This window comes from Microcaecilia unicolor, chromosome 12 (genome assembly GCF_901765095.1).
Source record: "Microcaecilia unicolor chromosome 12, aMicUni1.1, whole genome shotgun sequence".
Lineage (NCBI taxonomy): Eukaryota > Metazoa > Chordata > Amphibia > Gymnophiona > Siphonopidae > Microcaecilia > Microcaecilia unicolor.
Genome location: NC_044042.1, coordinates 10,165,445 through 10,453,802, shown reverse-complemented (window position 1 = coordinate 10,453,802; position 288,358 = coordinate 10,165,445). Strand labels below are relative to the sequence as shown.

General features: G+C 45.2%; 2 protein-coding genes across 2 annotated transcripts; one reads left to right on the top strand and one right to left on the bottom strand.

The window, feature by feature from the left end:
- The first annotated feature begins 11,865 nt into the window (after nucleotides 1-11,865).
- On the top strand, nucleotides 11,866-41,600 carry INKA2 (inka box actin regulator 2). The gene is made up of 2 exons (XM_030221288.1): nucleotides 11,866-12,069; nucleotides 38,367-41,600. The coding sequence occupies exons 1-2, from the start codon at nucleotides 12,034-12,036 to the stop codon at nucleotides 39,423-39,425; spliced, it is 1,095 nt and encodes a 364-aa protein (XP_030077148.1). The 5' UTR covers nucleotides 11,866-12,033; the 3' UTR covers nucleotides 39,426-41,600.
- Nucleotides 41,601-128,171: 86,571 nt separating this feature from the next.
- RAP1A (RAP1A, member of RAS oncogene family) lies at nucleotides 128,172-230,954 on the bottom strand. The gene is made up of 8 exons (XM_030221139.1): nucleotides 230,635-230,954; nucleotides 170,947-171,025; nucleotides 164,195-164,263; nucleotides 160,006-160,062; nucleotides 149,663-149,803; nucleotides 137,175-137,318; nucleotides 136,314-136,432; nucleotides 128,172-128,894 (listed from the first exon to the last, which is right to left on the bottom strand). Exons 2-7 carry the CDS (start codon nucleotides 171,001-171,003, stop codon nucleotides 136,343-136,345), a joined length of 558 nt encoding a protein of 185 aa, XP_030076999.1. The 5' UTR covers nucleotides 171,004-171,025; nucleotides 230,635-230,954; the 3' UTR covers nucleotides 128,172-128,894; nucleotides 136,314-136,342.
- Nucleotides 230,955-288,358: the final 57,404 nt, after the last annotated feature.

Sequence of the window (288,358 nt, the reverse complement as noted above, 5' to 3'; positions counted from 1 at the left end):
GAAGCTACAAAGCAGTAAATTTAATATGAATCGGAGAAACTTTTTCTTCACTCAACGTGTAATTAAACTTTGGAATTCGTTGCCACAGAATGTGGTAAAGGCGGTTAGCTTAGTGGGGTTTAAAAAAAGGTCTGGACGGCTTCCTAAAGGAAAAGTCCAAAGACCATTATTAAATTAACTTGAGGAAAATCCACTGCTATTTCTGGGATAAGCAGCATAAAATATATTGAACGTTTTCGGGATCTTGCCAGGTATTTGTGACCTGGATTGGCCACTGTTGGAAACAGGATGCTGGGCTCGATGGACCTTTGGTCTGTCCCAGTGTGGCAATACTTTTGTACTTACGATTATATAAAAATATTTTCATTTATGTTGATGTGATTTCTATAATAAAGAAGTTGTTATGGTAGTTACTTTGAACTGGTATGCATATTCATTAGAGATATCCTGAAAATCTATCCATTTGGTGGCCCATGAGGACTGGGAGTGAAGATCAAAGCTGTACTTTTATGCATAATAATGATCTCCCACTCCCACCCCCCTTTCAGTGAAAATCCCAGATCCATTTGGAGCCTCTCTGTCATGGGTGAATCATATTTATTCTCGTTTGCATTGCTATGGCGACTGCATATGTTCCATTTCATCCAAAACTCTCTCGATATGAAAGAAGCCTTCAGATTACTATAGGGTTTGGCTCATATTTTATAATAAGATCTAAATGGATGTGCGGCAAAATCAAAATTGTCGCCCGTCCATTTTGGGTCTGAGACCGGGCAGTAATAACCTACGTGCGCCAGATGTGCGCCAGAAAATTAAAAAAAAATTGGGGGCGCTTGTAGCGGAACTGCAAAGGCCATGTGGTAACTATGCAGTAAGTCCATTTTGGTGCACGTTGGACGCACATAGACTTGTACGTAGCTTTGTAAAAGGGCCTCACAATAAAATAAAACTTCTGTGCACAATATTTAGAATTCTCCAAACTTTATTTGCCCTCATAGCACAACATAATCATATTTATCATCATAATAATTCATTGGAAAATGTTAATGCTCAAAGGTACAGAATGTTTGGAAATTTTTATTCCCCATCATAAATCCTGACATTGTTCCACTGGCTCCAGCATTCCTTCGCTTGGCTGGGATCCCTCTAGAGTTAAAAGTCCCTATTCCCCTCCCAGCAAGACCACTAGTCTAGCTTTCATTCTGCCACCCCACCCCCCTCCACTTCCAAAACTTGATCCCTGCCCCAATTTTCTTTTTCTCCAGCCCCCACCCCCCCCCCCCCTCCCCAGCAAGACACCAACTTTTAAGACCTGGCTACTTCTCTGGCTCCTCGTCTCCCCCACCCCCAAAACCTGCTACCAGATTGGTTTTTTAGTTAAGGCTGATCCCAAGGCTCAAATAGCTATATCTCAGTATTAAGCAGCCAGCAGCAGAGAGAATCAGCCTGCCCGAATGTTAATCCTGGAGAAAGCAGGGCCCCTGTTTGGCTTGAGAGGAGCACACTGATTCCATCTTTAAACCTGGGCAACAGTCTTAAAATAGTATATCACACTAAAAATTAAAGGGGGGACAGGCTGTGCAACTCATGTGCTCTCCACCTCCTCCTCACTCTCTCTACCCCCTTCCCCTGCACAGACTGCACTGCTGCTCCTGCTGCCTCCTTGTCAGGGTTGCCAGCAGGGTTGCCAGGTAGAAATTTTTTTTCCAGCCCAATCCAGGCCAGAAACCAGCCCAAAACCCGCCCAAACACAAACCCCGCCCCTGACACCCCCACCCCCGCGTCACCGGCCCTGCCCCCGCCGTCACCGGCCCCGCCTCCCACGTCACCGGCCCCGCCTCCCCATCATCGGCCCCGCCTCCCACGTCATCGGCCCCGCCTCCCACGTCATCGGCCCCGCCCAAAACGTCACTAACCCCGCCCAAAAACGTCACTAACCCCGCCCCCCGCGGCCAAAAAAAATCAAAAAGCCGCCCAAAAAGCCGCCCGGAAGCCAAAAAAACCGCCCAAAAAACCGCAACCCGCCGCGGGCAAAAATTGACCGCGGCGGGTCGCGGAAAACTGCCCAATTGGGCGGTAAAACCGCCCACCTGGCAACACTGGTTGCCAGGTGGAAAATTTTTTCCCCACCCAAATCAGCCCAAATCCCGCCCAAAGTCAAACCCCGCCCCTGACACCCCCACCCCGCCGTCATCAACCCCGCCCCCGCGTCATCAACCCCGCCCCTGCCGTCATCGGCCCCGCCTCTTCCATCATCGGCCCCGCCTCCCCGTCATCGGCCCCGGCCAGAACGTCACTAACCCCGCCCAAAACGTCACTAGCCCCGCCCCCCGCGGCCCGAAAACCACTCAAAAAACCGCCGAAAGACCCCAAATCAAGCCCAAAAAAACGCAACCCACCGTGGGCAAAAATTTCCCGCGGCGGGTCGCGGAAAACCACCCACCTGGCAACACTGCTCCTTGTTTGATTTCCCAGCTGGTGCCGGGGGGGGGGGGGGAGGGGGGGCCCTTCCTGCCTTTTGAATTTACATCTTACCTGGCCAGATACCAATGCTGTTGCTGCTTCTGTGAGGCTGTGCAGGGCTGCTGTTGCTTCCTGGTTCCTGTGCTGAATTCTGAACAGGAGAGGAATTCTGTGGGGTAAAATATGCTCATCACTGCCCCTTTATCTAATGGTTTATTCCCTTTAACTTTATTTTTAAAATATATATTATACTGCCTGTAAGCCCGAAAGCTATCAAAGCAAATTCAGATACAGTAAGTATTTGTCTGTCCTTGGAAGGCTCCCAAGATAGCAGTGAAATCATATTTGAACTTTCAAATTAATAGCGATATAAAGGTAATGTTGCAAATGAGACTTCCGGATCTGAAAGGTCCTTTGTTTAGATGTTATTATGGTATAGGTGCACATCTGAAAAAAAGACCTCTGGGTCTCGAAAGCTCCTCATTGGATTATAATACCTTTATATCCCACTTTTTCCCAAAAGACTCAAAGCAGCGTACAACACCCTAATAAAACAGGCATAAATGTGTCCTGCAGAATTCCCTGCTGCTTATCCCTGGGGTCAGTAGCACAGAATCTTGCTACCCTTTGGGATTTTGCCAGATTCTTGTGACCTGGCTTGGCCACTGTTATTATTATTTTATTTATTGATTTTTGTTACATTTGTACCCTGCGCTTTCCCACTCATGGCAGGCTCAACGCGGCTTACATGGGGCAATGGAGGGTTAAGTGACTTGCCCAGAGTCACAAGGAGCTGCCTGTGCCTGAAGTGGGAATCCAACTCGGTTCCTCAGGACCAAAGTCCACCACCCTAACCACTAGGCCACTCCTTTATGGACCTGTGGTCTGACCCAGTAAGGCTACTGTTATGTCTTACAGTAAAATACAAAATACAATGAATATCAAATACAAATATCACTGAATTACAAGAAATCCTAAACCCTCCTCAGTTTATCCCACAGAGAGGCTGAATAGGACAGGTGTGACAGCCTGTAAAGAATCCATAATGAAAAAGCAACCACTTATGTCTCTGATAACGTAATAATAGTTTTCTTTTGAATTTATAGAAGCCAATGTAGAAAATAGCTAAGGTAGCCCTCAGCTATCTGGCAGTGTGCTCATGTTGCCATGTCTCTCAAGGTTTAGTGTTGCTCACACCATAACACTGTTGAACCTCAATCCCGAGCCAGGGTATCGTATCTCCATCACATAAATGCACAGGAGGCAGGTCTCTTTCCACTGAAAGGAAGCTCTGGAACAAAAGAGCATAAGATAAAGCTGAAGGGGGGATAGACTGAAAAGAAATCTAAGGAAATACTTCTTTACAGAAATGGTGGTGGATGTGTGGAACGATTTCCCGGTGGAGGCGGTGGAGATGAGGACTGTATCTAAATTCAAGAAAGCAAGAGACAGGCAGGCAGGGCTGCCGAGAGGGGTGGGAGCAGGGGGGCAAAATTCCCTGGTCCCGGCCTCCAAGGGGGGCTCGGCCCCGGGCCCCGGGTCTGTCTCTCTCCTGCTCCTATCGGGAACCAGTCCCAGCCCACTGGAGCAGGTGAGAGGCACCCCATGTCAGTGTGTCTGCTCCTCCCCCGACTCCAAGTGGGGTCCAGCACCGGGATCTGGTGGCAGTCTGAGAGTGAGTGAGGGGCAGCGGCTGCATCCTGAGTATGGGTGGGGGGACCCGGCAGCTGCGTCCCAAGTGGGGGCCCGGTGGCTGCGTGCCGGGGGAGGGCCCAGCGGCAGCAGCTCTGCCCCAGGCCCAGCTCTGTCTCTCGACAGCCCTGGAGACAGGCATGTAGAATCTCTAAGGGGAAGAAGAGACAGTGGACGATATGCAAGAACAGCTTTGGCTGCTGTCATTTTTTATGTTTCTATCCAGCTCATTTTCGAAAGTGATCGCCGGCGATCTTCCGACACAAATCGGGAGATCGTCGGCGATCTCCTGATCCCAGCCAAATCGGTATTATCGAAAGCCGATTTTGGCCGGCCCCAACTGCTTTTTTGTCGCGGCGCCGGCCAACCTTCAAGGAGGCGTGTTGGTAGGATAGTGAAGGCGGGACGGTGGCGGGGGCGTGGGTACGAGATGGCCAGCTTCGCCTTATAATGGAAAAAAAGTGGCCAGTTCGAACGAGCATTTCACCGGCTGGACTTGGTCCATTTATTTTTAGGACCAAGTCTCAAAAAAGTGCCCCAATTGACCAGATGACCACCGGAGGGAAGCTTTACTCCCCCAGTGGTCACCAACCCCCTCCCACCAAAAAATAAAACATTTTTTTGCCAGCCTGTATGCCAGCCTGAAATGTCATACCCAGCTCCATAATAGCAGTATGCAGGTCCCTGGAGCAATTTTTAGTGGGTGCAGTGCACCTCAGGCAGGTGGACCCAGGCCCATCCCCCCTACCTGTTACAGTTGTGGTGATAAATATTGAGCCCTCCAAACCCTCCCAAAACCCACTGTACCCACATCTAGGTGCCCCCTTCACCCCTTAGGTCTATGGTAATGGTGTAGTAGGTTTTGGGGGGGAATTGGGGGGCTCAGCACACAAGGTAAGGGAGCTGTATTCCTGGCACCTATTTTTTTTTAATATTTAGTAGTGCCCCCTAGGGTGCCCGGTTGGTGTCCTGGCATGTCAGAGGGACCAGTGCACTAGAAATACTGGCTACTCCCACGACCAAATGGCTTGCATTTCGCCGGGTTTAAGATGGCCGGGCCCGGTTTCCATTATGGCTGGAAAACGAAGCCGGCCATCTCATGTAAACCCGGCGATCCTGCTCTAAACCCGGCGATCGATTTAGCCGGCCCCAACCGTGTTTTGAAAATACGGTTTTCTCCGTCCCTTTGCGGAGCCGGCCCCGAAGATGGCCGGCCATCGATTTGTCCAGCGCCGTTCGATTATGCCCCTCCACGTGGTCTATGCTGATTCGCATGCACTTTTGCTGGAACAAACTACACTTGAAACTGGAAGCATAGCCAGGTTGTGACACCAAGGGGAGCGGAGAGCCGACGGCGTAGGCATGCGTGCACACTACCTAGGTGTGACGGACTGCTGAAAAGTAGGTGCTGTAAGAAGACCGTTTGTGGGAGCAGTCGCTGCCCTGGCCACCTATCTACAGCTCTGCTTGAAATATGAAATCAGGTTGCACGAAAGTGTTTCTGGTGTCTCTTTCATGCCAGGGTTGCCACTCTGTGTACCTGATAGAGGGGACTCGAATATTGTGCCTTTTGTTTACTGTACACCAGGAGCCCCATTGCACAAGTCAGTGATCGCTTTGCTGTAGCAAGTTGTCTTCGGTTTCCTGGCAAATCCGAGGGTTTTTGCAATTTAAATTTGGGTTTTATTATGACTCACTGATGAGTTATACTGTTGACTTCATCCCTGGAATTGTTCTAGCTGTAATTGCTATGATCTTTTTCGCCTCAAATGTTTTCAAATTACATGTGTGCGGGTGGGAATACAAAGGGAGGGAGGCACAGCATGGCAGAAAAGCCTGTCTTCTGGAAAGGAGGGGTGGGGGGAGGGAAGCCTGGAAGTTGGCTTCAACAAGAAGTGGAGAAGGCACACAGATAAGTACTGAAGAGACACCGCCTAGAGCAAATTTCAATAAATCTTCTCAGAAAAGCTTACCAAGTCTTGCATGCTTTAGTAAAGGAGAAACTGATAGGAAACTTACACAAGTTCCTATGCTGATGTTAGAAGACAGTTTTGGCAAAGACTCTACAAGGGATCTCGGCAAACTTAATTTCAACACTAATTGTAACACTGGCACTCGCACAACCTTTCACCATGCTTACAACACATTACACTGTGCATAATAATTTAAAACAACACTTCAATTAAATGGCAAAAACATTGGTCCGCAGCTTTATTTAAATCAAAGAAATATAAACGTCTTATACAATACCCAGTTTTAACTTTCATTTACGCCACCCCTCGCAGCTAATCGGTATCGATCTAGCCACACCCTCTGTTATCACACTTTAAATTTCAACTACCCCAAAGCTTGCTCTCTAGTGTTGCAGGGGCATGCACCAAAAACTCAAGGCAGTAACACACGTGAACAGACAACTTAATATGGCCTTCACTAAGCCAAGGGTTGTGTACATGTTACTGAACAACATGTACGCAACCCTTCATACTGTATCATTCACTTCGTTTCCTGCAACCCAAGCTGCGACCGCGCCTCTCTCAATCCTTTCACCTCCCATCCCTTTACCACCCTATGCAATTTCATTATCACTCATAATCCAACAACACTTTAAGCCACCTTAGCCTTCCACCCTCCCTAAGGGAAGGGCGGGGTGGGACAAACACACTCCAAACCACTGATCTTTCTGCTAGATTGAATAAGGTTGATATATAGTCAGTCACCAGGTGCTATCTGGCCAGTCACAATGGGTCAGATTTGGTAAATGATGCTGAAAATAAAGCACCAGGAAAAATCCACGCTAAGCGCTATCCTATAAAGGGCACTCTGGGCTGTGTGCCCTGTTCAGAATAGCGTTTAGTCTGGATTCCCATGCCTAACCTTGGGCATGAGGACTTACACTTCCTGAAATCTGGTGTAACTTCTGGAGCACAAGTTGGGTGCATAACTGTGGTATGCTTTAACACTGCACTGAAATTTTTGGAACACCCCTTCCATGGTCATGCCCCTCCCATGACCACAACTCCAAGACATGCCCCTCCCATGGCCACACCCCTCCCATTATATGCCCCTCCCATGGCCACACCTCCATGACATGCCCCTCCCATGGCTACACCCCTCCCATTACATGCCCCTCTCATGGCCACACCCACCCCAAGACCACACCTCCATGGCATGCCCCTCCCGTGGCCACACCCCTCCCATTACATGCCCCTCTCATGGCCACACCCACCCCAAGACCTCACCTCCATGGCATGCCCCTCCCATGGCATGTCCTTCTCATGGCTATATCACAAAAAACGTTCTTCCTTTAGAACGTTTTTTTGTGATATAGCTTTGAGATCTGTTCTTCTAGTTTAAATATTTATCCCCAGCAATATATATAATGTCCCTCTCATGGCCACACCCCTTCCATGGTATGTCCCTTTTTTCAAACTTTATCAAACTGTACCTGCCGGTGTGAGAAAGCCTACTTTCACTGATCAAGAGACAATTGTTTCATGTGCTCCATCGTCAATCATCATATAATTGTGCACTCACTGATTGACCCCGATGAAGGCTTGTCAAAGCCGAAACACGGACCGTGTAGGGTCCAAATAAAGTATGATTTGGGAGCATCTTACTCTTGCGTTTGGACTGATCTCTTGAAGTTGGTTTCTTTTCCACTTTTTTTGTGTTGCTGAACTTTTGTGGAAAGTGTGAACCCCCTCTGTGTTTTGCATGTCCCTCTCATGACCACACCTCTGTGACATGTCCCTCCCATTGCCCCTCCCATGGCCATGTCCCCTTTTGGGCTTTTCACACAAGACACTTGGGGCATGCAATTATAGAATAGCACATAGGAGAGTCTACATGTAAGTCCACATTAGTGCCAATTAACATCAATAATTGTTAATGGCTCATTAACTAATTAGTTTGTGTGTATATGGGATCCATGCACAAATTAAGGCAACCTTTACAGAATCCGGGGGGGGGGGGGGGGGAGAATGTGAAAGCCTCCTCCACCTGATGGAATTCAAACAGAGATGGGACGGACACTGAGGAATCCCCTAATAAGCAAAAAGTGGGAACTAGAAGTGAGTGTTTCAGTTGAAAACAGCAGTGAAATGACTTTTGTGTTGGTAAACTGCAAGGAGGGGTATTTGCAATCTTTAAATGAAGGCATGGAGTGGGAACCTACACGGAGGGCAGTTACAACCCTATCTTATTATCAGACTGGATGGGCCATTTGGGTCATTCTCTGCTGTCATCTATTGTCACCCTTTTAGAAATGGTTTGGGGAGGTTTTTCGCCAATGATGATATATAATGGCCCGTTGAGTGCTCTGAGTACATCAATGATAAGTGCACTTGAGCACCTGGGTATTTTTCAGGTCTTTTCCTGCTTTTATTTTGTTCTTAAGGAAACCTATCAGCAACCTATATTGTACTCTACAGTATTTTTGCTAGAAGAGATTTCGATTTTCTGTAGAAGAGTTTTTCTTGTTTTGAAGTGACCCTTTTAGAAATAACTAATACAATGTGTCAGCAATTTAGGCCACTTGAACGCACAACAGAGACCAACTTACCAAAGAAGAGAAGGTGATACCCTTGAATTAGACTAACTTAGTTTTGAGAAGCTACACTTTCTCAAAGCTTCATCTGATGAAGGGAGTGTAGCTCTCCAGTTAGTCCAAGAAATAAGATATCACTTTATATCATCTATTAACCTTCTATTTCCACAGACCAGTAACCTAGGAAGTGCCTGGACAGCTAGTGAAACTCATTGATGCTGTAGACTTTTTTGCAGGCTAGGGACAAATGTCTTGTTTATCTTAGATTGTGAGTATGCCTTTGCAAATCCGTTTAGATCAGTTCTAGCTGGATTGAGCAGAATGTTAATGAAAATATATAACACCAGACGGATGACTGAGAATGAGTCAAGATTCTTTACTTGACGCTGGATTATCGTACAAAGGTGCTGCCCTGTGTGGGTTTTCTGTAGACTGTGATGCCATTTGTGGGACAATAAGAACATAAGTATTACCACACTGGTACAGACCCAAGGTCCATGAAGCCCAGCATCCTGTCTCCAACAGTGGCCAATCCAGGTGGCAGGTATTTTTTTTATTTTTTGTTACATTTGTACCCCGGGCTTTCCCACTCATGGCAGGCTCAATGCGGCTTACATGGGGCAATGGAGGGTTAAGTGACTTGCCCAGAGTCACAAGGAGCTGCCTGTGCCTGAAGTGGGAATCAGACTCAGTTCCTCAGTTCCCCAGGACCAAAGTCCACCACCCTAACCACTAGGCCACTCCTTCACTGTTGCTACTATTTGAGATTCTACATGGAATGTTGCTACCATTGGATATTCTAGATGGAATGTTGCTACTATTGAGATTCTGTTGCTACTATTTGAGATTCTACATGGAATGTTGCTATTCCACTAGCAACATTCCATGTAGAAGTCGGCCCTTGCAGATCACCTATGTGGCCGCGCAGGCTTCTGCTTCTGTGAGTCTGACGTCCTGCACGTACGTGCAGGACGTCAGACTCACAGCAACAGAAGCCTGCGCAGCCTTCTACATGGAATGTTGCTAGTGGAATAGCAACATTCTATGTAGAATCTCCAATAGTAGCAACATTCCATGTAGAATCTCCAATAGTATCTATTTTATTTTTGTTACATTTGTACCCTGCGCTTTCCCACTCATGGCAGGCTCAATGCGGCTTACATGGGGCAATGGAGGGTTAAGTGACTTGCCCAGAGTCACAAGGAGCTGCCTGTGCCTGAAGTGGGAATCAAACTCAGTTCCTCAGTTCCCCAGGACCAAAGTCCACCACCCTAACCACTAGGCCACTCCTCCAAAACCCCAGAACAGCAAAATAGATTTTATTCTGCTTATCCTAGAATATGCAGTGGATTTTCCCAAGTCCATCTTAATAATGGCTTATGGACTTTCCATTTAGGAAATTAGCCAAACCTTTTTTTTAAAACCCTGCTAAGCTAACTGCCTTCACCGCATTCTCTGGCAACGGGTTCTTCTTTCCCACATGCAACACTTTGCCCTTGATCACATTAAAAGTCAAATCTGCCATTTGGATGCCCAGTCTCCCAGTCCTAAGGTCCTCTTGTCATTTTTCCACAATCCTCTTGCGATTTAACAACTTTGAATAACCGACTATCTTGCTTAGGTAAGTTTTCGTGAGCATAGGAACTGGGGAGAGTCCTAGTTGAGTGACAATGCCAAGACAATGCCAAGAACTTATTCAAGCGGAAGGGACGGTCTCCTGCAGAGAGCAGGCGGGGGCTTCCCTTTCTCTTTGCTGAAGAAAGGGGGAGTTGATGCCCCTGTATAAGTCGTTGGTGAGGCCCCACCTGGAGTATTGTGTTCAGTTTTGGAGGCCGTATCTTGCTAAGGATGTAAAAAGAATTGAAGCGGTGCAAAGAAAAGCTACGAGAATGGTATGGGATTTGCGTTACAAGACGTATGAGGAGAGACTTGATGACCTGAACATGAATACTCTGGAGGAAAGGAGAAACAGGGGTGATATGATACAGACGTTCAAATATTTGAAAGGTATTAATCCGCAAACGAACCTTTTCCGGAGATGCGAAGGCGGTAGAACGAGAGGACATGAAATGAGATTGAAGGGGGGCAGACTCAAGAAAAATGTCAGCAAGTATTTTTTCACAGAGAGAGTAGTGGATGCTTGGAATGCCCTCCCGCGGGAGGTGGTGGAAACGACAACAGTAACGGAATTCAAACATGCGTGGGATAAACATAAAGGAATCCTGCTCAGAAGGAATGGATCCTAAGGAGCTTAGCCGAGATTGGATGGCAGAGCCGGTGGCGGGGATGGTGCTGGGCAGACTTATACGGTCTGTGCCAGAGCCGGTGGTGGGAGGCGGGATTGGTGGTTGGGAGGCGGGGATAGTGCTGGGCAGACTTATACGGTCTGTGCCAGAACCGGTGGTGGGAGGCGGGGCTGGTGGTTGAGAGGCGGAGATAGTGCTGGGCAGACTTACACAGTCTGTGCCCTGAAAAGGACAGGTACAAATCAAGGTAAGGTATACACAACAAGTAGCACATGTGAGTTTATCTTGTTGGGCAGACTGGATGGACCGTGCAGGTCCTTTTCTGCCGTCATCTACTATGTTACTATGTAACTTTATCTTTCATTCAAAAATGAACAAGGTGATAGTAAGCCACTGACTAACACCAACGCGGTGCTATTATTTTCAATTATAATGCACGCAAATGACAACAGATCCGTTGCTAGCAACTCCCATGTAGACGAAGGGAGCTATAGATAAACGTATTGGGCTTTGCAGTTCTAAACGCGGGTGTATTGTAAACCCTTCCCCCGAGTCATGTGAGACATTGCGGGTATTTATTGCAAGCGGAAGGGACGGTCTCCTGCAGGGAGCAGGCGGGGGCTTCCCTTTCTCTTTGCTGAGTGCAGAAACTTGATCCTCTCTCTGCAAAAAGGCAGCTCTGGGAGGGGGGAGGAGGGGAGCAGCAGCCCAGAGGCATCACGTCGGAAGCACCAGGCTAGAGAGAATTCCTTCTGCAAAGGGCTGCAGCGTGGTCAGAGACAAGGAGCAAAGCCATCGGTCACCTGCACCCTGAGGAGACGGGGTGGGGGTGGGGAAGGGGGCAGGGCAGGAAAGTGAACTTGCACTAGATTCTCTTCTGAGAGTTGCTTGGCTGCTTTTTGCCACTAGCAGCATCGGGACACTGAAAATTTGCAAGAGAGATGAAACTTGTGCCTTTCCTTTGTTGTCCATCTGCTGCAACGGAAACCCCCCCAAAACAATCCAAAAGAATTGTCATTTAGGACACTCATTAGAAGGGGAGGACTTGGTGTACCCCTTGAGAAGAGCCGGCGGACGGTCAGCAGCATGGACCTCTCTCTGCGGCGCTTGAAACAGGAGCTGGTAGGTGACCTCTTTTTGCATGGGGGTCTGCGAAAATGACCAGTGGTGGCCACCGTGGCACGTAAGGGGTTGAGGGGAGTGCGGTGTCTGGAACTCCAGACTCAGTCACCCAATAGACTGAACCTGGAGCAGAACAACTCCGAGACACCTGCCTGCTGCTCAGAAATCAACCCAATTTCGTGCAACAACCAAACACTGGAAAGTAAGGTCGGGAGACTTGGGTGGGCGAACTGCATCTCCTGACCGTGTCCAGTGGGGGAACCTATTGCTTTAAAAGGAATCCCACCCTGTGTCCTACATCAGTCTGTGCCTAGAAATAAACTCTCAGGAAACAGACTGGGGAATGCCATAGGGTAACTTATTGTTTATAGTAAAGGTATCAGGGTTTTTTCATACATTTGGGACTGGGTATTATGCTCCCTCCCATGTCTTTCTGACTGTCTCTCTCTCCCTCTCTCATTCTCTCTCTTGTGTAAAGCAGACACTGTATGACCGATGCTAGCGTATTGGGCACCCTAGGCATACCTTCAGCCTTTTGCATCCCTCCTCCCCCCTATTAACTTTAAGGACCCTAATCCTACCCCCCACCCTCCCAAGACATCTTGCTTTTAAATAACTTGGAAAATGTGCTGTTTGAAAATTGCCTTCCTTTCCTGCAGAAAAAAAAGTAGGTATTGGTGGCTTTTTGAGTTTGTGGGGAACCATTGGTGAGCTTTAAGGGCGGCTGCCCCATCCAGAAGTTGCTGCCCTAGGCGTCTGCCTAGCCTTGCCTAATGTTTGGACACTACCTTGACTACATAAGTGGTCTTTTAGGAGGCAGTGTCAGAAAACAATTTTTCATGGAAAGGACTGATAGGTGCTTGGAACAAACAAACAATGTCACTCTTCCAGTGGGACAAAACCCAGTAACGATTCTAGAAAGCCTGGAATAAGTGCAGAGTATCTTTAGGTGTGAGGACACGAGGGGAAAGCCATAATTCTACCAGGCTGTACAACACTACAGCAGGAGGTATATGGTCTGATTATGTGGGATTTATGGTAGAGGAGTAGCCTAGTGGTTAGTGCAGTGGACTTTGATCCTGGGGAACTGGGTTCGATTCCCACTGCAGCTCCTTGTGACTCTGGGCAAGTCACTTAACCCTCCATTGCCCCTGGTACAAAATAAGTATCTGAATATATGTAAACCACTTTGAATGTAGTTGCAAAAACCTCAGAAAGGCAGTTTATCAAGTCCCATTTCCCTTTCCTTTATGACATCACAATATCAGAAGTGAGCCAAGTATGGGGCAATCAAGCCATTGTGACATCACTGATGAGGTTGGCTCTTATTGGTGGAATGAGTGGAGGAGTAGCCTAGTGGTTAGTGCAGTGGACTTTGATCCTGGGGAACTGGGTTCGATTCCCACTGCAGCTCCTTGTGACTCTGGGCAAGTCACTTAACCCTCCATTGCCCCTGGTACAAAATAAGTAGCTGAATATATGTAAACCGCTTTGAATGTAGTTGCAAAAAAAAAAAAAAAACCCTCAGAAAGGCAGTATAACATTTCCCTTCCCCTTTCCCCTCATTTAAGCAAATATTAGAAGTCTTAAGCCTTGTGGTCCTTATCCCCTGGATTCTGTATAGGTTGCCCAAATTTGAGCACAGATCCCAGATCTGTAAACTGGTGAATTTGTCGCTAATAATCAATTATTGAAGATACTGCTGAGACTTAGTAATAGGAGTTACACATGGATCTGCCCTAAGCCCTATTCTGTAACACACATGCCTAAATTTCATAGCATGCAACTCCAAAGTGGGTGTGGCATGGGAGGGGCATAGGCGGGCCAGGGGCAGTCCCAGAAATTAGGAGTGTCGTTATAGAACTCCTGCATTTCTGCGCCTAACTGCCATCAGTTGGGCACCATTATTTACAGCAGGTTTTGGCAGCTGTAAGTGCCCTCCCCAATGTTGAGGGCAAAATGCACGTTAAGCTACTACTCGCTCCACAAAGACCTCCCTTTATGGGAGGGGCATAGCCAGATCTCATAAGTGCATAAGTACATAAGTGTTACCATACTGGGACAGACCAAAGGTCCATCAAGCACAGCATCCTGTTTCCAACAGTGGCCAATCCAGGTCACAAGTACCTGGCAAGATCCCAAAAAAGTACAAAACATTTTATACTGCTTATCCCAGAAATAGTGGATTTTCCCCAAGTCCATTTAATAACGGTCTATGGACGTTTCCTTTAGGAAGCCTTCCAAACCTTTTTAAAACTCCGCTAAGCTAACCGCCTTTACCACATTCTCTGGCAATGAATTCCAGGAGGGGAGGTCAGAGCCCATGATGGGGGGCACATTTTGGCCCGCCTCCCTGTTGCAGCCCTCCCGCCGCCACCTCCAACTCTCCCCCCGTGGCCGCTACTGCCTCCCTGCCACTGCCCTCCTGCTGCTTCAGCCCCTTCCACTGTGCCCCTCCCCCCCACTGCCAATGCAAAGGTACCTTGGCTGGCAGGGGTACCCAACCCCAGCCAGCTAAAGCGTTTGTCCCGCGTTTCAATAAAATGAGCATGCACAGCGACTGAAAACAGAACAGGGCGCCAGGCGTTGTGAGACCAGCGCGAGACAAACACTTTAGCTGGCAGGGGTCAGCCAAACTAGGGGCCCCACGACCAATTTGGGGGGGCCCAGGCCCCCGTGGCTCCCTGTAGGTACGTCACTGCTTTACGGAATACCAGCTTAGCATGAATCACCTTTGGGGATATTTAATGGTTATCAATAGAAATTAAACAAAATAATACATGGAAAAGAAAATAAGATGATACCTTTTTTATTGGGCATAACTTAATACATTTCTTGATTAGCTTTCGAAGGTTGCCCTTCTTCGTCAGATCGGAAATAAGCAAATGAGGTAGCAGATAGTATATATAAGTGAAGCATCAAAGCATTTCAATGACAGTCTGGCAAGGTGGGGGTGGGTAGGAGGTATGCATGGGTACATCAAAGCATTTCATTTCATTGATAGTCTAACAGGATGGGTGTGGGTAAGTGAGAGGAGAGTGATAAACATAGCAATATAACTTTATGGTTTATAATGGGCTAGAAAACCCTGATCCTTGTTAAGTCCTGTCTGTTGGGTGTCAAAATATTCAATCATTCTGACTTCAAAGGTCTTACGTTCCTGTATTGTTTTAAAGTTACCCTTCAGGATTCTTACTGTGAAATCACTGGTGCAGTGTCCTGGTCCTGTAAAGTGTTGGCCCACAGGGATGGGAATCTGACTGGCACCAGCTTTCTTCATGTTGTGTCTATGTAAATTGAATCTTGTCTTAAGCATCTGGCCTGTTTCTCCGATATAGCACCCTTTGTTACATTTTTTACACTGAATGATATATACCACATTGGAAGATGAGCATATTTATTGAATATTTATTGAATCTAGCCCTAAGTCAGTGGTTCCCAAACCTGATCCTAGAGGCACCCCGGCCAGTTAGGTTTTCAGGATATCCACAACGAATATTCATGAGAGAGATTTGCATGCAGGGAAGACAGTCCTGAAAACCTGTCTGGCTGGGGTGCCTCCAGGACCAGGTTTGGGATTCACTACCCTAATGAATGCTCTCCCGGTGCTTTCTTGTGACTGGTTGAAAGCTGTTTTAAGAGGTACACTCAGTCCGCTTCTCCAGTCTGCTCATAGACTCAGTTCTATTTCCATCTTGGTGCTGGGAATGCGCAGAGTCAGTACAATTAAAATAGTCAAATAACATGAAATGAAAACCTGTCAAAGTTAATGCTGTAACGGTGTTTCATATTGACTCGGTACTCTGCTGTAAAAGGAGTTCACTGTTTGCAGTCTGTAGGACTCCCAAGCTTGGCAACGCTGAGAGCATGGTTGTTTCAATCTATTATGTCCCGAGCAAGCAATGGTTAAAAATAGCCCCAGACATCTCTATAAATAAAAGGATAGCTTCAATTCTATCTTTAAGTCTCAGTGGAAGCACAGAAAATATATTCAGCTTTGTCTGTCCTGAGAAATAATATATGAAATTTAGGAAAAACATAAATCTGGAATGTTGGTAATGATAACTGGAGAATATATTTATTTATTTGTTGCATTTGTACCCCACATTTTCCCACCTATTTGCAGGCTCAATGTGGCTTATGTAATAGTGGTAATTACATTAACGATCATAAGTGATAGAGTACATTGGGTAGTCATGGAGGAAGGGTTAAGTATTGCTTGGAACAACCTTCCTGAGCCCTTACGCCAAGCCCCCTCCCTGCCCATCTTCAAGTCTTTGCTTAAAGCCCACCTCTTCAATGCTGCGTTCGGCACCTAACTCTTACCGTTCAGTAAATCCAGACTGCCCCAATTTGACCGCCGCTATCGGACTGACTGTACATTTCGTCCTTTAGATTGTAAGCTCCTTTGAGCAGGGACTGTCCTTCTATGTTAAATTGTACAGCGCTGCGTAACCCTAGTAGCGCTTTAGAAATGTTAAGTAGTAGTAGTAGTATTACATATAGCAGTGATTTAACCAGAGCTTACATTGTGATGTCATAATGCCTCATTCCACCAATGCCTAAGAGCCAACCTCATCAGTGATGTCACAATGGCTTGATTGTCCTTTATTTGTCTCACTCTTATCTATTAGATTGTAAGCTCTTTGAGCAGGGACTGTCTCTCTTTGTTAAATTGTACAGCGCTGCGTAATCCTAGTAGCGCTTTAGAAATGTTTAAGTAGTAGTAGTAGTAAGCAGTTCTTGTAGGCCTCTTTTAAATCTTAAGCTTCCAGCTCAACCAGAACCAGGTTCTGTACTGAAACTATGGTGCCATGAGGCTTCATTCACAGCAATCTAGGGTACCAGTCCTCTCACCCCTCTGTTTTTAACCTGTCACACACTCTCTTTTCCAGCAAAGCCATTCTGGTGACTGGTCTCTCTCTGGCCAGGATCCAGAGAACACAACTACCTCTGGGAGCTGCTACAGATGCAACATGAGTTTAGCCACTAGGTGTCACCACTTCATAATTATTATTTGTCGCATTTGTATCCCACATTTTCCCACCTATTTGCAGGCGCAATGTGGCTTACATCTTGCTGGTCAAGGCGATCGCCTAGACCGGTATGGAAACAGATACAATTTGAAGTTAGGGTCGGATAAAACTAATATGTTCAGGTGCCTAGGGAATCAGGGATAATGATTGAGTCTCCCTGCCTCTGCATTATCCTCAGCTCCAGCTGGTTGTGGGGCGATTAATCAAAACTCAGCAATCCAACCTGCATCTCTTGAGGGCAGTTTCTTTCAAATGCGTTAGTTTTGCGCACACTGGAGGGTATTCTAAAAACAGTGCTGAAATTTGGACACTGACAACTAATCACTATTCTAAAAAGGGCACTCATCTTATATGGAATAGGGTTTAGCATGGATCCCATGCCTACCATTTGGACGACACTTAGATCTGCTAAATTCTGGTGTAAGCGCTGGTGCTTATTAGGCGCAGTTAGGCAGTATTCTGTAACTCCGCGTGCAAGTTTTCAGAAGGGCAGGACCAGAGGCAGAGCTGAGACAGAAGGGAAGGCAGGCTGAAGCGCCGTGCGTGCTCTACTTTCACTGATGCAGGCGTACTCCGAGGTAAGAACTTTTAAATTGCAGCCGGCATGCAGGAAGGCGAGGGGCAAGCGCAGGACTGCGAGAAGAGGGCGGCCAATGCAGGTCGGGCTGTCACTGAGAGAGAGAGAGAGGAAAAGAGGCGCAGGGGTGTGGAACTCCGAAGACGGGGGGTATGGAACTCGCAGGGGAGGGGGGAGGGAGGGAGCGGCCAACGCAGGTCGGGCTGCCACTGAGAGAGAGGGAGGGAGGCGCGGGGGTGTGGAACTCCGAAAACAGGGGGGCATGGAACTCGCAGGGGAGGGCAGGGAGGGGAGGGCAGAGGGGGACTCGGAGGAGAGGGGGCGGCCCTGGGACTCAGAGGAGGGGGGGCGATTCTCCATCGATTCAATCCACACCTCCAATGTTCTTTTGCTGGATGGTGCTGGTTTCGCTTTCCTCTCATTGATCCACCCTCTGATGTCATCAGGTTCCGACGTGAGGACGGACCAATGAGAATTATGTTACGAACCCAGGCATCCAGACGTAGAACGTTGGAGGTGCAAATTATTATATAGGATAATCAGTTGGGAAATTTAAGTATATACAGACATGAGACCACCAAGACCTTCCTCTTCCCCTCTCTCACCAGAAAGAAACACATGTACAATAGCAAGTAGTCACATCACACTCACATGTCTCACTCACACACACAAGGATTGACTCGGGCTGCACATACTGCAGCGGGACATGTTTATCCACTCCTAGCCTAGCTGAGATAATATTTAACCATCTCTCTGACCTCACATGCAACTTTCTTCAAATCAATCACCTTACTTTCTAATTCTTCCTACTTTTTTACTCATCTATATGTTACAACTTTGCCTTACCCTTCACTACCAATTATAATGTTCTATTACGTATTGTGTTGTCATTGCACGTAGTATACCATGCCATATTTTGTATTGTTACTTGAATATTTTTACTGCTGTAATTGCCTACTGCTCATGTTTGGTCTATTCTTACTGTACACCGCCTTGAGTGAATTCCTTCAAAAAGGCGGTAAATAAATCCTAATAAATAAATAAATTAATTAATTGCACCAAGTTTAAATTTTAAGGAAAGATGCAGAAGAGACTTTGATAAGGAATACAGGAGCCAACGCAGGAAGCTACGGCAAGCCAAATCATATGGTTACCGCAGGGTTAATGTACAGGTCACTGGTCGAGCAATGCAGAAAGAGGCTGAGCGCAAGTGTTAACTCGTGTTGTAAACATGGCCACAGTCTGCAATGAATGGTATCGAGTCTATTTCCTGTTCTTTCACAACGCAAGGAAAAATGGCTTTCGACGTGCGCACAACACGAGAACATTTTCATGAGGTCCAGGGCAGCACAGAAGGTTGGACTGAGCAGCGTAGAAGGGTCAGTCTGCCATATAAGCGAATTTTTCCCTTATTTGATAGTCTCTGGGTCAGGAGGGGGCCACTAGACTACCAGGGCTTTGGTGGGGGGGGGGGGGGGAGTCATGTCAGGGGCCAGATGCAGAAAGTGATATATTCGGGGGCAAGAGGAGGGGTTGGATTGGCAGTTCAGGTCAGGCTGGGGGGAGGGCTTGCTGTCATTTGTTTTTTAAATGCCCCTGTTCCTGTCAGTGCCTGAGGCAATCACCACTTACACAAGAACAGGGACATTTTGCAGTGAGCTGCAGATTACTGCCATAGTTTTAATGTGGCAATAATTTGCATGCACATTGCTTATTACATAGGGTGGAATTTTTTCCTCATGAATGTTGTGGTTGAAGCTGAATTCTGTGTTGGCTTCTCCTCCGAGCTTTCTGCATTGGCCTTACAGTTTGTAGGAGAGTTTGTATGGATTGGGCAGGTTGGAGTTTTTCAGGGGTAATGCGGGAAGTGAAATATGTGGGGAACGGTGTATTGGTGCTGGGTCGGAGCTAGGGGAATTTATATAGGCAACCAGAGAGGAGGAGTCTCAGTCTAAATCAACTGGATGGACCAACTGGTCTTACTCTTCTGGTATTTACTTATTTATTTATTGCATTTGTATCCCACATTTTCCCACCTCTTTGCAGGCTCAATGTGGCTCACAATACATCATGAATAATGGAAATACATGATAAGATAGATATTTAGTATTACAGACAGATCTTGGGTGACATGATTATGATAAGGTAAGGTATCATGAAGACATGTTCAGACACACCTTAAATCTCAGCTTATAGTGCAGAAAGCTAGGAATTATATTGATTCTGGAGAAAAATGTCTTTTTTTTCAGGGTTATGAGACCCACATAAGAATTAGCCATCCCATCATGCTTTAGGGCCACGTAGGTTCCACCTGCAGATATCACATCTGGAAAGCTGAAATTACTTTTCTGATAAGCCCCTGGAAGCAAAAACAACAGGAAGCTGTTGAAAAGTATGAATTGTTGTTTGCAACCTTACGTGTTTTCATGGGAAAGGAGGAAACACATTTATTAAAAATAAATAAATAAATAAATAGACTGCCATATAAGATTAACACCGTAAATGAGGGCAGATGAATAGCTGCAGGGTCCATCCAGTCTGTCCAGCAAGATGGCCAGCGCTGCATCTGTCTTTCTGTGCAAGTTATAGTCATTCATGCTTAAACGCTGGTCAGCAATTTGGCCGTTAAATATGGTGCAGTGTTTGGACAATATGGACCAGATTCAATAGTTGGCGTGTGAAATGTAGGCATGTTGGAATAACATGTGTAGCATTATTCTATAAACTGCGTCTACAGTAAGACGCGGTTTATAGAATAGCGCATAGGCCGGGGGATTGCACGGCCATTTACGCCATTGAAAACCTGGTGTAAATACCCGCACCTAAATGTACACGCGTTCCCCTGAATTCTATAACAATGCACATAAATTGGTTCAAGACAATCAGTGCCGTAGTGAGGGCAGCTGACACCCGGGGCGGGTCGCCGCTGCGCACCCCCCCCCCCCCCGGGTGCAGCACGGCACACCCTCCCCCCTCTGGAGTACCTCCCCCCCCCCGAGCACCTACTTACATCTCAAAGCAGCGAGGACGGGCGGTAGGGCCGATCCGCCCCGACTGCACGTTGCTGGGAGCTGCGTTGGCTCCACTGGTTCCCTGCTCGCTCTGCCCCGGAACAGGAAGTAACCTATTCCGGGGCAGAGGGAGCAGGGAACCAGCGGAGCCGACACCCCCCCCAGCGGCGTGCACCCGGGGTGGACCGCCCCACGCCCCCCCCCCTTCCTAAGCCACTGATCATGATCATACCTAAATCTTCACCACCCCAGCTGCAAAAACTAAAGTATAAATCAATCCACTGATCCAGCTTCTCCTATATAAGCACGCAACTATGGAACACACTACCAAAAGCCATAAAGACAACACACGACCACCTCAACTTCCGGAAATCACTAAAGACCGACCTGTCCGAGAAGGCATACTTTACTGATCCAACTTAAGTGCCTGGATTCAGCAACACAACGAAACCATAACCTGCAACGAACATTATATAACTCTACTTCTCTCGATTCTATTACGTGTGTGGAACACATACATCTCAGTCTCTACCGCATCACTCTGTATTTGTTTCATCACCGGAGGCGGGTTACGCCTCATGGTGCTACGTAAGCCACATTGAGCCTGCAAATAGGTGGGAAAATGTGGGATACAAATGCAACAAATAAATAAATAAATAATACATTTGATTGATACAACCAATATACCAACACTCCTTCCATGGCTTTGCCCCCGTTTCAGCTACACACATTAGAATTTATACACGCCTCTTTATAGAATACACCTAAAAAGAGCCGTGCATAAATTCCAATTATTGCCATCAGTAATTGGCTTGTTACTCAATTGAGCAGCACCTCAGTGGGTGGCGGGAAGGGCTCTCCCCCTGAAATAGCCATGCTGCAAGTGCTTTACTTGTTGCATGGCCATTTCCTGCAGGAAAGAGAGACTTCCCTTTTACCCGCTGCGGGAAAAGGGGGCCTCGGCGCACATGAAAAACACGCGCCGACGCCAGCACAGGCCCCCTTTTGCCAAAGCTTGGTAAAAGAGGCCCTTTATGAGTTCACTCAAGCACATAAAACACTGTTCTACACATTCAAGTGCATTATAAAATCCCCCCCACCACCCCCCCAAGCTATTTCCAAAAGCCATTAACCTGGGTAAATGAGCTGTTTGAAAACTGCTCACCATCCCTCCAGATAAAAGTGCACAGTAATGCTTCCTTGTGTGGCTGTCAAAACCTATTGTCTGCTTTGTCTGTTTGCCGCCCCCCCTCCCCCCAGATGCTGCCAGCCTAGGTCACCACTAGAGGTTAAGCCCTCCCTGAGCGTGGAAGAGGCACTGGCTGAAATCTGAAAGCAAGTAGGGTCTGTGCAACAGGAAGGGAAAATGCCAGTGGTATCAGATGGGTCTCGGGGGGGGGGGGGGGGGGGTCTCTATTTATTTATGCATTTTTTTAATCCCACTGTTATCCAAAAACAACTTTTGGTTCAAAGTGGCTTGCAATTTATATTCTGGTGATATTACAATAGTTTTTTTTTACAGTTATGACGTATGGAGGGCATTGATAGTTTATGTAGTTGTCTATGGAGTTTGGAAGATGTAGGTTTGAAGAAGTAGGACGATAGTTATTATATTAGGACTTTTAAAGAGGTTGGTTTGAAAGGTAGGCCAATGATAGTTTGTGTAGTCCTCGGATTTTTAAGTAGGTATTTATTTTTTTATTTTTTATTACATTTGTACCCTGCGCTTTCCCATTCATTGCAGGCTCAATGCGGCTTACATGGGGCAATGGAGGGTTAAGTGACTTGCCCAGAGTCACAAGGAGCTGCCTGTGCCTGAAGTGGGAATTGAACTCAGTTCCCCAGGACCAAAGTCCACCACCTTAACCACTAGGCCACTCCTCCACTGTTGCTACTATTTGAGATTCTACATGGAATGTTGCTATTCCACTAGCAACATTCCATGTAGAAGTCGGCCCTTGCAGATCACCAATGTGGCCACACAGGCTTCTGCTTCGGTGAGTCTGACGTCCTGCACGTACGTGCAGGACGTCAGACTCACAGAAACAGAAGCCTGCGCAGTCTTCTACATGGAATGTTGCTAGTGGAATAGAAACATTCCATGTAGAATCTCGAATAGTAGCAACATTCCATGTAGAATCTCCAATAGTATCTATTTTATTTTTGTTATATTTGTACCCTGCGCTTTCCCACTCATGGCAGGCTCAATGCGGCTTACATGGGGCAATGGAGGGTTAAGTGACTTGCCCAGAGTCACAAGGAGCTGCCTGTGCCTGAAGTGGGAATTGAACTCAGTTCCCCAGGACCAAAGTCCACCACCCTAACCACTAGGCCACTCCTCCACTGTTGCTACTATTTGAGATTCTACATGGAATGTTGCTATTCCACTAGCAACATTCCATGTAGAAGTCGGCCCTTGCAGATCACCAATGTGGCCGCGCAGGCTTCTGCTTCGGTGAGTCTGACGTCCTGCACGTACGTGCAGGACGTCAGCCTCACAGAAACAGAAGCCTGCGCAACCTTCTACATGGAATGTTGCTAGTGGAATAGCAACATTCCATGTAGAATGTCCAATAGTAGCAACATTCCATGTAGAATCTCCAATAGTATCTATTTTATTTTTGTTACATTTGTACCCTGCGCTTTCCCATTCATGGCAGGCTTAATGCGGCTTACATGAGGCAATGGAGGGTTAAGTGACTTGCCCAGAGTCACAAGGAGCTGCCTGTGCTTGAAGTGGGAATCGAACTCAGTTCCTCAGGACCAAAATCCACCACCCTAACCACTAGGCCACTCCTCAGGTGGATTTGGGGAGGTACCATTACATTCTGTTAAGTGGTAATATATCAAATTCATGTCTCAGGATTGGTCGAAAATGCTAATCTGCTAAGTCTTTAACTACCTGGTTTGCAGCTAAAGCTTGTTTGTTGATTTTGGCCAGATATTGTATACAGAGAAACGGTTGAATTAGCACAAGGTGAAAGTTGTACCTAGTAACGCAACCATCAAAGCTTCAAACACAAGCTACAAGAACGTTCCCATGCGTGTCGGAAAGTGTCCACTACTAGATCAGTGGAAATTACAGGAGACCTCATCGTGTACAAGAAACTTTTATGTCAGGGATCTGAGGCTTTTCTCTCCCTTAAGCTGTTGCCCCCCTGCACCACCGTCACTTAAGGTGCAGGTATTTAATATCATGGACCTGTAATAAATGAACTTCCTCTTAAAAGATGACAGGCAATTTAATGAACAGCTGGGACTGTCTGAGCTCAGTGATGGGAGGGAAATAGGAACCGAATCCCCTGACCCGAGTTTTTCATCACTTCATTACCAGCAAGGTCATCACTCCTGGATATTGGTGTCACGCTATTGAGCGCTGCTCAAAAAAAAATTGGTCTCCTTGTGTCACCCAATAAGAACAATGAGCTCTCCGTCTTTGTTTAATTATGGCTTCAATGTTGCACCGCGGATTAGAATTTTAATAACATTCTGATTTACATTTTTCACAACCATTGGTTTTCGCATTGTCCAAGAGCGATGTATGGACAGTATTTATCTACAGAGACATTTATGGCTTGTGGCCTGTGAAGCACAGTCAGCCCCAGACCAGAAAGGCTTAAACTCAACCCAGTCATATGAAGGGTGAAGTTGGCTTTGTGCATAACTGTTTAACACTTTTGAGAGAGAGAGAGAGAGAGACAAAGAAAAGAAGAACTTGGCAGACCTCCTGGATTTATAGGTCAAGGTACGGAGGAAGCCTATGCCATTGTCAGTTTGCTTTATGCTTGTAATTAAAGGTTGACATTTTCATTTTCTGTGTAACTGTAGCAAATCTTTCCTAATTCAAATCCAGACTTCTAATAGCTTTATTAGGTCTAATATTCAATGAATTCAAGCTGCATTAGGGAAGGGAAGGGAAGGGGAAATGGGACTTCATATACCTTCAAAGCGGTTTACATATATTCAGGTACTTATTTTGTACCAGGGGCAATGGAGGGTTAAGTGACTTGCCCAGAGTCACAAGGAGCTCCAGTGGGAATCAAACTCGGTTCCCCAGGTTCAAAGTCCACTGCACTAACCACTAGGCTACTCCTCCACTAGCAACATTCCATGTAGAAGCTTGCCCTTGCAGATCACCAATGCGGCCGCACAGGCTTCTGTTTCTGTGAGTCTGACGTCCTGCACATATGTACAGGATGTCAGACTCATAGAAACAGAAGCCTGCGCGGCCGCATTGCTGATCTGCAAGGGCAGGCTTCTACATGGAATGTTGCTAGTGGAATAGCAACATTCCATGTATAATCTCAAGTAGTAGTAACAGAATCTCAATAGTAGCAACATTCCATGTAGAATCTCAAATAGGGAAAGGGAAATGGGACTTGATATACTGCCTTTCTGAGGTTTTTGCAACTACATTCAAAGCGGTTTACATATATCCAGGTACTTATTTTGTACCAGGGGCAATGGAGGGTTAAGTGACTTGCCCAGAGTCACAAGGAGTTGCAGTGGGAATCGAGCTCGGTTCCCCAGGATCAAAATTACTACTACTACTACTATTTAGCATTTCTATAGCGCTACAAGGCATATGCAGCGCTGCACAAACATAGAAGAAAGACAGTCCCTGCTCAAAGAGCTTACAATCTAATAAGCTTCTAGAATCATATCAGTCACGCAGGCAGCTATAACATTTAGGGTTAGATTCTATATATGGCACGTGAAAAATCCACGGAATGAATTCCCGCCTAAGCATATTCTATAAGCAGTGCGTTACAGAATACACTTAGCGAGTTATGTGCGTAAATTCTAATTATTGACAATTAGTGCTGATTATTGCTTGTTAAGCGCTGTTAAAATGCTGTGTTTCTAGTCAGCTGAAAGAATTACATTGGCTCTGCGTTCGTGTGCGAATATATAATTTTCAGATGTTATAAGGGAATACGTCAGAGTTATTAATTCAATTTTTTTTCTTACTCTTTTTTTTTAATTCGACTCAAATTCGCAACAACCTTCTATTAAAATTTCCAGTTATGAAGAATATACGATTCAAACATCAGTTCGGTTCCATGTTTCCTTTTTAAGCTATCTCTGAGTAGAACAAATTACCTGGTGTAATTCGTTTAGAATTAAACTATTTATTTGATAAATTTTATGGATAATTTTAGGTTTTCATTTTTTGTTATTTTGTTATTCCTCACTTTGTGTGAGTTTTTGTATTGTAAACCATCTGGAACCTTCTGTTGGGATAGGTGCAGTATATATTTATTTATTTATTTGTTACATTTGTATCCCACATTTTCCCACCTATTTGCAGGCTCAATGTGGCTTACATAGTACCGTAGAGGCGTTCGCCAATTCCGATATGAACAAATACAAAGTGATATTGTGGTAGAATAAGGTTCATGGGTAACAGACACAATAGGGAATCGTATAGAGTTACGTTATGTCCATTACGAGCTGTGGTTTTCGTTGTGTTGCAGGGTTCAGGCATTTAAGTTGGGTCGGTAAGGTATGCCTTTTTGAACAGGTTGGTTTTTAGTGTTTTCCGGACGTTTAGGTGGTCATACGTTGTTTTCATGGCTTTTGGTAGTGTATTTCATAGTTGTGTGCTTATGTAGGAAAAGCTGGATGCATAAGTTGATTTGTATTTGAGTCCTTTGCAGCTTGGGTAGTGGAGATTTAGGTATGTTCGTGTTGATCCTGTTGTGTTTCTGGTTGGTAGGTCTGTGAGGTCTGTCATGTATTGGATTAGATAAATTACGTGCGTTGTTACAGAATACACTTGGATTTTGGCATGGTATGCTAGGTGCGATATACAGAATCCGGCGGTTAGTTCCAGACATTCATACCAGCCATTGACATGGCGTAAACAGGGGCACTTAAATGTTGGCGCATAATCGCCAACTTCTGCTAGTGTTCTATAACGTCAGTTACACACATGCGTTCCACTTGCGCTTGGCACATGTTACTTTTCTGACTTAAAGGAAATATCTAACACGCTTGAGTAAAAGCCTCCTTTAGCTTCCATAAGATGCCCAACAAAATCTTTGGACCCTGTTTACTAAATCGCACTGTAGTATCTGGGTGTCTCTAGCGTTAGCTCACGCTAAAAATGCTAGCGCGTCTTGGTAAACAGGGCCCCTTGTTTTGTAACCTTTCCTGTATCAGGGATACCAATGATTCCTCTTTCAATCATTCTCTTTTAATTTGCTGACGACCCCAAAATGGCAACTAGAACTTTATAAAAACTTTCCAAGTCAAATTGACCAATCAGTGTGCTAACAAAAACGCAAAACAAAACAAGAAGAAACCAATCAGAAGCTGGAACTGATAATATTTTATACTTTCTTTGTCTTCCTGCGGCTCATGAACACTTTCCAAAATAGATATGTGTTCAGACCATCAGCCTATCAAGTGTGCAATCTAAAATCCACTGATGCCTCTCCTGCCCACTTAAATGATCTGTTGCCGCCCAACCGCTGATAATCAGCAGCACTAAAGCGGGAAGTGTGCTGAATATCGCCTCTGACCAGCACAAAAAATGACGGCCGGTCAGAGGCAGGCCAGGATGCGGCACTGGGAAGGAGGCAGGGCTTATGCGGGTGCCGGCAATATTCAGCTGAGCCTTTCATAAGTTAAGCAGATGAATTTAGGACAGATCAAAAGCTGTCCTAAATTCACCCACTTATCTTATGCGGGCCACGGCTGAATATTGGGCTGGTAGCAGCATTAAAAAAAGTGTTGTCCCCTCCCGCCGATGTGTGCCCCCCCCCGTGCAGTCCCCAACACCAACACCCCCTGGGTACCCCCCCCAACAACAACCACCCAGGCACCAGCCCCATCTCACCCATCTTTCTAGTCAGGATAGAACCCCCACCACACACACACACAGCCTACCTGACCTCCGTGGTGACCCAGCAGGGCATCGGGGGCAGGAGCGAGGGGGGTTCACGAGAGGTCACAGCAGCTATTATGAAGCAGCAGCCACCAGGTAGAACCAGTGCAGGACGTAAGGCGTCAGAAACAGCTGATCGCACCAGGAACTTCGTTGAACGAAGGCGCGACTCTGGCGCTGAAGAAGACTGTCTTCGGCTGGCGGGGTTCGGGGACCCCCGCCAGCAAACAAGGTACCTGATGCGGCGGCGGGGCGGGTGGGAGAGGGTTGGTGGCGGGAGGGGGGTTCAAGGGGATCGTCGGCAGGGGGGCCAGGGCCAAATCTACGGGGTCCAGGCCCCCTCAGGCCCCCTCAGGCCCCACGTAGCTACGCCAATGGTTCAGCGATAGTCCATAGTCAGAGAACTCGCATTTATTTATTTATTTTTAAAATGTATAGACTGCACTATCTTACAATTCTAGATGGTTTTCAAAATACATACGCAATACCATCTTCAAGCACATTAGACAAGACTAGGGGCGTAGCTAGGTGGGGGCATGGGCCCCCACAGATTTAGCCCTGGCACCCCTGCTTTCACCCCCCCCCGCCACCGACCCTCCCCCACCATATTCGACCCCCCCTCCCGCCACCGCCAACCCTCCCCCGCTGCCGCCTTCAAGTATTTTTGCTGGTGGGGGTCCCCGACCCCCACCAGCCGAAGTCCTCTTCAGCGCCGGTCTCCAAGTCTGGCGCGTTGCTGATCTGGATTCTGTTTCTGTGAGTCACAGAAACAGAATGCAGATCAGCGAACGCGCCGGACTCGGAGACCAGCGCTGAAAGGGACTTCGGCTGGCGGTGGCGGGGGAGGGGTCAAAAGGGATGGGGGAGGGGCAGCGCCGCCGGGGGGGGGGTGTCAAAAGTGGCGGGGGGGGGGGTCATCGGCACCGGGGGGGGGCTATAATGTGCCCTCTCACCTTGGGCTCTGGACCCCCCTCCCACCGAAGTCTGGCTACACCCCTGGACAAGACGTAGCATAAAATACAAGTAAAATAAAAAACAAAACTTAACATCAGCCCTTAAGTGTTAACAAAAGCTTCTACAAACATCTGAGCCTTCAGGCACTATTTTAAAATTTAAAAGAGCAAGTTTTATGCAAAATGTCAGGTAGGGCATTCTAGAGAACAGGTCCTTTGATATAAAAATAGAAGAGCGATACACATCTGATGTAACCTGCCAAAAAGAAGGAACTTCTGGAAGTGAACTGTGCAATCGTAGGCTGTAAAACAGGTCACTAGGGCCACTGTTACATGATGACTGAGGCTTCCTGCACGGTTAACCCCATCGAGCCCCGAGAGAGAAAAGACGCGTGTGTGTGTGTGTGTGTGTGTGTGTGTGTGTGTGTGTGAGAGAGAGAGAGAGAAAGACATATCATGTAAAATGAGTTGATCTTGGACCGTTCAGGTCTTTATCTGCCGTCACTTGCTATGTTACATGATAGCAGTTGTCTTCTGCTGATGCAGGAGGTGTGAATTATTCTGCTCCTTTTGTCGGACCACTTCTCAAAAATTCAGCACAAGAGCACTGAGACCCCACCATATGACATACAGAAGAAGACAACCACCATTAAAGTTGACAACGCCAAACCACCTCTGAACTACAGTAATTAACACCAGGATTTTGAACTGTGGTGTGGAAAAATAATACAAATATATTTTTTTTCTTTTTCAACCATTTTACAGCTGCACAAACCATTTTCTTTGCTGATCTTCCCATAATATTTTTCCACTCTGTGTTTCCTGGAAGGAGGAGCATGGACTGCGCTGCAATACCAATAAAATTATATATCTTAAACCGCACTGTCAATCCTTTTTAGATTTCTTTCTGAAGAACAAAGTTTCCTCCCTACTCCCCCCCCCCCCCCCCCCCGCCCACCCAATGTAATTGAAAAAAAATTGAAGAAAAATGAGAGTGAGGCTCAGCAAGAAACCAAAATCTCTCCAGGCGCCCCTGCAGCTGTTCTTATAAATCGCTCTTTGTGCGGATGAAATCATCTCCTCCAGTAACACTTCCATTACTGGAAGAGGGGGGGGGGGGGCTTCTGGTGTTACCGGCTGTACTGAGCATCACCGGAGTGAACCTAACTTTGCGCCCAACAGCTGCTATGGCTTTCCTCCTTCCTGTTTCCCTTCCTTTTCCCTCCCTGCAGCTATTCCAGGACAGAAATGATTTCCCACTAGCTGACATCTGTTTTCCTCCAAATTATCACAATTAAATGCTTAGAAAAGAGCTTCCTAGCTTCTTTTCTGTCATTTCCTTCAGTCAGCTGGAAGCTTTTGGAAAGGGGGGGGGGGAAGAGAGTGTTATTTGCTCATTATCTCAGCTGCAGGCCCTCACCCCTCCTTACTTTCATGGGGTGAAGTGTTGAGAGGAGGCTGGAAGATACTGTACATCTCCACAGGACTAGGGCGAGTTCATGAGTTAGAATCAATTACAAGCGGCCTGAGAACAGAGGTGAAAAACTGCAATGACAGAAAGATTCTCGGGGTCCACAGGTCATTGGGTCACCTCTTCACCCATGCATGATACCTTTCACGTTCTAGATTACTGTAACATAGTTTATGCAGGTTTGCCCAGATAAAAGATCAGCACACACATTCCTGAACCTCCACTACCCCAGCTGCAAAGGACTAAAATGTAAATTAACATATGCATCCAGCTTCTCCTACATAAGCACGCAGCTTTGGAATGCATTACCACTCACCATGAAAAAATGCACGACCTAACTAACTTTCGGAGATCACTGAAGACCAGCCTGTTCAACAAGGCATACCACAATGATCCATCTTAATACCAGCCAACGAAACTCAAGCCAGAACTGGATAAAACCTAACTCTCTATACTTGACTGCCAAGGTCTACTCTACCACGAATGAACCCTAACGCAATACCACTTTATCCCTCATTCTGAATATGTACTCTTTTACTTGACTGCTTAATCTACTGTGTCAATCATGATCTTTAATGTAATAGCACTTGTATCTCTCACTCCGGAAATGGCGATCGCCATGACGGAACAATGTAAGCCACATTGAGCCTGCAAATAGGTGGGAAAATGTGGGATACAAATGCAACAAATAAAATAATAATACATATGTGCATGAAAGGCTTGAAAAAATCCATCAAATTACTGAGTCAAGCGCACTACACGGATCATGTCACCCTCTTCATTGGCTACTGGTCAAACAAAGAATCATGTACAAAGCTGCAGTTCTCACCTTCAAAGCTCTGAGGGTCGGGATCCCGGACTATTTATCCGATCTCACTATACCTTATTGCCCTAGTAGACCTCTCAGATCCCTGAATAACCACCATTTAGTTTTGCCCAACACAGTTGGAGTCCACCAGGCACCTTCCTGTTGTTTATTTTTTGGCCCCCTCCACCTGGAGCAGCCTGCCTTTGGAACTTTGCAGTAACCTGTCATTTAAAAGTTTCAGAGCTGACTTAAAAACCTGGGGGCCCTTTTACTAAGCCGTGTAAGGGTCTACGCATGCCCGATGCACGCCAAAATGGAGTCGCCGCCCGACTACCACGTAGCTCGTGCAGTAAATTTCATTTTTGGCGGACGTCCAATATGCGCGTCTGAAAAATATTTTTATTTTCAGACGCGCGTAACAGACATGCGCCAAGTGGCATTTGACGCGCATAGGTCATTACCGGCCAGATTCTTTACCGCTAGGTCAATGGCTGGTGGTAAGGTCTCAGACCCAAAATAGACGCGCATCAATTTTGATTTTGCCGCACGTCCATTTTTGAGAAAAAAAAGGCCTTTTTTTACAGGCACGCTAAAAAATGGATCAGCGCATGCCCAAAACCCGCACCTACACTACCGCAAGCCATTTTTCAGCTCACCTTTGTAAAAGGACCCCCTGGTTATTTAATCAAGCTTATCGGGTCCCTTCTTGATGCCCTCTCGAGATGTTTAACGCTGGACCACTGGAACCTCTACTTTCTCTTTCTCTTTTTCTTTTAAGTTTTGACGATTTCTTCTTTCTCCGTCCTTTGCTGATTTGTTTTTCTTTTATTGCCCTATTAAACATTGGCATTCCCTTCTTGCTCTGTGTTTAGTCTGTATACGCTCTGCTCTGCTTGCCAGTTGAGTGGTATTGTACGTTCTAAACTGTTGAGACACCACGAGGCAGACGAGCTAGCTTTTTGCTTTTTAAGGACAAGCCAGTCTCGTTTTGTGTTTACCTTCCTTGCCTGGACTCACGCAGGCCAATATTCAAATGCAATTGGGAGCAGTTTCATCCACAGGGGCGTGCTGATTTTAAATTCGGATAACTTCTACATGCACTTTTGGCTATTTCGTTCCAAAAATGGGCAAAGTTATACATTTCTTATTATTTTCCGTCGGATCCTTCTTCCATTTCTGAAGGATTTTCTTTTCGCTCTAATAGCTTCCTTCGCCTCACTATTCAACCATGGCGGGTGTCGTTTGGCCTTCTTCCCTCTTTTTTTAATACATGGAATATAACTGGCCTGGGCTTCCAGGATGGTATTTTTGAACCTTTGCAGCTGCAGTATTAATAAGGTGTATTCTATATACTGTGCCTAAATTTTATAAAATATGTGTATTTCCGTGCGGATTTTTTAGGCCCTATATATAGAATCTAGCCCTAAGTGCATACATAAGCATCGCCATGCTGGGACAGACCAAGGGTCCATCGAGCCCAGCACCCTGTCACCGACAGCGGCCAAAAGAACAAGCAATTTGTCCCGCCCATCCTAGAAATACTGTATTATTCCCTCCATCCTTTCAGTAACATTCTATGGCTTTTTCCTCCAGGAAGCCGTCTAACTCTTTTTTGAAGTCTGCTAAGTTAAACGCCTTAACCACCTTTTCCAGCAGTGAATTCCAGAGTTTAACTACGCGTTGAGTGAAGAAAAATGATAATTGATGCTTAGATTTTAGGCACCAAAATGATAGAATTAGGGGGTTAGTATTTTAAACAAGATCTCAGTGAAAATGAAACCTATTATAAAATACTTTTATCACCACCGAAGAAGCAACCATTCAAAGTACCACATCACACAGGGCTTTGGACATATACATAGCAATATTTACATGTACAAGCAGTAATTTTGCAACTTCTGCATGTTACTCCTAGGGCCAGCCCTCTCATTAGGCAACCAAGGTGTCTACCTAGGGTGGTGGTAGTTGAGGGACAGGATTGCTACATCTTTTCTCTTTCATCCTGCTGCTGCCACCACTCTCCCTCTTATGGAGGAAAAGAGGCAAAAGGATTCAATGCCAGTCACAGGGCCTTGAAGCGTAGCCCATGCTCATATGCTGTTACGTCCCGCCCCACCCCCTCTGAGAGAAAGTCCTGCATCAGAAGGCGGGAGGATGAAACAGTGATTTAGCACTGGCCTATGTTTCATCCTCCCGCACTAGTGCTGAATCCTTTTGCCTCCTATGCTTCAGAAGAGGGAGGGCAGTGGCTGCAGCAGCAGGCCTGGTAGGAGGAAGGGGAAAGGGGGAGATGTTGGATACTGGGGAGAGAAAGGGAAGATGCTGGACTGATGGAGGTGGGGAAGGGGAGATGCTGGGAGCAGGAAAGGGGAGATGCTGGGTGCTGGATATGGGGAGAAAAAGGGGAGATGCTGGACACTGGATACAAGAGGATGGGAAATGCTGGACTGTTGAGGGGGTTAGGAAGGGAAAGTGGAGATGTTGGACTGTTAGAGCTAGCGAAGGGGAGATGCTGGATGTTTGATACCGGGGGGAGGGAAAGGGGAGATGCTGGAATATTAAGGGGGGTTAGGAAAGGAAAAGGGAGATGCTAACTGTTGAGGGGAGATAAGGGGAGATGCTGGACTATGAAAGGTGGTATAAGGTCTTGAGCTGTCCATAGAATGGGGATGGGGTGCATGGCTGAAGGTTCACCTAGGGCATTAGCTAACGTTAGCCTGGTCCTGATGACTCCACTTACACGTTTAGGTGGCAGATTTAAGTAAACCGCATATTGAAAACTAATTAATAAGCTCCCCTCCAAAGCTCAGGTCCAAATGTTAACTTAGCTGAGGACTACACGTAACTTGGAGCAGGTGTAAATGCTGATGGAGAAATGTGTCTGAGGTTCACAAGTATAACCACTGTAAAATACATGTATTTTTGCAAGGACTGCCCATCCACCACATCCAGAGCAAGGCTGTTTGAAATCTCTGCAGACCAAGGTGTATATATAAGTGGTGACTTTCCTAAAATCTGTACTCATAGGTACATGCCGATTTGCATCTTTAATTCCGCTACCTATGAGTACGTGTGTGAACCGTGTGCATTTCTACTAAAATTAGCTCGTGCTGATGGGTAAATAACAGGTCTGACTTCAAATGGACAAGAAATCGGTTTAAAGATATTTTGTGAATTGTCAGCAGCTGCACTTACATGTTTTGATCCATTGGAAATGAATATAACTTAATTCGTTTATACGGTGGCTGCACCTCTAAACATCGGCCTCATAGCTCTTCCTTTGCCGAGAGAAACTGCAAGTCTATATGTGGAAAAAGAGTAGAGTCAGGTCTGTATCAACAAAACAATCAGAGCCTTTCAGCAGCAACCAGCTTCAGGAATGACTGTCTTTCCTCTTCTGTCATTAGTATGCAGCAAGGGCAGAGCTGTTGTCAGTTGGGGGCTTCCATTTCCAATTCCTCTATCAGTTCTTCCCTTCAGGTGAAGGTTGCCAGTCATTCTGAATGATCCTAAAGTATTTATGATTCAGGAATGTATTTATACAGCTCAGCTCTGAGATAAGACCCAGAAGAAGCTACCCAGCTCTGAGACAGCCATTATCAAAGTCATTTCCTACCTTCTTGTTGAAAGTGCAGGTTGGCTGAGCAAAACGTTAGCTTGAGAATTTGGACATTGGCCAACGTAAATGTCTGTGGAGCATGACAGAATAGCTTAACTTTGCTGTGAAGAGAGGGGTAAAGGTTGTCCAAGCAAACCCTGCAATGAGGAGTGTGTGAAGGGAGTGTCCACAGAGCCACTCTCAGATCTTCTGAGGTGGATCACCACTATTTTTGGAGCTCTTTCTGAAATTGTGGCTTGGAGGCCTTTAATGGGTGTGAAGCATAGAATCCCTGGGCAGGCTGCAGGGCAGACTTAACACTGTAAATCCTGGGTCTAATGTTCAAAGGCTTTACGCTCCTAACGCCACTAAAAGATCGAATTACATTCAAAACCTGCACCCTGGTTCATAAAATTATTCATGGCGAGGCCCCGATATATATGTTAGACCTCATAGACCTACCAGCAAGGAACAGAAAAAGATCATCACGCACATTCTTGAACCTCCATTACCCCAATTGCAAAGGACTCAAATACAAATCAATATATGCATCTAGCTTCTCCTACATCAGCACGCAACTATGGAATGCATTACCAAATGCCATAAAAACAACGCACGACTTGGCAACCTTCAGGAAATTACTAAAGACTAAGCTGTTCAAAGAGAGTTATCATAAAGATCCGTCATAAATGAACTGACACCAAAACTTTTTACCCGAACAAGTTATCATTGATCTCTTTCTATTTGTTTACTCTAATCACAATGTCATTATTGAACGTTACACAGTACCCTTGTCCTCTTATACCTGAAATGATCTGTATATTTATTTACTTCTAATTTATTTTATATCTTCTGTACTTTAAATGCAATAATATTCTGTATTTCTCCTTCCGGAAATGGCGATCGCCATTATGGCATAATGTAAGCCACATTGAGCCTGCAAGGAGGTGGGAAAATGTGGGATACAAATGCAGTAAATAAACTTTAAGTTATTCTCATAGGTTGGCTCTCTGAACATGTACCAGGGCTGAGTGCATAAATTTGTACTCAAAATTTCACTCAGCTATATTTAAGTGCTATTCTATAAAGGATCCACATCCTTTATAGAATAGCAATAGCGCTACGCACAGAAACGATGTCTAACTTTCAGCACCGGCAGTTACGTCTGCTGAAAGCAGGTGTAAATGCTGACACTTAGGTGCCAATCAAGTCTATTCTGTAACAATGGGCCAGGTTCTATATATGGTGCCTAAAAAATCCACGTGGAAAACATTTCCGCTTAGCATATTCTATAGGAGGCACCTAGAATAGGTGTGTTACATAGAATACACTTAGTTAATATTAGCTTGTTAAAAATGTTCACAAAATTCAACATTTACTGGGATGACAAGTCAAAATTTAACCTTTTGGCAGGGTCAGGTGTGCTAAGCACCTTTCCCACAAGCATTTGGGCTTGCTTCATTAAGGTTTTCCCCCCCGTGGTCTCAGACTAGGAGAATAGTTTTAGTGAATCAATTCCATCATGGATAAAATCTGAAGGTCAAATTCATACCAAGGTATCTTTAGAAACCTGATTCTGCTACCAACATTTCCTCGTTCCTCCTGATTCTCCTCCCATAAAGACAATCACAATACCCAGAATTCTGGTGGCTTCTCTAGTTTATTTTCCAAGTGAAGATTGGAAACTGTCTCTAGAGGACTGTAATGGCAAGCGGCTTTGTAATGAGGCTGGATTCAGAGTCCTCCTGTCACTTGCTTGTTGCCCCTCAGTAAATGACTCATTTGCAAGGTGAGTCTGAAGAATGATTTGTGGTTGGAAAGAGTGGAACAGTGAGTGCTGCTGAAATATTAATTCCTAATAGGCCTTTGCCAGATGAGAGGAGCATTATAATGACGGCTTTCATCTTAGTGGAGTTAATTGAATCAGGGAAGGGAACAGCCGTCCTGCGTCTGATGACTTTCTAGACTGTACAGTCAGTATTACCAGTCACTGGTCTGTCATCACTGCTTGATTAGGTCTGTCTTGGGTGTGAGGTATTTGTATGGATGGGTCCAGTGACAGCTTGGGTTACTCAAGAAACCAAGTGAGACCAATAAAGGATTTCCATGAATAGCACAGGAAAAGCTAATGGCTAGTAATGTGAACAGTACTAGAAATCCTGAGAGGTAAGGGTACAATTTTATCTGAGGCTCATAAAAAATAGTCTCCAGTTTTGTGCATGTAATGTGCACTTGTTTGTAGAGGTAGGAGATGTCTTGGGTTTACTTGTGGGCTGGCCTTGGGAATGTGCTTTTGAAAATCACGTGTAACCAGAGCCAGAAATATGTGCGCAGGTTTTGGACATGGCTACAAACATAAGTTATAGTGGTGTTAACCTGTTATTCAGTTTCATAATTTCTTTGCTTTGCTTTGGTTGATTTTCTGCATGTGAACGAACAAGATTCTCTGCAAGCTGGGATACATTTTATTAGATTTTTAAAAAAGGGAGTAGAACCCACGTGGCAGCTCACAACAATTTTAAACATTCAAACGAGGGGGAGATGGAGGTGTAGCTGCCTTTGGAAATGATGTGTGGCGATCTTGCTTGACCACCCCAGAAGCAGGTCGCTTTTGATTGAAACGCCAGTGTAACACGTTGTGGGCATCGGGTGTTTGCAAGTTGCTTCAGCTAAGATAAGTGATCACTTTTATTTCTTTATTTGTTCTTTCATTTGAATGATATATGGTACAATATATATTTTTTTGCAAGACTGTATGGTTTGCGTTTTTAAGGCGTCGACTACAATAAAGCTTTGTAATCCTTTCGGTTTGTAACATTTTAGAAGAAGGTTGACCAATGATTGATTCCACTACATAGGCTGGGATTTGAAATGCCATAGAGATCCAATGACCTTTATAAAATGAATATCTGATGCCCTCTCATTTAGATGTTCAAAATTGTTGTGAGTTGCCATGTGGGTTCCACTCCTTGTTTTATCTCTTCAGTTTGACCTGTAGGAGTGGTTGCTGTTTGCCTCTTTCTTTGTTATTATGCATTTTATTAGAGCAAAATAGGAGAATTTCTTAACCTGCACTACCCCAGCTGCAAAGGACTGAAGTTCAAACAGATGCATGCCACTACCTTCTCGTACAAGAGCACGCAGTTATGGAATGCATTACCAGCAGACTTGAAAGCAATCAACGAAACAACTATCTTTCGAAAATTGCTGAAAACATTCCTCTTCAACAAGGCCTACAACGAGCACCCACAACCTCATTAACTCACCTCGCCAACCCTCTCAACTATAAAAGCTTACCTTATACAGCTATCCGATTCACTCCCTCCCTTCTTCCCTCTTCCCTTTCTTGATCGCTACACACCAGTGCCGTAGCGAGGGTGCCTGACACCCGGGGCGGGTCGCCGCTGCGCGCACCCCCCCCGAAACGCACCCTACCTTTCAGCGGGGGGGGGGCAGGCGGGAGGGCCGATCCGCCCCGGGTGCACATCACTGGGAGCTGCATCGGCTCTGCTGCTTCCCTGCTTTCTCTGCCCCGGAACAGGAAGTAACCTGTTCCGGGGCAGAAAGAGCAGGGAACCAGCGAGCCGACCCCCCCCCCCCCCCCCAGCGCGTGCACCCGGGGCAGACCGCCCCCCCCTTCCTACGCCACTGCTACACACTACTAACTGTATCTGATATCCTGTTATGACAATGTCAACAAATCTATGTAAGCCACATTGAGCCTGCAAATAGGTGGGGGAATGTGGGATACAAATGCAATAAATAAATAAATAAATAAAATAAAGAATACAAACTAATCATAGTTTATGTCAATGGGCAAAGGAAAATAATGAATGTTTTAGTATAGATTTCCATACACACAATGCAATCACTAATAACTATAAAAAAGAATACCTGTTCAAGTTCTGATATGCCACAAGCACTAATTTGATTTCTTTTCCTCTCGAACAGGTGTCTATGAAAGAAGTTGGAGATGGCCTACATGAACAAATGAACTGTATGATGGGTGCCCTGCAAGAGCTGAAACTCCTCCAAGTCCAAGCAGCTCTAGAGCAGTTGGAAATTTCCATGAGCCACAAGTCCATTTCAGACTTTGGCCAAACTCCTTATGGCAGAGCCAAGATCGAAGTGTCGAAGTTTAGGTGGGAATGCAAAACGCAACATGATCAGCCATCGGTTGAGATAAGGCATCTTGATGAAAGCAGTGCGCCAACTTCTTCACACACTGTGCAGATGTGCCAGTCTGTCAACTTGTCCACCCTGGTTCCTTCATTCGATCGCAGCCAGCAGCAGAGGATTCCATCTGTTACAGTCATTGATGGTGAAGAAGGTTATTCAGAGAATGGGTCATCTTCCACATTGACTGCAGTAGACTGTTGGCCATCCAAGAGAGGTCACCCAACAAGCTTGGATTGTGGGAACCAGATTTATAAAGGTCTAAGAAATGTCCTGCCTGATTCTATGGGACATCAACCAAGATGCAAAGATCATGGTGCATCTGAGGAAACTAAAGACTGGACATCATCATTATTGTCACAGAGCAGAAACAGACAGCCTCTGGTCTTAGGAGACAACATTTTTGCAGATTTAGTGGGGAACTGGTTGGACCTGCCAGAGTTGGATAAAAAGGGGGACAAGAATGAGAACTTGACTTCCTCCAGCAGGTCTCAAGAGATCTACAGGAAGTTCTCCCTCACAGCCAATATATTCAAAAGGTTTTTGAGGAGCGTGAGGCCAGACAGAGATAAATTGCTGAAAGAGAAACCCTGCTGGCTTACAGCTGAAGAGAAAGAGATGGAGCTAGCAAGGAGGTCAAAGAAAGGGAAAAAACAGAAGGGAGCATTTTACTTGCCTTTCCGTGGAAACACGCAAAGTGCTCTCAACAAAGTAGAAAAATGCACAAAAGTAGAAGAAAATCTGGATATTTCCAAAAACTGCACTAAGCCAAGGCACACTTCAGTTAATCGCACACAATCTGGATTTGACATCAACACTGCGGTATGGGTATAAATTTCAAATGCGTAAAAAAAGTATTTCAATCTAGAAGACCCAAGAAGTTGCCTAAACTGGAATGCTGCAGAAGGGTGTTCCCCTTTGAAAATGTTGGGCCAGCCAACAGCATGGATTCTCCAGTGACTGAAGCCTTTGAAAGAACCCACATATAATAAACGCAAACCACTTTGGTTGTACCGCAGGAAGGCGGTGTATCAACCCATGACACTTTACCCTTTGCATCTGCTTTATAGTAGGTTCAACAATCACCCAGTGAACCATCTGCAGGAATTTCCAAAATGAAATCCTCACAGGTTGTGTGTTGGCTCCAGCCTCCTCCACCCCAGTCCCTGGTGGATCAGCATTAGTTCCTGGAGTTATGGGTGACTGTATCATCAGTACAGAGCTTAAGTTAGGAGAATAAAAACTATAGATACAAAATGTAAAGCTAATTTCTCCACATGATGGCAATACCTACCAGATATCGTTTTATCACCTGTACCCTGGCTGCAGGTGTCACCTATCAGAGAGGTGTTGGAGGTGCACACAGGCTTCCATAAGGGCTAGGAGTGGTGCTAGAGAGAAAAAAGCAAACATTTTTATCACACAGACTCTGCTCCACACCACAGAGACAGCAAATGTTTCTCTAGAATTTAAGCATTGTCTGTTTCTTTTTTTGTTTTTTGAGTTCATTAATTCTCTGTGGTAAAGACAGAGCTGCACTGGCTGTAGCATTCACTTCTTTCATTGCTCTTCAACATAACTCACATGAGTATGGCGATAACGGGATCCTTTTTAGGATTCTGCCTGCGGGAGTCCATCCGAGTCTTTACGTTTTGATTAAAACCTTTATATCTGGTCATGTTTCAGAAGAACAGATAGGGCGTACATGCCGAAAAAAAGGTCCAAGTTAGCCAACGGCATGAGATGATTATGGGATTTGCTGTAAGTTCCTCCCTCTCAGCCATCCCACATCTAGCCAGATAGATAGCGTGAACGAGCCCACAATCGACAAAAAGGAATTACAAGAATTAAAGATACCGAGTGGATCAGGTCCTGGAACAAGGAATATATTCTGATGCCATAAGCCAATGATATAAAAGAAATTAGTGGCACAGACAGCAAAGAAAAATTCACCTTTCGGCCTCTTAATATAAGTGCGACTTGCCAAATGCCCTTTTATCTCGGCTCCGTTTTGGGACCCTGTATCCTCACCAGCTGGTCTTCTCGTACACTTCCTCCTGTATTTTTCAAACCAGGCACTTCACGCCATGACTCTGAAAGCGGAGAGAGACAGGCCCTTGGGAAGAAAGGCTGGTTTTTAATTCTTTCCTCATTGTGTGGCCAGTATCCCATTCATCAGCTGGATGTCTCATGCATTACAGAAGCATCAATTATGTTGGAACACGAATGCGTACAGTATACACAGTCCTCTGCTGGTCCAGGGTTGCATTATTCTTAATGCCTTAAATTTCAGATTTTTGAGGTGAAATACACACCAAGACGTTTTTTATTCACTTTTGCATGGGATGTACAGTACTTCTGGAGGGCCGAGCTCTTCAGTGTCCAGTTATTAATAACGACAAGGCATTTTTCTCTGTCTTTCAAAGTGTCCTAAGACACTTGTCCAGCTTTAGTTATAATCATTGTGTATTGTGTGTGTGTGTGTGTGTGTGTGACTAGCATGGTTTACAGACTGTATGAATTGTGATGGTGAGTTTACAGGCAGAACTGTGAATATTTGTGCTGTAGCTACAGAATAACCCAAGCCCAGAGGTGCTTTTCCTGACTGTAGACACCTGTAACTATGTGAGTGTTCAAGCTGTCACAAGGAGGTGAAGTTGCATTTACAGATCCGATCTTATTCTCCATCAAGCCCATGATGAGTATCACAGAAGCAGCGACCCTGAAAGTGATCTCACTTCATTCTCTGTGGATTTAATGGTTAATCTTTTCCCTTTTTTTTAATCTCTGGCAAGTTTTGGGGTTGACCACACCTCTTTCTTAAGCAGTAAAGAAAAAAGCTGAGAAACTGGTCCGTTAGAGGAATACAGGGGCAATATTGAGCCGGCAGCAGTCAGCGATTTTTTGCTGCTGCTGGCTGGCTGAATTTGATCCAGATATTCAGAGTCGGGTCCTGTCCGGGTACTGACACTGAATATCCCTCCAGGAGTTACCTGAGTACCACCGATATTTGGCTAACTTAGGACAGCTTTATGCTGAATATCAGTGGTACCCAAGTAAGTCCAGGCTCTGCCCTCACTCCTGCTTTCGACTGCACTGGCATTAAGAGTATCCCAGCAGTGGCGTAGCTACGTGGGGCCAGGAGGGGCCTGGGCCCCCATAGATTTGGCCCTGGGCCCCCCTGCTGATGACTCGACCCCCCTCCCGCCACCAACCCTCCCCCGCCGTGGGCTACCTTTTCTGGCAGAGGACCCCAATCCCCACCAGCCGAGGAGGTCCTCTACTTCCCGCGAAGGCTTCGTTCTGTTTCTGACGTCCTGCATGTTGTACGTTGTACGTGCAGGACGTCAGAAACAGAACAAAGCCTTCGCAGGAAGAAGAGGACCTCCTCGGCTGGCGGGGATTAGGGCCCCCCGCCAGCAAAGGTAGGCGACGGCGGGGGAGGGTTGGCGGCGGGGGGGGGGGGTCGAGAGGGTCGTCGGCAGGGGTCATCAAAGTTGGTGGCGGCGGGGAGGTCAATAGCTGGGGGGTTCGGCGGTGCCGGGGGGGCTAATATGTGCCCCCTCTCCTCGGGCTGTGCACCCCCCTCCCGCCGAAGTATGGCTTTGCCCCTGTAAATCCCTGTGGTCAGAGCAGATGTTCAGTGGCCTTTCCTGCCAGCTGTACCACGCTGAATACTGACACCACTTTTGATCAGGAGAGGGTACCTTTTTTTTTTCTTTTTGTGAGGAGGGGGGTAAGGCACAACAAGGTCACCAACAGCTAAACTTTGAAGCCAGCTGCAAGAACAGTAATCAAATTCTGGGGTATGTTCAGTGAGAAAGATGAGCATTTTAAAATTTCATTGAAAAATGCGGGACTGACTAAATACTTTTTATAAAGCAATAGATCATTTTTGGCCAAAATGTAGGATTCTCTCTCTTTCTACAACTGCAGGACAGTTGACCTCTCTTATTCGTCAGATAGACAGTTTTATAGATTCTCAGGAAAAATACCGGCCTCTAGGTTGGTGAATCCTTCTCCTGGCAACCACGAGCTGTAGTAAAATACTAGAATGAGAAATTCTGGGCTGATGTTTCAGTAGCCCTCTGAATTAGGCCAGTTTAAGGGCTGAAGCAAACCAGAAGTTGTCTCAAGATTTACACAGGAAGTTATAACCTGCCTCCCGTTGTGATCTTCCTACCTGATACCTAAAAGGAAGAATGTGATTATATTTATATTAACTTCAGCCCAGTGGCGTAGCAGGGGGGGGGGGCTGCCACCCGGGGCGGGACGGTTCGCCGTTGCACCCCCCCCCCGGGTGCAGCACGATGACACCCCCCTCCCCCCAACCAGCTCCCGCACCCTACCTTTAAAAAGAATATCGGGAGGCAAGGGGCAGCGCCTCACGCCTGCCCTGCACCTAAAAGAAATGTGGACCGTCGGGTCTTCCCTCACTCTATCTGTCCCGCCCTCCGCTGACGCAACTTCCTATTTCCACAAGGGCGGGACAGACAGCGAGGGAAGACCCGATGGTCCACAGAAATGTGCAGGGCGCAGCGCCTTCCGATATTCTTTTTAAAGGTAGGGTGCGGGAGCTGGTCGGGGGGGGAGGTGTCGATTCGCCAAAGGGGGGGAGCTGGCAGGGAGCACCCCCCCCCCCAAGCTGACACCCAGGGCGGACCACCCCTCCCGCACCCCCCTTGCTACGCCACTGCTTCAGCCATACTCCAAATGTTATTTTAAGTAAATAAGAGCTGAGCTCCTAAATTTGTATCATATTTTCAGCCAAATTTAGGAGAATAACTTTTTCAGCTGAAAATTAATTTGAATTTAGGAGCATTAAAAAAAAGTTATGCTCATAAATTTAGGCCTGCCATTCATTTGCATATATTTTACCAGCCTAGTGCTGAAAACCAGTGCTAAGCTCCTAACTTTTTGTCCCCGCCCTAAATCCACCCCTGTTACTACCCACTTTTTAGGCTTCTAAATTTAAAGGGGCCATTTTACTAAACCGCTGTAGGCGCAATGCGTGTGCAGCGTGCACCAATATTAGACTACCGCCAGCGCCCCCTCCTGGCAGTATTTTCAGATTTGGCATGCGCCCATAATGCCTGAACGAGTTATTTATTTATTTCCTCCTACGCCAACCGGTCACCGCGCATGTCGAGTGTGAGCCTTTACCGCTCGATCAATGGGTGGTGTTAAGGGCTCAGGACGTTTTTGGGTGCGTGCTGGTTTCATTTTTACCGCAGGCCCTTTTCCCATCCCATTAAACGAAACACACATTTTTTTGTACATACGGTAAAAACTGGCCCGGTGCATGCCCGATACATGCGCCTGCGCTACCCCAGGCCACTTTTTACCGCGGCTTAGTAAAAGGGCCCCTAAGAGCAGTGGCGTAGCGAGGACGGCTGCCACCCGGGGCGGTTCGCCGCTGCACCCCCCCCCCCCCCCCCCGGGTGCAGCATGACACCACCCCTTGGGGTATCAAACCCCCCCCTCGGCACATCAACCCCCCCCCCCCCCGAATGCATTGGGGTGTCGGTTCCGCTGGTTTCCTGCTCCCTCCTGTTCCAGGGCAGAGGGAGCAGGGAACCAGCGGAGCCGACACCCCCCCCCCCCCAGCGGCATGCACCCGGGGTGAAGCGCCCCCACCACCCGCCCTTGCTACGCCACTGCCTAAGTGTTTAGTGAAATTTTAAGTAAAAATGTATTCACTCTGCCAGAGTAAATTTTCAAAGAAGCCAACTTAGGAGCATAACTCTTGTTTATTAACACCTTATATTTGTGGGTAATGTGTGGTAGAAAAGATGCATGAAAACTGCGCAGTCAGGAGTGTAAACTATTTGAATATTGGACCCTCGGTTTCTATCTAGCCATTACCGCAAACCCAGTTATCTTGTACTTATGACAGTGCCTGGTCATTTCAAATGACAATGGGGACGTGTATCATGGACTTAGCACTTAGTGCAAAGTCCTCACCAGTCATCATGGACTCTAAAGAAATTGAATTCTTGGGATGCCCTTTGCTTATGCAGCGCTCAGGGCACAGATAAAATACGAACCTCGTTTTGTCTGTCAGGAGCAGGACTTTTGCCTTCCATGAGTTTTTCCTCTTTTCTGTTACGAACAGAAACACGGACTGCTAAAGGAACTTTGAATCACAAGACGTCACGACTTGATTTCAGCGCATGTTCGCTCGTGGACTCTCAGGCCTGGCAGAAGAGACAGTAGGGCAGCAAATCAACTCGCCCGCTTTATTTACCGCATAACCTGTATAGGCCGGGCCAGGGATTTGAACTGGGGTGGCTTTGTGATTGTTGTCTGAGGCTCTGTGTTGGACTGGTGCAGGCTTTCATCATGAGAATAAATCTTGTCAGTTAATAGTTATGGGCAATCTGGGCTATTTGGTGTCATGTTTGCCTACAAAATACTGGGGCCTTTTTACCAAGCGGTGGTTAGCCCAACGTGGGCTTACCACTCGCCAAAAGGGACCAAGTAAAGTCGGCCAAATGCTTCTCAGGGCCGGCTTTCTTTTTTCCATTTTCGGCCGAAGCCGGCCATCTCTTAACCATGCCCCCATCCCGCCTTCAGTACACTGCCGACATGCCCCCTTGAACTTTCACCGGCTCTGCGATGGAAAGCAGTTGAAGCTGGCCAAAATCGGCTTTCGATTATACCAATTTGGCCAGCCTTAGGAGAAGGCCGGCCATCTCCCAATTTCTGTCGGAAGATGGCCACCCTTCTCCTTCGAAAATAAGCAGGATAATAACCATGAGGCCCTTTTACTAAGCTATGGTTAAAAATCACTACCACGGGACGTGCTCGGGTGTCCTGTGGTAGTTTTGGCATCTGCGCACACTTCCCACTTGCTAAAAAATGCATTTTACTTTTTAGCGCTGGGGGGGGGGGGGGGGCAGAGAGTAGGCCTGTCCATCGCTAATTGGTTACCACAGCTGCATCACCACATGCTAACCAATTAGCGAATGAGCCCTTACAGCCTAGAAAATAGGTATAGCTAAGGACTTACACGCTAATGGGAAAATTAACGCATAGCCATTGTTGTTAAAATGGAAAGTGTGGCCATTATACAGCCATGCTAAAAGTGGCCTCAGCGTGTGGGAAACCTACACACTAGTCATAGCGCAGGCCACGTTTTAACGCAGCTTAATAAAGGAGCCTCTGTGTTTTTTTGTCCATTTTCCTTTCTTGTCCTGTGATTCCGTAACGTTTCTGAATGACATTTTTCCAAAAACGTATTGGAGTTGATATTCATCCACTCTTACCAGGGTAGAAGTGGCTCTTTCCTAGATAACTGCCACTCGACTTGTCACTCATTTTCAGCGGCATTCAAGGGCGGGCTGACAGTGATCTGAGCCCCTGGGCAGAAAGGGTCATTGCACACTACAACTCCCTGGGCCTACCTTGAAGACCCCTAGTGGCCTAGTGGTCTCCTCAGGGGCAGGAAAGACCCCCTTCTCTTTCCTGCCCACCACCATTGCTCTACCCAGTGCTCCTGCTGCTGCTTCTTAATGGCTGCCAAAACTTCCTGCTGAGGTCTTGTGGGTCTCGGCAGCCATTTTGAAGACACAGCGGTGCCAGACAGAGCAGCAGCAACAGCAGTAGGCAGGAGACAGTGGGGTTCTTTCCTGCTCCTGAAAAGGCCACCAGACCTCCAGGACCCTTCAAAGTAGGCCCGGGAGGCTGTAGTGTGCACGGGAGAGAGACACTGGGCTTTCGGGCACTGCCCAGCTGCCTGTATGGTCAGTCCGCCCCTGATGGCATTATGTGGATAACGCTGCTGAGGGTTACCACCGACCACCCTGGCACTCTGCAGATGTCGCCTAATTCTATAAACATGGGCAGATATTTTTATGCTTTGTGTTCAAGTTATTGTGTGCGTAACAATTTAATAATTAGCTGCTACTTGACATTAACAATCAATTATTGCGTATAATTGGTGGTAATTGGCAGTAATTAGCAGTTACACATGTAATTGCTCATGGCTGGGATTCCACAGATTGTGTTTGCAAAATCCATAGTGTGCAACTGCAAGGGATCGTGGACATAGGGGGTCATGGTTTGGTCATAGGCATATCAGGCACCCATGAGTTATAGAATACTATTGATTAGGCACCAGCCTTTACACCAGAGCATGGGCGTAGCCACTGGTGGGCCTGGACGGGCCCAGGCCCAGCCACTTTTGCTCCAGGCTTGCCCACCCTAACTAGCCCCAACCCAACCAGTGGCGTAGCTGTCCCAAGCGAGGCTCCAATCTTTTCCTGCCCACTCTCCCCGTCCACGTGGTCTGGTCACTTTTACTGCCCTGAAGTGCCGTTCTCCCTCCAGCACCGGCGATTCCCATAGCCAGCCTTCTGCCAGCGTGCGTCGTTGGGGCCTCTCCTTAGGTGCGTCCCACCAACTCTGCAACTTCCTGTTTTCCGCAAAGGTGGGATGCGCACCTGAGGAGAGGCCCCGACGACGCACGCTGGCAGAAGGCTGACTATGGGAATCGCCGGTGCTGGAGGGAGAACGGCGCTTCAGGGTAGTAAAAACAACCAGACCACGCAGACGGGGAGAGTGGGCAGAAGAGAGGGAGAAATGCAAAACTCGGGAGGGGATGGAGAAGTGTGAAAGCGCTGCCCAAGACCAGAGTGGAAGTGAACCTATCTAGTCCACTGTAAGCAAGGTAAGGAAGCCAATTTGTAATCTGTTTCCACTTTCCACCCCCCTCCTCCCCCGCGCAGCCATAATTTCAGTTCACTCAAAACAAAGCAGAGAAAATTTTGTGCCCACCTACTTTGGGCTCAGGCCCATCCAAAACTGGCTGTCTGGCTACGCCACTGCACCAGACGATTAACAGGAAAATAGAAATTGCTGCCATTTGACTATTGCGTTAAAAGTGGCCTCGGCACATGGAAAACCCACACTTTAAAAATAGTTCAGGCCACTTTTTAGCACTGCTTAGTAAAAGGAACGCGTGGAGGGACATAATCGAATGTGAACGCCCATCTCCATGGGCGTCTATCTCCGAGAACGGGTACGTGAAGGGGTGGGGCAAACCGTATTTTGGGAAAAAATGGGCACCCATCTTTTTTCCGATAATACGGTTTGTGCCAGCCAAATGCATCGGATTTGTACGGATTTGAGCTGGGCGGTATCGTTTTTCAGCGATAATGGAAACCAAAGGCGCCCAGCTCAAAAACGAACAAATCCAAGGCATTGGGTCATGGGAGGGGCCAGGATTCCTAGTGCACTGGTCCCCCTCACATGCCAGGACACCAACCGGGCACCCTAGGGGGCACTTGTAACAATTAAAAAAAAACAGTTAACTACCTCTGAAGTCCATAGCTCCCTTCCCTTGGGTGCTGAGCCCCCCAAAACCCACTGCCCACAACTCTACACCATTACCATAGCACTTATGGCTGAAGGGGGGCACCTAGATGTGGGTACAGTGGGTTTTGGGGGTGGTTTGGAGGGCTCCCATTTACCACCACAAGTGTAACAGGTGGGGGGGGGGGGTGGGCCTGGGTCCACCTGGGTGAAGTCCACTGCACCCACTAACAACTGCTCCAGGGACCTGCATACTGCTGTGATGGAGCTGGGTATGAATTTGAGGCTGGCATACAGGCTGGCAAAAAAAAGTTTTTAAAGTTGTTTTTGTTTGGGTGGGAGGGGGTTAGTGACCACTGGGGAAGTCAGGGGTGGTCATCTGGTCATTTAGGGCACTTTTTTGGGACTTGTTCGTGAAAAAAAAGGTTCCAAAAAAGTGACCCAAATTTGCGCTAAAAACGCCTTTCTTTTTTCGATTATCGGCCGAGGACGCCCATCTCTCCTTGGCCAATAAACACGCCCCAGTCCTGCCTTCATCATGCCCCCGTCAACTTTGTCCGTTTCCGCGACATATTGCAGTTGAAGACGCCCAAATTCGGCTTTCGATTATACCGATTTGGGCGCCCATGGGAGAAAGACGCCCATCTCCCGATTTGGGTCAAAATATGGGCATCTTTCTCTTTCGAAAATAAGGCAGATAGGCTGCTAAATTTGGTTGAAAATGGGGGCACACATTTTGGATCCTAACTTAGGGGCCAGTTTTTTACCCTATCTGGGAAACAGGGCTTTTTTTTCAATGGGCCGGGAAAAGGGCCTGCGGTAAAATCGAAACCAACGTTCACCTATTTACGGCCTGAGCCCTCAACGCCACCCATTGATCTACCGATAAGGACGGACTCACTCCCCATGCTCTGACCGGTCAGCACGCGCCAACTGCCAATTAAAGCCGGAAATGCCGCGTGCGGTAGGAAATAAAAAAAAGAATTTGCCCCGGCGGTATGGGCGAACGCCATATCTGAAATTACTGCCAGGGGGTGCGATAGCCTGGTGGCAGTCTCATTTTGGTGCGCACTGCACGGGCATAGAACACGCCTTTTTAAAAGGGCCCCTCAGACACATAAAATTAGGAGCTCAGCTTTTTTTTTAAATACCGGACCCAAAGTTTAATTCATTTCACAGACCATATATATATACCAGTGGTTTAAATGTTCATGATACGGTTTGGTGTGATTCTGTTAAAAGGTGCAAGACGAGATGAGAAAAAGCACATTTCCTACAGAAGTGCTGAATAGATTCCAGTCGTGCTTGATCTTGCCAGCTGTTCACATTTGCAGTGGTTTGGCTCTGTGACAGCTGTTAAAATGCGCGTAGCCTCTTATGATGTATCACCATAAGCCTGGCCTCTGGTGGTTTATAGGCAGTGGGGGTTGGGGGAATTTTATTAATGTCTCTGTATTAAAGAATCTCAATAACTTTCCTGTATTGTCCTGGAAGCCCTACGAGATTTGTTTAAAAAAAAAAAAAGAGTCTGAAATAACTAAGACAAAAGAGGGTGGGGGAGGGAAGAACAGAGAGGAGGCGGGTACTGGGCTGTTTCCTGACCAAGATTTCTAATCCCAGGGCACACAGGTGAGCGTAAAAACCCACTCGTAAGGTGGCCCCCTGCCATGATAGGTTGTATTAAAAATGCATCTTTCTCACAAGGATGGAAAAGAGATAATGACATGAGTGACCGGAAGGCTTGCGCTCCTCATAAAGTACAGACAGTGGGCAGTGAAAAGGTCAAAAGGAAAACTGTATTTCTGTACAAAGGGATTCTATTAGATTGTAAGCTCTTTGAGCAGGGACTGTCTTTCTTCTATGTTTGTGCAGCGCTGCGTATGCCTTGTAGCGCTATAGAAATGCTAAATAGTAGTAGTAGTAGTAGGATTCTCCACAGGTTTCACATCCTATCCTATATAATAAAAGGCACCTCCAACATTCTGAAGCTGACTGCATGGCCGAGGCATTCCTGCTCTCTGTATCCATCTCCTGAATTGACATCACGTACTTCCGGGTTCGTCACACGCAGAAGTGACCAACCACACGAGGTTTCTCGGCTTCAGAATGTTGGAGGCGCATTCTATTAAATAGGATTGGTCAGTTCCTTGAAGCACAGCCAGAGCTCAGCGTCCTGCACAGTAACGCTCAGACACCAGAGAGAGAGAGGGGGCCTGACACCAGAGAGAGAGAGGGAGAGAGGGGGGGGCCTGACACCAGAGAGGGGGGGGGGAGAGGTATCTCTGTCACACACACACTCTCTCTCACAATGTCTTTCTCTCACTCTCACACACTGTCTTTCACACACTCTATGTCTCACACTGTATCACATTCACTCACTATGTGTCACACAGTCACTCACACACTCTCTTGGTCTCATACACTCAGTCTCACAGAGAGTCTGTGTCTCACATACACTCTCTCTCTCTCTCGCACACACTGTATCTGTGTGAAACACACTCTCTCTCACACTGTGTCTCACATACGCACTTGCACACACTTTCATTCTCACACACACACTCTCTCACAGACACACTCGCACCCAGACTCACTCTCTCTCTCACACACACATACACTCGCACATTCACTCTCTCTCTCTCTCACACACAGTCACTCTCACATACACTCTCTCAAACATACACACTCCGAGGAAAACCTTGCTAGCGCCCGTTTCATTTGTGTCAGAAACAGGCCTTTTTTACTAGTCCTCAATAAAGTCTCTCAAATACAATCCTTGTACTTTAGAAACATGACGGCACATAAAGGCCATATGACCCATCCAGTCTGCCCATCCTCTGTAACCCCCAATTCTCACAGAGCTCAAGATTGCGTGTGTGGCCATCTGCAATGGCTGGGGAGGCTTTGAGTGCATCTCATCAAATGCAACAGTTTAACGACTGTGGTTTAAAATAGTTTTCAAAAGTCCTAGCCTTTCTTATATGGGGGAGCTGGGCCCCTGCCCTTGCGTTGCCTTAGATCAACAGATAATAAATAATCTTCTTTCCTTACCACCACCTTCTCTGATCCGTCTCACTAGTACTTGAGAACCTGCCTTTAGCTATTTAGCTCCTAAACTTTGGAATGAGCTTCCGTGTCAGGTCCGAGGTCGACCCACCATTGCATCTTTCAAACTAGCATTAAAAACTCACCTTTTCAGAATTGCGTTTGCCTTTTCATCATAACTTTTCCCGTCTGCTGTGCTGTTGTGACTTTCTGCCTTTCTCTTCTTTCTCCCCTCTTCCCCCTCCTCACTCAGTGGTGTGCCCATCCCTTCTCCCTTTTCTTCTCTCTCTTTTTTTCTCTGTTACGCGTTTAGCTTTTAATTTGTTTTTGTAAACCGCATTGAAGCTTTTGTTAGGTCCCGCGCAGTATTTATTTACCGCCTTTTTCAAGGGAATTCACTCGAGGTATATCAAGCATGTGAAAGAAAGAAAGAAATATTATTCAATACAAGGTGATGCAACCAGAGACCAAGGACATGTGGCAGAAAGATGCTGAAATAGTCCCAGCTGTATTGGACACCACCAGGCTGATTAAAAAGTAGCTCTCAGTGCATTTTGTTTGTTGCATTTGTACCCTGCGCTTTCCCACTCATGGCAGGCTCAATGCGGCTTACATGGGGCAATGGAGGGTTAAGTGACTTGCCCAGAGTCACAAGGAGCTGCCTGTGCCTGAAGTGGGAATCCAACTCAGTTCCTCAGGATCAAAGTCCACCACCCTAACCACTAGGCCACTCCTCCACTGTTGCTACTATTTGAGATTCTATGTTGCTATTCCACTAGCAACATTCCATGTAGAACTCGGCCCTTGGAGATCACCAATGTGGCTGCAGAGGCTTCTGCTTCTGTGAGTCTGACATCCTGCACGTACGTGCAGGACGTCAGACTCACAGAAACAGAAGCCTGCGCAGCCTTCTACATGGAATGTTGCTAGTGGAATAGCAACATTCCATGTAGAATCTCCAATAGTAGCAACATTCCATGTAGAATCTCCAATAGTAGCAACATTCCATGTAGAATCTCCAATAGTATCTATTTTATTTTTGGCTCAATGCGGCTTACATGGGGCAATGGAGGGTTAAGTGACTTGCCCAGAGTCACAAGGAGCTGCCTGTGCCGGGAATTGAACTCAGTGCCTCAGTTCCCCAGGACCAAAGTCCACACCCTAACCACTAGGCCACTACAGGAGAAAGTTTTCTGAGGCACAATGCAAGCATTAAGAGGAGTGTTGGCAGCAAATCTGAGAGCCTGAGATCTTACCCTGAATTACAAGGGAATCCTAGTACCAGTGCATTTTTTTCTAGTGAAAAAGGTGCCGGTACTCAAATGCCAGGCCACCCTTCAGGGTGTGGGGTGATCACTGAGGGACCCACCCCACAATAGCCAGGCCCCCTGCAACCAGTCACAGAATCTATGACAAGGCAGAATTGGTGTGTGTAGAGCCTGAGCTCTTTCATTAAGACTTGGAGACCATGGGTCAATTTTAGCAGACAGCGGAAAAGGTGATTGTACTCAGTACCCCCAAGTACCCCCTCAAAAAAAGCCCTGCTAAAGAGTGACAAGATTCCACACAGAATTTCAAAGAGTAGCAACATTCCATGTAGAACCCCGAAGAATAGCAAGATTCTGGAATCCTAAAGAGTGACAAGATTCCAGAATCTCAGAGTAGCAACATTCCATGTAGAACTCCGAAGAATAGCAAGATTCTGGAATCCTAAAGAGCAGTGTGTTTTTTCTAGCGAAAAAGGTGCCAGTACTCAAATGCCAGGCCACCCTTCAGGGGTGGGGTGACCACTGAGGGACCCACCCCACAATATCCAGGCCCCCTGCAAGCAGTTACAGAATCTATGACAAGGCAGAATTGGTGTGTAGAGCCTGAGCTCTTTCATTGAAGCTTGGGGACCATGTGTCAATTTTAGCAGACAATGGAAAAGGTGCCAGTACTCAGTACCCCAAAGTACCCCCTCAAAAAAAAGCCCTGCCTAGTACTGTATGCAGAAAACTAATCCATCTGGTCATACTGCCCAGTGGAAGCCCTGAATATATAGGAGGGGGAAGGGGATTCGGTCCCAGCTCTTGTTACAAGTGAAGGGTTCAGTCCTTACCCTTGGTTTATACTGGAACGGAGGGGACAGGTCTTACACACGATAGGAAACTCATTCACTGCCCTGGCCTAGTGGTTAGGGTGGTGGACTTTGGTCCTGGGGAACTGAGGAACTAAGTTCAATTCCTACCTCAGGCACAGGCAGCTCCTTGTGACTGGGCAAGTCACTTAACCCTCCATTGCCCCATGTAAGCCGCATTGAGCCTGCCATGAGTGGGAAAGCGCAGGCTACAAATGTAACAAAAATAAAATAGATACTATTGGAGATTCTACATGGAATGTTGCTACTATTGAGATTCTGTTGCTACTATTTGAGATTCTACATGGAATGTTGCTACTATTGGAGATTCTACATGGAATGTTGCTATTCCACTAGCAACATTCCATGTAGAAGGCTGCGTAGGCTTCTGTTTCTGTGAGTCTGACGTCCTGCATGTACGTGCAGGACGTCAGACTCACAGAAGCAGAAGCCTGCGTGGCCACATTGGTGATCTGCAAGGGCCGACTTCTACATGGAATGTAGAATCTCAAATAGTAGCAACAGTGGAGGAGTGGCCTAGTGGTTAGGTTGGTGGACTTTGGTCCTGGGGAACTGAGGAACTGAGCTCGATTCCCACTTCAGGCACAGGCAGCTCCTTGTGACTCTGGGCAAGTCACTTAACCCTCCATTGCCCCATGTAAGCCGCATTGAGCCTGCCATGAGTGGGAAAGCACAGGCTACAAATGTAACAAAAATAAAATAGATACTATTGGAGATTCTACATGGAATGTTGCTACTATTGAGATTCTGTTGCTACTATTTGAGATTCTACATGGAATGTTGCTACTATTGGAGATTCTACATGGAATGTTGCTATTCCACTAGCAACATTCCATGTAGAAGGCTGCGTAGGCTTCTGTTTCTGTGAGTCTGACGTCCTGCATGTACGTGCAGGACGTCAGACTCACAGAAGCAGAAGCCTGCGTGGCCACATTGGTGATCTGCAAGGGCCGACTTCTACATGGAATGTAGAATCTCAAATAGTAGCAACAGTGGAGGAGTGGCCTAGTGGTTAGGTTGGTGGACTTTGGTCCTGGGGAACTGAGGAACTGAGCTCGATTCCCACTTCAGGCACAGGCAGCTCCTTGTGACTCTGGGCAAGTCACTTAACCCTCCATTGCCCCATGTAAGCCGCATTGCCTGCCATGAGTGGGAAAGCGCAGGGTACAAATGTAACAAAAAAAATGTTACGATCCACATATAGAACAGATGAAAACTCTGCTGCGTATTTATTTGGAGAATGCTCATGTTACGGTATCTTACAGTGGTGATTTAAACAAATATTTGCAGGAAAACATCATCTCCAGTCACACCTGTCAGGGCAGCAGGGGAACGAAAACGTGGAGTATCTGGAATGTCTCTTATCCCAGGGTTTAATCTGTTTGCAAGAAGGCTGCTGTCATTGGGTCCAGGTTTCTTGCCAAAGCCCCATATGCTTCATGTCTAAGTGCCGGAAATGCTGAGTCTGCGCTGTTTGCAGACTCGCTGCCCTGGGAAAACAGATGTGTCTCACATTCCATGTTCAACAATTGCAGCACAGTAAAATCCAGACAAATTATAAGCCTCTTTCCGATCCCTTTGCACTTCTAGGCGTCTGTCAGCAGTGTTACCATTGAGGTTTTGGATTCTCGGTCTTTGTGAGCTGCGAGACTGGAGGCCCTTCTAGCAAACTGCAGTGAAAAGTCTGCTTACATGGTTCCTTCCCGCACACTGAGGCCGTTTTTACCAAATGGGTAAAATGGTCGAATTTCCGCTTTTTTCCATTAATGGTCACATGCTAATCTTCCCATTAGCACATGAGACCCTACTGCCACCTATATTGAAGGCGGTAAGGGCTGACTCGCTAACCACATGCTAATCGGTTAGCGTGCGACAATGTAGCTGCGCTGACAAGCACAGAGCATGCTCGCTCTTTGCCCCAGCACTAAAAAATAAAATCTGTTTGTAGTGCACGGGTAGCGAACGCTGATGTCAAAATTACCACAGGACAGGGCTGCCGCCCCCCTCACAATCATCGTCGCTGCTGCCCCCCCCCCCACAATCGTCACCGCTGCCGCAACTGCACTGTTACCTTGGCACAAGGGGAGCAAGAAGAAAGAAGCACCGGGGGCAGGCAGCGAACGCAGCTGCGCTGGAGACCACGCTGAAGAAGGTTTCAGCTGGCGGGGGATGGGGACCCCCACCAGCCAAACCAGGGGCCCCTGCCCCGCCCTCCCTTCTTGCTGGCCCTGCCACAGGATGCCTGAGCACCCCCGCAATAAGGCATTTTAAGCATGTGTTAACGCTTACCGCAGATTACTTAAAGGACCCCTGGGTTTTCCGATGTAAAACCATAGGAGAATAAGAAAGGTTTTCTCACTGCTGCAACAGTTCAGGATTTTGCCACGTGCCAGGGCCTCTTTTACCGCAGCTGGTAAAAGGCTGAAAAAAGAAATAGCCGTTTGGTAAGTTTGCACTTCCTGTGCAGCCATTTCAGGAGGAAGCAGTTACCCCACCCATTGATGTGGCGGCAAGGGCTCCCATGCTAAACTGTCAGTAACTGGGTAGCAGACGATGCTGCCTGATTACTGCTGGATAACCCCCTGGGGGTGGGTCTACTGCTAGCTCCCGCATTGCGCCAACGGTAATTCCAGGTTGCCACGCAACAACCCTTTAATGAAAGGGCCCCTTACTTAGGTATTTAGGGCCCCTTTTACTAAGCAGCAGTAAGCCCAATGCGGGTTTCCTGCTCGCTAAACAGGAAGAGCTGCCGGGCTACCACAGCAGCCCAGCGGTACTTCCCACCCCCGGCACGGAGTCATATCTGGCGCTACAAAAATATATTTATTTCTGTAGCGCCGGAGTGTACCCAGCAGTAATCGGGCAGTGCCACACGCTGCCTGGTTAGTGCGGGAGCCCTTACTGCCATCTCAATGGGTGGCAGTAAGGGCTCCCTCCCCCCCCCCCCGAAATGGCCACGCGGCAAGCGCTTTACTTGCCTCATGGCCATTTCCTGCAGGAAAGAGAGACTTCCCTTTTGCCAGCTATGGTAAAAGGAGGCCCTGGCACATGTGAAAAACCCGCGCTGATGCTTGCGTAGGCCCCCTTTTGCCGCAGCTTAGTAAAAGGACCCCCCTAGATGAAACTAAGCTAAGAAACTGTACATTTTCCATTTGCTTCTTGACCATCTCATTGAGTCACTGCATCCTGGTTGGCGTTTGGTGATCACTGTTATTATAAATGGCAACCGGATTGCGTACATATGGGAAAGAGAGAGAGGGTGAGAGAATAGCAATGGGGAGCCTTATAATGAGGCAGATGTGTACTATGGGCCATATGGATTATACCGTACACTAGCTGTGGGCCAGTTCTAGAGCCCTTGGTAATAATTATTAAGGTACAGGAAGCCCATATGGTGCACTGTTTCATTGAAAAGGAACTGTGAAGGCACATATGAACCTCTCTCTTCCCCCTCCCCCACATCATTAACTGGTTTCTTTATTCTGTCAGACCAGAGCATTAAACTCTTCACATTCTTCCAACAGAGGCTCTGCCTCTCTGATCCGCTACGAGGCTTGCTTGTTACGTGAAATACCTTCATTGTCCTTTGGAATTTTGATCAGATCCAATTCTACCTCTGTGATTTCCTTTTGTCATAGTCCATTGCATGGTTTCCCTTAAATTAGTCAGGGATATTGACTTCAGAATGGGGAAGGAGATTTTTGCTATTTGCCTGCTGGCTCTCCCTGCTTTGCTCCCCGCCCCCCCCCCCCCCCCCCCCCCCCTCCCCACGTCAAAGCCCAATTCTGCAAAAATCTGGTAGACAGGAAAAGGAGTGTCCAGGTCTAAACATTCAAAATGTGCAAATATTTTACGAAACGCTTGTTGAGCATGGAGTCTTTTGTAAAATGCGTATAAGGACTTTTAAAAAAATGTGTAATTAGCAGGAATAGATACTTTTTTTTTTTTTTTAAATGCCCATTCAAATAAAGTAGAATAATAAAAATCCCAAATATAAAGAAGTTAGAGGATGTAACACTTCCAACCTAAAAAAATTTTTCATAAAGACAATGGTTGCCCTCAGTTATGTAAGCCATGGCGCATCCGCAGCTAAGGTTTCTAAGACGGCAAGAATTATGAGCCTACCGTATTGGGTTCTCATTTGGTGCCCAGATTATATATCCTCGATTAAAGCAAAATCTTTGTGAAAGAGCTGTTTGTGCAAAACTCAGCAACAGTAACATAACATAGTAACATAGTAGATGACGGCAGAAAAAGACCTGCGCGGTCCATCCAGTCTGCCCAACAAGACAACTCATGTGTGCTACTTTTTGTGTATACCCTACTTTGATTTGTACCTATGCTCTTCAGGGCACAGACCGTATAAGTCTGCCCAGCACTATCCCCGCCTCCCAACCACCAGCCCCGCCTCCCACCACCTGCTCTGGCACAGACCGTATAAGTCTGCCCAGCACTATCCCCGCCTCCCACCACCGGCTCTGGCACAGACCGTATAAGTGTGCCCAGCACTATCCCTGCCTCCCAACTCAAATATGATAGGGTATCTTCCTTCTTGGCCAGGGCCCACTGGCTTCCCATAAAAGCTAGGAAATGTTTTAAAGCAGTACAATCATCTTTAAAACTTTACATGGTCTCACTCCCAAATATTTGCTGTCATTATTTGCTCTTCCTTGTCGGGTCACACCATAAAGCTAAGGAATACTTTACTTTGACATCTCCTGACCTCAAGATTTGTCAGATTTAAGTCAGTTTTCCAGTCCTCATTTCTATTTCATTCTAGAATGAGCTCCCGGGCATTCTTAGATCTTTCAGAGGTCCTTTTACTGCGCTGGTGTAGACGTGTGTATTGGACGCACGCAGGTCCATTTTTCAGTGTACCTGCAAAAAAAAGGCCTCTTTTTTGCTGAAAATGGATGTGCAGCAAAATAAAAATTGGCGTGCGTCCATTTTGGGCCTGAGATTTTACCACTACCCATTGACTTACTGGTAAGGTCTCATGCATTAACTGGGCGTGTATCAGATGCTCGTAAAAAATGTATTTACCACTCAGGGCTCGTGGTAGCCAGGCGGTAGTTCCAAATTGACATGCATTGGACACGCATGGAGGGGCATTTTCGAAAGGGACGTCCAAGTTGCGATTTGGACGTCCTTGCAAAACGGTGAAATCCAGGGGTGGAGAAACCTGTATTTTCAAAAAAAGATGGACGTCCATCTTTTGTTTCGAAAATGCCGTCAGAGATGTCCAAATCCTTAAATTTGGCCGCCCCTAGATTTGGACGTCCCTAGACACGGACATTTCTGACTTTCGGCAATTTTCGAAACCAAAGACATCCATGTCAAAAACAGCCAAATGCAAGCCATTTGGACGTGGGAGGAGCCAGCATTTGTAGCGCACTGGTCCCCCTGACATGCCAGGATACCAACCGGGAACCCTAGGGGGCACTGCAGTGGACTTTATAAATTGCTCCCAGGTACTTAGCTCCCTTATCTTGTGTGCTGAGCCCCCTAAAACCCACTACCCACAACTGTACACCACTACCATAGCCCTTACGGGTGAAGGGGGGCACCTAGATGTGGTTATAGTGGGTTTGTGGTGGGTTTTGGCATTTTCGGCAAATATTTTTAAAAGGCATTTTTTTGCAAATCCGCTGAAAAATGATTCTGCGCTCGCCCAAAACACGCGTCTACACTACCGCAAGCCATTTTTCAGCGCACCTTAGTAAAAGGACCCCTACATCAATCACAACATTTATAATTAGTTGAGAATTCAGCCATTAGGTTATTGAACAATGCAAGGATTAAGGACTAAGGGGTCCTTTTACTAAGCTACAACAAAAGGGGGAGGGGCCTGCTTGGCTATTGTTGGAAAAAGGATACTGGGCTAGATGGACCATTGATCTGACCCAGTATGGCTAACCTTATGTTTTTATGTTCTTATGTTCTAACTAAGCACATAAGCACCGCCATACTGGGAAAAGATCAAGGGTCCATCAAGCCCAGCATCCTGTCTCCGACAGCAGCCAATCCAGGCTTCAAGAACCCGGCAAAACCCATTAAAAAAATTTAATTTTTAATAATGTTCAATGGACTTTTCCCTTAGGAATCTGTCCAAACCCCCCTTAAACCCCGTAAGGTCAGCTGCTGTCACTACATTTTCCGGCAACGAGTTCCAGAGTCCAACTACACGCTGAGTAAAGAAAAACTTTCTCCTATTTGTTTTAAATCTACCGTATTCTAGCTTCATCTTGTGTCCCCTGGTTTTGTTGTTTGAAAGTGTAAACAAACGCTTCACATCTGTCTGCTCTACTCCGCTCATTATCTTGTAGACTTCTATCATATCACCCCTCAGCCGCCTTTTCTCCAAGCTGAAGAGCCCTAACCTTCTCAGCCTTTCCTCATAGGGAAGTCGTTCCATTCCCTTTATCATTTTCGTCGCCCTTCTCTGCACCTTTTCTAATTCCACTATATCTTTTTTGAGATGCGGCGACCAGAATTGAACAAAATATTCGAGGTGCGGTCGCACCATGGAGCGATACAACGGCATTATAACATCCTAGCTGAGGATTCAGATGTCCATTAATATCTACACACCACATACACACACACAAACATGGATATGAAGACTCAACATATACACATGCATGCAATTTCATCAAAAGATTAATTTTATTGTTTTTTTTTAAGTACTAGAATTTCACACAGCAGAAAAAAGCTTGATCATAAAACCTCTCCCCAGACACATTTTAAGAAAGATATATGGAGGAGCCTGGGGAGGCATATGCATTCCATTCACGCTAATTATTATTATTATTGAAGTTATGGGCTAGACGATGCAGTTAATCTTAACTGGGGGGTAGAAATTCAAGTGAAGCATTAATCACTGGAACTGGCGGATGCTCTCCACAGGGGGTCCATGCCGATCTGCATTCAGAATTAGTTGAGTAATTAAAATCAATGATAAAGTAGCATGTTTAAATAGCTTAATTACATGGAAATCTTGGGGGTTTTAGTGCATTGCTGAAATTCCTTTTGTTCTCAGGCTTAGACTATAGAAGTTGCTGCATTTCTGTTTTCCATAATATATTGAATGTATCGCTTGGGGTGGAAGGAGGGTCTGTAATTGACAAAGGCTTTACTATAATCCACACAATAGATGGAACATCCAGGTGGAGGCAATTTGGAATATAGCTTAATCTTTTCTTGCCAGACTACAAAAATATTAGAGATGGGCAGCCAGAAAACTTTTATTTCATGTTATTTCCTGTGTCATTTCCGGGAATGTTGTGATTGGTTTTGTTTGGCCATAAGAACATAAGTCTAGTATCCTATTTCAGTGGCCAAGCCAGGTTAGAAGTACCCGGCAAGATCCCAGAACAGTACAATACATTTTATGCTGCTTACCCTAAAAATAAGCAGTGGGGTTTCCCAAGTCCAGCTTAATAATGGCTTATGGACTTTTCTTTTAGGAAGTTATCCAAACTTTTTTTTAAACCCCGCTAAGCTGTTTTTACCACGTTCTCTGGCAACAAATTCCAGAGTTTAATTACACGTTGGGCTTAACACTGATTAGTAAAAGACCCCCTAAAACAGCCGCTATATCTAGAGATAAATTGTTTTGCTACAAATTCTGTTGACCCTCCAAGGGTTTAACTGGAAGGTAGTAATAGATTTGAGTAAATGGAGGAATAGATGCCTCAGACACCCCCCATATTCTTTAATTGTATCTTCTAAGCATATCCCTAGGGGTAACAGAAAAAAATCCTAGGGAAATTTAGGAAATGCGAGTTATTGTCTCTAAGAGAATTCTCAAACGCTTCAACTTTCCTTTTCATACATGCTACGTCCTTTATCACAGTTGTTTGGATACTGTCTGAACAGTTTCCAATTCTTTCTCTTGCTTCTCTACGCATTCAACTCATTTTTTGACATCAGAGTCAACAGTTTCCAGCTTCCAAGGGATAATTTTGTTAGCAACATCTTAAGTGCACATATACCCTCCAATTTGGGCCAGATTCCAGATGTATGGACACATTAATTAGTCAATTAGATGCTAAAAATCAATTATTGGGGTTAACAGGATTCAATTAGAGCTAATTGACACCAATTTGGATTCACGTGTGCCTCTGCCATTGTTTGTATTTAATTACATCCTTGACTAAATTTCAGAGCGTACAACTCAAAAGGGGGCGTGGCTATGAGCGGGTCAGGGGCGTTGCCAGAAATTAGGCACGGTGTTCTAGAATATTTGGATTTGTCCATCGGTTGGGCATGAGGACGTACACCGCGTTGCATCAGCTGTAAGTTGGGCGCAGAAATTTGCGCTAACCACTATTCTAAAAATGTCACCTAGGGGCCCTTTTACTAAAGGGTTGCCAAGTGACTACCCAGAACTACCGCCGGCCCAACGCAGGTGCCGACAGTGGTTCCACCCCGATGTGCGCCATTTCCGGGGCTAGTGGAAATATTTTTTTAAATATTTCTGCAGGGGGTTACCTGGAGCAAATGTGAACTTACCGCACGGCTGTTTCATTTTTGGCCATTTTTACCCGCTGAGGTAAAAGGGGCCCTGGCATGCGGCAAAAATGGCCGCCCCCATAGCAGGGCTGCCGAGAGACTGGGCTGGGCCTAGGGCAAGGCTGCCCCCGGGGTCCCACCCCGAGGTTGCCTCCGCTCCCCTCCACAAGGTTGCCACTCCCCCCCCCCCCGCGAGGTCGCCATTGCCACTCCCCCTCCACCAGAAGTTAAGTCAAACGAGGGTGGGACACAGGGAGGGAATGAGGGCCGAAGGCAGGCGATCTGCCACTGCTTGCTGTGCCTTCAGAGGTGAGGTACTGTGAGTTCAATGCAGGGGGCCCGGTGGCAGACGGTCAGACGATGGAGCCGCGGGTGGGCGGGTGGGACTGTGGTGCCGGGCCCCCCTGGAGGTCCGGGACTGGGGAATTTTGTCCCCCCTGTCCCCCCCTCTCGGCAGCTTTATCCACTAGCACTGGCTTCCTCTTACCATAGCTTAGTAAAAGCACCCCTAAGCGCTAAGCGATCTTTATGGAATTGACGCTTAGCGCAGATCTTAAGAGCACCTAACTTCGGGTGTCATTTACTGAATCCAGCCAATACTGTCATATACATGTGAAAATCCCTTTATAAATTACCAATTTAGATAGGAAGATTTTAATGTGGTAATTTATTCTTGCTGTTTTCTGTTTTATGCATTCTTACTTACTGTGAATTGCTGTGAGTTTTATATGATATGGCAATTAAAACGTATGAATTATAAATAAATAAATAATTGTGATGCAGGAGAGTCGTGGAGTTTTGAGTTTGGAGAGATGGCAAAACTGACTTCTCTCTCTCTCTCTCTTTTATACATGGCGTTCCTTTCTGGTTTACGTGGAAAATTGTCATTACAAACTGCATAGGTGTGTCACAATATGCAGTATATCAAGCTCTAATAAACTTGAAGTGTTTAATCCTCGTGATGTGTTTAGGATATTTTGAGAGACGTTAGCAGCTGGTTCAGTTTTAGGGAAAGGAGCTTTTCCTTAGCACTGCTTCTGTTACCAAGTCAAGAATAAATATATATGACCCTTTTCCCGGGAGTGAAACAGTATCCATCCATTCAAGCATCCCACTAATACATTTCCAGTCGTTTAGAAACCATTAGCAGTGTGAGTGGTGTTAAATCATAGTCATGCTAAAGAGTTAGGGACTCTTGTCTCCCTTCACCCATTTTCGAAAGCCACCAGAGAACTGTGCACATTACAAGGAATTCAATTAAAGGAAAATCAGATTTATTTTCCCATTACTGCATCAGGCCGATAACACACAAATCTCAAAGGCAGGGGTTCTCAACCCAGTCCTCAGAACACACCCAGCCAGTCTGGTTCTCAGGCTATCCACAATGAATATGCATGAGGTATATGCAGATCTGTCTTATGCATATTTACTGTGGATATCCTAAATACCCACTGTCTCTGCGTGTCCCAAGGGCTGGGTTGACAACCACTGCTCAAAGTAAAGATTATAAAGCTTTGCGGAGGGCTGGTCCAGTGCAGGGCCTCCAGGGCCGCCGACCCCCCCCCCCCCCCCCCCCCCCCCAGGATCACCACTGCCCCCCCACCAGGATCACCGAAGCTGACCCTCCCACAGAATCATCATCTCCCCCGCCCACCCACCTGCCCGAAGTACCTTGGCTGGCCCCGCCAGCTGCAGGCAGCACGGCTCCTTCCTCTGCTCAGCATTGCCTGCCCCTGCGGCTGCTTTCCTCAGGTCGCATATGCTCAGTCTCAAAATTGAGCATGCGTGGCCTGAGGGCCCAGCAGCTGCTAGGCAGGCAATGCAAGGGGGGCCCAGTGCCGGAGTTTTCTCTCTCCTGCTCCTCTCAGGACGCGATCACCCGGGTCCCGTCAGGAGCAGGTGAGAAAGATAGAGACCCCAGCGCCAGGCCCCCATTGGAGGCCCGGGTCCGGGGAAGTTTGTCCCCCCCTGCCCCCTCTCTCAGTGGCCCTGGTCCAGTGGCACACTGCCAGTGATCTGGGTTGGGTTCAGTTCCTTGCTGTAAAGGTAGTAATCACAGCCCCTAAGTGAATAGTGACACCAAGTGGCCAGAATTAGAGGCCATGAATTCAAGGTTCCATAAAGAACCAGTTTCCAGCTGAGGATTTGTGAAGAGAGAGACAGAGTTAACAAGGGGAAAGATCCTCAGTAGTTGTGGATGAAGATTCCTGGTACTGGTGCCCAATGAAGGCCAGTTCCAATCAAGCCTGATACCCAAAGGCAGACGTTGATGTGTCTCAAGTCATGGGAGGGTGACTCATGTTGCCAACTCTCATCTCAGAGCATTCTGTGAGTGCTAGGCCTGAGTTTCCAAACAGCATTAGAAGTGCCAGAGGATACTGGGATGGAAGTTTAAAGTTCAAGAAAAATCCTATCCACATCATAACCTGGGCCGACTGGAGACCGATGCACTGAATGCAGGTTATTGTATTGTGATACAGTCACAGATCCAGGTGCTCCTTGGCTTGGTTATTTTGTGGGATGGCCTAATGGTTAGTGCAGCGGGCTTTGATCCTGGCAACCTGGGTTCGATTTCCACTGCAGCTCCTTGTGACCTTGGGTAAGTCACTTAGGGGTCCCTTTACAAAGACGCGCTGAAAAATGTCCTGCGGTAGTGTAGACGCATGTTTTGGGCATGCGCAGAATCATTTTTCAGCGCACCTGTAAAAAATGCTTTTTAAAATTTTTGCTGAAAATGGACGTGCAGCAAAATTAAATTTGCCGTGCGTTCATTTTGGGTCTAAGACCTTACCTCTACTACTACTACTACTACTTAACATTTCTAAAGCGCTGCTAGACGTATGCAGCGCTGTACACTTGAACATGAAGAGACAGTCCCTGCTCGACAGAGCTTATAATCTAATCAGGACAGACAAATAAGGGATAAGGACAAAGAGTAGCACGATTCCGGAACCTCAAAGAGTAGCAAAGATTCTGGAATCCCAAAGAATATCAAGATTCTGTGCGGAATCCCAAAGAGTAGCAAGATTCCGGAACACCAAAGACTACTACTACTTATCATTTCTATAGCGCTACTAGACATACGCAGCACTGTACACTTGAACATGAAGAGACGGTCCCTGCTCGACAGAGCTTACAATCTAATTAGGACAGACAAACAGGACAAACAAGAGATAAGGGAATATTAAAGTGAGGATGATAAAATAAGGGTTCTGAACAAAGTGAATAAGGGTTAGGAGTTAAAAGCAGCATCAAAAAGGTGGGCTTTTAGCTTAGATTTGAGGACGGCCAGAGATGGAGCTTGACGTACCGGCTCAGGAAGTCTATTCCAGGCATATGGTGCAGCAAGATAAAAGGAACAGAGTCTGGAGTTAGCAGTGGAGGAGAAGGGTGCAGATAAGAGAGATTTACCCAGTGAACGGAGTTCCCGGGGAGGAATGTAGGGAGAGATGAGAGTGGAGAGGTATTGAGGAGCTGCAGAGTGACTGTCTTTACTGCTAGCCATTGACCTAGCAGTAAAGACTCACGCGTTAACCGAGCTACAAGCGTAATGACCTACAAGCGTCAAATGCCACTTGGTGTGCCTCCGATACATGCGTCCGAAAATTACAATTATTTTTGGACATGCGTATTGGGTGGTAGCTCCATTTTGGTGTGCGTTAGGTGTGCATAGATGCTTATACTGCTTAGTAAACTGGCCCCTTAACCCTCCATTGCCCCAGGTACAAAAACTTGGATTGTGAGGCCTCTATGGACAGAGAAAGTACCTGCATATAATTTGTACAGCGCTGCGTATGTCTAGTAGTGCTATAGAAAAGATTAGTAGTAGGTACCTGCTCAAAAAATGTTGAGACGTGCCTGATCCATACTTCAGAGATGATGAGGGACTTATTCACTTCTAACCTTTAAGGATGTACACAGAAAAAAATGTTGGTTCAGTTTCAAGTCATATTTGGATTTTTTTCTCCAGTTTTCAGATTTGTTTTTCTGTTTGTTTCACACATTTGTTTTAATGTTAAAACAATGAATATGCATTAGGATGTTTAAATGTGTTAATTTACTTAATGTGTGTTCATTTGAGGGTTAATGCTCATCAAATCTAATGTGCACTAAATTGAAGGTTTGGTAATGAATGGATAGTACATTAGCGAATGAATATCCCTGGTTCCTAGTGTCAAAGCTTTGGACAGAGGATGTGGTAACAGCAGTTGGCGTATTTGGGTTTTAAAAAGGTTTAGACAAATTCCTGGAGGAAAAGTCCACAGTCTGCTATTGAGACAGACATGAGAAGCAACTGCTTGCCCTGGGGTTTGTAGTATAGAATGTTGCTACTCTTTGAGATTCTGCATGAATCTTGCCACTCTTTAGGATTCCAGAATCTTGCTATTCTTTGAAGTTCTACATGGAATGTTGCCATGATTTGGGTTTCTGCCAGGTACTTGTGACCTGGCTTGGTCACTGTTTGGAAAACAGCATCCTGGGCTAGATGGACCATTGGTCTGACCCGGTATGGTTAATCTTATGTTCTTATCAAGTTTAAGGTGAACAACAATCACACCTTATGAGCAGGTAGTCTCTCTCTCTCTCTGTCCCTAGAGGGCTCACAATGTAGGTTTTTTGTACCTGAAGCAAAGGAGGGTTAAGTGACTTGCCCAAGGTCACAAGGAGCTGCAGTGGGAATCATCACGCCGGGATCAAAGCCAGCTGCACTACCCATTAGGCCACTCCTCCACCTGATCGTTAACAGCTCGTTAACTTATTTGTTTGGGCACAGATCTCAGGATCGCGTACAAATTTGGCTGCCATTTATAAAATCCAGGGATATCGTGCGCTTGAAACGACATTCATTCCAGAACAACAGCAAAAATAACCACCCAGAATGAAAGAACTCAATAATTTCCTGGCTGCCTTTCCCCAGAAATAAGTATGAGTATCCTATCTGTGGTGCCTCTTTCCATTACATTTCCTTAATGCCAATGTTGGAGTCTGATGCACTTTGCATTACAGAGCCCAGCTGCTAATACTATGTTATTATGCTAATGAGCACAGAACAGGCAGAAGCAGAAAACTGGTACAATGATATCTTGAACCCCCTGAGCACGAGACAGAATAACTACAGCTGTTTCTTCATTACTTTTCTGAATTCCCTGTATTGTATATTTTTGCCAGCCGAGCGAGTCCTGTTTAGCAGTGTATATTTAAAATCAGAATTTGCATGTGATTTCCATATCCTAATTAATGGCATCCACCAGACTAGTTGGACTGGTTAATGAATCCATTTCGAAAATGCACCCTTTCGTTTCTAGATTCAGACCGTGTTGGTTTGAGGGGAAGGTGCTCAAGAACTGCTTCATTTACTGCTTTGGAGTCCAAAGCGCGTGAAAATTAACTCATGGTCAAGTTTAATATGTGGACATCCACTAAATGGACAAAAACGAAATGGAGGAACCATGAATTCAAAACGGCATTTGCTTTTCAACTGAATGAGCATGGAAATAAACTCCATAAAAAGAAAAAAATATTTAAGCTTTGTTTTGTCTCTGTGAAGGGCCGCCGAAAACCCAGCCTCTAAGGGGGACCTGGCGCCGGGGTCCTGCTTCTCTCCTGCTCCTGATAGGACCCGGGTGATTGCATTCCGACAGGAGCAGGAGAGAGAAAACTCTGGCGCAGGGAGGCTGGGGAGCAGCAGACACAGGGCTTCGGGGCCTCTGGTTTGGCTGGTGGGGGTCCCCAAGCCCCGCCAGCAGAAGCCTTCCTCCAGCGCTGTTCTCCACTGCATTGCCTGCCCTGCGGCTGCTTTTCCCCTCACAAGGCAGATCATGGCAGAGAGGGAAAGCTTTGGGCCAGGCGCAGGCATTTTCTGAGGATGGCTGCTGCACCAGGGTCCCCCTAAGAAGGGAAATCAATTTTTAAAGCTTTCATTTGTTATATCACCTGTTGTCCCTATTTTTCTTGTTGTGAATGTATTTTTAATAATATTAATATTGTTAATAATGTCTTTTAAATAATTTGTTTCATCTTGTAGCTCATTATTATGATTGCATTATATTTTTATATCCTTTTTTTTAAATGTCTACTTCTGTTAATGTATTTATTATTTTTATTCAAGATGTTTTTAAATGTCTTTCCTTGTATTTATGCATGGGATAAACATAAAGGAATCCTGTTCAGAAGCTTAGCGGAGATTGGATGGCAAAGCCGGCGGTGGGAGGTGGGGCTAGTGGTTGGGAGGCGGGGCTAGTGCTGGGCAGACTTCTACGGTCTGATCCCTGAAAATGGCAGATACAAATCAAGGTCAGGCATACACATAAAGTAGCACATATGAGTTTATCTTGTTGGGCAGACTGGATGGACCGTGCAGGTCTTTCTCTGCCATCATCTACTATGTTACTATCGTTACTATGATACACAGACTCCTGAAGAAGGCACTTTGAGTGCCAAAACAGGATACCGTGTAGTGTCATCTTTTAAGAAATGTTATACCTATGTTGAATGTCCTTGGTCTGTTTCTTGAAGCACCTCATCCTATCTTGATTTCCAGCAGCATTATTCAGGTAAAGCAGTGGAAAATCCAGGTATGGTCCCAGTGAGTGGCACTTTCTTAAGTTGGAGCCACTGGACATCAACCCGAAAATTAATATGTGCTTTATATCTTGTATTAGACATGCATAGAAAGAATTACATGGGCCTCAATGGCTCGAATATGCTGTCTAGAGTGAGGAAAAATGCACTGAAAGTCTCCAGATATCCATGAAAGACTCAGGGGAGGAATTTCACCCACACAGGGTTCTCTGCCTTGGTATTGCCTGCCTTCTGCCTGATTCAGCCTAACTCTACTGTCTCCTTCCCAGCTCTGAATAAGCCTTTGCATCCATTTTGCATGTTTTTCCTTGTCGCAGCGCACAGACAAGGTACGTTAATTGAAAAGTTAATTTGTGCTACTCCTTTGAATATATCTTAGCAAGCCAATGTGAGTTAACTTAGCAATTACCAGCTGTCAAATGTGAAAACAGAGCCCGCTGGGTGATTTTAAAAAAAGACAAACAGATGCTCTGTTTTCCCAACTAGCAGGGACAAATGTCATTTCCATTCATTTGTTTATTAAGTTGGGACCAAGCACCACTGGGCCTGCCTATGATAAAAATGAAAGGTCTGCTAAGTGATACATTGCCGCACAGAAACAAGGAAAAAAAATCAGTCTTGCTACAAACTAATCATTACCTTGCATCGTGTTAAAAGGAATTCCACCATCTCCCTAAATGAGCTCGAAAGACCTCCTGGCTCAGTAACTGGGTCACAGAAAAACTGCTGTTAATGATCCTTAAACCGCAGGCCTTGACCCACAAAGTGAGAATTACAATTTGTAAACTATTAGGTAGGAATGGAAAATTGGTAGGTCAGGAACTAAGTTCCTCGTCAATCTAGACTGTTAAAAGCTAAGAGTTATCCAGTGCAGGAGTGTTTAAGAGCATCTCGATCACGTCTTTTACTGAGGTTTGGGTCTCAGTACTACAATTCGGAAACCAGAGGAGGAGGTCACAGCAGCCATTTTGGAGTCTCAGCCGCTAGGGGCAAAAGCGAGTGGGAGTCACTCCTCCTCCACCGCCCCTGCTGGACAAGCTGTGACTTCAAGTAGGCCCAGGGAGGGGCATATCTTGCATGGAGGAGGAGTGAGAGGGGGTGGGGCTATTAGCTTGGTCAGGGAATGGGGCTTAGTGTCAATGGGGAGGGGGTAGAGTGGATCAGGACTGGAGGGGGAGGAGTTGGAGCAGGGGCGTAGCCAGACTTCGGCGAGAGGGGGGTCCAGAGCCTGAGGTGAGGGGGCACATTTAGCCCCCCCGGCACCGCCGACCCCCCCCCCCCCGCCGCCACCCCCAACAACAAATTTGACCCCCCCCCCCCCCCTGCCGAAGACCCTCTCGATCCCCCCTCCCACCGCCAACACTCCCCCGCCATCACCGTCGCTTATCTTTGCTGGCAGGGGACCCCAACCCCCGCCAGCCGAGGTCCTCTTCTTCCTTCGTTCTGTTCTGAGTCTGACATCCTGCACGTTCTACTGCGACAGCAGGTTAATGGCGGGAGGGGGGTTGAGAGGGTCGTCATTAGGGGGGTCCAGGGCCAAATCTACGTGGGCCCAGGCCCCCGTGGCCCCACATAGCTATGCCCCTGGGTTGGAGTTGCTGAGGACCTTTTTTTGTTATGTGGGTGCTGGCTGATATTCAGCCAGTCGAGCAAAGAAAACCACCCCAAAGGGGTGGGGGTACACTGGTTCCTACGCAAAAGGTTGCAGAAGCAAGAAGTAGGAAAGGTAGGCGCTTCTAAAAACCGGAGGAGACGTCCATAAAGAAACAATTCTTTATTGCGAGTGAAGTGCTTGCATGGCTCAGCGGCTGAATTTAGGACTGCTCAAAAGCAGAATATTCTGGCGCTCGTATAACTGCCCACTCCCCACCGCTGTCCCATGTACTACCCTGACCTGCCCACTTTTCTAATGGCCGGTCAGAGCTGAGATTTAGTGCAGTCAGTGATGTGCTGCTGAATTTAAGCAGTTGGGCATCCATGAGCGATTTTAAGAGGGTAGGAGCATCTTCTGCTTGCTTAAATTGCTTGAATATCAAGCAGTATGTGGCTTAGAAAAGCCAGAGTACTACTACTACTACTACTACTATTTAGCATTTCTATAGCGCTACAAGGCGTACGCAGCGCTACACAAACATAGAAGAAAGACAGTCCCTGCTCAAAGAGCTTACAATCTAATAGACAAAAAATAAATAAAGTAAGCAAATCAAATCAATTAATGTGAACGGGAAGAAAGAGAGGAGGGTAGGTGGAGGCGAGTGGTTACAAGTGGTTACGAGTCAAAAGCAATGTTAAAGAGGTGGGCTTTCAGTCTAGATTTAAAGGTGGCCAAGGATGGGGCAAGACGTAGGGGCTCAGGAAGTTTATTCCAGGCGTAGGGCGCAGCGAGACAGAAGGCGCGAAGTCTGGAGTTGGCAGTAGTGGAGAAGGGAACAGATAAGAAGGATTTATCCATGGAGCGGAGTGCACGGGAAGGGGTGTAGGGAAGGACGAGTGTGGAGAGATACTGGGGAGCAGCAGAGTGAGTACATTTATAGGTTAGTAGAAGAAGTTTGAACAGGATGCAAAAACGGATAGGGAACCAGTGAAGGGTCTTGAGGAGAGGGGTAGTATGAGTAAAGCGACCCTGGCGGAAGACGAGACGGGCAGCAGAGTTTTGAACCGACTGGAGAGGGGAGAGGTGACTAAGTGGGAGGCCAGCAAGAAGCAGATTGCAGTAGTCTAAACGAGAGGTGACAAGGGTGTGGATGAGGGTTTTGGTAGAGTGCTCGGAAAGAAAGGGGCGGATTTTGCGGATGATGTAAAGAAAGAAACGACAGGTCTTGGCAATCTGCTGGATATGAGCAGAGAAGGAGAGAGAAGAGTCAAAGATGACCCCAAGGTTTCGAGCTGAGGAGACAGGGAGAATGAGAGAGCCATCAACAGAAATAGAAAGATGTATATCCTTTCCTCTAGGATATACATCTTCAGGTCTCTCCTCATACGTCTTGTGACACAAACCCCATACCATTTTCATCGCTTATCTCTAATCCACTTCAAGACTTTACGTCCCTAGCGAGATACAGCCTCCAAAACGGAACACAATACTCCAAGTGGGGCCTCACCAACTTCTTGTACAAGAGCATCAACACCTCCTTTCTTCTGCTGGTTATACCCCTCTCTATGCAGCCTAGCATCCTTCTGGCCATGGCTGTTGCCTTGTCGCATTGTTTTGCCACTTTGAGATCTTCAGACACCATCACCCCAAGGTCCTTCTCCTGAGTTGTGCTTATCAGTCTCTCGCCTCCTATCTTCAACATCTCCTTCGGATTTCTGTATCCCAATTGAAGAGCAGTATATCAAGCACCACTAAACTAAATTAACTAAACTATTTCAACTCCTGGGATCCACTTTCTTTCTTTGTTATTACTGACTGTGGATCCCAGCCTCTCTTTCATTGATACTGACAGCCCTTTTATTGCATCACTGTACATGATAATATAGTAGATGACGGCAGATAAAGACCTGTACAGTCCATCCAGTCTGCCCAACAAGATAAACTCGTATGTGCTACTTTATACGTATACCTGACCTTGATTTGTCCTTGAGAAAGGCACAGCGAAGGTTACACAATGGATGATGTCAATGAAACTACTACGGGACTCAGAAAAAGTTCACAGCAAGAGTTTATTGATAAAGACTGGACTCGACACGAGTCGTGTTTCGGCCGCTCTGGCCTGCCTCAGGAGTCCCTGTGTGTCCTTGCCATTTTCAGGGCACAGACCGTAGAAGCTCTGCCCAGCACTAGCTTTGCTTCCCAATTACCAGTGTTGCCACCCAATCTCCGCCAAGCTTCTGTAGATCCATTTTTTTTCTGAACACGATTCTTTTGTGTTTATCCCACACGTTTTTGAATTCCGTTACCGTTTTCATCTCCACCATCTCCTGCGGGAGGGCATTCCAACTACCCGCCACTCTCTCCATGAAAAAAATACTTCCTGACATTTTTCCTGAGTCTGCTCCCTTCAACCTCATTTCATGTCCTCTAATTCTACAGCCTTCCCGTCTCTGGAAAAGGTTTGTTGGCAGATTAATACCTTTCAAATATTTGAACATATGTATCATATCACCCCTGTTTCTCCTTTCCTCCAGTGTATACCTGTTCATAAACCATGGTCATAAACCTTTTCAGATCTATAATAAAGACAAGGGCTAGGAAGAGAAGATTGGAGTTCGTGCTCAAGCTCCACACAATTGGGCTACATCCTATGTGAAAGATAAAATCCATGATTACTCAAGCTCAAAATAACTATCATATGTGTGCCGCACTTGGTCACATAACCATAAACAGATTGTCAGTGGAGCCACTACCTAAGCTGTGTTATTAATGTTTCACTCTTCTGATGAGTGATAAAGCTGCTACAGTTGACATTAGCATTTCCAAAACAACAGTCAAGCCCTAGACATCCTTTCAGTATTACAGGAACAGCTTGTACCTGTATAAATGATTTCCATTATCTCCCCACAGCTTCCATCTGTTGGGTTTACTGATCACTCCCCCTGATTATTGCTAGAAGAGAATTAACACTTTGTGAGAATTTCTCCAATGACAGGATATGTGCAGGGTTATGAATATTTCTTGCTTATGCTTTCTTTGGCAGTAGGGACCATGCAGAGCTGAAGCTGAAGAGGCATCCCACAGAGATTCTGAGGGAGGAAGACATTTTGCCAGGTAGTGCCCAACACCCTGAATGGTCAATCAGGGTAAATTGTAGAAGAGGGGAACGAGACTCAGCTGTTCACCATTGACTCTCCTGTATGTGATTGGTAGCTATTGTTTATTTCTCTGTAATGGAGTGACATGATCAAACCTTTTATCGTTGCATTAAAAATATGTAAATAAAGCTTGCAATCCAGGACCATATCTAAGATCTATAAGGAGGATACAATAGGAGTACAATGTCCTTGAAAATGTAGGGCATCTGGAAAAACTTTTCTAGATTAAACAGGAGTCTATTATCCTTTAGTCAATTTGCTATAGGGGTGAGTCTGTCAGAGGTCACAAGAACTGGAGAGGATCAGTAGTTAAATGTCTTTGGTGGATTGGAATGTGGAAAAGCTCAGGTCTTGGACTAAGGATGCAATGAAGAAGTTACAACAGATCAGGGCTAAAATAGACCCTTGTGGAACACTGCAGGGCAGTGTCAAGTCACATCCTAAAGACCAAGGTTTCGCAGCCGATGGAGAAGTATGGTGTGTTCTCAAAGGTCAAAGGTGGTTGATAGATCTAGCAGCTCTAGAGATATCAGAAGTATTTCTTTCCCTTTATCAAGATTCACTCTTATGAGGTTGGTCAGACCTAGAAATGTTGTTTCTATACTATAGTGAGGATGGAAACCATTTAGTTGCAGAAGAAATGCACTTGGCTTTGTACTACTACTACTTAACATTTCTAGAGTGCTACTAGGGTTACGCAGCGCTGTACAGTTTAACAAAGAAGGACAGTCCCTGCTCGAAGGAGCTTACAATCTAAAGGACGAAATGTCAAGTTGGGGCAGTCAAGATTTCCTGAATAGAGGTATGGTGGTTAGGTGCTGAAGGCGACATTGAAGAGGTGGGCTTTGAGCAAGGATTTGAAGATGGGCAGGGAGGGGGCTTTGTAAGCTGTTTGAGAGGATGTCTTCTCTGCTATTTTAGAGATGAAAAGGGCAATAGTTAGTGTAGATGGAGGGGTCCACTTCAAGTGATGACGCATACATCTTGTTTCCAGGATTGGGAACCAGACTTTCATGTAGGCTGGTGTGAATCATACTGTGAAGAAATGGTATTAAGTAGTTTTTTGAACTGTTTGATAAACGGTGACGGAAGCAGAATCTAATAATGAGGCTGTGGTTCTCATATTGTCTAGGGTTTGACAATTGTTCATTTTGAGGGTAGAGTGAAGGATGAAAATGAGTCAGAATGGATGGCACTGTTAAATTCAGAAACTAAAGACATTTAGAAAGAAGGTGTAGAATAGAATTTAACTCATCATCATAATTCTTTCATGAGCTATTATTGGAGCTTATTATAAAATGGCTGGAAATACACAAGGACACCTGTATGTTCTCCTTCAAAGGCTAATAAATAACACTTTGGAAGAACGTTCAAGGGCAGGCAGAAATGGCTTCTCAGATTTGTTGCTTATATTACCTTCTTTACTTTCAATTACAGAAAAACAAAAGCCTATAACCACATCTGGGTTTTGGTTTCTCTCTGTAGTTCTGGGCTGCTAATCATTTAATCCTATTTGAGGGATTAACTAATGTGGACAGTTTACTCCTAAGTATCTCTATTTGTAGCCACACAACCATCACTTCTCACTAAACCGTTACTGATTGCTTCAGTATGTGTCTACCCCTCTTTCCCCAGCCCCCAACCCTTTTTCTATCAGACGCCTGGACCCTGTGAACAGTAATATTCTTGCCGGTAGAACAAATCTCTGTTATTGTCTACTGAGGTTTCGTATTTCAAGTTAATTCTTGTCCAATCTTTCTGCCAGCAGTTAAATCTACAATAATAAAATCTCTTTTGGGAATGTGGTATCGCTGAACTGAAGCAATACCCCAGAAAGACAGTTGAATTTGAGCTATCAGAATGGGTTAACACTAGGCATCTTTATTGGAAGACTGTGAGGTTAAGAGAATGTCAAGAGCAGGGACGTAGTCAGACAACAGATTTTGGGTGGGCCTAGGCAAAAAGTAGGTGGGCACCAAGTGTTCTTCCCCTTCCCCCCCCCCCCAACCACCACCCAAAATATATCTCAGCTGGCAGGAAAATGCTTCTTTCCACCCTGGCAGTCTGCAGCAGGCATGTGCTGAAAACTGAGCATGTGCAGATGTCGGTAACGTGGAGATTAGTGTTTTCGTTACCAACAGGGGGAAGTCTTCAGCTGGCCGAATTTAGGATCCCCACCAGCTACTGTTAAACGTGTGCTACTGTTGGGTGGGCCTGAGCCCTAAGTGAGTGGGCCCTGGCCCACCCAGGCCCACCTGGGCTACGCCACTGGTCAAGAGGTCTTTGAATCTTAAAAGAGCCATAGTTGTTCCTTAACAATAAAGGCCTACTCACTGCCGGGATGCCATCCTGGACAAGTGCCAGTTGCCCTCTTTTAATGCCATTGTTCTCTCCTAAAGGAGTGGCTCTGGCCAGGGCCACCGAGAGACTAGGCCGGGCCCGGGGCAAGGCGGCCCCCCCTCCGCTCCCCCCCCCCCCCCGCCGCTGCCGCACCCTGTCGCTCCCCCTGCTGCTGTCGCCCCCTGTCAACTCCCCCCGCTGCTGCAGTCCGCAGTCTCACCTCCCTGCCTCCACAGCTTCGGGCCCCTGCATTCAAGGCAGCAGTCGCAGATCGCCTCTCTTCTGGCTTTCCCTCCCTGTGTCCCGCCCTCGTCTGATGTAACTCCGGTTTCCGCGAGGGCGGGACACAGGGAGGAAGGCCCGAAGGGAGGCGATCTGTGACTGCCGCTTCGAATGCAAGGGGCCCGGAGCTGAGGAGGCAGGCAGGTGAGACCGGAACTGCAGCGCCGGCGCCTGACCCCTGTGCCGGGCCCGCCTTGGAGGTGCCAATAATCTGTATCAATTTAGTGGGTAGTGCCACTGACTGACTATCACTGTTAACCAGCCATTCTCTAACTGATTAGGTTAGGGGTGATCCAAGGTGGAGTTCAGGCGGAGCTGCAACTTATCAAGTTAGAAGTGATGTTTGGTCTGCTAACCGCCTCAGTATGCACGTGAAATTAGGACAGCAAAAAGACTGTGCTAAACGGACACCTGGGAGCTGCTTACAAGCCACTTACCACTGCAGGCTGAATACCACCCCCTTATGTTACTATAGTAGCATAGTAGATGATGGAAGAAAAAGACCTGCACGGTCCCATCCAGTCTGCCCAGCACAGACTGTAGAAGTCTTGCCCAGCACTAGCCCCGCCTCCCAACCACCAGCCCCGCCTCCCCCACTGGCAGATTTGTATCTGCCATTTTCAGGGCACAGACCGTAGAAGTCTTGCCCAGCACTAGCCCCGCCTCCCAACCACCTGCCCCGTCTCCCCCCACCGGCTCTGCCACCCAATCTCGGCTAAGGGAAGGGAATTACAGGTGCTGCAGACAAACATGAGCATTATCCAAAGATGAAGCTGGCATGCATGTGAATGTCAAGGTGCAAGCCATCATCATACCAAGGCACAAATGTGGAGGGGTACAAAATTTACTTCCAGCCACCATCTCCTCTCATTGGCTGTGTTAAAGCAGGCAGGGCAGGGAGTGCCGGGGGTAGTTCACCATGGTCCTGGCTCATGCACATTCTCACCTTTGAGGACCTTGTATGCCAATGCCATAAGAGGGTCTGAAGTGCCACTAGGAACACTGGAAATGATCAAAGGTCTGTCTTGTCTATGACAGTGTGTAGTGGAAGTGGAATGGGCCATGTGCATCCATTTGACATGATAGTTTCCCATGTTTCATGTCATTCTCAGCCAAAAACAACATGAAGAAAAACTGACATTTCAGATTTTTTTCCCATCTCAGGAAGCGTGCATACTCTTTTGCAATGAGCATCTACCCTTTTTCCATTCTGCACAAAAACGCACTATTTAGAAAATTACCCCTGAAATGAATAACATTTTTTAAAAAAATGCAAATTCCCATCAATGACATGGAAACTAACAGAAATGTTCGGGCTGCAGACTCCTACTGTGTGTGGCTTCCAGCTTCTAGAACAGTTTTGGGATACTCTTGGGCTCATTTTTGAAAGAGAAGGATGCCCATCTTTTGACATAAATTGGAAGATGGACGTCCTTCTCACAGGGTCGTCCAAATCGGTAATCGAAAGCCAATTTTGGACATCCCTAACTGCTTTCCGTCGCAGGGACAGCCAAAGTTCAAGGGGGCGTGTCAGAGGCATAGCGAAGGCGGGACTTTGGCGTGCCTAACACTAGGACATCCTTGACCATATCGAAAGAAACAAGGACATCCTTGATGAACAGTTGGGATGACTTTACCTGGTCATTGTTTTTCTTACGACCAAGGCACAAAAAGGTGCCCAAAATGACCAGATGACCACCGGAGAGAATCGGGGATGACCTCCCCTTACTCCCCAGTGGTCACTAACCCCCTCCACCCTCAGAAAACATTTTTAAAAATATTGATTGCCAGCCTCTATGCCAGCCTCAGATGTCATACTCAGGTCCATCACAGCAGTATGCAGGTCCCTGGAGCAGTTTTAGTGGGTGCAGTGCACTTCAGGCAGGTGGACCCAGGCCCATCCCCTCCCCCACCTGTTACGTTGTGGAGGAAACAGCGAGCCCTCCAAAACCCCACCACAAACCCACTGTACCCACATCTAGCTGCCCCCTTCACCCATAAGGCTATGGTAGTGGTGTACAGTTGGGGATAGTGGGTTTTGGGAGGGGGTTGGGGGGCTCAGCACACAAGGTAAGGAAGCTATGTACCTGGGAGCAATTTATGAAGTCCACTGCAGTGCCCCCTAGGGTGCCCGGTTGGTGTCCGCCATGTCAGGGAGACCAGTGCACTACAAATGCTGGCTCCTCCCACGACCAAATGGCTTGCATTGGTCGTTTCTGAGATGGACGTCCTTGGTTCGATTACGCAGAAAATCAGAAATGACCCAAGTCTAGGGACAACCAAATTTAAGGATTTGGACGTCCCTGATTATACTATTGAAACAAAAGATGGACGTCCATCTTGCTTCAAAAATAGGGGTTTCCCCACCCCTCAGTGGGGATATTCTGCGAGGACGTCCAAATCAAAACGAGGACGTCCCTTTCGATTATGTCCCTCTTTGAACCCCAAATGGCATCCCTGACTATTATGCTAACTTGTGATTAATTTTGATAAATACTCCTTGTCATGAAATGCCTAGCACCCACCTGGGGCTAACCCTGCGGCCACTTAGGGGTCTATGCCCAGCACAGCTCAGATCCAACTGCACCCACTAGCACCCTCCTCCCACTGACTGGGTCCCAACCACCTCTGTGCGAGTCTCCTGCTCTCAAGGTGTTCCCCAGTGATTCCTAGGTGGTCCCACAGTTCCTAGAAAGCACCCACAGACCCAACACATAAATCACCAGGATTCTTAGTCAGTCCAGACAAGCAGAGGCAATAAACTAAAAATGTTTATTGCCATAAAAAATTAGAACAATGAACAGAAAAGGAGCAATCAGCAAACAATAACAAGTAACTGAAATATGGATCAATTATAACATTATCTAAACATTTGTTTTACTATCTAATAGTACCTTTTGAGTTCAGGACATATAGCTGCTCACAGGTTATCAAAAATAACTGTTCACAGGACCCTCAGCAAGAGATCTTTCTCTCTCTTCTCTCTGGCTAAGACTGGAGAAGAAGTCAGGCTAAGACTGGAGAACAAGTCAGTACATCCTAGCTGAATTTGAGCTAGGATGTACATTTTTCTTGTAATTCATATGCTGGAAGATTCACCATTTCACCACACTCCTGCAACATTTCATCACAGTTCATGAGAGTGCCAGGAGAAAACTGTCCAGGGATGATACGTTTTATACATAAAACTGCTGCTCTTGCAATAAGATATCTTGGAAGCTTAAAACCTAAAATAGCAGGACCGTATGATGATCCTGGGTATCTTCCCTTACATAAGTACATAAGTAATGCCACACTGGGAAAAGACCAAGGGTCCTACCTGTCCTTCCAACTATCGCCCCATCTCCCTCCTCCCTTTCCAATCCAAGATACTTGAACATGCTGTTTACCGTCGTTGCCTTGACTTTCTTTCATCTCAAGCTATTCTTGATCCACTTCAATCTGGCTTTCACCCCCTTCATTCAGCTGAAACAACGCTTGCTAAAGTCTCCAATGATCTGTTCCTAGCCAGATCCAAAGGTCTCTATTCTATCCTCATCCTTCTCGATCTATCTGCTGCTTTTGACACTGTTGATCACAGCCTACTCCTTGATACGCTGTCCTCACTTGGATTTCAGGGCACTGCTCTTTCCTGGTTTTCTTCTTATCTCTCCCAGCGTACATTTAGTGTATAATCTAGTGGATCCTCTTCTACTTCTATCCCACTGTCAGTTGGTGTACCTCAGGGATCTGTCCTGGGACCTCTTCTCTTCTCCATCTATACTTCTTCCCTGGTACTCTGATCTCATCCCATGGTTTTCAGTATCATCTTTACGCTGATGACTCCCAGATCTAACCTCTCCACACCAGAAATCTCAACCGAAACCCAGGCCAAAGTATCAGCCTGCCTGTCTGACATTGCTGCATGGATGTCTCAGCGCCATTCTGAAACTAAACATGACCAAGACTGAGCTTCTTATCTTTCCCCCTAAACCAACCTCTCCTCCTCCCCCATTCTCTATTTCTGTGGATAACACTCTCATCCTTCCTGTCTCATCAGCTCGTAACCTTGGGGTCATCTTCGACTCCTCCCTCTCCTTCTCTGCACATATTCAACAGACTGCTAAAACCTGTCATTTCTTTCTCTATAATATCAGCAAAATTTGCCCTTTCCTTTCTGAGCACACTACCAGAACCCTCATCCACGCTCTTATCACCTCTTGCTTAGACTATTGCAACTTGCTTCTCACATGTCTCCCACTTAGCCATCTCTCTCCTCTTTAATCTGTTCAAAATTCTGCTGCACGACTAATATTCCGCCAGGGTTGTTATGCTCATATTAGCCCTCTCCTCAAGTCACTTCACTGGTTTCCTATCCGTTTCCGCATACAGTTCAAACTCCTCTTATTGACCTATAAGTGCATTCACTCTGCAACTCCTCAGTACCTCTCCACTCTCATCTCTCCCTACATTCCTCCCCGGGAACTCCGTTCACTGGGTAAATCTCTCTTATCTGCACCCTTCTCCTCCACCGCTAACTCCAGACTCTGTTCCTTTTACCTTGCTGCACCATATGCCTGTGATAGACTTCCTGAGCCGGTACGTCAAGCTCCATCTCTGGCCGTCTTCAAATCTAAGCTAAAAGCCCACCTTTTTGATGCTGCTTTTAACTTCTAACCCTTATTCACTTGTTCAGAACCCTTATTTTATCATGCTCACTTTAATATTCCCTTATCTCTTGTTTGTCCTGTTTGTCTGTCCTAATTAGATTGTAAACTCTGTCGAGCAGGGACTGTCTCTTCATGTTCAAGTATACAGCGCTGCGTACGTCTAGTAGCGCTATGGAAATGATAAGTAGTAGTAGTAGTCTTTGGGATTCCGGAATCTTTGCTACTCCATGGGATTCAGAATCTGGCTATTCTTGGGATTCCGGAATCTTGCTACTCTTTGTCCTTATCCCTTATTTGTCCTGTTGTCTTTCCTAATTAGATTGTAAGCTCTGTCGAGCAGGGACTGTCTCTTCTATTCAAGTATACAGCGCTGCGTATGTCTAGTAGCGCTAATAGAATGATAAGTAGTAGTAGTAGTCTTTGGGATTCCGGAATCTTTGCTACTCTTTGGATTCAGAATCTTGCTATTCTTTGGGATTCCGGAATCTTGCTACTCTTTGTCCTTATCCCTTATTTGTCCTGTTTGTCTTTCCTAATTAGATTGTAAGCTCTGTCGAGCAGGGACTGTCTCTTCATGTTCAAGTGTACAGTGCTGCGTACATCTAGTAGCACTATAGAAATGATAAGTAGTAGTAGTAGTAGCCTTGGAATTCCGGAATCTTGCTATTCTTTAGGATTCCGGAATCTTTCTATGCTTTGTCCTTATCCCTTATTTGTCTGTTTGTCTTTCCTAATTAGATTGTAAGCTCTGTCGAGCAGGGACTGTCTCTTCATGTTCAAGTGTACAGTGCTGCGTACGTCTAGTAGCACTATAGAAATGATAAGTAGTAGTAGCCTTGGAATTCCGGAATCTTGCTACTCTTTAGGATTCCGGAATCTTTCTACTCTTTGTCCTTATCCCTTATTTGTACTGTTTGTCTGTCCTAGTTAGATTGTAAGCTTTGTCGAGCAGGGACTGTCTCTTCATATTCAAGTGTACAGCGCTGCGTACGTCTAGTAGCACTATAGAAATGATAAGTAGTAGTAGTAGTCTTTGGGATTCCGGAATCTTTGCTACTCTTTGGGATTCTGGAATCTTGATATTTTTTGTCCTTGTCCCTTTTGTCCTGTTTGTCCTGATTCTAAGCTGTGTCGAGCAGGGACTGTCTCTTCATGTTCAAGTGTACAGCGCTGCGTACGTCTAGTAGCGCTATAGAAATACTAAGTAGTAGTAGTCTTTGGGATTCCGGAATCTTGATACTCATTATTCTGCACAGAATGTTGCTACTCTTTGGGATTCCAGAATCTTGGTACTCTTTGTTCTGATCCCTTATTTGTCCTGTTTGTCTGTCCTAGTTAGATTGTAATCTCTGTCGAGCAGGGACTGTCTCTTCATGTTCAAGTGTACAGCGCTGCGTACGTCTAGTAGCGCTTTAGAAATGATAGGTAGTAGTAAAGAAAGAGAATAAGTAGCAAATCTAACATTTCTGCTTCTGCTGCTGCTGAAACAACAACAACAAAAAGAAAATCAAAAACGTAAGTGGGTAGAAAATGAGAAGGCAACAGAGGAAGAAAGAGGTCATTGAATCCTATTAAAAAAAAAAGCTGCTACTCAGCACAGAGCAGCTAAATGGAAATTGGAAATGTGTTCAAGCTAGAAAACAGATCTGAAGATTCCCTTGTATTCACTCCTTTTTCACAATCCCTCCCCCTTCCTGTCTTTATGATTCGCTATTAGTTCTCCATCGCTCTCTGGCCTATGTAGTTTTCTGTATCTCCATCTAGCAAACTGTTCAGTTAAATTTTCCAGTTTTTAATAGCAATAAGTAAATGCAGATGCATTGTAGAAACTGAAAAATCAGAGCGGCTGGAAGCCGAATATTATTTTGTGGAAGAATAACATGAAAATGCCCCTGTTAAAGGGGCATAGCCAGACCTCACGGTGGGAGGGGGCCAGAGCCCGAGGTTGGGGGCACATTTTGAGTGCTGCCCCGTCGCCCCCCCCCCCCCCCCACCGCCACACCTCGCGTCCCCCACCGCCTCGCCCCCTCACAAACAAATAACTTTGCTGGTGGGGGTCCCCAAACCTCGCCAGCCGAAGCCTTCTTCAGTACAGTCTCCGGCGCAGCCGCGTTCACTGCCCTGCTCTTCTTTCTTCTTGCTCCTCCTGTGCACGCTGACGCTGAGCGTCAGCGTGCACAGGAGGAGAAAGAAGAGCAGGGGGCAGACAGTGAATGCAGCTGTGCCGGAGACCGCTCAGCGTCAGCGTGCACAGGATGAGCCAGAAGAAAAAAAGAGCAGAGGGCAGCAGTGAATGCAGCTGTGCCGGAGACCGCTCAGCGTCAGTGTGCACAGGAGGAGCAAGAAGAAAGAAGAGCAGGGGGCAGACAGCAAATGCGGCTGCGCCGGAGACCGCTCAGTGTCAGCGTGCACAGGAGGAGCAAGAAGAAAGAAGAGCAGGGGGCAGACAGCAAACGCGGCTGCGCCGGAGACTGCTCAGCATCAGCGTGCACACGAGGAGCAAGAAGAAAGAAGAGCAGCGGAGAGGCTGCAAACGCGGCCGAGACCGCGCTGAAGAAGGGACCCCCATCAGCCAAACCAGGGGCCCAGATGAAATTTGCGGGGGCCCAGCCCCCTTGGCCCCCCCATAGCTACGCCCCTGCCTTGTTATCAGAGTCCTCATTGTGCTAAAAGAATACACAAGTTTTCCTCCACTCTGTATTCAATGTCGTTTTTTTTTAACACCTAATACTGGACCAGCTGGTGCGTTGCTTTAACACAGTGCAAAGAAGCCATCGCTGAAAGGGTGGTCTTCAATGCAAGCCAGTTCACTGCCCATTTGGAGCCAGATTCAGTTAATGGCACCCAGCACCGTTTTCTAAAGAGTGGTCTGAAATGAAGAGCATTGGGTGATGAATTGTACGCTCAACTTTGGGTATTGAGACTTACAACAGCTGATACCAGGTGTAAATCCTGGCGCAAGTTGAGTGCGCATCTGCAGTGTTCTGTAATACTGTGCACAATTTTCCAGAATGCCCCTCCTATGGCAACACCCCCTTTTCTGGTGGCTATCCTATAACGGGCACATACGTGTATTTCCGCACTGATCTGCTGTTTCAGCCACATTTCGATGCCTTGCATCCGTTAGAATGTGTTTCCATGCCCAGGGCCAGTTTTAGACATGGTGGGGCCCAGGGCAGAAATTAAGGAGGGGGCCCCTGATCTCCCCACCCGCATTGGTACTTCGTGGTCCAGGCATCTCTTACCCTTCTCCCCACCACAGTCCATTTCCCTCCTTTCCCCTCACATGGCGGTCTTCTTTAAAAATTGATGTCCCTTCTCAGGGGGACCCTGGCACAGCACCATCCTCACAAGCTACCCCAAGCTTTCCCTCTCTGCCATGATGACAATCTGCCAGGTGGTAGCAGGAAATTGCATCAGAGGGGGGCGGATCACGGCAGAGAGGGAAAGTTTGTGAAGATGGCTGCTGTGCCAGGGACCCAATGAGAAAGGAAATCAATTTTTAAAGACGATCAGGAAGGTGAGGGGAAGGGAGGAGGAGATGGTGGAAAGAAGGGGAAGAGATGCCTGGACTGTGGGGTTCCATGGAACTGTGGGGCCCAGGGCAGCTGCCCTGCTTCCCCCTCCCCCAATGACGTCCATGTCTAAGTTGGGCACAGAATTAGCACCTGACTTTAACCACAATGTATAGAATTCCCTAGTAAGACACGAAGTGTAAATCTAGGCGTTCAAGTTGGGTACACATCCATGATATTCTATAATACTACATGCAATTTTATAGAACACCCATTCCCCCCTCCCCCACCATGGGAACTCCTCCTTTTCATGGTGTATTTCTGCACCAATCTGCCATATCTATTAGCGTGTGTTTTCCATGCTGAGTATCCCAAAGCGCGATGATGGAGTCAGAGAAACCTTGCAGAACAGAGAGGAACTTGTTACCTGTCTGGCCCCAAGACAAGAGTAGGGCGGTTGACCTGGGTTCCCAAGTCAAAGGGGACCTCAAGCCTGCCCTGAATTTCAAGGAGAGACACCCTACAACCAGGGTTTGGGGGCCCCTCCTGAACACCCACCCTGGGCAAGAGAGCAGCTCTCCTATAAAGACAGAGTAGACAGCTGCTAATTCTAACATAAAATAATCTATTAAAAATATTCAGAGCCACAGCAATGCTTGGGCCAAATGGACACAGAAAATGTGATTATATTTTATGACACCAACACAAAATCATTTTTCAAGCACAGATGTTGTTCCGTATTAGCTTTCAAGACAGCACAGACATTTGTAAGTCTCAAAAGCCTACTGTAGAAATCACCCATGTAGAAAACTGGGTATTTTATTCTTGACCCTAATAAAAGAGATTATCCTGGTCTACAAGAGAAACCAGTCAATTCACTTTTCAGGCAAATTGGAGCCTTGTTTTAGGTAGAAATACAGCTTTAAGGCCGGTTCCGATAGGAAGCCCCAGGACAACAGCTCAATTTAACTACAGTCCCAAAATGAGTGAAGCAGAACCCGGCAATCTTTTATAAACTAGAAAGCACATGGAATGCAAAGCCAGCATCACAGCTGCAGCCAGTGAATTGTGGAATGGAACCTGCAGGGCCTACGATCAGATATTAGAGCTCAGATTTTAAACAAGTAGTCGAAGCGAATACATCTTGTGGAACAGATCCCGTTGTCTTCCAGCTGTATTTGTGGGAGAAAATGCTTTTATTCAATTCCCAGGCTCGGCTTCTGTGCTCTGGACTGGCCATTGTTGGGGGGGGGGGGGGGGGGGGGAGGTTTGAGTAATGTCAACCCCTACAAAAAAAGGCTGCCCCAAAAGTGACGCCTAAAGATAGGGATGGCTTCCCTATCAGGATAGGCTGAAGAGGCTGGGGCTCTTCAGCTTGGAGGAAAGGCAGCTGAAGGGAAATATGATAGAGTTCTATAAGATAATGAGTGGAATGGAACGGGTCGATGTGGAGCGTCTGTTTACGCTTTCCAAAAATACTAGGAGAAGGGGGCATGCGATGAAGCTGCAGTGTGGTAAATTTAAAACGAATCGGAGGAAATTTTTCTTCATTCAACGCGTAGTTAAAATCTGGAATTCGCTGCCGGAAAAAGTGATTAACGCGGTTAATTTAGCGGACGTCAAAAAAGGGTTGGACGGCTTCCTGGAGGAAAAAGCCATAGAATGTTATTGAATGGACGAGGGAATACAGTATTTCTAGGATGAGCGGGACAAATTGCTTGCTCTGTCCCAGCATGGCGATGCTTATGTACTTAAAGGTAGAATTCAGGATGGACGGGTATCAGACTCCAGCGGGAGCTGTGGTCTGTGACCCACGACCAAGGACAATTGTTATGTTTCTTGCTTTCTGGCTTGAGCTTCCCGATTATCTTGCCTACCTTACTATCCCCTTACTATCCCTCTCAACTTCTTCTTCTTTCCTGAAAAAAACATCGTTTCGTCCTTCCTAGTCCCAAAGCATCACATTATGAATCTACTAGATACAGTGCATTTTTCTTTCTCGCCCCTCACGTTTGGAATAACCTCCTCCCCCCCTCTCTCTCCTCTCTGAATTCTCCTTTAAAATGTTTAAATCTTCTTTAAAGACTTGGCTTCTTAAACAGGCATTCGAGGGACCAGACTGATCTGCTGTTTTGGATTCCTCAATAGGAGGCCTCCCCCCACTCTTTTATCTATCTTGGTGTGACTCAAACTTTCCTGTTTGAAATGGAGTTCCTTTTCCTTTTAATTTTTAGCCTGTACACCAGTGGTGTAGCCAAGGGTGGGCGGGTGGGCCCATGCCCATCCACTTCGGGTTCAGGCCCACCCAGTTGCAGTAGCATATCTATAATGTAGCTGGATGATTCCCAAGCCCCCCCCCCCCCAGCCAAAAACTCCCAACTGTCCCTCCTGCATACCTTTTAAATAGCAGATCTTCGCCTGCAGCAAACAGCGACTGATACATACTGCTCGCACCAGCCTCACAACCGTCTCTCTGATGTATTCCCACCCACCTATGCGGAAACAGGAAGTTGCCTCACAGGGAAGGCTGTGGGGCCAACATGAGCAGTGTGTATCAGTTGCTGCTCGCTGCTGGTGAAAATCTGCTATTAGGTATGCGGGGGAGGGGGGATGTTTGAGAGACAATATGGCATGCTGGCGAGAGAGGGAGAGACCAAATCACACCATGGGCCCCCAAGCCCACCCAAAATTGGGTGTCTGGCTACGCCCCTGCTGAACCCCGCTCTGTACTGTCTTGCAGTTGTATAATTATGGTACAGCCAGAGACCCCCCCACTGGAATGGTGGAGGGCCCAGTCATAGAGCTCAGGCCATTACAGACCTTGCCTGAGTCAGAAATCTGATGGCTGACATAACTGGGAGCTTCCTGGAAAAGTATGGCCTAGTTTGTAGCCCAGATTGAGGCCTAAAAGTTAAGTCAATAGATATGGAAACAAAATGGAGGATTTCAACACAAAATGGAAGCCCATATCTGTTACAAAGTGGAATTTTCTCTAATGTAAGTTAGAAAAACAAGTTGAGAAATAAGTGAGTCATAGCAGGTGCAAAGAAAATAGGGAACTAGCTGTTCCAGAGAGGAGGGAGACTTCCTGTGAGCAGGATTGTGGTCAGCTGGTCAGCTGGTGTGAGAAAGGAAAGGCGTAGCAAGATAGAAGCTACTCATTAGCATGAGCCAATCAGTGACAACCATGACATTAGCATAGATCCAATCAGGTATATCTACTGTCATATTATCCATATCCTGAAGGCACTTATAAAAATCAGGGTATTTCCTGGTTTGAGTTAGAGAGACAAGGGTTGGCACTCTCTCTCCAAGGGAAACCAATGTGTCCAACAAAATTGACAAATTTCCTAGTTGCTTTCCCTTGTAAAACCTCCAATTGGTAAAAGAAATTATAAAACATTAGCAAATAATTAACACCTGTTTGTAGCTTATTATATTCCTATAATTAATTGATTGTACATGCCTGTTGTCAATCACTGATTTGACTTATACCTTAGCAAATAAACTCCTCATTCCAAATGATGATTTGTGGGCTTCACTTAATGATCAAAGGCTGTAAGTATAAATGCATTGTATAACTTGTAATCTAAATCCAGTTTGTTATAAGGCTGGTATCTTTTCCTTAGACCTAACGTCTCCCTTAGAGGCAATAACTCCTTGATTACCCCAGTACTAGTGTTATTTAGAGATGGAGTCAGATTAAGGTCACTCTAGCCTTCTTGGGGGGGGCTCGGGACCCCTGAATTCTCAACATTGGTGACCCTCCGTTCGATTTGAACACGCCACCAGAATTTTTGTCAAAGTGGGGTTACTTATACTTCTTGACTAAAATTCTGTTGTTTTATATTCCAATGATTGCTTTTGAACTACATTAAAAAATATCTTGCTTCCTCTTCTGAGCTTTAAGTTTTCTACATATCAGGATTAGGTTACAGTTTTAATTTCACGTCTATATGTTCCTGTGTGTCCTGTGATAGATGGCATATATTAAACCAGTTAATTATTAAGGAAACATTTCTTTAGTTTTAAATTTGTGCTTTAAGGTTACTCTGCGAGATTACCTATCAACTGCAGTGGTAGTAAATCTCAAAGGAGTGTTTTTTTCCAGGATTGTATATTATTTCATTTAAGCAATGTTTGTTTGATTTGTGACGTGATGTTAAATACCTGATTGTTTTTGACTTCTGGTAAATTGCTTTCACTAGAAATGCAAGCACTTTTAGTTTTAATTTTATAGGTGTGTGTCCGTGTATGTGTTCTTTGAAAATTACATAATTGTTTCAGATATTTCCTATGAAAGGTTCTATATTATAAGCCATCTAAAACACTGTTTCTTTGTGATGTTGGTTAAAATAACTAGTGCTGATGTTCACTTCCTGGTTCTCTATTGGGGATGTGTTCCGTAATAATGTATTAAGTGTTTTAATTTTTCTTTTCACGTCTTATCTACTACTCTCAAACTTCCTTCCCTGCCTCTTAAAGATTTATAGTTTTAAGATATATTATTGTATAGAGTTTCAGCATTTTTGGTTCTCAAACCCCAAATGGCACAGTTAAATTTCGTTTCCGGATTCCATAATACTACGGTGCCTGCCTTATTATGTATGCAATAGGGTTCGGAGATTAACCCTTGCATAACATAATTAACTAGTAAATCTGAACTAAAGAAATTCAGGTTGCTATTATTTCAGAGCTATGTTCAGATAAGACTAGCTACAATTGCCAATTTCCTCTTCATTGAGAACCGTACCTCTGGTAGCAGATAAAGTAATAACCTTCTCCTCTTTTCCTCTCCTGAAGTATTAATTCTATGAAGACTAATTACACCAGCATGAAGTATTAATATAAAAACTTCAACTTACAGTTTTGGTCTGATGTATAGCCCTATTTTCAGTCACCATAATATCCAATGTTTGCAGTGAGCAGTAAACTCAAAATAAGCACAGGAAACACCGTTATTTCGTGATTTCCTTAGGACCGAATGACAGAGATTAACCCTTGTAGTTCTTATTTTCTCTTAAGTTCATTTTTACAAAAGCTTTGAACTCAGTATATGATACAGGAATTCATTACGTGTTTCAGATTTTTAATAACTAGATGGGTTTTTCTATGATTCTGTATTATCCTTGCTACTCTTTGTTTAGAATTCAATTTACAATGTAGGCTTACAAGCTGTTCCATTTATCATATGAACATAGCCTACTGGTCAATTGTGTGCATTTATTGCATTATATCTTTAATTTTTTGAATTTTACTAAGACATGCTTCTACGTGTCTCCTGCTTATAAATTGGCTCCTCCTCTGTATTTAAAATATACTTTAAATTGTAAATTGATTCCTGGGAATATATAAGCTTATTTTTAGCTATCCCTCTGAATGTGAATCTTGATATGCTGTCACGATTTAGGGCCCAAATTGTGAAAGCATAGAAAGGATCAGTTTAAAATGTAATATAATTTTCATTTTCCAAATTGGCTGTGAACTATTACAGAGGACTATAGGTTATTGTCCTTCTCATTTGACCTATTTAAACCTTGTAAAGGTCACGTGAGGAGGCCTCATAGAAATATATAGTTTTTACATCTTTCTTTTCTGATATTGGCTTTTCTCTATCTCTCTAAATATCATATTAAGGGCTGTATTTTCCTGGAGCAGACTCTGACCACAATGTTTCCTCAGACTATGCTGACTTCCTGTGCCAGCAACATCTCATCTACAGAGAAAAATTGTTTTCTACTTGTAACTTATGATTTTATATATTGAAACTATGCTCCACATACTGGTGCACCAAGGAACTAACAATACATTCTTTGATTTTTTCTTTCTAATGATCCTGTGCTAAGATTTAAATACTAGGCATTACTTGTATGTCATCTCTATTTAATCAGTACTGTAGGTTGACTAAAGACTGCAAAACCAATTCCTGATCTACCACCTCTATTCCAGTTTAGTACTTCTACTGCAACTGACCTTTGGCAAGAAAAAGGAGCACCAACTTCTCCAATGAGAATTTTCTTTTGTCCAAATGAAGTCATTAATTTAGACCTTCTTGGTTATGCACTTAAATATTCTACTGTATTAAATATTTTTGCAGGCTCATCTTTTCCAAAACCTACATGACACTTTACATATGAGCTCTCTGTTACAACAGACAGCGACCGTGATTCCAGAAGATACTTCCAACCTGGACTAGTTATGAGTTTTAAATTTCTGCACATTAGTCTTCTGCTTTGATTATGACTATTTCCTAAGCTACCCTTCTTTCTGGATCATCTAACTCATAAGTCCTGCTGGCCTCCTGCAACTGAGGGCCCAACCCTTGGTGAATGTTAGTCATCGCAGGTGAAGATTCCATATCTATTGGCAATAGATTGCAACACATTGCCCTCCATACATCAATAACTTGAACATTTACCATCATCTCTAAATTTTAATTTTTACTCTTTTCTTTTGTTCCATATACTTAACCATTATTATTTGATCATGTCTTCGTAATAATTACCAATCTGTCTTGCACACTATGCAAGCCAGAAGTGGGGATACATTCTGCAAATCCCAATTCCTTCTACTGATTCCTTGCCCAAGTTGCTGTGAAAATCCAGCCCTGTTAGATCTTCCAGATCTCCGTCCAGATTCTTCAACGTTTCCACCGCCTCAACCATGATCGATGAAAGAGAATTCAGAACTGATACTTAATTTGAGATTTACTGTTGCTGTTTATGGACATTATAGATTCATATTTTGTTTTATTTTCAGTTTAGCAGTAATCCTGTCTAGATATTGAAAAGGTTTTATTTTTATTTCCCTATTATTTCCTTTATTGTTCTAATTGCTTTTCTAACAGTTTTCCCGTTATTTCTGTTTATGTAATTGAAATTGAAGTTGATATTGCTCAGATACAAGGGTAACATCAAACCCTAATACTGGCTATGATATCATAATGTAGGTGTAAACCCTGTTAGTATCAACCAGTTATGCAATTGTTTAACTTTGGTGTAGGCTTACTTAAGCTGCATGTCTTTCTGTAGGTTTGACTAAGCTCCAAGTGGGGTAACGGATATATAAAATGCTTCCCATACTTCCAGGTCATTATGCATATGTCAAGATACATGCATGACCTTTGTTAATATAAATATTCCTAGGATTGACCATTTTTGCAGTATTAGGCAACCTCATACTTGCTATCCACTTTTTAGTGCTCATGATTGGATGCTAATGATGAGTACTAGTAAGGTCCAGGAATTCCGATCTGTTTAAGGATTCTGAATACCGACAACCTAAAACAGCCTGCAATCTGAGTACTAACCATATATTTGTTGAGCCACCATAACAATGCTTAATCAAAACCACTATTCCTTCCGAGGACCACTGAGATACATACATTAGATTATCTCCCCATGTACTATGCAACAGATACAATAGAAGTCATAGAAAGACCTGAAAGTGTTTATTAGTATGATCCACCTGAAATTGCTATTACCCACATACCTTCTAGCAATTTCTAAGACCAAAACTCCCCCTCTCGTTTGATAGCTTGCTACCTTCTGGAATGGATGATTACAAGCTTGACGAGCTTTGTGTCACCCCTCCCCAGAGGGGGTGACAAGTGGGGAATGTATAATTATGGTACAGCCAGAGACCCCCCCACTGGAATGGTGGAGGGCCCAGTCATAGAGCTCAGGCCATTACAGACCTTGCCTGAGTCAGAAATCTGATGGCTGACATAACTGGGAGCTTCCTGGAAAAGTATGGCCTAGTTTGTAGCCCAGATTGAGGCCTAAAAGTTAAGTCAATAGATATGGAAACAAAATGGAGGATTTCAACACAAAATGGAAGCCCATATCTGTTACAAAGTGGAATTTTCTCTAATGTAAGTTAGAAAAACAAGTTGAGAAATAAGTGAGTCATAGCAGGTGCAAAGAAAATAGGGAACTAGCTGTTCCAGAGAGGAGGGAGACTTCCTGTGAGCAGGATTGTGGTCAGCTGGTCAGCTGGTGTGAGAAAGGAAAGGCGTAGCAAGATAGAAGCTACTCATTAGCATGAGCCAATCAGTGACAACCATGACATTAGCATAGATCCAATCAGGTATATCTACTGTCATATTATCCATATCCTGAAGGCACTTATAAAAATCAGGGTATTTCCTGGTTTGAGTTAGAGAGACAAGGGTTGGCACTCTCTCTCCAAGGGAAACCAATGTGTCCAACAAAATTGACAAATTTCCTAGTTGCTTTCCCTTGTAAAACCTCCAATTGGTAAAAGAAATTATAAAACATTAGCAAATAATTAACACCTGTTTGTAGCTTATTATATTCCTATAATTAATTGATTGTACATGCCTGTTGTCAATCACTGATTTGACTTATACCTTAGCAAATAAACTCCTCATTCCAAATGATGATTTGTGGGCTTCACTTAATGATCAAAGGCTGTAAGTATAAATGCATTGTATAACTTGTAATCTAAATCCAGTTTGTTATAAGGCTGGTATCTTTTCCTTAGACCTAACGTCTCCCTTAGAGGCAATAACTCCTTGATTACCCCAGTACTAGTGTTATTTAGAGATGGAGTCAGATTAAGGTCACTCTAGCCTTCTTGGGGGGGGCTCGGGACCCCCCAATTCTAGACACAGTCTAGCAAGTCATAATACCCAGAGTACCTGAATGTAACTCACATTGAGCTACTACTGAAAGAGGTGTGAGCAAAATCCAAATAAATAATAATAAAAAACTATAAACTACAGTAACATAGCAAATGACAGCAAATAAAGACCTGCTTGGTCCATGAAGTCCAAACAGAGCAGCCGAAGTTGTACCTACTGCTCCGTGCAAGTGTGAAGGTCATTTGATTCTATCCTCTTGCTACAGAGATCCACTAGAGATGCCAAGTTGCCCAGTTCCCGGCTGGAGATTTTGGAACATTCCTGGATTTCTGAATGTCCCATTCGGAAGTAGCAGGGGCATGTTTTTCCCTCCCATAACAGTTTGTTGGGATACTGGACAGGTTTGAAACATGAAACCAGGCACTTCCTGTTGCTGGCTAGAAACAGGAAGTGTCTGTTTTTTTTATTTCACATGTGTAGGTCCATCCAGGGAGGAGGAAAAGGAGCAGTACAGCTGCAGTAGGGAAAAACATACCTTTGTCACTGTGACGACATGAACTGGTGAAGCAAACTTTGCCAGTGCCTCATTGGTTCACCCCTTCTGCTGACCTGTGCAAACTGCATAGCATGTTTCTCCGATATGCAGGGATTAAGTGGAAGCAAATAATTAATTGAAATATATTTTTTAAAATAAACTACCCCAGGTAAATAGTAACCATACTTTTGAAACCATTATGTGCTTGTGTTATTTTGCTCCTTATACCTAAACACAGCCTCAAAAACACTTCCTTGTCCATATGGCATGGAAGCCAGCAGCACAACTCTTCGAGAAGTGAGAGCAAGGGGTATGATTCAGCCAGGATGTCCTCTGTCGCGTCCCTCACCTGTTCGGTGCTCCTTCCGGATAGTCCGCTCCCCAGTTCCTCGTAGGGGTGGATGAGTGTCAACCAGAGTGGTATCACACTCCTTCCTCTCTGCGCTTGGCGGCGGCCATCTTGGGAGGCTCAGTTGGAGCAGCAGCCATCTTGGATGGCTCATGATGGTGGCCATCTTGGATGGTGCATGGAGGGCGGCCATCTTGATAGGCTATTTCATGCTAGTTCTTGGAGAACAACCAATGAGGATCCTCGCCGTTCACCTGTGCCTAGGTTTCTCTGATGGGAGGACTATTTAAGGCTGTTTTTTCCCCTCAGTAGTTGCTTCGGCTTCTACCTTGGTGGATTCTGTGGCGATTCTCCTGACAACGGCTTTCCAGACCTGACCTCTGCTGGAATCTGATTTATCTCTGCTCGCTGCCTGCCCTGATCTCTGCTGGAACTTGTTTGCTGCCGGACCTGACCTCTGCTGGAATCTGATTTAGCTCTGCTCGCTGCCTGCCCTGATCTCTGCTGGAACTTGACTGCTCTTTGTTTGCTGCCAGACCTGACCTCTGCTGGTTCCTGATTTCTCTGGCCTGTTGCCTGCCGTTGCCGGAGTCCTGCCACTCTCCGCTTCTGGCCCCCAATCCCTGTAGGTTCCTGAAGCCCTGTAGGCTGCCCGTACCTGGGGGCTCACCCCCCGGGGAACGGCAGCCTTCCCAGGCAAAGATTCAGGGTTGCTCGGGCACCCAGTGGGACACAGACTCTTGGGCCGTGCTCCAACTGGGCACAAGGGCTCATGAACATCCCAGCACAGTACATCCTCCTTGTCTGGAGGTGGAACATTATGGAAAATCTATTTCCTGTCAAATATGACAGCGACTGCATTATTTCTCTCTTACTCCACACGGTTTCCTTCTCCCTCCCACCTTGCACACACGTCTCAATTTCTTGTATATCTGAAAACTGGAACTCATTATTCAATGACAGCTGTAGGGTCTTCACCTGGATTCTCTTCTGCCGACTGTCAGCAAATGTTTGCACCCCCCCCCCCCCCCCCCCCCCCCCCCCCGCCGTCACTGGCAGGATGACATTCCAGGCATACAGAGTCAAAAAAAGAACGACGGATTCAAACATTTTCTTTTTTCATTTGCAGGCTAATACTGAACAAGTGTAGGAGTGACCCTGGTGTGTGGTGTGTAAGTATTGATGGAAAAGATTTTTAAAAAAATGAAATGTGCCAGGGTGTGTTGGTGAATATGTGGCCACTTCATTTTGTAGTACAACAGAGAAACATGACACTGTCCCTCTCGGCATCACATGCCCTGGCTGTGCCAACATATATAGGTTTCAAAAATAATTGTATGATTCTTAGGAGGACTGGAAAGTAGCTCAATGGTTAGAAGGGTGGGATGACAACCAGGGAAGTCAGCCTTCAAACCCTTCCAAACCACCTTGCGATCTTGAGAAGGGCCCTCAGGCTACACATGCTCAGTTTTGAGACCGAGCATGTGCGACCTGAGGAAAGCAGCCGCAGGGGCAGGCAATGCTGGGCAGAGGAAGGAGACGCGCTGCCTGCAGCTGGTGGGGCCAGCCAAGCTTCTTTGGGCAGGTGGGTGGGAGGGGGGGGGGGATGCGGCGGCAATGACGATTCTGCCCTGGGCCTGGCAGCAGCGACCCTGCCCCGGGCCCAGCTCAGTCTCTTGGCAGCCCTGCTTACTGTATGACTTCATGCACTCCCTCTCCTTAGCCTTCCAGAGGGCTGGAGAAGAACGACCATTTCCTGAAAAAAAAAAGTTAAAAGGTGGCCTTGGCATGAGTCAAAAACACACACCAATGCCAGTGCAGGCCCCCTTTTCCCACAGCTTCTTAAAAGGAGCCCTTTATTTGGTAACCCATAGCCAGTTAAGTACTGAATATTGTACTTAACCAGGTTGCATTAGCCAGCTCCAGAAACCCAGAAATTCAATGTCGGTGCCCAGACATGGCCTGGCATTGAATTTTTAGGTTTAATGCCAGTGGCAGTCAGCAAGACACTGATCACCACTGGTTGACTATCAGGCCCCAGGTCTACGAGTGGGGTAACTACAGGTGTCTATACCAGTACTGGGTTACACTGGTATTCATAATAGAATACAGTCATGTGACATTGGGGTGCCCCCTTTATTCACATGCAAAATAGGCTCCCAGATTTGTACATCATTGTTGCTGACAGGGCCAGCTGTAGGGCAGAGGGAGCAGGGCAGTTCTCCAGGGTGTCACCAGGACCCCCAAACACGTTATCCGAGAGCATCAAGCAGCCTCCCATTGATCAAATCCACCCTGAAAACTCTCAAAAACAGAATCACCCCACAGCAGCACAGTCCTCACCAGGGCCGCTGAGAGACTAGGCCGGGCCCGGGACAAGGCTGCCCCACCTCCGCCCCCCCCCCCCCGCCGCTCCCGCCTCCCATCGCTCTCCCTGCCGCTGCCGCCCCCTGTCGCTCCCCCCGCCACTGCCGGCCCCTGTTGCTCCCCCCGCCGTTGCAGTCCGCGGTCTCACCTGCCTGCCTCCACGGCTCCAGGCCCCCTGCATTCAAGGCGGCAGTCGCAGATCGCCTCTCTTCTGGCCCTCCCTCCCTGTGTCCCGCCCTCGTGTGATGTAACTTCCGGTTTCCTTCGAGGGCAGGACACAGGGAGGGAAGGCCCGTAGATAGGTGATCTGTGACTGCCGCGTCGAATGCAGGGGGCCTGTAGCCAAAGAGGCAGGCAAGTGAGACCGGAAACTGCAGCGCCGGCGGCCAGGCCCGGGGAATTTTGTCTGCCCAGCCCCCCCTCTCAGCGGCCATGGTCCTCACCAACACTCTGGGAGGTCACCATCAACATATCCCATCTCTCCATGGAGTGCAATCAATTTCCTCATCTAGACCAGCAGCTGCCCCAGAACCAGGCCAGCCCAGGAGAGGTTGACCGTGTGAAGAATGAATTAATACACTCAACATCCAGTCTCACCCCACACTGCAGAGACGTAGTAAATCCTAAACCCTTTTCATCTTTACCACATCAACCAACCACTGCACAGTGCAGTACGTCAGGTCCAAGAAGGACTCCGTCTGTTTGATTGACCTTTCATTCACCAGGTGGTCAGCTGGAACAAGAGCAGAGTGACCAGATGCTAAATATTTTCTTCCACTTACAGGCCCCACTGTGGAAGTTCAGAGGTTTCCTGCCTACAGAAAGAGGAGAGAGTGAACAGAGGGTAGAGTTACATCTGTTGACTGGATATGTGATATAAATAGAAGCTTGTCTCTCTTTTCCTCAGAGCCTGGAGGCATCTGCTGTGAATCATCCTCTGACAGTATGTTCATCTCCCCAGCAGCTGCTGGATAATATCGGTTTATGGTGCTGTGTTTCATACTTGAGCACGACAGAGGGTCAGCAGTTTTCATTCACAGTGGAGATACCCAGTGTTAACCAGGAAAACCCATAAAATCCCTGAGCTCGGCCAAGTTAATGCAATCAAGGACAAAAAGCAGAAATATACAATGGACCCAATATGAGCTCATATTGGCAAACAACCTGGAAGCCCACCCCCTCTTTATCGTTCGATGTTTTTTGCTCGAGGGGCACAGCTCCAGCAGGCATGAAAGACATTTTGAGGCAAGCTTTTTAACCCATCATTGGAGGAATAGATGTGGGGGAATATTTTAACATAAGAACATAGGAATATCCACACTGGGTTAGACCAGTATCCTGCTTCCATCAATGGTCAATCCAGGTCACAAGTACCTGGCAGAAGCCCAATTAGTAGCAACATTCCATGTTAGCAATCCCAGGGCAAGCAGTGGCGTCCTCCATGTCCATTTAAGACTTCAATTAAGTATTTCCTTAAACATTCCACTGGCAACGTAGAAAAATCCAGTACATGAAGGCTTAACCTGCTATTAAAATTCTCAATTTGTTCCACCTTCTGAGATAACTTTACATGTTATACTTAATAACAGCAACGACCAAAGATTGCAAATTTTTAATATCCATACTAGTCTGTTCTGAAGTCGCTATATATTCCTACTGAGTAGATTCCTATCGAGTAGGGACGTAGCTACTATGGGGCCATGGGGGCCTGGGCCCCCGTAGATTTGGCCCTGGACCCCCCTGCCGACGACTATCTCAACCCGCCGTCTGCTACCTTTGCTGGCGGGGGTCCCCAACCCCAACCCCTGCCAGCCGGTCTTCTTCCTTTGTTAGGTTTCCGAGTCTGACGTCCTGCACGTACAACGTGCAGGACGTCAGACTCACAGAAACAGAACGAAGCCCTGCAAGGCTTCGTTCTGTACGTTGTATGTCAGACTCGGAAACCAAACGAAGGAAGAAGACTTCGGCTGGCAGGGGTTGGGGTCCCCCGCCAGCAAAGGTAGGGGACAGTGGGTGGGCAGGTGGGTGGGGGGGAGGGGGGTTGAGAGGGTTGTGGGCAGGGGGGTCAAAGTTGTTCGTGGTGGTGCTGGCGGCGGCGGGGGGGGGGTGTCAGCAATGGCAGCAGGGGGGTCGTCAGCGCCGGGGGTGGGGCTAAAATGTGCCCCTCACCTCAGGCTCTGGACCCCCCCTCCCGCCAAAGTCTGGCTACGCCCCTTAACGCATCCATCTTACTCACTATCAAAGAAGTTTCTTGGGCTGATTTAAGCACCGCTGCAGTAAGCAGCTGAACTGTCTTCCAGATGTAGTCCAGCGACACCACTGTTGGGGAAGTGAGATCTTATGAAGCTCCCAATTCACTCAGCCCAGTCTGCAGTTCATCGGGTCTGATACCACCGCCGAGTCTCCCTTTCTTAGCGACTTCTACAGCGGAGGCAAGCCCAACCTCAACCCATTGCTCAGCCGGACACGACAGTGGAACGACGAATGGAGGTGACATCAAAGTATCAAGTCCAAGAGGGGCAGGCGCTCCTTCACGTGCCCCTACTGCTGAACTTCCTTCTCCAGACTCTAATTGCGGGAGTCTTAGGACGTAGTGATCTAAAATTTGCTGCGTTGGGAAGGAGGTGAGTGTCTGGGGCAGCTGAGCCTTTATCACCCCTTTGCGCTTCGTATGGAACATCAAGAAAAGAAGAAAAAGTCAATATTGAAGAAGAAAAAAAGAAGTGCTTTCCCCAGCCAACAATCGGAACAGCCACAAACCGAGATACGCTCAAGTCCGCCATCTTACCATGCCCTCAGTTTTATGCTATTTTTGATTTTTTTTTTAAATTAATAATGGTATCTAAGCATACAACACATTTTATACAATTGTAGTTATACAATACATTTTAAATGTTTTGTTTAAATGTTTTCAGTGTTTGTTTTCAACAGAAGGCACTACATACTGTACTATTACAAAGAAACTAGTGTATAAAATACATTTATACAATAGACAATGAAATAAGTAAGCTGTTTATTACAAGAAGGGTGCACAAAATGATGTGTTTTATGTTGATAGGCAGCAAAGTGTATGATGAACAGGTCTGTCTTTTCCCCATAGGATCAATAGTTCCGTCTTTGCATTTTCAGTATTTGCGGGGAGGGGGGGGGGGGGGGGGTTACGAACCAAGAACTGACTGTATCAGAATGCGACCTTTACTGGTGCAGAGGACTTTCAATGCAGGCCTGCATCTATTACCTCCCACAGAACACAAATGGTGCGGAAGACAGTAGGACAATGGTACATTTTAACTTGCTGCCTGGCACGGAGCTCTCTCGCCACATAAGGCAGGCTGTGTGATAGGGTTACACTGCAGTATTGTACCCCAGTGAAGTTGTGCTTTGTGAATTTCTTCAGCTGTCATACTGTAAGTGCCAGCATTCAGTTGTACTTACTTCCCGACGCTCCATGCTTTCTCCAAGTTTTCACTTCTATGTGTGCAACGAAATCGTGGCTCAAGACAAAGACATGGCCAAGATGTAAGGCTGGCTACCTTAACCTCTCTTCCTTTTGACCAATAATGCGGTGTTGTAAGGCTTGAAACTAGAGGCCAAGGGCACTGACACCTTTTTCCTTAGCATGATTGAATCAATGAGATGATGCTGATGTGAGTTTCTCAACTGCAGGAAACCAAGTCCCTGTAAATCTCTCTATATAATAATTCGTCCATCTGCGTCCCTGGATGGGTGGCTGGCTTACGTCAACTCGCCTCCAGCATTCCTTTCCCTCTCAGTGTCCCGCCCTCATGGAAGATGAAATGACATCAGAAGAGGGCGGGACACTGAGAGGGAAGGAAAGGGAAGGCTGGAGGCAATGCAAGCCGAGCCTGCCACTTTCACTGTCGCCACTGCGACCTGAGGTAAAATGAACGTTGTAAAGGCAGGGCGACAGGAAGGAAAAGAGGGCTGTTGTGGGAGATGAGGGCGGGCAGGTGAGGGCCAGGGTTGAACTCGACCTTGGGTGGTTGAAAAGGGGCAGGTGGGGGCTGGGGCAAGTCACTGGACATGGATGGGATGGGAGGAGAGATGGGGGGAGGGTAGAGGAGAATCGCTGGACAAAGATGGGATGGGAGGGGAGGGGAGAATCACTGGACATGGAGGGGAGGGCAGGAGAGAGAGGAGAAATCGCATAGACGACGGTCACTGGACATGGAGGGGAGGGGAGGCAGAGGAGAATCGCCGGACATGGATGGGATGGAAGGGGAGAATCGCTGGACATGGAGGGGAGGGCAGGAGAGAGAGGAGAAATCGCATAGACGACAGTCACTGGACATGGATGGGGAGAGGAGGGGAGGCAGAGGAGAATCGCTGGACATGGAGGGGAGAGGAGGGGAGGCAGAGGAGAATCGCCAGACATGGATGAGATGGGATAGGAGGGGAGAATCGCTGGACATGGAGGGGAGGGCAGGAGAGAGAGGAGAAATCGCATAGACGACGGTCACTGGACATGGATGGGGAGAGGAGGGGAGGCAGAGGAGAATCGCCGGACATGGATGGGAGGGGAGGGGAGGCAGAGGAGAATTGCCAGACATGGATGAGATGGGATAGGAGGGGAGAATTGCTTGACATGGAGGGGAGGGCAGGAGAGAGAGAGGAGAAATCGCATAGACGACAGTCACTGGACATGGATGGGGAGAGGAGAGGAGGCAGAGGAGAATCGCCGGACATGGATGGGAGGGGAGGGGAGGCAGAGGAGAATCACCAGACATGGATGAGATGGGATAGGAGGGGAGAATTGCTTGACATGGAGGGGAGGGCAGGGGAGAGAGGAGGAATCGCTTAGACGATAGCCTTCCTAGGGCCCGTTTCATTTTTCACGAAATGGGCTTTTCTGCTTGTAGCTCTGTAACTAGTTAGGTTGAACTATAACTAGAGATCCATCAAATCAGCCTTTTCTTTACCCAAGGATAATTTTTAAACTTTTTTGGACAAAGAGCACTCCAGGGGCCCAGCATAGCATTCAACCTATGTTGTCATACAACAAAAGAAAGGAAAAATAACACATAACATTGTTACCTTCCCTACTAGCAGTCAACAGTAACTCTGAGCTGCTCAGTGCCCGACTGCCCATGAGACTGTGGCAATAGTGGGGGAATTCAAGTACCACGTGGAACCATGTACTGCCAGCTGCACAGAGCTGGAAGGCAGCGGTTGTTCTGAGGGCAGCACTGGCAACCCACAGACCCCTTTGGACATATTCCTGGAACTCTTGAGGGAACCCTGGAGAAAAACAACATTTTCAGATAGTCTACGTAATTCCAGTGTACATGGATATTTTTGTTACAAATACTTGAAGCTAATTTTCAAAGAAAATCTTCACAAGTAGCTTCCCTTTGAAAATGTGACGTTCCAAAGATATGCACACTAAAACTATCCACATGTGTTATACCAGTATCCCCTGCCAAGTCAAAACTTCTTCACCCACAACTTTGTGGTTTGGAGGATAAGGGACAGCCAATGTGCCTGGTCTCAAAGATGTTTTTCACATCCTGCTGTAGGGATCATTCATTCTCCAAATCTCACTGTAACAGACCTATCAAGTTGCATCTTCTGATCATCTGGGTAAGAGCCCCTGTATGTCTGCCTGCCAAATAAGGTCCATACACAGAGGGCATCTGGTGGAGCCCTCACCACTTTATCCTATATTTTACCGTAAAATATACAAAAAAAAAGCAAAGGACATCTTGGTGCTTCAGGGAAGCTAAAACAGAGCTTCTGAAAACTTGATATCTCGGTATTCAGCTATCTTGGAAATATTTAACTTCTGTATGTGGAGAGCCCCACCCCTGCCATTAACCTTGGCAGAGCTACAGTCAAAGATATAAAAATAAATTGAAGTTGATTTGGGGGGGGGGGGGGGGGGGGGATTTAATAGAGGACGGGTTTTGGACACAGGAAGGTAATATAGTAGATTACGGCAGAAAAAGACCTGCACGGTCCATCTAGTCTGCCCAACAAGATAAACTCATATGTACTACTTCTTGTGTATACCTTACCTTGATTTGTATCTGCCATTTTCAAGGCACAGAACGTAGAAGTCTTGCCCAGCACTAGCCCCGCCTCCCAATCTTGGCTAAGCTTCTGAGGATCCATTCCTACAGGAAGGTGATGGATAGTGTAGGGAATGAGGTGGATGGCGAAAGAAATAAAGTGGTTAGAGTAATAGGTAACTTTGTAACTGGGCAGATGGAACTGTGAAGAAAGAAAAGGTGAGCTGGAATTGCTGGATTTTGAGATAGAGGGTGGAAGATTGTCTGTGATGTTTTGGTAAGCTAAAGTGTTCGTTGAGTGATGGGAGGTTTGGGAAGTGGTGTGAGGGATTTGGGGACAGGAAAGGGGTTTTTTTTCCCTTTTGTCTGCACCCACCCTGGGGAAGTGAAGAGGTGGGTAATTGGTGGGGAGAGGGATGGGGGTATAGGATGGGTTGGGAAGTTGGTTTATGGGTTCTGGGGTCATTGCTAAGTGGAGTTAGGAGGACATGAAGCCAGGTGACCAATTAGGTTAGACGAAATGGGGACTGAAGTTAATGGAGTTGGTGTGTGAAGACAAAAGGCTCAGGTGTAATACTGCGTCAAGCAGAGATGAGGTCTTGGCATCACCATAAGGCTCGCTTTAATTTAATTTGAGTTTTGGATGCGCTTTGTTGAAAATTCATGTTGGGAGTTTTGGGGACTAAGTTGTCACCGATTAGCCTTTGAATTGATGGGTTAATGGGTAGTATAAGGCTGAAATGGGGTTAGGATGTTATTTATGTCAATTGATATTTTGAATTGTTAAATAAATAATAATTAAATGAAGGTGCTGCGGACCATGTTTTGCCACTAAGATGGTTTTGTGCAAGTGCCAAGGTTACTTCTCTTAAATATTTTCCACCTTCTGAGATCCAGGAATCTAGATATTTACGTCCGTCTATTTCTTTCTCCAAAGATGCTCATTACGTAATCCGGGTGCTGTACAGGTGTAAAGCATCAGTCACTCTTACACAGAGGAGTTTGAAACTCAGGTTTCGAATGCACTGCCAAGACTGTCACCTTGGTGTCACCAATTCCATCCCCAGGACGTGGCCTTCTAAAATTACAAGAATGCGAAAGAGGACAAACCTCTAACAGAATCTCAGTTTCATGGTTAGGATACATAAGTACATAAGTAATGCCACACTGGGAAAAGACCAAGGGTCCATCGAGCCCAGCATCCTGTGCACGACAGCGGCCAATCCAGGCCAAGGGCACCTGGCAGCTTCCCAAACGTACAAACATTCTATACAATCAAGCCATTGTGACATCACTAATGAGGTTGGCTCTTATTGGTGGAATGAGCCACTATGACATCACAATAGGTTAAATCACTGCTCTATGTAATGAAAGTGAGCCAAGTAGAGGACATAAGTACATAAGTAATGCCACACTGGGAAAAGACCAAGGGTCCATCGAGCCCAGCATCCTGTCCACGACAGCGGCCAATCCAGGCCAAGGACACCTGGCGAGCTTCCCAAACGTACAAACATTCTATACATTTTATTCCTGGAATTTTGGAGTTTTCCAAGTTCGTTTAGTAGCGGTTTATGGACTTGTCCTTTAGGAAACCGTCCAACCCCTTTTTAAACTCTGCTAAGCTAACCGCCTTCACCACTTTCTCCGGCAATGAATTCCAGAGTTTAATTACACGTTGGTTGAAAAAAATTTTTCTACGATTTGTTTTAAATTTACTACACTGTAGTTTCATCGCATGCCCCCTAGTCCTAGTATTTTTGACGCTTCACATCCACCTGTTCCACTCCACTCATTATTTTATATACCTCTATCATGTCTCCCCTCAGCCGTCTCTTCTCCAAGCTGTATAGCCCTAGCCTCCTTAGTCTTTCTTCATAGGGAAGTATGTGTAAAAAGACAGTGGATGGTGTGTGCTCTACTCATCACTTAAGTTTCTGGGGGCTTTGCTTACTTTTTAAACTGAAAAAAAAAAAGAGAATGTTTTAGGATGACAGGCGAGTGTGGAATGTCACAGTGGTCACAGGTGGTGACCCTATCAATAGAGGCTTATGTGAGCAGAAGGCAGTCCCAGAATCATTCTCTCTGCTGATATGTCAGTAGGAATCATACGGTTTGGGGAAACGGTGTCTCTCTTAGATGCCAAAGTAGCAAATGTGGGATGCAACTGAGAGTTAGGGCTGTTTAGTTCAATTTACCACACGGACTGAATGTTTTAGAACAAATTATGTGTATGTACAGTAAAACCCTTCTCCAGCGAGCTTATTCTGGAGAAGTAGGTGAGCGGTTAGAGTACTACTACTACTACTATCAGGGCTGCCGAGAGACTGGGCTGGGCCCGGGGCAAGGCCGCTCTCCTCCGTCCACCACCGGGCCGGCCCCCCCTGAATTCAAATCATAGCGCCTCACCTCGACCTCGCTCCGTGTGAAAGAAGTGCAGCAGCGGCACTTTCGCGTAAAGGAGCGTCAGTGTACACAGGACAGGAGGAGCAAGAAAAGCAGGGCAGGAACGCGGCTGCACCGGAGACGGCGCTGAAGAAGGCTTCGGCTGGTGGGGGTTGGGGACCCCCGCTGGCCAAACCAGGGGCCCAGACATAATTTGTGGGGGCCCAGGCCCCCGTGGCCCCCCCGTAGCTACGCCCCTGGTTGACATTGTAAGTAGTATACTATGCCATACTTCATGTTGTTGTTTCAACATTTTTACTGTTTTTATTGTCTATTGCTCATGTTTGATTTATTCTTACTGTACATCGCCTTGAGCGAATACCTTCAAAAAGGTGATAAATAAATAAAGAAAGGAAGCTAGAGGTCAAATCCTCCTTTTTACACCAACAATTCTTCTGACCTCGGACACATTACTTCACCCTCCTTTTTCTCTGGTACAAATTAAGTTATAAGCCTTCTGTGTCAAGCACCGAGTTACTGCACCTGAATGTGTAACTTGTCTTCACCTCAGAACAGAACAAAGCAAAGAATTCAAATTCAGCGTACCTGAATCAGTGAGCGCCAAAGTGACTTGCCCAAGGCAGAATCAGAGGTACTAGTTCCCAGCAGGGACATAGCCAGACCTCATGGTAGGAGGGGACCAGAGCCTGAGGTGGGGGGGGGGCAATTTTGGTCTGCCACCCCGCCGCTCCCTACCCATTGCTGCAGTAAGTACCTTGGCTGGTGGGGTTCCCCAACCCCCCCACCAACTGAAGCTTTCTCCAGTGCCAGCACGTTGCCTGCCCCGCTCTCTCTTCCCCCTCACGTCCTGTACGCTTTTAGTGAAACTGAGCATCAGTTTCACTAAAAGGAGCGTGCAGGACACGAGGGGGAAGAGAGAGCAAGGCAGGCTACGTAGTGGCGCCGGAGATCGGCGCTGGACAAGGCTTCAGCTGGCGGGGGTTGTGGACCCCTGCCAGCAAAACCAGGGGCCCAGAGCAAATTTGAGGGGGCCCAGGCCCCCTGGCCCCATGTAGCTACGCCACTGATTCCCAGTCCATTATTTGAACTATGGGGCAACACACTCCTCAAGCTTAGAGACATTACGTTCTGTAAACAGACATTCATAATACTCTCCTCTTTCAATTTAATGTTTTTTTTGTAGAATCATATTTTTCCATGAAGAACTCTTCTGATAGTAAATGACAGAGGTGGCCTGCAGAAAGTGTGGAAGGATGTGGGACATTGTTCAGACACTCATTTTGAGGCCACAGGCAAAATAAAAAGCCCTGGTACATGGCTAGATAACGAGGGACGGGGCAAAGATGAGGCATCATTTATGCCACTAAGAGCCTCAACTGGAAGGGATTGGTTCATTTTTTTTCTTTTTAAAGGGATGTGGGTACGCTGTTGAACTTACGAGGCCTGCCTAAGGACAGAGCATTTTCATGGGCTTTAGCAGGAAGCTAAAGGAGATTTCTGACAAAGGGTGCTCTTACTATCTGCAATGCCCCCATCAGGAACCCTTCTCCACCACCGCTAACTCCAGACTCCGCCCATTCTGCCTCGCATCACCTTATGCCTGGAACAGACTCCCCGAGCCCATACGTCATGCGCCCTCCCTGCCCATCTTCAAGTCCTTACTCAAAACCCATCTCTTCTCCCTTGCTTTTGGCGCATAACCACCTTCCCCAGTCTTGATACCTACACTGACTACATAGTTTGTAACCTTTAGATTGTAAGCTCTTTTGAGCAGGGACGGTCCTTCCCCGTGTTAAACTTGTACAACGCTGCGTAACCCTGGCAGCGCTATAGAAATGCTAAGCAGTAGTAGTAACATACCTGGGTTTGGGGGTGGGAAGCAACCTGACAGGAACCCCCTAGGGCTAGCTGAGATGGCCCTGTACATATAGATATATATGGTGCCATGTGCCTCCATCCAGGGCAGCGATTCCCAAACCTGGTCCTGGAGGCACCCCAGCCAGTCAGGATTTCAGGACACCCACAATGAATATTCATAAGAGAGATTTGCATGCACTACCTCCACTCATGAATATTCATTGTGGTTATCCTGAACACCTGACTGGCTAGGGTGCCTCCAGGACCAGGTCTGGGAACCAGCTGACCTAGGGTAAAAGAGTTTTAAGGGGTAGATTTCCCTCCCTTTCCCCCAGGAATCTACAACAAACACTTGTGTTAATTTAACTCTCTCAAGCTTTTGCACTCATCTGTGACCCTTCCCTCCTCACAGACTTGACAGATCTACATAAGCTTTGTCAGATCCCGAGAGGGTTTTTCGACATTTTGTAATGTATCCAGCACTGCAGAGTCTTTGCCAGGTCCTAAGAAACAGTTCCTAGATAATCTGAATCACAAGCAGAAAAGGAAATGAGGAATGCAAACCAAGGAAAAACCCAGGGTTAGTGAGAGGTTAGAAGGATGTTCATTTATTTTTATTTGTTACATTTGTACCCCACATTTTCCCACCTATTTGCAGGCTCAATGTGGCTTACATAATACCGTAAGGCGTTCGCCAATCGGTTGATAACAAATACAAGATTGTATTGTGGTCGAATGAGGTAAGTGTGTGGCAGACACCGTGAAGGTCGAAGGGAATGAAGATTGTACATTGTCCAGTACAATCATTGGTTGTGCTGTGTTGCTGGGTGTGGGGATTTACGTTGGTTTGGTGCAGGGGCGTATCTGCGTGGGGCCACAGGGGCCTGGGCCCCCGCAGATTTCGCCCTGGACCCCCCTACCATCGACCCTCTCCACCTCCCCCTCCCTCCCGCATGCCCGCCACCAACCCGTCGCCGATCTTTGCTGGCGGGGGACCCCAAGCCCCCGCCAGCCGAAGTCCTCTCTTCCGTGCAGGATGCAAGTTGCAACGCTTCCAGACTTAGAATTTGAACTCAGTCTGACGTCCTGCACGTTGTACGTGCAGGACGTCAGACTCAGAAGAACAGGAAGCATTGCAACTTGCAGCCTGCATGGAAGAGAGGACCTCGGCTGGCGGGGGGTTGGGGTCCCCCGCCAGCAAAGGTAAGTGACAGCAGCGGGGGAGGGTTGGCGGCGGCGGGAGGGGGTGGAGAGTGTCATTGGTGGCGAGGTGGGGGGTCTGGCAGTGGCGGGGGGGGTTCGGAAATGGCGGGGGGGGGGAGCTAAAATGTGCCCCCTCCCTCTGGCTCTGGCCCCCCCCTACCGCCAGAGTCCAGATACGCCCCTGGTTTGGTGGGGTAAGCCTTTTTGAAGAGGCTGGTTTTTAGTGATTTTCTGTAGATGGTCGTGAATTATTTTTACAGCTTTTGGGAGTCCATTGCGCTTACGTAGGAGAAGCTGGATGCGTAAGTTGTTTTGTATTTAAGTCCTTTGCAGTTTGGGTAGTGTAAGTTTAGAAATGATCGTGAAGATCCGATTCTCTTTCTGGTTGGTAGATCCATGAGGTCTGTCATGTATCCTGGGACTACGCCATAGATAATTTTGTGGACAAAGGTGCAGATTTTGAAGATGATCCATTCTTTGATTGGGAGCCAGTGCAGTTTTTCTCAGAGGGGTTTAGCACTTTCGAAGCGTGATTTACCAAAAATCAGCCTGGAAGCCGTATTTTGGCCGGTCTGAAATTTTTTTGCGAGTTGTTCTTTACATCCCGCATAGGATGCAGTAATCTTAGGACCATTGATTGTATTAGGTTTTGGAAGATTTCCCTCGGGAAGAAAAGGTTTTATGCGTTTAAGTTTCCACATTGAACAGAACATTTTCTTTATTACGGAGTTTACTTGACTCTCAAGGGTAAGGTTCCGATCAATTGTGATGCCGAATATTTTTAGGCGGTCTGAGGTAGGGAGGGTGTGTTCTAGGGTGTTTATGGTTGTGGGTTTGTACTTGTTATGTTGAGATGAGGCAGTGTGTTTTTTCAGTGTTCAGTTGGAATGAATTTGCCCAGGAGTTCATATGTTCAGGCCGTCATTGATTTCATTGGTTATTTCTGTCAAGTCATGTATGTTATGCTGTGATCCACTAAGAGTTGTAGGATGGTATGGAATACAAATGTTTTAAATAAGAGCATTCTGCTACCTCCTTCCTTCAAGATCAAATATGTACCTGGTTGATAACGGGCCTGAATATAAATCCTGCCACTCAGGTAGGCAGCTGTTTCCTGCCAGGCCCCATCCCTGGGGATGTGACACAGCCCTGAATTCCTGTGAAGCCAATGGGTAGGACTTGTACTTTCTAGTTGTTGGATTATTAGTGGGAATGGGCAGCTAGAAAATGTTCATTTTTTTCATTTCCTATGTTACTTACATTATTTGTTTGACCATATTACTATTTTGTCAGTTTTTGATAATAATGTGCACTACAGTCCTGAATTTGTGCATTGCATAATAGCTCACACGTGTGATAATTCCTCTATTGGCTAAGGGTGAATGGAAAAAACCTCGCAAAATGTTGTATTTTTCCTGCTTGTTTTCAGTTGGTAATGACATAAAATGACACATAAGAATAGCCATATTGAGTCAGACCAATGGTCCATCTAGCCCAGTATCCTGTTTCCAACAGTGGCCAATCCAGGTCACAAGTACCTGGCAGAAACCCAAATAGTAGCAACATTTAATGAACCTCAAAGAATAACAACCAATCTCAAAAAGTAGCAACATTCCATACTACAAATCCCAGGGCAAGCAGTGGCTTCCTTCATGTCCATCTCAATAACAGACTACGGACTTTTCCTCCAGGAACGTTTTGTAACCCAGATATGCTAACCACCGTTACATCCTCCGACAGCAAGCTCCAGAGCTTAACTCTTCTTTGAGAGAAGAAATATTTCCTCCTATTTGATTTAAAAAGTATTTCCATGTAACTTTCGAGTGTCCCCCATTCTACACCACTCAGGATTTTGTAGACCTCAATCATATCTCCCCTCATCCATCTCTTTTCCAAGCTGAAGAGCCCTAACCTCTTTAGCCTTTCCTCATACGGGAGGAGTTCCATCCCCTGTATCATTTTGGTCACAACCACCAACCCAAACCTAATTACTAATGTTCTGTGTCACTATGAAAAATACAGACACAGGCTGGCTTAAGATAACATATTCCTTTACCAGATACAGTACCAGTTCTGCACATCACAGTTATTAATGCTGCCAGGGCCCCCTTTATTCCCACTGTCTCATAAGCATTGGTGCACCATGCAACTCAAAGTGACAGCTGGCTACTCAGTATAGAAGGTAACAACCTTAGTGTTGTTATTCCCTGCTGTCCCTCAGATGGAGACATGGATTGGATGTTACAAGGGGTCCCTGGGCCTGTTCCTTCTGTAAAAATATGTTTTAAAAAAATGATAAAAGAACTTCTGGGTAATGAGAAGACTAAGCAGTTCACTTAGGAACATGACGGCCATCAGGGAAGTATTTTTTCACGGAGAGAGTGGTGGATGCTAGGAATGCCCTCCCGCGGAAGGTGGTGCAGAGGAAAACGGTAACGGAATTCAAACATGCGTGGGATAAACATAAAGGAATCCTGCTCAGAAGGAAGGGATCCCCAGAAGCTTAGCCGGTGGTGGGAGGCAGGGCTGGTGGTTGGGAGGTGGGGATAGTGTTAGGCAGACTTATACGGTCTGTGCCAGAGTCGGTGGTGGGAGGCGGGGCTGGTGGTTGGGAGGCGGGGATAGTGCTGGGCAGACTTATACAGTCTGTGCCAGAGCTGGTGGTTGGGAGGCGGGGATAGTTCTGGGCAGACTTATACGGTCTGTTTCAGAGCCGGTGGTTGGGGGGCGGGGATAGTGCTGGGCAGACTTATACGGTCTGTGCCCTGAAAAAGACAGGTACAAATCAAGGTAAGGTATACACAAAAAAGGGCACATGTGAGTTTATCTTGTTGGGCAGACTGGGTGGACCGTGCAGGTCTTTTTCTGCCGTCATCTACTATGTTAACCTCACAATCTTGTGTCTTCATGAGAAACTCTCTCTCTGTCTCTTTTCTTTCCTATAACAAAACGGCATTCCTTTCTGTTTAAATTATTTTAATTATTATACATCACCTTCTTAGCACATTGATAGGCAGATCATCAAAAGTAAACGTGGGTGGCTAGAGGCCAATAGCGCCCACGTTTGCTCCTGCCCAATGATCAGAGCTGGCAAGCATGTGGATCGCGCTCGTTGGCTCTGACCACCAAATGCATGCAAATTCATGCAAATGAAGATCTCCTGCATTTATCTCTTATGATCAATGGGCACCGCACCAAACAAGGGCTTCACAGGAATTCAGGACTGTCACATCCCCAGGGACAGGGCCTGGCAGGAAACAGCTCGGAGCTGGAGTTAGGGTTTGCCAAGCAAGGAAGGAATGGGGGAGATTAGCAGAAGATGTTTGACAGGTCCATGATTTTCTCCTGGACCTGTTAAACTAAGCCCACCTCCCCGAACCATAAGGTCTAGAGATCCGGTGGACCTCCAGGCTCCCCCCACCCCCAAAAAGACCCTGGTGGTCCAGTGGAACTGTTAGCCTCTACCCCCAATACTGACAAGACCATGGTGGTCTAGTGGGACTGTAGCCCTCCTCACCCTCACTGGCCTACCTTGAAGTTGGAAGAGGGAAGGACTAGCACTCCCTCCCTCCTCTGTGGGTATCTCCTCAAAATGACAGCGCCCTGTCCTGCCCAGTGCATCCTGGGATGTGCTATGTGGGGCTTCCCTACTTATAAGGGAGTTTCTTCATTATATGGTAGTGAAGCCTCATCCAGCACCTCCCAGGCTGCACTGGGCTGGGCTGAGCAGGGCAGGGCAGGGCATCGCCATTTTGGAGGCAATGCTACTCGCTCCTCCATTATTGAAAGGTACAGGGGGGTGCTAGACCATGAATTGGGGGCTGGAAGTCCTCCAGACTGTTTTTCTATCATGGGGTGGGGGGTTGGTCAAGGTAAGGGGCTGCTAGACCACCAGGGGATGGCTGGAGGTCCAGCCCTCTCTTCTATTGGGAGGCAGGTTTTCCATCAGGGGATTCGGGTCTGGTCAGGCCAGGGCAGGGGGGCTGGAGGTCCACTGGATCTCCAGCCCCTTGGAACATTTGCCAGGTCTGTTTTGTTGTTGTTGTTTTTCACAGCCCAGACCTGTCAAAGAACTTCTGAAGGAGGATTGTGCTTCCAGGCAGAATCTTCCCACAGACGTACCCCTATGATCAGAGCTAATAGCATGCATGAATTTGCATGCTATTAACTTTGATCCTAGGGGTGCTACTGCCCCGTGCTGATCCAACGTTAATTTTAGAGCGCCGTTCGGTGCATCATGGGGTTTTTGATCATCTGCACCTGAGGAAAGGTGATTATTTAAATCCCCATAAACCAAGATTAGAGCAATGGCCTCTGGATATCTTTCAACTTAACTAGCCCTATTTACATATCATCAATCCCCTGCAGCTGAGAGATTCATGTCAGAAAAGTTGTCAGCACTATCTCACCACTGTTAATTGTATTATGGTCAAAAATGTCAGTGCCTTGACCTCCAGCTTCTTGACACTAATAATGACATCACTCTATTAATAGACAAGAGGCGTTGAGGCTAAGGTAGTTGTGGTCCCCAGGGGAGAAGAGATGCAGACAGCAATCATTCTTCAATGGCGCAGCCAAGTCTAAAGCTGTTCAGCTATCGATGAAAAATCAAGATTTGGGTTGTATGTAGAAGCTAATGTTGTTGTAGACAAAAGGAAGCGGAATTATTAATTGGGAGAAGAGGGAGGGCAGGCAAGCCTGGGTTCAGGAGAAGAGGTGCTGGATTAAGGAGTAAAGTGACTGTTCTCTGCTCTGTTTTAGGCTCCCTCCCCCCCCCCCCCCGTTCTCTGCAGGGAGGGGGCAGGAGTACCCCCTACCACTCTGGAGTCTGAAAAAACAGTGACAGAATTACATTCCAAGCTGTTCCCCCAGACATTAAGCCTTTGCTGAAGCTTCTACCTGCACTTGGGCCTTGAGGGATCTAGCATTAGAAAGCACACTGAATGGTAGTTATGTATTAATAGCAGACCTTCATACCAGTGGGCGTACCTAGGTTGGCTGCCAGCCAGGGTGGGTCACCGCTATGCCCCCCCCCCCCCCCCCCCCCCCGGTGCATCATCCCCTCCCCCCTGAAGCACATCATCCTCAGCACCTGGGGGTGCACAGAACACTCACGTGGCTGTCAGCTTCACCGGTCCCCTGTCCCGAAACAGGAAGTAACATCAGAGGGGTCAGGGAACCAGTGGTGCCAACAGCCGTGCGACTGCTCCATGCACCCCCTTGGCGGACCCCGCCCTTGGTCTGCTACTACTTTATGCCCATCACCTCCCTCATCTACTTCCAAAGCATGAAGATAGCAGCAGCAGTGATAGCACTGGTAGCAGCTGTGATATAGGCCAGTGATTTCCACACTTGGCCTTGGAAGGCACCCCAGCCAGTCAGGCTTTCAGGATATCCACAATCAGGGGCGTAGCTACTATGGGGCTACAGGGGCCTGGGCCCCTGTAGATTTGGTCCTGGACCCCCCTGCCAACGACCCTCTCAACCTCCCCTCCCGCTGCCAACCCGCCGTCGCCGTCTGCTACTTTTGCTGGCAGGGGACCCCAACCCCCGCCAGCCGAAGTCTTCTTCCTTCGTTTGGTTTCTGAGTCTGACGTCCTACACATGTACGTGCAGGATGTCAGACTCAGAAACCAAATGAAGGAAGACTTCGGCTGGCAGGGGTTGGGGTCCCCCGCCAACAAAGGTAGGCGACGGCGGGCGGGCGGGGGGAGGTCAAAGTTGTTGTTGGTGGTGCTGGCGGCGCCGGGGAGTGTCGGCAATGGCGGCGGGGGGGGGTCAGCGGCTCCGGGGGGGGGGGGACTAAAATGTGCCCCCTCACCTTGGGCTCTGGACCCCCCCTCCCACCGAAGTCTGGCTATGCCCCTGTCCACAATGAATATTTATCAGAGACATTTGCGTGCACTGCCTCCACTGCATGCAGATCTCTCTCATGAATATTCATTATGGATATCCTGAAAGCTTGACTGGCTGGGGTGCATCCAGGCCTAGGTTTGGGAACTACTGGTATAGGCCCCTGGTCTGTCAGTGTGTAATAGGGTTCTCAACCCAGCCCTTGGGAACACACCTAGTCAGGTTTTCAGGATACCCATGCATGAGATCTCTCTCATGCATATTCATTATGGGTATCCTGAAAACCTGACTGGCTAGGTGGGTCCCAAGGACTGGATCGAGAACTCCTGGTCTAACGGAAAGCCCACAGAAGGGAAATGGGGCTTGATACACTGCCTTTCTGTGGTTACTATCAAAGTGTTTTACATAATATGGACAGGTACTATTTTTTGTATCTGGGGCAATGGAGTGACTTGACCAGAGTCAGAAGGAACTGCAGTGGGAACTGAACGCAGCTCCCCAGGCTGCTGTACTGAGGGCAGGTGAATGGTCACCAAATCGCAAGCCATATGCTTACTGACACTATTGGACATGGGGCACAATGAAAGTCCTATAAAGGGGAACAGCCCTGGTTCTGTGACCCTACTTGGGGTCCTAACTCACAATTTGGGAACCATTAATCTATACTTTCAGCCAGAAGAAAGTTCATAAAACCCAGACTGCCTCAGATCAATGTCTGCAATGGCTCAGACAGAAGGTCATTTTCTGAAGTCCAGATATACAGTAACTAGTAAAAATTCATCTAGTCACATTTTTGGTGAGAGAACCGGGAGATGATTGACTGAGTCACTACACAATCTGTCAATCCAGTTTGAATAGTTTATGGATTGAACAAAGTCTACTACTATCCTCCAGTCAAAAACTACAATATCACCTCATATCCCGCCTACTGCAAGACTAACTTACCGTTTTATCCATCTTTAATTTAGAAAGCAGAATCCGAATTTATGAAATGAAACATATAATTTCCTTTTCTTTTATCCTCCCTGTCGGGCCTTTCTCGACTCCCTCCTGTGGTTACTATTCATTCTACTGCACTGCCTTCTGGAGTTTTATAATTTACCAATAAAAAAAAAAACCACACAGTATTTTCCTAATTCCAATTAATTATGTGCACGCGGAGCAGCGCAGTTAAGCACAAATTATATGTGCTCTGGAGTAAAAGCACTTTCCAAAATGTAAACCTCTCCCGATTTGGGAGTCCATTATTTAGTAACAATCTTCATTCCACTTTAACACAAATAGCTTCTTGACGTGAGGATGAAACGAGGCAGCAGAGAATAGCTGCAAACGAAGCAGTCATTGCAGCGAGGATACAAATTATGCTTTGTTTGTGCTACAAACCTCTCACCTTCACACTCCAGTCTGGGATCAAGCAATCAGCCGGGCCTAATGAAACATAATAACAGGAATTCACTTCACAGACAGTCTGATTGCCATTAAAGAGATGCTCCCCACAGACATCCCACACTGCCTCTGTAGCAGAAAGGGAAGACATGAGCACAGGATGGCCCTTTCCTCAGGGACATAAACCTCACACGTCAATCTGGCTGAGCTTGGCCAAGGCAATGCGGTCTCAGCCCTGATCAGGCACGGAAAATGACCCAAATTCACATCCCCTTCCCCATGGAGGAAACTCGTTTTTCCTATAACAAATGGTGAGACAGTGGAAGTTGGTATACACTGCATAAGTGCGTAAGTATTGCCACACTGGGACAGACCAAAGGTGCACCAAGCCCAGCATCCTGTTTCCAACAGTGGCCAATCCAGGTCACAAATACCTGGCCAAGATCCTGAAAACGTTCAATGCATTTTATGCTGCTTATCCCAGAAATAAGCAGTGGATTTTCCCCAAGTCCATTTTAACAATGGTCTATGGACTTTTCTTTTAGGAAGCCGTCCAGACCTTTTTTAAACCCCACTAAGCTAACCGTCTTTACCACATTCTCTGGCAACAAATTCTAGAGTTTAATTACACATTGAGTGAAGAAAGATTTTCTATGATTCATATTGCTCTTCATGCAATGGGGGGAGGTAAGATAATCTATAAGAACCATACCCCCTCCCCCAATAACAATGGGGTAAAAGAGGCTGGTGAAAGATTAGGGCAGATATTCACCACTTAACTATTAATAGGACCCCATAAAAGTCAGTCTAATCTTTATAACAGAGATTTTCAACCTTTTTCATCTCAGAGCTAAAATTGTCGAGGCACATCCCCACACCTGGTCCAGCATTTTACCTTCTTCCTCTCCCACCCACACATAGGTCCAACAATTTTTGAAAGGCTCTTATTTAAAGGTGCAGAAGACCACCACCAATGTGTGCTTGCACTTCCGGGTTTGTCTGGACATCTGCACAAGAGCCGCATTTACTGCAAATTCATGCACCACATAGACAAATACATAATAAGGAATATGTTACAGCATATGAAATGACATGTATTGTTGTATGGACAAAGTTCGGGAGCAAATAGAAATATACAAACACATATATGAGTACATGTACATACAAATACTTAAAAATGCATGTGTTGAGATTACAAATGCGAGGTAAGAAAAGTTTAAAAAAAAAACATATGTATATAATTTGGACAGGAAAAAATATCACAGTCTTAAAAAGAAAAATATGTTCGGGAACTTGGCTGTGTGTGAGATAAGTGGTTTGAACACTGAACTTGAAACTGTATGGATCAGCGCACGCCCAAAACCCACGCCTACACTTTCCAAAAATACTAGGACTAGGGGGCATGCGATGAAACTAGTGTAGTACATTTAAAACAAATAGGAGAAACTTTTTCTTCAACCAACGTGTAATTAATCTCTGGAATTCGTTGCCGGAGAACGTGGTGAAGGCGGTTAGCTTGGCAGAGTTTAAAAAGGGTTTGGATGGTTTCCTAAAGGACAAGTCCATAGATCGCTACTAAATGGACTTGGGAAAAAATCCACAATTTCTGGAATAACATGTATAAAATGTCTGTACATTTGGGTAGCTTGCCAGGTGCCCTTGACCTGGATTGGCCGCTGTCGGGGACAGGATGCTGGGCTTGATGGGCCTTTGGTCTTTTCCCAGTATGGCATTACTTATGTACTTATATTTGCCTATATATATATAGAGAGAGAGAAATACAGTTTCAAGGACAGTAATTTATTATTGTATTACCTTATGGCATTTTTGTCATATTTGTCCTTTGTATTTTTTAGTTTTTAATGTTTTTATCTTTATTTACATTTTTCTAGACTCCTGAGGAAGGCATCGTCTGTGCCGAAACATGGTACCATGTAGAGTCTTCTCTCAATATACTTGATTTCAATATTGGATGTCCACGGTCTTTTCATTCTGATTGAGGCATATTTTTAGTGAACTGTTTTCCAGCAGTGAGGTTGCAATTTTTTGGAATATTATTCTTCTGAGGATCGAATCCTGTCCAGAAGGAATGGATCCTCAGAAGCTTAGCCGAGATTGGGTGGCAGAGCCGGAGGGGGGAGGCGGGGCTGGTGGTTGGGCGGCGGGGCTAGTGCTGGGCATGACTTCTACGGTCTGTGCCCTGAAAATGGCAGATATAAATCAAGGTCAGGTATTTTTAAAAAATCACCGCAGAAGCACTTACCCTACCTAGGCAGTAAGAGCTGCTTTGTTTTCTGTGCAGTCACCAGTTCACACATTAATGTGGTTGGGCTGAGTGGTGCAGGAACACCCCCCTCTCTGCCCCCGTGCGCTTATGACAAAACGAACACGGAACACTTCCTCACATCGTGTTTTCACCAATGTTGCTGCATTAGGTGTATGCGACACATAAAACAGCTTAGTATAACGGTCTCAGCTCTTTGATTCCATTTTTCAGTCGATGGGTTCAGCAAATGTTAGCAGGTACTTAAATAACTAAAGTTTCACCTTTCCCTCGGGAATAAGCTTTGTATTTCTTCAACCGAATGTGATGTGCTAAAAAGACATTTTCTCTTAACTGACATATTAAGATAAAAATTATTTTACCTTCGCCACAAAATAATCTGATGCAAAGAGCTGCTCTTCAGATTCTCACATCATGACACGGTTGTGTTCAGGTTTCTTTGTATCTTGAATATAGGTAGCTAGGTAAGAGGTTGTGGGTTTTGGAACATATAATAGCAACCTTTGGCAATCAGCTTTAATCTTTAAAGGAGCATCTTGTACTTACAGCCCAAATAACACCTGCTCTTTCCTGCCAGAAAGCATAGAACTGAGAAGAGGGGGGGGGGGGGGGGGGGGGGAGGGGAGTATTGTACAATGGCTCACTGCTTTAATGCGTTAGCCTCAACTAACTTAAGGGCTGAGGGCAACTATTCAAATCAAGACCACCAAATGAAGGGCCCTTTTACTAAACCACGTAAGCGTCTACGTGCACCCAACATATGCCAAAATGGAGTTACTGCTCAACTACTGTGTGGCTCTTGCAGTAATTTCATTTTCGGCGCGTGTCCGATACACACGTCCGAAAAATATTTTTTATTTTCAGGCATGGGTAACGGACGCGTGCCAACTGGCATTTGGCGCATGTAGGTCATTACCGCTAGGTCAATGGCTGGCGGTAAGGTCTCAGACCCAAAATGGACGTGCGGCAATTTTCATTTTGCTGCACGTCCATTTTCCGCCTTTTTTACAGGGGCGCTAAAAAAATGGATCAGCACGCGCCCAAAACCCGTGCCTACACTACCGTAAGCCATTTTTCAGCGCACCTTTGTAAAAGGACCCCTCAGTCTTCAAAACAGACATGGCAGAGCCTTTAAGCATCGATTCCTAGACTGGGATCCACAAACTCTCTTCAGGGGTTTCTCAAGAAATTCAATTGCAGAATCTGTTTGTATGAGCATATATATGTTTGCATAAATTGAGGTTTCCTCGGTGTATGAAAAATATTTTAGAGGTTCCACCGTAGACAAAAGTTTCGGACTCGCTGATTTAGAGCATTGCCCTCATGCCATCTTTGACCATTCAGCTAGATGGTGAGGTCGGTAAGATAACACATGCTATGAATAGAGTCCATTTCAGATCCAGCAGTAGAAAAACAGAAAATAAAGGGTCACTAATGGGTGGAGGAGTAGCCTAGTGGTTAGGGTGGTGGACTTTGGTCCTGGGGAACTGACTTCGATTCCCACTTCAGGCACAGGCAGCGCAAGTCACTTAACCCTCCATTGCCCCGTGTAAGCCACATTGAGCCTGCCATGAGTGGGAAAGCACGGGGTACAAATGTAACAAAAAATAAAAACAGCCTAATACCAAAAAAGCAGAACTGGTAAATCTAACACAATACTTTAAAAAAAAGATTATTTTGTTTAAGTGTTGTTCAGGGGTTTCTTCTATCAGAGTAGGGCATGGGTTTGTAAACAAATAGCTTGGGTGCATCTCATAGGCCTTTTTGTATTGTTCTTTATCATTTGGTGAACTGGAATTTTAGCCCAACCTTACGGATTTCTGTTAGAGTAGAATATTGAAGAGCATTGCTTAGCTCATGTTAGAAGACAATGTTTGTAAATACTGACACCTAGTGGAGAATACCTGAATAGGCACTGCTGGATCTCTATGCAGTGCTGTACACAAACCAATCCCTGCTGGATAGTTTATAATCTATTTGTGACAAGAGATTAGGGAGTGTTATTTAATAAGGGTATTAAAAAGGCAAATAATGGAAACTGAAACATTAGATTTGAGTTTTTAATGTGGCCCAGCAGCAGGCACACAGAGGGTTAAATTTAATAAAATGAAGGTTGGTCTGTGTGGTGGGGATTAGGAGAGCTGTGGATGGCTGGGAGGAAGGACAGTCAGGAGTAATGATGATTGGTAGTGGTGATGTTTGGGGTGGACTTGGGAGGGTTTGTGCACAGGGGAGTTCTGGTGGGCTTTTATTTCGAAAGGTGGGCAGGAGAGGGAAGGGGGTGAGGAGTTTTGTGGCTTTAAAATTTTGTCTCCATCCAACTCTTCCGTTAATTTGGCACAGGTACTTACTTACACCCAGATGATCAAAAGCAAACATAGGCACCCAATGATCAGATCCAGCAAGTGCCTGAAACAATGAGCTCACCAGCTCTGAATGCTAATTGCATGCTAAACAGGGTCATCCCTATTCCTCCCCAAAGCTCAGCAGGCAGCACACCAAACAAGGGTGCTGCTCCTGCGGCAAACCCTACGACAGCTTCAGCCTGGCATTTGGGTTTGCCAGAACATTGGGGAGGAATGAGGAGACCCTGCTCAGCATACATTTGCATGGATCCAGGACCCTTCCCAAACACAAGAAGATAAGCCTACCATGGTGCCTGCGGTCAGACCCTGATCCAAGGACCCAGGTTTATTTGGGCACCTGCCTGCATAGTATCCAGTATCACCGCAATACATAGGTTGAGGGTCCGATGCTTCTGCTTCTCTTGCATCAAGAGTGGAGTATGACCCAATTGCATGGGCTCTACAGGTTCTAGGGGAGAGGCCTCCCTAGGACTAGGATCCTGTGATGCATACCAATAACTCGGTGTCTTAATGCCTATCTTTTCTGAGGAGCACCGTTTTCGGCTACACTCCTGAAATCGAATATCATATTGCAGAGCCCAAATCAGGTTGTCAAATTCACGTCTGGCCAACTCATCCTTAATTTGGGGTGCCAACCCCTGCCAGAAGGTCGCGGCCAGACTCTCGTTGTTCCAAGCCAATTCAGAAGCCAGAGTGCGGAACCTAATATCATAGTCGCCCAGGGTCCGCGTTCCCTGCTTTAATCTCAGGAGCACAGAAGTTGCAGATATAACCTTCCCAGGTTCTTCAAAGACGCATTTAAACTGTTCCAGGAAACTATGGAGATCATGAAGCACCGGGTCATCCCTTTCCCAGAGAGGAGAGGCCCATGCTAAAGCTTGACCAGACAGCAGATAAATACTATAAGCTACCTGGGTTCTATTGGAGGGAAAGTCTTGGGACTGAAGCTCAAAAATTATTTTACACTGGTTGAGAAAACCTCTACAGTCTTTGGGATTACCGTCATATCTCGGTGGTGCCTTAAGATGGATACCTGACATTACAGGAGCTATTGCCGGTATTGGGTCTGAGCTCAGAGGAACAGAAGCTTGAGAAGCTTCTGATTTCAGGTAGTGGTCCTGGAATGCCTCCAGAAATTGCTGCAGCTGGTCTATGCGTGTCTCCAGGCCTTGCTGGAACTGGTCCATGCATGCGGACAAACCTTGGATGGCTTTGTGATGATGTAAAAGCTGAAGAGAGTGCTCCTGAAGCCTCTGCAAGGCGGATGGTTCTGCCGAGCTCATGGCCTTTGCAATGTCACGGACTGTCACAGAGTCCGTAGTTGTGAGCCCTTGGGCCACTGCCAGTGACTGGCAGCAGCAGGTGAATTACCCAAACAGGAAGCGAGGCTGAACACAGACAGGCTGGTACAAGCAGGACCGGAACTAGCAGGATGGGAACTGAAGCAGTAGATGAGCAGGACTGGAACTGAATTCTGGAACGGGCTTGGCTGGAACCAAATTCTGGAACGGGCTTGGCTGGAACCAGATTCTTGATTCTCAAACAGAATTCTCAAACAGGCTTGGCTGGAATGGAAGCTAAAAGCAGACAGGGTTGGAATAACAGTGGAGGAACTGAAGCTGAAGACAAACAGGGCAGAAACAAGGTAAAATTATGTATAATCATACCTGATAATTTTCTTTCCATTAATCATAGCTGATCAATCCATAGACTGGTGGGTTGTGTCCATCTACCAGCAGGTGGAGATAGAGAGCAAACTTTTGCCTCCCTATATGTGGTCATGTGCTGCCGGAAACTCCTCAGTATGTCGATATCAAAGCTCCATCCGCAGGACTCAGCACTTAGAGAATTACACCCACGAAGGGACACTCTGCCCAGCTCACCACCGCCGAAACGGGGGAGGGGAATTAACCCAGCTCATCCCCACACAAGTGGGGGAGGGGAATCCGTCCAGCTCATCCCCGCGGAGCGGGGGAGGGACACCACACCCGCCGATGCGGGGGGATCTGGCTTATCCTGCAACCGCAACCGCGGGAGGAGCTGACTGACCCTAACACCGCCGAAGCGGGAAGGGTACAAAGCTGCCCTACAGCCGCACGAAGCGGGAGGGAGTGCCGGCAGAATTTATGTCTCAATCCAGCCCCGTAAAACGGAGGGGAGAGGAATGCAGCAGCTCACTGTAACACAAACTCGTCTCAACTCTTGAAGAATCCAAGTGAAAAAACTTGAACACGAAGTCTTTCTGAAGAAACTGAAGACTAAACTTGAACCTGAAATGCAACCAGAATAAAAACAGTACAGATATCTGGGAGGGGCTATGGATTGATCAGCTATGATTAATGGAAAGAAAATTATCAGGTATGATTATACATAATTTTACCTTCCATATCATCAAGCTGATCAATCCATAGACTGGTGGGATGTACCGAAGCAGTACTCACCCAGGGCGGGACATTGAAATCCCTGACCTCAACACTGAAGCTCCAAACCGGGCCTCCGCCCGTGCAGCCACAGTCAAACGGTAATGCTTGGAGAATGTATGAGCCGAAGCCCAAGTTGCCGCCTTGCATATCTCTGCCAAGGAGACGGACCCGGCCTCTGCCATCGAGGTCGCCTGAGCTCTCGTGGAGTGAGCCTTCAGCTGGATAGGCGGCACCTTCCCTGCGGCCACATAAGCCGCTGCAATGGCTTCCTTGACCCATCTTGCCACTGTAGGCTTAGCAGCCTGCAGACCCTTACGAGGACCTGTAAACAGGACAAACAGATGATCCGATTTCCGGAAATCATTGGTCACTTCCAAGTATCTGATGATGACTCGTCTCACATCCAGATATTTAAGAGCAGAGTACTCCTCTGGGTAGTCCTCCCTCCGAAAGGAAGGGAGACAGAGCTGCTGATTCACATGGAAGCGAGAAACAATCTTGGGCAGGAAGGAAGGCACTGTGCGAATAGTCACTCCTGCTCAGTGAACTGCAGAAAAGGCTCTCGACATGAGAGCGCCTGGAGCTCGGAAACTCTTCTGGCTGAAGTGATAGCCACCAAAAAGACTGCTTTCAACGTCAGGTCTTTCAGAGATGCCCTCGACAAGGGTTCAAAAGGCGGCTTCTGCAAGGCTCTTAACACCAGGTTGAGATTCCACGCAGGCACCACTGAGTGCAGAGGAGGGCGCAGGTGATTAACTCCCTTGAGAAAGCGCACCACATCTGGCTGCGAAGCCAGGGAAGCACCCTTCAGGCGGCCCCTGAAGCAAGCCAGAGCCGCTACCTGGACTTTAAGGGAACTGAGCGACAGGCCTTTCTCCAGACCTTCTTGCAGGAACGCCAACACTGAAGAAATTGGAGCAGTGAAGGGAGAAAGTGAGCCTGCTTCACACCACGCTGCAAAGATACGCCAAACCCTGGCGTAAGCAGGAGAAGTAGAGCGCTTCCTCGCTCTTAGCATAGTGGCAATGACCTTGTCTGAGAAGCCCTTCTTCCTCAGACGCTGCCGCTCAATAGCCAGGCCGTAAGACCAAAGGGGGAGGGATCCTCCATCACCACGGGACCCTGATGTAACAGGCCCTGCTCCACTGAGAGCCGCAGAGGATCGTCGACTGAGAGCCTGATCAAGTCCGCATACCAGGGACGTCTGGGCCAATCCGGACCCACCAGGATTACCCTGCCGGGATGCTTTGCCACCCGGTCTAGCACCCTGCCCAACATGGGCCAGGGCGGGAACACATAGAGAAGCTCTTGTGTCGGCCACTGTTGGAGAAGAGCATCTACTCCCAGAGATCGAGGGTCCCGTCCTCTGCTGAAAAAGCGCGGCACTTGGCAATTGGCCGATGACGCCAACAGATCTAGGCTCGGCTGGCCCCAGTGCTTCGTGATGTCCAAGAACGCCTGAGCAGATAGTTGCCACTCTCCGGGCTCCAAGGTATGGCGACTGAGAAAGTCCGCCTTGACATTCATGACTCCGGCAATGTGGGCCGCTGAAAGCTGCTCCAGGTTCGCTTCCGCCCACTGGCATAGACTCATAGCCTCCTTGGCTAGAGGGGCGCTCTTGGTACCTCCCTGGCGGTTGATATAAGCCACAGCCGTGGCATTGTCCGACAGGACCCGTACAGGCTTCAACACCAGTACCGGGATGAACTCCAAAAACACCAACCGAATGGCTCTGAGTTCCAGGAGGTTGATAGACCACTTGCCTCTGCAGGAGACCAGAGCCCCTGCACTGTCCTTCCCAAGCATTGGGCTCCCCAGCCCATCAAAGAGGCGTCTGTCGTGACGACAATCCACTCCGGGGTCACCAGAGGCATTCCTGCAGACAACTTGACTGTCTGCGTCCACCAGCTCAGCGCCTTGCGCACTGCTGGGTCCAAGGGAAGGCGCACAGCATAATCCTCCGACATCGGAGTCCAGCGCAACAGCAGAGATAGCTGTAGTGGTCTCATATGAGCCCTGGCTCAGGGCACTACTTCCATCGTGGCCGTCATAGAGCCCAACAGCTGCACGTAGTCCGAAGCCCGAATAGGAGAGGCTACTAGGAACTAGTCCACCTGAGCCTGAAGCTTGACAATCCGATTGTCTGGCAGGAACACTCTGCCCACTTGGGTGTCGAATCGAACTCCCAGATACTCCAGGGACTGAGTCGGGCGCAGCTGGCTCTTCTTCCAGTTGATGATCCATCCTAGGGAGCTCAAAAGAGCAACTACCCGGTCCATAGCTTGCCGCACTCTGCATAAGAGGGGGCTCGGATCAACCAGTCGTCCAGATAAGGATGGACTTGTACTTCTTCCTTTAGCAGGAAGGCCGCTATGACCCCCATTACTTTGGAAAAGGTCCGCGGAGCAGTAGCCAACCCGAAAGGGAGGGCTCTGAACTGGAAGTGTCGTCTCAGGACTGTAAAACGCAGAAAGCGTTGGAGAGGAGGCCAGATGGGAATATGCAGGTACGCTTCCTAGATGCCCAAGGAAGCCAAGAACTCTCCTGCCTTCACTGCCGCTATAACAGAGCGGAGAGTCTCCACTTTCACGGCCCGATTGACCCCTTTGAGGTCGAGGATAGGCCGGACAGAATCTCCTTTCTTTGGTACCACAAAGTAAATGGAGTAACGTCCCTTGCCAATCTGATTTTTTGGCACCGGAACGACCGCACCCAGGCGGATCAGGTTGTCCAAGGTCTGCTGCACTGCCACAGCTTTGACCGGAGACTTGCAGGGAGAGAGTACAAACCCGTCTCTTAAGGGTCGGCAGAACTCTAGCTTGTAGCCGTCTCTGATGACTTCCAGCACCCAAGCTTGTGAAGTTACTGTGGTCCGCTCACCCAGAAACGAGGACAGCCGTCCTCCAATCCGCACTGGGGCGTGGACCAAGGCCCCGTCACTGGGTACGAGACCCTGGGGGAGGACCGGAGGGAGCACCTCCGGGACGGCGGTCTCTGCGAAATGAATGCTGCTTGGGGGAGAAAAACCTCTTGAAGGAAGAGGGGGCAGAGGAGCCCGACCTGCCCGGGCGGTACCGACGGGCTTCCTGAAACCGTCCTCTGGAGGTACCGGGACGAGTACTAGCCCGAGCCCTGACCTCTGGTAACTTCTGCCCTTAGACGTGCCGAGATCGGTCACGATTTTGTCCAGCTCGACCCCAAAGAGCAGCTTGCCTTTAAAAGGCAATCTAGCCAGGCGGGATTTAGAGGCGTGGTCAGCAGACCAATGTTTCAGCCAAAGCCACCGCCGCGCAGAGACTGTCTGAGCAATGCCTTTAGCTGAGGCTCTCAAGACATCATACAGCAAGTCTGCCAAATAGGCTAGGCCCGATTCCAGGGCCGGCCAATCAACCCTCAAGGAATGATCCGAGGGGGAAGCCCGCTGCACCATAGTCAGGCACGCCCTGGCCACATAGGAACCGCAAACCGAGGCCTGCAAACTTAAAGCAGTTGCCTCAAAGGACGACCTTAAGGCCGCCTCCAATCTTCTGTCTTGGGCGTCCTTTAGGGCCGTGCCACCTTCCACCGGCAAAGCCGTTTTCTTAGTCACCGCAGTGATTAAAGAATCCACAGTAGGCCACAGATAGGCCTCACGTTCACTTTCAGGTAAAGGATAGAGGCGGGACATAGCCCTAGCCACCTTGAGGCTCGCTTTCGGGACATCCCATTGAGCCGAAATTAAGGTGTGCATGGCATCATGCACGTGGAAGGTTCTAGGCGGGCGCTTCGTCCCCAGCATAATGGCAGAGCCAACAGGGGCTGAGGGAGAGACGTCCTCCGGAGAGGAAATCTTCAAAATGCCCATGGCCTGCACTAACAGGTTGGGCAAATCCTCTGGGCTAAACGCGCTGCCGAGGGGTCATCCGCTCCATCCGAGCGGGGATCCGTCTCCTCCAAGGAATCCGCAAAGGACCGTTGGGAGACCTCAGACACGCTGCCCTCATCTACATCGGAGGAGACACAGTCCTCCAAGGCCTGGAAATCAACCCGAGGGCGTTTACCTCTGGGAACCTCAACCTCTTTATCAGAAGAGGGAGCAGGGGCAGCGTTGTGCATGAGGAAAGCCTGATGCAGCAGCAAAACAAACTCGGGGGAGAAACCCCCCAGACTGTGCACTTCCGCAGCCTGGGCAACAGCCCTAGACGCACCCTCAACCGGCGCTCGCAAGAGCGGGGGAGAAACATGCTGCGCATCCAAAATGGCGTCCGGCGCGACACTCCGCGAAGGAGCCGCGCGGGAAGAGCGGCGCTTACTTTAGCCGCTTTGTGCCCTCGCCCAAATTAAGGGCGTTCATGGCATTAATGTCTCCAACCTCAAGGGCGGCCCCGAAGAAGCCGTCCGAGCCGCGTGGCCGGCCAAGATGGCGGAGGCGAGGAGCGGGGGATGGGCGTTTATGGCGGGAAAAACCGCCACGCCGGAGGAAGGACCGGGACACTCATCGGTCACGAAACTGTCACCCAACAAGGGTGAATCAGGCTGTAAGACCCCCGCATCCCCTCTAGAAGCGCTCAAGCGATCCGGGGAGCGACCCTTTGCGCCCTCGCCCTCCGACGCCATATGCCACGAGGAGAAGAATCGGGGAACCCCCTGCCCGCTATAAAAAGGTAAAAATTACCTGCTTGCCGCTCCGAGCTGTAACGAACTGGTGTCCCAGTGAGTAGCTGCAATGAACGTTTAAATAAACGTCGAAATAAACGCCTTTAAGGACGTTTAAAATTTTTTTTTTTTTTTTTTTTTTTTTTTTTAAACGGAGCCAGCGGGAGGGGGGAGAAAAGGAGGGACCTGGCACCACCAGGTTTGCACTTGCTCAAAAGAGCCCTCAACCCCAGGCCTCAACAAAACCTAAGGATTAGGCTTGGAGGCCTAGCCAGAGCTGCTGCTGTGTGTGACCACCACCTGCTGAGATAGAGAACATACTGAGGAGTTTCCGGCAGCACATGACCACATATAGGGAGGCAAAAGTTTGCTCTCTATCTCCACCTGCTGGTAGATGGACACAACCCACCAGTCTATGGATTGATCAGCTTGATGATATGGAAGCAGGATTAGAACTGAAGCTGAAGGCTTGCAGGGCTGGAACAAGCAGAGGTAGAGTAGAAGTTGAAGACTGGCAAGACAAGAACTAGCAGGGCTGGAACTGCAACAAACACACACAGACGAAAACTCATCTGAAGACCTCTGTTGCAAAGGCAAGCCTGAAAGTTCCCAGGTGCTTAATAAAGGCAATTACCGATGAGGTCACTAGTAAGAGTGAGGCTTGGCAGCAAAAACACCAGAGCACGGCTTGGCTGCAAGAACACTACAGCGAGGCTTGGCAGCAGGAACACCAGGGTGAGGGTTGCAAAAGCAGCAAAGTGAGGCTTGGCTGCAGGAACCTCAAAGCAAGTCTGGAATGCTGGAACATCAGAATAGGACTGGAATGAACTCTGGAACATGCTTAGGAAACAGGAAGAAGACAGTCCACAGCAGCCATAGGGCCTGGTCACCAGGAGGCGAGGTGAGTGTAGGCATGGGATACAGTCACAACCGTGACATCCAATGATAATAGCACTTACCTGCACTGCTCCAATGCTGTCCAATTCAAAGGCCCACAGATTTTGTCATTAAGAATTTTGCTCCAGACATTAAAACACACCAAACCACACACATCCTATTTTACATCTATGGGTCATATGGTACTTAGTGCAGGCTAATGTCCTTTAGTGCAGTATTTCCCAAATCAATCTCATGCATATTCATTGTGCATATCCTTAAATCTTGACTGGCAAGGGGGTACTCCAGAACCGACTTAGGAAACACTGCTAGCACTAAGTGTCATATGGCCCGTAGATATAAAATAGGATACGACATTTAGCAGGTGCTAATGTCCGTTATCAAGTGCTAAGCTTTGATAACAGGGCCCCTAGATGTGTTTGTACTGTGTCAAGAATATCTACTTATCAATATGAAGGTTCTTACATGAATGAGAAATAGCTGTGTTTTTTTAGTTTTCCGAGCTACACAATTTTGCACATATTCTGCCCGATATTTAAAACCATTTAACCGGACAGGAACAGTTCCTAGCCGGTCAAATGACACTTAATCTATCTGGCAATAATCAGCAGGAGATAGTCTTGTATTAATATTAATAGTCTTAATATTGCGCGATATAACCAGATATCCACCGATATTTAGCACATCGCCAGCTAAGTTTGGCAGCCGAATTAGGCCATCAAAATAGCAGGCCTATCTTTGGCCGGTTTCAACTTAATCAGCCAGCACTGAATATCAGCTTAGCCGGTTAAGCTGAAACCAGCCAAAAAATACCTGGACAATTCAATGCCGGTCACCGGAAATGGCCCAGCATTGAACATCCTGGAGTCAGCCTGGCTAACTCCCACGGTCTGAACACCGGGTCCATTGTGTATAATAAAACAATTTAAGGTTGTAACACTTGAAATATTTTATTGCCATTTGTGTGAGTTTTTAGAACATCCAAGAGCCTGTGAGCAGGGAATGTTTCTGGCTCAAAAACAAACCAAAAAAAATTTTCAAAGTCACCATAAAACTTAAAAAAAATAAAAAAAAATATAAAAGATCACCCCCTCCTACTGAAGATTTGACTGTAGCACAGTGTACAGTACTGGTGTTAAATACCACAAATACTTTCTAGAAAAGATACAGTAAAATTCAAAGAGTAAAATGATTGGTTAACATTATGTGTTGTGTAAAACTGCTGACAAGCTAAATGGAAGAAATACACAAACAAAATTAAAATGTACTAAAATTTAATCAGTCATAAAAGTTGTAATTTAATCTGTGAAAGTAAAACAAAAGAAGCAATATCAGAGTTAATTTAGAATGTACGTCGGCTTTTAAAAACCAGAAGAAATTGGTTATCCCAGTTTTTCCTATAAAAGACCCATTTTTTTTTCCAAAGCGTTATGCACCAAACATCATTAGAATATAATGGCAAAATGAAAAGTATTGATATTTTATAGCTTTTAAATATAAAATGAAAATCCAAGACTGGAAAGTTATCGCCGTGAGTCGAAGGGAAATATATATTTATATATTTATAAAGTAAAACATATAATTGGTTGAACTTTAGTGCTTGACAAGGAGGCAGGAATTGTAATAAAAAATAAATCATGAAACCATTTCTTGATTATAACAGTAATTGCTAACATTTGAAATGTATCCAAGCTCCTCTGTTATCACTCCACTTTGGTCGTACATTTGACTCACACCTGTATTAACTGCTATTGCAAAAAAAAGAACAAATATTGTCTTATTTTCCAAGAAGTATAGGCAGAGCAATTCTTTCAGGGATCTTGTGCAAACCAGTATAAGATCTAAATTCTTCATATGATATATAAAAAACAGGAAAAGCCTCTGATAGGTTAATTAGTTTTTAGTTCTCTCTCTTTTCTATCTTTTATGTCCAGAATGCTGGCACTCTCCAATTAGGCAACAGTTCTTCATTCCTGTGATCTAAAAAACAAACAAACAAAAAAAGTGAATGAATTTAGCACACACAGTCTAATGTTCTAGTATATGTGCAGAGTATTTGTGGTGGGAAGAACGATGACTAGGGAGAATAAAAACATATGGAATGGCAAAATCTAATGCATAATGGTGAAATGTGACAAAAGTTATAAATGTTGCAGAATCTTTTCCTATTCCTTTTATGGCAGGGAAATTCCAAGGAACAATTTTTTATTTTTGTTACATTTGTACCGCTTTTCTACAGTTTTTGCAACCACATCCAAAGCGATTTACCTGGGGCAACGGAGGGTTAAGTGACTTTACCCAGAGTCACAAGGAGCTGCAGCGGGAATCGATCCCAGTTCCCCAGGACCAAAGTCCACTGCACTAACCACTAGGCTACTCTAGGCTACTAGGCTACCCCGCGCTTTCCCACTCATGGCAGGCTCAATGCGGCTTACATGGGGCAATGGAGGGTTAAGTGACTTTCCCAGAGTCACAAGGAGCTGCCTGTGCCTGAAGTGGGAATCAAACTCAGTTCCTCACTTCTTGACATTCTCTTCACAACTGCTCAGCTGAATCTTATGTGACTGCTGTGTTTACATTGATTCTTTAGACTTTATAAACACCTTCAATTTGGTCAAGAACAGCAAAAATATCAGACAGCTGTAGTACAACCAAAAACGTACAGGACTTAATCTTTTTACAGAAAACTTCTTGCCATGTAAAAAAAAAACACACAGCAACTGCTTGTTCGCAAAAACTTATTCTGAAGTTTCACGGCCCCTTTCCTGCCCAACACCACAGTTAAACAGATATGAACTGTAAGAAACATCAGCCCTCATTTGCTGCATATACTTCTTTTCTGCAGTAACATCTAAAGATGTCTACATATTATAAACAGGGTACTTTCTCTGTCCCTTGGAGGCCAGAGTTCATTCCGATTTAGGTCATCTGCCTCAAGACATCTAGTTATGAATTTAATGTCTTGTGTATATCAACTTTATGTACCATCACCGATCAGTCCCTTTTGAAAAAGCAATTTCCTCGTGTAGTGCTTTGAGTGCATTAGTCTGTGTGGGCTGCAAAATACCATTTCAAACACCTTAGTAATTTTTGATTTTATTCTTCTATACACGTAGAGGCCAGCAGATGGCACCCACAGAGTTTTAATGTGCTAAAGAGGAAGTGAAATTTACAAGGGTTACTGCCGATTTCTCTTTAGGGTTCAGTAGTTCCGGCAGATCACAAAAACCGAGCAATCCAACACCACATCCTCTGACCTGGTTAGAAATAAATACTGAGGGGGTCTTTTACTAAAGCTTGGCTTGCGTTATCTGCAGCAGGGCCCATTTTATTCCTATGGGCCCTGCTAAAGATAATTTGAGCTAAACTTTAGTTAAAAGAAAAAAAACAAACAACAAAAAGCCCTGAGGTAATCCACATAACTGAGCACATACATCACAAGATGATTACCATTTGGGGTTGCATCTGTTGAAGAGCTTAGTTCCAAAATTTGTTAAGTATATAATTTTTCAAAAAACGTATGTGTTAGGTGGGGAGAGTCTGATAGGTACGGGCGGAGAGAGGGATCTTGGGGTGATAGTATCTGAGGATTTGAAGGTGACGAAACAGTGTGGCAAGGCGGTGGCCGTAGCTAGAAGGTTGTTAGGCTGTATAGAGAGAGGTGTGACCAGCAGAAGAAAGGGGGTGTTGATGCCCCTGTATAAGTCGTTAGTGAGGCCCCACCTGGAGTATTGTGTTCAGTTTTGGAGGCCGTATCTTGTTAAGGATGTAAAAAGAATTGAAGCGGTGCAAAGAAAAGCTACGAGAATGGTATGGGATTTGCGTTACAAGACGTATGAGGAGAGACTTGATGACCTGAACATGTATACTCTGGAGGAAAGGAGAAACAGGGGTGATATGATACAGACGTTCAAAAATTTGAAAGGTATTAATCCGCAAACGAACCTTTTCCGGAGATGGGAAGGTGGTAGAACGAAAGGACATAAAATGAGATTGAAGGGGGGGCAGACTCAAGAAAAATGTCAGGAAGTATTTTTTCACGGAGAGAGTAGGGGATGCTTGGAATGCCCTCCCGCGGGAGGTGGTGGAAATGAAAACGGTAACGGAATTCAAACGTGCGTGGGATAAGCATAAAGGAATCCTGTGCCGAAGGAATGGATCCTCAGGAGCTTAGTCAAGATCGGGAGGTGGAGCTGGTGGTTGGGAGGCGGGGATAGTGCTGGGCAGACTTATACGGTCTGTGCCCTGAAGAGCACAGGTACAAATCAAAGTAGGATATACACAAAAAGCAGCAAATATGAGTTATCTTGTTGGGCAGACTGAATGGACCGTGCAGGTCTTTTTCTGCTGTCATCTACTATGTTACCAGAAACAGACTGCATTCACAAATAACCATAGGATGGGTGAAATTGGCACTAATAGACATTTGTGAAGTATAAGACATTCAGTGAAAAACCTTTTTATATCGATCAGTATTCTTGAAAATAAAAATGTTAATTTAACCAGAAAACAGCTTTTTGCACTTAATGAGTTTTGGAACTAAGTTCTTCAAGGATAGGTTAGCTAGGTCCAAATATTACTGCAGAAGCTCACTCCAAGATATGGAGAGAAAACTTAAATATTCTCGGAGAAGGCAATTTAGCAACAGGACACTCCCAATGTCTCGTTCCAGGATGAACGATTCTTGTGTGTCCTATTCTGTATAAAATCCTTTTACTTCCAACAAATGCCTCCTATCTCCCTTCCTAAGGGCCCTAAAGATACTCTTTTTTTGAACTCTTTCCTGTTGTGTGTTGCAATAAAAGATTAATTTTAAAAAATCCTCTTACTCTTCAGAGTGTGATACTTGTCCTTGACTAACCCTGCCTCTAAGTTCAAAACACGTAGTGTGTTATATTGAAGGGCTGATAATGTAACAGCGGAAGTGTGAAACTTTAATATTCTTGTTCCAACTTTTTAAATTTTATCATTTGCTTCCCCTCCCATCCCCCCCCCCCCCCCCCAAAAAAAAAAAAAAATTGAAACTCAAAGCTGAATTACAATCCTGGCACAGTAACTATTGCCATGATTAAGAAACAGAGAAATATGACGGCAGGTAAGAGCCAAATGGCCCATTCAGTCTGTCCATCCACAGCAACCACTATCTTCTCCTTTCCGTAAGAGATCCCACGTGCCTGTCCCACGCTTTCTTAAATTCATACACAGTCCTCGTCTCCACCACCTCCACTGGGAGGCGATTCCACGCGTCCACCATTCTTTCCATGAAAAAGTATTTCATTAGATTACTCCTGTACAGCACTGCGTAACCCTAGTAGCGCTCTAGAAATAAGTAGTAGTAGAGTCTATTACATCTTAACTTCATCCTATACCCTCTCATTCCAGAGTTTTCCTTCATTTGAAAGCAGCTCACCTCCTGTACATTAATACCACAGAGGTATTTAAACATCTATCATATCCCCTTCTCTCCCGCCTTTCTTCCAAAGTATACATATTGAGAGCCTTAAGTTTGTCCCTATATCTTTTATGAAAGAGACCACTGACCAATTTCAGAGCCGCCCTCTGGACCAACTCCATCCCATTTATATATTTTCGTAGGTGTGGTCTCCAGAATTGCACACAGTACTCTAAATGGGGCCTCACCAGAGACTTATACAAGAGCACCATCACCTCTTTTTTCCTGCTGGCCATTCCTCTCCCTCTGCAACCGAGCATCCTTCTGGCTTTGACCATTGCCTTTTCTACCTGTTTGGCCACCTTGAGATCATCAGACACAATCATCCCTCAGTGTCGCTCTTCTTTCGTACACAGAAGTACGTCACCGCCTATACGATACCTTTCCCTTAGATTTTTGCAACCTAAGTGTACGACCCTGCATTTTTTAGCATTAAATCTGAGTTGCCAAATGCTGGACCATTCTTCAAGCTTCGCCAGATCCCTCCGTATGCTATCCACACCCTCTGGGGTGTCTGCCCTATTACAAAGTTTAGTATCGTCTGCAAAGACTCAAACCTTACCAGACAGTCCGTCAGCAATATCATTCACAAAGATGTTAAAAAGAGCTGGTCCTAGGCAGTACACCACTAATAATATACTTTTCCTTGGAGCAAACTCCATTTACCACTACTCTCTGTCTCCTTCCACTTAACCAAGTCAGTCACTTTAGCGCCCATACTGAGGGCACTCAGTTTATCAGTTGCCTGTGTGGAACCATGTCAAAGGCTTTGCTAAAATCCAAGTACACCACATCCAGCACCCCTCCTATATCCAACTGTTTGGTCACCCTGTCAAAGAAATCAATCAGATTTGTCTGACAAGACCTGTCTCTAGTGAAATCATGCTGTCTCAGATCCCGCAGTCTTAGGCCCAGCAAACAAAATGAATAACCTATCTGATCTAAAAAATGTTATATTATAAAATTAAATAAAGAGAAAACTAAGTTCCTTTGGATTGGGTCCAGTGACAAGATACACATCGCATTTTATAATAGATGGGAATGTTTTCATTAGATTTGCATTCGCAAATCCAAGGTGTAGGATTGGATAACCTACTAACGATGCAAAATGAATCTTTGGTACTGATGAAAATCTATTTTGTCCTAGGAAAACTCGGGCTATTAAAAAATATTTTTCTATAGACACTTTTAGACTGGTTGTCCAATCACTCATTATCTAGATTCGATTATAGTAATCTTGTCTTCACTGGATGTTCTAAAACCTTAATTGACCGCTTACACCTTATGCAAAACATGGCTGTCAGACTGATTTTTGGTTTGCCAAGGTACGATTCAGTCAGGAGCCATTATTTAAAGCTACACTGGTTGCCAATTATGGCCCATGTTCACTTCACGGCGAGTGTGATGGTATTTGAGATCATATCCAGTGACTCTCCTTCTTGTATGCTGTTACACAGAGCTGACACTCGATTTCTTTTGCAGTTTCCAACTGTTACAAATCTAAAAATCAGTGAAACATTTCTCTTTATCGCTTCAATATCAAATGACATCTGGAATTCCTTACTTCTATTTTTGAGACGCTAACGACACTATCTTTCGTTTAGGAAAAACTTTAAAACATTTCACAGAGGGGGCTTTAGCTTCTTTAGGTCTGGACTATACGTGGCATAGTAATGAGAGATTGTAAGGTGATCACTTAGGCTATTTGTTTTGGTATAATTCCAAGACGTATTGGGTCTGGCTTCTTCTTCTTGTAATCCGCCTTCAACTAAATAGGTAGTGGCGGAATAGAAGACATGATGTAAGGTAACGTTTAGCTCGTAACTTTTTCAGTAGATAGTTTAAGGTGAATTACATTCAGGTACACTACTATTTCCCTGTCCCCCAAGGGCCTACATCCTAAGTTTGCACCTGAGGCAAAGGAAGGTTAAGTGATATGTCTGAAATCAAAGACCGAACAGATCAAGTATTTTTATACTATATTCTTTGTGATTTAACCATGAATTGATAATGAGGATGACTACTGGGCAGACTGGATGAACTGTTCAGGTCTTTATCTGCCATCTACGTTACTATGCACCAGACTTTCCTGGTTGTCAGTTTAGTGCTCTAACCGTTGACTACTTCACTCATAATTTCTGGAAAAGGGGGAAGTCACAGGTGCCATGCCATCGCCAAAATGTTCCTTCCCTCCTACTACCGCAAAGACGTTGCCCCAATAAGCCAGTTGTCCAGATATAGATCTACCGACTTACTTTTCCTGTGTAAAGGTGGCTGTTTAAAAAAGGTTCATTGCAAGACCAAAAAGCAAGACCTGGAATCGATAATGGGCCCCAGAACTGAGAACTCCAGGAACCACCGACCTTTTTACACTGGAATATGTAGGCATGCCTCCTTAAGGTCCAGTAAATTCAGGAATGCTCTTCGCCATACTGCCATCATCACAAAGTGCAAGGTCTCCATCTGGAAACCGGGAATGCACAGCACCCTGTTAATGCCCTTAAGCTCTAAAATTGGGCAAACAAATCCTATTTTAATTTAGGGGGGGGGGGGGGGGGGGAGGGTGACAGTGCCGCAGTGCTCAAAGCTAATATTCAGTGACACTCTCCTGATTGAGTGCCACTGAATATTAGCACCTGGGCCAGACAGCGTGATTTCATTGAGCAGGAGCATCTCCTGCTCCACTAAATCGTTCTGAATAATTGACTGGAATGCATTATAGCCAAGAGTGCTCCTTGTGACCAGCAGATGACAGATGAAATAGCCTATTCAGTCTGCCTAGTAAGGTGGGTAGGGTTATAACAGCCACACACAGTACATGTTCCTACCTCTCCCACACCGCTTTATTAGGAAGTACAAAATTATTTGTTTTGAGCTGAAGCGCCAATGATTTGTCTCTATCCTCTTACTATTCAGAGATTGAGTATATCCCAGCACTTTCTCTAGTTGAGCATTCCAGTCATTCACTATACTTTTGGAAGGGGGCTGGAGAAAAAAAAAAGGGGGGGGGGAGGGTTGATACTGCTCCCAAACCTACATCTTTGTAGCTTCATATCACAAATGACCTGCACACATGCATCAGCACTGCTTTTGCTACTGGTTATGCCTCTGTGCGACTTAGAATTCCTCTAGCTTTGGCCACCACCTTATCACATTGCTCAGCTACCTTTGGATTGCCTACCCCATGGTCAATCTCCTGGTACCAACCCCCCCCCCCCCCCCCTTTCACACTCCTGCCATATATACCAGACCAGAGCTCTTCGCTCCCTTAATGACAACCACCTACGAATTCCAATTTTGAAAGGAGTCCACTACGAGTCTACTAAGTAATCCGCCATTTTCTTCTGGCGAGCTTCATCGCTCTGGAATTTCCTTCCCTCTGCAATGCATCTTGGGCGTTTTAATGTCAAATTTTAAGTATTACTAAAGACACATCCATTGGAAAAAGCTTTTGCGTTTTGGCTGGGATCCACGAACTCTGCGATCCTAGTTTCGAAAACGCGAGACCACTTTCTCTCCTCATTTGCTTTCCCTTTTCTTTCTACAAAATGATGGCATTTTTTTTTCCAGTTTTCCTTATTACATTGTTAATATACATTGCATTGTTCTCTCACTGAAGAAAGGCGATTTATTAAACTCTAATAAACCAAAACCCATACCACCCCAAATGCTTCACACTGCACTTACTCCTATTAAAACTTAACTGCTAAGCATTGCTGAATTAGTTTGGGTGACAAACATCCATTTCATACAGACTGTGGATTGAATAGATTTTTCATAATTAAGAACCTTCAGTGGGGTTCGCACACCTGAAACCCCACTGGATGGGTAAAGGAAACTTTCAGAAGTTCATTTACTGCATCATAATATTAAACAAAATTAGAAAAGAGAAAGTAGGCCTTAATTTAACATCGTCTATTAACAGATGATCATACTTGGCATCTTACCTGGCTCAGAGCTGCTGCTGGCTTGGCATTTAAAGCAGCAGGCATGATGATTTCTTCTTAGGCTTCTTCTTTTCCACTGGTGTTTTTCTATTTATCTGCCTGACCAGGTCATAAAAGATCTGAACAAGAAATCAGAAAGCTTTTGTTTAATAAAACTGTCTTGCAGACACAATGAGGAGACGGTTCAGAAACAGCCAAGATGAGGTTGCTATTACATTTATTTACTTAAGAATATATGTGTCGCCATACTGGGACAGACCGACGGTCCATCAAGCCCAGCATCCTGTTTCCAACAGTGGCCAATTCAAGTCACAAGTACCTGGCAAGATCCCAAAATAGTAAAACACATTTTATGCTGCTTATCCTAGAAATAAGCAGGTGGATTTTTTCCAAGTCCATCTTAATGGGCTTTTCTTTTAGGAAATTATCCAAACTTTTTTTAAACCCTAAGATATACCACATTCTCTGGCAACGAATTCCAGAGTTTAATTACACCGAGTGAAGAAATATTTTCTCTGGTCTAGTTTAAATTTACTGTGCTTAGTAGCTTCATAGCATGACCCCCCCCCCGTCCTTATATTTTTGGAAAGAGTAAACATCAAGTCTACATTTAATTTGCGGCTCCATGAAGCACTACAGGGAGCACATTTTGATAGCACATGGTCATGAAGATCTGCTCTAATTCTGAAGCTGCAAACTGGTGAACCTTTCTAATGGAGGAAATAACTGTTAGGGAAGACTCAATCAAACTGTAACGGATGCATGAGTAACACTTCGTTTATTATGGATAGATAGATCCAGCTGTACAGGATACCGTATCTTCCAAACAGCAATCATTGTACTATGGTTTCTTTCACTTACCTCATTAACGTTTATCTTTGACTTTGCAGAGGACTCTAAAAAGGCACAGCTATTCCACTGTCGCGCTAAGTTTTGACCCTGTTCTTTGCCGACTACTCGTTCATCTTCCAAGTCACATTTATTGCCAACCAGAATCATGGGAACCTTGAAGAAAGATGATATCAATCAGTTTAGTATTTATTACTTGCCTCACCAATCTACTACATTTCTTTGAAGGGGTGAACAAACACGTGGATCAAGGTGAGCCGGTTGATATTGTGTATCTGGATTTTCAGAAGGCGTTTGACAAAGTACCTCATGAAAGACTCCAGAGGAAATTGGAGAGTCATGGGATAGGAGGTAGTGTTCTACTGTGGATTAAAAACTAGTTAAAAGATAGAAAACAGAGAGTAGGGTTAAATGGTCAGTATTCTCAATGGAGAAGGGTAGTTAGTGGGGTTCCCCAGGGGTCTGTGCTGGGACCGCTGCTTTTTAACATATTTATAAATGACCTAGAGATGGGAGTAACTAGTGAGGTAATTAAATTTGCTGATGACACAAAGTTATTCAAAGTCGTTAAATCACGGGAGGATTGTGAAAAATTACAAGAGGACCTTACGAGACTGGGAGACTGGGCGTCTAAATGGCAGATGACGTTTAATGTGAGCAAGTGCAAAGTGATGTATGTGGGAAAGAGGAACCCGAATTATAGCTACGTCATGCAAGGTTCCACGTTAGGAGTCACGGACCAAGAAACGGATCTAGGTGTCATCGTCGATGATACGTTGAAACCCTCTGCTCAGTGTTAGGTATTATTAGGAAAAGAATGGAAAACAAAAATGAGGATGTTATAATGCCTTTGTATTGCTCCATGGTGCGACCGCACCTCGAATATTGTGTTCAGTTCTGGTCGCCGCATCTCAAAAAAAGATATAGTGGAATTAGAAAAGGTGCAGAGAAGGGTGACGAAAATGATAAAGGGGATGAGACGACTTCCCTATGAGGAAAGGCTAAAACGGCTAGGGCTCTTCAGCTTGGAGAAATGGTGGCTGAGGAGAGATATGATAGAGGTCTATAAAATAAATGAGTGGAGTTGAACGGGTAGATGTGAAGCCTCTGTTTACGCTTTCCAAAAATACTAGGACTAGGGGGCATGCGATGAAGCTACAATGTAGTAAATTTAAAACGAATGGGAGAAAATATTTCTTCACTCAACGTGTAACTTAACTCTAGAATTCGTTGCCAGAGAATGTGGTAAAGGCGGTTAGCTTAGCAGAGTTTTAAAAAGGTTTGGACGGCTTCCTAAAGGAAAAGTCCACAGACCATTATTAAATGGGGAAAATCCACTATTTCTGGGATAAGCAGTATAAAATGTTTTGTACTTTTTTGGGATCTTGCCAGGTATGTGTGACCTGGATTTTTTTTTAATTACATTTTCAATCACAGAAAACAAACCCTGCAATTTTCACACTTCTAGGGGAAAAAAATAAAAAGCAAAAAACACAGGATATTTCAATCTTACAATTTGTCCACAATAAAAGAGTCAAGAAACAGGAAATTTCAGCTAACAAAAAAATCAAATTAAGAACACATCTTCCAATGAATCCCTCCAGCCAGCCCTCAACAGTGGTATAAAACCTTAGCTCTCAATTCTTCTTTGGCCACAATAAAGTCCAAGAGTGATTTAGGATCTAAGAAAAAAATAACTTTTACCCTCAAATAGCAAAACACATTGACAATACAAAATTTGCACCCAATCTGGGTCGCAATGTCAAAAAATCATGGCATCTCTTTTACGTATCTCTAGACAGATCAGGAAAAACATGTACTTTTGATCCCAAAAACAGGACATTCATAAAGCAAAAAAACAAAGATGATTATTTATGTCCAGTTCCAATGCAAAAGTCACCACCATTGGGTAACAACTTCAAGAGAGGACTTGAGAAATTCTGTCGTTCATTTGATCTTTTAGATGACTTCCTGAACTCTTCTCACTCCCCAACATTATATACAGGGCCTGCACAAGCCAAAGTCTCTGGAGGAATTTTTAAGATCTCAGTAAAGTACTTCCATACCATATCAGATGGTGAAATCAGAGGTGATCTGAGAAAATTCACAAACCTGTGATTTTGATTCTCCAGATATTCTATCTTCTTGAAATAGAACGTATCCTTCAACAGAGCCATATTAGTAACATGAAGGTCACCTAACAGCCTCCAAAGATCCAATCTGGTTGGAGTGCTACTCAAGAGTCTTACCATGAGCAGCGATAACTACAGACACTTGATTCATCTGAATAGAAAAATTTTCAGTAACCTTGAGAAAAGAATTGTTGAGAGTCTGTAAGGCTTCCCAAATGGAATCCATAGTGACAACCTTAGGTCTTACCAACTCCAACAAACTGGAGGCATAAACAGCAACGACTGCCCCACAGGGGGCTGTACCTTCACAGCTTGTTGTATCCATTGCCCTTTCTCCTCTCTTGATGGCAGAACTTGCCACCTGGGATCCCTCTAGCGAGTCAGGAAATGACCCACTTCCAGCCAACACCTGACTGTCCACCAGCAGTATATGCAATTGCTGGCTGCGGAAGAGTTATTTGCACAACGGGGCTAATGAAGCTTCATACCTGCTGCTGCTCCCGCCGAACGAGTGCAGAAGCGGAGCAGAAGCCACTGTAGCGCCAAAGCTCTCGATGGTCATCTGCTGCAACCTAGGGGGGAAGCAGGAGCAGAGGGAACCTATCGCTCTCACCCCTTCCTCTTCCTCCCCATATCACCAAAGTGTGCAGGGATCAGAGCATGTCCAGGGATAGAAACAGCCTCAGTAAGCAGGCGCATCCAGCCGGTGCAACTTACACTGCCGCCATCTTGGCTCCATACACAGTGACTTCTGAAGTAACTAAGAGAAAAGCCAGGCAGAACGGTGTGTCATGGAGGAAGTGTAACTCCAGATCAATAAATTAAATGTGATCAATGTAAAGAGCACAACCAATAAAGTCTGCTGAAGCTGGTCAGCATCTGGTCTCTATCGTCAATGGTGGGGTCAGTCATACCCCTCCACCAAGGTGGCACTGGCAGATGCCTACCTATGTATTATTTCCAAGTACTGCACTAGAAAAAGCAACACGCTTATCTACATCCTACTCATTTCCCAAAGTAGTGAATTCCTTTGTAAGAGATAGGGTACAAATTTGCATTTTCAGAGAATGAGTTCATTTATCTGCATAAAATACCCCATTAATATAATAGCAATATAATGGCATTTTATTAAATAGATTTATTTTATTGTGATATCAAAAAGGACAACTCTTAAGGCCCATGCTGAATTTTTACACTTCATTGCTCAAGTGTAACATCAAAGTGGCGACAATCATATCCAATACTATACAAGCTGTATACACAGAGAACAAATTGATCTTTTTTTTTTTAAAAGCAGTAACATAAGCTCTAAAAGGGGTAGGCGTCAAGATACTTTCTACTACTGCAAAACAGAGCTAGACAAAAAGTAGCCAGAAAAAAAAAAACTGAAAGGACAGCAACCAGAGGATTCACTTTGAAAAAAAAAAAACAAAAACCAGATTATGAGCCCAGTATGGATTGTACGTAATACATAAACCACTTTGGTTGTACCACAAAGGCAGTATTATCAAGAATCTAAAACCTATGGTCAATTAACTCATATTTCAAAGATGCAAAAGATTAGAAACAAAAAAAAATGACATTAAGTTGGTGCTCTCCACGTTTTTGTTTTAAATTATACCTCATAAAGAGACTATTGACTAGTAACATAGTAACATAACATAGTAGATGACGGCAGAAAAAGACCTGCACGGTCCATCCAGTCTGCCCAAGAAGATAAATTCATATGTGCTACTTTTTTTATTTGTACTGTCCTCTTCAGTGCACAGATCGTATAAGTCTGGCCAGCCCTATCCTCGCCTCCCAACCACCAACCCCGCCTCCCAACCACCAGCTCTGGCACAGACTGTATAAGTCTGCCCAGCACTATCCCTGCCACCCACCACCGGCTCTGGCACAGACCGTATAAGTCTGCCCAGCACTATCCCCCCTCCCAACCACCAGCCCCAGCACAGACCGTATATGTCTGCCCACACTAGCTCCGCCTCCCAACCACCAGGATCTAATCTGCTTTCTTCAATTCTTAACTTTATATGCTCTCTATAATGGTGTGCTGAATGTTTAGATATGTGGGGTTTCAACAGACAGTAATTTTTCTTCAGCACCTTGTGTTTAACATGGATATTTTGACATGTAATTTATTCAGCTCTTATACTCCCCTAGGGCATCACTCCTTATGAGAGCAGAGCCTTATGAGGATGCTCAGATACGATAGAGTGAAAAAAACAGTCTAATACTCTAAATCTGCTTGTTAAATCACATAATTATGGAGGACACTAACCTTACACCACTTGCACGTCATTACATTATATCTGCTTCTTGGATTCCGCTAATACCTATGTAGTTATAAGCAGATAATAATAAAAAGCTAGGGAGTATCTTCGAAGTTTATAATCAGTGATGGGCCGATGCTCAGAACTCCCGCAGTAAGCCAACAGCACAGAAACCTTGTTTGCCCATGCTCAAAGGAAATGGTATTCAAATTATATGCACTCTGTAAAAGCAAAAGAGGGGAAATGTGCTTGGTTCCTGCGCACTTGCGTCAGGCAAACCTGAAAGTGAAGCACACATTAGGGTCCGATTTCTGTGCTTTTACATAAGATTTTTTTGTTTTGGGCGTTTGTTTTTTTTACTTGGAGGTTTATATTTAAATGCAGGAAACAGGCGCCAATGTGTACTTTTACTTGTAGGTTTGCTCTGACTCGCACACTTTCGTCTCTCATTACCAGTGCTTAGGGGCTTGCACAAGCTTCCTTCTGCTTCTAGATTAAATAAAAACTGGCAGATTTTAAAGAATGATGAGAGAATTTGTCATGTTTCTAGCTCCAAGCTGGCGTTTTTTTTTTTCAGCGGTAAGGCGGCTTCGTTTTGTGCGCTGTTCTCTGAGCAGGAATCAAAAATGACCTGATTAACATCCATTTAACTATATTTGCATGCTATTTACACATCTTTGACATGCACATTGTCTCCTGTGTTAGAGCCCATGAGCATTCTGCGCTCACTAATGCAGTCACGAGTCCAGCACTAATGGCCTCTTGCACCCACGTTTGATTCTGAGCATCGGCCCATGAGAGCATTAAGTCAAACAATAGCGGAAAATTTACAAGTAGGTAACTGCAGTAATTAAAGAAGCATAGGGAGGATTTGGCTTTTAAACTGAACAAACAGGATCTAAAGGTTAAAAGCATCTAAGCCCAAATGTTTTCCCTTTTTACCAAGTGACTTTTGGGCAGAGGGAAGCACAATCATTTGACTGCTTGGCTAGGTAAATAAACCAGTACAGACCTAGATATCCTCTGTACACACAAAGACTCAATTATTTGCAAAGACCAGACCCTAAGTTAGTATCACCTGTGTCTTGATGCCATGGTTACCAACCACCAGTAACATTTGTTTTTCTTTTTACAGATTTCCAGGATATCATCTATTGAAAATACTGCCCCACGGTACTCAAAACTTCCCTGCTTGGCAGCAGCTCTCTGATGCACAAAAATAAGTGGCGTATTCAAAACCAATCAAAATGCTCAGACTCTACAGCTGTATTACGTATGGGCCATGAGCTTTATTTTTATTTCCTAGAAATAGAGAATCAGTTCAAATATGAATTCCCAGGTTTGTATTTTTAGCCGTTTTGGTGGCCTGCTCAAGCATTTTCACTAGCCTTGGACTACTTTAATTGCAAGTTCAAAACGAGTCTGCGTCTTAAAATGAAAAGATCCTAATTGGTAAAAATCACTAATTTAATTATTGATGGAGCAGTAATAGAAATAGACTTCAACCTACTTGGATTAATAATCAATTATAATTCACTTATATGGGAAATTCTCTTATATATGACAGGCTGACCCTGCCCAGTGATCCCAGCAGGCACCGCCCAGGGCTACAAATCACCACTTGGAAAATAACACTAGAGGCAGGAGCGAGTGGGCATCGCTCCTGCCTCATTTAAGGTAACAGGCGTTTATATTCTACCTAAAGAGTAGACCTGAATGGGATCCTGTGACTATCTGAGGAACACGCTGCCATCTAGAGGTCTGCATCAGGTTGCATGCTTGCTATGTTTCTTTGTACACGTGCCATGGGTTCAGAGTGACTCTTATTTATGAGTCTAGTTAGGGATTTATGTGCATTTACTCTAAGCTGCTTCTATGATATGACCTCCTGTGTCTCTATCCTTGCTTTCTTTGCACATATCTTTGCTGCTATTGTAAATAAAAAAAGTGCCTTATTTTCATAATACCCTTCGTGTGGAGTTGAAAAAATTATTTTCTTACCTGATAATTTTCTTTCCATTAATCCCCACAGATCAATCCAGAGAGGAATGGGTTAGATCCACCTACCAGCAAGTGGAGACAGAGAACACCAGATCTCTGCCATATAGGACCCCTGTGCAGCAGATCCCCTTTCAGTATGAGGGAGAAATGCACCCAAAACATCAGAACAAAAAAGTCCTCTGCCTCCCATCAACCAGGTAACAAGCCCAAAACCTAGCTAATATGCTAGAAACTGCCAGCCAGCTGAGCCATGGCGACACGAGCAAAAGACAGCCAATCAAACCACAGGAAAGTCCGTCAGGACATGTCCAGCTCAGATGATCATGGGTGAAGCAAAATGTATCACGCAGTAGACTGTCTGGTTCTTCCAATCAGGGTTTGTTTTTTGATTTTGTTTTTTTAAACGTGTAACACACCTGAAACCCCAGGTGTAGCAAAAGAATTCTTCATGAGCTGCATCCATTGAAGGCTACCTTCCAGAAACAGAACCATAGTTAACAGGGCGGGCCTCTGGATTGATCTGTGGGGAGAAACGGAAAGAAAATTATCAGGTAAGAAACTAATTTTTCCGTCCATAACATCCCCCAGATCAATCTAAATGGGAGGTAAAAAAGCAGTCCTCAAGAGGGGAGGGATTCTTCAACCCCCGCAGACAACACCGCTGACCCAAAGGCAGCATCACGCCACGCCAGAATGTCCAACCAGTAATGCCTTGCAAAAGGGTGGACTGAGGACCATGTAGCCGAGCAACAAATCTCATCAACCAAGACAGCACGCGCTTCTGCGAAGGCAGTAGCCATGGCCCTGGTTAAATGGGCCTTCAACTGAAGCAGCGGAGACTTCTCCGCCAGGATGTAGGCTGCAGAGATGGCCTCCCAAAGCCTTGTTCTGACCATCCTTGAGGGCTACACAGCCCTTGACCAGCAAAGTGGTCTTCTAAGTCACCACCATGACCAGAGTGTCCACCAGCAACAGATGTGACTCAAGATCCGCTGCCAGAAAGCAGATAAAGCTTGGACTTTGCAACAGATGCTCAGCCCCTTCCGAAGACAGAAACTCCAGAGAAGTAATCTAGAGGGCCTCCAATGCCTGCACAATCAATGCAGGCAACTCATCTCGGCAAAACAGCCGAGCTGCCATAGGGTTATCCCCATCCTCAGGAGGTCCACCAGAGAGCGCACCAAAGACACCAAAGGGAGCCCCTCAGACCTGTGCCCAGAAATTGAGGAAAGCTCACTGAACTCCCTAGTGGCATCCATGCGTCACATCATAGATTGCTGAGTGCCCGCAGACCTCACGGGCACAGACAAGGCCAAACCATGATTCTAAGGGGGGGGAGGAGGAGGAGGAAACTGGGCAGTAGGCCACTTTACCAGGAAGGCCTGGTGCATGAGCAGAACAAATTTGGGGGGGAAGGCACCAATGAGGCCTTCAGGCCTCTCACGCTCCCTGCTGCACCCACCTCAGCCGGGCCCTCCCCAGAGACACGGCCTCCCATGGGAAAAACACAGCTCTGTCTTCCAGCACCACACGTATACATCCAAGATAGTAACATAGTAGATGACGGCAGAAAAAGACCTGCATGGTCCATCCAGTCTGCCCAACAAGATAAACTCGTATGTTTTTGGGTATACTTTACCTTGATTTGTACCTGTCCTTTTCAGGGCACAGACCGTGTAAGTCTGCCCAGCACTATCCCTGCCTCCCAACCACCAGCCCCTCCTCCCACCACTGGCTCTGGCATAGACCATACAAGTCTGTCCAGCACTATCCCCGCCTCCCAACCATCAAGCCCTTCCTCCCACCACCGGCTCTGGCACAGACCGTATAAGTCTGCCCAGCACTATCCCCGGCTCCCACCACCGGCTCTGCCACCCAATCTCAGCTAAGCTCCTTAGGATCCATTCCTTCTGAACAGGATTCCTTTATGTTTGTCCCAGCCAACGAACCGTGCAATGAGCACAGGTCCGCAGAGCCCACCAAAATCACTCCCACTGCCTCCCCAGATGAGCTGGCCGTAGACAGAGGACACCGCATTCACAAACAACTAACGGGGAAGCGCAAGCAAACAAGCTACATGTACCTGAGGCTGAAAGGAAGATGGCCCCACAGCTCACGAGCCTCGCTAAGTCCAACAGCAACAACAGTGCCTGCTGGGAAAAACCGCTAGCTACTGTGGTGGGGGTTTTTTTGCACTTAAAAGCAAGGAGGCAGGAGATTTAGTGACCCAGCAGGAGAGCTCAGCAGAAAAGGCAATATGGAGGTAGGGAGGGACCTGGCACCACCAGGTGTACCCTATAGCCCACCGGACACCCTTTACCCCATGCTCCACAGGCCTAAGGAAGGGGCAGGAGCCAGCACCAATACAGAGCTGCCCAAAAGATGTCCGTCCGCCTGCTAGATAGAGAGAATACTGAAACAGGATCTGCAGCACAGGGTCCTGTATGGCATAGATCTGGTGTTCTCTATCTCTACCTGCTAGTAGGCAGACATAACCCATTCATCTCTGGATTGATCTGGGGAATGCTATGGAAAGTTCTCTCTATTATTTGGGCATAGGGGCTTGGATCAAAGACTAAGAGGGACACATTTGCTTCTGACACTTAATTCACTAATGTTAGTCTTATCTGGGACCCATTTCTTTTAGAATTTATAGTACGTCAGGTACTCAATAATAGCCGAAAAGTATGTTATCTGTATTGTGCCTACAGTGTAGCATGAAAAGTGGGAGATCAAAAGTATTAACAGGAGGCAGGTCCGCAATAAAAAAAAGATTCTTTTGACCAAAAGGGAAGGAGGACCTAACTGTCCTCCAATGGGCTAAAACTGAAACAAACAGATAACTTACATCAGGGAGCCAGTTTGATTCACTAACTGAAATTACATAAATGCATTTCCCTTCTGTCTAACAAGAAAAAGCAGACCGCTTGGAAAACTGGAAGGTGAAATTAACCTCTTTAGTATGAAAAGCTTTTCGAGGGCATGGAAAAGCTTTGACAGAACTGTGGCTACACTTTAAGCTTTGACACACCAATAAAATGTAGGCGAGTTCCTGTTTTGCTGATGTCATCGGGCTCCCTCAGGGTACGAAATGGTCTTGCCGGCATGCATGTGACCAGTCAGCTGGCGTGGTTGGTCCATTTAAATTGTTGGCGTCTGTAGTTTCCTGGTGCCATCTTTAAGCTGGTGATGGTAGAGTGCAATTCCTTGGATATAAACTGTTTCATCCTGACGCAGCATGGAAATTAGTGAAACAAGGCACTCTTGTTGACGATTTGGCTCTGTCAAGGGGAACCAGCAGTGCACGGCCTACTTTGGCTGGAGTTATAACGGAGGTTCCATGGAGTGACAGCCGGATATTAGATGAGCGGCAGTTCCAGTGACAGTTTCAGCTAAGTTTTTTGGGGGGGGGGGGTTGGCCATGCTCTTTTGGGTTTTGTTTTTGACTTGTATTTTTCCCTTTACGTGCAGTATACTGATTTACTGGGTTCCAGCTTGATTTTTACAAATTGAGTAGCGATTTTAAGATTTGCTATTTTTGTACATATTTTGTATGATCATTCACTTGTTCTTCTTTTGGTATAAGAGCGGGTTTTTTTTTTTATATTTCAACATTTTTATTGATGACAGTTCATAATAAACATCTCCAGATATTATAAGTATACAGAGGTTCAAATAAGAAATTATACTCAGCTTATACAAACTTATATAGTCCATCATCAAAAAAAAATTTTTTTAAACATTTTCCTCCCCTTCCCTCCCCTACCCTCTTTGCTAGATTCCACAGTGTTCATTGATATTTAAACAGTTGTAAAATGTGTAATTAACATTTGACATTTGGTATTATACTTCCTCCTTATGTATATACAACCTAAACTGTTATCCTCAGTGTTTTAATTCCCCTCCCTCCCATCTTCCCCTATGATGACCCAAGCGTTTACAGATATCGTGAAACTAACAGCACAATAAAGTGATTAGATCAACTAATGTTCCGTGTTGTGTGATAGATGTTATTGTTGTATCTGAGTTAGGCTATTAGTCAGTATAATTCTTTAAAGCTTGTTCAAAAATGGACATTCTTCATGAACTTTCCCCCCCGTCCCCTCTTCCCCTTATCCCTACCTCCCCCTCCCCACCCCTCCCCTATGATCCATTAAGGTTTTACTGTGGTTGTTGTCCTATCAATGTATACCCACATCTCAAAGAGTATTAAGTATTAGGCTCCGGCCTCTCTGAGACAGCGTATCTATCATAGGTCCCCAGATTTTAAGCGGGTTTTTTTTTTAATCAGCCGATTTTCTCCATAGGTTGGGAGTTTTTGGTGCTGATTCTTTTTTTCCCCCTCCTCTCTTTTCTAAACGGACCAATGATAATACCATTCTTCCATCTATGATAGGGACAAATATATAAAGTATTGCAAAGTCCACTATCGGGAGTTTTGGTTATTTGCTTAAAATTTTGTAAAGAAGTTTTGAAGATTACAGGTGAATGAGATACACATTTTCAAACTATTTTTCAAGTAGCATATAATACTGGCTCACATTTAATGATCATAAAAAGTGTCTCAACTTCGCACTGAAAACTTGAAGATTGGCTGAGAAAATATTTAAAATGTTTGAGTGCAATGGAAGCAGATGAAGGTGAGCAACAGCAACACAAAAAAACCCTATGAATATTACTGTACACAAGTTTCAACACATTTATGTATAAACTATTATAAAATACTGCACTACGAACTGCTGATAATCAAAGAGTATGTCTAAATTGTTCTGTAAAAACATCTATAGCAGTAGAAGGCGGTGTTCTTTAGAGTGAAGACTAAAATAAGCTCCACTTACTGTGCATTAGGAAATGTTTAACATTTTATTTCATCTGTAAGCTGGCTCATTGCAGAAACCACTTAGAATTTTAGGCGGTAGATATATTTTTAAAATAAGTAAATAAAGTAAAAAATAAAATTGAAATATGTTCTACTATGAAAGCTAACAAAACTTACTTTTATGACTTTTCTTAAGCTTATTCTGATTGTATTTAATTTGCTAATTTCAAATTAATGTATTTCCAGGGTCTTCCCTGCTTCTTTGGACTGTGTACCACATAGAACTCTTAAGAGACTTTGCGGTATAGAAATGCAAATATAATGTAATGATCCCACCAAGGATCTGTCTATGAGACATCTTATTCTGCTAGTTCAACTCCTCAAGCACCCTACCTAGTATACCTATCACTCACATCACAATGTTTGGCACCCCTGAGATCAGTTGGGGGATCACTTCCAAACACCTCAAGGATCAGTGCAGGTTGGCTAATTTTTATTAAACCTAAGAGCCAGCCCAAAAACTTAGGAGCCAGCAGTGGAGACCTCTCTTGCTTCTCCTTCACCACTCTTCCAAAAAAACTGTCTACTGTGAATTTTTTCTTCTCTTTTTTTATTGGGGGGGGGGGGGGGGGGGGGGGCAGAATCCCCTTCCAAATCAGCAGTAGCTCTTTTAGAAACTGATTTACTAAGGCTGTTTTTCTATTGTGTGTCTGTGGACAAAGAAACTTTAGCAAATGAGTTCCTTAAGGTGCCTCTGCAAATCACTGGTACAAGCCAGCAGTTTCCTTTCCCAAATCATGCTGTTTCACATATCACCACACTCTGCCCTCCCATCTCATCTTTTAATGTATTCCTCTCCCCCTCCCCCTCCCCCCAGTGCAGTAGAAGAAATGGCATATTGCCTGCTCCCCTGCAGCTTGAGCCATGCTGTTTGGGAAGTTCAAGTTTGTCCCGCAAGACTTGAAACAGCGAGAGTTCCTGCACTTCCTGAACAGTGCAGCTCAAACTTGCAGAGAGCCAAGTTGCTGCGAGGAAGCAGGAAATATGCTGTTTCTTCTACAGCACCACAAGCAAAAAAAAAAAAAAAACACCATTCGGATGCAAAAAAAATCTCAGGCACCAATTTTTAGGCTCCACGGCAACCTGACGCCTGGGGTTTGTCGAGCCCTGGACTGAATTAATGCATGCGGGCACCTTACCACATCACATGCTATGATGGAACTGTTCATATGCTGAGGAGCTTCAGTATCTTAAAGAGGAATGTCATTCACTTACATCTTCAGTGTCTTTCACCCGTAGAATCTGTTCCCTCAGGTCCTGTAGGTCGTTAAAAGTGGACTGTGCGGTGATCGAATATACTAGTGCAAACCCTTGACCATTCTTCATATAAAGGTCTCTCATTGCTGTAAATTGTTCCTAGAAGGGTTATAAAAACTTAGCTACAGAATGAACATGTTAAAAACAAATTAAAACATTTCAGTTCCAACAGTCAGGAAGTCTGGGAAACAGGTGGCAGATTTTCATTAACATTCAGCACAGACTATAAATTGTCTTATGAAAAACTGGAAAATGATCTAAAACAGGGAAAAGAAATCCCTGCTTTTCCCTTCTCTTATCTTTCAAAGGCAGCTAAGATCATAGACCCAACATGAGTATACTGGAGCTTGTAAAATTGTCTATTATCTCTAATAAACACTAGGAGACAATTTTCAGCCTACCTGGGGCAAAAATCTGCAAGTACTGTATCTTTGAATAATTATCCAAGAGTATGAAGCACCTAGACTGCACATCTGAGTATGCAAAATTTGCTGCAGGGATCTGAAAATCCTATCTACACAAGTTTCACTACCCTTAACCATGTCCTTTGGGATACTGTGTTCTAGCTAAAACTACATGCAGCAAGGAACCTCAAAGTACTACTTCTGAACTTCTTTCCCTTTTCTTAGTTTTCACCTGTCAAATGAAAGGTGGTATAGTAAGTACAAATATCGATTATCTAGACTAATGAGGGCAAATATTCAGACACCTTTGAAGATCAGCCTCTGATAAGCTTTACAAAGAACATTCTTGCTCATTTACTTTAACAAGGATTCATGAAACCCATCAGAGATGTGGACTTGAGGCTTCATTGTGGTTTGTAAATTTACTTTTTTCTTATTGATAGAAGGATTTAGAGAGGGGGAGTGGCCAAGCTGGCAGAAGCTTGAGTGCAGCGCTCTGTGTTTTTTGTTCCTATCGCCAAGTTTTCTTATAAGTGAGAGGACGAGGAAACTAGGGTTTTTCCTTTGCAGCCCACACAACCCTTTCCTCTTGGACTGACACATAAATCTGTAACTCACAGAGGTCTCCAGGCAGAAGGCGCTGAGGTGCCACTGAGCGTTGCTAGTAAGGTGACCCCAATGCACACCCTGTTGAGCGCACACCATCACAGCGACCGGGATCCTCCCCTGGAGAAGGTGCAAGACCTGCCCAAATGTCTGCCAAAGAGCTGGCTGTTGTACAGGACTGAGGAGGAGAGGCCGTTTCAGGCTCTCTTCTTCAGAAGATCAAGCTACCCGCGCCGACAGAGGGGGAGGAAATAGCAGCTGTTCCTCCTGCAGTCTCTACACCGATCTGGGCCGGTACCTTGAGTTCCAGTCTGAGCACAGAACTGGGTCAGTTGTTATCTTTCACCCAATCCGAGTTCTGCCCTCAGCATCCCAAGCAGTATTCCTCAAGGCTATATGGGAAGCGATATTACAACTGGGGACAAGCTTTGTCTGTATCATTGAATCCATTTGGAGTTAAAATACAAACACGATAGGATAACTTTAAACAACTTGAAGGGAAAGTCACTGCTCTCAAAGCTGAATCTGAAGGCTCTAAAGTACAGATATTTTCAATAAAAGAGGTACAAAACGTATTAAAGATAAACATTAATTTAAGGTTTATTTATTTTTATTACATTTGTATCCCGCGCTTTCCCACTCATGGCGGCTTACATGGGGCAATGGAGGGTTAAGTGACTTGCCCAGAGTCACAAGGAGCTGCCTGTGCCTGAAGTGGGAATCGAACTCAGTTCCTCAGTTCCCCAGGACCAAAGTCCACCACCCTAACCACTAGGCCACTCCTCCACTGTTGCTACTATTTGACATTCTACATGGAATGTTGCTATTCCACTAGCAACATTCCATGTAGAAGTCGGCCCTTGCAGATCACCAATGTGGCCGCGCAGGCTTCTGCTTCTGTGAGTCTGATGTCCTGCACGTACGTGCAGGATGTCAGACTCACAGAAACAGAAGCCTGCGCAGCCTTCTATATAGAACGTTGCTAGTGGAATAGCAACATTCCATGTAGAATCTCCAATAGTAGCAACATTCCGTGTAGAATCTCCAATAGTATCTATTTTATTTTTGTTACATTTGTACCCTGCGCTTTCCCACTCATGGCAGGCTCAATGCGGCTTACATGGGGCAATGGAGGGTTAAGTGACTTGCCCAGAGTCACAAGGAGCTGCCTGTGCCTGAAGTGGGAATCGAACTCAGTTCCTCAGTTCCCCAGGACCAAAGTCCATCACCCTAACCACTAGGCCACTCCAACATCTGTTTAAAACAGATGTTGGAAAACCAGGCTAAGGCCTTAAACCTTTGGGTTATTAACTTTCGAAGGCTGTCATTAAGATCGTCTTGAGAAGTATTTATCAGATATTTGACTGAAATTTTGAAGCTACCAAAAAGATTCTTTGCCTCCCATGATGCAGATATATTACTTTCCTTCAATTAAGAAGGTGAATAGTGAAAGACAGTCTGATATAGGTGCAGTGGCTAAACGTATTGCAGATTTTGGAAACATCTGACTTTTGCCTTGAAAATTGAAAGAGACCTGGTTTTGCATTTTTTCTTCAAGTACAAGTAGTTTTGTTTATAGACACTAAAAAAAAAGAATTTATCCAGACGTCTCAAGGGAGTCTCAGAAGCGTAGAAGAGACTTTTTATTAATGAGACCTGCAGTTCTCTAGTTAGGAGCACTTTACTTTTTAAAAATGTCCTTGCAAATGTATTGTTAAATATAGGTCTAATCAAACATGTTTTTTTTCTATCTTGTTCACTTATCTAGTTTCCTGGATGCCGATAGGAAGGTTGGTTCAGCTTAGTGCAGACCACCTTTAGATCTGATTTATAGCTTGGCTTAAATTACTGGAGAATTAAGCTGCACTCATCTACTTTGTCCTTTCAATTAGGTTATTTCCTTAGCTTACGTGACTGACTTCATCCCCCATATATGGTGAACTTCAGTGGTTAAATCCTTTTTCAGAGATGCTTCTGGTTGATTATCTTGTAAGAGTTTTTCTATTTTAACTTTCTGTACAGATTTAATCACTTTTCTTTACAAGCAGGTTTTGCTTGATCATACAATTAAAAAAAAAAGTATTTCTGTATTTACCTTATTTTTGCATTTCTTATGTAAATATTTTGCAAATTCTAAATAAAAATGGATTCAAGAAACCCTTGTATCTCGCACATAGATATTTGATAAAGCAATAAAAATGCTGATCTATTATATTATTAACAGCCAGCAAATGGGTAGCCCAAAAGGTTCTTAATTATAGTTTCTGTGTTACTTTACTAAAGATTGAGAAGGATAATTTGCTGAAATTGCTCTATAGGGCTTGTTTGGTCAAGTGCAGCACTGCAAGCTTGCCACTTTGGACACAGACTGGCAACAGGACGGAAACGGCCAGGGATCATTCCTGTATACCCCACTAACCCAACAGGAACACCCTTGGTAAGTGCTGGTGAGAAGATTGGTGGGGAGGGAGGTGTTTTAGGGGAATGCTGATATACTGGACTAGGACAATCAGGGTAGCTGCTGTGCTAAATGGATGTTGACAATGTACTGTAGGAGAAAGTAAATGCACCCACTAATGCCAGCTTGACAGCATGTGATAAAGTAAGATGTAGTAATGTGCAATCCATGCCCATTCTCCACCAATTACCTTCCGCCTTTTTGAAGGAATTCACTCAAGGCGGTGTACAGTAGGAATAAATCAAACATAAGCAATAGATAATTACAGCAGTAAAATAGTCAAACAAGACAAAGCATGGCATATTATACTATGTACGTCAACACAATCCGTAATAGAACATTTTAATTGACAGTGTAGGGTATAAGCAAAATTGGCACACATAGATAGGTGAGAGAGTAAGAGGAGTTAGAAAATAAGGGATTAAAGAGTTGCACATGAGGTCAGAGAGGAGAATAAATGGGAAACGGGACTTGATATACTGCCTATGTTTTTTTGCAACTACACTTAAAGCAGTTTACATAGTATATACATGTACTTATTTGTACTTGGAGCAATGGAAGGTTAAGTGACTTGCCCAGAGTCACAAGGCGCTGCAGTCGGAATTTATCTCAGCTAGGGTAGGAGTGGATAAACATGCCCCGCTGCATATGGAGTGGAGGAGTGGCCTAGTAGTTAGAGCACCAGTCTTGAGGTGCCCGGTTCAAATCCCACTGATGCTCCTTGTGATCTTGGGAAAGTCACTTAACCCTCTATTGCCTCAGGTACAAATGTAGATTGTGAGCCCTCCTGGGACAGGGAAATAAATACCCAGTGTACCGGAATGTAACTCACATTGAACTACTACTGAAAAAGGTGTGAGCAAAATCCAAATAAATGTGTAGTCTGTATCATTCCTTGTGTGTGTGTATGTGTGAGACTAACAATTTAGTTACTTCTTCCATTAAAGGCTTGGTTGAAGAAACAAGTTTTCACCTGCTTCCTGAAGTAGAGATAGTCTTGTGTTAAACACAACCTTTCAGGGAGTGCATTCCAGAGTGTGGGGGTTACTCCAGAGAAGACTCACTTGCAGGTGGGTATCATATCATGCGATGTCTTTTGCAGAGGGTGTGGTTAGTGATAATTATTGAGAGGACCTTAGTGTCCTTGGAGGTGTGTAGACTGTAGAGGGTGATCCTGTTCTTCAAGTACTCGGGGCCATTTCATTTAAGGGCCTTGAAGATCAGACAGTTTTAAATTTAGCCCTATATTGTGCTAGTAGCCAGTGAAGTTTTTGTAAAAAATGGTGTGATGTGGTCACATCGCTTGCAAACTTCTATTAGTCTTGCTGCAGTATTCTGAAGCAACTGGAGCTGGTGCAGACCCTTTGTAGTCAGACCAGTGTAGAGTGAATTGCAGCTATCACAGAAATTAGCGCACATTAAAAGCAGGTCTTAAGGCGTGCTAATTCACTCACTGCTTAGCGCACTTTAGTAAACACACCTCGAAGTTCTTCGTAATAAGCCACTGATACAACAGAGAATGTAGCACTGCAAAGCTGATGGCTAAGGGCCAGCTTAGCTCGCTCAACTACCATTTGCAGTGAGCAGATAAAAAGGATGACCTGAAGGGTTTCATGCTACTGCCTATTCAACAGCTCATCTACAGAAAAATAGCTGTTTTGCTGCATAAGGCCACACAAACTACAAGAAAACAATGGAATAATATTGGCCATTCTGCACAAGCCACATGGAAATGAGGCAGCAATTTAAACCCAGGAAGCTGGGGAGGAGACGGCTGTCTTGGTACATGTGGGTACTAATGACATAGGAAAATGTGGGAGAGAGGTTCTGGAAGCAAAATTTAGGCTCTTAGGTAGAAAGCTGAAATCCAGATCCTCCAGGGTAGCATTTTCTGAAATGCTACCTGTGCCACGCGCAGGGCCCAAGAGACAGGCAGAGCTCCAGAGTCTCAATGCGTGGATGAGACGATGGTGCAGGGAGGAGGGCTTTAGATTTGTTAGGAACTGGGCAACATTCTGGGGAAGGGGGAGCCTATTCCGAAAGGATGGGCTCCATCTTAACCAGAGTGGGACCAGGCTGCTGGCATCGGCGTTTAAGAAGGAGATAGAGCAGCTTTTAAACTAGAAATGGGGGGAAGGCCGACAGTCGCTCAAAAGAGCATGGTTCGGGATAAGGTATCTTTCAAAGATATCACCATAACAGGGAAGATAGAGTATCCTGATAGTGAGGTTGCAAAAGAGATTGTAGTAGATCGGGTATCTTTAAATAACAATAAAAATCAGACAAAAGATTGCCAATTAATACTGTCAAGTACTAAGCATGATGTACTTAGGAACAACAAACATAGTTTGAAATGTCTATATGCGAATGCCAGGAGCCTAAGAAATAAGATGGGGGAGTTGGAATATACTGCACTAAATGAAAAATTAGATATAATAGGCATCTCTGAGACCTGGTGGAAGGAGGATAACCAGTGGGACACTGTCATACCGGGGTACAAATTATATCGTAGTGATAGGGTGAATCGGATTGGTGGAGGAGTAGCATTGTATATTAACGAGAGCCTTGAATCAAATAGATTGAAAATTCTGCAGGAAACAAAACACTCCTTGGAATCACTGTGGATTGAAATTCCATGTGCAAAGGGGAAAAGGATAGTGATAGGAGTGTACTACCGTCCGCCTGGCCAGGACGAACAGACGGATGCGGAAATGTTAAAGGAAATCAGGGACGCAAACAAACTGGGCAACACAATAATAATGGGGGATTTCAATTACCCGCATATAGACTGGGTTAATGTAACATCTGTACACGCAAGGGACATAGGATTTCTTGATGAAATCAAGGACAGCTTCATGGAACAGCTAGTTCAGGAGCCGACAAGAGAAGGAAAAATACTAGACTTAGTCCTTAGTGGTGCTCATGATCTAGTGCAGGGGGTAACGATACGAGGGCCGCTTGATAACAGTGATCATAATATGATCGGTTTTGATATTGGCATTGAAGGAAGTGAAACTAGGAAATCAAGTACGCTAGCGTTTAACTATAGAAAAGGTGATTACGACAAAATGAGAAAAATGGTGAAAAAAAAGACTGAAAGGAGCAGCTCGCAGAGTAAAAAACTTGCATCAGGCGTGGATGCTGTTTAAAAACACCATCCTGGAGGTTCAGGACAAATATATTCCACGTATTAGAAAAAAGGGAAAAAAGACTAAACGTCAGCCGGCGTGGCTAAACAGTAAGATAAAGGAAATCATTAGAGCCAAAAAACAATCCTTCAGAAAGTGGAGAAGAGAACCAACTGAAAGTAACAGGATAGATCATAAGGAATGCCAAGCCAAATGCAAAGCGGAGATAAGGAGGGCAAAAAAGGACTTTGAGAAGAAATTAGCGTTGGAAGCAAAAATACATAGTAAAAATTTTTTTAGATACATTAAAAGCAGGAAACCGGCCAAAGAGTCGGTTGGGCCGCTGGACGAAAATGGTGTTAAAGGGGCGATCAAGGAGGACAAAGCCGTAGCGGAGAAATTAAATGAATTCTTTGCTTCGGTCTTCACCGAGGAGGATTTGGGGGGGACACCGGTGCCGGAAAGAATATTTGAAGCGGGGGAGTCGGAGAAACTAAACAAATTCTCTGTAACCTTGGAGGATGTAATGGGTCAGTTCAGCAAGCTGAAGAGTAGTAAATCACCGGGACCTGATGGTATTCATCCCAGAGTATTAATAGAACTAAAAAATGAACTTGCGGAGCTACTGTTAGAAATATGCAATCTGTCCCTAAAATCGAGTGTAGTACCGGAAGACTGGAGGGTAGCCAATGTTACTCCGATTTTTAAGAAGGGTTCCAGAGGAGATCCGGGAAATTATAGACCGGTGAGTCTGACGTCGGTGCCGGGCAAGATGGTGGAGGCTATTATTAAGAATAAAATTGCAGAGCATATACAAAAACATGGACTGATGAGACAAAGTCAGCACGGATTTAGTGAAGGGAAGTCTTGCCTCACCAATCTAATGCATTTTTTTGAGGGGGTAAGCAAACATGTGGACAATGGGGAGCCGGTTGATATTGTATATCTGGATTTTCAGAAGGCGTTTGACAAAGTGCCGCACGAAAGACTCCTGAAGAAATTGCAGAGTCATGGAATCGGAGGTAGGGTATTATTATGGATTAAGAACTGGTTGAAAGATAGGAAGCAGAGAGTAGGATTGCGTGGCCAGTATTCTCAGTGGAGGAGGGTAGTTAGTGGGGTCCCGCAGGGGTCTGTGCTGGGTCCGTTGCTTTTTAATGTATTTATAAATGACCTAGAGATGGGAATAACTAGTGAGGTAATTAAATTCGCCGATGACACAAAATTATTCAGGGTCGTCAAGTCGCAGGAGGAATGTGAACGATTACAGGAGGACCTTGCGAGACTGGGAGAATGGGCGTGCAAGTGGCAGATGAAGTTCAATGTTGACAAGTGCAAAGTGATGCATGTGGGTAAGAGGAACCCGAATTATAGCTACGTCTTGCAAGGTTCCGCGTTAGGAGTTACGGATCAAGAAAGGGATCTGGGTGTCGTCGTCGATGATACGCTGAAACCTTCTGCTCAGTGTGCTGCTGCGGCTAGGAAAGCGAATAGAATGTTGGGTGTTATTAGGAAGGGTATGGAGTCCAGGTGTGCGGATGTTATAATGCCGTTGTATCGCTCCATGGTGCGACCGCACCTGGAGTATTGTGTTCAGTACTGGTCTCCGTATCTCAAAAAGATATAGTAGAATTGGAAAAGGTACAGCGAAGGGCGACGAAAATGATAGTGGGGATGGGACGACTTTCCTATGAAGAGAGGCTGAGAAGGCTAGGGCTTTTCAGCTTGGAGAAGAGACGGCTGAGGGGAGATATGATAGAAATGTATAAAATAATGAGTGGAATGGATCGGGTGGATGTGAAGCGACTGTTCACGCTATCCAAAAATACTAGGACTAGAGGGCATGAGTTGAAGCTACAGTGTGGTAAATTTAAAACGAATCGGAGAAAATTTTTCTTCACCCAACGTGTAATTAGACTCTGGAATTCGTTGCCGGAGAACGTGGTACGGGCGGTTAGCTTGACGGAGTTTAAAAAGGGGTTAGATAGATTCCTAAAGGACAAGTCCATAGACCGCTATTAAATGGACTTGGAAAAATTCCGCATTTTTAGGTATAACTTGTCTGGAATGTTTTTACGTTTGGGGAGCGTGCCAGGTGCCCTTGACCTGGATTGGCCACTGTCGGTGACAGGATGCTGGGCTAGATGGACCTTTGGTCTTTCCCAGTATGGCACTACTTATGTACTTATGAGTTCAATTTCCGTGCCTGTGCGGCGATATTAAAACCCACTTCACACTTGTGTTTTCCTGATCACTTAGCAATAGCACTTAACCACTGGGAAACCCCGGCAACTGGTGCCAAAAGCTCCACCGGGTCTTTAATATTAGTAATACCAAAAGCATTTTTTTTTTAATTGAAATTTTAAGAGCTTTGCAAACTCAAAAAACAAAGGAAATATAACACACTCAGAAAAACAAAAAGGAAAAAAAAGTCATACAATCCGTTAGCCCATATTACAAGGAGGAGGAAGATATCCAATAAGAAATCAATAAGTACATAAGCATCGCCATACTGGGACAGACCAGGGTCCAACGAGCCCAGCACCCAGTCACCGACAGCGGCCAAAAGAACAAGCAATTTGTCCCACCATCCTAGAAATACTGTATTATTCCCTCGTCCATTCAATAACATTCTATGGCTTTTTCCTCCAGGAAGCCGTCCAACCCTTTTTTTGAAATCCGCTGTTAACCGCCTTAACCACCTTTTCCGGCAGCGAATTCCAGAGTTTAACTACGCATTGAGTGAAGAAAACTTTCCTCCGATTCGTTTTAAATTTACCAAACTGCAGCTTCATCGCATGCCCCCTTGTCCTAGTATTTTTGGAGGGACCCTGCGGTAATGTAATTGTACTGTTTGGTTTACAGGGATGGTTTGATAAGTATGAATGCCACCAAATCCTACCCTACCTGTTCTATTACCAATCTATTGGAAAATGAAGAACTGGTGAAAGAACTAAGTCTAAATATATACGCAGCGTGCACAATGAGAACTCTTATTCAAGCACACCAACCAATAATATTAAAATCTGGTCTTGTTTCAAAGAAAATTCCAAGTCCCCTGATAGTGAATAATACATTTCCAGGAGAAACACAAAAGTAGCCCCAGTGGCTAAAAAGACTTTCTGTGGAACAAAAGAATCTCAGCAACATCTCTTCACTCATTTCAAAGTCAGACACTTCAGCAGTCAATAAGGGAACAGGTAGGGTAGGATATGGTGGCATTCATACTTATCAAACCATCCCTGTAAACCAAACAGTACAATTACATTACTGCAGGGTCCCTCCAAGAAGTCTTCCTCCTAAGGCCAACAGACTGGACTGGCTACTGGGCCTCTATAGTGAATTTTTTATTTTTATTTATTTTTATTACATTTGTACCCCGCGCTTTCCCACTCATGGCAGGCTCATTGTGGCTTACATGGGGCAATGGAGGGTTAAGTGACTTGCCCAGAGTCACAAGGAGCTGCCTGTGCCTGAAGTGGGAATCGAACTCAGTGGTTATAGGTTTTACAGCTGATAGAGGCGACATGTTTTTAGTTCTGTTCTGACCAAGTGAGCCACATTGAACCTACCTATAGGTTGGGAAATGTGGGGTATAAATAAATTTTAAAAAGCAGCAGTGGGATTTCAACCCTGATTCCATAACTATCACTAAATATAACGTTATGTCTCCACAACTATTAAAGAAAAAAAGTATGTTCTTACCGTCCCTGCTGTATCAAGAATTTCAAGCATACACTGCTGGCCATCTACTTCAACTTGCTGAAAAAAAAAAAAAGAGGAAAGTCATAAGGTTAATACACCTGTTATCAACTGAGTTCAAACACTTCACTTTCAGTAGAATTTCAGAATGGATGGTTTTAAGAAAGGGGATGGGACTTGATATACTGCCTTTCAATGGTTACAATCAAAACGGTTTACATATTACATGCAGATACTTATTTTCTTCCTGGGGCAATGGAGGGTGAAGTGACTTGCCCAAAGTCAGCAGGAGCTGCAGTGAATCAAACCCAGTTCCCCAGGATCAAAGTCTACTGCACTAGCCACTAGGCTACTCCTCCACTCCCAGTGGTATATATATGAAGCATCACATACCATATGTAATAAGTTTATCTTGTTGGGAATACTGGATGAACCATACAGGTCTTTATCTGCCATCATCTACTATGTTAGTATGTAACAGTATATATTACTGTTCAGGCATTGCAAACCTGAACAAAATCAGCTGTACCACTTCAGCTGTCATTGCAATGGCATAACTGTGCCATATCTGCCTTTAGAGAAGTTCACACATAGACAAATACAATCTTAAAGGTCTAAAACAGGATAACCTAGGTGTAGGAAATCTGTCCAGTCCCCTGTTCAGACCACTATGGGTACTTTATTAGATGGTTGAAGGGCTGTTGGGGAAAGAAGGGTAGACGTGGGCAGAGTGTTTAAAAAGATTAGAGGTAGGGAGGCTGCTCTAATTTTTTTGGGGGGGAAAATAATGACTTATTAGGGGAAGTGGGGCAAACAATGCTTACTTACTGCTACGCTGCATGACATCTACTTTTGGCAGGATAAAGAGTAAGGTGTCAATTATTCATAATCTCATGGCTGCATTCAATACTGTGGATGTAGAATGTGTAGTAATCAGATATGCACAGTTAGGCACTGGAGTGCCAGTATTACAATCCTACATGAAGGAAAGTAGATTGAAAGTGAGATACAATGGGGAACGGTCTAAGGGTTATCAATGAAAATGCAGGGTCCTGCAATGGTCACCACTATCTCCGCTTTTATTCAACATCTAGAATATGTGCCCACTGTCACATCTTAAGAGCACAGCGACTTTCGTATTGTACCTTTGCTCATCGTGTACAATTACTGCTGTCAATAGAGTGAAATGACTCATGCGGCAGATCAATTGACTGTTTAGATTAGAGGTTCTTAACCTAGTCCTCAGAGCACACCAAACCAGTGTGCTTTTTCTAAGATAAATCTGCATGCCCTGACTCCAGTTTATGCAGATCTCTCAGTAATTTTAGCCTTATCTTAATTTTTTTTTTTTTTAAACGAAGGTTAGAAATGAAGAAAACTGTTCCAAAGAAACAGAACGCGCTTTTTCTGGTGGACTCCCAGTAGGTACATGAGAGGTTAAGAAGAACGAGTCAATGATGCAACAGGAAATTGAAAATGATCATTACAGATAGTTTGGGGCTAGGCCATGCAACATTTTAAAAAAGGAAACCACCTAACAAAAATAACCCTGGCTTCAACTGGAAGCCAGTGCAATTTTAAAAAACTAGAAGAAATATAATCAAACTTGGTAAGATCAAAGATCAAATGAACTGCAGTATTCTGAATAGTCTGAATTTTCTAAAAAGTCTCTTATTACATCCTAAATATATGAGAAACCAGAAGTGCCTGAACAAAGTCTAAACTGGTCTATTTCAAAATAACTTTGAGCACATCTTAACTTTCTCATTAGAAAAAAAAAAACTTCTCAACTAAGGAGGAAACTTGATTTTCCGATGATATGATTTAGATAGTGTAAAGAAATGGTTAATGACAAACTGGACTGATGTGGAATGTACAAAGCAAGACACATTGCTTTGGTGGTGTAAGGATGAGTTGAGGATAAGGCTGGAACTAGATGGTGCAAAGATTCCAATGGGGTGAAACAAAGTCCCTAGACCTGATACTGGAGGGAGAGGGAATTGGGCAGAAACAGATTGATATGGTCATGCAGCAGGAGTATATATAATTAAGACCATTATTTGGAAGAAGGAGCACTGAAAACTGCATTGTTAGAAGTTCAGTGGATTACTAATAAAAAATTGGTCAAAAAAACTGTGAAAACATGGCTACAAGATTTGTTACTCTGAGTTGGGAAAGACATTTAAACCATTTTTATTAACAGTTTCACTGGCTTTCTATAAGGAAACACCGACTGATCAAATTAATGGTAATATAATTTAAAACACTGAGCAATGGGAGGCTATTGAGAAGGAAAACTGGTGAAAAAGGGCTTTTAGTATAATAATGCCCGAGAAGTAGCATAATCTATCAGGTGAGCTCCAGGGGTGTGGGGTGAAACCCTGGAGACATCACCGGGCTTCCGTGGATTTTTTTTTTTTTTTTAAACTTTTAAAAGGTGTCAGATTTATGTCACCATGATACAGATAATCTGTATTAGCATTAGGCACACTGAGAAGGTAAAACTTTTAAATTCCTCTCTCCTTCTTTATATGGAAGCTGGAATCAGTTTGGTATTCTTAAATTCGAGAGGCACCCAGCAAGCTTCACACTAACCAAATTTTCTGGCACAGCAAAGGAATGTTTAGATGTCTTTCACAAAAGGCATTATCATATTTCACCCCTTTTTTCATAACCATAATCTTTTCCACTTGGACATATTATCCTACAGGCCAGATCAGTACAATCAAAATATGTTCGCTATTTTCTGTTTGCCTCCTGGCAGATTTTTCCTGTTATGTGAGGGTTGTAAGTAGTTTGACTTTTTTTTCGTAATAACCCTCCCCTCTGTCTACTACTGGGAGCTACTGTTACCTCTCAATATTCACAGCCTAAAAATCAGGATATCACAGTTTGTTTGATGGAAGGAGGCCAGTTTAAGTCTGTTTATTTATTTATTTATTTTGTTACATTTGTACCCCGCACTTTCCCACTCATAGCAGACTCAATGTGGCAGGCAATGGAGGGTTAAGTGACTTGCCTAGAGTCACAAGGAGCTGCCTGTGCCGGGAATCAAACTCAGTTCCTCAGTTCCCCAGGACCAAAGTCCACCACCCTAACCACTAGGCCACTCCTCCACTGTTGCTACTATTTGAGATTCTACATGGAATGTTGCTATTCCACTAGCAACATTCCATGTAGAAGTCGGCCCTTGCAGATCACCAATGTGGCCGCGCAGGCTTCTGCTTCTGCGAGTCTGACGTCCTGCACGTACGTGCAGGACGTCAGACTCACAGAAACAGAAGCCTGCGCAGCCTTCTACATGGAATGTTGCTAGTGGAATAGCAACATTCCATGTAGAATCTCCAATAGTAGCAACATTCCATGTAGAATCTCCAATAGTATCTATTTTATTTTTGTTACATTTGTACCCTCCGCTTTCCCATTCATGGCAGGCTCAATGCGGCTTACATGGGGCAATGGAGGGTTAAGTCACAAGGAGCTGCCTGTGCCTGAAGTGGGAATCGAACTCAGTTCCTCAGGACCAAAGTCCACCACCCTAACCACTAGGCCACTCCTCCACTGTTGCTACTATTTGAGATTCTACATGGAATGTTGCTATTCCACTAGCAACATTCCATGTAGAAGTCGGCCCTTGCAGATCACCAATGTGGCCGCGCAGGCTTCTGCTTCTGTGAGTCTGTCTGACGTGCTGCACGTACATGCATGACATCAGACTCACAGAAACAGAAGCCTGCGCAGCCTTCTACATGGAATGTTGCTAGTGGAATAGCAACATTCCGTGTAGAATCTCCAATAGTATCTATTTTATTTTTGTTACATTTGTACCCTGCGCTTTCCCACTCATGGCAGGCTCAATGTGGCTTACATATTGTATACAGGTACTTATTTGTACCTGGGGCAACGGAGGGTTAAGTGACTTGCCCAGAGTCACAAGGAGCTGCCTGTGCCTGAAGTGGGAATCAAACTCAGTTCCCCAGGACCAAAGTCCACCACCCTAACCACTAGGCCATTCCTCCACTCCTAGGCAACTCTACATCCTGGCAAATTATTACAAAAACCTAAGATACAAACAAGCAGCTTACTGAATGAGAGTTTTCACACATCTTTTATGAGAAAAGGCACAGTTATCAACCGCAGTAAGACAAATAGAAGGGTTTAAGTAGTTCCCTTTTTCCTTCAGATACATTACCTTTCTGTATGAATCTTCTATCGTAGGATCATATTTTTCAACAAAAATTCCCTGAACAAATTGTACTGTCTGGAAAAGTAAAATGAAAAAGGTTTATATTGGGCAGAGTGTACCTAAAAAATGCAATTTTGTTTGAAAAATATGTATTGGGTTACTTAAAAGCAATATAAACAAAAAATGCAAATGCCTGGTAGGATGCAAATTGCTTTTGAATGTAAAGCAATTTGTGAACCACGAACTAGAAGTTGAGGCATTTCATTACTCACACTTCCTGCATCTAAGACCTTAAACTATAGTGATACATTCTGCGACACTTTACATTACCATTCTGAATCAGTTGCAGTCAACTCAGATTTGCAATATATATTAAATTCTAACAATTAATACCACTATGGCACTTTACACTTATCAACACAGTCTTTTGATAAATTTAATAATCTTGACTTCAGATTTCCGGTATGCTTAATTCTTTGCTTCATAAACTACACCTCTCCGCTGTATCGTTATTCTAACAGCGGGAATCCTCATTAGTCTAGATTACTAATTTTTTTTTGCTTTTTCACTTTTTGTTCTTATTACTTTTTTAACTTTGCACTTATCTTTTCTTCCAGGCTTTCTCACTGGTTTGCAAAAAGTGAAAAAGCAAAAAAATTAGTAATCTAGACTAATGAGGATTCCCGCTGTTAGAATAACGATACAGCGGAGAGGTGTAGTTTATGAAGCAAAGAATTAATAAGCACACCGGAAATCTGAAGTCAAGATTATTAAATTTATCAAAAGACTGTGTTGATAAGTGTAAAGTGCCATAGAGGTATTGTTAGAATTTATTCTAGTGAGCACTAACGTTGAAGTGTAATTTACAATATATATTAAAACAAAAACAAGTACCAAAAGTCATGTGACTTATTTATACCACAAGATAAGAGGATGTAAACTGCATAATCCTGCCAAATTATACCAGCTATGTCTTTAAAACGTGAGAAACAAACAAAAAAAAGTACTTCATCCCAGAAATCACATATCTCATTTTAGGTACCTTTCAGGTACTTGCAGTTTTTAGACTGTAGAAGATAAAAGACATCAAAGTTGTGAAAAAAAATTGCATAGTTACATTCTACTGACCATATAGTACACAAAATTTTCAAAGTGGAAGTTGTCCAAGTTTACCCCTCCAAACCTTAACAGCCTTTATTTGTAACCCCACTTTTGTTAACTTTTCACCCAGCGGGTCATATACATTTCATCAAAGCTTGCTTTACATTTCTCAGTCTGTTTTTATGCACTGGCAATTTTGAGCCCTCCCAAGGGCTTAGGAATCGCAGAGGTAACATCTAAGTATGAACGCAGTTCCAAATACAGGGTGTTAGACCTTCAGTGTTAAATAATCAGCTCTTAAGACGCCAATTATAAATGGTACTACTGTTGATTTTTTTTTTATACATAGTCTTTGTCTATCCATTTCAACTGATGCATTCCTATATTTTGACTTTTTCAAGTTCTCTCCCTTGCACATACCTCAACGTCCTCTGTATTTTGTTTAAAAATGTCTAACCTGCCTGCAACTAAGTGGAGTACAAATAACATACACAATAAAACAAGACAAAATTAAACTATATGTCACCATGAGTCCCACAAATGCTCTCAGCCAAGCATTTTCACAAAGAAATGTTTTCAAACTTTTCCCAAACTGTGTGACACTCCCACATAATCACAAATATCCTGGCAAACATTCCATAACGGAAGACCTGCAATGGAAAAGGCTGCGTATCTGACGTTACCATTTTCTCAGTCGAGAGCCTCATGGCCGTATCAGATCATAACCCCCTCAACTGCACGGTAGGTATACAGACGCTGCTTGTTGAAAATACCACGATACAGTTGCATATGAAACTTGGATGGATAATCGACACCGTTTTAAATTGTACATGATACGTTATGGGTAGACGATGCAACTGCTTGAACATTGGTGTGACATGTTCAAGCCTTGAGGCCCCAACTACCATTCCAGCAGCAGCATCATTCTGGATCACCTGCACCGCTTGCATTTAGCAATTCCTAAATATAATGAATTACAAAAAAATCAAGCCTAGACCAGACTAAACTTTGTATCACAGATATAAAATCACTTTCTGATAGCATTGACTTCAATTTTGATAAATGCTATTGAAAAAAAAAAAAAAGATCGCACAACATTCATGTACATATACACACAAATATGGAGAAATTAGGTCTTACCTGATATGATATTTCCTTGATTCTAAGATGCACTTTTTTTTTGCAAGTTTTAAGATCCGTGGAAAGTAGGTGAGGCTTATATTTGATAGAATCAAGGTCCAAAATTTGAAATCACATGGTCTGATTCCTTATTCTCTTCACTACAACATCCACATAACTATCGGGGGCCCTCCCATCCTGTACTATACCCGTTGGAAGGGCTGCTGGGGAACAGAACTCGGTACACTCTCCGCATCCGGATTCATGCTGTGTCGCCACCTATCTGCCACATGCGTTTCTGGCCAAGCGCTCATCAATACAACTCAGAGCCCTTATCTTGTCCACTCTTTTTGCCCACCATGCCTCTCTCGTCATGCCTTTCCTAGAGTGTCTGAATTTAGAAAGCATTGGACAAGCATGTGGGATTTCTTAGGGAAAAAGGAAGATGATGGTTGCTGAGGATGGGCAGACGATGGGCCATTTGGCCCTTATTGCCATTATGTTTCTATGTGATCTTTGGGCAGCGAAAGTCCCAGTGCTGCCCCAGCAAAGAAGTCAATGGTCTCTTCCCCCCACCCCCCGAGCCTGCCAACACCGGCACTTCTCACACATGCTCAATTCATGCTTGAAGTGAGCATGTGTGAGGAGCGCCAGCATGGGCTTCTGGGAAAGAAGCTATCAACCTCACCACTGAGGCAGCACCGGGACTCGAAGACCACATACCCCGGGGCATCCTCTCCAGCAACAGCATGCTCTTCTCGACTCTATGCACTTTCTAGTCTTACTCTCATATCCTGCTATAGAGGAGTTTCATAGTTCTATTCTGTATGACTCATGAGCCTTAATACACCAAAGGTTGAAAACTATACTGTTGCGATGCCAAAATTAACTGTGAAAGCACCCAGTAGCAGTGCTATCACTAACTAGAGGTAATTAAAAAGCCATTCATATTTCATTCCTGAGAAGAACAGAAGATTTCCAGAACACCTGCTTCTCATTATCCATGCAATCATCATTAAGGGTATGCATTTGAAAAAGGAATTTCAGAACCTGGTCATACAGGTGCTGCTGAACCACTGGTCAAAAGCTTGTGCCTTCCTTTGGCTGCTACAACATCTGCAGTATCAAAAGTTCTGGGAGAGTCCAATCTTTTGTAAGTCCGCCCCAAAAAAATGCTTATCCCCAAATTGCAACCGAGCCAAACGAGACTTTTGAGGTATCAGCCGTTCAATGTTGCTACCAGTGCCACGCCGTTACCACCACCAAGACCTCCTTAGCTGAGGCCCACAGAAGATCATAGAGAAGATCTGCCAAATAAGCCAAGCCCGCTTCCGAGGACAGCAATAAATGAACGAGTTCATCTGTGGAGGCAGCCTTCTGCATTCAGGAAAGGCAACGTCCAGGCAGCATAAGAACCACAAACAAAGACCTGAAGACACAAGGCAGCAACCTCAAAGGCCATCTTGAGGGAGGACTCTAACTTCTGATTCTGCATATCCTTAAGGGCCATGCTGCCTTCTACTGGCAAAGTGGTCTTCTTAATGACTGCTGTGATCAAGGACTCCACCTTAGGGTGCTGCAAGGACTCCAGTTCCCCTGCAGGCAGTGGGTACAATCATGCTATGGCCCACACCACCCACAACTTTGGCATCTGGAGTATACTACTGAGCCAAAATGAGGACCTTCCTGCGTAGAAATGCCTAAAACCTCCAGTGCACACAATAAAAACAGGGAGCTCCTCTTTATGAAAAAGTTGTGCCACCATGTGGTCATCAACCTCATCTGGCAGTAGCTCCCCCTCCTCCAAGGGATCTGAAAGGGCTTGAAGAATCAATGGATAAGTGGCCATCAACCAAATCCAAAGCCACTGAAGCCTCCTCAAGGTCCTGCTGTGCCTTTAACTTTGCCCGCTTACGCAACAGTGACTGAGAAACCCCCAGAGTCCCTCCTGAACCAAGCAGGGAAGAAGGAACCTGCGGCCCCACAGGCTGTTTCAGGAAAAGGCTTTGTGCATCAACAGCACAAATTTTGGGGGAAACAGGGTGTCCTCAACCCCCAAGCCCTTGCTGCAGCCCTCAATCAGCCCACTGTCCTGCAAACTCAGCAGCAAAGCTCACCCCAGCAAACTGCCAGCTGCTGGCGCTTCAGGCTTGACACTCTGACAAAACAGTATTCAACACCTCTGAACGCTCCTCAGAACCAGGCTGCTCGGTGATGTCAAGCTGCTATGGGCCTTGCAGAGCCAAGCAAGAACACGCAGGATAAACTCCAGACACAGCTCTCCAGTTCCCACATCGGGAGCAGCGCTTCACTGATTTGGATGGCATCGCCAAACACCACCACACACAAGCAGAGGAAGACCTCTGCTTCAGCCTTAGCACTAGAACCTGCACACAGGGTCTCTGGTCCATTTTTTTTTTTGGTCTGGTTGGTTTTGGTTTTTTTTTTATTGAGAGGCCCTTGCTCAACACCAAGCTCTTTTTTTTTTTTTTTTTTTTTTAAGAGGTAGGATATTGAAGCTAGAACCAATACCCCAAGGGCACAAACTCCTTGGGCAGAAAGAGGGGGCTGGCACCACAAGGTGTAGCCTAAAATCTCAGACCAGGGACTCAACCACAGCAACTCAACTTGACCCAGGGGACAGGCCAGGAGCCACCTCAATACACAGCTGTACTGTTATGTCCCTCCACCTGCTAGAGAGAGAGAATACTGAGATTAAGGTTGCTGCACAGGACCAGGTATAGCAGACCTGTAACTTTGTATCTCCATCTGCTGGGAGAGGGACATAACCCACAAGTCTCTGGATTGATTTGTGGGATGCTATGGAAATTATGAACGTCTCTCTAATGAACAACTACCAAAATAATTATAAAGGACAGTAGTGTGTCCTCTGGTAAAGAATCACCACCGTGAAAGTTACCAGCTGGTATCTAACAAGGAAAACTTAAAGAAACAATCAGTCTCTGTGCAGCCCAACAACTGGCTAGATTGTTTCAATCTGGATTCAGACCCGTTATAGAATGGAGACTGAAGACTGTCTTCATATTCCTACTAGATCTTCAAAGAGACCAAAACAGGGGATTCACTTCTTAGTACTACTGGATTTCTCAGCAGCTTTTCATATTGAGGACCACAATATCATGCTAGCACAACTATCAGAAACATGTATCAGTGGTACGGTACTTGACTGGTTCAGATCCTATCAGACAGGCAACAGTCCATACTGTTTGGCAACACCTCATCACCACCATGGACACTAACCTGCTAGATGCCACAAGAAACAATACGTTCACCTAATTCATTTAATATTTACCTCAAAGCTTTAGCTCAACTGATTTAGTCAATGGATACACAGCTCTGCATCTATGCTGATCACATGCTGTTGAATCAGACTTACCAACAGTCCTGAATAAACTGTGTAACAGCAATTCAAGAAAGGGCTAACAACAAACTTTGCCTGAATCCAAGTAAAACTAAGCTCCTCTGGGTCCCTAACAGTCATATCCAACATCAAAATCTCTTTTGGGAGCAATGAACTCCCCCTTAAATAAAAAGGTCAGGAAACATGGGGTTCAGCTAGGCTCATGATGAACCCCTAAATCCAAGCAAATCTTCAGGAGCCGCCTCTTATCAATGACAGCTATGCTTTCTCTCTCCATACATCAAGAAGGCAGGTCTTGCCATCGCGATTTACGTCATGCCATGGTAACATCAAGGTGGATTACTATAATGCAATGTACTCAACTACAGTGGTGTGACTACAAAGAGTTTACACCAACTCCAATTTGTATGCAACATCACACCATTCCTGCAAAAATTTCAATGGCTACCAGTACAATACAGAACTAAATTTAACACTACACCAGATCTTCAAGATCCTTAAAAGTAATTGGCCAGAGTGCTTGAACGGATCTCCTATGCACCCACAGGGCTAAGGTATCCCTAACCTCACTCTCTCCAAAACAAATTATGCAATGTGATAACCGCCAATAAGCCTTCTCCAAAATAACCCCCCCCCCCCCCCCATACACACACACACACTCTGGAACACACTCCTAGAAAGCTTCCTGTTAAGTGAAGCCTACCTCAGGAAGCTAGTAAAGGCTTGAAAGAAGAGCCAGGCTTTCAATGGATGAAATAACCAGCTAGCTTGAAACACACCTAAGGATCAATACTGGCTGGACATACTGTAGCAGAACTTGCTTCTCCACTCCTACTCTAGCTGAGATCATTTTCTACGTTTCTGACTCCACGTGCAAGTTTTCCTTAAGTAGGCCATCCTTATTTTCTCATTCACTCAAAAACAAGTTTTGGTTCATTGTCTACATGTTCCACCTCCACTCACACACTTTGCTGCCTATTAAGATGTTTAATGTGTATTGTTTTGACATTGTAAGTAGCATAATATGCCATAATGTATATTTTTATTTGAAAATGTTGATTGCTTTGTCTGGCTTATTCTTGCTGCCTTGGGTGAGTCTCTTCTAAAAGGCAGTAAATAAATCGTAAAAAAAATATTAAATAAACCTTTAACTCACCAGTGCAGACTTCCCCACACCGCCTGAACCAAGGACCACTAGCTTGTATTCACGCATGTTGTAAGTTTAAATACTGAATCTGGGGGAAAAAAGAAAAAAAAAACATTACATTAGAAGTTTGCTACACCAGAATCATTTTTGAAAACAAAGTATTTGCTTAAAAACAAGCAATTAAAGTTTAATACAAGTAACTTATTTGCATTATATAAAAGAAAAAACCCCATATTAAATCTTAATAATCAACAGGTATCATAGGACGGTTTACAGTATCATAAAACATGCTTTAACTACCTCTAAGATGCCTAAAATCTATAAAATCCTGTCCATTCACACTGGATTTAGTGAACCAAGGTTTTAGGAATTAGTTTGAATTAGGAAGAGTCTAAAAGGAGAGAAGCACTCATGATTGTACTACAAAATGGGGAAAAAAGTAAGATTTTAAAAATCCTGAAATTCTTTAACATGCTCTTATATTTATTTATAGCATTTATATCCCACAATTTCCCACCCACGGGCAGGCTGTAAAAAAAGCATACATCAATTCAGCAAACAATCAATGTCTTAGAAGTGTAAGAGAGAACAGGTTAAAGCAAAGAAGGGAAAAGGAGAAAGAGTAGTGGTGATGAATATGACGCCTTGACAGAGACTATTCAGAAGTAAGATGCTAGGCGGGATTTGAGCATAAACGTTTCCAAATAAAAAGGTCTTGAGGCGTTTTTTGAAGGTCGGATGATCTGGAGTAAATTTCTCCAATTTAGGTAGACCATTCCACAAATGAGCGCTAAGATAGGAGAAGGTGGATGCATAGGTGGTCTTGTACTTGAGGCCACTATATACTGGGTAATGGAGATTTAGGTACGAATGAGCTGATCTGTGAGAGTTCCTAGGTGGCAAGTTGATTAAGGTGTCCATATATGCTGGGGCTTCACCGTAGATGATTTTATGCACCAGAGTGCAAATTTTAAAAGTGATTCGGTCCTTGACAGGAAGCCAGTGCAGTTTCTCACACAGTGGTCTTGAACTTTCGAATAGATCAGAAACTTATGCCTGCCTTTATTTTCTTGGTATTTATCATTACTATGAATATTTCATTGTTCTAGCAAAAGTTGCATTATAGCATAAAAATGAAATGTAAGTAATGAAAAGAACATTTTAGGTGTCAACTGAGTGGGAAAGCGCGGGGTACAAATGTAACAAAAATAATAAAAAATAAAACAATAACCTCTCTCACTGTGGGTCATTTCCTCAGCTACTACATCTAATAGGTGACTGGTGACTCAGGCCTTATAGATATTGTCAAGATGAGAGTTATGAGTCTTTCTACAATGATTATGAGTTTTTCTACATAACTGACAATGGCCACCTGAGTAAGCTGCGTTCTGAGGCACTACAGACCCATGAAACCTGCCAGACTAGACTAAGTTCTAAATACAACTGAATTACCAAAGCTCACTACCGCATACTGTAGCACATGAGATCAAGTTTCATTATATTTTAACAGAAAACAAATTTAGTCAATTCAACATACAAAAGTTAAAAGACGCAAAAGGTGAAATTTCTTACCTGTTAGCATTTCCTTTCCTTGAGTCCTGCTAGACCAATCCAGACTTATGAGATGTACCAGAGCTTTTATCTCACAGGATGGGAGAAAGACAACACCTTCTAGGAGTGCCCTACCAAAGGCCAAAGCCCAAACATCAAGCTTATAATGTTTGACAAAATGGGGCAATGGCCCCTGATTCAGTCCAAGGTGCAGCCTGTGACCTGGCAGACTGAGTCCTGAGGAGCCTTTTTTTCTGAATGTAGGCTGACTCAACAGTTGCTCTAATCCAGCGCACATCTGAAGATTCAGACCTGTGTCCCTTGCAAGGATCATAAGAGGGCAAAAAGATCCAACATCTGAAAAGAACGAATGACCTCCAAGCAGCGGAGATGCACTCTGTAAACATTCAACTTATGGGGCTGTCTGTGATGGGACCAACACAAAGGATCTCCAAAAGGCAGAGAGAGAAACTATCTAGTACAAATGAAAAGGACAAAATAAGGGTCCCTGCAAGAGTGCCTGCAGCTCTGAAAACCTTCTAGCTTGACAACCTCAAGAGAGTGCTTTAAAATACACAAAGCCTCAATGAACCAGTTCAAAAGGGGAACCCAGTAAGAGCCAGCAACACCAAACTAGGATCCCACAGAGACACCATGCCTGAAGTAGGGATATCAACTTAAATGGCTGAGTCGCAAAAGAGACCCTACCAACTTTACCTCTGAAGCAGGCGAGTGCTACATCCTGAGCAAATTCAGCATCAGTGGAAGCTATTATCAAGAATAAAATTACAGAACATGTAGACAAACAAGGTTTAATGGGATAGGGTCAGCATGCGTTCAGCCAATTTGCTTCACTTCTTTGAAGGTGTGAATAAACATGTGGATAATGGTGAGCCCACTGATGTAGTGTACCTAGATTTTCAGAAAGCTTTTGACAAAGTTTCTCATGAGAGGCTCCTGAGAAAATTAAAAAGTCATGGGACAGGAGGCAAGGTTCTGGTGTGGATTAGGAATTGGTTATTGGACAGAAAACAGAGGGTAGGGTTAAATGGCTATTTTTTTCAATGGAGGAGGATGAATAGTGGCGTTCCACAGGGATCTGTAACCAGGACCGGTGCTATTTAACATTTATAGATGATCTGGAAATCAGAACGAGTGAGGTGATTAGATTTGCAGATGACAACTATTCAAAGTTGTCAACACACATGCGGATCGTGAAAAATTGCAGGAAGACATTAGGAAACTGGAATACTGGGCATCCAAATGGTAGATGAAACTTAATGTGGACAAATGCAAAGTGATGCACATTGGGAAGAATAATCCAAATCATAGTTAACTGATATTAGGGACCACCTTAGGAGTAAGCACACAAAATAAATATCTAGGAGTCACTGTAAACAATACGCTGAAATCTTCTGTGCAGTGTACGGTGGTGGCTGCCAAAAGCAAACAGGATGCTAGGAATTATTAGGAAAGAGATGCAAAATAAGACCATAATGCCTCTGTATTGCTCAATAGTGTGACCTCACTTTGAGTAGTGTTCAATTCTAGTCACTGTATCTGAAAAAACATAGAATTAGAAAAGGTTCAAAGATGAGTGACCAAAATGATAAAGCAGATGGAACTCCTCCCATATGAGGAAAGGTAAATAGGTTAGGGCTCTTCAGCTTGGAAAAGACGGCTGAGGGGGATATGACTGAGGTCTATAAAATCTTGAGTGGTGTAGAATGATATAGAATGGTTAAAAGTGAATTGATTTTTCATTCTTTCAAAAAGTACAAAGACCAGGCAACACTCAATGAAATTACATGGAAATACTTTTTTCACTCAAAGAATAAAACTTTGGAACTTAATGCCAGAGGATTTGGCAACATTGGTTAGAATATCTGGGTTTAAAAAAGGTTTGCACAAGTCCCTGGAGGTAAAACATCAATAGTCCGAGATGGACAGCGGAAGCCACTGCTTGCCCTGGGATTGGCAGCATGGAATGTTGCCACTAATTGGGTTTCTGTCAGGTACCTGTGACCTAGATTGGCCACTGCTGGAGGCAAGATACTGGACTACACAGACCACTTGAGTTTATCTTGTTGGGCAGACTGGATGGACCGTGCAGGTCTTTTTCTGCCATCATCTACCATGTTACTATGTTACTTGTCTGACCCAGTATGGCTTACCCAGAGCGCTTTGTAAGAATGACAAGATGAGTGGAATGTCCGCTCACCAGAGGAACACCCCACTTCAAGTCAGAGCAACAGATCTCAAACACCCTCCAGATGCTGATGAAGGCCAGAGACATGGGGAATTTCTGTGTGTTTAGCTGAATGACAATGACTGAGGCATAAAACTCTTTCCTTCTGCGATGCAGCCTTTCAAGGGTCATAGAAAAATGTAGGTTGTGCAATAAGAAAACTAGTTTCCATGAGAACCAATCCTCAGAAAAGAAGCCCTGGTCCCCTCAGCAAGGGAAGTGAAAGACTGACAAGCTGACTCATTTCGGCATACTAAAAAGCATCAATGCCAATCTAGCATGATCAGACTGATCAGAATGTGAGTCTCGTAATCCTGCGTATCACTTGACCTAACAGAACCACAAGGGAAATATGTAAAGGGGGCTGAAGCTCGGGCCATGGCTGCCCAAGAGCATCCAGCACAGTCAACACAGCTATCTCCTCCAGCTAAAGAACTAAGAGTATTTGAAATTCTAGTGGTTCACCACATTTCCTAGCGCTCCACCACCAAATGGAAGCCACCAGGTCCGGTGTCTGCCAACTGAGAAAGTCCACCTGAACGCTGTCTGCCCCACTATATGGGTCACTGCACACAACTTGTCCCAACTGCAGGGAAACTTGTATTCTTCTGCTCCTCATGTCACAGCCGTGGTTTTCTGACAACACATGCCACTCTACCCTGAACCATATGCAGAAAGTAAAGCAAGGTCTAATAGCTCTTGCCTCAAGGCGATTTATGGACCACACAGACTCCTGGGCCAACCAGTGCCCCTGAGCCTCCCTGTCCCAACAGTGGGCTCTATAGTCAAACTCATATCTGTGGTGCGATCTGAAGGTCCAAATGAAGTGCCCTCAAGAGGTGGTGAGGGACAAAACCACCACTCTAGGTGGTTCCTGGTTGACACCAGCAAGGGGAGCTGAACCGCAAACCAATGAGACTGCAGGAACCAACGTACAGCAGAGCATTCTGCAGAGACCTCGTGTGGGCCTTTGCCCATGAAACATCCAGAGTTGCTGAAACAGAACTATACAACTGCAGGTAACCTCAAGCTCTCGGAACTGGGAGGAGCACAGAAAATCTGGAGCTGGGACTACTTCCCCACTCAAGCTTTTAGAAAGACAGAGAAGACCACAAACTACATTGTACCTCCAGATAACTCAAGGACCTGAACTGGTTCCAAGTGACTCTTAGTAAAGTTTACAACCCAGCTGAGGATCTGCAGGAAGGCAGCCACGTGAACTGTCATCCGCCAGTCCTGTTCTGAACCGATGCAAAAATCGACCATCAATGTAGAGATCCATTCCGATCACTTTCCTGCAAAAGAACACTGCAGCCATGATCATTATCTTGTAAAGATCTGTAAGGCTGTGGCCCAGCAAAAAGAACACTGACTTGAAATGCTCCCCCCAGCATACAAAAGCCTGCAAGAAGTGCTTGTGAGCATTCCGAATAGCAATTTCTAAGAATGCCCCAAAAGATTGAGACAAACTGTCAAGATCACAAAATGAAGTCTCTATCCAGAAATGCAGAATCCTCAAGGAAGTATTTACCAACTCCCTCCCCATGGATCTAGAATTAGCCAAAGTATTAGCCAAAAAGCCAACAAAATTAATTGAACAAGGGTCCTGTCCACACTCCTTTGGTGACTCTGGTTTGACAGCTCACAGCGCAAGTAGATGGCACAAGGTCTCCCTTACTGCAAGTTGTTTGAGCCCCACCCCTCCCCCAACTCCTAAAAAGGGTCATATTCAATGACAAGGAGAGCCATTGGATCCAATGTAGAACTGCCTGGGCCACTTCACCACAGACTGCTGCCGGTACTCCAAATGCTGAGGTAATGAAGAGGTGATTAAGAAACTTCTTCCTTAAGGGCTGTACCACCCTCCACTGGGTGACCACCATAGGTATTTTGAACAACCTCTCTAGGTCATCCTGAGGAAGGCAAAACCTGTTCATCCCCACACCACCAACTGGCCTGTACAACGCAGCACCATTACAACTACAGATGTATGACCCACCTCCAGTCAGACAGACGCAGAGCTGACTTGGGCCCAACTACAACAGGCCTGCCACTTGCCTAAGCCAGGCTAGGTAAAGCTGTTGCGTCTCAGCTTGTCATTTTTACCCCCCCCCCCCCCCCCCCTTCACATTCTGAAACATTCTGAATAAACTTCAAACTTGATTTGTGGGTTTGTTTTTTCAATTATTCTCTGTGCAGAAATTTATTTTTTTTTTGGGGGGGGGGGGGGGGGCTCCAGAGCCCTGAGGGCAGGGAGGGATGGAGGAGGAGGAACTTATCTCTGCTGCATGGCTCCACTGAATCCGATGCATCCAAGTACACACAACAAAGGCCCATAGGTCAAGACTGCAGATAAAGGAGCCCCAGGTCAAGAGAAACCAAGTCGGTGAGAATGAACAGAGCAAATACCAATATTCTACTACTACTTAACATTTCTAAAGCGCTACTAGGGTTACGCAGCGCTGTACAATTTAACATAAAAGGACAGGCCCTGCTCAAAGAGCTTACAATCTAAAGGACAAGTGAGTAGTCAATTCGATAGGGGCAGTCAAATTGGGGCAGTCTGGATATCCTGAAGGTAAGAGTTAGGTGCCGAAGGCAGCATTGAAGAGGTGGGCTTTAAGCAAAGACTTGAAGATGGGCAGGGAGGGGGCTTGACGTAAGGGCTCAGGAAGGTTGTTCCAGGCATAGGGTGAGGCGAGGCAGAATGGGCGGAGCCTGGAGTTGGCAGTGGTGGAGAAGGGTACTGAGAGGAGGGATTTGTCCTGTGAACGGAGGTTTTGGGTGGGAACATAAGGGGAGATGAGGGTAGAGAGGTAGTGAGGGGCAGCAGATTGAGTACATTTGTAGGTAAGAAGGAGAAGCTTGAACTGAATGCGGTATCGGATTGGAAGCCAGTGAAGTGACCTGAGAAGAGGGGTGATATGAGTATATCGGTTCTGGCGGAATATAAGACGTGCAGCAGAGTTCTGAACAGATTGAAGGGGGGATAGATGGCTAAGTGGGAGTCCGGTGAGGAGTAAATTGCAGTAGTTAAGGCGAGAGGTAATGAGAGCGTGGACGAGAGTTCGGGTGGTGTGTTCAGAGAGGAAAGGGCGAATTTTGCTGATGTTGAAGAGGAAGAAGCGACAGGTCTTGGCTATCTGCTGGATGTGTGCCGAGAAGGAGAGGGAGGAGTCGAAGATGACTCCGAGGTTGCGGGCAGATGAGACGGGGAGGATGAGGGTGTTATCAACTGAGATAGAAAGTGGAGGAAGAGGAGAAGTGGGTTTTGGTGAAAAGATGATGAGCTCAGTCTTGGACATGTTCAGTTTCAGGTGGCGGTTAGACATCCATGTAGCAATGTCGGTTAAGCAGGCCGATACCTTTGCCTGCATCAGGGATTAGATACCATGTGTCTGATGAAAAGCAAATTACAATCACGGTCTATAGTTTCCTAGTTACTGTTGTGGAGAGTGCCAGTGGATACAATTTGTCTATGACAGTGAGCTATCCTGGGGGGAGGTGGGGGGAATTATTTTTCTGGAACTCCTGATCTTATCTAGCCCATTTTCTTTAACCTACTGTCCTATGTCTGAGGACATCTGTATACTTGCACTACCACACTTTGGAATGGTAATTTTTTTTTCTTTAGCTACTTAGATACCTAGTTAGAGATCTGATTAATGTAAACAGTTGACTGTATAGTGGTAGGTAAAGGGATGGGAGGTTGCAAAGTTGTAAAGCACCCACCCTCTACTCGTGATTCCCAAACTGGGTTCCTCAAACTCTCTTCAGGGGGTTCCAAAAGAAATTAGATTATAGAATCTGATTGTATAAACATAGGCTTATATAAATTGAGGGTTCTTCAGTGTATGAAAAATAATTTAAGGGTTCCAAAATAGTAAAAAGTTTGGGAATCACTGCTCTACGTTTCCCAAGTTTATTTAAAGTTTGCTATACTGCCTATTGGAATGACTCCCCTGAGCAGTTTACAAAACATAAAAATAAAACAGACAATAAGAAAGGGGTGCCAAGAATTAAAGGAAAGAAAAGCAAAAGTTTGAACAAAAGAACCACAACACATACACACAAACATCCAAACTCCCTGAACTGCAGAGGTCAAGCAGCATTTGGGGTTTCAACAGGTCACTTGGCCTTTTTGAGGTTTGTTGTTTTCAGATGTGCATTTCTATTGTGTTATATCTTATATGGTACTGAGTCAAAATGGCCCCAACAAGCACCGACAAAATGAAGTGTAACATAAAAGCCCCCCGACATAACAGCCAAGGTTGCCAGATTGAAAAAAATTTCCCCGCCCAAAACCAAACCCGCAGAAAGTCAAACCCCGCCTCCAACATCATCAACCCCATCATCAACCCCGCCTCTGACATCACCTCCGACGTCATTAACCCCACCTCCGACACCATTAACCCGCCTCCGCGGGGCTTCTATTGGACCAAAGCGTCCAAACCCGCACCGTGGCCGTGAAAAAGCCGCCCAATTTCCCTCAGCCGGTCCGGGAAACCCGCAGCCCTGGCAACACAGCCACTGTCAAAATGGCCTGCTGACAATATGGCCCCAACAAATTAGCAGACCATCAAAACAGCTCGAACCTTGAAATAGCTCTGTGGTTTTTTAGATGCATGTGCGGCTGTCACTTCACAATGGCTTAGGTTGTTTTGTCGCATGTGCCTCTATTTCACTGCTGTCACTTCACAGCGGCTTAATTTGCTGCAATGAATTCATTTCTAGTTATCAATTTGATGTATGTCTTTTTTTTGTACATTGTTTATAGCTTCCTGACGTAGGCTGGTTTTTAGTGAGCTCTTAGTATGACCCACTGTATCGCTCTGGTGGGATATGTACACACAGCTATTTGATTAGTCACACTCACGTTTTAGCACTAGTACACGTCACATGCATCTTCCCCTTGTTAAACTTCTTTTCATTTGCATGGCAGTCCACACCCAGAGTCTTCGAAAGTCAAAGTATATATGCAACTAGAAAAAACATTTAAGGGCACCTGTTCCCATGCAGATGATATCATTACCTTCCTCAAAAATATAACACAATCTTCTATTTAGAGAATGATATAGTTTATCAAGAATTAAAATGTATGTACAGTATGAAAATATGTCATTCAATGCAGATTTTAGCACAATTTTTATTTTTCTGAAATGCTGTTTTGGTTATATCCTTTCAATAAAGATTTTAGCATTTTTTATTTTTGTGATGGGCTAGTTTGTCAAGGATTATATGGGTGGACCAATGTGGCTGTGCAGGACGTCAGACTCACAGAAACAGAAGCCTGCGCAGCCTTCTACATGGAATGTTGCTAGTGGAATAGCAACATTCCATGTAGAATCTCCAATAGTATCTATTTTATTTTTGTTACATTTGTACCCTGCGCTTTCCCACTCATGGCAGGCTCAATGCGGCTTACATGGGGCAATGGAGGGTTAAGTGACTTGCCCAGAGTCACAAGGAGCTGCCTGTGCCGGGAATCGAACTCAGTTCCTCAGTTCCCCAGGACCAAAGTCCACCACCCTAACCACTAGGCCACTCCTTGTCCAGGCTATTATGTCAGCGTGCCCTGTTATGCGTTTTGACGTTTATGGGTTACATTTGTTTTACCACACACTGAACTCCTAGTAAGTCTATATAACCAAATTTTTATTAAATAAAATAATATAATCAAACAAAATAAAACCGGTTACATTTAAGAATGTCAGTCAGCATAACACTCTCTGTAGAAGAATGAAACCATGATAATTACTTAGTGATATCATGATTTGCACAGGGCAACATGTTTAGGGTCAGCCAGCTTGGCTGATATAAACATGGAAGGGAATGTTTATCACTAGAGCACTTTCTCCTTATTTGTCAGGGAAACTTAAAAAGAAGAAAAAATAGCTATGGTGCTGTGTAGCGAGTTCAGAGAGAGAGAAATTTCCATAAAAAGACATAATTCTGGAAAGGGGAGAGCCAAGAAGAAATACTTGGAAGCACAGCAATATCTAACTTGGCAGCAGTCTGCATGACTGGTCTCCTTTGAGGAAACATTAATCTGCATAATTCCCTACAGGGAGATAAATTCTGTACTGTGTACTTCAAAACTCCAATGATGGAGTTCTTTAAAGACGGTATTTTAAGTATTATAGTTCAGAATGACAAGTTATTATACTGCATTCATTTTCTTTTTAAATTGCAGCCACCCCACCCAATTTGAGTTTGCTACTTCGTCTCTTCCACCCGAACTCTAGCTTTATACAATTTCCACACTGGTCAGGTTCTACCGATTGCAGAGCAGGGTAAAGAGCACCATGTTTCAGAATAAGCTTGTTATGACGGGACGATAGCCCTAGTGAACAGGATTGTGTAAGAAGTCACAAAATTAAGTTTGAGTCTGGTTTACTGCTACCAAGCCAACACACACAGAAGGTGTTCTCTCCACAGAAAAACAATGAAGCAAAGGAAACAGTGGATCCAAAAAGGTCCTCACACAAGTGGTGTCTCCTTAAACAAGTTCTTTATTTCAAATCATTAAAACAACGACCCGACACGAATCGTGTTTCGGCCGTAAAGGCCTGCGTCAGGGGTCTATAAATAAACATAAATACAATCATTGAGCAACATATAAATCTCATATGTAACACACATAAATAAAAACATATATATATATATCAAAACACATTTATCCATAAATGTGATATAAATATACATGCAAAGAGGAACGTACCTATTCACTTCCAATACAGAAAATGGAAATGATCATGTGGATAAAATTAACAACCAGTTAACTTTCTGCAAGCTAAAATGATCTGTGATAAAGAGATAACAAAGGCATATTACATGTCATGTCATGGGATATGTATAAACATTACACAAAAGCATATGACTATATTTACCATTGTCCAACAGAATTGCCAATACATAAACAGTGTATATTGTTAAGGCATATATAACAGATTCATGCAAAATGAGGATACATAATTGATATTAATAATAAAAGCAGATACGGTTGTGTGTGCATCCGTGGTTTACTGCTACAGCAGTATGAATTCCATAGTAATGCTGCCATGATGATTCTGCTGCGATTGTACTTTTATGCTAAGAGCATTGCAGGAGCAGAGAGACATGTTGGTTCTCTTTAAAAACCTGCATCTTTCTCCATGGACTCTTTTTTTTAATCCAAGTCTTATATTCTGTCATTCCAGTAACATGATGGACCTGTGTGGATCACAAAATAAAACAGGTGATCAAGTCTGTATGTAGATTGTCTAATGGACTTGGGTAGAGAAAAACATGGCCTTTCTATTCTTCATAGCAAGCACAGAAAAACTAGGGAAGGGACATCTGTAGGTTCCATAAAAAAAAGAGCTAGAAAGGATTATGCAACTCATCGCTGTCTGCAAAGTTTTGATGGCAGAAAATTTCTATACAAAAAGACAACATGGAGCATCTCATCCATTGGAAACATTGGAAACATAACATTGCTGTACCGGGGAAGTGTAGTCTTACTCGTAGATCTGTTATCTGTCAAGCAGGGTTTCGGCAATCCAGGCTCCGGATTTGGGTGGCGGTGGCTCATGCCCATCTTTCCACCTCAAATAGTTTTGGCCTTTCATCGCTGTTTACCTTTGATTCTTCCTGTGGGCTAGTCTGTAGCCATGTACTTCTACTCTTTTGGAAGTGACCAATGAGTGCTGTTGGTCAGAGTTTTGGTTCTCCTGACTTGGGACTGCCAAAGGTAACGCAGCTTCCACACCCTAACTTGCTGGGTCAAGGATACGGCGTCCATGTATCTGCTTGCAGGTAGTTCTCTTCCAGCCGGGGTCTGGACGCTTTCTGCCCAAGCTGTAGCAGCTTCATGGGCGGTAGCCCACTGGGTTTTCCTTGCGGACATGGGTGAGACGGTGACCTGGTCTTCTTTGATTATCTTCTCCAGACAGTGCCTTTTGGATAGCTCTGCTCAGTTGGATACATCTTTTGGTGTATTGATGCTATCCTCGGGAGTTTTCAGTTCCCACTCTACTTCAGGACTGCTTTGCTACATCCCACAACGTCTCTGGATTCATCTACTGCTGACGCTAAGGAATGAAAAATTATGTCTAACCTGATAATTTTCTTTCCTTTAGTTACAGCAGATGAATCCAGAGGCCCACCCTTTTTTTTTTTTTGCAGCGGTTTCTCTTAGTTGGGTCGTGTTGCTACATTTTTCACTTTTAGATGGACTGTTGTGCTAGTCTACGAGTTTGCAGTTCTTGGGTTATCCCATTCCCCTGTGGGGAAGAAGAAATGTTATGATTGTTTCCTTCTGCTTTGTTATGACCAATACTGACTGACCAAGGAGAATTCCATCCTATAAGACAGTGCAGTTCAGTGCTCTCTATCTCCACCTGCTGGTAGATGGACACAACCCAGAAGTCTCTGGATTCATCTGATGCTGACGCTAAAGAATTGCACATTGTAGTTTTGGGGAGGATTTTTTGTTTGGTTGTTTGGTTTTTTTTAATCTAAGTTGGCTAGTGAAACCTGGATCTTAGAACTTTAGTTTCATTAAATCATTGTCAGTGTATTCCTTCATGCCAATACACAATGAATAATGTTAGTATTTAAGCATTTTTGTTTTTACACAGAAACCTTTCCAGCCACTTAATTGTAAGCTTGTGGACTAGGAAAGTGTTATAGCTGTATGACAAATATATCCTTCTGTTGGCTTACCTGTTTTGAATACTTATGGAAAATCCACAACACATTATGGCAGATAACAATACTGACCCATCCCATCTGTCCAGTTGAAATATATCTGTCCACTTTTGTTTTTGCCAAAACAACACTTAAATGGAAATGCTTGACTGAAGAGCCATGTTTTCAACAGTTAACAAAAAAAAAAATTTTTTTTTAAATCACAAATACTCTTGGCACACCTTAACTCACTCGGTCAAAGAATTCCAGATAACCAGAACAGCATATGAAAAAATCTTGACTCCTTGTACAAATTAAATGTGCTTCTCCAACCAAAAGCAGCACTGGTAAACCCTTTCCCTACTCCTTTGCCAAGCACAAATCATGAGTGGGAATATAGACCTGCAGCTGCTCCTGCAAGGAATTAGGGCTTTTTCTTTCAAGACCTTAAGTTCCAAACCTAAAATCTCAGACACACAAGACAAAAAGAAATAGATTTTTTTTTAAATGGGAGCGAAACCAAAAAAAAAAATCCAAAAATGATCAAGACAAAACCACTATGGGCACAAAGAAAACATACTGGAAAAACAACCCAAGAGGGCACTAATAAAATTACATGTACTTCAAGTGAAAACAGGGGGAATCTCAGATACACATATGCCTCTAAATGAACCCCCATACTAGTATCACCACCAAAATGACAAGCTACTTAAGCGGCACCAATGGCTTACCTTAATTCAGAGGTTCCCAAACTTAGTCCTGGAGGCACCCCAGCCAGTCAGGTTTTCAGGATACCCACAATGCGTATTCATGAGAGAGATTTGCATGCACTGCCTCCACTGCATGCAAATCTCTCTCATGAATATTCATTGTAGATCCTAAAATTCAGTTTAAAATTGCCTGCATGGTGTATAAATCATTACACGATGAAAGTTCTGATAAGTTAATTATTTGGCCATTCCTTCTTCTTTTGCCTAACAAGATGCGAGCGCTGTTTAAAGTTAAATTTTCCTACTCTGAAGGGTATCTAAAAAATCTATACTGGAATCCATCTTTTTTTGTACCAGGGAGTTTAAGTTATGGAGTAATTTGCCACTGACTATTAAGAGTTTAACACCTTACTATACTTTTACAAGAGAATTAGAGACGTTACTCTTTAGTGAGATTGACAAATATAAATATTAATAAGATATGTTGGAATTCTATTAACTTTGTATGTTTCCTTGACTGAAGGAATTTTAAGTTATCTGCTTACAAACTATTTGATATTAGCGGAATACAAGAACATGTACAGTATAGCAGTACAGTATAGTACTGAAAACCTGACTGGCTGGGGTGCCTCGAGGACCAGGTTGGGGAACCGCTGTCTTAATCATTCACTACCCCTGTAAAACAAGTAATGTACCAAGTTTCATTAATACAGCTGTTTCAAAGGGCTGAAATCACACTGTAGTGCTGCATTATAATAAGTGCTACTGTCCTATCGTATATACTCTTAAGCTCGGAAAATTTGACTTTCAAAAGTCCATCAATAAACCAGGGCCATCTAATCTATGGATCATTTTCAATAGTGCCATAGCACTCTTGCTATTATTAGCCTCATAGAAGAATGGTAGACAGACTCTGGCTGTGGTGAACTTATAGAGCCAGTGCTATGTATATTCCCAATGCAGGAATAACGTAATTCAGAGCGTGTAGTGTGTTCAAATTAAAAAGAGGAGGTTTGGAGGAGATACGCAAGTGAGTCCGGGAAGTAATAAAAATAAACAGTAGCAACTGTTTAAAATCTGTTAATGTTCTGGCTGGTTGAAAGTTTGTGTTGAGCATGTACACTGAGTGGAAGGCATGCTGCAGGAAAGTGTGAATGACAATTATCAGGTGACAGAGATGCTAAAAGCCATTTGATTGGCCAACGGCTCAAGCAGTAGGTGGAATTTTAGCCGATAAGTTTGGTGTGGAAACAGATTGTGATGAAATTGATTGCTTTACTGGTTTCTGTAAAAGAAAAAGCAGGTTATGTGTGTGCTATGAAATACTGATTCTTGAATAAAACATTACATAGTAACATAGTAAATGATGGCAGATAAAGACCTGAATGGTCCATCCAGTCTGCCCAACAAGATAAACTCATTTTACATGGTATGTGATACTATATATGTATACCAGAGTTTGATTTGTCCTTGCCTTTCTCAGGGCACAGACCGTAGAAGTCTGCCCAGCACTCTTCTTGTACTAAGTTCTGAAGTTAACATCGAAGCCCCTTAAAATTTACACTCCAGCCCATCCCTATCTATTCAGTCACGATCAGGACGTAGACCGTAGAAGTCTGCCCAGCTCCCGTTTTGTTTCCAATTACCGGCTTTGCCACCGAATCTCCGCTAAGATTCAATGGAACCATTCCTTCTAAAACAGGATTCCTTTGTGTTTACCCCATGCATGTTTGAATTCCATTACCGTTTTCATCTCCACCACCTCCCGCGGGAGGGCATTCCACATATCCACCTCCCTCTCCGTGAAAAAATACTTCCTGACATTAGTCCTGAGTCTGCCCCCTTCAACCTCAATTCATGTCCTCTAGTTCTACTGCCTTCCCGTCTCTGGAAAAGGTTTGTTTGCGGATTAATACCTTTCAAATATTTGAAGATCAGTATCATATCACCCCTGTTTCTCCTTTCCTCCAAGGTATACACAGGTCAGCAAGTCTCTCCTCGTACGATTTGCAACGCAAATCCCATACCATTTTCGTAGCTTTTCTTTGCACCGCTTCCAGTCTTTTTACATCTTTAGCAAGATACGACCTCCAAAACTGAACACAATACTCCCAAGTGGGGCCTCACCAACGACTTGTAGAGGGGCATCAACACCTCCTTTCTTCTGCTGGTTATGCCCCCTCTACGCAGCCTAGCATCCTTCTGGCCACGGCCGTCGCCTTATCGCATTGTTTCTTCACCTTCAGATCCTCTGACACCAACACCCCAAAGTCTCTCTCCTGAGTCGAGCTTACTAATCTCTCCCCTCCTATCCAGTATCTCTCTTTTGGGTTTCCGCACCCCAAGTGCATCACTCTACACGTCTTGGCATTAAATTTTAACTAATTTATACACTTATAAAGCCCTCCTTACATCATTAATCGTTTTTTTTAATGTATTAAATCACCTATTTGCCCATAAATACTGCATTGCTCGGAACTCACAATCACTCGCACCATTCATTCATAGCATATCGAACTCTTCACAATAATGACAGAATTATAAAATTGTCTCGTACACTGAATTAATGCAAAGTAATTTTTTATATACATAATGAGCGCTTATGTTGGACTCAGCTTTCTATAGTTCATTCCATACTATCCACAGAACACGCGTGTTTTGTCACCCCCACCCTCGAGTTTAAATGTCTAGAAACATACTGTCTGAATTTCTCCCCAAGGATCCTTTTTCTCATCACAGAAAGATGTAGCCCATCATTACAGTACAGCCTGTTATTTTTCCACATATTACCCCATTCTCCTATGTATCTAAAACCTTAGCCGAAATTGGGTGGCGGAGCAGGTGGAGGGAAGAGGGGTTGGTGGTTGGGAGGCGAGGATAGTGGAGGGCAGACTTATACGGTCTGTGCCAGAGCCGGTGATGGGAGGCGGGACTGGTGGATGGGAGGCGGGAAGTACTGCTGGGCAGACTTGTACGGTCTGTACCCTGAATAAGGCAGGTACAAATCAAGGTAAGGTATACACATATGAGTTTGTCTTGTTGGGCAGACTGGATGGACCGTGCAGGTCTTTTTCTGCCGTCATCTACTATGTTACTATGTTCTTCTTTACACCAAGACTCAAGCCACTTATTGAATTCCTCTGTTTTGCGTAGTCTTTCCTCTCCCCTCCCCAACGTAGCAATTACTTCAGAAAAAGCCACAGTCCGAACCAAAGATATCAGTCCCTCCCCAAGCTTCTGAAACGCTCTCTGTGCTGTAAACTTGCTATTGTTAGCCAGGTCATTTGTCCCCAGGTGAATTACAACATCAGCGTTTGAAGCCTCGCTCTCTTGTCGGATCACTTTCAGTATTTGGTCTGTACATCTTGTAGCTGAAGATCCTGGAAGACATTTCACTACATTGGAACCCCTGAACTGTGTTCCTAAGTTAATGCCTCTGAGCAGTAATAATTTTCTGCTTTTCACAATTCTGTCAATAGTTGGGGGATGTTTCTGGGGTTGTGCTCTGGTTCTCCCACAGTACTTCTTTTTTCGCCATCATAATGATGCAACGCTGCATCGCCTTAGAAAGGAAGGGTGAGTGATTTGTGAAATATGTTTATAGAACATTTTGCTTCAGTGAACTTGTCAAAGTTTAGAGACAGTGTGGTGAATAAAACTGAATTGAAGACTTATCAGTGAGGGATAAATATTTGAAGTCTGATGATTTAGGTGTTTCCTTCTGTTATGACCACTGTTAAAATCTGTGAAGTTGTGGGCTATGGGAAGGGCGGGGGGGGGGGGGGGGGGAGAGAAAGGGAGGGAGCAATTTTGGACCCAGAGGGCGAGAGAGAGGGAGCAATGTGGTACCCAGGCTTAACACATACACAGGTCACAGCATTTTTAGTCCTAAAACTGCTCTCAACTTATATACGAGATCAACTTATACAGTAGGCATTTTTGTGCTCCCTTGGTACTTCACAGAAATCAGCTCCACTAGGTCAAAGAAATGTGTAATCCTATAAAAATGTAAAGACCTCACCCCCTTTCAAGGAACTCATCTAATCTATCATAGCACTCTCTCTAAACACCCTCCAGGCACTCACTCCTCACCACAGCTTTCTCTTCTGAATTCTGCTGTAATTCCCCCCTCCCAATGAGGCATATACTGCCTGCTCCTCTTCTCCCCCACCCAAGGTGAGAAGATATGATGGAGACATTTAATTATCTGGGGCATTAATGTACAAATGGTATTTCAACTGAAGGAAAATTTTGGAATGAGAGGGCATAGGATGAAGTTAAAGGGTTGCAAGCTCAGAAGTAATCTAAAGAAATCATTTTTTTGTTTTTATTTTTTTACAGAAAGGGTAGTGGATATGTGGAATGGCCACCCAGTAGAGGTGGTGGAGACAGACTATCTGAATCCAGGAAAGCATGGGACAAACATGTGGGAATTCTTAAGGACAGGAGAAGATAGTGGATGATGTGGATGGACAGACTAGACTGGATGGGCTATTTGGCCTTAGCCATCATGTTTCTATGTAAGTCTGGCCTCTTCCTTCCCCTCCTTTGCTCTCTATCACCTCTGCACATACCCCAAGCTTGGCCTTTCTCACAAACTCCCTCATGGTGCATAGCCCCTTCATCACTCTCCTCCTACACCTTACATGGTTGAAATATTCCCTAGGCTATATTCTGTATACTTCCCCTACTTGTTCTCATTTGAGTAACAACTTCCATATAGATTTAATAGTTGAATAGTTTATAAAATAATCAATCAAGGTGGTTTACAATAAAAGTATAAAGCAAATAAAAAGAAAGGAACTCCATAAAAGATAGGAAACACACATATTTCACAAAGATCACATCCTCAAGAACTACCCATATTAATTTAAAAATGGGGGGGAAAACACACTATGCCCTTAACACTAAGCACCCTCAAAAGCTTTCTGGGAAAAAAAAAAGATTTCAATTTACCTTTAAATTGCTTCAACGAGGCCTCCATTCATAATTCTACAGGTAAGCTGTTCACAAAAGAGGTGCCCCCCCCCCCCCCCAAAAAAAAAAGGCCTTCTCTCTAGTTGCTACTAATCAAGTTCTTGAACTGGAAGGAGCCAGAAGCAACCCAGCATGACCAAATCTCAAGGGCAGATAACTGAACCAGAAACTGTAGGTATGGGTGGACAAGCCCACATGAAGGACCTTTGTGCATAAACTAAAACCTTATGAGATGCTCTAAATTGGACAGTGGAAATGTTTATATAACGGTGTGATGTGCTCTCTGGAAATAACTCCCCCAAGTAACCTACTAGCACTATTTTGTGGTATCCTCAACTGCCTCCGGAAATATTTGCTAATCTCAAATAGACAATAATACCATAATCCAATTTAGAGATTACAAATTAAATAAACAAAGCATGAAAGGCTGCAGAATCAAAATACGACCTGGCTGCTCTCAACATCTGCAAAGACTCCCCGCAGTACTCGCAAAATCTGTTGTTCAAACTGTAACTCACCACTCAATATCGAAAGGAGTCACAAATGGTGATCTTCCCCGCTAATATTCTGGGGTCTAAGTCCATACAAGATAAATGACCCATTAAATCAGAGCAACTTAAACTTCTCAATATTCAAGACCAGTTTATGCTTCTGAAACCGGTCAGTAATCATCAAAATATAATCATTCAAAGGAGTCAAGTCCGATTTACTAGAAGAACGCAATCAGCAGTATATCATCTGCATAAACATAAGCTTTTATAGGAAATTGACTGATTAATCAAAGGGGCCAGAAAAATTAAACACAGGAGAGAGTGATGAGAGCCCTGGGGGATCCCACAAGGTAACCTTAATCCATGATCCTGCATAAAATAAGTCCTATCCTTCAGAAAAGAACAAAACTCAAAACCTACCCTTGTAGGCCTATCACTGACAACCTATCAAAACCTGATGATCCAGTAAATCAAACACAGAAGATCAAAAAATATGGGAAGGACACACCGGTGTGAAATAAAAACAGCAATAAAGTAGAAAAAGTAGTTGGAATGGAGTGATCTGACCTGTAAAATTGGTTTGTCACCTCTAACTATAATGCTCTTCCCACATCCAATGTCTGCAAAAGCTTAAGGTCATTTCCCCCAACCCTCTCGGTGGAAAGTAGGTTAACATCAGCACTTGATTAATATGAAAAGGCAGATACTAACTTTGGAAGGAGGGAACTGCTGTAATAGAAACCCCTGCTTCTGTAGAACACAAAAAAGGGTTCCTGACAGGATAAGGTCTATAACTCAGATATTCTAACAGATTATCAAAACATGCCACTTTCAGGGTCAGATCCTTCAAAGATGCCCTCAAATGGTTTAAACCGAGTTGCAGCTAGAGCTCAAAACATCAAATTGAAATTCCACTGCAGCACCACCTTCTGACGCACTGGTGCATACAAATGTGCTAGGCTTCAGAGTGAACCCACAACAAGGTTCCTTCCAAAGTGCAAAAACAGATCAATGCAGATATTTGAACTTTCAATTAAGCCAGGGCTAAACACTTCAGGCCCTCTTGAGAAAAAAAAAAAAAAAAAAAGACAAGCTTAGAAAGAAGCGAACCCCTCTCTCTGCACATTATGCCTCAAATATAGGCTAAGGAGTTATTACATCCTTGTAGCAGGCAAGGAAATGTTCTAACACCCAGCACAAAGTCCTTATGCTTCAATTGCAACATCAAAGGACAAGCCATAAGGCATAAGTGAGACAGGTCACCCATGATCACTGGTCTTTGTGTGAGAAGACCTCTCTCCTGAGGGAGCACCAAGCTGTCTGCCACTTGTAAACAAATCAGATCCAGGTATCAAGGAAATCTAGGCCAATTCAGTGCAAGAAATTCACCAACCCTGGATAGGATGTCTTCTTTTGCAATATTCTACTTAGCAACAGGCAAGGAGGAAAAATACACAAAACACCTCTGACTGGGGCCACTTTTGCAGGAAGCATCTATCGCTATTGTCCCACACTTTTCACCAACTGCGGAAAAAAAACCTTGTGTTTCAGTTCATTACTGGAGTCCCCAAACGTATTTAGATCCGGGCACAGGTTTCATTCAAGAGCTCCCATTCCCCCAGACCCAAGATCTACCTGCTCAAAAAATCTGCTCGAACAGTCTGAATTCCTGTCATATGAGCCACAGCGTCACCCGCAAGTGGCCCCACTAAAGCAACGCTAATGCCAGACTCCATTCCCACTTAGACTGTGAGCCTACTAGGGACAGAGAAAATGTGTGCATATAATAAATGTAAACCGCTTCAGCTGTACCACAGAAGGTGGTATATCAAATCCATTACCCTATGCCCTGCTTCTGAATGTTTACAGCAGATGCTTTTGGTCAGACTGGTGTTGAGCCAACCACTGGGTTACAAGATGTGTGCACCGGGACATTATTTCTTATTTATTGGGACTTATTTGCCTTTTTGAAGGAATTCACTCAAGGAGGTGTATAGCAAGAATAAGTCAAACATAAGCAATTTAGACAATTTACAACAGTAAAAATATTCAAACAATATAAAAGTATAGTAAGCTACCATATGTATGTATGCTATCTGGTCCCCATCCCCAGTCAATTCTTTTCCATCCCCACTCCATTCCCATCACATTGCTACCATCCTGTCAGTTTTATTTCCCATCCCATCCCCAACCTACATTTAAAATATCTGATGCATTTTAGGTTTTGCTTGAATTTACAACTACTTCAAATTTAACACAAAACAATCGGCATTATTTTGTTAAATATGCAAGAAAATCACATTAACATTTGTTTTCTTAAATATCAGTGTTCATAATGTTACTGCAGTTCATTTCAAACTATGTAAAAATAATAAACATCTACAGAGCCAGAGCTCAGTTCCTTTCTACATTCCTCCCACGGATTTCCTTGTCCTCGTGCACACCTCAAATATGAACACAAGATCTAGAGTTCTTGCCAAGAATCCTAGCACCTGCATATAATCCCAGGCCTGGGGCACCCTCTCTGTAGAATCAAACCACCTCTGCTTGGGAAGGAAAACCTTGCCCACTCACGTATCAAACTGTGCCCCCAGATATTCTTATGCACTGCAAGGGCTACAATTTGGTCTTCAAGACTTAAAGACTCAACCTTGGTACTGTAGCATCCCCATCACATTAGGGGTAGGCAGTAACTCTCCTCTTCCAAATCTGCACTCATGAACCAAATCATCCAGGTACAGGTGGACCTGAACTCCTTCCCTGCGAAGCACCACTGCTACCACCATAGCAACTTTGGAGAAGGTTTACAGCACAATCAAATTAACTGAAATAGCACCAATGATAGCTGCTTGTCGTCTTATCCTCCAGCCAGCCCTTTTAATATTTTCAACAGCTTTGCCTAATATAGTCAAATATATTTCCTCCTCTATGAGCCCTAAGTGCATTTCAGGACCTTTTTTGTTCTATTTACCATCAAGACCATTAATTAATAAAAAAAAAAAAAAAAAAGGCACATCTAGAACTGCTCGACTTTCATCCTCATGCAGAACTGCCTATTTCTGAAAGGGCTCATGAAGCATCGACAGTAGTCCAAAAATCCACTCACCTTTTCACCTGCAGTAAATTCTCAAAAATTAGTCCCAGGCAGTTATTTCTCTAAATGCAATACATTAGCACATTGAATATCATCTCTAGACATCTATCATCAGATTTTACCACACTCTCCATCCACAATTTACTATTTCTAGTTTTTTTTTTTTTTATATAGAGGATCATCAGACTTCACAGCGCCAACGTTGCTTGTCAAACTTTCAAAAGCAGAGCTGTGCAAATCTTCAGCGATCAGTTTTATTCATTTCATTTTCCATTTTTGTAAAAAAAAAACTTTACTAAAGAACTGTTGTAAATATAATAGTCGTCCAGATAATATTCAGAATTTGATTGATTGCACTAGCATCACTAGCGCTACTTAACCAGCAGCTGATTTCTACGCTGAGAGAACAAAACCTGGCCATGTCGGTGGAGGTACCTTCCTCAGGGAAGAGGTTCAATTTGCAGCAAGTGCATAACGTCTCCCATGAACGGGAGACATTATGCACTTGCTGGACATTGCACCTCTTCCCTAAGGAAGATACAAAACCTGGCCATGTCGGTGGAGGGTTTCTCAGCGTAGAAATCAGCTGCCAGGTAAGTAGCGCTAGTGATGCCGGTACGATCAAATTCTGATTATCTGGACTATTCTTAAAGTTATATTTACAACAGTTCTTTAATAGAGTAAAGCTTTTTTTATAAAAATGAAATGAATAAAACAGATCAATGAAGATTTGCACATCGCTGCTTTTGAAAGTTTGACAAGCAACGTTGATGCTGTGAAGTCTGATGATCCTCTATATAATAAAAAAAAAAACAACAACTAGAAATAGTAAATTGTGGAGAGTGTGGTAAAATCTGATGATAGATGTCTAGAGATGATATTCACTCTGCTAATATATTACATTTAAAGAAAACACTGCCTGGGACTAATTTTTCTGTATTATATACATCCCTGAATGAAAACAATTTTTTTGTCTGCTCCACTGGGTAAATTAATTCTCAGCATGAATTATGTTCCACCCAATCTAGATCCTGGCAGAAGGAGATGAATTCCCTATCGAGAATCTGGGAAGAAGCCAAAATCTATAGCTCTGATTGAGCCTTGGGAACAGGACATGCTGCAAATAAGGGCACAAAAGGGAGAGGTAAACACAAAGGCAGAAGGGTAGCTAGAGGAGAGGTGCATTCAGCACGTTTCACTCTCCAAACCAGATTTGGTAGAATTGGGAAAGGACAGGAGGGTGGTGGAATGCTAGGATTTGCCATACCGCCTTTCTATGGTTTTTGCAACTGTATTCAAAGTGGTTTACATAGTATATACAGATACTTGTTTGTACCTTGGGCAATGGAGGGTTAAGTGACTTGTCCAGAATCACAAGGAGCTGCAGTGGGAATCGAACTCAGTTCCCCAGGATCAAAGTCCGCTGCACTAACCACTAGGCTGCTCCTCCTGTCCATACTATATAAGCCCCTTATATAGTATGGTGAGCCCTCCAGGAACAGAGAAAAACTGACCGTATCTCACTGTTGACCACTACAATAACCCTCAAGCTTCCAGGTATCATCTGTATGTAGGTACAATAGGTGTTTAGTGGTTTTCGGAGGCCTCACATGTTCCACCACAAGTGTATCAGAGTCCCTTTCTCTACTGTCCACTGCATCGGCCACTAGGCTACTCCTGGGACCTGCCTGCTGCTCTAACAAAAATGGCCATCGTATCTGAAGCTGTCATAGAGCCTGGTATGTACTGTCACTGTCATATCTTAGGGGGGTGGGAGGGGGTCTGTGACCACTCAGGGAGTAAAGGGGGTTATGCCTTAATCCCTCCAGTGGTCCCATTATCTTTTTTGCTACCCCCATATCCATTCCTTTCCAGCTTCCTACGCCTACCTCCCAATGCTCATTTCCTTCTGCACCCAATTCCTTCTATGTTAAATTTACTTATCCGTTAACCCCATTATTCTGCGTTTAGTACAAACCGTTTATTCTTCTTATGACTTTGTAATTCTTTATATTGTTACTATGTAAGCCGCATTGAGCCTGCCTTGTGTGGGAAAGTGCGGGGTACAAATGTAATAAATAAAGTAGATCTGATAGTCTACTCTTCTTGGGTTGCAATCAGGGTGGACTACACAACTGCAAAATTCAGTTACATACAACTTGTAAGTCTTATGACTTTTAGGATCTCTGACAAGCTTATATCCATCTACATACATAACGGAAATAAGCTTAAAGTACTTTATTCCATGACTCTTTTAGGGCTTGCTGAATAAAAGCAAAACCATAAAGGGAAGCCACACACTTTAGGAGTGACAGGATCTAAGAGCGCATGGAAGAAACAGCATCATTCCACTAGCAATCACACAGGCATTTTAGAGTAAGGGTTTAATTTCTTGTTACCACACGTGGTTTAACATAATTGCTCAAAACAGCAAAATGTTTTCAGCATGAATGCTGAAATTCTGCTTTTTCATTAAAACCTATAAAAAGCTCTCCACTAACATTAAGGGTATTAAAGTAAAAACTTAGATTTAACCTAGTGCTCTCAGAATTTCCAGTATTATGCTACTCATAAATATTTAAAAATGAACAACAGCACAGGCTTGTGCTTAAGATACAAAAACAACCTGGTTTGAACTGTTTTCTGCTCACCATAAGTCACATTTTAGACTATTTCCTTATTTTTAAAAATCCATAGCATTCAAACACAGGAATTAGTAATGGTAACCGTGCTCGTAGGTCTGCCAACTCCAAATTATAGGCTCAAAGCGGATAACACAAGTATTAACTGTTACACAATGGTGAACAGAAACAGATACCAGAAAAAAACCCATCACTAAAGCAAAACAGTTTTAAAAGATAACTTTCAATAATCTTCAAAACAATAAGAATTAATCCTTCTAATATCAACTGGGAGTAAACACCACATAGAAACTGACCCAATGTCGTTGATAGAGATTTCGTAAATCTTATTTTTACAAATGATGGAAAATAAAGGTGGCACGAATCTATGGCATGTGATGAAGTAGGAGATAAAGGAAATGAAAATAAAGAAAATAAGTATTCTGGACATATACCGCAGAAAAACTTATATACCCAACAAGTAAGCTTAAAAATAATTTGGCCTTTAATGGGCAGCCAATGAAATTTGATCAATGTAGGTGTAACATGATCGGATCTCTTCGGACCCCATACTCAGCTGCAATGTTTTGCAGTAATTGCAATCTAAAAGTCAAGTTGGCTGAAAGAAGACAACATAGGCCATTACAATAATCTAATCTAGGGAGGATCACTGCTTGAACCAAAATTTAAAAGTGGGCATGCGATGAAACTACAGTGTAGTAAATTTAAAACAAATGGGAGAAAATTTTTCTTCACCCAACGCATAATTAAACTCTGGAATTCGTTGCCGGAGAACTTGGTGAAGGCGGTTAGCTTAGCAGAGTTTAAAAAGGGGTTAGACAGTTTCCTGAAGGACAAGTCCATAAACCACTACTAAATGGACTTGGGGAAAAATCCACAATTCCAGGAATAACATGTATAGAATGTCTGTACGTTTGGGAAGCTCGCCAGGTGCCCTTGGCCTGGATTGGCCGCTGTTGTGGACATGATGCTAGGCTCGATGGACCTTTGGTCTTTTCCCAGTGTGGCATTACTTATGTACTTATCTCAAAGCAAGAGCACGTTTTTCTTAAACAATACAGCTTATAAAAAGTAGATTTTGCAGCTCCATCAATATGAGGCTTTAAAGACAATGAAATATCTAAGATAGGGGTCCTTTTACTAAGCTGCGGTAAAAAGTGGCCTGCAGTAGTGTAGGCTAAGGCAGATTTTTCAGCGCACCTACAAAAAAACGCCTTAATTTTTGCTGAAAATGGACATGCGGCAAAATCAAAAATTGCCACACATCCATTTTGGGTCTAAGACCTTACCGCCAGCCATAGACCTAGCAGTAAAGAATTTGAGCGGTAATGACCTACGTGAGTTAGATGCCAAAAATGAAATTATCACAAGAAGCATGAGGTAGTCGAGTGGTAAGTCCATTTTGGCGCACATAGACGCTTACACGGCTTAGTAAAAGGGGCCCATAATGAGTGTTAAATTTGAACGTATATTCTTGCCCACTCGATCTAACCAGAGCAACTTGGCTTTATCCTTCAGTTTAAATCCATGTGAGGACCATAACATTTCCAACTTCTTGATACAAGACAAAATTTGCAATAGGGGCAACTTTGCTAAGTCAACAGGTAAAGGGTATGATACATACCTGTAGCAGTTGTTCTCCGAGGACAGCAGGCTGATTGTTCTCACGACTGGGTGACGTCCGCGGCAGCCCCCACCAACCGGAAATAAGCTTCGCGGGACGGTCGACACGCAGGGCACGCCCACCGCGCATGCGCGGCCGTCTTCCCGCCCGTGCGCGACCGCTCCCGCCAGTTGAATGACTAGCAAAAAATATGAAATACACAACTCCAAAGGGGAGGAGGGAGGGAAGGTGAGAACAATCAGCCTGCTGTCCTCGGAGAACAACTGCTACAGGTATGTATCATACCCTTTCTCCGAGGACAAGCAGGCTGCTTGTTCTCACGACTGGGGTATCCCTAGCTCTCAGGCTCACTCAAAACAAGAACCCAGGTCAATTGAACCTCGCAACGGCGAGGAAACAACAGAAATTGACCTACGAAGAACAACTAACTGAGAGTGCAGCCTGACCAGAATAAATTCGGGTCCTGGAGGGTGGAGTTGGATTTACACCCCAAACAGATTCTGCAGCACCGACTGCCCGAACCGACTGTCGCGTCGGGTATCCTGCTGGAGGCAGTAATGTGATGTGAATGTGTGGACAGATGACCACGTCGCAGCCTTGCAAATCTCTTCAATAGTGGCTGACTTCAAGTGGGCCACTGACGCTGCCATGGCTCTAACACTATGAGCCGTGACATGACCCTCAAGAGTCAGCCCAGCCTGGGCGTAAGTGAAGGAAATGCAATCTGCTAGCCAATTGGAGATGGTGCGTTTCCCGACAGCGACCCCTAGCCTGTTAGGGTCGAAAGAAACAAACAATTGGGCGGACTGTCTGTGGGGCTGTGTCCGCTCCAAGTAGAAGGCCAATGCTCTCTTGCAGTCCAATGTGTGCAACTGACGTTCAGCAGGGCGGGTATGCGGCCTGGGGAAGAATGTTGGCAAGACAATTGACTGGTTAAGATGGAACTCCGACACCACCTTCGGCAGGAACTTTGGGTGGGTGCGGAGCACTACTCTGTTGTGATGAAATTTGGTATATGGAGCATGAGCTACTAGGGCTTGAAGCTCACTGACCCTACGAGCTGAAGTAACTGCCACCAAGAAAATGACCTTCCAGGTCAAGTACTTCAGATGGCAGGTATCCAGTGGCTCAAAAGGAGGTTTCATCAGCTGGGTGAGGACGACGTTGAGATCCCATGACACAACAGGAGGCTTGATAGGGGGCTTTGACAAAAGCAAGCCTCTCATGAATCGAACGACTAAAGGCTCTCCAGAGATGGCTTTTCCTTCCACACGATAATGGTAAGCACTAATCGCACTAAGGTGATTCCTTACTGAGTTGGTCTTGAGGCCAGACTCTGATAAGTGCAGAAGGTATTCAAGCAGGTTCTGTGCAGGGCAAGAACGAGGTTCTAGGGCCATGCTCTCACACCACACGACAAACCTCCTCCACTTGAAAAAGTAACTCTTTTTAGTGGAATCCTTCCTAGAGGCAAGCAAGACCCGGGAGACACCCTCAGACAGACCCAACGCAGTGAAGTCTACGCCCTCAACATCCAGGCCGTGAGAGCCAGAGACTGGAGGTTGGGGTGCAGCAACGCTCCGTCGTTCTGCGAAATGAGAGTCGGAAAACACTCCAATCTCCACGGTTCTTCGGAGGACAACTCCAGAAGAAGAGGGAACCAGATCTGACGGGGCCAAAAGGGCGCGATCAGAATCATGGTGCCGCGGTCTTGCTTGAGCTTCAGTAAGGTCTTCCCCACCAAAGGTATGGGAGGATAAGCATACAGGAGGCCGGTCCCCCAATGGAGGAGAAAGGCATCCGACGCTAGCCTGCCGTGTGCCTGAAGTCTGGAACAGAACAGAGGCAGCTTGTGGTTGGTCTGAGAGGCGAAAAGGTCCACCGAGGGGGTGCCCCACGCTCGGAAGATCTTGCGTACCACTCTGGCATGGAGCGACCACTCGTGCGGTTGCATGACTCTGCTCAGTCTGTCGGCCAGACTGTTGTTTACCGCCTGCCAGGTACGTGGCTTGGAGGAGCATGCCGAACCGACACGCCCAACGCCACATCCCGACGGCCTCCTGGCACAGGGGGCGAGATCCGGTGCCCCCCTGCTTGTTGACGTAATACATTGCAACCTGATTGTCTGTCCGAATTTGGATAATTTGACAGGACAGCCGATCTCTGAAAGCCTTCAGTGCGTTCCAGATCGCTCGGAGCTCCAGGAGGTTGATCTGCAGATCCTTTTCCTGGAGGGACCACAGACCCTGAGTGTGGAGCCCATCGACATGGGCTCCCCACCCCAGGCGAGATGCATCCGTCGTCAGCACTTTCGTGGGCTGCGGAATTTGGAATGGACGTCCCAGGGTCAAATTGGTCCGGATGGTCCACCAGAGCAGTGAAGTGCGGCAACTGGTGGAGAGGCGGATGACATCTTCTAGATTCCCGGTGGCTTGAAACCACTGGGAAGCTAGGGTCCATTGAGCAGATCTCATGTGAAGACGAGCCATGGGAGTCACATGAACTGTGGAGGCCATATGACCCAGAAGTCTCAACATCTGCCGAGCTGTGATCTGCTGAGACGCTCTGGTCTGCGAAGCCAGGGCCAAGAGATTGGTAGCCCTCGCTTCGGGAAGGTAGGCCTGAGCCGTCTGGGTATTCAGCAGCGCTCCTATGAATTCCAGAGACTGAGTAGGCTGGAGATGGGACTTTGGGTAATTTATCACAAACCCCAGCAGCTCCAGAAGTTGAATAGTGCACTGCATGGACCGGAGGGCTCCTGCCTCCGAGGTGCTCTTGACCAGCCAATCGTCGAGATATGGGAACACGTGCACTCCCAGCTTGCGTAGATACGCCGCCACCACCACGAGGCACTTTGTAAACACTCGTGGGGCAGAGGCGAGCCCAAAGGGCAGCACACAATACTGAAAGTGCCGTGCGCCCAGGCGGAATCTGAGATACTGTCTGTGAGCTGGCAGTATCGGGATGTGAGTGTATGCGTCCTTTAAATCCAGGGAACATAGCCAATCGTTTTTCTGAATCATTGGCAGAAGGGTGCCCAAGGAAAGCATCCTGAACTTTTCTTTGACCAGGAATTTGTTCAGGCCTCTCAGGTCTAGGATGGGACGCATCCCCCCTGTTTTCTTTTCCACAAGGAAGTACCTGGAATAGAATCCCTGCCCTTCCTGCCCGGGTGGTACGGGCTCGACCGCATTGGCGCTGAGAAGGGCGGAGAGTTCCTCTGCAAGTACCTGCTTGTGAAGGGAGCTGAAAGACTGAGCTCCCGAAGGACAATTTGGAGGCAGGGAGGCCAAATTCAGGGCGTATCCGCACCGCACTATTTGGAGAACCCACTGGTCGGAGGTTATGAGAGGCCACCTTTGGTGAAAAAATTTTAACCTCCCTCCGACCGGCAGATCGTCCGGTACGGACACTTGTAGGGCGGCTATGTTCCCGTGGATCCAGTCAAAAGCCCGTCCCCGGCTTTTGCTGTGGAGGCGCAGGGGGCTGCTTAGGCGCACGCTGTTGACGAGAACGAGCGCGCTGGGGCTGTCCCTGTGCCTGGCGAGGCCTTCGGGCCGGCTGGTTGTACCTACGCTTTGCAAAAGAATAGGGTGCAGCCTGCCGTGCCCGGGAAAAACGCCCACCCGTGGGGGCGGGTGCTGAAGGCGCCCGGTGGGAGAGCTTGTCGAGAGCGGTTTCCCGCTGATGCAGTTGGTCCACCATCTGCTCGACCTTCTCACCGAAAATGTTATCCCCCCGGCAAGGGACGTCAGCCAGTCTCTGCTGGGTGCGGTTGTCCAGGTCAGAGGCACGCAGCCATGAGAGCCTGCGCATCACTATACCTTGGGCCGCAGCACGAGATGCCACGTCACAGGTGTCAAAAATCCCCCTGGACAGGAACTTTCTGCACGCCTTCAGCTGCCTGACCACCTCCTGATAAGGCCTGGACTGCTCCGGCGGGAGCTTATCGACCAGGTCCGCCAGCTGTTGCACATTGGTCCGCATGTGGATGCTCATATAGAGCAGGTAAGATTGGATGCGGGTCACGAGCATGGAGGATTGGTAGGCCTTCCTCCCAAATGAGTCCAGAGTGCGAGACTCCCGCCCCGGGGGCGCCGAGGCGGTATCCCTCGAACTCCGTGCCCTCTTGAGAGCAGAATCCACGACCGCTGAGTCATGGGGCAACTGGGGCCGCATGAGCTCTGGGTCAGAGTGGATCCTGTACTGGGACTCTGCTTTCTTGGGAATGGTGGGATTAGTTAGTGGTCGCACCCAGTTCCGGAGCAGCGTCTCCTTCAGGACATTGTGCAGCGGTACCGTGGAGGACTCTCTAGGTGGTGATGGATAGTCGAGGACCTCGAGCATCTCGGCCCTCGGCTCTTCCACAGAGACCACGGGAAAGGGAATGCTTATAGACATATCCCGCACAAAGGAGGCAAAGGAGAGACTCTCAGGAGGTGAGAGCTTCCTCTCCGGTGACGGCGTGGGGTCCGAGGGAAGGCCCGTAGACTCCTCTGAGGAGAAATATCTCGGGTCCTCCTCTTCCCCCCACGAGTCCTCATCCTCGGTATCGGACATTAGCTCATGTAGCTGCGTCCGGTACCGGGCCCGGCTCGACGTCGAGGCACCGAGGTCTCGGTGTCGTCGAGCGGTGGACTCCCGCGCCGGCGGGGACGGAGCTCCCTCCATCGACGTCGACGGGGACTCCACCTGCGTGGCTGTCGAGACCGGCACCGCAAGCGGCGGCGGTGTCGACTGCCCCGGCGCCGGGCTAGAGCTCGCCGGCGCCACAGTCATCGGCGCCGAGGGCGCAAGCACCCCCGGCGCCGGCACAGCCTGGCGCATCAGCCCTTCCAGGATCCCCGGAAGGATGGCTCTGAGGCACTCGTCCAGGCCCGCTGCCGGGAAAGGCGGTGGGGCCGGTAAGGGTGTCGGTGCCGGAAGCTGCTGGGGGCCAGGAGACGGCACCGAGGTGCCGGAACCCCGACGCGTCGGTACCTCCACCACCGACGGAGATCTCTCCTCTCTGCGATGACGCTTCGGCGTCGACTCCTCTTCAGGGTGCACCGAGGGCTCCCGGTGACGGCGCTTGTCTTTTTTCCGGTGCACGTCACCGGTGCCGGAGGGCATGGAGGAGGAGGAGGTCGATCCCCCTCGGTCTCGGGGTACCGGGTCCGACAGGGTTCGGTCCCGTGGCTCACGAGTTGAGGGAGTGACCGGGGCCGACTGCCCACGCGGTCTCTCTACCCCACTCTCGCCGGCGGACCGGCGGGCCGACGGGACCTGTTCTCCTGGGGTCGCTGCCATCGGTGCCGATGTCTCGGGCATCGATACCGGTACCGAAGAACCGGTCTTCGATACCGATGCCGTCGAGGTCGACGTCGAGGGGCCGGCGCAAGTTCCAAAAAGACGGTCCCGCAGAACTTGCCTCGCAACCTGAGTCCGTTTCCGGAGACCGAGACACAAAACGCACGACTTGAGATTGTGCTCCGGCCCGAGGCACTGGAGGCACCAAGCGTGGGTGTCGGTCTGCGAGATCGGCCGGCCGCAGCGACCACACTTTTTAAATCCACTCGGGACCTTCGAGGACATCGACGGAAAAATCGCGTCGGCGAAGTCAAAGTCGGCAATGGTGGCTAAAATCACACCACGAAAACTGAAACCGACCGAGCGGCCACTAGGCCGCAACGAGGCGTCCCCGCTAGAAAGCGAGGGAAAAGAAGGAGCGCGTGCTCCACACGCGCAAAATTTTTTTTTTTTTTTTTTTTTAATAAAAGAGAAAGAAGAAGAAGAAGAGGCCGAACAGGCCAAAAGCGACGATCCGCGTAAACGCGGTCGAAAAAATCCGGCGGCTGAAACGAGAGAGAGGGGAAAACACAACTCTCTCAGTCGCGGAAAAAAAGTAACTGGCGGGAGCGGTCGCGCACGGGCGGGAAGACGGCCGCGCATGCGCGGTGGGCGTGCCCTGCGTGTCGACCGTCCCGCGAAGCTTATTTCCGGTTGGTGGGGGCTGCCGCGGACGTCACCCAGTCGTGAGAACAAGCAGCCTGCTTGTCCTCGGAGAACAGCAGGAACATATTGTCAGCATATGAAAAGAATTTAGTCCCAAAAGTAGAAAAATTACCACAAAAAAGATGCTTGTAGAGTTGACAGTGCCATGGTGTATCTATACCAACATATAAACGGCGAGTGACCGTACTCACTCGCAAATGCGCAGTAGAGACCTTCTCTGCCCCGCCCCCACGTCAATACATGATGACGGGGGGGCGGAACACAGAGGGTCTGTACTGCGCATTAATGCTGAGGGAGGGACACCGCCATCTAACGCTCCCCCCACCCGAGTCGCCGCCGCCACCCACCTTCTACCCAGTCGGGCCCTCGCTCCGCTATTGAAACAGCGAGGGTCCGGGAACGCAGCACTGAGCTCTGCTGAGCTGCCGACATCGCCTTTCCTTCTTCTTCTCTGCCTCTGTCCCGCCCTTGACGACGTTACGTCACACGAGGGCGGGACAGGCAGAGAAGAAGAAGGAAGGCCGACGTCGGCAGCTCAGCAGAGCTCAGTGCTGCGTTCCCGGACCCTCGCTGTTTCAATAGCGGAGCGAGGGCCCGGCCGGGTGGAAGGTGGGTGGTGCCGGCTCGGTGGGGGGGCGCGAACTCGGAGGGGGAGGGGCAGCGGCGAACTCGGCGGTGGGGGCGGGCCTTTCAATCCCCCCTTCCTATAATAGCCCGTTTTTACGGCCTCAAAGTCTAGTCAAACATATAAACGGCGAGTGACAGTACTCACTCGCAAATGCGCAGTAGAGACTTCCCTCTCTGTCCCGCCCCCGCGTCAATACGTGATGACGGGGGGGGCGGGACAGAGAGGGAAACTGCGCCGCCGAGGTTGCTACCGTTCCCCCCCCCCCCACTCGGAGTCGCCGCCGCCACCCCTCCACCCTTCTGAACTTACAGATCCATTCGCCGAACGCAGCAACGCACATCAGCTGAGCTGCAGTGAGCCCTTCCTTCTTTGCCTGTGGCCCCGCCCTCCTGTGACGTAACATCAGCGAGGGCTGGACACACACAGGCAGAGAAGGAAGGGGCAGCTCAGCTGATGTGCGTTGCTGCGTTCGGCGAATGGATCTGTAAGTTCAGAAGTGAAGAGAGGGCCCGGGCCAGGTGGAGGGGTGGCGGCAGCGGCGACGACTTCGAGGGGGGGGGGAGCGGTGGCGACTTCGCGGGGGGGAGGGGAGCGGTGGTGACCGCGGGGGGAGGAAAACCTCAATACCAGCCCGTTTTTACGGGCTCAACGGCTAGTACCAACATTAACTACAATTACTTACCAAAATTTGATATTAGTTAGAATTTAAATTAGAAAACAAACAGCCTAGCCTAAACATTGAATTAAGCCCCAGGTGTATGCCTCCCATACTTGAGTTTGAACACAAATATTACAGTAATATACAGCCAAGAGAACAGGACAAAATATTTCAGTCTTTAGTGGAATGCAGGGCATGGTACGAGAGGTAACAGTGTTGGATCCACTGGGAAAAGGTGATCATGACATCATCACATTTGAGCTGATATCTGAAGTGAAGTCACTAAGGAAATCTACTGTAGCAGCATTTCATTTTCATAAGGGTGACTGACAAAATGAGGAAAATAGTTAAGAAGCTAAAACGGTTGGCCGCAAAGGTTAGGACTTTAATGCAGGCATGGACGTTGTTTATAAATACCATTGAGGCATAGTTTCAAAGCACTTAGCCTTCCAAAGTTCCACAGAAACCTATGGAACTTTGGAAGGCTAAGTGCTTTGAAAATATGCCTCGTTGTGTAAATCCAGACCAGATGAATTCCACGTATTAAAGGTGGAAAGAGCAATGACAGCCGGCATGGTTAAAAGGTGAAATGAAAGAGGATATTAGAGCTAAATAAAAAAATAAATAAATAAATCCTTCAAAGAATGGAATAAGGAACCGAATGAAGAAAATATGAAGCACTATAAGCACTGTCAAGCTACAGGCTATTAGATTGTAAGCTCTTTGAGCAGGGACTGTCTTTCTTCTATGTTTGTGCAGCGCTGCGTACGCTTTGTAGCGCTATAGAAATGCTAAAGTAGTAGTAGTAGTCTCTTGTAATCAGAGGTGATATTGTGATGTCATAATACCTCAGGCCACCAATAAGAGCCAACCTCATCAGTGATGTCACAATGGCTTGATTGTCCTATACTTGGCTCACTTTTATTACATAGCTCTTTGAGCAGGGACTGTCTTTCTTCTATGTTTGTGCAGCGCTGCGTATGCCTTGTAGCGCTATAGAAATGCTAAATAGTAGTAGTAGTAGTCTCTTGTACCAGAGCTAATATTGTGATGTCATAATGCCTCAGGCCACCAATAAGAGCCAACCTCATCAGTGATGTCACAATGGCTTGATTGTCCTATACTTGGCTCACTTTTATTACATAGCTCTTTGAGCAGGGACTGTCTTTCTTCTATGTTTGTGCAGCGCTGCGTATGCCTTGTAGCGCTATAGAAATGCTAAATAGTAGTAGTAGTAGTAGTACAGGCAAAGCATTGATAAAGAAGGCTAAAAGATAAGAAGAAAAACTTGCCGTGGAGACAAAAATTCCTAGCAAACACCTTTTTCAGGTTCATCAGAGGCAGAAAGCCTGTGAAGGAATCCGTGTGACCATTAGATCATGAAGGAGCAAAAGGGGCACTCAAGATGGACAAGGCCATAGCGGAAAGACTGAGGGGCTGATGCACAAAAGCAGCTGTAGAATACAGCGACTCGCAGAGAGCGAGCGATGTACAAAGGAGATCACATGCAAATGAGCTGCAAGGAACCCCCCCCCCCCCTTCTGAATCGTTGGCTGTATGCAAATACATTTGACAGCTCTGAGCACCGGTGAACCCCAGACCTTCCCCGATGCCTCCCAAACACCCCCAATAAAACTCCCTGGTAATTCTGTAGACCACACACCTCTACCCACCCCCCACCCCCCCCCCCCCCCCAGCAACTGACCCTATTGGTCTAATGACCCCTTCTCCTCCCTCCTCCTCTCCTTGCAAAAAGCACCACTACCTCACTGAGCACCCAGTCCCTGTCCAGAGCATTCTGGGATGCACTAGGCAGGGCTAAACACTATATAAAGGAGAAAAATTCCTTATATGGCGCCATGCACAGGGCAATTCAGTGCTGGGCACCGGCATTTTGTACAGGGCCAGCCCCGAGGCAGGAAATTGGGAAGTGGTGTTCCCACTCTCCTGTCTCCATCTGTTTTTCAGGTACGGAAGGGTCGGGATTCCAGGAAGAGGATGTAGGGTCACTAGACCACCAGGGGACTTCTTGCCTGTGGGGGGGGGGGGGGTGAGGGGGAGTTCGGGGGGGATCTGAGTCCACTGGGACCACCAGCCATTTTTAGCAGGGTGTTGAGAGGCAGTCCACTGGACCACCAGGGATGCCAAAATGTTGGGGGGGGGGGGGGGGGGGAGAAGGTTTGTGCCCCAGCGACTATCTTATGGTGGGCAGCCTGCTTGAAGCAGACTGTGCCCATAACAACAGGTCCAGACCTGCCTTTAAATTTGCACGTTAAAGTTAAGTGATCAGGGAAATTATAGACCACTGAGCCTGACGTCAATGCTGGGCAAAATGGCAGGGACTATTATAAAGAACAAAATTATAGAGTATATAAATAAGCATAGATTAATGAGACAAAGCCAACATGGATTTAGTGAAGGGAAATCTTGACTCACCAATCTACTACATTTCTTTGAAGGATCGAACAAACATATGGCTAAAGGTGAGCTGGTTGATACTGAGATTCTGGATATTCAAAAGGCATTTGACAATGTACCTCATGAAAGATTCCAGAGGAAACTGGAGAGTCAAGGGATAGGAGGTAGTGTTCTATTGTGGATTAAAAACTGGTTAAAAGATAGAAAATAGACAGTAGGGTTAAATGGTCAGTATTCTCAATGGAAAAGGGTAAATGGGCTCTGCATGGCTCTGTGCTGGGAAAGCTTTTTTTTTTAAACATTTATAAATGATCTAGAGATGGAATTAACTAGTGAGGTAATTAAATTTATTGATCACAAAGTTATTCAAAGTTGTTAAATCGCAAGAGGACCTTATGAGACAGAGACAGGGCATCCAAATGGCACATGACATTTAATGTGAGCAAGTGCAAAGTGATGAATGTAGGAAAGAGAAACCCAAATTATAGCTACGTGATGCAAGGTTCCACATTAGGAGTCACCGACCAGGAAAAGGATCTAGGTGTCATCACTGATGATACTTTGAAACCCTCTGCTCAGTGTGCAGCAGCGGCTAACAAAGCAAATAGAATGTTATGTATCAGGAAAGGAATGTTAAGCAAAAATGAGAATGTTATAATGGCTTTTGTATTGCTCCATTTATCCAAATGTGAATACTTGCATAACTCAACGGAAGTGATTTGTCGATGCAAAGATGTTTAGTTATCTGAAAGAGTCCATCTGTGCTTTTATACATGTCAGACCTCTCATAATTTACTTTTTAGTATTTCATTCCAAGAGGAGCTTCTGTTTTGCCTGACCCGCTGCCTCATGGGAGCCTTTTCATTCCAATAAACATTGATAACTGATTTATGGATTATACATTAATACATTGTAGTGGGTTATTACTGGTGTGTATGTTTAAATATTGTGAACTCATACCATTTTTCACTGATCTTTGGAAATAGTGGATTATACATTTTGTTTTTGAAAATATCTTTGAGTCAGAGGTGTAATGCCAAAACATCAGCAGACAACATTCAATCTGCTTATTACAACACTATTCTTACATCCTTATGGAGCAGTCATGCTGTCTCTCGTATACAACAAATATGCAAAACCAACATCATTAGTGCAACAATTGGTAGAACCGCCCTTGACCCACCCTGTTTATCTTTTTCCCCCCAAAAGTAATTAATGTAAAAATAATACCCCCCTTCTGATTCTCCACCCCCCCCCCCCCCCCATGTCCACGAAGTCTGAATCCTACACGTAGGCTTCTGTCCCCAGAGGGATTACAATCTTAGTTCTTGAGGCAGAGGGTAGTGAAGTGGGATATGCATAAAGGAATCCTGTGCAGAAGGAATGGATCCTCCGAAGCCTAGCCGAAATTGGGTGGCGGAGCAGGTGGGGGGAAGAGGGGTTGGTGGTTGGGAGGCGAGGATAGTGGCGAGCACACTTATACGGTCTGTGCCAAAGCTGGTGATGGGAGGTGGGACTGGTGGTTGGGGGCGGAAGGGGTTTGTTAGTAATCCGGAATAAGATACTGTATTTTCTTGCAAGTAACGCACAGAAATGACGCATTCAAGAAAAAAAATATATATAGCACACTCATGCGTACAATATGCTATTGTATAAGGCAAAACCAATATGACCATTCAGAGAACACACAGATATAACACATGGTGGAGCCAGGCAGAGACAGTAGCACACATTTTGATTTTCACAGCTGATACCAAGGTAAGAGAAAGGAATTTGTTGGGTAATTTGCATCCAGGATATGCCCTAATCCATTGTTCTTTGAGTGATGCATACAAACAGTAAAAAAAAAAAAGTAATGGGCCCACACACAACACATCTCAAAAGAGATATAGTGGAATTAGAAAAGGTACAGAGAAGGGCGACGAAAATGATAAAGGGGATGGGACGACTTCCCTATGAAGAAAGGCTGAAGCATCTAGAGCTCTTCAGCTTGGAGAAGAGATGGCTGAGGGGAGATATGATAGAGGTCTATAAAATAATGAATGGAGTGGAACGGGTAGACGTGAATCATTTGTTTACTCTTTCCAAAAATACTATGACTAGGGGGCATGTGATGAAGCTACAAAGTACTAAATTTAATACGAATTGGAGAAAGTATTTCTTCACTCAATGTGTAATTAAATTCTGAAATTCACTGCCAGAGAATGTGGTAAAGGCGGTTAGCTTAGCGGGGTTTAAAAAGGGTCTGGACGGCTTCCTAAAAGAAAAGTCCATACACCATTATTAAATTGACTTGGAAAAATCCACTGCTTATTTCTGGGATAAGCATCATAAAATATATTGCGCTTTTCTGGGATTTTGCCAGGTATTTGTGACCTGGATTGGCCACTGTTGAAAACAGGATACTGGGCTTGATGGACCTTTGGTCTGTCCCTGTGTGGCAATACTTATGTACTTATGCATGGAGGCCAAACACTTGCAAAAAAAATAAACATTAAAAAATATGTTGCTACACAGGTACGGCTAGATTTAAAAGTTTAAGGGCTCATCAGCACTTGGAGGCATCTCCAACCCTCAACCCCCTGCCCTGAAATCATGGGGTGTGTACTCCAGCAGAAAGCAGCTGGGGAGATACCTAAATCATCCCCAGTCTCCTTTAGATCACGAATCCTCTAGCAGTCACTACCTTTTTTCATCTAATATAATGCACAAAACATTAGCATAAGGACTGAATCACACTCACAGTGGTCCCACTCCTTCCTCCTAATTAGGGCTCCTGTCAGCAGGGAAAGCTACAAGAGGCACATATTCAAGGCACAGACTCACAGGCCTGCACCTAAGCAGTAGTCCAGTGCCTATTAAAATAGAGCCCTGGAAGTAGACGCATACAAGCCCCATGATTACACATCCACAGAAAGGAATTGTATGCTACCAGACAAGCAAACCATGGGATAGACTTGGGGTCTAAAAAGACCCATTTCATCTCATCTGGTTACGTTGTTCTCTGATGCTTTATGTTACAATAAAAGTTTTGATTGCTAAAATCAGTCTTCCAACTCCCTTTTATCGCCTTGCTTATTACTGCCCTCCTTCCCTTAACTCTCTTGCATGGAAAGAAATTCAATCAATCTTCAAATGAAGTTACCACTAAATTCCCAAACATACTTATTTTAGGTAATTTTAATATCCATATTGACGATACACAGCATCCTAGGACATTCTTAACTCTTTAATGTCAGATCTAGATTTGCATCAATATATTTATGTTTCCACTCACATTGCAGGACATACACTGGATTTAGTAATATCTCCATCTTCATTTTTATCTCCCCCCCAGATCTGGAAAGAACCTTTGTGTCTAATACCTACCTAAAGACATTTACACCAACATGATCCTTCATCATTTCTTTCTCTCTTTTTTTAATCTTTTACCCAAGAATTGTCTTCTTCCTTTTTATATGAAAAAGCACATTCTTGGAATGCAGCTTCAAGCAACAAAATAGATTATTTAGTCCTATATCACAATCTCACTGTTCTATAGTACATTAGCAGCCCTGGTATCAAAGATTTTAGGCTCTTGAAACAGCAGAACAAATCTGGAAAAAAAACCCCATCAAGCTCCTGATACTCTTGACTATATGAAAGGAACAACACTGTTCTTTATAATTATCACCTTCACCCAGCAAAGAGAATAATAGTTCTATTTCTTCAACTTGTGATAACGAGCCAGTAGTATCAGGCGCATCCTCCTGCCCTCATTTCAGCCAATTACATTATAAGCTCTATCTAATCACGTCCCTACATGTCCATGAGATCATATACCATTTCACCGATCAAGCTATCTATTCATGGGCTCTCTCTAGTACTTGTCATGGTCAATCTGTTAATTCTGGTTCAATTCCTTTTCTACAGAAAAAAAAGAAGCCATTATTTACCCGGTATTGAGAAGTCCCTCTTTAGATTAAGGTGACCCCACAAATTATAGCGTGTAAAATCTTTGTCAAAGATCACAGAAAACTTTGATTTTTCACGGTTATCCACTTACGCTGACAACAGATTCTCCATTCCAGACAATCAGGCTTCCGATTAAATCATAGTGTCAAATCCATTATAACATTTTTCCATAATGATGTTTACAGTGCTTTGGACAAGGGGAGAGTGGCTCTGGCTGTATCTCAATCTGTGGCCTTTGATTTAGATCAACTACCATTCATATCATGTTAAATACATATGAGAACACATGGTCAAGTCTCTTTTAGAACTGTTCCTTTCAGGTTTCCACTTCTTCCTTCGTGTCTTCACTTTACCAATCAACCTGTGATATACCCGAGGGCTGAATTCTCTCTCCATTACTCAACATCTTCTTGAGCCCATTAGCCCATCTCATTTCTATGCAGAGGATATTTTAATTATTGTACTCTCCCCAATCCTGAATTTAACTCGCTGTCTGTACAGGGTGGCTTCCTGAATCTGAGCATATTGATTAGCCCTGAACCTCTTATTAAAAACCTCATCTTATTTGGCTAACAAACTCCAACAGTAGGCTCTTTCAGGTATCTGCAGGTTGTGATCGATTAGCAATTTTCATTCATCCTACAAATTTCTGGATATGCCACATGGTCTTTATCTGCCTTCATTTTTCTGTTTCAGCAATAAGGAAAGGTTTTGCTATTCTATATCACCTCAGGTCTATACCAAAAACTTTTGATGACATTAACCACTTCATGCTCTTCTAATCTCATGTTTAGATTACTGTAATATTGTGTATTGTGACAGACAGGAGATCCCATCTCAAGGACAGGAAGGTGAGGAGTCCGCCTGCCACAAAATTTCCAAAATCTACTGGAAACTCTGGCCAAACAAACCGGACTAGAAACTATAATGCCCTAGAGCAGAAGAGGAGCCTATACAAGCCATGGGAAGTAGAAAAAGAGAATGCAGTTTTTTCACCCTAAGGGCTCCAGACTCTTCAAAACGGCTATTCGTTGTTAATTCTAAAACTCTGGCTTCCGATATAAATTCAGAATACAGCTAACCTTTAGAGCTTTTCTCACGGATTGCCTACATTAACTTACATCTTTAATTGTTCCTTATATGCTAATAGGTCCTATGCGTTCTTTTAATGGATCACTATATAGTCTTCCTACTCCAACCCATATGTGCTTAGAAATAAACTATTTTGCTTAGCTCAGGCGCTTTGGAATTCTTTGCCACTCCATCTGAGTGGAACTGATTTTTTTTATTCAAAACTTACTTTACGTGATCAAATCACTGAATTGGTCCAACGGTCCTTTTATAAATTATGTCTTAATAGATCCATTCAACCTCTACTGCATCCCCCAGCGCTTAACATCCCGATTCGTTCTACAGTTATTTCTCAAATAGACTATTGCAATTCCCTTTATCAAGGTATCAGAATTGAACACTGCCAGCGATTAGAACTAGTCACCGCATCAGGGTCATACAAAGTCTTAGGAAATATGACCATGTTACACCTCCCTAAAAGCCATCTCACTGGCTTCCCATTTCTCATAGAATCTCTCTATATAAAAGGCACCACCAACGTTCTAAATGAAGCCTCCAGCCGGAAGTGTGAAGGGGGAGAGATATCCGGTTTCCCCATGAGTGTCTGCCCCGCCCTCGCTCTCTCTGTAACACAAACAGTGAAGGAAAACACAGCAAAGCACGAAATCAAATCGCTCTCTCTGTAACAGTGAAGGACTCAGAGGGGGGAGGGGAGAGAGGGCAGAAGCCCTATCTCTGTAACACAAGCACAGCAGGAAACTTAACACTGAAGGACTCGACTCCGAGGGGGGAGGGGACAGAGAGGACAGACAGCACAGGGGAAGGGAGAGAGGGCAGAGACACACACACTCCCACATGCACACAGAAGAAAACCTTGCTAGCCCCCGTTTCATTTGCATCAGAAATGGGGCTTTTTTACTAGTTACTTTATAAGATTCTATTGCTGATTTTTAAGACACTTGCTGCATCTGAACCATCTTATCCCCTATGTTACACATTGCTCCCTACTCTCAAACATGGGTCTTGCGATCAGCTCAATTTTCTCAATGTTCCCTCCCCTCAAGAGCTCGATCATGAGCAGTCGGCAGAGTATGTTTTCAGTACAAGGGCCTAAACTTTAGAACTCCCTGTCTTCTCACCTAAGACAAATTACATGTGTGTCTTCATAAAGCAGAGCTTAAAACATTTCTTTTTAGGGATGCATATTCTTAAGACCTGCAACCTTCGGGTGCAAGTCACCTGGAAAACAGTTCCCTTTATATTGTTTTTCCTTTTTTCTCTCCACTTTTCTATTATTGTAGTTCCTCCCGCTGTCCTTGTGTATCCTGTAGATGTGGTTAGTCTATTTTATATTCCTCCTTTTTTAGATTGTAAGCCACCCAGATGGTTGCACTGTTGGATGGGATAGAACTTTAATAAACTTGATTTTTTAACTTTTAATCTTCTTAAGACCTACTTTTTCCAATAGGCTTTTGGCGAGTTGAGCTGCAACCTCCAATTCTAAATTGTGATTGATTGTACAGCTTTCCTATTTTAAAGAGTTCCTTTTTTCTAATACTCTCTAAACCACTATGACCTGCTAGTCAAAAATAGCAGTAAATTACAAATAAAACATAACATTTTAAAGGGCCATAAAAAAATCAAAATACAAAAAAAAAAAAATCCCACACAAGTGGAAAACACATGAATCATAACAAAAAGCAAAATGATTAATCTTGTGTTGCACAAAAAGGGAAACATGTTTTTAAAAAAAGTTGATATAATTAGAAACAGGAAACACACCCAAATGTCTAATTCCTATGCTAGAACTATCATTTTCCTTAAACCAGACAGACCTTCAAAAGAGACTAGTTTAGGAAAGCTAAACAAAATTATACTGAATAGTTTTGCACCCATTGCAAAAGCAAATTAAACTCCTGAATTGGTGGACAAGTAATTGAACACACGTCTGGGAACACATTTTTGTCACTCTACATTTGTTTCAGAGAATTAGGGGCACCGTAATACCTGAGTACTGCATCATTAACATGCAATGTCCTGAAAAATGCATAACCGAAAACTGTTAATGTATGAAGCTCCTTTGACAAAAAAAAAATGGAGCATAAGGAACAGTACCTGTATAATTGATGGATTGTTTTGGTGGCCTATTTAGTTTGTTGTACTTATATATACTGCTGTCGTCATCATGCCCTTACCATACTTTTGAAATATATGATAGAACACAAATGCTGTCTTGCTCCAACACTGAATTCTCTAGTTGGAAAAGCATGGAATAGATAAGACATGAAGATGCAGCCTAACGGTTATAGCATCAGGCTGAGAACCAGGGAAGCCTGGATTCAAATCTCTCGTCTCCTACTGACCTTTCCCATGACCTTGGGAAAGTCACTTAACCCTCTATTCTCTCAGGTACAAATATGTAAATTGTAGGCCCTGTTAGGCAGGGAAATATCTACTTTACCTGTATGTAATTTATCTTGAGCACAGATTTAGAAAGGTGAGGGACTACATTTAAAATAAAAAAAACATGTCTGTACAAAGTTATAAACCCAGAACACTGCAATCTAACCCTACTTTAAAACCGCCTTTGTACAACGCTCTTTAAAAATCAGATGACTCCCTATATTTGGATGGTTTTATGGCCAAGTGGGCTAACACTCAATTTTGCCAGTTGGTGGTTTTTTTTTCGATCTAAGCATTAAGACATTATTTTCCTATGGAGAAGTGGACTAAGCTAAGTGCCAATTCTGCACATGTTTGCATGCTGAACAGGCTATCCCCACTGGCCATTTAAAACTAAAAGCATGCAAACTCTGGAGCATACATAAGAACATAAGAGTAACCATACTGGGTCAGACTAGCCCATCTAGTCCAGTATCCTGTTTTCCAAACAGTGGCCAAGCCAGGTCACAAGTACCCGGCAGAAACCCAAATCGTGGCAACACTCCACACTACAAATCCCAGGGCAAGCAGTTGCTTCCCATGTCTGTTTCAATAGCAGACTGTGGACTTTTCCTCCAGGAATTTGTCCAAACTTTAAAAAAACCCAGATACGCTAACCGCTGTTACAACATCCTCCGGCAAAGAGTTCCAGAGCCTAACTATTCGTTGATTGAAAAAAATATTTCCTCCTATTTGTTTTAAAAGTATTTCCATGTACCTTTCAAGTGTCCCCTAGTCTTTGTACTTTTGGAACGAGTAAAAAAAAAAAAAAAAAAAAAAAATCGATTTACTTCTACTCATTCTACACCACTCAGGATTTTGTAGACCTCAATCATATCTCCCTCATCCTTCTCTTTTTCAAGCTGAAGAGCCCTAACCTCTTTAGCCTTTCCTCATACAAGAGGAGTTCCATCCTTTTTATCATTTTGGTTGCTCTTCTTTGATCCTTTTCTAATTCTGCTATATCTTTTTTGAGATACAGCGACCAGAACTGAACACAATACTCAAGGTGCGGACACACCATGGAGCAATACAAAGGCATTATAGGATCCTCGCCAATGTGTCAAAAGCCTTCCAGAAATAGAGGAAACAGTTTCTTATAAAAGGTTAAGGGTTCTTCAGTTCGGGGGGGGGGGTGATTTTCTTCTAGCCCCTTAAATGTCCGATCAAATTCCAGAGGTTGAGATATACTTTTAGAACACCAGCAGTCTTCTATGTTTCTTAGCAATAAAGCTGTTGACAAACTGAGATCTATCACCCAAGTCCCTGATTTTGACCTACAGGGTCTTCTGTAGGACAGAAGCTCCAAGAAGGAAAAATCTCTACCTCCTTATTTCCTTATTCCATTCCCTAAAGCAACAACTTCTTGTAATTAGAGTTTTGGCCCATCTTACTGTAGATTGGCAGGGGATGTTATTTCTGTATAATTAGATTTGATGTAAATGACTGTTCTTGGGTTTCCCCTTTTTCAGTAGCAAGGAGTATTTTCTTCCCTACTGTAATAATAAACAGCAAATGCATTGGGATATTACAGGAGAGGAGGAAGGGGGAGAAAGGGGTTTATTTCTCTGGACCCCCCCCCCCCCCCCCCCCGTCTGATTATACCTGTTTTTATTTTATTTATTTTCTGCATTTATACCCCATATTTTCCTGCCTATTGGTAGGGTTTGGAAATGTCTTATCACTATTTCTCCCAAGTTTCATCTCATCCTGTTACATTTTCAGATATAGTTTTCACCCCATCCCTCAATATAACAGGCGTTCTCAACCCTTTGCAACTTCTACTGAGTTAGAGAAAATAAAAAACACCTTAGGCAGTTCTCGCTATAAAATACTCATTTGATAAAAAGTAGAACATATTTGTCATGAAAAAGTAGGTCACAGTGGCCCTGCAGATTGCAATCTAAGACCTTGCTACTACCCACACTGACCAGCACTGGGTGTATCCTCAGATGAAAGAAAATAACTGGTAAAACGGGCACAGGAAGTAGTTTAGAGAAATTTCAGGCTTATAAGTAAAAATTTGAAGAGGAGGAAATTCCAAAACCTAATAGCTGACGCTATTAAAAGAAAGCGCCGATGCAGTGTGTCCCACATAATGCATATCCCTACACAAAAGCAAAAATAAAGCACTACTGTAAGATGAAACTGCAAACAGTTATGAAAGTAGCAGAGAAAACAAAACCTGCAAGAAACAAGTGACCAGTGGTCTGCCATCAGGAAAACAGCTAATCAGTGAGGCCTTAGTTGAACCAATTGTACAAAAATTGCTGATCCTGCATTAGGCCTATTTTTAGTGGCAATAATGAAGACCTCCACTTGAACTGCTAAGAGCAGAGCTGTTTTTTTTTTTTTTTGTTTTGCTTTAACACCTGTGTATGTGACCAACTAATCACAAGGATTAAGACAGCTGCATATACTATATAGGACTTGCTTAGCCACTCCTGCTCTAGCTGAAATCATTTTCATGCACCTTGTCCGTCTCCAAGTGCAATTTCTCCTTGTCAATCATTCTGATTTCTATCTACTACTACTATTTAACATTTCTAAAGCGCTACCAGGGTTACGCAGCGCTGTACAATCTAACAAAGAAGGACAGTCCCTGCTCAAAGGAGCTTACAATCTAAAGGACAAAAAGTGCAGTCAATCAAGATTTCCTGGATAGAGGTACAATGGTTAGGTGCCGAAAGCGGCATTGAAGAGGTGGGCTTTGAGCAAGGATTTGAAGATGGGTAGGGAGGGGGCTTGGCATATGGGCTCAGGGAGTTTATTCCAAGCATAGGGTGCGGCGAGGCAGAAAGGGCGGAGCCTGGAGTTGGCGGTGGTGGAGAAGGGTACTGAGAGGAGGGATTTGTGTCCTGTGAGCGGAGGTTACGGGTAGGAGCGTAGGGGGAAATGAGGATAGAGAGGTAATGAGGGGCTGCAGATTGAGTGCATTTAGTAGGAGAAGCTTGAACTGTATGCAGTACCTGATCGGAAGCCAGTGAAGTGACTTGAGGAGAGGGGTGATATGAGCATATCGGTCCAGGCGGAAGATAAGAAATGCAGCAGAGTTCTGAACAGATTGAAGGGGGGATAGATGGTTAAGTGGGAGGCCAGTGAGGAGTAGGTTGCAGTAATCAAGGCGAGAGGTGATGAGAGAGTGGATGAGAGTTCGGGTGGTGTGCTCGGAGAGGAAGGGGCGAATTTTGCTGATGTTATAGAGAAAGACGCGACAGGTCTTGGCTGTCTGCTGCATATGGGCAGAGAAGGAGAGGGAGGAGTCGAAGATGACTCTGAGGTTGCGGGCAGATGAGACGGGGAGGATGAGGGTGTTGACTGAAATAACTAGCACTCTTCTCTCTCTCTCACCTTGGTTTACACCTCCATGCTCTCTATTAAGATGTTGTAACATGCACTGTGTTAATATTGTAAGTAGTATACTATGCCATGTGTATTGCTTGAATATTTTTACTGCTGTAATTGTCTATTGCCTATATTCAACTTACTCTTGCTGTACACCACCTTGGGTGAATTTCTTCAAAAAGGCAGTAAATACCGTATTTTTCGGACTATAAGACGCACCGGACCATAAGACGCACCTAGGTTTTAGAGGAGGGAAATAGGAAAAAAAAATTTTTCCTTTTCCCTCCTCTAAAACCTAGGTGCTCCGGTGCGTCTTGTCTGAGTTTTGGACTGCCGTCCCGTACTTACACGATTCCATGTTCCCTGGTGGTCTAGTGACGTCGGGGCAGGAAAGAGCCCCCTCTTTCCTGCCCATCGCGCTGCTCTCCGTGCTCCTCACTGCTTTCTGACGGTCTTGGCGAGATTCAAAATGGCCGCCGAGAATCGGCGGCCATTTTGAATCTCGCCAAGACCGTCAGAAAGCAGTGAGGAGCACGGAGAGCAGCGCGATGGGCAGGAAAGAGGGGGTTCTTTCCTGCCCCGACGTCACTAGACCACCAGGGAACATGGAATCGTGTAAGTACGGGACGGCGGTCCAAAAACGCTACCTTCGGACTATAAGACGCACCCCCCATTTTCCTCCCAAATTTTGGGGGAAAAAAGTGCGTCTTATAGTCCGAAAAATACGGTAAGTCCTAATAAATACACTGAACCCTTACGCATGGTACTAATATTACTATAACAAGGGACGCAACAATCTAGTATTCAATATTAAAAATACATTCTTGCTCCCCTTCCAAAAGATCTAGCAGTCCTAAATTGTCCTATTCTCCAGACATACCAGGAATTACTTCTCTGATCCCAACTCTAAAAAGGAAACAGTGTATAAATCAAGAAAAAGTCAAAAACATTCAACTGTATTCAACTATTCAAAACTGTCTACTCTGTTACAAAAGTTGGCTGAACAAAAAAAACTTGTCTGCCTGATGCCTACATTTCTATGAAGCAAGTTTCCTACCTATCTCAATCAGTACAATATTTATTATTCAACAAGAAATCTCAAAATGTTGCACACTGTACAAATGTATAATGTCTCCTCTTCCTCAACTATGTATTTCTCCTCTCCGGAACTGGTAATCACCACTTACGGAACTACGTAAGCCACACTGAGCCTGCAAATAGGTGGGAAAATGTGGGATACAAATGTTATAAATAAATAATAAATAAATGATGTAAAAAACAATGAAAGGTTTAAAAAAATAAGTATGGTTACTAACCACTTTCTGGCATTAAAAAATGTTATTGTATAAGTTACAAACACAAAAATGAAGATGCCGATACTCTTTATATCCCCCTCAAATATAAAGAAAATCCTTCTAAAATGACACTGAAGGAAACTGTTCACATATTAAACAGATAATTTCTATCCTGGAATATTTCAAACTAGCACTTCCACCTTACCAAACACCAGGTACATCAAAATGCTATCTACAATTGTACAAAACTAGGTCAGCGTTTCCCCAAGTCGTTCCTGGAGTATTCCTTTGCCAATCAGGTTTTCGGGATATCCATAATGAATATGCAGGAGATTACTTTGCATATAACAGAGGCAATGTATGCAAATCCATGTCACGCATACTCATTATGGATATCCTGAAAACTCGTCAGGCAAGGCGGTACTTCAGGTTCAACTTGGGAAACAATGTCCAAAGACATCAAGTTAGGAATTGAGGTGCCCAGATCAGAAATTCGCAATTCCTTCAGCATTTTATAAAAGGTTCTGCTGAATGTGGAGCCTTTTATAAACTGCATAGCTGGACACCCAGCACTGACAGCAAAAATTTTTGTAAAGAAACAAACCACATGGAAATAAAAAAAACCAGCATCACTCGACAGCCTCCTCATATAAATGCCAACACTATGCAACGTCCACATATTAGTGCCAGCACTTAAGGCCAGATTCTATATATGGTGACTAGAAAATCCATGCGGAAAACATTTCCACCTAAGTGTATTCTATAAGGGGCGCCTATTCTTAGGCGCAGTGTATAAAATACACTTGATTGATTTCCTAGTGCCTAAAACTACGCCTCCATTTATATCAACAAAAATGTGGCGTAATAGGGATATCAGATGAACATATGGAGCCTTAACATTGCTTTAATTCGTAATTTATTTAGTGTTTGCTTCTCAGAAACTAGTTAAATGTAATTAAAACTAATGAAAACGCCCCTCTTGTTGTTCTAATTAGAATAATTGACTATAAATGGTTGAGCTAGGGGTATTGTGTACTGCTTTCAATTCTTGTCACTGTATCTCAAAACAAGATATAGTGTAATTAAAAAAGGTTCAAAGATGGGCAACCAAAATGATAAAGGGGGTGGAGCTCCTCTCATATGAGGAAAGGCTAAAGTTTGTACCTGAGGCAATGGAGGGTTAAGTGACTTGCCCAAGATCATAAGGAACAGCAATGGGAGTTGAACCAGGCATCTCTGGATGTCAAGACTGGTGCTCTAACCAGTGGGCCACTCCTCCAACTCTGCACATTGGGGATGCCACTGTTTGCCCTCGGATCAGTAGCGTAGAATGTTCCTATTATTTGGGTTTCTGCTAAGCACTTGTGCCCTGGATTGGAAGCAGCATAATGGGCTAGATGGCCACTGGTCTGACTCAGTTTGGCTATTCTCATGAGAAATTTCCTGCTCTTGAGAACTCCCGAGTCCCATGTTCTCTGCTCCAACACCCCCTTTTCTCAAATAAGGCCTGGAAACTTTTGTATTTCCTTCGCATTTTACAGAACAAGACATACCTTTACAGACTAGACCAGAAACCCTTCCTCTGACGTCTTAGATCAAAACTGGGGGCTCATTTATTTAGATTACCATTTGGAAAAGAGAATTTTTGGGACCCTGCTACATATACCTGAATGTATACTGCTTTGAGAGCTTTCAGGCTTGTAGGTGGTATATAAGAAAAAAAATATGTATTGTATTAAAATGCTTTTTAAAAAATTATACATCACAATGTTGAGCTAACTGAAAATAGCCAGCAAAAATGACAAGCTAAGATTCCATCCACCCTCCAGTGCTCCACATCATTTCAGAAACGACAGTCTTATCTGTCCCTTTCAAAACACTAGCACTGCATGAGCTACCCTAATGACAGTATGTAGCACTTAGTATATAGCACATGCCTAGCTCCTGAAACAGACATATATGTAGTGATAACTTTTTTTTTTTTTAAACATGCATTGAGTAATGGTTTCATTCAATAGAAAGCTGAAACAGATTTAGAGAGACAAACTTACTATCTGGACCTCAGATAAATTACCACAATTAGTCATTTCACTAAAAATATATTTAATGGAAAATAAGCATAAAGTTCTAAAATTCACCCAAACCACAAACATGCTCTTCTCTTCCCCCCCCCCCCCCAAGTTAAACAGCAGGCAGAACCACACACTTCATGAATTCTGTATGCATGTTATCGGTCGTAGAAAGCAGTGCACCACAGTGGTTAACTTGCTGGAACACATGGGCGCATAATGGCTCGGTTTCAAAGCACTGCGACTTTTACAAAGTTCCAGAGGTTGAAAATACGCCCAATAGTATATTAAAATGAATGGTAATTAGGATATTAGGTATTTCTCCACAATGACAAGAAGTAAACAAAGGATTTTAATGTGCACTCAACATGAGAAATTCACCACCAGATCCTTGGCAGCATAGAATAGTCAGTCAAGAGAATTTAATGCCAGTTTTAAGATTTTCTGCAAGATTGTTCTTTTATTTTCTGCAACCATACACCTGCAACTTTAAAAAAAACAGAATGGAAGTTAAAAGTTGACTACTGCAACCTACTCCTCACTGGCCTCCCACTTAACCATATATCCCCCCCTTCAATCCGTTCAGAACCCTGCTGCACATCTTATATTCCGCTTGAACCGATATACTCATATCACCCCTCTCCTCAGGTCAGTTCACTGGCTTCCGATCAGATACCGCATACAGTTCAAGCTTCTCCTTCTTACCTACAAATGCACTCAGTCTGCAGCCCCTCATTACCTCTCTACCCTCATCTCCCCTTACGTTCCCGCCCGAAACCTCCCCTCACAGGACAAATCCCTCCTCTTCAGTACCCTTCTCCACCACCGCCAACTCCAGGCTCCGCCCATTCTGCCTCACCTCACCCTATGCCTGGAATAAACTTCCTGAGCCCTTACGCCAAGCCCCCTCCCTACCCATCTTCAAATCCTTACTCAAAACCCACCTCTTCAATGCTGCTTTCGGCACCTAACCTTTATACCTTTCAGGAAGTCTAGACTGCCCCAGTTTGATGACCCCTACTTGTCTGATTGTACATTTGTCCTTTAGATTGTAAGCTCTTTAAGCAGGGACTGCCCTTCTATGTTAAATTGTACAGCGCTGCGTAACCCAGTAGCGCTTTAGAAATGTTAAATAGTAGTAGTAGGTAATAGCATCTTCACTGTTCGCATCTCTGAAGAAAATGAAAGTACCAGCAACACATCTGCACATGCTCTGTGCATATTAGCCTCGCAAAACTTACGTGCAAGAAATTTGTGAGGCTAACATTTAAGAGCAGAACATCCACATGAAGATGTGTACCGGCACTCATTTACTTCAGATATGCGCATAGTGAAGCCGCCCTTAGCAGGGACCTTTGTGCATGTGTCAGACAGGCTTTCCCTGATTAGCATGCAAGTTCTGCACACTTTGAATTTGCATTTCATTAGGTTACTGTATTGGAGCATTTTCTCACTAATCTTGCAAGCCATCTATGCACAGCTCTACTGCCTGGCTTTCTGCATCAAACCCTTGATTTGCTATTCTACATGCAATATTAAAATGTGGTATTCAGCTCAGTCATGACCATACTGGAGTGGATTACAGGTTATCATGTAAATCTCAACAAATTATATTATATAGCAATAGTGAAATTTAATCTTAACACGTTTGTGCAACACAACAGAGTAAGTACTGTCTGGAATTTTAAGTATTTTTGCCTCGGAATGAAGGAGACTAGGAGGTTAACTCCACAAAAATTGTAGCACTGAAAAGCACAGTTTGGTTGTATAGTCATGCACACTGTTTTTACATTCACAGTTATTAAAAATATATATATATGTATGATTTCTTCTGTAATCACAAATATCCTGAACCTGTCCTCAGCTGCCAATGTAGATATCATTTCTCCCCATCCAATTATAGTTTCAAAAGAATTTTGACCTTTGACAAGTTCCCCCTGGTAAACTTACAACATTGTTATACAATAAAATACAACATAGGGCTAGAAAAACTGTGATCACTTTACTTTAAATACAAATCTACAATTGTTGCTGTTATCTGTTGGGATATAATTGACTTTGCCAATATATAGTGCATCTTCCACATGTTATGCACAGAATTATCTTCTTCATCTCACAAAAGCACTCTTTTTAAAATATTTATTACTTGATCTTTTAAATGGCGCAATGTAAAATTCCAGTGACATATATATAAAAAAAAAAGTTTCCATTTCACCACAGTATGAATGAAGAATTACAAAATGAACTGGAAAATAAACTGTAGCCAGACTCAGTTTTGTTCTTTGCGAGCAGGATATCAGCATGAATTGTGGAGTGGAGTAACCGCCTAATGGTTAGAGCAGCAGGCTGACAACCAGGGGAGCCCGATTCAAATCTCACTATGGATTCTTGTGATCTTGGACGAGTCACTTAACCCACCACTACCTCAGGTGAATAGTGTGAGCCCACTAGAGACCGGGGGGGGGGGGGGGGGGGGGGAGAAACAAACTACTGTATATGAACGTCACTCTCCTTGGAAAAAAAAAGTATGGGATCATGCTTAAGAAAAAAAAAAATAAAAGCATGGCAGCCACTTTATCAGACTTTGAGGCTCATTTTCAAAGCACTTAGACTTACAAGGTTCCATAGGTTCCACTGGAACTTTGTAAGTCTAAGTGCTTTGAAAATATGCCTCATTATCAACTTTATAACCTTGTTCCTATATCAGTCAACAATGAATTGGCAACAAAGGACACCTTCAACTATAATTAGGCTTTTTATTTTAGATGTTAACACTGACAAAACCACCCACAATGCAAAAAAAGAAAAAAACACGTTTCCTGGATGAACACTAGGGGGTGGGCTGTCATTTGCAACAGTGTCATTCACCAATAATAGTGTGCCCTATGCTCAGACGGTTCTCTTTCCCCACAGGACATAAAATAGTACCTGTAGTGAGAAAACACCATACACTGATTTTTTTTTTTGGTAACCAAAAAGAACCCCTAATTAACTGAACACAAACACCTACATTTACAATTTAGAAATGTATAATGAATAGATGCCCTAGGTATAATCACATCTAAAGAACAGGCCTGTCGCCTTCCAACTTCACATACCACTATATATATATATATATATATTTTTTTTTTTTTTTGTTACATTTGTACCCCGCGCTTTCCCACTCACGGCAGGCTCAATGCGGCTTACATGGGGCAATGGAGGGTTAAGTGACTTGCCCAGAGTCGCAAGGAGCTGCCTGAAGTGGGAATTGAACTCCGTTCCTCAGTTCCCCAGGACCAAGGTCCACCACCCTAACCATTAGGCCACTCCTCCACTGTTGCTACTATTTTTGTAATTCTACATGGAATGTTGCTATTCCACTAGCAACATTCCATGTAGCAGTTGGCCCTTGCAGATCACCAATGTGGCCGCGCAGGCTTCTGCTTCTGTGAGTCTGACGTCCTGCACGCACCACAGCCTTCTACATGGAATGTTGCTAGTGGAATAGCAACATTCCATGTAGAATCTCCAATAGTAGCAACATTCCATGTAGAATCTCCAATAGTTTCTATTTTATTTTTGTTACATTTGTACCCTGCGCTTTCCCACTCATGGCAGGCTCAATGCGGCTTACATGGGGCAATGGAGGGTTAAGTGACTTGCCCAGAGTCACAAGGAGCTGCCTGTGCCTGAAGTGGGAATCAAACTCAGTTCCCCAGGACCAAAGTCCACCACCCTAACCACTAGGCCACTCCTCCACTGTTGCTACTATTTGAGATTCTACATGGAATGTTGCTATTCCACTAGCAACATTCCATGTAGAAGTCGGCCCTTGCAGATCACCAATGTGGCCGCGCAGGCTTCTGCTTCTGTGAGTCTGACGTCCTGCACGTACGTGCAGGACGTCAGACTCACAGAAACAGAAGCCTGCGCAGCCTTCTACATGGAATGTTGCTAGTGGAATAGCAACATTCCATGTAGAATCTCCAATAGTAGCAACATTCCATGTAGAATCTCCAATAGTTTCTATTTTATTTTTGTTACATTTGTACCCTGCGCTTTCCCACTCATGGCAGGCTCAATGCGGCTTACATGGGGCAATGGAGGGTTAAGTGACTTGCCCAGAGTCACAAGGAGCTGCCTGTGCCTGAAGTGGGAATCAAACTCAGTTCCCCAGGACCAAAGTCCACCACCCTAACCACTAGGCCACTCCTCCACTGTTGCTACTATTTGAGATTCTACATGGAATGTTGCTATTCCACTAGCAACATTCCATGTAGAAGTCGGCCCTTGCAGATCACCAATGTGGCCGCGCAGGCTTCTGCTTCTGTGAGTCTGACGTCCTGCACGTACGTGCAGGACGTCAGACTCACAGAAACAGAAGCCTGCGCAGCCTTCTACATGGAATGTTGCTAGTGGAATAGCAACATTCCATGTAGAATCTCCAATAGTTTCTATTTTATTTTTGTTACATTTGTACCCTGCGCTTTCCCACTCATGGCAGGCTCAATGCGGCTTACATGGGGCAATGGAGGGTTATGTGACTTGCCCAGAGTCACAAGGAGCTGCCTGTGCCTGAAGTGGGAATCGAACTCAGTTCCTCAGTTCCCCAGGACCAAAGTCCATCACCCTAACCACTAGGCCACTCCTCCACTGTTGCTACTATTTGAGATTCTACATGGAATGTTGCTATTCCACTAGCAACATTCCATGTAGAAGTCGGCCCTTGCAGATCACCAATGTGGCCGCGCAGGCTTCTGCTTTTGTGAGTCTGACGTCCTGCACGTACGTGCAGGACGTCAGACTCGCAGAAACAGAAGCCTGCGCAGCCTTCTACATGGAATGTTGCTAGTGGAATAGCAACATTCCATGTAGAATCTCCAATAGTAGCAACATTCTATGTAGAATCTCTAATAGTAGCAACATTCCATGTAGAATCTCCAATAGTAGCAACAGAATCTCCAATAGTAGCAACATTCCATGTAGAATGTCCAATAGTAGCAACATTCCATGTAGAATCTCCAATAGTATCTATTTTATTTTTGTTACATTTGTACCCTGCGCTTTCCCACTCATGGCAGGCTCAATGCGGCTTACATGGGGCAATGGAGGGTTATGTGACTTGCCCAGAGTCACAAGGAGCTGCCTGTGCCTGAAGTGGGAATCGAACTCAGTTCCTCAGTTCCCCAGGACCAAAGTCCACCACCCTAACCACTAGGCCACTCCTCCACTGTTGCTACTATTTGAGATTCTACATGGAATGTTGCTATTCCACTAGCAACATTCCATGTAGAAGTCGGCCCTTGCAGATCACCAATGTGGCCGCACAGGCTTCTGCTTCTGTGAGTCTGACGTCCTGCACGTATGTGCAGGACGTCAGACTCACAGAAACAGAAGCCTGCGCAGCCTTCTACATGGAATGTTGCTAGTGGAATAGCAACATTCCATGTAGAATGTCCAATAGTAGCAACATTCCATGTAGAATCTCCAATAGTATCTATTTTATCTTTGTTCCATTTGTACCCTGCGCTTTCCCACTCATGGCAGGCTCAATGCGGCTTACATGGGGCAATGGAGGGTTAAGTGACTTGCCCAGAGTCACAAGGAGCTGCCTGTGCCTGAAGTGGGAATCAAACTCAGTTCCCCAGGACCAAAGTCCACCACCCTAACCACTAGGCCACTTTATATATATATATATAAACACACAGCCTATAAATATTTTGCTGCAGCAAAAAAGGGAAAGAACTCTCCAACCGACTATCGTGAAGCAAAGCTGAAGACAGTATGACCTGAAATAACCTACCAGGGGAGATAGGTGAGGCCACCACTACAGCAAGTTTTGAACATGATTGGGAGAAATGTGGAGGGCAGACATTGGTAAAGACTTCAGAAAACAGGTTAAAAAAAAAAAAAGACATTTAACATAGTTGTTACTGGTCTAGTCACCACAGGATCATAGCAAGGTACAATAATTATATACAAGCAATTGAATAATCATCAGCCAGGCAATGAAAGTCAACTAAAAACACAGTATGGCACACAAAAAAAAACACAAAACATGGTATGGTACTCTACTCAGCCAAAGTATAATCTGACAGACTATTAAACCACAGTCAGAATACATTTGCTGGAACAAACAAATAAGTCTTCAATTTTCTTCACAAAGCACCAAACACTGCTACCGTTCAAAGCTCAGCAGGCAACATGTTCCAGAAGAGGACACAAACCAAAAATGCCTGAACCCTAGTGCTTTGTCTCCTGCCCATAGTGAAGAAGGAAACTGTACAAGCAGGGCTTTTTTTTTGAGGGGGTACTGAGTACCGGCACCTTTTCCATTGTCTGCTAAAATTGACCCTTGGAACCCAAGTTAATGAAAGAGCTCAGGTTCTACACATCAATTCTGTCTTGTCATAGATTCTATGACTGGTTGCAGGTGGCCTGGCTATTATGGGGTGGGTCCCTCAGTGATTACCCTACTCCTGAAGGGTGGCCTAGCGCACTTGAGTACCGGCACCTTTTTTGCTACAAAAACAACACTGTGTACAAGTAGTAGCAGAGTAGTTAGGCGGAAGCCAAGCCAAGGGTAGCATTAAATACTAAAAAGTAACCTTAAATTTTACCCTAGCTTCTAAAGGAAGTCAATGAAGTTCAACCTTCAGCAGGTTAATATGAGAATATTCAACAATTGGTTGGCTGTATTTTACCGCAAGAGCCTCAAACAGGTTAAGCTCTGACAAATAATGTTTCCAGCAAGGTTGCAACAAAGCCTAAAACAAGATTCCAAATCATACAAATTGGCCCTCAACCTGAAAAGCACCCTCATTAACATGGGCAGAGCCGTAGCCAGGTATGTTCACCACACAGGGAACGAGGAAAGCAGGTGCACCACAAGTGCTGACCAAGCAGGGAAGGAAATGAAGAGAGGAAAAAGGGGAGATGTGCATCAAACAGATCCAGCCCCCTACCCCCACCAAGAAGACTCCCTTCTCAAACAGCTCTCCACCCCCATCCCCCGAAGACTTCCCATGGCCTACCTGAAGGATGACCTAGTGATTTAGGGTAGGGCAGGCACCAACAATCCAGAGTCATGGGTACATCTTTCAGACAGGACTGGGGGGGGGGGGGGGGGAGGTTCAGATGTACAGCCATGTGTGAATTGCACAGGACTCAATTATAGCTTGCCATAGACCTCAACACAGGGCTTGAAGGACAAGCAAGCATCAGGAGTTAACTCATCAATAGTTAACTTCCGGTTTAAACAGCAAAGCAAAAAAACTACTTTCAGGACCAGTGGTACCCTAAATCAGTCTCTCGGGACGCTGAAGAAAACCTTTGTTTTAGCAAGACTCAGTAATCCCATGCCACATTAACCAATCTACCACACCATAGATGACAATTTCATGCTCATAAAAAAAAAAGTACAAAGTGCACGAGAGCTGCACAAATATGACAATATACCTTATAGAAACCACTAAAGAAATATAAAGGTTGAATACACACTAGGCAGACTGGATGGCCCATGCTGGTCTTTATCTGCCATCCATTTACTATGTAAACAGAAGAGGTGAGCGAGCTGAACCTTGTGGTTCATGGACATAGGAAATACATATGAGAAATTGTATATACAACCCCATAGCATCTACCTAAAGTGAAGGAATCTCAAAACAGAAACAAAATGATCAAGCCAGTCTTATCAGCTATCATTTATTATTCTACTAGTTTTCCAATAGTTGAGCTATGAATGACTGAACCCGTAACTCCCAAATTTTGCACCGCTGTAGAAAGTGCATAACAGTTCTCTTGCATTAAAGCAAACAAGCGTAGGTTAGTGAAGGGCAAGCCCCCTCATCTCTCAAATGCTCTGGATGCTAACTGCTAAACTGGATTCTGTTCCCCTTTTACCAATATAACTTCCTTACCCTCCTTCCAAGCAAGCAAACTATGACCAACACTTGTCATCCAGTCCCTTCTGTCTTATTACCAAATTTACCATCAGTCAACACAATCAAAGATTAAGAATTTTCTTTTAATTGATATTTGTTAACTGTCTTTATGAAGAGATTCACATTAAACTGAAAATATTTTTTAATCCATGCAATTTACAAAAGACTGAAGATAGACCAACAGGAAATATAAAAAAAAATACTTCAGGAAAGCTTTTGGCAGTCACTTACAAAGCAATTAATCACTAAGGAATTAATAACTAGTTACTATATATGACTTCAGGCTAGCTACTTAACTTAAAATAAATTTCATTGTAGTTCCAGCTTAATCAGATCAGCCCTTAAAGCCAGATCTACCAAGTGCCTAAAACTGACCTACACGGGTCAAGAAAAACAGAAAAGAAACTTGACATTTTGTTAATAGCCATGGTGTTACATCCTACTGCTGGATAAAATGATGACAGCTAGTACAGAGTACCCAACTAATAAACTCGTCATCTCTCAGCTAACTGAATACTTGGACAACATTTAGGTAATACTTTTGCTGTGTGGCTGACATTACTAGCTAACCTGTAGAAGTAAAACAACCAAAACTCGATAGGGAACTGCATAACTCATAATACAGCGACTTACCAGAGAACAAACATTTTTAAAATGCTGAGTAAGGAACTTCTGATCAAAAAGAGGGAAAAAAAATGAACCTCCATTCTAACTAAGCATGAAAGCCTTGCTGACATCACCGTAACTCATGGCAGAATTTCAAGTCACTGCCCACAAGAGTAAAACAAGAGCCACCTCCTCCTGCAACCCTTTAAAAAGGGAATTAAAAGGTAAAAATAGACTGCCAAGTCTCAGGTTATTATGGAATAAAGAGAAACCCTTTTACACTTGAGAGAGCGAGAAAGAAAGAAACTCCACAATCTGTTTCTCAGTCTTTCCAAAATTAAGGGGGAAAAAAATAAGTACATAACTACTTATTTTTTTTGTACATAAGTAATGCCACAGTGGGAAAAGACCAAGAGTCCATCCAGCCCAGCATCCTGTTTCAAACAGTGGCCAATCCAGGTTACAAGTACCTGGCAAGATCCTAAAACAGTGCAATACATTTTATGTTGCTTATCCTAGAAATAAGCAGTGGATTTTCCCAAGACCATCTTACATAAGTAATGCCACAGTGGGAAAAGACCAAGGGTCCATCGAGCCCAGCATCCTGTCTACGACAGCGGCCAATCCAGGCCAAGGGCACCTGGCAAGCTTCCCAAACGTACAAACATTCTATACAATCAAGCCATTGTGACATCACTAATGAGGTTGGCTCTTATTGGTGGAATGAGCCACTATGACATCACAATAGGTTAAATCACTGCTCTATGTAATAAAAGTGAGCCAAGTAGAGGACATAAGTACATAAGTAATGCCACACTGGGAAAAGACCAAGGGTCCATCGAGCCCAGCATCCTGTTCACGACAGCGGCCAATCCAGGCCAAGGGCACCTGGTGAGCTTCCCAAACGTACAAACATTCTAGACATGTTATACATAGAGGCATATTTTCAAAGCACTTTGGGAGGCTAAGTTCCATAGGTTTCTATGGACCTTTGGGAGGCTAAGTGCTTTGAAAATGAGCTTGATAGTTGTTTTGTTTTTCTGTTGTTTTCAAAGCAAATGTTAAAGTCAGCACGCGCCCCCCTCATCACACAGACATTCGAACAAGCAACATCAAAGGAAAGCAGAGGCGGCGGAAGAGAACAGAGAGAAAAGCAAAGTTTCAGGTCCCCCGAGGGAAGAGGAAAGTTGCCCAGAGGAGAGAGAGAGAGAATGAAGCACCTTCGCTCTACTTGCGTGTGATATAGACAGAGAGAGAGGACAGGGGTGGGGGGGGGAGCCCGTACCGAGTACCCGAGTCCGCTGAGGAAGGGCCCCGCCGCCTGGAGCGGCTGAAGCCCGGAGCGGGGGGGGGGGGGGAAGGGCGGCTCTGTGTCCGTTGGCCTGCGGTTGCTGCGCGGGGAAAGGGAGGGAGTGGGGCCGAGGATCCGCTCACAGCCGCCCCGCCATCTTCGCCGCTGCCGGGCCGCCTCCCTCTCTCTGCCGTTCGCTCGCTCTTCGACTCCCCCAGCAGCAGCAGCGCCGCCCTTCCTTCCTTCCTTCCGCTTGCACTGACTGGACGCGCGCCCGCGGCCTGTGCGCCTTCCGCTCCCGCCCGAGGCGAAGGGGGCGGGACGGGGGTGATAGGCTCCTCCCCCGCCTGACCAGCAGACGTCACGCGACGTGCGCTTGCGCGCCTCCTATTTTTATTCGGGGGCTCTCGAGGAAGAAAGAGAGTTCCTTCTGCCTCCTCCCCAGCACTACCCTGCATTGCGCCTGCGCTTTCAGCTCCTCTCGCGCGTTCTCCCCATCTTTCTTTTCTCGGCCCCACCCCCTCCAAGCTCCGCCCCCTGTCAAATTCCTGTGAGTTCCTTTTCTCTTCTGCGCATGCCCGCCCGGATTCCCTCACTTTCTTTCGTCCTTTCGAAACCTGCGACCACTTTCCAATTAATTTTTTTAACGTCGTGAAAACAATTTATTTACTTCCGTTTCATTTCCCCGTATTACACCCCGTCATCTCTTTTAATTATCTGCTCTCTTTAAGAAGTAGAGGCGCATATAAAGTGTTCAACTCTCGAGCACAACCGTTTTTGTCAGTTTTGCCGTCACCTCGGGCCTCTTGTGACGTCACTCTTTCGTCATCGCCGCCTTTCCCCCCGCCCTTTTGGCAATTTAAAAGGGCAATGGCCTTATCTGATAGGGTGATTGACAGCTGCACCTGATGTCCCGTCTTACACAGCTGTACTTGGATATTTAAATCCCATTCCCAAGCTTATATAAAAAAATATATATATCGGAGGGGGAGGGGTTTTAATGTGTGAATTTTATAAGGGCAGGAGGGCAGCCAGTTTTATAGGCAGTGTACTTAGATATATATTTTTGAATGTACGTTAAAGAAACTAGTAATTCACCTATTCCAAAAAATTAAATGCACTGTATTGTATTTACTTAATAGTTCATTGTAAGCCGCTTTGGGGCTGCAAAAGTGTGGCAAAAGACAGGGTATAAATGGCCTAAAATAAATAAATAAATAAATCCTCTACTGCGTAAGACTAGTAGACCCTTTTACTGTCCTTTTACTAAGGTGAGCTAACAGATTTAGCACACGCGCTAACCGCTAACGATTACTGAGCTGCTAAGTTGGATGATTTCTAATGCGGGAGATTTAGGGCTCCCCCCATTCTGTCCATAACTCTGCCCAACCCCACCCCACAGAGGCACCAGTGTTAGTCTCTCCTAGCGGCAGCAGGAGAGGCCTTCCGAAAACATCATTTCCTGCTGCCGCCGTGCCGCGGGACCAGCCGCATCAGGAGATGACGTTTCAGGAAGGCCTCTCCTCCTGCCACTGGAAGGGGAGGCCACTCCACAGGATATTAGCTGCAAAAGTGGGAAGACGTGGCCATTATGGGCTGCATGGCACTTAACACACACTAATTCCTTAGCACACATGAGATCCATTAGTGGACCATTGTAAAAGGATTCCTGAGTGTGCTGTGACCAAATTATCATGTGGGACCTGCAAAGCCTGCATCAAGGTGGGTTACTTTTAATAATTTTAGAACTTGTGGGGTCTGGTTGGATCAAGAAGACACTGGACCAAAAAGCAGTAAATCCAATCACTCAGCACTCTCCTTTCATCCAATATGAACCAAAAGCTTTACTTGGATGATGCAAAAACAAGGGACAACATCAACATTAGGTTTATTTATTTATTTGCACATTTATATCCCACTTTTTTCCACATGGATGCAGACTCAAAGTGGCTTACAATCGTTACAAATAGAATAACATGAAACAGGAGTGAAGGAACAGAGTAGAAGAAACAGAGAAAAGGAAGACAGACTATCTAAAGATGACAGTCATAGGAAGGCTGGTCTTCGTTGAACTCCAGATGTTGAGGCGGCTCTGCGTAGCTGGAACAACTGTCTGTATGGCAGACCATGATGGAGAGCTGGTGAAATAACCATCCAGACCAGGAGAAACTAGTAGCCCACGAGTTGAGTCGGAAAAGGCCGGACTGGCCAAGCCGGAACAACATGGTCTACTATAGAGTCAGTAGTAGTTTCAAACACAATCTTTAGTAGGTTTCCTTATGATCCCACTGCCTGGTAAAAGTTTTCTACCAATGTACTCTCTCTGAATCCCTCCTCCTGGGGAGAGCTTCTCTGTAAATCCTTGTTCCCCTCCCCCCCCCCCCCCCCCCCCCAAGTATTAGGGCTATCTGACCCTTCAGGTATAAAGTCCTTGGGTACAAGGTTAATGAGGTTCTCGATTCTGCTTCTGGGCCCTCCTCTTCCGTTTATTCATTTCAGACTTGATCTTGTTAGCCTTTCTTCCCTCATATCTCTGTGTTGAGCCAGTTTCCAATTCTGCCTCAGCTCTGTTGGCTGTATTAGCTGCACGTCCCTCCTGCTCTCTCTACATACTGTAACTTGGTAGCTAGAGACCATTTTCCTTTGTAGCAAGTGGTACAGTGGCCAGGGAGTGGGAGCCAAAGACAAAATACCCTCATTAGGTTTGGTATTTATACCAACACAGTTTCCCTCCAAAGGGTGTTTCCTCCTAGCACTCTCCATAGTCACCCTCTTCTAAATGCTGTGAGAGTATTCCATTCCAGAGCCATTAGAGGTTTCTGCTGAACAGTTTACAGAAGTAGAACCTGAGTGCCCTCTACATTAGCAATTAGGGGTGTTCCAGCATCTGCCCATAGGAGCAAACTCTGTGGGTTCTTGAGCACCCCCAATATTGAACAAACTCCTTGATTGTGTCCAGGGAGAAGTAGTTTTGGTCGGGTTTAGCACCCCCAATAATTCTGAAATGGCTCCTATGCATCTGCCCATGTAATTATCACAGAGGAACTACTGAGAGCAAGAATGCACTTGTCTCCTTTTACTAAGGAGGGTTACGTGGTCTGCGCTGGTAGTAGTTACTGTGCATTAAGTGCAAGGCAGTCCGGTTCCATTCCTGCCCCATCCCATGGTGTGCAGTTAGCATGCAAATTAGTGTGCACGAGTTTTTTGCCAGTGTGGTAACTGTTACTATGGTTGCCTGCTAGCAGCACATACTAATCCACACGTTAAATACTTACCGCACTCAAGGGTCCTGTTACTAAGCTGTGGTAAGCACTAATGCGCGCATACTGCAACTTAAAAAGGTCTTACTGAGGGGCGCACTGAGCCGCCCCATGGTAAGATCCAAATGTGCATGCGCTACCCACACGCTAAAAGATATTTTTCATTTTTTCTCACTGAGGGGGTGTGTCTGGGGGGGCAGAGAGTGGCCACATTTATTCAAATTAGCGCATCACCATTGCCACATGCTACCTGATTAGCATGGGATTAGCGCATGAGCCCTTGTTACGTACAACATAGATTGGGCTAATGGCCACACGCTAATGGCAACATTACCAAGTGGTTATTAATGCCAAAATTAGAAAATCACAAAAATATATGAGAGGACGATAAGAACTTTCCTCCCCTAGAGGAAACAGTCACATCAAAAATATCAAAAATCCTCCAGGATAAATGAGTGTCTTAATTACATTTCTACATATTTTTTGTGTGCTCATAAAGCTTCAGAGAGTAACAACGACCTACAAAAGGTCTTTTCTTTTTTTCAGTCCTCAATTGTCTAATCATTGCACACTTTTTTCAATTTTTAATGCTAGTGTCCAAATTTTTTAAATATATATAAATCTTCAAACTTTCAATTAACTTATCTTTAAATATTTTTTCTGGGTCCCGATTACTGCCAAGTGAACACCGGCGGTGTTACAAAAATAAAATTATTTTTCTAGCGCCAGAAATGGCATGCGCAGGGGGCTGCTGCGGTAGCCTGGCGGTACTTCTGTTTTAGCGAGCAGTAAGCCTGCATTGGGCTTACTGCCACTTAGGAAAAGACCCCCTCTCTTTCTAACAGTGGCCGATCCAGGTCAAATGTTCCTAAGAAGCCCAAAAAGTAGAAAGATTCCGTGTTACCAAGCCCAGGGATAAGCAGTGGCTTTCCCCAGGTTTACCTTAATAACAGTTTATAGACTTCAAGTCCAGGAATTTGACCACTGTGTGGCAATTTTTAATTTATATGTTTAAGGAAATGATAGGGTAGAAAAAAAAACCCGGCTGTTAACTTAGTCAGATTTAAGAATTACTTATATTCTCTCAAGTTTAAAAACCACTCTGGAGTCAGCAGTAAATGCAAACTGAAAATTGTTTATTCTCCAGCTCTTGAAAATTCAGGAACATCAACCAGGATCAACTCTCCTAACTTTTAAGTCAAATCTTTTAAAACCACATCCCTTCTGTTATTGCCCCAGCGGAACTCCTGTATTCTCCTTCCTTGCATTTATGTTCAGAGACTTTTCAGCAGGGCTACTTACACTTTGTACAAACTCCTGTCCATGCCTATCCCAGAGAATAGTCCCAATGGCTATGCTCCTCTCACTTTTACAGGTTCAGACCCTCCAAGCCTGACCTCCTTTCAAGGTGACCTTTGCGTTGGCTCACTCTGGTCCTGGGATGGGCACTCCCTGGCTCCTATCCCATGTTCCCGGGCTGGGTCTCTCTTCTGCCCACCTGTAGCTCTCTACTTCACAGTTAAACTTTGCTGAGCCACACCTCCTTTTTACAGCCAATGGTTCTCTTAAAATGGGATTCCCCTTTCTCCATGTCTGTGGCAGGGGACCATCAGGCAACCAAAGACCCCCCCTAAAAGCCAAACACTTCTCTTTATCTCCTCCTCCTCCCCCCCCCCCCCCCCCCCCCAACACTGGGCACTATTTCTCTGCATTTTATTTCAAAATTACTCCCCCTTGGGCTGGGCTTCCTCTTACTTAGGGACTTCCAAGTCACTCCCCCCAGAGACTCAGAAGCGTAGCCAGGTTGAGGGAGCAGAGAGTGGACTGCAGACGACGCCAGTGCGTATTTTAAATGTGACAGATCGCGTGAAAGTAGGCGCTGGTGCCATCGAAAGACCATTTGGGGAAGCGGTCGCTCCCTTTGCGACCCACCTAGCTGCGCCTCTGTGGTGACTCTACAAGGACTTACTCTCCTAGTAATCCCAACCTAATAGGGGATTATAGTATGTGACTTCATGGAGCATCCCCTAGTCTTTGTACTTTTTGAAAGAGTAAAAATCAATTCGCTTTTACCCATTCCACTCCATTCAGGATTTTATAGACCTCTATCCTATCAACCAACAGCTAGCTCTCCTCCAAACTGAAGAACCCTAACCTCTTCAGCTTTTGATTGTCTTGAGATGCAGCGACCAGCATTGCACATATACTCAAGGTGGGGTCGCAACATGGAGCAATACAGAAGCATTAGGATATTCTTTGTTTTATTGTCTATTCTTTCCTAATAATTCCTAATATCCTGCTTGCCTTTTTGGCCACACACTGAGCAAAAGATTTCAACGCGTTGTCCACAATGATGCCCAGATCCTTTTCCTGGCATCTGACCTCTAACGTGGAATCCTGAATCCATTTCCATATTGAGTTGCTGTCTGTAATCCCTTTTATATTTTCCAGCTGTTATTCATGCAACTGTTTGTTTTTCCAGTTTTCTAATCTGTCTTTTATTCATTTCTTTTAGTGTTCCTCTTTTTTTTCCCATAGATTTAAACAATTTTACATTTTGTACTTTGATTAATAGTTAGTGTTTAGGATATAATTATTTAGGCCTCTCTCTCCTCCTCCAAGGTTTGTTTCTCTAGTAATAAACCTCGTCCACCATTTTTCCATGAAAGATATATGAGGCCCTTTTACTAAGCTGCAGTAAACTGTGGCCTGCACTAGTTTTGGCAAGTAAAATTGGCACGCGCTGGGCCATTTTATACCACAGTAGGTAAAAAGGCCTTTTTTAAAAAAATGGGGCAGTAAATGGCAGTGCACTAATATTAAAAGTAGTGCATGGCTATTTATTTATTTATTTTAAACACTTCTAACCCGCCTATAAACTAGGCGGTTTCCATAAAAACATACCCACCAATGTAAAACAAAACATTACAGAAATATAACATAAAATACTACTACTACTACTACTTATCATTTCTATAGCGCTACAAGGCATACGCAGCGCTGTACACCATACACAAAACACAGTCCCTGCTCAAAGAGCTTACAATCTAGATAAGACAGACAGACAGACAGAACAATTAAGGGTAAGAGGTGAGGATAAGAGGACAGGAATAAAGAGGTGAGGATAAAAGGACAGGGCAAGTGAGTAGTGGTTAGGAGTCAAAAGCAGTGGTAAAGAGGTGGGCTTTAAGTTTGGACTTGAAAACGGCCAAAGACGGGGCTAGACGTACGGGCTCGGGAAGTCTATTCCAGGCGTGAGGTGCAGCAAGATAAAAGAACGGAATCTGGAATTAGCAGTAGAGGAGAAGGGGACAGATAAGAGAGATGTATCTACAGAACGGAGTACCACTCTTGTCTCTCCCTATGCCCCCCCCCTCGGGTACTCCGTTCTGTAGCGTACTCGGGAGCGGCAGAGTCAGTGCACTTATAGGTCAATAAGAGAAGTTTGAATTGAATGCGGAAACGGATAGGGAGCCAGTGAAGTGACTTAAGGAGAGGGCTAATGTGGGCATAGCGACTTTGGCGGAAAATGAGTCGCGCAGCAGAGTTTTGGACTGATTGAAGAGGAGAGAGATGGCTAAGAGGGAGGCCGGTGAGAAGCAGGTTACAATAATCAGGATGAGAGGTGATAAGAGTGTGGATAAGGGTTCTGTCATAACTTCCAAAACTGCACTGGCAGACGTCAAAAGTGGAATTACCACCCGGAGCACATGGTAGACAGGCAGTAGGGCCAATTTGACGCGCATCGGACACGCATAGGCACCTACACATCTTTGTAAAAGGACCCCTCGGACATTTACTGCCTGAGCCCTTACCACCATCTATTTATTTGGAGGTAAGGGCTCACGCGCTACTCGTGCGATAATCAGGCAGCATGTGGCAATGTGGCTGCGCTGCCGATTACCGCCATGAACACCCCCTTTGATAGAAAATAGAAAATTATTTTCTACCCCTGGAAACAGCACACACAAACTTGGGAATTACCCCCGGGCAGCCGCATTACCCCAGCGATAGTTCGATTTTGCACACGCTACGCATGTTGTAGCCCTACCACTGCTTAGTAAAAGATACAGGTCAATATCGAGCCAGCACCAGTCAGCATTCTCTTAAATGGTGACTGCAGCAGAAAGAATTAGGCTCCAGTATTCAATATCAGGCCTTTTCCTGGCAATGACATTGAATATTCAGGGTGGGGAGTGTCTTTTCGCCGGGGGGGGGGGGTCGCGCTGCATGGGGGGGGCGCTGCACCCGGGGGGGCGGGGCGCATCGGCGATCCGCCCCGGGTGTCAGCGCCCCTCGGAACGCTACTGCCATCCAGGGGCGTAGCCAGACTTCAGCGGTAGGGGGGTCCAGAGCCGAGGTGTGGGGGCACATTTTAGCCCCCCTGCCGCTGCCGACACCCCCCCACCATTGCCGACACCTCCAACAACTTTGACCCCCCCCCCCGTCGCCGACCCTCCCGCCACCAATCCGCCGCCTGCAAGGCTTCGTTCTGTTCCTCTAAGTCTGACGTCCTGCACGTTGTACGTACAGGACGTCAGATTGAGAAACCAAACGAAGGAAGAAGACTTTGACTGGCGGGGGTTGGGGTCCCCCACCAGCAAAGGTAGCAGGTGGCGGGAGGGGGGGTTGAGAGGGTCGCTGGCAGGGGGGTCCAGGGCCAAATCTACGGGGGCCCAGGCCCCTGTGGCCCCATAGCAGCTACACCTCTGGTTCCATCATGGCTGTAAAACGTAGGTATGTCCTAAAGCTGCCCTAATCCCCCTTTGAAACACCCCCCAACATGCCCCCTTGTGATTTGGACACAATGCAGACAAAATGCATAGATAAACGTCTGCAAAACAGATTTTTAAAAAATACCGATTTGGACGTTTAGAGAAGAAATCCGTCCAAGTGGTGCTTTATGACACTTTTTGGGCGTTTTTCTCTTTCGAAAATGAGCTCCATTGTGTGTGGGGTTGCCTGAGAGTTTAAAAAGACCTTCAGCGCGTTCAAACTGCAACTGTTCAACTTTTGAAGAATTTAGGTTTACGAGATCGTATCTCACCTATTTTTCCTTCTTTGCATTGGCTTCCAGTTAAAAAAAACATTGCATTTTCAAAACACTGGTGTTGGCATTTAAAGTGTTTCATGGCATGGCACCAAGATGTGTTCCCGATAAGCTGCCAATTTATACTTCTAAGCGATCATTACATTCTCTGAGTAAGAAGCCAGTTTCTTTTACCTCCTGCCAGATCCTTTCAGACTGTGCTGCTTGCTCTCGAGGTTACTCCTATTTTATGACTTGGTTGTAGGTTCCTTTTGGGATTTCGTAAGGCTGTTAAAACTTACTTGTTTTAGGGGTATGTTTACTAAGGCACGTTAGTGTTTTTAACACGACTTTAAAGTTAAGGTGTATCAAACACTAACCTGCCTATACGTTCCTACGGGTGTTTTAGCAGTCAACGTGCATCAACCATCAACGCATGTCAAAAATGCTAATGTGCCCATTGCACGCCTTTGTAAACACAGGTCTTAATCCAGCAATTTGATGAGTTGAAATGGAAGTTGTCAGGCAACAACCATTGTCTAATTTTATTTTATACTGTTTATATTTATAATCTCCAGGCTATATGCTCGACCTGATCGACCTCCCCACCAGGAACATGTCTACAACCTCACGAACTTACCTCAACCTACACTACCCCAATTGCATAGGACTCAAGTACAAAACCTATTATGGATCCAACTTCTCCTTCTTAGGCAGCCAACTCTGGAATGTCCTCCCCAGACCAATCCGATCACTCAGTGACCATCTGCCCTTTCGGAAATCACTAAAAACCCATCTGTTCAGGCAAGCCTACCCAAACGATCCCGATTAATTCCCACAAACCCATCTATTCATCACATATCCAGGAGACAATGACAACTACCTAGACGACATCTCCCGCCTGCTTATCCCCTGTTCTATCCCCTTTCGCCTCATTGACCCCTCCCCCAATGCTCACCTATCCTTACTCACACCTCTCGTACTCCCTTCACTCTTGCCCATTCCCCTCCGCCTCATCTACCCTCCAATTGCTCACTTACCCTTGCTCACACCTCTTCTACTCCCCTCATCCCTGCATTCCTAAATTCCTATTTCTTTTATTACTCCGATAATACTCAACTTATTTCTCTCCACCAATACTTTGTAATCCCAATTACTATGTAAGCCGCATTGAACCTGCTTTGAGTGGGAAAGCGCGGGGTACAAATATAATAAATAAAAATAAATAAATACTGTTTTATTATAGTATAAATGTAATTCTGTAACCTATTCTGGGCACTGTCGGGAGGACAGGATAAATAATGGAATAAATAAATAATGCCCTATTTTAGAAATATAAAATACAACAAAAAAGCACCTTCGCAAATGGGACCCAGTTCCTTTAATAACACCTAAACTTCCGGAAAACACTAAAAACTAACCTGTTTAAAAAGGCAAACCCTACCGATCCAACATAAATGCCTGATCTCTGCAACACAACAAAACCAAAGAACGTAATGAACATAACACAACTCTTCCGTTGTACGATTCCCTAGTGTGGCTGTGCCACATGAACTTTATCTTACCACAACATCACTTTGTATTTGTTTACACCGGAGTCCGCTAACGCCTCTCTGGTACTATGTAAGCCACATTCAGCCTACAATTAGGTGGGAAAATGTGGGATATAAATGTAACAAATAAATAAGTAATAAAAAGTCAATAGTATAATGGACCCAACATGGGCCGAGTTTTGGCGCACAGTGCCTGTGTCGGGTCAAATTGATTCTGACACACAATGAAAGCGGTGCACAGCAACCAAACTCCTTTCTTATAGAGTAAGAAAGACTTCCAGTCACTTAGTGAAATGATCACTTGACGCTTTGAAGAACGAAGGGACCAGGGCCGCCAAGAGACTAAGCCGGGCCCAAGGCAAGGCCGCCACCCACACTAACGCCCTCTCCCGCCGACGCCCTTGGCTCTCTCCCCCCCACCACCGCTGCTGCAGTCCCTGGTCTCACCTGCCTGCCCTCGGCTCCGTCCGCCACAGGGCCCCCTGCATTAAAATCGGCAGCGCCTCAGCTGAGCTCCATTCGGAAAGGCAGATCGCCTCCCTTCGGGCCTTCCCTCACTGTGTCCCACCCTCGTCTGATGTAACTTCCAGTTTCCACGAGGGTGGGACACAGGGAGGGCCTGAAGGGAGGCGATCTGCCTTTCCAAACGGAGCTGAGGCGCTTTTAATGCAGGGGGCCCGGTGGCAGACAGAGCCAAGGGCAGGCAGGTGAGACCGGGGACTGCAGCGCCAGCGACCTGGCGCCAGACCCCCCCTTGGAGGCCCCGGGGAATTTTGTCCCCCCTGCCCCCCCTCTCGGCAGCCCTGGAAGGAACCATTTTACTAAGTGATTGGAAGTCTTTCTTACTCTGTAAGAAAGAAGTTTGGTTGCTGTGCACCGTTTTCATTATGTGTCAGAATCAATTTGACCCTTGACACAGGCGCTGTGCACCGAAACACAGCCCGTGTTGGGTCCAATTGTACTATTGACTTTTTATTATTAAAGGAACTGTGTCCCATTTGCAAAGGCTCTTGGTGCTTTTCTGTTGTATTTTTGACTTGTTCTGTACTTTGAACCCTCTTTGTGTTTCTCTATTTTAGAAATACCCCATGTACCCCATGATCGGGAGGCGGGGCTGGTGGTTGAGAGGCGGGGATAGTGCTGGGCAGACTTATACGGTCTGTGCCAGAGCCGGTGGTGGGCAGCGGGACTGGTGGTTGGGAGGTGAGGATAGTGCTGGGCAGACTTATACGGTCTGTACCAGAGCCGGTGGTTGGGAGGAGGGGATAGTGCTGGGCAGACTTATACGGTCTGTACCAGAGCCGGTGGTTGGGAGGAGGGGCTGGTGGTTGGGAGGCGGGGATAGTGCTGGGCAGACTTATACGGTCTGTGCCCTGAAGAGCACAGGTACAAATCAAAGTAGGGTATACACAAAAAGCAGCAAATATGAGTTATCTTGTTGGGCAGACTGGATGGACCGTGCAGGTCTTTTTCTGCCATCATCTACTATGTTACTATGTGCAAGTAGCAGCAGGTGCTTACAAATGTGTAAAGAGAGTGGTTTGGATGGGCCTACAATATCAACGTAGAGTCCCTTTTTCACAAGGGGAAGCCACATTGACAAAATATAATCTAGACATTGGCATTTACACCAATAAATGCCTGTTTAAAAGGGTAGGGTATGCAAGGGCGCACTCCCTGCTCCATAGCATCAGATTCACCATTGACATCTGATCCCTCTGTGATGCATCAAGAAACCTCCCCCCACAGCATGAAGAAATCTCCCTTATGGCCCCCCTCAAATCCTTACCTCCCACTATCACCCTCAGCTCTATCCCCAGCAGAGTCCCTAGTGTCTAGTGAGTGTAGAGTGGTCCCCGGTTGATCCTGCTTCTTGGTTCCAAGTTCTAAAATGGTGACCATGATCCATAATGTTAATTTGGTAAAAGGCCTTTCCTTACAAAAATCCCTTATAAATCACCCCAGAACAGGAGAAATAAACCTAAGAAATCAGGCCCATATAGACATGAATGTCGGTGTGGCTGCCACCTTTATCTAATAACTTGTTCAGAGAATCTTTCTGAGAGTTTCAGGACCAGGGGTGGCCCCAGCGGTTTCCTCTAATCGTCTCAGCTCCCAGTAGGACAGCAGGCTCTTTCCAGATTTTAGTGAGGATGGAAATTAAGAAGACTTTTGGATCATCTGATGTTTGCAGTACTCCATCCAATCTGGCAAAACTGTACCTGTGCATGGTAGCCAGAGATTGCAATTAATTTGCAGGTGCCAGACAAGTAAATATCCAGGTGGGATAATCCGAGCCATCATTTCCAGTGCAGCTGCTCAGCCTGAAAATGTTTGCTGTTCACTTGTTCCCTGTTTAAACATCAAGGTACATTAATAAGAGAGACTTTGATCTGAAGCAGCTGGTACTCATTTCAGGTTTTAAATGGCAGGTTTCCAACCACTGTCTTCCTCCACTGTTGGTTTAAATTACTTAAAATATATATATTAAAAGAAAGACCAATCTCTAAAATCACTTCTGGAAACTGGAGACAAATGGAGCTCAACTTTCTTTATGCTTTCAGCAGAATTTTCCAGAAACACATCACACAACTCTCAATAAAACTCTTGGGGCCCTTTTACTAAGCCGCCAAGTTGGAGTTACCGCCTGGCTTAGGGTTACCATATGTCCGGATTTACCCGGACATGTCCTCTTTTTGAGGACATGTCCGGGCAACCGGGCGGGTTTTGCCAATCTGCCCGTTTGTCCGGATTTCTGGACAAACGGGCAGGCTGGCAGGCGGGCCATCCTATAGGACAAATGGGCAGATTGCTAGCCTCCCCTCCCCTTAGTTACTACTGCCCTGGTGGTCTAGTGACCTCTTCCGCCTTCAGGGCAGGAAAGAGCCCCCTCTTTCCTGCCCGGAGCGCTGCCCTGCATGCATCCGTCCTGTTGGTGATCTCGGCGCTGATTCAAAATGGCCGCCAAGAGTTGAAGTGACCTCGTGAGACTTCAACTCTTGGCGGCCATTTTGAATCAGCGCCGAGATCACCAACAGGAAGGATGCATGCAGGGCAGTGCTCCAGGCAGGAAAGAGGGGACTCTTTCCTGCCCCAAAGAGGTCAGTAGACCACCAGGGCAGTAGTAAGGTAAGGGGAGGGGAGTGACAGGGTGTTTGACAGGGGGGAGGGGTGACAGGGGCGGAGCGGGGGTGTGAAAGGGGTGGGGCATGTGTCCTTTTGGGGGGACAAAATATGGTAACCCTAGCCTGGCTACTGCGTGGCTCTTGCAGTAATTTCATTTTTGGCGTTCGTCTGATACACCATGTTGGAGGTTGGCAGGTAAGGAGCAATACAGGGGGTGGAGCCAGGATTCATGCAGGTGTCGGCCACATTCAGTGCCGGTGCTCACATAGCTAACCAAGCATGTAGGACTGCATGAAAAGCCGTCTTATGTGTGCACTGGCACCTGCATAACATCTGGGTCCCTGTCTACAGAGAACAGTGTCCTCCCTCCCCCCTACCAGAATGCTCCGATCAACCTCACTCCCGACACAATGATAGACCCCCCCCTCTCACCCCTGTAACACAATCTCAGACCCCCTCCCATCCCCCTGGCACAATTGAAGACCCCTATCCTCCATCTCAATTAGAACAGGCCCCCAGGGGGGGCAAAATTCCCCGGGCCCTGGCCTCCAAGGAGGGCCCAGTGCCTGAGTCTCACTCTCTCTCTCTTGCTCCTGATGGGACCCAGGTGATCACATTCCAATAGGAGTAGGAAAGAGAAAACACTGGCGCCGAGCCCCCGCTTGGAGGCTGGGGAGGACCCGGAGGAGCAGACACTGCAGGTCTTCTTCCAGCGCTGCTCTTCACTCTGCCCATTGCTTGCTAAGAGGCTGCTTTACCTCTCAGGCATGCATGCTTGGTTTTGAAACCGAGCATGCCCTGATAGAAAAAGTAGCTGCAGAGGCAGGCAATCGGCAGAGTGAAGAGCAGCGCTGGAGGAAGACCTCTTCTGCTGGTGGGGCCTCGGGATCCCCGACAGTCAAGGTATTTCAATTGCAGTTGCGGCAGCGATCTGGGGGAGGGCGGTAGCAGCAACGATCACGGTGGGGGGCCGCAGCGGACAACGATCGTGGGGGGGGGGCCTTCCCCGGGCCCAGTTCAGTCTCTCAGTGGCCCTGTCTGGGCCTACCTTAGTCCCTGATGGTCCAGTGGAGCAATGGGGAAGTGGCATGTGTGGATAGATAAGTAAATGATACACTATAATAAGAAAACCAAAACTCAGGTATGTACGGAAAAGGAATCAAAGCAAACACTCCAAGACTAAAGCTTACGGCAATTCTCTCAAGCCTTCAAGGGAGCAGCCATGTTTATAAGAGTGTCACATATTACCTGAGCATATGACAGCAAGAACCACTTGGCAGTAGATTTTATTTATTTATTTATTTATTGCACTTGTATCCCACATTATCCCACCTATTTGCAGGCTCAGTGTGGCTTACATAATTTTGTTATGATATTAGGTACAATTAGTAAAGTATTGAAATTGGGTAAGGGAAGATGGCTTAATGAAGCTCTCGGTTCTCTTTGTAGGCCTTGTTGAAAAAATATGTCCTCAGAGATTTGCGAAAGTTATTTATTTCGTCAATTGATTTCAGGTCTTTGGGTAGTGCGTTCATTTCTTCGTACTCGTGTAGGAGAAGGTGGTGGCATGCATCAGCTTGTATTTTAGTCCTTTACAGCTGGGGAAGTGCAAGTTGAGAAATTTGCGGGATGTTCTTAAGGCGTTTCTAGGAGGTAATTCCACGAGGTTTAGCATGTATATTGGTGCATCTGCGTGAATGATTTTGTGTACCATTGTACAGATCTTGAACGCAATGCATTCCTTAAGTGGGAGCCAGTGGAGTTTTTCTCTTAGGGGTTTTGCACTTTCATATTTAGTTTTGCCAAATATGAGTCTGGCGGCAGTGTTCTGGGCTGTTTGGAGTTTTTTTGATGGTCTTTTCTTTGCAGCCAGCATACAGTGCGTTGCAGTAGTCCAGATGGCTTATTACCATTGACTGTACCAGGGTGCGGAAGATGTGAAGCAGTGGCTTAGCTACGTGGGGCCTGAGGGGGCCGGGGCCCCCGCAGATTCACCCCAGGACCCCCCCTCCCGGCGAACCCGCCCCCGCCGCCGCCTACCTTTACTTTTGCTGGCGGGGGATCCCACTCCCCGCCAGCCGACGTCTTCTCAGTCCTTCCTGCTCTTCAATTTGTTTGCTGACGTCCTGCACGTACAACGTGCAGGACGTCAGCAAACAAATTGAAGAGCAGGAAGCGATTAAGAAAAAGACGTCGGCTGGCGGGGAGTGGGATCCCCCGCCAGCAAAAGTAAAGGTAGGCTGCAGCGGCGGCGGGTTCGCGGCGGGAGGGGGGGCGGCAATGTCGGCGGTGGGGGGGCGCCGCCGGGGGGAGGGCTAAAATGTGCCCCCTCCCCCCGGGCTCTGGACCCCTCTCCCACGGAAGGCTGGCTACGCCCCTGATGTGAAGTAATCTAAAATTCAAATTTGTGTCATGTACAATCAGTACAGATGCTCATTATTTTTACTGGAAATGAGAAACAGTTACTTGAAGGCAACATTCCTATGTGGATGTGGCTAGACATATCCTGCTCTAACTGAGCTCTTCAAATCTTTCCGGTTACCTACTATGGTTTTTTTAAGACCAGAGAAAATAAAAATATCAACCAGGTTGTTTTCTATCCTCTTTTTACAGAATGAGGAAAAATCACAGACCTAAGCAGAGCCCGAAGATCTAGGGTTACATCAAGATCCAGGATTTCTTTAACTCTGTTCCAGAAAATGTTTCCTCCTGGTACCTGGTTGAAGCCTGTTAGATGTTTGAATGGAAGGAATGGAAAACAAAAATGAGGATGTTATAATGCCTTTGTATCGCTCCATGGTGCGACTGCACCTCAAATATTGTGTTCAATTCTGGTCGCCACATCTCAAAAAAGATATAGTGGAATTAGAAAAGGTGCAGAGAAGGGTGACGAAAATGATAAAGGGGATGGGACGACATCCCTATGAGGAAAGGCTAAAGCAGCTAGGGCTCTTCAGCTTTGAGAAAAGGCGGCCGAGGGGAGATATGATAGAGGTCTATAAAATAATGAGTGGAGTTGAACAGGTAGATGTGAAGCGTCTGTTCACTCTTTCCAAAAATACTAGGACTAGGGGGCATGCGATGAAGCTAAATTTAAAACGAATCGCAGAAACTTTTTCTTCACTCAACGTGTAATTAAACTCTGGAATTCGTTGCCAGAGAATGTGGTAAAGGCGGTTAGCTTAGTGGAGTTTAAAAAAGGTTTGGACGGCTTCCTAAAGGAAAACTCCATAGACCGTTATTAAATGGACTTGGGGAAAATCCACTATTTCTGGGATAAGCAGTATAAAATATTTTGTACATTTTTGGGATCTTGCCAGGTATATGTGAACTGGATTGGCCACTGTTGGAAACAGGATGCTGGGCTCGATGGACCTTCGGTCTTTCCCAGTATGGCTATACTTATGTACTTATATGTACTCTCATTCCCTTCTTCCTTAGAGTACATCTGCAACTCCTCCAGTCCTTCTGTGTATAGCTTACTGCGCAGTCCAGCCTAGGGTTACCATATTTTGTCCTCTCAAAAGGAGGGCACATGTCCCGCCCCCTGCCCCGCCCGCATCCTACCCTGCCCACATCCCGCCCCTTTTGCATCCTCACCCTGCCCCCTGTCACATATTCCCCTCCCCTGCCCCCCCCCATCACCTCCCCTCCCTTCCCCTTACTTACTATCTACTGCCCTGGTGGTCTAGTGACCTCTTCGGGGCAGGAAAGAGCCCCCCTCTTTCCTGCCCGGAGCTCTGTCCTTGCCCTGCATCCTGTTGCTGTGACAGTCTCGGGATTCAAAATGGCCGCCGAGAGTTGGAGTCTTGCGAGGCCGCTTCAACTCTCGGTGGCCATTTTGAATCCCGAGACCGTCACAGCAACAGGATGCAGGGCAAGGAAAGAGGGGGCTCTTTCCTGCCCCGAAGAGGTCACTAGACCACCAGGGCAGTAGATAGTAAGTAAGGGAAGGGGAGGCTAGGATAGGCCTGCCGCCCCCTCACCCATTTGTCCAGAAATCCGGACAAACAGGCAGACTGGCAAAACCCATCCGGACGCCCGAACATGTCCTCAAAAAGAGGACATGTCCGGGTAAATCCGGACATATGGTAACCCCAGTCCAGCCACCACTTGGGTGGTTTGTGTGTTACTGCTTTCCCTTTGGTGGAATTCACTTTGGGTCCCTTTTGCTAAGCCGCGTAAGCCAAAATGGACTTACCGGCCACCCCACTTACCGCATGGCTCTTGCGGTAATTTCATTTTTGGCGCACGTCCGCTACATGCGTCTGAAAATTTTTTTTTTATTTTCTGGTGCGCATAGCGGATGCGTTCCAAGTGGCATCTGGCACATGTAGGTCATTACCGCTCAACTTCCTTACCGCTAGGTCTATGGCTGGCAGTAAGGTCTGAGACCCAAAATGGAAGCGCGGCAATTTTGATTTTGCCGCACGTCCATTTTCAAGAAGAAAAAAAAAGAGGCCAGGCACGCTAAAAAAATAATTCTGCAAACGCCCAAAACCCGCGCCTACACTACCGCAGGCCGCTTTTTACCGCAGCTTAGTAAAAGGACCCCTTTAAGTGCTAACCTCAAGCTAAATTTTCCCACTGCCGTGTGGTTTACTCCAACGTTACTTCTCAGTGTTAGGAGAGAAGCCTGAAGGCTTTTAGCAGTTGCCAAGGAACATGACTTCAGAATGTGCTCCCGGTGAAACATTTCCAAATATTTAAAGATTTAAAGAATACCCGACTACACATCCGTCCCTCCCTGTTGTGAAAAGCAGTTCATTAATAACCATATTGAAATAGCACACTTTCTCATTCTCAGGAGAGGCAGGAGGAAACAATGCAGTCATACCGCTGATAGCTCTGCAGGAAACGCAAGAGGAAACTGTGTGGGCTTCACTCGATACAGAAAACCCTTTCTGTAACTATCTTAACTGAATGCCTTCAAAACTGGCTTCAGCTTGAAAAGTTGACAGTTTTCACTTCCCCTGTTAGGAAACTGGTTTCCAACCTATCAGTGGGAAATTGTAGCTGAAGATTGGGGTGTGTGTTTTCCCCCAGTCCTTGGGATTTTAATCTTCTTTCACCAGTTCATTCTGTAGGTTTTTTTTTTTTTTTTTAAAGCCATCAGGCACAGTTGATTATCTGCACTTTTCCCCCACAAAGTGATGTCCTGCTCCAAATCACCTTCCAGTGTTACAACTTCATGGATCACCAGGTGACCTGGAGTGGAATCCAAATCTACAATCGAGCAGTGAGCTAAACCTTCAGACAACAAATACACTATGGGATTCATTTTTCAAAACAGAAAAAAAAAAACCATCCAAAAAAAGGCATGAAGTAGCAGATTGCTATTTCTGACACTCATTTTTAAGGTGCTTTTCTATGCAGTTCATCTAAATCTTAAAGAGGCATGTTTTTGGCAGGACTCGATCTGCAGCCCCTCCTTACCTCTCAACCCTCATCTCCCCTTACGTTCCTACCCGTAACCTCCGCTCTCAAGACAAATCCCTCCTTTCAGTATCCTTCTCCACCACCGCCAACTCCAGGCTCCGCCCTTTCTGTCTCGCCTCACCCAACGCGTGGAACAAACTCCACGAGGCCATACGCCAGGCCCCCTCCCTGCCCATCTTCAAATCTCTGCTTAAAGCCCACCTCTTCAACGTCGCCTTCGGCACCTAACCTCTACACCTCTACCCAGGAAATCTAGACTGCCCAACTTGACATTTCGTTCTTTAGATTGTAAGCTCCTTTGAGCAGGGACCGTCCTTCTTTGTTTATTTTGTACAGCGCTGCGTAACCCTAGTAGCGCTCTAGAAATGTTTAGTAGTAGTAGTAGTATTTGGATGTTTTTCTGTAATAATGGAACATTGTAAAAACATTCAGGGCAAAAAAAAAAAAAAAAGATCTGTTTTAAATAATGACTAAATGCCAGAAAGATGCTCAAACTGACCAGATGACCACTGGAAGGATAAAGGTATGACCCCCCCCCTTAATCTCCCAGTGGTCACTGATCCCCTCCTACCCCTCTAAGAGGTGAAAGTGACAGTAACATATCAGGCTGTATGACAACTGCGGACATAATGACCATTCCTCTTAGAGTAGCAAGCAGGTCGCTGGAGTAGTTTAGTGGTCTGTAGAGAATGGACCCAGGCCCATATCCCATTCTAATACAAAATACCTAATTAACCCTAAGCTCTTTTGAGCAGGGAATGTCTTTTCTTTCTTCATGTTCAATTGTGAAGCACTGCGTACGACTGGTAGCGCTATAGAAATGATTTATAGTAGTAGTAGTAGAAGCTTGCCCTTGCAGATCAGCAACGCGGCCGCGCAGGCTTCTGTTTCTGTGAGTCTGACGTCCTGCACGTACGTGCAGGACGTCAGACTCACAGAAACAGAAGCCTGCGCGGCCACGTTGCTGATCTGCAAGGGCAGGCTTCTACATGGAATGTTGCTAGTGGAATAGCAACATTAACATTCCATGTAGAATCTCCAATAGTAGCAACATTCCATTTAGAATCATTCCTATGTGTCCTATCTGTCTGTCCTACCCTTATCCCTTATTGGTCCTGTCTGTCTGTCCTGATTTAGATTGTAAGCTCTTTTGAGCAGGGACTGTCTTTTCTTCCTGTTCAATTGTGAAGCGCTGCGTACGACCGGTAGCGCTATAGAAATGATTTATAGTAGTAGTAGTAACCCACATATAGGTGACACCTACAGGCATAAGGGCTACTGTAGTGGTGTACAGTTGGATACAGTACATTTGTTTTGCTATCCTTGGAGGGCTCACCATGCAATATACTACTACTACTACTTAACATTTCTAGAGCGCTACTAGGGTTACGCAGCGCTGTACAATTTAACATAGAGGGACAGTCCCTGCTCAAAGAGCTTACAATCTAGTAGACAAGTGAACGGTCGGTCCGATAGGGGCAGTCAAATTGGGGCAGTCTGGATTCACTGAACGGTAAGGGTTAGGTGCCGAATGCAGCATTGAAGAGGTAGGCTTTAAACAAAGACTTGAAGACGGGCAGGGAGGGGGCTTGGCGTAAGGGCTCAGGAAGGTTGTTCCAAGCATAGGGTGAGGCGAGGCAGAATGAGCGGAGCCTGGAGTTGGCGGTGGTGGAGAAGGGTACTGAGAGGAGGGATTTATCCTGTGAACGGAGGTTACGGGCGGGAACGTAAGGGGAGATGAGGGTAGAAAGATAGTGAGGGGCGGCAGACTGAGTGCATTTGTAGGTAAGAAGGAGAAGCTTGAATTGAATGCGGTATCTGATCGGAAGCCAGTGAAATGACCTGAGGAGAGGGGTGATATGAGTATACCGGTTCTGGCGGAATATGAGACGTGCAGCAGAGTTCTGAACAGATTGAAGGGGGGATAGATGGCTAAGTGGGAGGCCGGTGAGGAGTAAGTTGCAGTAGTCAAGGCGAGAGGTAATGAGAGCGTGGACGAGAGTTCGGGTGGTGTGTTCAGAGAGGAAAGGGTGAATATAAGGAGGTGATGATATGGTGTGCCCCTTAAGCTGCACCACTGGTGAGTTGTAATGTCTGTATGGCCAGTTTAGTAAGATTGCTGGTCCCAAGGCATCCCATTGACTTGTTTTTGTGCGTTTTTCCCTTGGATGTTTTTTTGTTTGAAATTTTCCCTTAAAGAATGATGCACTGAGCACAAAAACGACTAAAATAGGGTGATTTTCAAACCCAAAAGATAGCTGTCTTTCTGGTTCAAAAATGACCGTGCTTGGCATTGGATTTTTGGATGTTTTTTCAAAACGTCCAAAATCGGATTTGGATGTCATATTGAAAACGCCCCTCCGTGTTTCTTATCATTTTGAAACTCAGCAAATTTTTTGTATTGATTTTTGCATATCATTTTAATTTGGAAGCCTGGAGATAGTTTGTTGTGTGTGTGTGTACGGGGGGGGGGGGGGGGGGGGGAGACAGGATATCAAGCAGTTTACCTATCACCCCTGCCTAGGGCTCTGACTTCCTGTGAAATCTTTCTTGACCACAATATAATTGGAAGACAATCTCTAAAGCTGTCATTTGAAGGGAAGCACATCAATAGCAGCTTAATTAAAAAAACTGTTTTGGCTCCTATTCATCTCCAATCTACTGTGTCTCAGGGGAAAGAAACAACAGGAAACCACCTGAAATTAAAGTCTTTTTTTCCTGTGTCAGAAAGAGTGCACTATTTCAGAAGAGTGCACACTCCTTCCCAATAGCACAAGCACATGTCTACTTTTCACATGTGGGAACGAGTATTTGCACGTGCACACTATTGAAAATTAGTGTGCAGTCTTCATGACTAGTGAGCACTCTTTCCAAACAGTGTTCTTGATTCATTTTTCATGTGAGGGGGGATTGTAATCGGGGGAGCAAGAGGATGGGATGACTTCCTATGAGGAAAACATGGCTGAGAAGAGATATGATAGAGGTCTATAAAATACTGAGTGGAGTGGAACAGGTAGATGTGAATTGCTTGTTTACTCTTTCCAAAAATACTAGGACTAGGGGGCACACAATGAAGCTACAAAGTAGTAAACTTAAAATGAATTGGTGAAAATATTTCTTCACTCAACATGTAATTAACCTCTGGAATTCGTTGCCAGAGAATGTGGTAAAAGCAGTTAGCTTAGCGGGGATTAAAAAAAGGTTTGGATGGCTTCCTAAAAGAAAAGTCCATAAGCCATTATTAAAACGGACTTGGGAAAATCCACTGCTTATTTCTAGGATAAGCAGCATAAAATGTATTGTACTGTTTTGGGATCTTGCCCAGGTATTTGTGACCTGGATTGGCCACTGTTGGAAACAGGATGCTAGGCATGATGGACCTTTGGTCTTTCCCAGTATGGCAATACTTATGTACCTTATTGCAAGAGTATTTCTCATACGGTCATCCTCTCCCCTTCTGGTACAGCATCTACACTTCTCTCCTCTTCCAGTTCAGCATCTCTATCTCTCTCTTCTCTCTTCTCTCCCATTCCAGTTCAGCATCTCCACCTCTCTCTCTCCTCTCCCCATTTGGTAAATCATCTCCACTTCTCTCTTCTTCCAATCCAGCATCTCCACCTCTTTCTTTCTTTCTTTCTTTTTTTCTTTCTTTCTTTCTTTCTTTCTTTCTTTCTTTCTTTCTTTCTGGTCCAGCATCTCCACCTTTCCCTTCCCCCTTCTGTTCTAGCATCTCTACCTCACTCTCTTCTCTCCCTTTCAGTCCAGCTTCTTCGCCTTTCTTCTCTCTCTTCCCCTTCAGTTCCATCATCTCTACCTCTCTCTTCTCTCCCAGTCCAGCATCTTCACCTCTCACCACTCTCCTTCCCTCTATTGGTCCAGTACCTCTACCTCTTTCTCTTCTGTTCCCTCTATGGGTTCTGTATCTCTTCCTCTTGCACCCACTTTGGGTTCTGCCCCTCCTCTCAAACCTTCCTTTGTGCCATGCTGCGGAATCTGTGCCCAAGGATGCTGCAAGATTCGGCTGGGTGTCGTCCCATCTGACACGCTTCCTGTTGGCAGGAAGGCAGGATACAGGAGAGGGGCAAGACATGGCCAAGACTTGCAGTGTTCTTGAGTGGAGGTTCTGTGGTGAGGTGCCTTTCTTTAATGCTGACACTAGATCAAAGCAGCTAAGGAAAGTTTGAGGGGAGGGGACAGAACCTTCAGGGGTGGCAAGAGGGGGAGATGCTGTATCATATAGGCAAAGGTGGGAGCGAGGCACTCCAAACTGCAGCATTTGTGGGGCAGTCAGCACCTCTGTCCCATTACTGGACTCCAGCATAGAAGTTTGCCAAAGAAGATGTAGTGACACAGGTCTGACAACCCCTGAAAATTGGGGACATCAGGTATCCATAGCATATGGCAAGCTCTGTCTGGGCAATATTGTATGCTCAAAGCTTGAGAACCATGCAGGCAGTCTCAGTACTTGACTTGGTTAGGTCACGCTGCCGCTGTGTGTGCCTGGCTACACCCTCTTAGCTTTAGCAGCATAGGGTGACTCCAAGGGTGTCAGCTGTGGTTTTTCTCTTCAGTGTTTACCGTCTCTTTCTGCTGTGGGAGCTGCATTTGCTAACGGAGGCTAACAAATCAGCTTTTGCAGCGACGGAACAATAATTGCACAGTAAAAGACATGCAGGTAGCATGGCAACCGTAGAAGGATTACGCACATGAATAATGGGAATGAAAAGAACGTAATATCACAAGGGCTGATTACATTTTTATTGAGAAATTACAGCGTTCTTGCTTACAATCATATCTAGCTTTGGAGTAGCAAGAAAGCAAGCAAGCTGCAGTGAGAGTCAATATGAAACGATAAAAACGATGTTTTAGCAGTGCCAGAAAATATTGATTTACAAGCTCCCAGCTACACTGGGGCCATCTGCAACCCCATACGTATTGAGAGAAAGGCATAATGGATTCAAGTGTATATTTTAAAATGTAGTGAATTTAGGTGGTTGTGAAATATTGCATTGCAAATGTAACCTCTCCACTGCAAATCAGTGGCGTAGCCAGATTTGACATTTTGGGTGGGCCCAGAGATAATATGGGTGGGCACTATGTAAATAGATATGAGTAATATTTCTTGGGATACTACAAAAAAATGCCTTAGAATACACTTGATGATGGATTTCTAAGTAGTCTGCCCACCTCCACCCAGAGACATGCTTACATTAAATTAAAAAATGTTTTTTTTTTGTTTGTTTTTATTTTAACCTGGGCACTGCAGAGACTATCCCCACCCAAAAAGCCACCAACATTTACAACCTTTTAAAAATTTTAACCTGGGCACTATTAAAATTTATTATTGGTGGGTTTCTGGGTGGGGGTGGGCTCTTCACTGTCTAGGGCAAAATAAAATATTTTGGGCTCTTCACTGCCTAGGGAGAAAAAGATAGATTAATGATTATATATACCTTTTTTTTTGCCCTAGGCAGTGAAGAGCCCACCCCCACCAAGAAGCCACCACCAACCAAGATGGGCAAGGGTGAAGGGAGTAGGATAGGTATGAGCAAGGGTAGGTGAGCATTGGAGGAGGGGGTAGAGGAGGCGGGAGAGGGATGGGAAAACAGGATAAGCAAATGGAAGTTTGGCGGAATATGTAGTCTAGGTCATTGTCGTCGTTTCCCAAATGTGTGTTGGGTAGATGGGTACATAGGATTAGTCTGGGTCATTAGGGTAGGCTTGTTTGAACAGATGGGTTTTTAGTGATTTCCTGAAGGGTAGATAGTCACTGATTGATCGGATGAGTCTGGGGAGTGCATTCCAAATTGACAGGTCACCTTTTACTAAGCGGCGGTAAACCCAACACAGACTTACCGCTTGCTAAACAGGAAGCACCGCTGGGCTACTGCAGCAGCCCGGCGGTACTTCCCGCCCCTAGCACGCTGTCATATTTGGCGCTAAAAAACAACAAGGCAAACGATCTGCAAAATCCAATATGGGAAAGAAAGCCAGCAGATCAGTATCACAACAAAAAGATTTTATTGAAGATACCGTGTATGAACAAATCGCCCGACACAGGCTGTGTTTCGCCCACCTAGGGCTGCGTCAGGGGCTAATTTGAAACCTTCGTAAAGGGGCAAATATGGTGCATAAAAGTCAAGAAAAAAACCCAGCTCAAACGGGAATCCTGTAGTCTCTAGCGTACACAAATGGACACATCATTATTGAAGCCACGCACTGCCCAGTTACCGACAGATTAGCACAGGAACCCTTATCACCACCTCAATGGGTGGAGGTAAGGGCTCCCCACTGAAATAGCCATGCGGCAAGGGCTTTACTTTCTGCATGGCCATTTCCTGCAGGAAAGAGAGACCTTCCCTTTTGCCTGCTGTGATAAAAGGGGACTTTGGCACGCGTGAAAAACACGACGATGCCAGCACAGGCCCCCTTTTGCTGCAGCTTGATAAAAGTAATCCTTAGAGAGGAGATGGATGAAGGCCAGCCCTGCCACTAATTAGGTGCCCACCCAGGGCAGCAGAATTTAGAGGATGGCAACACGGCTCTGGCATGACAGGTGAACAGCACTTTGAAGCAGGGGCGTAGGCAGACTTCGGTGGGAGGGAGGTCCAGAGCCCAGGTGAGGGGGCACATTTTAGCCCCCCCCCAGCTCCCCCGACCCCCCACCATTGACGACCCCCCTGCTGCCACCGCCACCACTAACTTTGCTCCCCCCCTGCCGACGACCCTCTCAACCCCCCTCCCGCCGCCAACCCTCCCCCGCTGCTGCCGCCATCGTCACCTACCTTTGCTGGCGAGGGACCCAATCACCGCCAGTCGAGGTCCTCTTGCTTCCCACGCAAGGCTTCATACTGTTTCTGAACAAAGCCTTGATCTGCGGGGGAGGGTTGGCGGCGGGAGGGGGGTCAGGAGGGTTGTCAGTAGGGGGTCCAGGACCAAATCTACAGGGGACCAGGCCCCCGTGGCCCCACGTAGCTACGCCCCTGCTTTGAAGCTTCTGTGAACCGGCCCAGGGTCTTTCAGCCCCTGCCTGTGCTCAACCATGTCTCGTACCCCTGACAGGAAGGGGAGATGCTTTACTCTCTTGAGTCTCAGAATAGTGGTTAAAGCACTGGTCTGGAAGCCGGGGTTCAAATCTCGACACTCCTTGGGTTCTTAGGTAAGTCACTTAAAGGGGGCAATTCAATGCCATGCACTTAGTTGCCAATTCTGTAATGGCATCTTGATGGCAAAACTGTGTTATAGAATACTGGCATAGGTTGGCATTGGGGCGCCCATGTTTAGACGCACCCTCTTACACTATGTTAATGGTGTGTCTAGGTGTAACTAGTGATATAAGTACATAAGTACTTAAGTATTGCTATACTGGGACAGACCGAAGGTCCATCAAGCCAAGCATCCTGTTTCCAACAGTGGCCAAGCCAGGTCACAAGTACCTGGCAGAAACCCAAAGAGTAGCAAGATTCTAGAATTCTATAAAATATCAAGATTCCATGCAGAATTTCAAAGTGTAGCAACATTCCATTTAGAACCCCAAAAAGTAGCAAGATTCCATTTAGAATCCCAAGTACATAAGTATTGCCACACTGGGATAGACCAAAAGTCCATTAAGCCCAGCATCCTGTTTCCAACAGTGACCAATCCAGGTCACAAGTACCTGGCAAGATCCCAAAACAGTACAATACATTTTATGCTGCTTATCCCAGAAATAAGCAGTGGATTTTCCCTAAGTCCATTTTAATAATGGCTTATGGACTTTTCTTTTAGGAAGTTATCCAAACCTTTTCTAAACCCTCGCTAAGCTAACTACTTTTACCGCATTCTCTGGCAACAAATTCCAGAGTTTAATTACACATTGAGAGAAGAAATATTTTCTCTGATTCATTTTAAGTTTACTACTTTGTAGCTTCATTACGTGCCCCCTAGTCCTAGTATTTTTGGAAAGAGTATACAAGTGATTCACGTCTACCCATTCCTCTCCACTCAGTATTTTATAGATCTCTATCATATCTCCCCTCAGCCATCTTTTCTCCAAGCTGTTCTACAGTATTCTATAAACTATGTGTGTCACTGGGAGACACAACCCCTGGCCCACACATGTGTATGTCCCGCTTGCAGTTAGTTGCTAACTTATAGTATAACACCCAGTGCACACAGGCATCTGTATCACACTTAAGTGGTGCAGAGCACAGAGAGGGGAAATGGCCAGAAAGCAGAACAAACCAATATCTAGACACAGTTTCAGTAAAAAAAATCAGTGTATCCAACAAACTTATAAGCTGAAAATTTCACTGTGTTTGTATATCTTTTATTTATAAACTATGTTCAGTATAATATTCAAATTACTCTAAATATAATCACTAATGGAGGAAAAAGACCTCAAATGTCCCAGCTTGGCAGGAAGTAGAATGTCTTAATGCCAGCCTTTCCCTGGACTCAAGTCTTCTCGGTCTTAAAAAAAAAACCTCCAAATAATAATTTTTTTTATTTTATACACGTATATTGTATAGTGGGAGTGGAGGAGTGGCCTAGTGGTTAGAGCACCGGTCTTGCAATCCAGAGGCGGCCGGTTCAAAATCCCACTGCTGCTCCTTGTGATCTTGGGCAAGTCACTTAACCCTCCATTGCCTCAGGTACAAACTTAGATTATGAGCCCTCCTGGGACAGAGAAATATCCAGAGCACCTGAATGTAACTCACCTTGAGCTACTACTGAAAAAGGTATGAGCAAAAATCTAAATAAATATTGTGCACTCTAACTTCTACAAGCATCTTCCAACATTGTAATTCAAGCAAATAAAGCACTTAGCTTCATTCTTGTGCCCAAACAGGGCTCTCCGTTTCACTATTTGATTAAGCTTCTTCAGGGGACTAAGTGCTCATATCACATCACTTTACTTTAATCCACACTAGACTTCAAACATGGCGCTGGCGGGGCAATATTTTACTGTGAATTGTTACTGTTTTATGTTTTACTGTTGTAAACCGCTTCCTTGCCTTCAGGAAAAGGCAGTATACAAAAAGTTGAAATAAATGTATTTCTCATACCTCCTTCCTGACGAAAGTCTTCCAAAGTGGTTTTCAATGCCACCCCCTTAAACTCCCGCATTTTCCTTCTATGCCCTGTTCATATACTTCATAATTTTTTTTTAACCCCGTGGGTTGTTTTTTTTTTTTTTTTTTGCACACAGTGCAAATTCATGTTAAAACTGTTGAAAGAAGACTTCCCTTCTGTTCATGAAATCACCACACCCTACTCTGGGTTATGTGACAATTCACAGCAGTCACTGCCGCCATCCCAGCATAACTGCAAGTCAGTTCCAATAACAAGGGCTGAGAGTGGAATTCGGATTGCTCTGGCATCATCGCTTGTTAGCTATAATACATCCTATATCACTATGTTCTTAACATCTAGAAATTTGTCAGAAACTTGTAGTTTTGCTTCAGAGAAAAGCTGCTCACTCATCTCTGCCGGGCAGTGGAGAAGCACAGCTGCTGAACTTAGCAATCCTCCCGTCCAGGGGTTTTCCAGCACAGCTGTCAGCATAGCCTAGTCTGATAGAACATGACTTCATTAGCAGTGGCTACGAGTTATGTCCGTCACAGTTGTCAGCCAGATAAACTGAACTCTCTGGGTATGAACAATTATAATGCCATTGAATTTGATAATCATAAGGCAGCTCCTCTCAACACGGGTACAGTGGATCATCTGCAGATATCTACTACTAAAGTATTAGATATAATTAGATCCTTAGATAGATAGAGGCCTGTATAATAAGGACGTGGCAGAAAGATGGCCAGAGATCGCCTGGAATCCATACTGTGAAATAGGTACTGTAGGCAGTGGTAAGTGGCAGCAAGATCAAGTATGAATATTGTAATAAAAAGGATTTTAGAGATTGCTTTTCAACTCTATCTGAGTGACCAGCAGTGCACTCGCTCATTAAAATGATTGTTTAACTTTGTGTGAAAATAGGTTGGAATGTAGAAGATAAGACACAGCTCTAATTAATTTGGTATGTGAAGGGAGAGGTGTTCAGACTGGTGTTAGGACTTGAGTAGTGAGCCCTTGTGCCACGACTGAGCACGGTGGATGAAGAGCAGTGCTGCACTCGGTCAGGCAGCCGGACAACCCCTAGCTTCACCTGGGAAGCGACCACCGTTCCCCAGGAGTTGAGCCCCCAGGTGCAGGTGGCCACCAGGACTTCGGGATCCGGACGGGGTTGGGCAGTCAATGACCTGGCTAGTGATACAGACGGGCGTAACTCAGCAGGTAATCAGGTACAGTCCAAAGATCAAGGCAGGCAGCAACACAGTGGATAATCAGGTCCGGTCCAAAGGTCAAGGCAGGCAGCAACACAGCGGGTAGTCAGGTACGGTCCAAAGGTCAAGGCAGGCAGCAACACAGCAGGTAATCAGGTTCAGTCCAAGTAGTCAGGTATCAGCAGACAAGTAAGCAGTGAAACCCACAATGCAAGCACCAAACCTCTATAATCATAGTAGCCAAAGCAAAGATTGTGGCTCAGGCCAGCTCTTAAATAGGCTTCCAATCAGAGGGTCCCGGTCTCAGCTGTGAGGCAAGAGCTCCCATAGGGCACGCCCAAAAGAACTCAAGATGGCTGCCTCCTAGTGAGCTACCTAAGATGGCTGCTCCTCAAATGATCCTTCCAAGATGGCTGCCCTTCAGATGATCTTCCCAAGATGGTTGCTGCTCAGATGATCCTTCCAATATGGTCGCTGCCAGAAGAACAAGGTAGGGTTGCAACAACTGGCCACCTGGACTGAGAAACATGTGACCACATTCCCACAGTATGGCTTGTTTACCAAAACAGAGAAATTCTTAAGCATTCTGTAATTTTCCTTAGCTCTGAACATGAGTTGTAAGCCTAATAAAAAAGGGGGCCTCTTACAGTGAAACCAGAAGCTCATCTATGGATGGACGCATTGCATAGAACCAGACTCCTGGTCATGATCATGAGACTCTGGCTTTGCTGAAAAAGGGGCTTCTCTCAGTGGATGTAAAAAGCCTAGATGATGTAAGGACCAGTGATGTATGTATAGTGTATGTATATTGCTTTTCCTGGTCTAGAAACTCCTAGCATTGCTTGGATGTAGGGACCAGTGATGTAATGATTGTTTCTTTTCAGTTATATAGCTTAATCATTGTGTATATTAGACAATAATGAACCTCTAATAAAAGTCTCATTTACCTTATATGAATCCAAAAGAATCCATAGTAATTACTGAGTAGTCTGTGTTAGTGCTGTGTCAGTGAGGCAGACTGTAAAACCAGGTCAGAACAAATATGAGTCATATTTTTCAACATATTTATTTAATAAATTTATATCCCACATCATCTGTAAAATCTAAGCAGGTTACAATCAAAACAAACAAAAGCAGCAAACTAAAAACTAAAGTTAAAATATAAAACATAAAATCACAAACTCATCTTCGTCCTTATCTGCCAAGGAATCTGCTTACCTGTTAGGAAACAATGAACTGCCATGCTTGACTTGAGTAAAGGAGGGGGTTGCATAGGAGGAATTCTGTAAAGGTCATTCTGCACAGCACAGTATCTATAGAATACTAGCTTAGTATGCACGTTCGCATCTAACTTTGCCAGCCAAAGGCTGGTGTAAATACTCACACGCCAACTAACGGCAATTAGGTGCATCAATGAGTGTTCTGTAAGTCTGTGCCTAAATCCTGGGAGTGTCTATGACCCCTCCATGCCCCTCCCATGGCCACGCCCCCTTTGAAGTTCTGCAACCTCACTTTGAGTATTACGTTCAGTTCTGACTGCCGTATCTCAAGAAAGATATAGTGGAATTAGAAAAGGTTGAAAGAAGAGCAACCAAAATAATAAAGGGGATGGAACTCTCATATGAGGAGAGGCTAAAGAGGTTAGGGCTCTTCATCTTGGAAAAGAGACTGCTGAGGGGGGATATGATTGATGTCTATAAAAATCCTGAGTGCTGCAGAACGGGTAGAAGTGAATTGATTTTTCACTCTTTCAGAAAGTATAAAGACCAGGTTACACTCAGGGAAGTTACATGGAAATACTTTAAAAACAAATAGGGGGAAATATTTTTTCACTCAACAAATAGTTAAGCTCTGGAACTCATCGCCAGAGGATGTGGTGACAGCATTAGCGTATCTGAGTTTAAAAAGGTTTGGACAAGTTCCTGGAGGAAAAGTCCATAGTCTGCTATTGAGATAGACATGGGGGAAGCCACTGCTTACCCCAGGATTGCTAGCATGGAATGTTGCTACTCTCCAGAATCTTGTTACTCTTTGGGGTTCTGCCAGATACTTGTGACCTGGATTGGCCACTGTTGGAAACAGGATACTAGGCTAGATGGACCATTGGTCTGACCCAGTACGGGTTATAGAACAGGCCATAAGGCAGATCCTCATTTAACTGCTAATAACTGCCAATTAAGAAGGAATGGATCCTCAGAAGCTTAGCCGAGATTGGGTGGCAGAGCCGGTGGTGGGAGGCGGGGCTGGTGGTAGGAAGGCGGGGCTAGTGCTGGGCAGACATCTATGGTCTGTGCCCTGAAAATGGCAGATACAAATCAAGGTCAGGTATACACAAAAAGTAGCACATATGAGTTTATCTTGTTGGGCAGACTGGATGGACCGTGCAGGTCTTTTTCTGCCGTCATCTACTATGTTACTAAATGCTTGTTAATACCAATTGTTAATTATCAACAGTTAAGCCACAGATATTCAATCCACACACACAATAGAGTGCCTAACTTTGAACACTCTATACAGAATTCCCCAGATAGTAGCTAAATAAAAATAACTTGTTACTGTACTTAAATTCAATTTTGGCATTTGTAAAGAACTACAGGAAACATTTGTTACTTTTGCTGAAGTAATAATTTTACCAATTTTTACTGCTTTTATGTAGTTATATCTGAAGCTTTGCAGTTAAGGGGTCAATATTCAGCTGGCAGCACTCATCGTTGTACTGACCATTGCCAGCATTATACCCCGAAATTCAATATCTGGCCATGTCCGAGCTTTGCCTTGAATTTCCAGACTGAGGAGATGGCTAAAGCATAGTCGATTAAGTGCGATATTCAGCACATCGACTTTGGGACACCAAATAAAGATCGACTGACTTTTATGCGGTCCTATTTATGTGGTTACTTTATTTTTTTATTTTATTTTTAAAATTTATTTTGGCATTTAAATCCCACATTTTCCAAACTGACATTGAGGGGCATAATTGAACGAAAACGTCTATCTCCATGGGCGTTTATCTCCGAGAACGGGTCCTTGAAGGGGCGGACCGAACTGTATTTTCGAAAAAAAATAGACGTCCATGTTTTATTTGACAATTTGTGAGCTGGGCGTTTTTGTTTTTCAGTGATAATGGAAAATGAAAGCGCCCAGCTCAAAAACGAATAAATCCAAGGCATTTGTTCGTGGGAGGGGCCAGGATTCGTAGTGCACTGGTCCCCCTCACATGCCAGGACACCAACCGGGCACCCTAGGGGGCACTTTTACAAAAAACAAAAAAAAAGGTAAAAGAGCTCCCAGGTGCATAGCACCCTTCCCTTGTGTGTTGAGCCCCCCAAATCCCCCTCAAAACCCACTGCCCACAAATCTACACCATTACTATAGCCCTCAGGGGTGAAGGGGGGCACCTACATGTGGGTACAGTGGGTTTGGGGGGGTTGGATAACTAAGCATTAAGCAGCACAATTGTAACAGGTAGGGGGGGATGGGCCTGGGTCCACCTGCCTGAAGTCCACTGCACCCCCTAACAACTGCTCCAGGGACCTACATACTGCTGCCAGGGAGGTGGGTATGACATTTGAGGGTGAAAATAAAAAGTTGTGAAACATCATTTTTCGTGGTGGGAGGGGGTTAGTGACCACTGGGGGAGTCAGAGGAGGTCATCCCCGATTCCCTCTGGTGGTAATCTGGTCATTTAGGGCACTTTTTGGGGCCTTATTCATGAAAAAACAGGGTCCAGGAAAAGTGCCCTAAATTCTAGCTACAAACGCATACTTTTTTTTCTATTATCGGCGAAAGGCGCCCATCTCTCCTCGGCCGATAACCACGCCCCAGTTCCATCTTCGCCACGCCTCCGACACGCCCCCGTCAACTTTGTACGCTTCCGCAATGGAGTGCAGTTGAAAACGTCCAAAATCGGCTTTCCATTATACCGATTTATTCGTTTTTGTGAGATAAACGTCTATCTCCCGATTTGGGTCGAAATCTAGGCATTTTTCTCTTTCAGTTATAAGGTGGATTGTATCAATGTGGTTTACAAACCAAATAGAGTAGGTGCATTTAATGGGATAATCTGTATCAGTGGTAGGAAAGAGACGCAGAGTACAGATGAGAATCAAGTTAACAAGGATTTATCTGAGTAACAGGTCTGTTTTGGAGTTCCCCTGAGTCCTCATAGAAGAACTTTTAGCAGAAGAACGTTTTGAGATGTTTTCGGAAGTTCAAGTAGTTGTTCATAATTTTGAAGGATTTCGGGAGTGTGTTCCACTTCTGTGTGCATAGATATGTGACGCTCGATGAGGAAGCTGATTTGTATCGTAGTCCCTTGCAGTTGGGGAAGTGGAGTGTGAAGTAATTTCTTGATTCTGTGGGTTTTTTTTTTTAATTTATAAATTTTTATTAAAGAACCAAGATAACAACAGACTGAGTCTAACAACTCAAACAATTTTCCACAAATCAGACAATAACCACATTTTTACCACACTCATTTTCACCCTTTTTCCTTTTACCCTCCAGCAATCCCCCCCCTTCTACCCCTTTCCCCTCCTCCCCCCTACTTGATGCTGTGTTTATATTGCGCATTGGTGAGGTTATTAGGTCCATCATCTATTTTGGAGTTAGACTGAATATGATTTTGTAGACCAGTATACATAGCTTGAAGGTTATTCTTGCCTTGATGGGAAGCCAATGTAAGGCCTAGAGTCGCAGTGTAGCTCTGTCATAGCGAGATTTTCCATGAATTAGCCATGCAGCGGTGTTTTATGCTGTTTGTAATTTTCTTAAGATCTCCTCTTTACACCCAGCATAGATTCCATTGCAGTAGTCTAGGGGATATGCATACTAAGGTGCATTAGCGTTTTTAATGCACCTGTAAATTTAAGGCACGTTAAACGCTAATGCGCCTATACATTTCTATGGGCGTGTTAGCATTTATCGCGTTAAAAATGGTAACGCGTCCATAACGCAGCTTAGCAAACCTAGCCCTAGGTGTGCTAAGGTTAGTGTTTGCACAAGCATGTGGAAGACTGTTCTTAGAAAGTAGCCTCTTATGCTTCTTAGTTTCCACGTTGTTCGGAGCATTTTTGTTACGATATTTGCAGTGGCGATCCTAGGTCAGCTGCCACCCGGGGAAGATCGCCGCTGCGCGGCATCCCTCCCCTCCGAGTGCAGCAGCATCCGTCCCACCAGGGTGCAGCACGACACACCCCCCCCCCCCCCCCCCCCGGTGCATCAAGGCCCCCCCCCCGGTGCAATGACATCCCCCTCCCCAGCTCATCAAGCCCCCCCCCTCCCCAGCTCAATGACACCTCCTCCAAGGCACATCAAGGCCCCCTCCCCGGGTGCATTCTTGGCTGCTGGAGGGTGCAGAGAGCAGCCGCGCACCTGTCAGCTCCACTGGCTCCCTGCTCCCTCTGCCCCGGAACAGGGAGTGACCTGTTCCGGGGTGCACGCTGCTCTCTGCTCCCTCCAGCAGCGTGCACCCGGGGCAGACCGCCCCGCCCTTCCTACGCCACTGGATATTTGTTGTCTGACTTTGCCCCTGGAACTTCTCCAAAATAGCTGATTTTGAGGTACATGCTAACTGAACATTTTTAATGACACTATCCAGTTAAGTGCCCCTGAACATGACTAGTTACCCCCAAACAAATGATCTAACCTGTCAGGAGCCATTTCTGGCCAGTTAAATCGCTTTGAATATTGACCAGTAAAAAATGGTAAAGCAAACAATGTTTCCTTCTGAAGCAGCAAAAACTGGAATAGAATTTTGCTTTAGCTAACCTCAGCATGCAAACAGTGGATCACTTCACTTTAAATTTTGCTGTTCAGAGAATACAGCCCATGAGAACTGTGGAGTTGCCTGTGTTTTGCCTGGTGACTGGTCTCCAGCCAAACAAAACAATGATATATTGAGTCATTTTGAAGCAGAGACAAAGCTGAAGCTGGTTGCAATTCGTAGTGAACAGATATATGTCTCTACCACAACAGGCTTGCTGGTCATCCCATGGAAAATTTTACATTGGGGTGACCGTCTACTGGAATGACAGAGTCTTTAGAGAGGAAGTCTCTTGTCTGGCCTTAAGAAAGTTGAAAGGGTTGCACACATTCAATGTTCTTGAAGACATTCATACAGAGTTTGACGTTAGATGAAAAATTGCTAGAACAGCGGACAAGAATTCCAACATTTTGAAAGTTTTCTCTGTAACTGGACGTCATGACTATGATAACCAAGATGAAAACTGAAGATGCAAGTGATGAATTAGATGGCATTACTTCTAAAGCACATGATAATGGAAATGATGAAGAGAAATCACTGTCTGTTATAGGGGAGTCAGATGTTTCAGATAGAGATTCCCTCGATCAATACCTGTAGGCCCAGTCAGAAGACGACAGTGATACTGCAGCTTGGTCTGATTCGAAGGAACATTTTATCAGACTGAACACATCACTTTCTGCTAGTGCAATTGTTGAATGCCTTTTCAGCTGTGTTGGTTTGATAACAACTCACAAGCACACCTGTATGAGTGACAGTCAGTTTCAAAATATAGTTTTACTAAAAGCAAAATGGAATGAATTGTAGAGCAATAAAGTTGTTGGGATAAAAATGTTAACAGTAGTTGCATTCATTGTAGTCATGGTACTTTTACTCAAAAAGTATTATGTTAGGCAATAACTTTTATACTTTCACTTAAGTCAATTTTTTAATTTGTTCTTCACTGTGGGGCCCTTTTACTAAGCCGCGGAAGTGTCTACGCGGGCCCAATGCACGCCAAAATGGAGTTACCGCACAGCTAGCCTTGCGGTAATTTCATTTTTGGTGTGCGTCCACTATGCACGCCCGAAAAATAATTTGCGCGCACATAGGTTATTACCGCCTGGTTATGATGTGAGACTTTACCACTAGATCGATGGCTGGTGGTAAGGTCTCAGACCCCAAATGGACAAGTGGCAATTTTCATTTTGCTGCACATCCATTTTCAGCAAAATTTTTAAAAAGGCGTGCTGAAAAATGGATTGGCGCACACCCAAAACCCGAGCCTACACTACCGCAAGCCATTTTTCTGCACACCTTAGTAAAAGGACCCCTGTCCTTTTACTTAAGTATTAAAATATACATTTATTTTTCCTTTTACTTATGTACTTTGACCTAGTACTTTGAACAACGCTGGTTACGTGAGAAGGGGTTAACATGGGGATAAAACTTTACATTTCTTTTTTTTTTAATCTGAAAATTGCTTTAGAGATAGCTCATGTTTTTGTCACTATCTATCTATATCAGGAGGTGGAACAAATTGTCTTTATCTGATGACATTTTCTCTGTTTTCATCCTTCACCTACCTGTTTGCCTTAATTTAATTTAATTTTGTTTAATCTGGAAGCTCTGTAGGAGAGTTCTTTTCCAGCTTTTCCTTTTAGATCTATGACTGCTTCAACAACATCAGTTGGTGTTGCACTAAAGAACCCCCCCCCCCCCACCCCATAAAGGAAAAACATTTAATCTCAACCTTCTTTAACAGATGTTCAAATATTGCAAAGTAATCTATGATCCAACCTTATCTTGTTGTCATGGTAACTGTTGGTTACGCAATGAAAGGTGACTTCCTAGAGAACGAGATTAAAGATGCCTGCCCTGTGCTTTTTTTTTTTTTTTTAATGTTATTTATTTATTTATTAGATTTATTTCCTGTCGTTTTGAAGAAATCCACCCAAGGCAGTGTACAAGAATAAGCTGAACATAAGCAATAGACCCTTACCGTTCAGTGAATCCAGACTGCCCCAATTTGACTGCCCCTATCGGACCGACCGTTCACTTGTCTATTAGATTTTAAGCTCTTTGAGCAGGGACTGTCTCTCTTTTTTTTTTTATTTTTTTATTTTTAATGCATTTAAATTTTTACAAGTCATATACAAACTTGAACAGGCAATACGGAACTTAAATTATAAACACAATTATATTTTTATAAGGAAATCATTTTCCCCCCCCCTCTTTAGACCACAAAAAAGGAAGGCCACATGAAAGAAAATGCATGGAGAAATGCTAAGGAAAACATTAAAGAAAACAATATAGCTTAGCACTCATCTATCCAAACTAAATATGCCCGATTAGTTGGTTCTAGCCAGCAACCAATTTCTTCATTTTTATAAATTCACTGAGATGTTCGGGCTGAAAAAAAATATATTTTATCCCCAAAAATTTAATCACACATTTACAAGGATAATTAAGATAGAATAACGCTCCCAGAGCCAAAGTTTCGGCCCTAAGAGTTAGGAAAGCTCTCCTTCTTTCCTGGGTAGCTCTAGTTACATCTGGAAACATCCAAATCTTTTTACCCAGGAAGAGTGTCTTTGAATTTCTAAAATATAGACGTTTAATTGCATCCAGGTCTTGCTCAAATACAAACGTCACCATCAAAGTCATCCTTTCAGATTGTTCAGATATAGAAGCCTCTAAGAAATCAGTCAAATTCAAAATATCTTTATTTACTCTTAGTGGGTCAGGAACCTCCGGAGGTTGTTGTAAGTCTTTCTTTGGTAGAATATAGTAAATTTTACTTATTGGCGGAAACGTTTCTGGGGAATAATGTAAGATCTCCATTAAGTATTTCTTAAAGGCATCCAAAGGACTGACTCCCAGAGATTTGGAAAATTCAAAAAACGTAGAGTTAATCTACGCTGAAAATTTCAATTTGTTCTATTTTCCGGTGAATAAGGGTTCTGTCTTTGACTGTAGTTATGTTGAACTCCTGAAGAGTTTTCAAATCTGATTTTAAATCTTTAACCTGCGAACCAAATTCTTGTTTTATATTTTCCATATTTATAGAAAGTGAATCAACTTTACTTACAAGAGATGAAACTTCTTTTGTTGAATTGACCACTGACATGTCCAAACGCTGGAGAGTTTCCCAGATTCTCTCCAGCGTCACCGTCCCAGGTCTAGTAATTAAAGCACTTGGCTGAGGAAGGGGAACATTCTCTCCCTTCCCTCCGTCGGTCTTCGCCACCTCCACTCCTCACTCTGAGAGCCCCTGCAAAACCACTTCCGGTCCCGGGAACCCTCTCTGAGGGTAGCGTCCTTCGGGCTGGGGCGGTGGATCGAGTTCCGGAAGAGATAAGGTAACATCGAGTCCAAGGCTCCGTTGGTCTCCTCCCAATGGGGCTGCTGGACTGCCTCCGGTTTTCGGGGTAGATGTAGTCGTGGTGTATCGTTCCATTGTTTGTTGGCTAACGGGCGGTCTGGGCAGCGAGGACTCACCCCTGACCAGGGGACTGTCTCTCTTTGTTAAATTGTACAGCGCTGCGTAACCCTAGTAGCGCTCTAGAAATGTTAAGTAGTAGTAGTAATAGACAATTATAGCAATAAAATATTTAAATAGCAATACACATTATGATATTGTATATATTTACAACGTCAACACAATACACATCAAAACGTCTTAATAGACAGCAGGGTATAAGCAGAATTGGAGCATACAGACAGATAACGCAAATTTAGATACAAATAAGTGTGGCAAACTTAAGAAAACTTTGCACATGTAGTCAGAAAAGGTCCAGGAAAATGATCTCAGCTAGAGTAGGAATGGAGAGTCAAATCCTGATGCACACGTACAAGTTTAATCACCTTTGTCAGGACATTAACAAATTAAATACCATGGTTTAGCTGGTTAAGATGCCTCTCTAGTAAACAAGAGGTACTGGGTTCAAATTCCAGCAATGCTTAGCGAGGTAGGTCCTAACTTTGGGGGGAAGCTACTGCTTGCCCTGGGATTGGTAGCATGGAATGTTGCTACTCTGAGATTCTAGAATCTTGTTACTCTTAAAGATTCCAGACAGGGCCGCCGAGAGACTGGGCCGGGCCCCGGGCAAGGCCGCCCACGGCCCCCCCCCCCCCCCCAAGGTTGCCGCTCCCCCCTCCACCCGCCCCCCTCTGTCTACCACCGGGCCGGGACCCCTGCATTGAAATCACAGCGCCTCTCACCTCCGTGTGAAAGCGCTGCAGGCAGCAGATCGCTTCCCTTTGGGCCTCCTGCCCTCCCTGTGTCCCACCCTCACGGAAGATATGTCAGACGAGGGCAGGACACAGGGAGGGAAGGAGGCCCGAAGGGAGGCGATCGGCTGCCCTGCTGCCTACAGCGCTTTCACATGGAGGTGAGAGGTGCTGTGATTTCAATGCAGGGGGCCCAGCCCGGTGACAGACGGTCGACGACGGAGGGCAGGTGAGACTGCGGCGCCGGGCCCCCCCCCTCTCAGCGGCCCTGATTCCAGAATCTTGCTATTCTTTAGGGTTCTACATGGAATGTTGCTACTAACTGGGTTTCTGTCAGGTACTTATTGTTGGAAGCAGGATACTGGGCTAGTTGGACCACTGGTTTGACCCACTCTGGGTATTCTTACATTAAACAGACATTCTTTTAGCCCTGGATCACTGAAAGATCATTCATGAAGGTCATAAGGTGTAACATGTATGTACTTGAGCATTACGTTTCATCAAATTTGTAATCCTCAACATGATGGGAAATATTTCTATACCTTGCTGCTCATTTTCCTGGTTTTTGACTGCATTGATTTGGTACTTGAAGGTCTTCTCTTTCTCCTCTCGATGCACAGAATAATCACTTTTCAGTGACTCCACTACAATCAATACTGTCCTTTACTACGATGTCCATCTTCCTTGCATCCAGTTTTTTATTGGCTGAAATGGGAATGTCTCAGAAGATCATAACCTCTTCATTTTCCACAAATTCTCTTACAGTCATTCTCCCAGTGGTTTTCTGGTAAAGTTTAATTTCCAATGAATGAGATGCGCCATCTTATCGTTCCTTTCCACATATAAATAACAGCATAACTTTGTCAGAACTTTACGGCCGGTTATGAGATGCATAACCATTTCCTGCTCCTTTATATCACTGTGAACCATCTCATCTGTAATCTGCTATCCTGGGCTGAGCCATCAATTACTCATCTGGCTGCTCACTAGTCCAAAGTGTACGTGTTAAGTATTGCACATCTTCAATTTAAAACACACATATGGAATTTCTATCCATAATGATTCCATGCTGCTATCTGTGTCATGTGGAATGTTTATTTTATTTGGCTCAATTCCCTCTTTAACCTATAGCGCAACCTCCCCTCCAATTTGATCCTCACTATCCTTGCGATACAATTTGTACCCTGTTAACACAGTGTCCCGTTGATTGTCCTCTTTCCACCAAGTCTCTGAGATGCCTATGATATCTGTCTCAACATTTAGGGGTCCTTTTACTAAGGTGCGCTGAAAAATGGCCTGCGGGAGTGTAGACGCGTGTTTTGGGTGCGCGCAGAATCATTTTTCAGTACACCTACAAAAAAATGCCTTTTTAAAATTTTTTGCCGAAAATGGATGTGCGGCAAAATGAAAATTGCCAGGCGTCCATTTTGGGTCTAAGACCTTACCGCCAGCCTTTGACCTAGCGGTGAAGTCTCACATGGTATCCGGGCAGTAAGGACCTATGCGCACCAAATGCCACTTGGCCTGCGTCCGATACGTGTGGTCGAAAATAAAAATAATTTTCTAGATGTGCGTATCGGACGCACGCCAAAAATGAAATTACCACAAGAGCCTCACGGTAGCCGGGTGGTAACTCCATTTTGGTGCATGTTGGGTGTGTGTAGACCAATGGCGTAGCTACGTGGGCCCACGGGGGCCAGGGCCCCCATAGATTTGGCCCTGGACCCCCCTTCCGATGACCCTCTTGACCCCCCTCCCACCGCCAACCCTCCCCCGCCTACCTTTGCTGGCGTGGGATCCCAACCCCTGCCAGCCGAGGTCCTCTTCTTCCGGTGCAAGGCTTCGTTCTGTTTCTGTGAGTCTGACGTCCTGCACGTGCAGGACGTCAGACTCACAGAAACAGAACGAAGCCTTGCGCCGGAAGAAGAGGACCTCGGCTGACAGGGGTTGGGGTCCCCCGCCAGCAAAGCTAGCTGACGGCGACAGCAGGGGAGGGTTGGCGGCGGGAGGGGGGGTTGAGAGGGTCATCAGCGGGAGGGGTCAAAGTTGTTGGTGGTGGCAGCGGCAGCGGTGGCGGCGGCGGCGGGGGAGGGGGGTAAAAATTGGCGGGAGGGGGGTCAGCGGTGCCAGGGGAGGGCTAAAATGTGCTCCCTCACCTCGGGCTCTGGACCCCCCTACTGCCGAAGTCTGGCTACGCCCCTGGCATAGACGTTTACACGGCTTAGTAAAAGGGCCTCTTAGTGTTATATACAGTAATACCTCGGTTTTCGTTGACTTCGGTTATCGTTGGTTTCGGTTTTCGTTGATTTTTTTCAGCGAAAAATTTGTCTCGGATTTTGTCGGTTGCCTCGGATTTCGTCGGCGTGCCCACGTGACCTCGCTGCTAATTTTGCGAAAACAAAAGGTGACCCACATGTTCTCCTGCTCATTGTGGCATTGTTTCTCGTTGTGTGAGCATCACCCCGCGCGTGTAACGCAACGCACGTAAGATAAAATCACATGTGCTCAAATCTCATTGTCCCTGTTAAGTGTTTCCCTTGCTAATAAGTTAACCCTTTCCCTTTAGCTCCATCATGGGACTATATTTATTCTCTATAAAATGTGTTTTTGTTATGTATTTTGGAGTGTCTAGAATGAATTAATTGGACTTGCATTGATTGATATGGAAATAATTGCCTCGGTTTTCGTCGGTTTCGGTTTTCGTTGATTGTTTTCGGACGGATTATCAACGAAAACCGAGGTATCACTGTACTCTGTCTCATCTTATTTTTTAGGCTTCTAGCATTTGTATACAGGCACATCAATTGTGTTTTTTCCTTGGATCTACAAGCTGCTTCGAAGTTGAAGGGATAATGTTCATCCTTTATCCTGCTTTCTCATTAAGCACACCTGTCTTATTTTCAGCATCGCTGAAACCTCTCTACTGAGATTCTCTAAATGTCATGTTTCACTTTGAATGGGCTGTGTCAGCATTGCCAGGCAGCTTAGTAAGCAGAGAGGAAAGTAAAATATTCACCACCTTGAGGGTTTTTTTTTTTTACAAAGGCACGGTAGCGTTTTTAGCATGTGCTAATGATTAGCGTGTACTAAACATTAGAGATGCCCATAGGAATATATGGGCATCTCTAGCGTTTAACACACGCTTATTTTGTCAGGCCTCTCAAGGGAAAATTGGATTCGTGAGCTCTTGGACTACTGCCGTAGAGTGGCAGTGACAGGCAAAACCCCCCAACCAGCACTGGGCTAACACACCAACAAGACAGGGGCTGCAGATGTAGATATGCAAAGCAGGAACACACTGGTCTAGAACACTTGGACTGGAACAAGACTTCACCTGCATTTGACCACTGTTCCTCAGGGGTTGAGCCCCTAGGTGCGGGCAGCCGGCAGGACTTACAGGATACAGGAACTCACACAGGGAATAGGACTCCAAAGCAAGGTTGACTAAACAGGGACCAGGAATCAGGACTAAGAACTGAGGGACTACCTCAGGTAACAGGATACAACAACAAGCTTGCACAAACAGGGACTGAGGGAAAAGGCAGAGGGGAACTGAAGACACAAAATAAGACAGACAAGGCAGAACACAAAGCTAGGCTACAACCACAAACTAATACCAGAGCATTAACAGAAGGCTGAACACAAGGCAGCCACAAAACACGCAGAGAAACACTAGAGAGAAACAGGCTCACCACAGAGTACTGCAACCGGAGAAAACAATCCCAGGTGCAGAATGGTGAGGGCTAATTACACACCCATTGGCAACAGCTAGCACAAGGAGACAGAACAAGAATTACAAGTAAGAGGAATATAACAAACACCACTGACCAAACAGACACACTGAAACAGAAGGCAGAAATGCCCACAGACATAGTAACATAACATAGTAACATAGTAGATGACGGCAGAAAAAGACCTGCACGGTCCATCCAGTCTGCCCAACAAGATAAACTCATATCTGCTACTTTTGTGTATACCCTACTTTGATTTGTACCTGTCCTCTTCAGGGCACAGACCGTATAAGTCTGCCCAGCACTATCCCCACCTCCCACCACCGGCTCTGGCACAGACAGTATAAGTCTGCCCAGTATTATCCTTGCCTCCCACCACCAGCTCTGGCACAGACCGTATAAATCTGCCCATTATTATCCACGCCTCCCAACCACCAGCCCCGGCACAGACCGTATAAGTCTGCCCAGCACTATCCCCGCCTCCCAACCACCAGCCCACCGACTGACCTATAGCAATAAAAAGGCAAACTTAGGAAGTTCCCAGGTGGTAATAAAGGCAGTACAGGTGAGGTAACCAGCAGGGTGGGTGGGGGGGGGGGGCTTAGCAGCACAACAGCAGAGCATGGTTTGGCTGGAACAGGATCCCGGAATGGACTAGACAGGACTGGAACAGATTTCAGGATTTTCACACAGGCTTCAGGATTTACACACAGACTTGGCTTGGCTGGAGGAACCCCCAAAGCAAGTCCGACAGGGAATTTAGTCACAATCGTGACATATTTTTAGCACAAGCTAAAAACACTATAGTGCACCTTTGTAAAAGGCCCACTGAGTGATTTATTCACAAAGGCGGTAAATAAATTCAAATAAATAAATAGCTGAGAGCACTACAATCTCTTCTCCTAGATTGAATGTCAGTGCACACTTTTAAGGGAATGTTTCCAAGACCTAGCTAAAAATGTAGATTGTTCTCATGTAATGACAGGAATGTTTTTTTTATAAATAGAATATCCTTATATAGAAAAGAGCAGGATGGGATTTGAAGATGTTCGTAGGGCAGGAGTTCCTGATAGGCTGATAATTGAACTTTCATTACTCTGCACAACAAAAGATTTATCATCTCATTTATTTTTAAAAAATGTTTAACCTGCTTACATCTAAGCGGCTCATATAAAATATATAAAAAAAAGCTTACATCTACATAACAAAACCAAACAACATAAAAACTGCTGACCCACCTTCAATACCCACCATAGCCATAAACAAGCCAGCCTCAAAGTCCCCTCCATCCCATGACATACCCCATCTCAAACACAGACCTCTCTACATAATAAAATATTAAAATGTCGTTTCAAATAAATCTATTCTTTTTTTCACGGAGAGAGTGGTGGATGCATGGAATGCCCTCCTGCGGGCGGTTTCCTCCTCGGAGATATCAGGAAAGGAGGAGAAAGAGGTCTGGGTTGGTTGGTTGAGGGAGAGGGTTGAAGGGTGAAGAGGAGGAGGTGGCTTGGTAGTGAACTCAAGGTTGATCTTTTGCACCTTGTCGCGGAAGTAGTCAGCCAGTGATTGAGGAGAGAGTGACGGGGGGGTGGGAGCGGAGGGCACTTTGAGGAGGGAGTTAAGGGTGGCGAAGAGACGACGAGGGTTAGAGCTGAGAGAATTAGTCAATTGGGTGTAATAGTCCTGTTTGGCAAGGAATAGTGAGGACTAGAAGGAGGATAGCATGAATTTGTAGTGAAGGAAATCTGAATGGGTGCGAGATTTCCTCCAGAGGCGTTCAGCAGATCGGGCGCAGGAGCGAAGGTAACGGATGCAAGGGGTCAGCCAGGGCTGGGGATTAGTACGCCTTGTGGGACGGGAGGTGGATGGTGCAAGGGTGTCCAGAGCAGAGGAGAGAGTGGCATTGTAAGCGGAGACAGCCTCGTCAACAGACTCGGAGGACATGATGGAGGGGAGGAGATTAGAAATACTAGATGATAAGGTGGGAGGGTCAATAATCTGGAGATTCCTGGAAGTAGTGGTTAATGTTGGGCGGGGCTGAGGGGGAGGGTGAAGAAGTGTGAAGGTGATCAGGTGATGATCAGAGACAGGAAGAGCTGAGGTGTGGAAATTGGAGGGTGAGCCGGAAGAGGAGAGGACGAGGTCAAGGCAATGGCCATCACGGTGAGTAGGGGTGGTGGAACAAAGCTGGAGGTTGAAGGATGATGTTAGAGTGAGGAACTGAGAAGCGTGAGAGTTGGACAGGTCATCAACGTGTATGTTGAAGTCTCCGAGAATGAGGGATGGAGATGAGGGTTCAAGAAAAACAGAAAGCCAGGCATCGAAGTCGGTGAGGAAGGAAGGGAGGGATTTATCAGGGGGCGGTAAATGACTGCCACTCTGAGTGGCAACGGGTAGAATAGACGGATGGAGTGGACTTCAAAGGATGAGAAGCAGTGAGACTGTGGTAGGAGGAGGGGTTGGAAGCTACAGGAGGGCGAGAGTAGTAACCCGACGCCTCCTCCACGGCCAACTAGGCGGGGAGTATGGGAGAAGAGATAGCCTCCATGGCATAGAGCCGCAACTGAGGCAGAGTCGTCAGGGGAGAGCCAGGTTTCAGTTAGGGCAAGCAGGTGAAGGGAATGAGAGATGAAGAGATCGTGGGTGAAGGGAAGTTTGTTGCAGACCGAGTGGGCATTCCACAGTGCACATGAGAAGGGGAGGGAAGAGGGGGGGAGGAGGGGAATAGATATGAGATTGGAGACATCCCGGAAACGTTTGCATGGATAGGACGAAGACAGGTGTGGGGGACCTGGATTGGGATTGATGTCTCCTGCGGATAGCAGGAGGAGGAGCAAGAGAGTGCGGAGGAGGGTGGGGGAGGTAGGGCGACGAAGGCGACGAAGACGGGATGCGCTTAGGAGGAATGGGGATGGGTTAATGGCAGGAAGGAAGTGTTGAAGGTTGAGAGCTAGGAAGGAGGAGGGGGACAGGAGAGATGGTGAGGTGGTGAGGGACGGGGGTGAGTAGGGTATTGCAGTAGTGAGCAAGATGGGAGAGGACATGGGTGGGCAGTGAGTTCCAGTGGTAGACAGCGGTAGGGGGAGGGGAAAAAGATTAGGAAGGGACAGGGCAAGGAAGAGAATGTGTAAAGGGGCCATAAGTAGTAACTGAGGTGCATTTTCCATCTCACAGATAGGCTGCAGAGAATACCTTCTCCTGCTTTAGACTTAGCCTGGCCTCAGAATGACATCCTATAGTATATCTCCTATCAAACTGAGCTCTCTTTTTCATCAAGCACTGCCATTTCCTCCCCTTTGAACTTCGTGGGTGTGGCTTGGATCTCTTTCAGGGAGAGAAAACTAACAACTTATAGCAGCAGCTTCAGAGAGCATTTTCCATCTCACAGATAGGCTGCAGAGAATACCTTCTCCTGCTTTAGACTTAGCCTGGCCTCAGAATGACATCCTATAGTATATCTCCTATCAAACTGAGCTCTCTTTTTCATCAAGCACTGCCATTTCCTCCCCTCACCCTCCCCACTGACAGTTTGAACTTCGTGGGTGTGGCTTGGATCTCTTTCAGGGAGAGAAAACTAACAACTTATAGCAGCAGCTTCAGAGAGCATTTTCCATCTCACAGATAGGCTGCAGAGAATACCTTCTCCTGCTTTAGACTTAGCCTGGCCTCAGAATGACATCCTATAGTATATCTCCTATCAAACTGAGCTCTCTTTTTCATCAAGCACTGCCATTTCCTCCCCTCACCCTCCCCACTGACAGTTTGAACTTCGTGGGTGTGGCTTGGATCTCTTTCAGGGAGAGAAAACTAACAACTTATAGCAGCAGCTTCAGAGAGCATTTTCCATCTCACAGATAGGCTGCAGAGAATACCTTCTCCTGCTTCCACCCACCCTACCCCTCTACCCACCCACCCCTAGAGTGACATGTCTTATATAACCTCCCTATCAACCCACTCATTACTTTACCTCACCCATTTCTATTCTTCTATCACCTTCTCCCACTACTCCAACCAGAGTTACACCTAATCACACTGACCACCCTTCAACATCTTCTGTCCTTCTGTGACTGTTCTCTTGTGCTTGACTGCTTAAATATTTTAAATTTAAATGCTTTACTTTTTGTCTATTAGATTGTAAGCTCTTTGAGCAGGGACTGTCTTTCTTCTGTGTTTGTACAGCGCTGCGTACACTTTGTAGCGCTCTAGAAATGTTAAATAGTAGTAGTAGTAGTAGTAGTGTTATGGGTATATATGTAGTGACTGAGGTGTTAAGCGATAGATAGAACGGCAGAGCTGGATTAGAGGCTTAAAACTGGAATGGTAGGCAGCAGGCAGGTAGGCACTGCCCAGTAAGAACAAGTCACACCCACTATGTTTGAAAAATGTGGGAGGAAAGGAGGTGAAGAGCCTGAACACAGAGACAGAGCAGTTATCTGCAGGCAGATTAGGTTGCTTGGGAGGGTATATAAGAACTATCACCCTAGGGGTGGGTGGGTAGAGGGGTGGGTGGCAGGGATCTAAGTCTAAAATGTACAGACAGAGCTGCAGCACAGCCAGTTAATCGGTGGTGGAGATGAAAACGGTAATGGAATTCAAACATGCGTGGGATAAACATAAAGGAATCCTGTTCGGAAGGAAGGGATCCTCAGAAGCTTAGCCAAGATTGGGTGGTAGAGCCGGTGGGGGGAGGCGGGGCTGGTGGTTGGGGAGTGGGCCTTGTTCTGGGCAGACTTCTACGGTCTGTGCCCTGAAAATGGCAGAAACAAATCAAGGTCAGGTATACACATAAAGTAGCACATTTGAGTTTAAATTGTTGGGCAGACTAGATGGACCGTGCAGGTCTTTTTCTGCCGTCATCTACTATGTTAGTATTGTTTTTGCCAGTTTTTACTTTCTATTAGGAAGATTCTTTTCTGTACTGTGTTGCAATATCATTTTGCTCGCTTTTCGTTGTAGCGTAGGTTGTGCTTCAGATCCAGTTCCTCTCAGAAGTATTCTCAGTGGGAGCATGTTAGATCTTTGCTCCCCCCAAGGAGAACTTTTCACTGAACTAGCTTTGCCCATAGACACAGCCCTTTAGTCACTGTCAGAGCGTTCGGGCTCCTCTTGACACAAAGCTTAAACTGAAATTCTTTTCTACACAACTTTCCCCTTCCGTGCTCTTTTCGTGTCATAATTTTCCAGGAATCTCAGATGTTGCTAGGAAACGAAGGTCCCTTGTAGAGAGAAAGCCAAGAAGGAAGGTGACAGAGTGTGAAATGAGGGCCGTTTTAGTGGAGGATGAATGGAAGCGATGTAGAAACTCAGCAAATACTTTCAAATACCTGCTTTGCTTTGTACTAAGAGTTTTGACTGAAGCATATCTGAGCGGAGACTTCAGTGTATCTCACGGTCACATATATTCTGGAATACATAGGTAGCCTGCGGCATATTTAAGATCCAGTCAAGTATTTGTCTCCTAATTGTACAAACTTACACGCCTACATTTATGCGTACTTCAGACATTTACAAGCGCAATTTATAGTGTAAGGTCAGTTCCATTCGCAATGGCTGTTAATTGGATTTAACAGCCAATTACTGGTTTCAGTTGGTGCTACTTCATACCCAACTGCCCTTAGTCACTATTCTAGAAACTTCACATGGAGATTCTAATGTGCACTACTTCTAGGGGGGTGTGAATGTGGAAGGGCATGGGCAGAAACAACAAAAAGAGTCCAAATCTCCCGCAAAAACACACAAGAAAACAACAAATCAAGCGGAAGATATCCAGAAAGATCAGACTGAAGTCATAGATGTTAAAAGCCAAAATGATTTATTAGGACCCTACACGGCCCGCGTTTCGGCTATGCTGCATTTGGATAGCACTAGCGCATGTGTTTTGTCCAGATCGTCACATTTCATAAGTACTTTTTGGAAGGATTATCCATATATGCCAATTTGAAGACCCCTGAAGAAAGCCTTTTTCGGCCGAAATACGGACTGTGTAGGGTCCTAATAGATCATTTTGGCTTTTACCATCTATGACTTCAGTCTGGTCTTTCTGGATATCTTCCGCTTGATTTGTTGTTTTCTTGAAGGGCATAGGCAGGTCAGGGGCGGGGCACAGAACTGTGGATTTCCTAAGGACAATTTGGTATGTGGGCCACAGACTTTCAGATCAAGCCGATTTATGCTAATGTACGAAATAGATAAGGACAGAAATAAATAGCATGAATCAGCAGTACAACCACAGCTCCTGAAGGGATTCAGTAGGCTGACCCTTCTTCTCTGGCACATCCCTCCCCCTCCCCCCCCCCCCCCCCCCCCCCCCCCCACAAAGGGACCCTTTTACTAAGCTGCGTAAGCATCTATATGCGCCCAATGCACACCAAAATGGAGTTACAGCGTGGCTCCTTGCAGTAACTTCATTTTTGAAGCGCGTCCAATAAGCGCGGCCTATTTTTATTTTCTGCCACTTGTATCGGACGTTCGCCAAGTGGCATTTGGCACGCTTAGGTCATTACTGCCCGATTACCGTATAAGACTTCACCGCTAGGTCAAAGACTGGCAGTAAGGTCTCAGACCCCAAAACGGACGCGCGGCAATTTTCATTTTGTCACACGTCCATTTTCAGCAAAAAGTTTAAAAAGGCCTTTTTTTTTTTACAGGTGGCTGAAAAATGATTCTGCACGCACCCAACACCCGCACCTACACTATCGCAGGCCATTTTTCAGCGCACCTTGGTAAAAGGGCCCCGTATTTTGGTAACGGTAGCATTGAACTCAAAATGGAAGGAGCACGGCTACCAATGCAACAATGCACAGTAAACGGCGCCAGGAAGATCCTCGCTAAGCCAGTATTCTGCAAAGGGCACGGAATGACCTTAACAGAATACTAGTTTATTTATTTAGGGCCCCTTTTACCAAGTTGCGGCAAAAAGAGGCCAGCGGGTAAAAGGGAAGTCTCGCTTTCCTGCAGATGGCGGTAAGGGCTACCGCACTAACCCGGCGGTAACTGGACAGCGCGCGACACTGCCCGATTACCAAAAATAAATATATTTTTGTAGCGCCGGATATGACGGCATGCTAGGGGTGGGAAGTACCGCCAGTCTACTGCGGTAGCCAGGGGGTACTTCCTGTTTAGTGAGCGGTAAGCCTGCATTGGGTTTACCGCCGCTTAGTAAAAGGAGCTGTTATTTATTTATGGCATTTCTATCCCACATGCACGCGCACGCATGTGAGAGGGGGGAGGAACGAAGAGGAGGAGGGCTGCCGGTCGGGGAGCTGAGTCGGGAGGGCTGCCGGGAGCCGAGTCAGGAGTCGGGAGGGAAGGAGGCGTGTGCTTGTGGGAGCAGCAGGGGAAGGTCACGGTTGGGCTGGGGAGGCTTAGCCTCCCCAAGCTTCTTATACGGGGCGCCTATGCCCACATTAGCCCAAGTGACACTCAGGTTCAATGTGGCTTTCAATAGAAACATAAAAGAAAAGGGTCGCTTTACTCATACTACCCCTCTCCTCAAGACCCTTCACTGGCTCCCTATCCATTTTCGCATCCTGTTCAAACTTCTTCTACTAACCTATAAATGTACTCACTCTGCTGCTCCCCAGTATCTCTCCACACTCGTCCTTCCCTACACTCCTTCCCGTGCACTCCGCTCCATGGATAAATCCTTCTTATCTGTTCCCTTCTCCACTACTGCCAACCTCCAGACTTCGCGCCTTTTGTCTCGCTGCACCCTACGCCTGGAATAAACTTCCTGAGCCCCTACGTCTTGCCCCATCCTTGGCCACCTTTAAATCTAGACTGAAAGCCCACCTCTTTAACATTGCTTTTGACTCGTAACCACTCGCCTCCACCTACCCTCCTCTCTTCCTTCCCGTTCACATTAATTGATTTGATTTGCTTACTTTATTTATTTTTTGTCTGTTAGATTGTAAGTTCTTTGAGCAGGGACTGTCTTTCTTCTATGTTTGTGCAGCGCTGCGTACGCCTTGTAGCGCTATAGAAATGCTAAATAGTAGTAGTAGTAAAGTTACATTTAAAGAATACCTCATAAAAATAACATATAGGAAGTGATAGGAGCAAATTCAGTAGGGCATCAGGCAGAAGTGAAATATAAGGAACTAAATAATATTCAGCACTGAGTTCTAACATTATTTGAAGATCGAGCTAAAAAAGTAAGTTTTCAATAAATTATGAAATAACCATAATCACTAGTATATCTAATTTGGGTAATGGAATTCAAACATGCGTGGAATAAACACATAGGAATCCTTGTTAGAAGGAATGGATCTATGGAATCTTAGCGGAGATTGGGTGCCGACGCCGGTATTTGGAGAGTAAAACCGGTACAGAGCGGACTGCTACGGTCTGTGCCCTGATCGTGACTGAACAGATATGGAGGGGCTAGAGTATAAATTTTAAGGGTCTTCGATGTTAGCTTCAGAATTTTTAATACAAGGACAGTGCTGGGCAGACTTTTACGGTCTCTGCCCCGAGAATGGCAGGGACAAATCAAACTCGGGAATAAAGTATCGCAAAATGCGTGGGATAAACATAAAGGAATCCTGTTCAGAAGGAAGGGATCTTCAGAAGCTTAGCGGTGATTGGGTGGCAGCACCGGTGATTGGGAAGCGGGGCAAGTACTGGGCAGACTTCTACAGTCTATGCCCCGAAAATGGCAATGATAAATCAAGGTCAGGTATACATATAAGGTAGCACATATGAGTTTATCTTGTTGGGCAGACTGGATGGACCGTACAGGACTTTATCTGCCGTCATTTACTATGTTACTATATGGCTGCTTTTGTTTAGAGGATTAATATGGCTAAGAGAGTTACAAATGGATGTTTTGCTACAGCTGCTTGGCTATTTCCAGGACTGTACATGTGCATCTTATGTTACCTAATGTCTCAGCCCTGCAGTGTGTATTCCTGTGCCATGTGCCTCTGATTACGTGCCTGTTGGATGTCCTAGAACACTGCTGCCATTAATAAACGCATTTAAGAAAAAATACATTAGGTCATATGTAAATTAAGCTAGTGTGATATTTGACCTCCTTCGCTTCCTCTGAATAAATGAATAAGTATGATATATATATATACAGTGGGGGAAATAAGTATTTGATCCCTTGCTGATTTTGTAAGTTTGCCCACTGACAAAGACATGAGCAGCCCATAATTGAAGGGTAGGTTATTGGTAACAGTGAGAGATAGCACATCACAAATTAAATCCGGAAAATCACATTGTGGAAAGTATATGAATTTATTTGCATTCTGCAGAGGGAAATAAGTATTTGATCCCTCTGGCAAACAAGACCTAATACTTGGTGGCAAAACCCTTGTTGGCAAGCACAGCGGTCAGACGTCTTCTGTAGTTGATGATGAGGTTTGCACACATGTCAGGAGGAATTTTGGTCCACTCCTCTTTGCAGATCATCTCTAAATCATTAAGAGTTCTGGGCTGTCGCTTGGCAACTCGCAGCTTCAGCTCCCTCCATAAGTTTTCAATGGGATTAAGGTCTGGTGACTGGCTAGGCCACTCCATGACCCTAATGTGCTTCTTCCTGAGCCACTCCTTTGTTGCCTTGGCTGTATGTTTTGGGTCATTGTCGTGCTGGAAGACCCAGCCACGACCCATTTTTAAGGCCCTGGCGGAGGGAAGGAGGTTGTCACTCAGAATTGTACGGTACATGGCCCCATCCATTCTCCCATTGATGCGGTGAAGTAGTCCTGTGCCCTTAGCAGAGAAACACCCCCAAAACATAACATTTCCACCTCCATGCTTGACAGTGGGGACGGTGTTCTTTGGGTCATAGGCAGCATTTCTCTTCCTCCAAACACGGCGAGTTGAGTTCATGCCAAAGAGCTCAATTTTTGTCTCATCTGACCACAGCACCTTCTCCCAATCACTCTCGGCATCATCCAGGTGTTCACTGGCAAACTTCAGACGGGCCGTCACATGTGCCTTCCGGAGCAGGGGGACCTTGCGGGCACTGCAGGATTGCAATCCGTTATGTCGTAATGTGTTACCAATGGTTTTCGTGGTGACAGTGGTCCCAGCTGCCTTGAGATCATTGACAAGTTCCCCCCTTGTAGTTGTAGGCTGATTTCTAACCTTCCTCATGATCAAGGATACCCCACGAGGTGAGATTTTGCGTGGAGCCCCAGATCTTTGTCGATTGACAGTCATTTTGTACTTCTTCCATTTTCTTACTATGGCACCAACAGTTGTCTCCTTCTCGCCCAGCGTCTTACTGATGGTTTTGTAGCCCATTCCAGCCTTGTATGATCTTGTCCCTGACATCCTTAGACAGCTCCTTGCTCTTGGCCATTTTGTAGAGGTTAGAGTCTGACTGATTCACTGAGTCTGTGGACAGGTGTCTTTCATACAGGTGACCATTGCCGACAGCTGTCTGTCATGCAGGTAACGAGTTGATTTGGAGCATCTACCTGGTCTGTAGGGGCCAGATCTCTTACTGGTTGGTGGGGGATCAAATACTTATTTCCCTCTGCAGAATGCAAATAAATTCATATACTTTCCACAATGTGATTTTCCGGATTTAATTTGTGATGTGCTATCTCTCACTGTTACCAATAACCTACCCTTCAATTATGGGCTGCTCATGTCTTTGTCAGTGGGCAAACTTACAAAATCAGCAAGGGATCAAATACTTATTTCCCCCACTGTATATATTCTGAAGACAGATAAGGGTATCATCAGAGACTTGGCATACACAAGGATGAGTCTGTTGGAATCCAGAAGTGTCTAGGACGGACACATGAGAAGCAAGAAGCCTTGGAAATGGGTCTTACCAAGGGGTCGATGCAATAAATTGCATTAGGTTATGTACATCATAAGAACATAAGCATTGCCATACTGGGACAGATCGAAGGTCCATCAAACCCAGTATCCTGTTTCCAACGGTGACCAATCCAGGTTACAACTACTTGGCAAGATCCCAAAACACTACAATTCATTTTATGCTGCTTATCCTAGAAATAAGCAGTGGATTTTCCCCACATCCATCTTCATAATAGCTTATGGACTTTTCTTTTAGGAAGTTATACAAACCTTTTTTAAACCCTGCTAAGCTAACTGCTTTTACCACATTCTCTGGCAATGAATTCCATAGTTTAATTACATGTTGAGTGAAGAAATATTTTCTCCAATTTGTTTTAAATTTACACCAGTTAGCTCAGCTCTAGCATGCAATTTTTGGACGCTCCATGCAAAAATGAGTTTTGCTTATAAGCTAACCATGCGCAAAGCTTATATAGACACCAGTGCACAGCACATTTAAATGCACACTAAGGTCACTATTAGCTAGTCATCACAGATGCTGAGACGGCCAAAAGGCTGTGTGAAAAAGAACTCCAAATCTCGATAGGCTAGAGACCATTCATACACAAAAAGCACAGCAGTATACAGAAGACAACAAGACTAGAGAGTTGTACGGGGACAGAAATCTAACCCATCCCCGCCTGACCCCGCTGAAATCTTACCCGTCCCCACCCATCCCTGCAAGAATTTAATGGTACCTAAAAAAAAATTCCGGTTGGTTCTCTTGGTCTCTGGGTTCGAGCCGAAGCACTACAGGCAAGGAAGAAATGGAAGTCGGAACACTCTGGTGCGCACATGGAAGACTTGTCTCTAATTCACTGGTACTATGTGCTAAGATGTCACCACATGCACGCTTCAATAGATCAAGTGACCTCTAATGCTCATGCCTGTGTCGGAGCTGAGGCCTGTGCATCAGCCTGGGAGCAGAGAGGGTTAATGGAAGACTTTCTACATCTGTGCTGTTAAAGCAAAGAGGAGGAGGAGGAGGAGGCAGCACTCAAGGAACTTGGTAGGTAGGAGAGAGGCTGGCACAGGTGCAGCTTACACTTCCACGGGAACCCTGCAGGAACTACTTTTGTCACCAAGGGAACCCTGCAGGAACTGCTTCTATCCCCATGGGAACCCCGCAGAGCTGCTTCTGTCCCCATGGGAACCCCACAGAGCTGCTTCTGTCTCCATGGGAACCCCGCAGAGCTGCTTCTGTTTCCATGGGAACCCCGCAGAGCTGCTTCTGTCCCCATGGGAACCCCGCAGAGCTGCTTCTGTTTCCATGGGAACCCCACAGAGCTGCTTCTATCCCCATGGGAACCCCGCAGAGCTGCTTCTGTTTCCATGGGAACCCCGCAGAGCTGCTTCTGTCTCCATGGGAACCCCGCAGGAACTGCTTCTATCCCCATGGGAACCCCGCAGAGCTGCTTCTGTCCCCATGGGAACCCCGCAGAGCTGCTTCTGTCTCCATGGGAACCCCGCAGGAACTGCTTCTATCCCCATGGGAACCCCGCAGAGCTGCTTCTGTTTCCATGGGAACCCCGCAGAGCTGCTTCTGTCCCCATGGGAACCCCGCAGAGCTGCTTCTGTTTCCATGGGAACCCCGCAGAGCTGCTTCTGTCCCCATGGGAACCCCGCAGAGCTGCTTCTGTCTCCATGGGAACCCCGCAGAGCTGCTTCTATTTCCATGGGGAGTGGAGACTGGGAACTGCGGCTCCAGCGGCCTGGGAGCAGAAGAGGTAGGCGACAGCAGTAGCTATTGAGGGATGGGGGGCGATCTTTGTGGGGGCGTGGGGCGGCGGTGATCCTGGGGGGAGGGGCACGGCCTTGCCCCGGGCCTGGCTCAGTCTCTCGGTGGCCCTGGTTCCCAAAGAGACTGAACTGATAAGGTTCTGCCATTTTGATCCACAGCTCTCCCCTGAGGCATAAGGAGAAAAGGATTGGGTCACTGGGGAGATCTAATCCTGATCCTCTGTCAGAGAGAGCTAAAGAAAATGAAGAGCAGGCCTTGGGGCGCATTCAGCCAGTCAGGTTTTCAGGATATCCAGAATGAATATGCAGGAGATGGATTTGCATGCACTGCCTCTTTGGTATATCTTATGCATATTTATTGTGGATATCCTGGAAACCCAACTGGCTGGGTATATCCCATAGACTGGGTTTGAGAAGCACTGGTGTAGGGGATCAGCAGTGAAACTTTTGATGTTCTTATCTGCCTCTTAGGGTGACAAACCTTAAGAAAGTGCTCGGGTTCTGCTGAAAAGGATTTTCTCCAAAGCTAGGAGGGAGGAGTAGCCTAGTGGTCTAGTGCAGTGGACTTTGATCCTGGGGAACTGAGTTCAATTCCCACTACAGCTCCTTGTGACTCTGGGCAAGTTACTTAACCCTCCATTGCCCCTGGTACAAAATAAGTACCTGAATATATGTAAACCACTTTGAATGTAGTTGCAAAACCTTAGAAAGGTGGTATATCAAGTTCCATTTCCCTTTCCCTTATGACATCACAATATCAGAAGTGAGTCAAGTATCGGGCAATCAAGCCATTGTGACATCACTGATGAGGTTGGCTCTTATTGGTGGAATGAGTGGAGGAGTAGCCTAGTGGTTAGTGCAGTGGACTTTGATCTTGGGGAACTGGGTTCAATTCCCACTGCAGCTCCTGGTGACTCTGGGCAAGTCACTTAACCCTCTATTGCCCCTGGTACAAAATAAGTACCTGAATATTTGTAAACCACTTTGAATGTAGTTGCAAAAACCTCAGAAAGGCGGTATATCAAGTCCCATTTCCCGTTCCCTACAGAGTTTTTATAGCTCATCTCAGTGCAGCAAACAATAGTTCACATCCCAGACTACTTTTGATTCTGTTTTGAAGAGGCCCTGCAAGGTAGAATCAAATTTCCTGTTATCTGTAGAATGCACGAACTTTCTCCGGAAGGAATGGGGTCAGGAGATGTGTCAGGCAGACATGTCTGTCTCATTACTGCCTGCATTCTGTCTAGTTTGTACAAAAATGGAAACTTTGTCATTTTATTTGTTGGTACAGTGTGCTCCAAGCCTTACAAGCACCAGAGAAGGCAGCTCATGACAGTGGAATTACTACAACAATTGATTGATGGGCCTGGTTCAACATGATGTAATAAGAAATAGAAGATAAAAACATAAGAATAGTCATACTGAGTCAGACCAACGGTCCGTCTAGTCCAGTATCCTGCTTCCAACAGTGGCCAATTCAGGTCCAAGTACCTGGCAGAAACCCAAATAGTAGCAACATTCCATTCAGAATCTCAAATAGTAGCAACATTCCACGTAGAACCCCAAAGAGTAGCAACATTCCATGTAGAACCCCAAAGAGTAGCAACATTCCATGCTACCAATCCCAGGGCAAGCAGTGCCTTTCCCCATGTCTATCTCAATAGCAGACTATGGACTTTTCCAGGAGCTTGTCCAAGCCTTTTTTAAACCCGGTTATGCTAACCACTGTTACTACATCCTCTGGCAACGAGTTCCAGAGCTTAACTAAAAAATAGTTCAGCCTATTTGTTTTAAAATTATTTCCATGCAATTTTATGGAGTGTCTCCAAAATGTCTGGATAGCTCCACTTTGCAATGAGTACCGTTGCTTAAGTTGTCCTTTTGTTACTTATTTTAAAGTCTTTGTAAGACTTCATTGGTATTGAAAAGCACCTGACTGACTGCGTTAGGAAAGAAGTTGTCCATTTGTAAAGCGGGTACAGCACAATCTCTCCCTGTGGTACCAAATAACATTGGTCCACTCTGCTCTGGAAGGAGCACCAGCAGGGGAATGAGAGGGCAAAGGATGACGTTTAAAGATTTTAGGCTCAGGAGTAATCTAAAGAAATACTTTTTTTTTTTTTTTTTACAGAAGTTATCCATTCCAAGAGGGAGATTATTGGTCAGTCCTGGATTTCTGTCGACTTCATCAGGGGGTATTATGGGACCTGCAGCACTTATTTCAATGGATAGAATCATGGACTACAAATCCCACACTGCTTTCGGATGTAAGTTTAAATCCAGGACTGGCCAAAAAGTCTTCCTCCTGGAATGGGTAACTTGGCAGCCCTGTATGTGGAATGGGCTCTGGTGGATATGTGGAATGGCTTCCTGGTGGAGGTGGTGGAGACAGAGACTGTATCTGAATTCAAGAAAGCAGGGGACAAACCTGTGGAATCTCTTAGGGACTGACTGGTTGGGCCATTTGGCCTTTATCTACCATCATGTTTCTATCCTCTATAATAATTTGTACCGTCAACGTTCTACGGCTGGCTGGGTTCATAACATCCTGATATCAGCAAGCCTCCAGCGTTCCATTCACTCTCACTGGCCCGCCCTCGTGTAAAGATGAAATGACGTCAAAGGGCAGAACAGTGAGAGGGGAGGGAACGCTGGAGGCGAGCTGACATCAGAATGTTACGATTACAAGCAAGTGAAGGCAACGGAATGCTGGAGGGGAGGAAAGAATCACGGGACATCGAGGTGAGGGGAGGGCAGGGCAGAGGAGAATCGATGGACGTGGAT

Excerpts from the sequence above, each read along its gene's own strand:
- INKA2 (XM_030221288.1), top strand. The coding sequence starts at position 12,034 with ATGGACCTCTCTCTGCGGCGCTTGAAACAGGAGCTG. Across the intron at positions 12,070-38,366 it reads GGCGCTTGAAACAGGAGCTG|GTGTCTATGAAAGAAGTTGG; the intron begins GTAGGTGACCTC and ends CCTCTCGAACAG.
- RAP1A (XM_030221139.1), bottom strand. The coding sequence starts at position 171,003 with ATGCGTGAATACAAGCTAGTGGTCCTTGGTTCAGGCGGTGTGGGGAAG. Across the intron at positions 149,804-160,005 it reads TTCTTGATACAGCAGGGACG|GAACAATTTACAGCAATGAG; the intron begins GTAAGAACATAC and ends TAACCCTTCTAG. Across the intron at positions 137,319-149,662 it reads GGGTGAAAGACACTGAAGAT|GTTCCCATGATTCTGGTTGG; the intron begins GTAAGTGAATGA and ends TCTTTCTTCAAG.